This window comes from Rissa tridactyla, chromosome 2 (genome assembly GCF_028500815.1).
Source record: "Rissa tridactyla isolate bRisTri1 chromosome 2, bRisTri1.patW.cur.20221130, whole genome shotgun sequence".
Lineage (NCBI taxonomy): Eukaryota > Metazoa > Chordata > Aves > Charadriiformes > Laridae > Rissa > Rissa tridactyla.
Genome location: NC_071467.1, coordinates 40,714,675 through 40,982,641, shown reverse-complemented (window position 1 = coordinate 40,982,641; position 267,967 = coordinate 40,714,675). Strand labels below are relative to the sequence as shown.

The 267,967-nt window shown below is 40.4% G+C and overlaps 2 protein-coding genes across 8 annotated transcripts; both read left to right on the top strand.

Annotated features, from left to right (window-relative positions):
* The first annotated feature begins 62,593 nt into the window (after positions 1–62,593).
* On the top strand, positions 62,594–111,383 carry RAB2A (RAB2A, member RAS oncogene family). Its single transcript, XM_054190226.1, has 9 exons — positions 62,594–62,776; positions 62,876–62,981; positions 72,919–72,990; positions 76,617–76,684; positions 87,407–87,489; positions 88,867–88,959; positions 92,643–92,754; positions 107,862–107,930; positions 110,182–111,383. Exons 2-9 carry the CDS (start codon positions 62,936–62,938, stop codon positions 110,275–110,277), a joined length of 639 nt encoding a protein of 212 aa, XP_054046201.1. The 5' UTR covers positions 62,594–62,776; positions 62,876–62,935; the 3' UTR covers positions 110,278–111,383.
* A 20,013-nt stretch (positions 111,384–131,396) lies between these two features.
* On the top strand, positions 131,397–266,997 carry CHD7 (chromodomain helicase DNA binding protein 7). 7 transcript variants are annotated; one of them, XM_054190698.1, is made up of 38 exons: positions 131,397–131,475; positions 174,396–176,253; positions 206,164–206,585; positions 214,600–214,738; positions 218,054–218,191; positions 219,272–219,337; positions 224,315–224,370; positions 225,807–225,921; positions 227,646–227,729; positions 228,468–228,605; positions 228,702–228,823; positions 229,300–229,543; positions 235,495–235,671; positions 237,154–237,297; positions 239,618–239,873; positions 244,337–244,547; positions 245,075–245,270; positions 245,490–245,657; positions 246,316–246,495; positions 246,774–246,884; positions 246,970–247,175; positions 248,133–248,332; positions 248,922–249,081; positions 252,136–252,225; positions 252,824–252,927; positions 254,290–254,419; positions 254,685–254,757; positions 254,975–255,029; positions 255,752–255,980; positions 256,149–256,357; positions 256,505–257,182; positions 257,617–257,777; positions 259,447–259,674; positions 259,910–260,353; positions 260,934–261,155; positions 261,553–261,693; positions 262,145–262,249; positions 263,026–266,997. In XM_054190698.1, the coding sequence occupies exons 2-38, from the start codon at positions 174,571–174,573 to the stop codon at positions 263,980–263,982; spliced, it is 9,042 nt and encodes a 3,013-aa protein (XP_054046673.1). In that variant the 5' UTR covers positions 131,397–131,475; positions 174,396–174,570; the 3' UTR covers positions 263,983–266,997. The 7 variants fall into 7 exon arrangements, with proteins under 7 accessions (XP_054046673.1, XP_054046672.1, XP_054046674.1 ...); XM_054190697.1 differs by lacking the exon at positions 131,397–131,475 and adding an exon at positions 134,134–134,494; XM_054190699.1 differs by lacking the exon at positions 131,397–131,475 and adding an exon at positions 168,215–169,034 and having other exon boundaries at positions 257,620–257,777.
* The last annotated feature ends 970 nt before the right edge of the window (positions 266,998–267,967 follow it).

Sequence of the window (267,967 nt, the reverse complement as noted above, 5' to 3'; positions counted from 1 at the left end):
AAGTACGATATTTCTGTGAGCTTCCCGTGAGATCTTTCTCCCCTTCCCTCACACTTCTTTTAGTGTCTGTGTTTGGGGCTGAGCTTTTGGCACAGTCACTGACACACAGCTTTGTCAAGTTGCAAATTACAAACTAAAAGTGTGGAAATACAAAATTAAAAGCTTGTTTATCACAGAGCTTCTTTGCTAGCATAGGGCATTGAAGCAAGTTGTTGTGTGACAGAAGGGCCAATGCTTTCTCAGTGTCACGGGGAAAGTTAAATCCATGCCAGGCAATGCAGTGCATCGAGTCCAGGAAGCTGCAGGAGTTTACAAGAAAAAACTTCTTCTCATAGTTAAAATCCCAGAGACTCTACAAAATCCCTGTGGCGTGGTGTTTAAAATGAGGTACTGCAAGAGTGGCAAATAAAAGTGGGTATGCTCCACTAATGAGGGCAAGTTGTGCCAGCTCTTAACAAAGAATAGTGTATTTCCACCCACGCCAAACCAGCTCTGCTGATAGATGTGGAAAAAGAGAGAATAGAGGCTACGGCACTCTATATTCCTTTCTACTTACCTCCGTCTGGCATCTCAGAGAGACTATGGATCATATTGGGTCTAATCCTGCCCACATTGAAAAATTACAATGTTACGTGTGAGAGTTGGATTGCCTCGGTGGAAAATGGCAGTATTCAAATTCTCACCACACACCCAAACATAACACGCTCTCAGATTACGTTGCTGTTCACTTCAACATAAGATTGTGGCCTTCATTGGGTTCAGGAGTTAAGACACTGTTTGTCATAAATGATAATATTTTACAACTACTACTTCAGGGTATTTATATGCAGATTCAGACAGTGCTGCAATGTATGGAGAGCATCCGTTTGGGGCGTTCCAGTTTATAAGAAATTTTGTAGTTCTAAAAGCATTCAACTAAGGCAGACATTTTTTCTACTATTAGGCCTTTTTTCTTAAGTACTTTCTCTGGTAATTTAATAAATCATTCCTCATATCCTCGTGTTTAAATTATATTCCCATACCAACCACATCCATCAGAGTTGATGAGAGTGCAACAGTGCATGCTGTAACTTCCAAAGAGCTGGCATCTCGCACCGTCATTAGCAGAAACGTATCTAGAAGTTATAAATGCTTTTCTAAAGATACGTACAACACATCTCCCAGTGATTTATTCACTTCCTGCTTTCCTCCAAAAGCAGCTGAAAGAGGCACTCTGCACCTGCTTTCTCCTTGTGCTGACATCTGTTTCTACATGAGAAAGGAGGCAATGAATGTTGAGCTGAAGGGACTTATTTTATTTATGATTGCACAGATTCTTGGCTTGAAAAATCAGTTCAATTCCAGTGCCTTTCACCTTCCATGCTAAGCAGGGAGACAAAGAGAGCATTCATAGACATCACACATGTGACACGGGGCAGTCTAATGGCATTAGAACAGTTCAGTGAAGCATTAATGAATTTACAGTGATGACAGCACAACAGTGCTAGGATCTAATCTCCTCTGTGGTAAGTGGTTTTCATAAGTAACCTCAAACACAAATAACCAGTCAGGACTCTAACTAAAATCTTTTATTTTCTGACAAAACATAATCAGCTGTTTTTCTTTTGAAACCAGTAGCCATTCCCTTGTTTGCTGTGCCACTGGTGTTTCTCCAGTCTGTGTCATATCTCAGCCTGTTCTCACCAAGCTCAGATAAGACTTCAGCTGTTCTGAGCATCTGATATTTCAAATATAGTTTTGCCCGTAATCTCCTGTGCTTCATGCCACTAGCCTCAGCAGCTGCTTGGAACTGGCATCCAGAAAAAAGCCTGGCCCAGAAAAATATGTGCTATTATCTTGTCCATAACAACATATTTTTATTTCAAATTTATATTCACTTCCTTTTCTTCACCATCGTACCTCCTTGCTACCACATATCTGTGCCTACTCATGTATTTGGGTGATGTGGACATATAAGTTGTTAAGTCAGATATCGGCAAGGTTCTTGAGATGAGGAAAGATGTGAGCGCTGGCTGTTTACACAAGATCTTATCCTGCCTCACTGACTTCAAAAAGGTTATTGCCATTGACCTAAATGAGCACGGTGACAGAGACAGCAACCTCTGCTACACTGCCCATTTCCAGAACCTTGGAGAGGGAGGTGTTGGGCTTGAGGAGACAAATTATGCATGGGAGCTTCTCTTCACACTCTGACAAGAATGGTGGTCACACATTAGCATCTAGAAAATTATTCACAAGATTAGTAATTTCATTGTAGACATTCCCTTGTAAGGAGAACTATGAGTTCTGTACTTGAAGCGAAGCGAAGCAAAGCAGAGTAAAATTACTTCCACTATTTCTTAAATGTCTGTGTTCTTAAATATATCCCATGACATTTCTCTGAAGAAATAGGTGTTCTTCCAAATGCTATAAAGATACATATTCTAAATCTCCCTTCCCAGGAAAATGGGTGATGAAACTGTATTGGAATCGGGCAAGGAGAACAAAGAGGGGGAAAAGTGCCCATCTGTAAGTTCTCAGGGATCTGCCCAATCTCACTGAAGATGGCTTTCAGTTACTTAGATGAAGGCAGGCTGGAGTGGGAAAAGATGACGGTAAGAAGTGGAGATACACTGCGGTCTGTGATGTTCCTACAGCCTGGGTAAATACAATGAAGCTCGCCTTACTTTAGTTTAGTCCAGCACTAATACCAACGAAACCAAGCAGTGTGGGGTGCCGTGCAGACTGGCTAATTACAGAAATACCCAAAGGTTGGGCATGATCGGTATAGCACAGCAAAAGCCTTTGTGATCAGTACCCGAGTCAGCAAGATCAAAGGTAACTTTCATAACAGCTAGAGTTTGTTAGTTCACCAGTAAGATCTGCAACTGTGCTCCAGATGCACTGTAGCAGTTTTCTTACTCAAAGAAAATGTGGCTTTAAGGACATTGTCATGAGAGAGGGACTACAGAAGCAAGGTACAACAGAAGTGCATCCACAGAGTTTATTTACTCCCCAGGCTGCTTGTCAATTGATTTCAGTGGGACTTCGCTGTCAGCAGGGATTACTGGGAGAAGACAAATCTACCCTTTTTCTATCAGAAATGCTTTGAGAATCAGATTTACAAAAAAAAGATTATATAGGATTGATTGCCTTCATTAGCCTCATTTCAGTAATATTATTAGCTAGAAATCAGAGGACAGTTTCACATGGAATTACATTCTTATTAATATCACAACATCCTCATCCCCCTCCCAGTTATGTTCATTCATCATCTGCTGGAAATCCCAATAAAATTATCTAACTGGAGACTAATAGCATGGCTGTATCTTTCCCTCTTCCATACGTTCTGTTAGCTTGTTTTTATCTCTTTGGTTTTTAATTTTTTTGCTGTCAAATTGTATTGCAGAGCACAGAATGCTTTTCTGGTCCTTACCATGTCTCATACATTAAAAATGCATTAGAGAAGATATCAACTACCTCGATTTGCTTTAAAATATTGTCTTTCCCTCATAGCCACTGAAAATAAGACCTATGAATGCATTAATCCTAAACAGTGTAAGTGGTGGTCCCCCATTTGTTAAAATGCAGACAAAACTTACTATTAAAAGGATGATGTAAAAAAAAAAGAAAGTCTAGTTTGCTCCATGTGCTTGACGTTCAAAATAATTCATTGATGATAATAATCATAACAATAATAGGAAGCTGAAAAAAAAAATAAAATGACCTTGTCTAATTCAAACCTGGGAAGAAAATGAGTTTTCCTGAGCAACCAAAAAAACTGCTTTCAGAAGCGGTTTTATCTCTGTGGAATTGGTGCAAAAGTCATGCTGTTACATATTCTTTCTGTTCAGTACCTAAAAGGCTGGGGGAGATATTTTTTCTCACATATTCCCAGCCCTGCTCTATTCCCTTTGTGCTTTGTGGGATCAGCACAAAAGGTCTAGAAAGTAGGCTGGAAAAATCAGGTGCGGGTTCTCCTTGAGAGAAGGGCTCCCCGGCTGCTGCAGCACCAGCACAGCCAGCTGTCCCCCACCAGCAGCTTGCTCCTCCTCTCCAGCACACTGCCGGACCAAGGTCGTGATGCTCACTGAGTTCCTTACCTGGGGATGGGACAGACCAGCCTCTAAGGACTGCAGCTGGTGAGAGGGGCAAAGCATCCCCCACCTACCCCAGAATCAGGTGCCAAAAGGTCCCTGCTGTCTCTCTGTTTGGATGTCAGTATTCCGCATGCACCTACACCCTGTGGATTTACACAGGAATTCTTTCTAATAGAACTTACTAACAGCGGAAAAGCATGATTGCATGCATGCCTATAATGCTTCACATCGAGATAGCATTTTTTAATCACATAAGCAATGATTTCACGGAACAGCTGAGGTTGGAAAGCACCTCTAGAATCATCTACTCTAAAGCCCCTGCTCAAAGCAGGGTCAGCTAAGGCAGATTGCTCAAGGCCATGTTCCAGGGTCTTGAGTATCTCCAAAGATGGAGATTCCACCACCTCTCTGGGCAACCTGTGCCGATGTTTAACACTCCCACAGAAAAAAAAAAAGGGTTTTTTCTTATGTTTAACTGGAATTTCATGTATTTCTGTTGCCCTGTTTCTTCTCGTCCTATCACTGTTACCATCCTCTTTACTCACCTCTATCGGGTATTTATTCACTTTGATGAGCTCCTGCCTGAGCCTTCTCTTCTCCAGGCTGAGCAGCCTCAGCTCTCACAGCCTTTCCTCATGAGAGATGCTCCAGTCCCTTAATCATCTCTTGGCCCTGTGCCGGACTCTCTCCAGTAGCTCTACATCTCTCTTGTACTGGGGAGTCTGGAACTAGACACAGTATACCAGGTGTGGCCTCACCAGTGCTGAGTAGAGGAGCAGGATCATGTCCCTCAACCTGCTGACAACACTCTTCTTAGTGAAGCCCAGGAGGCTCTTGGTCTTCTTTGTTGCATGGGTGCATTTCTGGCTCATGTTCAACTTGGTGTCCGCCAGGACTCCCAGGTACTTTTTGTTAAAGCCATTTTCCAGCTGCTTGACCCCACAGCTTGTACTGCTACCTGGGCATGTTCCTCTCCAGGGGCACGACATGGCATTTGCCTTTGTTGGACTTCATGAGGTTCCTGTCAGCCCATTTCTCCAGCCTGTCAAGGTTCCTGTGGATGGCAGCACAAACATTTGCTGAAGCACCCACTCCTCCCTGCTAAGGGTGTACTCTTTCCCACCATCCAGGTAACTTAGGAAGATGTTAAACAGTGTTGTCCCCAGTGTACACCTCCAGTGTACACCTTCGGTGAGTGGCTTCCAGATGGACTTTTTGTTGCTGATCGCAATACTTGCAGTACAGCAGTTCAGCCAATTTTCAGTCCAGCTCACTGTCCTCTTACCTAGTCTGTACTTCATCAGTTTGCCAGAGAATGTTAAGGCATACAGTGTCAGAAACCTTGCTAAACTCAAGATAAACAACATCCACTGCACTCCCCTCATGCACCAGACTAGTCATTTTGTCGTAGAAGGCTACCAGATTGGTCAAGAATGATTTTCCCTTCCTAGACTCATGCTGACTACGCCTAATCACCTCTTGTACTTCATCTGTTTGCAGGTGGTATCCAGGATTATTTGCTCCCTCCCTTCCCCAGGGACTAAAGTGAGGCTGACTGGCCTGTAGTTCCTTCTTGAAGAAAGGAGTGACATTTTCTTTCTTCCAGTCCTCAGGAACCTCCCTTGATTGCAATGACCTTTCAATGATTATCAAGAGTGGCCTTGAAGTGGCATCATCAATCTCCTTCAGCAACTGTGGTTGCATCCCATCAGGTCCCATGGACTTGTACGGGTCCAAGTTAAGTGTTCTCTAACCTGGTCCTCTTCTAACAATGGTAATTCTGCCTTGGTCCAGATGTTCCAATGGGTCTCAGGGGCTAAGGATTCCTGAAGTTCAATCTTACCAGTAAAGACCAATGAGAAAAGGGCATTGATTATATTGGCCTTTTCTGTGTCCTGTCACCAGATCCCCTGCCTCATTCATCATCCCCTGCACATTCCATCGTGCAGCAGGGAAACTATGATGTGGTTGCCATCACGGAAACGTGGTGGGAAGACACACACAAGTGGAGTGCTGTAATTGATGGCTACCAGCTTTTCAGAAGGGATAGGCAAGGGAAGAGAGGTGGTGGGGTGGCCCTCTATGTTAGGGGCGGTTTTGAATGTCTGGAACTCAACACTGTGAATGACAGTGTTGAGTGTGTATGGATAAAAATCAAGGGGAAGGCCAACAAGGCAGATATCGTGATGGGAGTTTGTTATAGACCCCCAAATCAGAATGTAGAAACTGATGAAGTATTCTATAAGCGGCTGGCAGAGGTCTCGCGATCATCTGCCCTTGTTCTTGTGGGGGATTTCAACTTCCCGGATGTCCGCTGGGAATACTACACAGCAGAGAGGGAACAGTCCCGGAGGTTCCTGGAGTGTGTGGAAGACAACTTCCTAACACAGCTGGTGAAGGAACCTACTACGGGAAGTGCCCTACTGGACCTACTGTTTGTTAACAGAGAAGGTCTTGTGGGGGATGTAAAGGTTGGAGGTCATCTTGGGCAGAGTGACCATGAAATGATAGAGTTTTCAATTCTTGGTGAAGGGAGGCGGGGAGCCAGCAGAACTGCCACCTTGGATTTCCGAAGGGCAGACTTTAGCCTGTTTAGGAGCATGGTTGAGAGTGTCCCTTGGGAGGCAGTTTTGAAGAGCAAAGGTGCCCAGGAAAGCTGGTCATACTTCAAGCAGGTGCTCTTAGAAGCACAGGTGAAGGCCATCCCCATGTCCCGAAAGACGAGCCGACGGGGAAGAAGGCCAGCCTGGCTAAATAGAGAGCTTTGGCTGGACCTCAGGAAAAAAAGGAAGGCTTACATTCTCTGGAAAAGGGGCTTAGCAACTTATGAGGATTATCAAGATATAACAAAGCTATGCAGGGGGAAGATTAGAAGGGCCAAAGCTCAATCAGAACTCAGCTTGGCCACTGCAGTTAAAGATAACAAGAAGAGATTTTTCCAGTATATCAACAGAAAAAGGAAAACTAGGGAAAATATAGGTCCACTGATGAATGAGACGGGTGCCCTAGTGGTGGAAGACACAGAGAAGGCAGAGTTACTGAATGCCTTCTTTTCTTCGATCTTCACTGATAAAGCCGTCCCTCACACATCCCATACCCTGGAGGCAAGGGGGAAGGTCTGGAGAGAGGAAGATTTTCCCTTAGTTGAGGAGGACTGGGTCAGAGACCACTTGGCCAAGCTGGACATTCATAAATCCATGGGCCCTGACGGGATGCACCCGCGAGTGCTGAGAGAGCTGGCAGATGTTATCGCTAGACCACTCTCCATCGTCTTTGAAAAGTCATGGGGAACAGGAGAGGTGCCTGAGGACTGGAGGAAGGCTAACGTCACTCCAATCTTCAAAAAAGGCAAGAAGGAGGACCCAGGGAACTACAGGCCGGTTAGTCTCACCTCTGTCCCTGGGAAGGTAATGGAGCGACTCATTCTGGATGTCGTCTCCAAACACATTGAGGAACAGGAAGTTATTGGAAGTGGTCAGCATGGATTTACCAAGGGCAAATCCTGCCTGACCAATCTGATCGCTTTCTATGATGTTATAACGGGTTGGCTGGATGAGGGGAGAGCCGTAGATGTCATCTACCTTGACCTTAGCAAGGCTTTTGACACTGTCTCCCATAACATCCTCATTAGGAAGCTGAGGAAGTATGGGCTAGACGAGGTGACAGTGAGGTGGATCGAGAGCTGGCTGAGTGACAGAACCCAGAGGGTTGTGATCAGCGGCACAGAGTCCAGTTGGAGGCCTGTAACGAGTGGTGTCCCTCAGGGGTCAATACTTGGACCAATTTTGTTCAATATATTCATTAATGACCTAGATGAGGGGACAGAGTGTATCCTCAGCAAGTTTGCTGATGATACCAAGCTGGGAGGGGTGGCCGACACTCCAGAGGGCCATGCTGCCATCCAGCGTGACCTGGACAGGCTGGAGAGCTGGGCAGAGAAAAACCTAATGAGGTTCAACAAAAGCAAGTGTAGGGTCCTCCACCTGGGAAGGAAGAATGCCAAACACCAGTATAGGTTAGGGGCGGACATGCTGGGAAGCAGCTCTGAGGAGAAGGACCTGGGGGTCCTGGTAGACAGCAAATTATCCATGAGCCAGCAGTGTGCCCTTGTCGCCAAGAAGGCCAATGGCATCCTGGGCTGCATAGGGAAGACTGTGGCCAGTAGGTCGAGGGAGGTCATTCTCCCCCTCTACTCTGCACTGGTGAGGCCACAACTGGAGTACTGTGTCCAGTTCTGGGCTCCCTAGTTCAAGAGGGACAGGGAACTACTGGATCGAGTCCAGCGAAGGGCAACCAAGATGATTGTGGGACTGGAGCACCTCCCTTATGAGGAAAGGCTGAAAGAGCTGGGACTCTTTAGCCTGGAGAAGAGAAGGTTGAGGGGGGACCTGATTAATGTTTACAAGTATCTAAAAGGTGGGTTTAAGGAGGACGGAGCCAGGCTCTTTTCAATGGTTCCCAGCGACAGGACAAGGGGCAATGGGCACAAGCTAGAACATAGGAAGTTCCGTTCAAATACACGGAAAACCTTCTTTACAGTGAGGGTGACAGAGCACTGGAACAGGCTGCCCAGGGAGGTTGTGGAGTCCCCTTCTCTGGAGATTTTCAAGACCCGCCTGGATGCAGCCCTGAGGGATGTGCTTTAGGCAATCCTGCTCTAGCAGGGGAGTTGGACTAGATGATCTCTAGAGGTCCCTTCCAACTCTGAAGATTCCATGATTCCGTGATTCCGTGATTCCGTGATTCAGCAGTGGGTACGCATTTTCCCTAGTCTCCCTTTTGCAGCTGATGTACCCATAGAAACCTGTCTTGTTGCCCTTCACATCCCTCAGCTGAATCCCAGATTAAGCTCCAGGCAGGCTTTAACTTTCCTAACTGGATCTTTGCACGCTTGGGCAGTGTCCCTATATTTCTCCTATCAGTTAACCCTACTTCCACCTCTTGAATGTTTCTTTTCTATCTTTGAATTTTGTCAGGAGCTTCTTGCTCATCCATGCAGGCCTTCTGCCACCTTTGCTTGACTTCCTGCATATGGGATGGACCGCTCTTGAGTCTGGAGAAGGGGATCCTTGAAAATCAGCCAGCTCTCGTGGACTCTTCCTCTCTTCTTCAAGATGGTTTCGCATAGGATTCTTCCAAGCAAGTCCCTGAACAGGCCAATGTTTGCTCTCCTGATGTGCAGGAGTTTTAACCTGATATTTGTCTTCTCTTGGGATCCTGAGCTCCACCATCCCATAGTCAAGGTGGCCAGGGCTGCCCCTGACCTCCGCATTCCTAACCAGTTCTTTGTTTGCAAAAATCTTGTCCTGCATGGCATTCCCCCTCTTCATCTTCTAAACCACCTGTGTCAGGAAGTTGTCATCAATACACTCCAGAAATATCCTGGATTGATTTTGCCCTGCCGCATTGCTCCTCCAACAGATATCAGGGCTGTTCTGGGAGGACCAGGGCCAGTGAATGTGAGATTTCCTCTGGTTATCTGAAGGAGGCCTGATCTGCTGCTTCTACCTGATCAGGCAGTCTGTAGCAGACACCCATGCCAATGTCACCCACATTGGTCTGCCAGCCCGCCCAGACCCATCAGCTCTCAGCTGGCTCATGGCAGAGCTGCATGCATCCCTGCTTCTCTCCCAAATACAGGGCAACTGTCCCTCCTCACTATCCCATTCTACCCTTCCCAAAGATCCTGTATCCTGCCATTGCAGCACCCCAGTTGCGTTGAGTGTGATTTGCCCATTAATTCAGAGATTTCTAAAAATCTAAGCTCTGCCTACTGAAGAATTCAAAGGTGAGTGTTTTCCTTTTTTTATTTCTTTTTCAAACATTTGTCAACAAACAGGAAGTCCATTTCTCAGTACTATTGCAAAGTGCATGTGTTATGTTCAAATACGTCCTGTGCTACTGTTAGTTTTGTAACAAAGGAATGTTTCTGTCAAATGGTTCTTATCAACAAAATTAAATAGAAATGATAAATGGCTTGCTAATATTTTTCTGTGAGCCAGTTTTTAAATGGGTCACATTGTTCTTCTCTTTACTAGCAACCTAAAATAGAGGTTATTATATCAACAGTGGTTTGCACATAATAGAACGTTATCCGAAATTGAGTTTGGTAATGTTTTTCCTTGAAAATTAAGGCTATAGTAGTATAGTATTGAAAATTATCATAGTTTACTTTTTATTTTTCTATTTAAAAGCAATATTCTTGATGGTAAAAATTGCAGTTGGAGTTCTGACTAGAGAAAATGATCTCTTGGTACAGGCAATAAGGAAAATTAATGTTCATGTGGAGAGCATAGCATTATTGAGGCTCCTCTTCCCTTCATGGGCCAAATTCTCTGCTATAATATTTGATGCAATTTCACACACTTCAGTGGAACTGCACCAATTTATGTTACAGAGAATACAGGACATTTATTATTTTTTTTGTTAAAATTGAAGTTATAAAAATAAGGATAGAATTTAAGTGGAAGCATTGACAGCATTTCATAGAACCATAGAATGTGTTGGGTTGGAAGGGACCTTTAAAGGTCATCTAGTCCAACCCCCCAGCAGTATGCAGGGACATCTTTAACTAGATCAGATTGCTCAGAGACTCACCAAGCCTGGCCTTGAATGAAGTTAAGATTTCTTTCACAAATCTTGGATTTGAGAGGCTATTTATGAAAATCATACTGTGGTCCATTTCTCCCTGGAGTATCTTGCAGATGTGCAGCTGCAGCTCTTCAGCACCAAGGAAAATATGAGCTACCCATGGACACCAGCAAAGCCGCCCACCCAAGGCACGCGAGGCCATCCAAGAGTCACTGGCATCTCCAAGGAAGGCGTTTTCTACACTCTCTGTGAAACACTCTGGGAAAATGGAAATTCGTAGTGCACAGGGTGCAAGTTGTTCCGCCCAGTTCAGATTTGTGCATTACTTCAGTGCTGGTGGGGACTGTGTTCAGGCAATGCCATGCACAGCTGTAGAGAATGCCTTCTCGGAGAACGGATTTCCCCAGTATCGTGTAAGCAGCTTCTGCTCCCACTCAGCTCTCAGTTCAGGATTAAAGGGCCTCTCAGGGCTCTGCTTCAGTGGCTTAAGTTGAAGTAGAGCTAGAATGGTCAAAATAATTTGCAACACTTAAAAACATAATAAGGGAAAATAAAGAGGTCTTTCCACCACCTGCTGAGGAAAACGGAAGCGCAGGAGAGAACAGACTCAAGTACAAAGTCCTGACTATGCCTGGCACCGTGCGTTAGACTCTTCAGGGATTTCTTCAGAGAGGTGAACTTCACTTGCACTGAGATCAATGAAAACCTGCGCATTCAATCTGTTTCTCATAAAAAAAAAATACCTCTGAGTCTCTCCAGTGTGCGAGTCAGAACTGTCTGAAAGTCACAGGGAAATAAAGGGCTGAAAGGCTAAGAATTTCATGCTTCTCTTTCTTTTTTTATACGCTTTATTCCCGCAGATCCTATGGGAAACACAGGACTTCAGCACAGGGGCAGCCAGAAAGATTCAGGGCTGTTAAATTAGTAGCTTATTTAAATCCCAAGGTAAACTAGTTGTGCTAAATTAATCTATGAACTCTCACGTGAGATTTAGAGCCTCTGAGCTGTACAGATATTTTGAGATGATCTAGTTGTGGTTGGAGAGAAGGGAGAGCATGGGCATGAGTAACTCTATATTGTGCGCCGCAGCGGGGTTAGCACACAGCACAGTGCAAAAAGATGACACGCGCAACACAGCCAGAACGACAGGGATCAAAGATGTCTAGGCATTTCTAAAAATTAGTTGCTCAAATAATCATCAGATACCAGATATGAAATGCTTGATAGGAAACCGAGGAAGACGTGTAAGGCAAAATAATGGTAGTTTCTGGAAGTGGTGGAGGGATTGGAAAGCGTAAGAAAGGCTACTGTTGCCAATTGATTAGTAGACAGGAGCTGCCTCTCGTGGGAGTTTTTCCGTCTCTTAAGCAGGAATCAGAGGCACCCCAGCTAGCTTTGTTTTATAAACTCAGTCAGGACCAGTTAACAGTAATGACTTTCACTGCAGTGAATTAGAGGATATGCGTACTGCCGTTTCTAACATCTTATTGGGAAACGAGGGACAGGTTTTGACAAATCACAGGCGAAGGCTGCGCCATGGAGCTGAGCAAGAGCAGCGTTTGGGATAACCCAAGGCTCCTTCCGGACAACGTACCTTTTTGAGTCCAGCACTGGCAGGCGCTGTGGGGTGGAAGCACTACATCAGCCCCCACACCACCCCCAGCCTAACATCAGGACTATGAAAGCACGTGCAAACTGTCGTGGTATTGTCAATTTAATTGCTACACCTGAACAAGAAAGGAATAGAGAAGACTTCCAATGTGCTGCTGGTAAATGTGGAATTTGTAGTATATTGGTGTATCCATCCTCATTGGGTGGATGACATTCACGCACTGGAATGGCCTTTTTTTATAAAATTCTTGAGATTACACTTTTTTTTTTACCCCTCTGCATGAATGGTGGAAAACATTTTTAAAATATTATGCTGCAGACAGAAAATAAAATGAATAAGCATTTTGCAGTTTGTGAGTCCTTCAAGATGTGATTGATCGTTGTCCCATTGCCGCAGGTCAACCTCTGCCATAGAAAACTCCTGATAATCTTCAGCTGCATTTCCTAAACCATTAATAGGATGGACCAGGCTACGGTAACAATGCACGATTTATTTTCCGAAAGCAGCTGACAGGAGGAAATGGATACCAAATGAATTAACTCATTAGAACAGTACGGCACATTTGGAAATTCAAAACAGACTGCCTGGAATGATTTACATCTAAGCATGAGGTTAATGTCAGGCCCTTGCTTAGGCGTGTCAGTGTTGTAATCTAGCGCTCCAGTTTTAGAAAGGCCGATGGGTGCACACCCTGGAGCTTGTGTGTTAGGGTGAGCCTGGACTTAACTAATTACATGACTAGAATACCACCTATCACGGCCACATGCAAGTTGTGCATTATGTGCAAGGGATACATCCACATGCATGGACACACATACACAACACATAGACATACCACCACTTTCTAATATAAACAAAAAATTTCTATTATTTGCTTGTTGAGAGGCATTATTAAAAATAGCAGGTATCTTATAGGCTGTAATACATTCTGTCTTTAAGAAGCTGCATCTGTATCCAGGGCAAAAAGCTTGGCAGTCATCTCGAAGCAGCAAGGTTTCTCTCATGCCTGATTTATAACCAACAGAGAATTTCTCAGAAATTGGGTTTTACCACTTGTCAGCCACAAGTTGTCAACCAAGTCTATTTTCTCCTGGTAAACTTCCACCTGTGTCACTTTCAAAGTCACAGGAGTGTATTTTTAGAAAATTGTGGGCCTTTATTTAGCATACCAGACTCCATTACAGCGCTGCTAAAGTAATACGTACATTTATAGCTGTCATTAATAGGGTATATTTAAGAGCTTTAGTTGCTTTTTATCCTTCATAGGGTAATAAGGCGTAATTAAAGGAGTCAGAGGTTGTATTACAGAAACATTTGCCTCCACATGCGTAGCACAAAGATTACTTTGCAAAGGGACAACTGGAATCCAAAACAGTTCGGGCTATTTCTTCACATATACATGGCAAAGGCATGATAGCACTTCTCATTAAAAAAAAAACCAAAACAAAAACACAAAAAAAAACTCTAACACAAGACCTTGTTAAATCACGGTATCAGAAAATGGCTCAAACTTGATTAGCGTGTGCTTGGGGGAACGCTGCTCTGGGGACTAGGCAACACCATGAGAATGGTCCTGTTGATGGATGTTTGAGGAGTCCACATACATGGCCTATGACCAACAGCTGTAAAAAGCTCTTTGCATTCCTTTTGGTGCAGGAATCACTTGGAAAAAGGGTCATCCCAAAACAAAAGCAATTCAAGCAGCCTATCTGAGAGAAAGATGAGGAAGGAAGGAGGAAGACTTATTTCATCTTCTGCACTGCCAATCATTTTTACATCATCCCAGATTATGCAATATACCCTAGCAGGGACTGTGAAGCTTGACTACATCAGGAAAGGTCAGTCTTCGTTAGCTCTGTCTGCTGCACAATGTGTGCTCTCAGATGTCTGAGGTGGAAAGGTCACAGGCACAGACTTCACAGCATCTCTGTCCAGCTTCAGTCTACACCCACCCTTAATTATCCAGGTTATCAGGAAGAGAGGTTAAATGCTTTCGTGTGAAGTCTGTGTTTATCCTGCTGGCATGTAAAGAAGAATCCGGTTAAAATCCAATTAAGAAGTAGCTCCCTTCTTCAGAATGACATTGTTGCTGTGCAGTACAGATTAAAATAAAACTCCATGAATGAGTGATCTGGTTTCGTTTTGCAATGATGTTTTACAATGCGTACTGTCCAACGAGGTATAGTGACAATCCTAAAGAGAGCACATGAGGATCTGCAACATATAATGATTGATGTCTTTGGTCCTCAAACTCTTGTTCCTTTGTTTGCATGTAAACCATGGTTGTGCAAACTGTCTTGGCATAAGACACAAAACTTATTCTCATCTCAAAAAAAATCAGCTGTGCTGGAATAAGGTAAAATTAGAAAGGTAAGGGCAAAATTACTTTAGTTCAAGGAACTGTGTCATACGCATACACATGCAGACATGCTCTTAACGTTTTTCGTTATGCATCAAAACGCTTTAGTGGAAGCCCAAGCCACAGCACTTCTGAAATCAAACATATTAGTGTTTTGTGGAAGCTATCTTGCAAATTCTCACAGAACAGATGTGCAATCCCAATTCAGGGCAAGCTTCATGCAATCTGCCAGCTCTGTATACAAATTGAGAGTCCAAATCAGATACAATCCTCTTCCTTTATTTTGTTTTGGCTTAAAAAAAGCTCTCTGAGATCAACCTCATCCATGCAAATGTCCCAAAGAGAAATGCTAGATTTAGCTGACAGATGCATAAAATCTCATGTTGTCAGAGAATTCCCCAGTGTCTACTCAGCACCAGATGTCAAAGAATGCAAATCTGCAGCTGGGTCTGGTGTTCATTCGTGCTCCAAATTCCCTCCTTCACAGCTGTTGTTTTCCACTTCCATGTACATAGAGCCAAATTTTCAGAAGCAGGAGATAGACCATGGCTCCCTATATTGATGTGAATATACATGTTTCTTTAGTTGCCTGTTTGAGTTGAATAGTGTATTTGTGAGCGCATATTTGAGTACGCTCACACGCCAGTATTGAAAACAACCTTGCTCGTCTTTCAAACACAATTTCTTTTCAACAAGTTCTCTAGAACTGGAGTTGTCTTTCCAAATATCTGTTTGGAGGTACAGAACAGGATTTTCATCCTTGCTTAGGCCTCCTGGGCACCATGGAAATAATAATCATAACCACACTAATACGAAAGAAAAGACTTGAAATCATGAGGAACTGCAGAGCAGTGTTTCTCTGTTATCTGGTGGGGGCGGGGGGGGGGGGTGTTGCTGGCCATTCTATGTGCCCTTCGGGAAAGGGAGCTTTATCCTGGAACTACAATTACTGTTTTAAACTTTTGTTCTCCTTTGTGTAGATATTACCAGCCTGCACAGCTCTTGAAAAATAGTCAGTGAGTGCCGTTAAAATAATATGCCTGCAAGAGATGAATTGATGTAAATTTTTCCGTATTTTCTATCTAAATAGGGGGGAAATCTGAAACAACAGGTAAAAGCAATTACTACAGTCCACAATTGTTTTCCTGAGCTTCCTTTAAATGAATTCAGATTTCCAAGGTTCATCTCCACTGGCCTCAAGTGCAGTTTAGATTTCATTTCCTTAAATGAAGACAAAATGCATATGGAGAGCTTTTCTTTCCCCTTACAGTTCACCTAGTTCTCAGTTTTACAGACAGTAACCATAAACTTAACAAATATTTGTTTACTTACACCTCTGATTTTCAGCCAAATCACTAATTATACTTGGAAAAGTTTGTTTCTCCTAGGGCTGAGATGATATCTTGCTGTGTTTAAAAGGGATCAGTCTTGCATGATGGGAGGGGACAGTACTCCAAAAGCAGGTTCAAATTTAAATAAAAAGTCCAAATTGGACAATCATATATAAATACCTGATTTTTTAAGGAAAGCATAGCATGCACTTTACCATTGCAAAATGACTTCTATCAGACTCTGTTAGATTCCTAGAATGTTTATCTCTTCCCAAACCAGTTTTATTGCCTTCAGCTAGGTGGGGATATTTTTGTCTTGGTTTTATGCCCCTGAATATTTTGATTCACCTAACAGCCCTGTCTCCACAAATTCATGGAGACCTGAGAAGTTCTCATCCAGTACCTGTAAACAGTATAGATCAGCCTCACCAAAATTACTACACACTTCTTCAGGTCTTGACCTGGCTTGCATGCAGCTACCCCAGCATTTCCACAGCATCCCAGAACCTCCAGCTCTGGCCCTAGGGCAAGCAGAGCCAGGTCAGGTATCTGCATCTGCCATATGAATACTCTTATAAATCTTCACATTGCCGGTAAGATTGAATCTGTTAAACAAATCTGGCTACAAAATACTGAAAAGTTGACTCCGAAAGTTCCATAAGCTATGGTCAGAGTCCTATTATTGTCATGAAATGTTTTGACATAATTTGAGTGACGGCTATGAAATGTGGAACAGAGATGTTGCGAGAGTCCTCAGCTATTTCTGTATTTACTAACTGTGGCCATAAGACAGCAACTGTAATGAAAATGTTAAGTGTTAAAGGCACTTTGGGGCAATCTAGCAGTGTTTATTACTGCTATAATTATGCATATATCCAGAATATCAATTTTTTGAAGTAGACAATAGGACCAATTCAGGAAAGCAGTGATTTAAGATAAAAGAAAAAGTGGTGTTTGCTGGTTTTACAGTAAGCAACCGCAGAGCCATCCACAAATCAGATAAGAAGAAAGGAGGGAGAAGAGTTTAAAATACTTTGTTTGAAGTGATATGACCCAGCACAAATAGCCTCAGTGACATTTTAAGATCAAATAGTCTAAGCATCAAGTACATGTACTTCAAATCATGTGGGGAAGTTGTGACAAGTTCAGCCTGATCTCCCCAAGCGAAGGAGCTAGTGCTTGGGGTGGCAGAGATTTTTATTTAATTCTGAGTTCCAGAAGTTTATCCTGCCTATTTTTACAAGTATCACAAGATTGTATTTACTTATTTATTTGACTTTGAATACTTTATAGTGCTAATATCCCAATGAAGTGTTTTATACAGCAATTAAAAATGCATTTACCGAGTTGTTACATTTTTAGTTTACTGGCTGTTTCCTGAAAGAATGGAAATGAATTACTACCAAGGCAAAAGTAAATATTTCTGAAATTGATAAAGAAATACACGTTCAGATGTTTTTTAAAAAAACAAAACAAAACAAAACTTTCCAGAGATGACATTTAAATATGATACTTTGTAAAAGGAACGTTAAAATGTTGAACAAATACTAAAGAAAGAGGAATCCCTGAGAAAGGTAGGGAAGTCAGGGAGATTATCAAGTGGTCTGCACCATCAATAATACATTAAATCTCAGACTACAAGACGTTGAGACCCAAGTTGTGAGAAATCAGCAGGAAAACAAAGTGCTAATTGTGCCCAGAGTGAAGAACAAGAGGTGCATGAGGAAAGGATTTAAAATCCTGCCCACAGTTGTGTTTGGAAGGTTTGGGGGAAGCGTCGCTCTGAGGCAAACAGGCAGGTGGGCAGCTATTGTATAAAAAGTATCCGTGGGAAAAGCAATGACACCTATAAAAATCACCAGAAAAAGAAGGTTAGAAGTTTCTTCCATTGCAAAGGCTTTAATTCATAGGAAACAAATAAAGGACATACGCGCAGTAAAAAGCAGTCTGTCAAAGCCTGCCTCCTACACCCCATGCAACAAACATCACTTCTGTTAAAAACGAAACGTACGTTTTCAGCCAGCATGGAGCCAATACGCCGCTGGAGATGGCTACCTCTGTGGAGCACACCGAGCACCATCAGGCCCTGCGTGAGAAACAGGGCTTGAGCAGGACAGCCAGGCTGTGGAGAATCAGGCCACAAGGAACAACCATCGCTGTTCATTCAACGTTCACTGTATAAAAGCAGATACCTTTGGATTAATTATATTGTATGCCTGCTTTATGTTCATTATCATAGGAATTTATCTCAGAAGCAATGCCTTCTGTCTGGAAAATAAATGTTCCTGCTTTGCTTCATTGCCTAATAGCTGGAGGAGTCCATTATCTTGGGAAAACATTTTTTCCATTTACAATGACTGTTAAATATTTTATGATCATTTTCCTTTCTAGCTTTCACAGCAAATCAAAAAAATACATGACAGACACAAGATGTTAAATAGTCACTAATATATGTAATTTAGTGTATACGTTGAATCCCCACCTCTTTTCATCCTGACTATCTATAAATTGTACTGTACGGTACACTGTATTGCTTCCTTCAATTATTTTAATTTACTTTACTGTCAGTGCTTAGTCTGACTACCATTGCCTAGACAATTGCCATTGCCTATGTTATAAGTACCTCATAGTGGGCTTCTGAAGTACAGCTTTCAAATGATGTAGCTTTCGGACTTGGATCCTGGTGTTTGAAAGGCATTTAATTATTACTTTTCTGTGAGGATTGCTGCAGTGACATATCAGTGTAATACCTCTGCCACTAACTGACTTTCACTTAGTTTAGAATCAAATGTTATATTCATCAGTCTGAAAAAGACGGTAGAAGACTTTTTTAATAATCAAATATAATACATTCTGTAGTTCTGCACATACAGCCAAAATAACTCTCATAATCCAGCTGCACTGATCAAAAGCAGAGAGGAGGGGAAGATTCAAAGGCACGTTAGGGATGCACTGATTGAACATATCCCTGAAAACTTATTTCTATAGCACTGCTTTGTTTTGCCTCCTCTCTGTTTTCAGGAATCCTGATGAAAGAATGGCAGTAAGATCCTGTGCTTTCACCTGCAGGTGTCAGCTGCATGGAAATGTCCAGGTACGTACAGGGAAACGGAGCCAAGACCTCCCTAACCTGGGAGCAGACTCTGGTTTCTATACTGAACCACTCCAGACTCGATTATAGGTAATAGGCCGCGTCTGTGCTGCATATGTAAAGCACAATGTACAGGCCTGACGCCATACAAATAAAGGGATGATCAGTATAATAATCACAAATGCTGTGCATTCGACTAAATCAAACCAAAATTCTGTAAGACTGTAGGAAAAAACACATCCAGGCTTACTACGGTCTGTAAAATCTTGGTGTAAAATCTGGCTTGGTTTTTTGAGCCTCAAGTTGAAAACACTTTGAGGAGATATGCTTCTCACTATCTGAAATGGAAAAAAAAAGTAGGTCCCTTTCATACATCGTATTTTGACTACCAAAGCCAAAAAATAATTAGTTTCTCTGGAAAACCTCATCCTTTTCCATAAAATCTCTCTCTTCGTTTTGCTGGTGCAAAACACACATTGGTATTGAACAAAATGTTTCAGGAACTCCTCCAACCTTTGTGAAACAGTTGCAATTACTATTTGCAAAGGTCAGGATATGAAATATTACATTATTACAACATATTAACTGTACCCACCAACTATCACCAGCTGTACACTTCTGAGTAGGCATCACAGCATTAACATTTGTTCTCTGAAAAAAAAGAAAAGTTCAGGTCTTGAGAATACAGTCTTTTACCAAACTACCTTCTCTGAATCTTGCAAGCTTTAGAAATTTGGTCTGTTTCCAAGGAGTAGTTACAAAAGAGGTGAGATTTAAGGCTGGCTTCAGAGCTGGGCAAATAAGCTTTTGTGTAAAGTAAATGAACTCTGAGGGACTGGAACTATGGAACTTCGGATAAAATCAGCTAATAAGTTCAGCCAGAAACAGGGGCTGACTGGGGAGAACAAAAAGGTCACGATGTTTTAGTTTTATATTTTCCTTTTTAATGAAATTCCTTATTTTGAAAGCATTAAATATTTTGTTATGATAGCTTTTAAACAAAACATTTGATATCATGTTTTTAATCACCACTTTTAATTATTATATTTTTATTTTAATAAGTTAATCAACAAGTCTTAGCCCAAAATCTTAAAACGGCATTTTGATCTTTAAAAAAAAAAAAAAAGGTATCCAAAATGGGCTTCCCAAGAGCCTTAGAACATATATATATTTCCCATTCATTTAGTTTCTCCTCTGAACAAAAATGTTTGCTCTTCAGATGACTTTCTCATAGTGAGGCATAGGGTGTGTAATCTGCTGAGCTGTAGCTTGTGCTACAATTGGATTTACTTTTTAGAACGTTTTCTGAAATGTGCTTTATAGATGTATTCATTTAACCTAAATTTTACCTAAATCCCTGGGCCTGTTGTCTCCTATTGGCCAACCCTAAAACTTCAGAGACACTTTGTTAATAGAGAGCACTATTGCTCAAAAATTTAACGGGAAATTAAGCTGTTAGAAGGTGGTCCTAGATTTATTGCAATTTCTTACATTGAGCTTTCAATTATATACACAATATCTAATACAATACTTGACTTTTTTTTTTCTTGGTTGTTCATATGGTTCATTTATGTCTTCACTAAATGAACAGAAATATTTACAGGAAAGTTTTCTGAGACTGTTTACCAAACCATCATACTAGCGAATTGTACATTACGAGCATACTTCTTTCTTAAGTCATATCGAGAGGCATGACAGTGACGCTATTATGAAGAGGAATATAACACATCCAAAATATATATCCAGCAATGCTGAATGCTTGTTTTTTGCAAACCTGGACAGACAAGTAACTCTATAATATTAGAACTTAATTCTCTTTCTATCAAAGAGTGGCAGCTTGCTTTATGGCCTACTGCCTTGGCATGCCAACTAAGATGTAGTAAGTAGTAAACTGAAGCCCTGAGTGCCAGTTGCAGCACTTCTCTTCCACATCATCCAGAGATAACATGACTTTATTACCACAGGCTGCCATGACTCATGGTTTAGTTGTTGCGCTGTTTCTAGCTAACATAAATCAAAGGTTCACACAATGTAACAGACAAGCTCTATTTTGCTAAAGCAGAGAAAAATGTATGGTTTCTGTTTAATGCTGGAATGATCTGGGTAAAGAGATTCCTTTTGCTGTTGGATTTCTACACTGAAAACATTTCCACACTGCAATTCAGGGTGAGGCAGTAGCATTGGCCATAACTTCACTGAAAACACTAGTCAAGGAAAGATCCTCAAAGTAGTGTATTTTCCTTTCAAATGTTTGTTTCAGTTCTCTTTTCAGATTTTCAGAATACTTTGTTCTTATTTATAGAAATTAATATGAACCCAGTCTATGACTTCAGATATCCAAAGCAACATATTCCTTAACATTCCCTTCATCCCATGCCCAGTAATCATCCCATTAAGACCAACTTATGCTTCATTCCTTCTTTCCATTCCTTCCTTCAACTCCTGAAAAGGAGTAAAGGAGAAGAGAGGCTTTCCATCATGCCCTGAGTAAGAAAACAATCCAGGACTAAGGTGAGGAGCAATTTCTAAAGTTGAGGAGGCACTCGTAAAACCCTTTTCCTCCACTCTCAGAATTTGCATACGTATAGCTGCAATTTCAGTTCTTCCACAGATAGGCACTGAGGTACAGTGCTCTGAGTGTTGAGTAAGCAAAAAATGCTTATTTCTTCAGGTCAAATGTTTCTTTAGGAGTGGTGTTTGTTTTGATTGTACAAGTCATCTGAATAATTGGGGTTCTCTGATATTTCTATTCCTCACCAAGCTAAGAAATATGCAAACTGTAAAGGAAAAGGTATTACAGCCTTAATATTACTTACTTGCATTATTTATTTGTACCCTATTGCTGTTTGGTTTTTTTTAACTTCAGCTTTATGCAAAAAGTACTTTTCAGATAGTATCCATGCAAGCAAAATCCCTCTGGCTCATCCAGGTTTTGCTTGAATAAAAGTAAAGGAACAAATCTTTCTCCTCTTATCTTGAACTGCTCCATCTTTGCTACATACCTTCAGAACCTGTATGACAAACAGTGCTATTATAAACAGGAAAAAAATACCTACTGATAGTAAAAAGGACACAAGCTTAGAGTATTGGATTTGTCACGCTGGAACTTAGCCCCAGTGTATTTCATCTACTCTCTGACAGAGGCCTCATCGAGATGTCTCTGCAGAAAGGAATATCATCACTCTCAGTGCCTACAAAAATTCTCTAAAGCACATCTGATCGGTGTTTTTTCTCACAGAGTGCTTGTGATGAAGACACATGAATGACTCTAACCAGAAGCGTATGAACAACAAGAATATCATCAGCTAATTTTCCTTTCTCTTTATGTTGTTTTGTTTTCCCAAATCTCATAGCTGGAATCTGCTTAGTCAGATACAGTTGTTACAAATATACTGAAATGTCTAAACACTGTATGGCATCACTTAATCTATATCAATTCTCTCGACGTTACTCATAAAAGGGTAGAAGCTTAGCTTTACCTCAGCACTGAGGATGGCCTTCAGCTTTTGCAAGCCCTGTTTGAATGTCTGTGTCATACATGAGTCCCCAGAGAGCACTTTCTCTTCTTTCATCCTCTGATTTCCAGCTGGTATTCACTGCAATTTAGCTTCTAGGAATCCCATCTATAAGAGTAAACTGACTACACTGAGAGTAACTTGTTTTTCTACCTACATAACCCAGCTGACAAACCTCTGTGGTTTATGAAAGCACAAATGCATGAGACAAAGTGTGTTCAACGTTGACTTTGTTTATTTTCTGTGACTATGTTTCACATGTAAATTTAGGACCTAAACACTCAGTTTGAATCCAGGCAGAGGCAAGTACTTAAACATTTTTTATTACTACAAAAATAATTTTCTTACACCTTGATCCGCTTACCAATCTTACAAACTTTCTATGAAAATATATATTTATTTTTAAGCTAAATTTTATCCCTTTAACATATAATGATTTATCATATACATTTTTTGATAAGTCTTACATAGTTTAAGATAACTGGCAAACAAAAACATACTGGTCTCCCTCTCAGCAGCATAAAAATAAATCAGCAACGTACGTTGGCCTGCATTAAATACAAGCAGTTCCATCATCCCTCACTGCCTAGGGCCTCTTCCTCAACAGGATCTTTTCCCTACCTCTGCTGCCTTCCAGTGGCTCCATTACCTTTCAGCTGTAACCTACTCTTAACTGCATTCGTTCTTTTCGTTCTTTCTTCTGGAATCTTGGGTATTCCTTTAGCTATATTCATAACTCTTGCTTTACCTTCATTTGCCTTATTTAATTTATGGTGAACGTTGAGAGTGGAGGTTACACAAGCTTCTCCCAGCTTTCCCTTTCATTTCTTAATTTGAACTGTTTCTCTATAGAGGAAATGGAAAGGAGCTCAGTTTCTAGGAATACTTCCAAATGGTCAAACATCCCAAAAGTCCAGATATCTCAAATTCTTGATCCATCTGGTCGTCCTCACTGCTATTTCTTTGCCGTTCTTCTCTCCCAAAAAATAATAATAATAATAAAAAAATCTACTACTTGCTGCAAAAAGCTTCCTCCTTGAGGGTCTCTCCAAGTACAGCATAATTCCTCATCTGATCCAATGGAAACATCACAGTACTATTTATCAAAATGTATATCACGGCTGGGAACTTCTTTCAATACCATTAGCAATCCCACAACTTTGTTCCATACTTCTGTTTCCTGTATCCACTTGGTAACAACCACCTGAACAAGAAAACCCACCTCTACAGATATGTCTCTTCTAGATACTCATGTGAATGGCTGTCTTCTTTCAGACTGCAGATAAGATAAACTTCTCAGAGAACAAACGGGAAATTTTTTACTAACAGAAGTGTATGAACAGTGTAACTCTCCTGATGAAGCTCAGACAGGGTTCATTATGCAGACAATACAAGCTATTAAAGCAGAAAAACAAAATTAGCTCTTATATCATTCAACTGTGCCCGTGCCAAAACAAGAAGTAAATCACTGAAGCTGTGTATTATGCATGAGGTATACAGCATTGTTGAAAATTTATTTTTTTTAAATGATGAAAGGGAATTTGCACAGGAGTGAGATGTGATTTTAAATTCTTAGCCTAATATCATTGCTAATTTTAATTGCTATTAGAAGAACCTTGTTTTCCTCTAAGGCATTATGTGAAGAATCATTCTAGCCCAAATATGCATGGGAAATGTTTAAGGGCCATTACAGAACAAACAATGAATATGAAAGCAACGGCAGTAAACTAGCAAATATCCCTAGCTATGATGCCAGGACTTGGCTGTTTAGCTATCAGGCAGACGTTAACAGATGACAGATAAATAATTATTCAAGAAAGTTGGATGAAAAATGCTTAAATGAGTCCAAACAACAGTGCAAAATAAAATCTAAAATTTGATGAATGGGAAAAATTACATATAACATAACAACATAATTTCCGTGTAATATACTTAATTATGAAATATTAACATTTCCACATGCGAGGTTTTAGCAGCAGTTTGGCATCCCATTTATGAAACTGAATCCCACACATTTACATATAATTGGATCCGTGCAAAAGATTCCAGTCTGTGCTGACAGCAGACTTTGGCGCGCAGTGCCTCGGCGGGAATACAGCACAAAGGCCATTGCATCCTACATCTTGCCTAGACACTTTTCTGCTCAGAAGCAGAGTTGTCCTGTATAACAATAGCAACAGCCAGAAGCTCTTATCACCTCACAGGAGGTGACCTTCTCAGGAAGGCAGAAAGGGTCTTTAAAGGCACACCCTTTTCCTCCCCTGACCTCAGGAAAGCCCTTCTTGTCGCTGAAGGGAGAGAAGTGACATTGGTGGAGTCCAATGCATGGGATCCCAAAAGTAGTGCCTCCAAGAGATACTGGCACATAGATAAAACAGAGTGCTTTGCAATGGATGGGCATTTTAACACATCCATTTAAAATATATGAAATTACAGAGAAAAAGGAAATGTTATATTTCAAGTAGCATGGGAGTGAGTGTTAATCAATGATGATAAAGCAAAACACATCAAAACTAGACCTGGGTGAACACTCAACTAAAAACAGTGGAGGGATGCAATCAGAAAGATAGATATTTATTAATGTTGTTGAAGACATAAGCAGATGCTGTGTTCACTGAAACATAAAAAGACAAATAACAAAGAGCAAAAAAATTTTTAGCCAAGTTTTCTAAGCACATGTAGCTTCTCATGAGGATGGGGATTGGAATAAACCAGTGCATGTAACCAAATCCAGCATCAAATTCGTGATCATTGTGATGGCATAGACTCAAATGCGTTCTTCGTAAGTATCTCCTGTAAAGCATGTTACTAAATGAGGGAATAAGGAAGCAGGAGAAAAAGAATACAACACAGAGCCCAGCACAATAGCCAAAGCATTCTCTAATAAAGGACTACATTTGTGCTATTTTGCAATATAAACTCAGAGAACTATCCAAAGTAGACAGATTTTAGGGTAATTTGTAAATCAATTACTTACTGGTTAACACTGTTGTGAAGAACACTTTGGACATTACACAAACATTTGCCCAAAACAACAACCAATTTGGGTTTAATAGCAGAGAAGTGTCTGTAGCCAAACACACATGCAGGCCATATGTAGAACAATTTCACAAAACTAATAACTATATTGAGTCAATTTATAATCAGTTAATTTGAAGTAAAATGATAGTTTAAAATATCCCATGCGACATGTAGGTGCTAGAATTTTTGCTGTACGCTCTGTGTTCTAACTGGCAGGAACAATTTGGTCATAACAATTACATTTTAATTAGTAACAAAAAAGGAGGTAGTGTACATGACATGATGGCACATAAGAACAATAAATTACGGCACTGCAGTCTAAAAAAGAACAAATAGAAACATAAAGTATTAGTCATAGTAGCCACAACAATTTATTTTTAAATATTTGGGGGAGTGAAAACAAAACTGAATATTGACATAAAGATTTTTTTCTGACCAAGCAACACAAATCTTTTTACGGATAAAAAATATTTAGACTGAATTTAGACTAAGTTGGATTCAACACAATATTCTTAGGTCATAAAAGCATCTGATTTACCTTTTTTGTCATAAAATGTCATTTGTGTATAAAAACAGACTGATTGGTAATGGCTGGAAAAAAGTCTGTATGCTAACTCATTAATTGCTTATGAAGTATTAACTTGGAATTGTAGTTAACTATTTCAGATTTTTTCTAATGAAAGGTTACTTATATTGTTTGACATGCCTATGCATATTGCCTGCCATCCTTCCTTGCTCAGTGCTGTGCATATTTCATAGGAATATAAGATTGGAAGTCCCCGCCCTTTAGTCACTAAATACATTCCCTTCTGACAAAGACAACCATGTGAGTAGTTTGCTATCATTCAGTTATTATTAGATACATTAGACAGCTTCCTTTTTCTTTTTTTAATAATATTGTCCAGGGAAGCTCTGTAAGTCTCATTATGTTACGTTCACTGCCAATGCTCATGAACAAAGGGGAAAGACGTACAATAAAAACAAAACCAGTTATCTTTTAACCACATGTGAATTCCTGGCACGACTGAAGTCAATGGGTGCCTTGCCATTTGTTTGGGATTTCACCCTGCAATTACAGAAAGGGGGTGTTCTCACTCTTTAGGGCTTTTTTCATTTAGCAATCAGAAGCATGAGAGCGAGAATGGGAATATAAAGCTAGATTCATAAAAAGATGAAGGTGCAGGATTTACATACTGAATCTAAACCTCACCTACCCGAAGCCTTCAATCAGCAGCTCCTTGCTCCAGAAAGGCCTGAAGTTTCCAAATACCTAAATGTTGCCAGTAAAATGTCTGGGGCACACCCAGAATTGCTTATGTCCTCAAAGAGAATTCCCAAATTATAGAAATACCATTGCCTTTCTCCCTTGTGAGGCCATATGTGACGGTGTTCTTAGACCCAAAAAAAAAAAGCTGTTTCTTCTATAAAATTAAGAAAAAAAGTACTGCATCTTTTGTCCTTACCTTTTGATGTCCTCATCATTTATTAAAATTTTAGAGGTCAAATCATTTATCCAGGATTTATGACACTCAAGGTTAAATCTCGGGATGACTTGAACAACATCCCCCACTTTCCAAGGAAATATCACCATGTCTCAAATAAACCAGAGTGAAATTTTCTCAATTAGTCCTCTTAAACTGTCTCCACTTTGTACATAGCAATTGGAGAGGAGTTCAAAGGTCGAAAAGGTCTGAACAGTCTAAGTCCATTCAACTACTTCATACAGTATGCAAAAGTTGCATCAGAAGAAACTACAGAACCCACGCTCAACTCTCCCTGCGCTGCCACCTCCAAAGGCAGAAAACCAAGTTTGAATACAGCAGTGAATGTTTCACAGCAGTGAATAAAGTGTGTTGGATCTGCCTTTTGCCTGCTTTGGGGATTTCTGAGAAAGGGCACCTAACTTCAGGAGAGTTACTGAAGATGGAGAGCCTTAGCTTTTTCTGAAGTGAGGCTTATGCTCACTTGGGATTTCTTGTTATTGTTGCACAGTGACTGCCATAGACCCCACTCGTGCACACCTAACTCTCCATATATATAGTATGATTGCTTAATTGTTGATTTCTCCACATGGAAAAGATGATCCCTGAAAATTTTTTAACTGATGGAGGATACAGGCACAGAGAATAAAAGAAAACATAATTTCTTCCTGTCACTCTTTAGGTCTAAATTACTAATCTTACTGATCAAATGGGATAGAATAACGCCAGTGTGAAACTGGACTGTTAAAATATTTTCCTGAGGAAGTAATACTTCTGGGACTTGCATAAATGTTCTTGTATTCATGAAAACATGGAGTTGATGAAGTACTTCTGGACTGAAAATCAATATTTCCCTTACACAGAATAAGTCATGCAGACTCTCTTAACTGGTTGCAAAATAAGCCAAAAATGTCAGCTTGAAAACACGTTTGAACTGACAGATTAAGGTAAAAGATGCTTGCATCTGCTGTCTTCTGAACACAAAGGCTTTCTCTTTCCAGCAGATAGTTATTTTTCTTATACATTTCATTGTGCTGTGCAATGGTATTGTTGAGGTCACTTTTACACAGCTGCTGTGTGGCAAAAGGAAGGAGTTCACAACCTTCCTCCTTGTGAGTTGTCACCTGTTCTATAGATGTTGCACTTTAAAACAAAAATCTCCATCGTTACACCTAGACTTTGTGTCCCACGATTTTATCTCTGACTGTGGACATCTTGGCTCTTGATCTCTTGTTGCTACCTTAATTAAATGGAAAACAATTACTCAGACTGTCCAGCTATCTGGAATGTTTCCATACAGAGATCTGAAAAGAGGATGTTTTTTCCTCAGTCTGGCTCTCACTTCTGTTGCTTTGAAGCACAACTGAGATAAATAATTTTCTGTTCTCCGTCCATCACATGGTATTTGAGAGTACATCAACCTCCTATAGTGTTACCTGTACTGGCACACACAGACTGTTACAACGGTTACCAGAGCTAGCAGAGCAAAACTTACGGTGAAGAATAGTCAAGAATACTCTCACACGTGGAACATAGTGCTAGAAGATGGACCAAAAATTCTCAACATAGCAAAGACATTAATAAACCCTCCTTAACCATATTGAAATTAGAGGACCTTTGCTTTCCTGATCAATTAATCCTTTTTAAAGACCATGCCTTCAAAAATCAGATAATGAGGTGGAGGTGATTTGTAAGATATAAATACGATAGCACTCCTTATGCCTACCTTGTCAATTTGGTACACTGACATGTGCCTCATTTAAACACTTATGAACACTTTTAAGCACTTATGAAAACAAACAGGATATGTTTTCTCAGAAAGCAAGAAGGAAAAAATGAAAGACTGTGTTTCATTATCACCAAACCAGAAGGTGCAAAACTGGTACAATGCATAAGTCAGAAAAGTTTCTGTGATCTAGATTTCTGAGAAGCAGTCTGCATTTACCAGATCTTGGGATGGGTTGAACTAGACCTTTTCCTTGCAGTGATGAACCACCCACCACCCCACCACTCCCTCCCCCCCAAAAAAGATCAAAAAGACTTTTAAATTCAAAGAAGTCATTTTTCCTTAGAAAACTTAATCATTTGTTTTTTATACCCAGGAAACTCAAAGTGATTTAATCAGGCAAAATAGAAATTTTTAAAAGGTTATAAACAACTCTCTGTTTACCTTCTTTCTTTCTGGACACAAGAAGAGGGGCCTTCTTGTGTCCAGGCTTTGTGACAGCCAGCTCAGTGGCCTTCTGGACCAAAGAAAACTGCAGTGTCTCCTGTGGATCCCAAGAAATTTCTCTTTTCTTACCCACTGATGCTCCCTGCCCACCTTGGAAGGCTCTCAGCCTGAGCAGCAGCTCCCAGCTCATGCTGCAAACCTCTCTCTGCTCTTCTCCCACTGGCTTCAGTCACTGGAACATCTCTCCAGCTATGCCCAGGTATTCCCATGGAAGGAACCGTCTTCCTCCTTCTTCAGGAAGCCTCTCTGTCTTGGTCGCTCTTTTACCTTTTTTGCAATGCACAAGCTGAGAACAAACAAACCAGACAGATTCTGTCCATAATGGTCCATTGCTCTCAATACTTTTCAACTTATAGAAGAAAATGACAGAAAAGAATTTCTGGAAATAAGATTAAAGACTAAAAAAAAAAAATCACTAAAGGCTGTTATAAGCTAAGAGTATTAAATGTCCGGAGATATCCATTCATTTGTCTGCCAAAGGACAGAGGTGTCTTCCTTCCCCAGTTTTTACAGTATCTTTTATGCTGTGAGCATTTCAAGTCAAGTGAAGAAAAGGCTGTCATACCATTGTACAGTATATGCATTAAGGTCTATGCTTGCACCCGTCCTGTTGATCTACGGTTTTGTTGGTTTCTACAGAGAAGCCTTTGGTCAGCAGCCTTTGCTGTGTGTGCACCATGACTGTCGATCCACCAGCGGGAGAGCTTTGATCACCAGCACAATTGGAGCAGATGGACTTTTTCTTCACCTTTCCTTATGTTCATTACTCTTTAGCACTGTTTGGCCTGCATCTCCTTTGGACCAAGTGTGCTGTTACTCAACACACGAGCATAATTCATAGAATCACAGAATCGCTTCGGTTGGAAGGGACCTTGAAGATCATTGAGTCCAACCGTTAACATAGCACTGCCAAGTCCACTACTACACCATGTCCCTAAGCACCACATCTACACATCTTTTAAATACCTCCAGCAACAGGGACTCAGCCACTTCCCTCGGCAGCCTCTTCCAATGCTTGATGAACCTTTTGGTGAAGAAATTTTTCCTGATATCCAGTCTGAACCTCCCCTGGCATAACTTGAGGCCATTTCCTCTTGTCCTATCGCTTGTTACCTGGGAGAAGAGACGGACCCCCACCTCGCTACAACCTCCTCTCAGGTAGTTGTAGAGAGCCGTAAGGACTCTCCTCAGCCTCTTTTTCTCTAGGCTCCTGTATTTGGGTTTTTTTCAGTTTGAAGTGTACTCACTCCCTACCAGTGTAATGCTAGTGCTATGCAGTGTGTCCTAGAGAGCAATACGATGGGATTTTGGGACACGAGCAGATGTTGGATACGTGTCCTGGCAGACAAAGTCAGATTCAGTGCAGCCCTCTGCTAAACTGTCTGGGAGTTACTCTAAAGCAAATTATCAACTGGGCCTGGGTTTACGTTGGGTGAAATAACTGCCGTCTTCCGAAGGGAGGCAGGCATGATGACTCATCAAGGAAAATGAGGCCCAGAAATGGAAAGAAGGAATAAGGGAGACAGACAGTGTGAGAATACCTTCACATTCCCCAGCCCTAATGCAGGTCTTCATCGTGCCCACGAGGCAAATTCATACACTACAAGAAAACCTAAGTCTTAACTACCACTGTCACATGTCTTCTGCCTCACATCAGTTCTTACGGCACTGCTACAGGAAGACAAAATCCTGGGGCAGCGGGGCAGGGCCTGGCAGACCGTCCCATCCCATCTCGCCCCATCCAGGAGCAGCCGGGGGGCAGCGGGGCAGCCTCAGCCCTGGGCAGTGGCCACCTCCCTGGGGACAGGCCAAGTCCAGACCGGGACATGAGCCTGTGGGTGGGCCCAGCTTGTCAGGGCCCATGGCTGGGCTGGGCAGGGCAGGGCCGTGGGGAGCTGGAGACCAGCCCTGCTACAGCATTGCTGGGGCAGGGGCTGGTGGCCCCAGGGGGCTGACATGGCATCCTGGGCCCTGGGCAATGTGAGCAGGGACAGACAGTGCTGGCAGTGCCTTCGGGCAGGGATGGAAAGGAGATTCCAAATCTAAGATCTAGCTTCATATAACCCTTACTTCAACCTCAACCCTGCATTCGTCTGTGGCCAGGGAATAAATTCTTACTGTAAAAGTGAACACAGGTACTATGAATAAAGACAAAGTGTACTCACCAGCACCTCTTTGACTACGCGGTGGCCCTGCAGCCCTCAGCAGTCACCAGAGACAGGCAAGCTTCGATGCCCACACCCCAGCCTGAAAACAAGTCCTACCTTTAATGCTGGGTGGCTGACAAATTTGGGAAATGAAAAACACAATCGGCCACTGCTGACACTGGTGCCCTTCCTAAATTCAAAACATTAGAGAAAATCAGCCATAACTTGAGCTCTGGAGGGTTTCAGTTCCCAGACCCTAACCCCAGCCATACCCCTACCGCTAATCATAATTATACCAATGAAACTGCCACTTACAATAACAGAGCTTCAATGCTTCTTCTAGTGCTCAGGGCAATATAAAGACCAGAAATAAACAGGGGTCTTAAGGCTGTCAAACCCTCACCCTGACTGTGAATTTAATTCCTGGCAGGGGCTCCCCCTCATCAGTGAAAAGAAAATAATGCGTTACCCCTAATGTTCAATTCCCCTTTATACCCTGGAGGGCCCCACAAAATGTCGTAACAAACTTGACTCTTCAAATATTGGTTTTCCAAATGATAACTCATAAATTCAATCTTAATTTTGTTTAATTAGATATGGCCTCTAATTCCAGTAATATCTTTAAGAAATTGCCCTTTCCACACATGGGTAGACCTTACATAAGAGGAGAATATACTGTAGCATTGAAGCTTTAGATTTCTAAGCTCTAAATTTATTCCCAACCCTGAACCTAAACTTAATTATTAGCAGGAGTCCCTTTTAGTGTTCTCTCCTATATTATTTAATGCTTTTTGAAAGCTATTATTTTATAGTAATTATTACTATAAATAAATATTAATAAATTTTGTTTTGTCTTTGTAAACCATACAAAGTGCAAATCCTAATGTAAAATTTAACTATATGAATGAATTGAAGGAAGACCAGAAGTAAATGAGAACATAAAGCACTGACCCATCCAACTGTTTTCTCTATTTGTAGTTATCTAGATCCTCTAGAATGCAAAAAATAAAGCGGTTCCTCTAAGCATTAAGGCCAAAATTTTAACTGTAACTCCAATCCTAACATTAATATCAACATCAGCAGTGAGCACAGCAGTGAAAGAGAACGAAAAGCATATTCCCGTAGAGAAATACATCATCTTTGTATTCCCCTAGTCCCTGGAGAATCCACCCGTAAACTGGGAACAATAAACTTTAGATTCCCAGTTCCTAACACTAACCCTAGTGAGTACAGATGTATAATCTAGCTTCTACAAGATAACATAGAGAGTTGATCTCTTCCAAAACCTGCCCGCTTCCAACTCTTTAGTAATAAGACACAGCAATGATTTGGGCTCTTAGGAAGGAATGTGTCAACAAAAGAGAACGCCTCTTACCTGAAACCTAACCTCAGTCCTAAATTTAAAGCAAGTTAGAGCCATAACCTAACACATAGCCCACCACTAGCCCTAACCTTAGTTATAACTCAGTATGCATCCAAACAATAAAATACACAGCGTTTGTCTTTACTAGCACTTATTACCTTGTCTTCTGAACTCGGCAAGCCACAGAAAATAGATTATAAACTGGAGTCTTGAAAATACAGTTCCAAACCCTATGTCTGACCTTAATTATTTGCAGGGTCAAGAGCATAATAAAAGAGTACAATCCAGCCTTCTACCCTGTCATCACCTGCCCTATTCCTAACTCTGTCAGGCCACCAGAATAAAGACATGAATATCTTGAAGACTTGAATTCCGAAACCCCAGCTCTAACACTTGCATTAATTAAACATATGTAAATAGCAAAGAAGAACATACAGCATTTACTCCTTTCTGCTGTCTTCCTGATTCTTCACTCCCATGAGAAAACCAAAAAAATCCAATTCTCTTTTATTCTCCAAAACCCCAACTGAAAATGTACCTTGAAGCTTAACATTAGCTAGCACACCTAAATAAGCAATGGCCCTTTCTGAATTGTCTCCTTCTGGACATGTGGGTCCTAGAAGCTTTACACTCTGACTCTTACACAAACCTTATACAACTTTTTATTTATTTCCAGCAGGCAAATGTGCAGATTGCAAATTCCCAGATTAAGAAAAACTGGCCCCATTAGTCTTTATTCTCCTCCCATCTATATGGGACCTACAGAATACTGCAACGCACATGGCTCCTAAATATGCAGAAACTCCAAAGCTAAACCCAGTACTGATTCTACTTAATGGTTGGGACCTATATCCAACATAAAAAGACACATTGAAATATTCCCTTTTGTCAGCACTTGCCCTTTTCCTAGTTCTGAGGAACTCGATAACTTAACATTGGCCGGGCTGAGAGAACCAGGGAAAATAACAAAATATGACACTTCCTTAGTTTATTATTAACTAGGATTCAGTTAAATAGGATTTTTAAAAAATAAATATCTCTTTTTGGCAAAGATTTTTCACTGTTTCTTCCCCTAGAGAGTCTGCATTGTCAGCACCTCATTAGAATGAGCTGGATAGTAAAGAAAAATGTTTTACATTAATACATTTCACAGAAAAGTTGATAACTACTGAAATCAACTTCAGCTAATATATCAAAAAATATATGCTAATCCTTTCATTAATTTTTAAACATAAATTAATATAGTGCTTTACAATCTCATAGAATTTCTATGCTACAAATTTAAAAGTGCTCTTCACCAGAAATGATAAAAGAAGAGTATGATACAAAAACTATTCAGTTATTAGGAGTTTAATTTTTGCAGCAGCAGCTATGATTTTAGTTAGTGGGAACATTTTTAGTTGCATACTTGATGCAAGTTCTCCACCTAGTGGAGTAATTTTTAATGCTCCAAAGGATCACAATTCCTTGCGAGTCATCATTTTTATTTCTGATTCATTTAAGGAGCAATAGCAACAGTTTCTTTATATAATATTTTATAAATACTTAAGCTATACAATAAGTTTTTCCAACATTAAAATTCATTTTGCGCAGTGACTGAAACATTTATAATAGCTTCGGAAAACATAACGGCCAAGAGAACTATAAAATAAAACCCAGTCACAACAATCAAACTGTATCCACAAAATCATTTGAACAAAACAGATATTTTATTCATCTAGGTTTTGGTAGTTGAGCAAAATTCTATTTTTAGAAAATCCTATATGCTTCACAAATACTAATGACAATCATATTTTAAAGAAAATTTTAGTGAAGGCAACATACCTGCTCATATAGCATCAACAAAAAAACTCATACAGGTGCCAGAGTAAAAAGGAGCAATTTGAACAACTTATGGGACACAGTAAATCATGGGACACAGTAAATTCCAAACCACTTGAAGTTCTTATTTTGACGCTGGCTGGGACCAGAATATGCATTCTGGTCTGACTGTGTATGTAGGTATGTACGTACATCATGCAGGAATCCCGGGGAAACGAGGAGCATTGCCATGCAGCAAGTCAAAGCAGATGAACATAATCATCCACCCTGCTTAAAAGTATGAATCATGATAATATTCCTCCCTGTGCTTACGAAGAACAGCCTCTTGGAAAAAAAAAATACAAAGGCAAGAAGTGCTCAGACAAAATACACAGTTCACATCTCATACCTATCAAAACTTAAGGTGGCCCCCAGCTCCAGCACCTGTAATCACAACTGTAGCACACAGCACAGAGAAATAAATGTCCCTTCACGTAGGTTGGTCCAGAGCCGTTTCAGGAGACAAAGGTCAAAACAGAGGACATGAATTTCACCTCCCTTCTTGCTGCCGATGAGTGCACTCCCAAAGCAATTGGTGTAATGCGCTGTGCTCCTTGCATGACACATTACTTAATAATTGCATGGCTGCATTTCAAGTCACCTTCAGTTCAGAGTAGTTTTTAGTTGCGACTTGACAGCAAGAGCGGGTTACAGTTTTCCTGCACTTGAGATAATGAAGGTATAGATTGTAGTAGAGAGCCCACATCAGACAAAAGAGGTCACACGTCCTGACTTGATACAGATCAACATTATAAACTTGATCTCATATAACATGAGCATCAGAAAGGTGCCTCGACTCGTTCAGTGCACTTACCAGAACTCAATTTGCCAGTATTGGAGATCGTATTCCCTCGAGCTGATGAAGTTCCAGTTCAATCTTTCTTACTGTACCAGCTGACTCTGCCACAGCACCAAGTCTTGCAGATGCAGGTAGACTTCCTTGGGTAACCTAGCTCTCAGCCAGCGCACCGTCCCACGTGCACGCTACGCTGCTTGCACAGCAGCAGCAGGCAGATGTCCCTGCTGCACAGAAGGGGAAACTGAGACAGCAGGAGGCTAAGACTTATCTGAACAAATTGCAAACAAGCAGCAGTGGAGGAAAGAGACTTAACTGAAATCTTTTCCTGTATGCTAATAACACATAGCCATCAAAAACACTGCATTATGATTCCAGGCAGGACAATAGTACTTAATCCAGCACAAAAGAGTCCTTAATGCTAGATTAGGCAACCTAAACACAGTATCCTGCAGGGTATGACACAAAGCAAGAAAAGACAGGAGAGTTTCCTTGTGATCATGGGACATACACATAATACTGCCTTTTACAGTGCCTGAGTTTCAACTGTGGCATAAACCTTAACGTGTGAATTTTTTTGTATTTACACTTCCTTAGAGAAATACTAAAATACAGAGCTATGTAGCTTGTGGAGTTGTGCAGCTGCTTTTTTTTTTTTTTAAAGTTACTGAGATCCCTGAGATCCCACCAAATTTTGGCCACCATAAGCACGGAACATTCACAGCAACCTCAGTCCATTTTTCACTGTAATTCTACTTCATGATACATCACCAAGAGCAAATCATTCTTTCTCATCTCTGGAGATCAGGGTGCAGGCTTTAAAAGCCCAGCAGCTCTTGACTGGAAAGAAATGAGTTAAATTGCAGAACCCACCATCACCTCCCCAGCTGGAGCCTGTAAGTAATACAAGTGTATGCCAAAGGCTAGGAGTGGAGTTAACAGGCTCTAAATGACTGTGCTAAGGTCCTCACCTTCTCAGCAATCTTCACTGTAAACCTTTCACTTGGTTTTCAATGCACAAGGGATAATTTTGGTGGCCCCTCTTATTGCAGAGAGCAGCTCAGGGAGCTGGGGGTGCCCAACTGCACGCTCAGCCAGCGTGTGTACCCTAAGACTGCCTCCTGGCCTTTGGCATGTTCCAGTAGTCATTTGCATGGTTGACGTCAAAGAATATTGCTTAATAAGGGCTGCCAAATACCAGGGTGCAGATACCTCAAACACAATGACAAGACCGGACTTGGTAACTAAATCAGACCATATGAGCAATCTGGTTGAAGCAGGAGGGCAAAATTCATAACTCCTCTTCCCTGTTCTCCTGCCTGGGAACGTGGCTTCTGCTCTTCAGTTGTAGCTACACTGGCCTTTTACCAACATACAGCTTTTCAGTTTTTCTACTTCAGTGTCAGTAGTCTACTGATCTCAACTGATCTACTCCTGCTTATAAGTTCCCTTTATTTCTTCCTGAAAATCAATAAATATTACTGTCCTTCAGAGGGAGAAAGATAGACTGGGTAATGACATTCCCTGCTTGCCAGGTTCCTTCCACTGAGATTGCGGCAACAAGGTTTCTGGTAATGAGCTAGAAAACCTCTGCAATATTCTTCCATCCTGCTGTCCACAAAGGAGGGATTTCACGTGCTATACATATATATTCAGCTAAGTCCTAAATTTTTGTAGTCTGTCTGAAATTAGGTTGTTATCTGAATGAAAACTGACCTTATATTCCTTTCTAAAATGCAAATAACCAGAAGGATAAAAAGATATCCTCAGACATTTGAAAAAATACCCTTAATTGAGGAGTATGCCTTGATTTTTATACTTGTTCACACAAGCATTGCTGAGTAATCTCTTGATACTGAGAAGCCAGTCATTTATAAGGATGTAGCTACAAGGCACTGCTTCAAGAGTAGGAACTAATGCAAGTGCACAGCTCTGGGGGTTTTTTAAATTCCCGTATGGTATTGCCTGACATTTTCAGTATGCCAGCAATGCAAACTGAAGGAATCAAAACGAAGTTTGGGAGCTCTTACCCTGCCAGATTTCATCTTGCTTACCACTTACTGCTTTGGTGCTAGGATTGCAACAAATTTTAAAATAAATTTCTATAGGAAGAAATATTTTTTATATTTTCTGTGAAATTTTGCAAAAAAAAACCTTTGTGAATCAGAAAATGTAATTGAGGCAAATGGAAGTTTCTAAAAGTGATTAATACATGGAAATATTTCTAACAAAGGATAAATTTAAGCACTGCTAGTCAGACTTGCAACTATTGCACCAGAGTATGCAAGCTTGCTATGTACTTCACTTTGGAATAAGGTCCCAACTATCTATAATTCACACTATTATCAATGCCGGTGCCCTTTTGGATTTGTCTTTTTTTTTTTTCCCCCAGTTAAATTAAGCTGGCATCTGGTTTTGACTTTGGGCTACTTGGTACTTTCTTAATCACAGTTCATGAGAGGATCCCTTAAAAAAACCTGTGCTGTTACAAGAACACAGCTCACTGCTAGAAAACATATATTCATATATCTACAGCTGAAGGCAATTTTCCGCAGATTGCTACTGTGCAGCTACAGGAAGAGAGGGAACATTTCTTCATTATATTATGATTATAATTAGGGTCATACTGGACGCAGAATAAGTATCCCTTGAGATTGGACAGTGATTTCAATTTTTTTTTCCTAAAGATGATAAATGTAAAACATCTTAAGTAGTTGTTGTTCCTTTTTTATCTACAGTACATGCACAAAATCTGTCACATTGTTCTTTTATGAATTGACCATTTACTGAGTACTTCAGAAATTCTAAAATGTCTTTCACAGACGAACGTTGTTTGCTGGCAAGGATTATATTCAGAGTTATGATTGTGGATATTGTGGGAGACATGTATTGTATTTATGTGTATATGACTTGTCCTTATCCTCTCATCTGTACCACGATCCCTGACTGGAGATTTACAAGAGAAGTTTTAGAAAATTGAAACTTTCAGCTTTTATTGGGTAGTACCACAGATTCATCACTTGCTTGTTACCTGCTAAAATAAAGCCCAGAACACAAAGAAGTTGATTCCATACCTCCCAAAAGAAAAAATCATGACTCTGTATATGGTTCATGGAGCCAGACAGGTCAAACTACTATCTGAAGGAGCTCTCCGAATTGCTTTCTGAAGGTGTCCGTCTTTCTCCATTGACTAGAGAGGGAACTTGGAAGGGCTGTTGGCTAAACCTAGATGTTTTGGGGAAGATTTTGATGTAAATTAAGATAGCCTCAAGGAAGTAACTATGTTACGCTCTGAGTTTGTTATTGGGGCAACAACAGCTAAATATTTCTATTTGCAAGGCTGAGATCATCTTCCTTATGAAAGCAGCAATGGAAGGCTCAGCTGGGCAAGGAGGTGGTTGCTATTGTCATGACATTAAGATTGCGATATGCAGATTTTTTGAATGTTCCTTCCGTTCACAGTTGCAGTCTTACAGTTAAGCAAAATGAATTGCCATCCTGCCCTTTGAATTGGCCCTTCAAATCCTTGTGTTTTCCTGCCTCCCTAAGATAGGAAGAGATTAAGGGTGACTGACAGCAGCAAAAAATTATGCAGCCACATGTATGTTAATCTTGCCATCTTTTCTGCAGGATTTGGAAGGAGAGGGATATTTATAACTGTTCCTTTGTGCTTCTTTTGGACTAGTCACTGATTTCCCAGCACCATAGAAAACATTTCTAAAGGTCTGGGACAGAAAAATAATTCTTTCGAGACAACTAATCTCTCCATTCATGTCATTCATATGAAAGTAATTCTACATCCTTAATATTGGCCAGAGTATTTGGTCTTGAGTCCCAGGCCAGGAAAAGGCTGGGAGACTCTGATAAACATTTCCTTTATCAGTCTTAACTAAATGAATTTAATGTAATATTTGAAATGAAAGCAGTGTACTTTTGCACGTTGGAAAACTTGGGACAGCAGTCTGTTTCTGGCCATAGGCTGCAAAGGGTTTTTTCGACCTCAAATACAACCAAGGTCTTATCTGAAAGACTTCTTAATTGAGAAGAGCTCCAAATCTTGATTTGTATGATTGGGCTATATAACTGTTATTAATTCGAAGATGTTAAACTGGTTTGTAGGAGCTGAGAACCAAGGTTTTTTTAATAATAAATTAAGACCTATACATTTCTCAAAAAAACCCACCTCCAAATCCCATCTAACATTTGTTCTACTTCATGTATTTTCAGCATTGTTAGGTCTCACTTTTCCAGAGTTCAGCCTCAGAATATTGTTACCTCTGCATCTGAAACAGACCCTTGTCTTTGCCCATTCAACCCCACATTAAATATCAAACTGGAGAAAAAATCTGCCACATATCCCTAACCATCATCATTTTTTATTACTACTTTTTTGAGTTGGCCATATTGGATACCATGACAACATATTCTGGGCAAGAATGACAGGACTTACAGAGAACGTCAATGAATGCACTTTGTTCACTTACAACTAAGTATGATCACTTCAATTTTTCACTTTATTAATATTTTACATACATAAAGATCCTTTTGTCCTAATGGATTCCAAAGCAAACCATTAAAAAAGGAATAGGAGTGATTTAGATATTACTCCCCATAATTGGATTATATGTTCCTTGCTTCTGTGTTGAATTACTGTAGCAGTTCAGCCTACAGATGACCAAAGCCTCTGATTTCTCAGCTGAGAAACAGTCTTTTCTTTGAGCAACAGACTTGTAATTGTAGCACAGAATTTGTCAAAAGATCCATTCTATCCTCTGCTGAATTAAACTCATAAAAGATGCAAGAACACATTTGTGCTGCTGATAGTGACAGTACTAGCTCTGCAGATGTCACTGTTGCTGTCACTTTGCCCCACATAACTCAGGCAATCTTGGGTATCTTTCCAGAAACTAACACAAAGCCTGATTCAGTCCTTCCCTTTTAAACGTGGCCTTTATAGTACATGGAATTACAGCAAGCAGGAAAAGGAGGATGCCATTTGGAGAGCAATTTCTAATTAATTTATACTTTCAATGTCTGAACTACAGTTTCAGCAAGATATTAGTCCTTAATGTGGCCCTTTGGGGTTAAGTCCCTCTAGATCTGTGGCTTTGGAACATGTTTCTAAGGCAGTGGGCTCAGTGTGAAGTGCTGACTGGTGCAGAACAAGGTTTTTTGAAAGACCAATATTCAATTATATTTTAGAAGTTCTATGTTGTAAGCAGCTAGTGGGATAGTCACAGGACTTTTAAGGGGAAGCCAAATTGTACTTATAAACGTTCTCTTTCTTTTGGGATTGGAACTCAAAGAAGGAGGTAAAAGGGAGTAATCACAGGATTGTAGAGGTCATGTTTTGTTTGTTTTTCAGGACATTGACAGGCAAGACAGGTACCCATGCAAACTGTGGTATGAGGGTTTTTACATGCCTCAAGTTAATAGATTTCTAGTTTTAAAACTGCCTCTGGTGGCATTTAACTGGCCTGGCAGGAGAAGCTGAACTGTTAAGAGTCTCACTTACCCGATGCAGATTGCTGTAGCAGAAGTTCCTGGGAAAGATTTAGTTATTCACAAGTTTAATCCAATGAATAGTTAGAAGATTTTTGCATCGGGATAGGAGGACTCGTACATCAGCTAAAGAAATAATATTTCAGAGAAGTCTTTGAGTATTATTTGGGGGGAAATGCATGGAATTACAGCAAAAATCCATTCTCACAGAATCAAATATTAAAGTACTTACAGATGAAGAGCTAGAAAAATGGAAATGAACTTCAACAAGGGGAAAAAAAAGAAGGAAAAATTCAGAAACAATATAATGAAAACCTAAATTGACATACTGTTCCAAGAAAGCATAAAGGAAACTATGTGCCAGTGGAAAATCTGTTAACCATCAGCAACCAAAACAAGAACACTTAACACAAAACAGTTTAAAATCATAACTCCCTGTAAATGGATAGGTAAGTCAGCTTTAACCAGTTTGGTTTATCATAATGAAAGTGGGATTTGACCGGGGTATCCTGGATAATTTAAAAAAAAAGAAGTGTTAATTCTGCGAAAGGTAGTATTTGGGACCCGTGGCTGAGATACAGGATTACAGAGTAGTATCCAAAATGCCATGCAGAAGAATAACAAGTGAACAGACACAAAGCAGACAACACTGGCACCTAAAATACTGTGAATAGATTAGAATTACTAATTTAGTTGGAAAGACGAGAGTAAAAGATGAGGTTTTGTGGGACATTGGAGCCTATGGGCAGATGATTTCCTATGGATATGCCCTAAAAAGTTTAGAGAGTAAGGAAACAGTATGCTTGACTGTCGGTGAACATAAATATATTAGAAAGTACAGAGGGAAATCTTATTTTAATTAAGCACAAAGGCCACTGAGTTAGTCATTAATTGTCCCCAACTGGACTGGGCACTTGATCAATAGCTACAACATTCATGAAATTATAAACATAGTGCACTACAGTATAGTAAGTACTATGGCTGCAGTTCACTAGTGTGGTATCAAAATTGGCCTTGCTAAGACTGTGGAATATGTTCTTCATCAGGTTGGCACTTGTGGAAATCATCACATTCCTATAATTTAGGCAGACTGAAAAGGAAAGAAAATTAACTGTCTCCCCAGAGAAAGTCCCTAATGTGGCATGTTGGACTTGCAGACCTGGTTATTGAACAGCAGTTCAATAACAGCAGTATTTTGGAGGAATGCTACTACTCAGTGACTCGAGAAAATAAAACATACTAACCTAATTATTTCAAAGAATTATATTGGTGTTATTTTTAAAAAGACAAGACTGTTGGTAAATTTACAGATATGAAATTGCAGTGGACACTCAGCATGTATAGGTGGAATCTATCTGGAAAAAGAAAGAATTTGTGTCTTGGATTAGCAACACAGAATAGCTGCTTTGAATCAGCAGTAAGCCATTTACTGGAGATGTACAGGAAAATAGCTTACAAAATACTCAAAGAAGAGTGTTCAAACACCTTTGAAAGTTTAGACTGGATCCCTAGTTAGCATGTATATAATAAGAAATATGACCGGTCGCCTGTAGAGAAGACATACTAATGTCTTACCTAACATACCAAATGATAAAGGAAAACAAAAAAGAATGATAAAGTATACCACACTCAGGCTCTGAGAAACTGGAGAAAAACATACTGGTATACAACTGATCTCTCAAGTCCAGGCCGTTCAGCAGGTAAATCTTGCTACTCACTTTTAGAGCAAGAAAAACCCTACTGTTAATGGTTAACAGTTGAGCAAAATATATGCTGTAGGCACAAAAATCTTATTTGGTTGAGCAAATCTACATGAAGCTTGTAACAGTGGATTGAAATATCATGTATAACTTCAAGGTTAGATATGTATCCAAAATGTGGAATAGCCTTATTGTTGTCATATCACCACTGAAGACTATGTGCTGAGTGTAAGAAAAATGTTGCGGCTATCACAAGAAGATCGAATGCAGCTGGAAGCTGGTGAGCCTTCAAAGAAACCTCCTTGCTTGATTAAAATTAGCTGAAATCCATCCTCCTGTAAGGGATTTAAGGTTCATTGGCATAGTATTGATGCAGGTTGTTAAACTTCCTCATCTGCTTTCAGAAGTATATTTGAAATTTTTTCAAGCACCAATACATACAAAAACACTAAAGGAAGGAAGGGAGGGAAAGGATATATACTATCAAAATGGCTTTTAAAATTACCCTCTGCAATCGGTCAGCTCAAGAATTACTTTGCGCAGGTGTTATTTCTAGATAAAAGGCTGGCACAGTGCACTAAATTTCTTGGTGGAAATAAGTTTAATAACTCAAAATATTTAGGAATTACTTCTAAGTTGTTCAGAATTCATTACTTAGTACAAAAGTGATAAAATTTCAGAGAGGATAAACTTAATCACTGTTTTAAGTGAAAGACTGAATTCAGTGCTGTTACAAAATTTCTGGTTACATTTGATAATAAATTCAGAAAAAAAGTTGCTAATATAGCTGTATCCCATATCTAGGGAATATTTATATAAACAATCGCAAACTCTGAGGATCTTTATATAAACTATGTAAGCAACATAACATCCATCTGTCTCTGGGATAATATTCCACAACAGTACAGGAAGACGTCTTACTGAAGATCTAAATGATCTGGAGGGATCTAAGCATGGTCAAAACATCATTGCAAACCTGGCCCAATTATAAACAGACTTGGTCATTCCAGCTAGGGAATCACAGTAGATGATGGTGGCTTTATCCTTCTGCACACACTATTGGTTACAGAAGTGCACACTTTCTACTGAGTTATCTAGTTCCAGTTGGCTACATATCTAATATGCTTGCATCGCCCCCATTACTGTGATATCTGAGCACTTCAGTCTTTCTTGATCCTGGTAATACTTGCAAAATGCAAGAAAGTGATAACCAGAATTTTCACCAAGACAATAGCGCATCTATGGTAGAGCGATAAACTCAAGTCACTAGCTGATGTCCCAGTTCTTAAGCCAACTTACCTTGATATGGTCTAAGTAAAATTAAAGTTTACATCCTAAAAATATTCTACTTCCACTTTTAAGTGAAGTTTTGCAGCCAGAGAAGCTGGCAGCAATAAGCTTCTTTGCTGTTTCTGCATTATTTAACCAGGAAGATGTGACTGCGAGGGATGGTAAAAGTGACCCTAAAACTTGTGTATAATAAAAGTAAATTTTGTAATGTAGGCCTCTCAATTAACATAGAATATTGCAAAAGAAACACTGACTTCAATAACCTATGCTAGCCTAAATTGTTTATTTTGACAGTCGCTCAAGAAAATGATGCTTCAGCCATGACTGCTGACCTTCCTCAAGGTTTCTTCCAAATGAGTCAGACTCTCCAAATACCTAGAAGAAACGCAATGTCAAAACAGTGTACTTCAGAATAACTGTCAACATGTATGACTAAATTAAATTAACGTGAACCAAAGATTAAATGTCGTTGTTCCGAAATGCATATCAATCTTTGTAGTTATTGGGGGAACTGCACCAAGATAACCTTGATTTCTGTGGGTTTGGGGAGGAGGACACAAACATACAGCTCCTTAAAATCAGTAGTGAGCAGTCAGTGTTGGCTCATGGAAACAAAGAAAAGCCAATATTCTTTTACATGAAACATCAATAGTTTCAGTTTTAAGATTTAATATCTGAGGTATTGAGGTATTGACAATGTTGGATACAATGGTTAACTGTAAATCATGGTTTGGTGAAAAAAGCTCTATGTTCTTAAGTATGGGATCACCATAGTTATTTAACTGTAGTAGTATTGTGGAGGGTTTTAACGGTTATCTCAGAATTTCTTTCTGCAGTTAGGAAGAGCATCCAAAGACTGAAACGGTAGCCTGTTGGAAACAACTGCAGTGCATTTAGATTTTAAAAGCCTATCATGTTATTCAGATCCCTTTCATTGGTAATAAAATAATTACAGCAAAGCAGGAATAAGCTCCACTGAAGACTAAACTACAGGGGTTGCTATAGCTGCTATTTACAGAAGCAAAGCCTGGAAAGATTTTATGTAGCTATTAGTCATACATACGATCATCTCAAACACTTAGGCTTCCTCAAGGGAGTTGGAGTTGCACTGCTTAGCCCTGAGTTAGTTATATAAATCTAAACCATCTATTTCTCTTCTCTTTTAATTCAAATTCCTGGCAGTATAACTGTGAGAGTATATGCGCGCTTCCGTACACAAAATTTTTTAAATTATTTAACAGAAAACAGATAGAACTGAAAATAGAACAGGCTGTTAGTTGTGAGACAGACATCACTGTTTCGTATATCCAAAGCCAAAGCTGGGTTTTTTTCCCTTGACGTTCACAGATAGGTTTCTTGCAATTTAAACTCTCAGTAATTCCTCTTTTAAAGATCCAGCGTCACTTAACATGCCAGGAAAAGTACAGAGCCAAAATGCATCTTCAGGGAGGTGTTATGCTGCTCTGAATGGTTGACTGTTCCAACGTTTAGAATCTATGGTTCTGTCATTAGATTACGGACAATGTTCAAACCTTCAGGATCTGTGAGGTTTTGAGGGTAAATTCAATCCAGTCAAAACAGAAACTATTAGCAAATTTTAAGTGGTTTCTTTCCTTTGTTTCTAGGTGGAGGACACTATCATGTAAACTATTCCACAGCCTATTCTTAACCTTACTGGAGTAACTGCAGCTCTAGGAAATGTTTGTGTGCCACTGCAATCCATGCAGTTAAAGGAGCTAAATTATTCAGTGAAGCATCTTTTCCACACTTCAAATCTTGGCAAAACCTGCTGCTTAGAGGAAGACTCTTCTAGAGTGGACCATCGTACTCTGATTCAAGTAGGTCCTCTTGCCTGTGCTTACTAGCAACTCTCTAGAAAAAGCCTCCTTCTTAGGTTTGCAATTTCTTATGAACCTAAATGATTCTTAAGGTCTCTTTCCTTTCTTATTCTGCACTTTTCAACCATAACAAAGATACTGTGCCAAATTTCCATTGCTCTTCCACAACTCTGTCTTGAGGAAAAAAGGACTGAGAAATTCTGGTTGACCTTGTTCCACCATTGGAAGAGGGTTCTGGAGTGCTCATTTCCCATTCTCTCCAATGCTTCCACAAGGCAGACTGCTCTGATGAGGGATTATGTTTGCCCTTGTACTGCCTTCCTTTCAGCAATGTTCCCTGAGGAGAAATAACTGGACTCCAGATGATCCAATGTGAATCAACAGAAGCCGTTTATTAAGCACAGATCATCATCTTTTATACCCTGTGTTGTAGCCGTACACGCGACTCGCTTATTTCTGATTAGCTAGTTACACTGTCCACGCGCTGTCCATGTAGTTCATTCACACATCAGATTGGTTACAAGAATTCGCATAGTAAATTGCTTAGTCATTAGCACAACATGTTTTCTACCTTCTCAGTTCCCGTTTTCCCATGTACTAATTCCATCTTCTACCACCTGTTTTGTTCTTAATCTAATCTCTCATAGTAGGGAGGCTGGCTCACATGGCCATTTTCTCTCAGATACATTCCTACAGTTCCCTACTCGTTGTCAGATGTAAAGACCATTACTGTTTGACAAAAAATCTAAACTCAAGTCTAAAACCTGGTATTGTTTCAGTGTCTAGCGAAATTTTTCAGGGGCTTACCTGATTTGCCTTAATAGATTCAGGTTCTTAGTCAGTAGTCTAAGCTCAAGACATGCTAAATACACTCTGAGCCAAATTCATCGGCTGTAACTGAAATCTGAAGTCCTCGGGCTGATGCTCCTTGATAACTTTTTAAGGCTTTTCATTCACAATGTGCTTCTTGATTTCTGCAATGTACTCTCCATGATGTTAACTTTATCTTTATTGCATCATCTACTATTTCCTCCTTGAAGAGACAACAGTTTGTAAGAAGTATTAGTGTAATACTGAAAATGCTTGTTCTTAAATGGTACTGAAAATCAGAGATGGGATACAAAGAAATATCAGATACAATTAACTGGGTATTTTCAAACGAGCAGATAAGGAATGTATATTTTTTCTGACAGAACAGATTTTCTCATAAATAACGAAGACAATGCACATGACAAAATTATGTCAGGGAGCCTTAACTGAAGACAGCCGTATTTATTTCTTGGAAAGCACAGTTGCTGTTTTAACAATAACATCTAGTGCTTCGTGCATATAATTTGAAGTAGGTTTGGGGAACAATGGCTATATCTCTCTTTGTGTCAATTTTAAAAATACTGAAATAATGTCATTATTCCCATCTATTCCCAATACACAACATGTATATTTCCAAAGTGGTTTAATGCCACAGAGTACATAATTTTGTTTCACATTTACCCTAAATATAAACCAGCATATACACTGTGTCACAGCTTTCTTTGGACTTATATAATTTCTGTTTATCAAATATGATACTAATCATATTAATTTGTTATAAATAAACAAATAATATGTAATGTATTTTTCCCCTCACAGAACCACATGAGAGTTAAATTTGTAATTTAATTTTTTCCCTTTCAATAGACAGCATTAACAGAACTCCAATTCTGATCAGGTAATTACTTTAAAATAAGGCTCAGCAAAGTACCATTTCTTACTGGTTGGTTTCTCAGTTCCAGTCTTCTTTTATCCAAAACTCAGCTAGATCACATGCATTACTAAGCATCAGTTAGACTTCTGTAATTCTCTTTGGTGTAAAAGGCAGTCTCTAACTTATATATGCAAAAACGCATGGAATTTACTCACCTTAGAACATAATGTCAAACATCTGCTTACTGCAACTATGGTATTTAAACCTACTTGATCTTTATCTGAGGTGTAGGATAAAATGTTTGCATGTTTTAAGAGACACTTGTAAACCTAGCGTTTGTAAAGCTGAACTACTGAACTATTCCAAACAATGGGACAATCCCATGTTCCAAACTGACTTCCGTAAAACAAAATAAATATGCCTGTTTTGATTACAGCAAAATTTTCATGTAAGAAAGTACAATTAAATCTTCAGTATTTTTTTTTCATAATTTAAATGCAAATTACTGGCAGAAAATCTAACTTACTAAGATGAAACCTGAAAGAATGAGCCACAGGGTGCATGGAATGTCCAGCAAACCCATCCAGTTCATGCCCCCAAAAGTCCCAATTACAAATTTTCTTTCCAGTAAAAGTGGAAAGAGAAGCAGGCTTAATTCAGACAAATTAGGGATGAATATACTGGGCAATGTTAACAAGCCTACGAATCTCTGTGTGGCCCCTTTGTTTTGGAAACGAGTCAATTCGTATAATTGATCTGTCCTTATCTCTTCCTTTCCTTTCTCTTCTCTTCTTCCTTTCAATGTCTACTGTAATCAACATATTTTTTTTTCCAAAACAGTTGTTTTTATTTTATACATGGCATTGTATTACTTAAACTGGATATTGTATTATTTCCTCTATTTTCATTGGACATAAATATAGTAATTGACATAAGCTTTTCTCTGTGTTTTCTCTTTGCTTCAACTGACATTGTACTAGAGGAACTACACATTTTCATTGCTTTCACTGTTTTAATACCTTGCTTTGAGTCATCAGGATACAAATATTTTGATCTCTACTTAGCCTAAGTCACAAGAATTAGATTAGTGCTGCCATACCTTTCTGGGAAGGTTGGCTGTTTTGTTTCTTTCTGTGCCAAGTTGCATTCCCAGTACATGGCAGAACTTTATTGCATACCTTCAGCATAGGAAGTCTGATGCACCATGGGAGCACCCCATTTACTGAGTAGGTAAAGACTGTGTATGTCACACAGAGTATATACTATGGAGAGGATGAGAGGATGGCTATGGCTTGACTGCCAACGCGAAAAGAACTTATCTAGTATGCTCCTGGTCACTCTTTTTGTCAGGGACAGCTCTGCTTTTCCCCATCATGTGGCTAGGTTCACGTGTATGGCAAGAACTATGGAAAATTTCCACATTACTGGTTGCTCATGGAAAAATTAATCCAGGCTCTTCCTTGTACACTCCTCCATTGCCTCTGTCAAAGAAAACTACTAGAAGTAGCACTAGGAGTAGGCTCCCAGTCCCTACAGAGCATAAGTTAGCATGCTGACTCTGTTCTTATATGGCCTCAGCCAGTTGTTATACAGCTCATGATTTCCTAAAAGGAGCAAGTTTGTCTTTTATTTCTAAAACACTAAATTACTTTTCATAGTTTGTGGAACACTCTGCGCTCGTACCAGGGAATACTATATACTGTGTATTTTTTTTCCTACAGCACCAAGGAGTTCTGCAAAGAGACTGATCATCTTACCTTTTGAAAACATGGGAAGAAAATACCATGACTGAAATTGTTACCCCCCATTTTGTCAATTTTAATTTATTTTTTGACCACATAAAATAAATGAAGGTCATTCTGAAGAAAATACAAATAGGACCATATTCAGGATACGTATCAGGAAAAAAATATGCTGAATAGGAATAGACCTTGGAGAAGTGGACTGTCAACATACCACAGGGCAAGCCTTACGCTGATGAGGGCTTGGCACTGCTATAAACTGCAAGCATTTTCTATGCTAAGTAATTATGGTGACATGAAGGTTGTGACAACTGAACAAGCTTCACTGTTAAAAAGGATGGGATTACAGTGGCTGGTGATGTCATCTGAATTTAAGTCGTAGCAGACAAGAGCTTCCTTAAGTCAAGATGCGACACAAGTCTTCCATTTGTGGGCTAGAAATAAAGAATTGAAAAATCCCTTTTTTAAGCGGTATAGAAGTAAACTATAGAACGATAAAGGAAGAGACTCTCCATTACAGAGAAATCTTATGAAAAATAAACTAGACCTTGGAGCCAGTAGAATTACTTTCCTCTTACAGTTATTGCCGTGAAACATAAGACAGAATCCTTGACATCCAAAATTTTGTACTACTTGACATCTCATGAGCAACAAGATTTTCTGAATAAACATGTAGAAATTGAACACCTGATAATACCCAGTACATAGGGAGGTCTGCTGCCTCCCTGGGGCCCCAGTCAAGGACGTGAAGAGGATGCTTCCTTCCCTGCTACGGCCCTCAGATTACTACCCACTTTTGCTCTTTCAGGTAGGCAGTGACGAGGTAACAAGAAGTCGTCCAAGGGCAATGAAGAAAGATTTCAAGACCCTTGGATGCCTGGTCAAGGGATCAGGAGCACAAGTTGTGTTCTCGTCTATCCCCCCCATTGCAGGGAATGATGAGGGGGCAAATAGGAGGAGCCAGCAGATCAATGCCTGGCTTTGAGCCTGGTGCTACCGGCAGAACTTTGGGTACTTTGATCATGGCCTGATCTACAAAACGCCTGGCTTGCTGGTAACAGGCGGGAATACCTTGACTTCCAGGGGAAAAAGGGTTCTAGGACAAGAGTTATCAGGGCACATTGAGAGGGCTTTAAACTAGATTTGAAGGGGGGTAGGTACAGTACTGGGCTTGCTGGTGAGGTGCCAGGGCATAGTTGCTCAGCGCTCGTGGGCCAGTGTGCCAGTATTTCTGAAAGCCAGAAGGCACACCACATCTCAAGGGTCAAAACTACGCACTCGACTCCCTCTCTGAAATGCTTATACAACAATGCACGCAGCATGGGGAATAAGCAGAAAGAGCTGGAGATCTGTGTGCGGTTGCAGGGCCACGATCTCACTGCAATTACTGAGATGTGGTGGGACAGCTCACATGACTGGAATGCTGTCGTGGATGACTATGTCCTTTTCAGGAAAGACAGACCAGGGAGGTGTGGTGGTGGAATTGCACTCTATGTGAGAGACCATTTGGAATGCATAGAGCTCTCACTAGGGGCAGATGAAGAGAGGGTCGAGAGCTTATGGGTAAGGATTAAGGGGCAGGCAAATATGAGGGACACTGTTGTGGGTGTTTATTACAGGCCACCTGATCAGGATGGGGAAGCTGATGAGGCTTTCTACAAACAGCTGAAGGTAGCCTCGCAATCACAGGCCTTGATTCTCATGGGGGACTTCAATCACCCATATATCTGCTGGGAAGACCACACAGCCAGGCATGCACAGTCCAGGAGGCTTCTCCAGTGCATTGATGATAACTTTTTGACACAGGTGGTACAGGAGCTAACAAGGAGAGGAGCACTCCTGGACCTGGTACCGACAAACACAGAGGGACTGGTGGAGGACATTAAGGTTGGGGGCACCCTAGGCTGTAGTGATCGCGAAATGATAGAGTTCAGGGTCATGGGTACCACGCATAAAACATCAAGAAGTAAAATTACAACCTTGGATTTCAGGAGGGCTAACTTCAACCTCTTCAAGAAACTGCTTGGAGAGATCCCGTGGGCTAGGGCTCTGGAAGGCAAAGGGGCTCAAGAAAGCTGGTTGATATTCAAACACCACTTCCTCCAAGCTCAGGATCGGTGCATCCCTAAGAGAAAGAAATCAGCCAAGGGATGCAGGAGACCTGCATGGTTGAGCAGGGAGCTTCTGAAAAAGCTCAAGTGGAAGAAGAAAGTCTACAATAAGTGGAAGAAGGGACTGACCCCTTGGGAGGATTACAAGAATGCTGCCAGAGCGTGCAGGGATGAAACAAGGAAAGCCAAGGCCACCTTGGAATTAAACCTCGCCAGGGATGTCAAGCTCAACAGGAAAGGCTTCTACAAGTACACTGGAAGCAAAAGGAAGACCAGAGAAGTTGTGGGCCCACTGTCAAATGAGACAGGAGCCATGGTGATGGAGAATGTGGAGAAGGCGGAGCTACTGAATGCCTTCTTTGCTTCAGTTTTTACTGCTTGGCCCAAGCCTCAGGAGTCCCAGGCATTGGGGCAAGTAATGGGGAAAGAAGAAAACTTCCCTTGGGATGAGAAGGATCGAGTGAGGGATCAATTAGATCAATTAGATATTCACAAGTCCATGGTCCCCGATGGGATGCACCCGAGACTGCTGAGGGAGCTGGCGGAAGTCATTGCTGGGCCACTCTCCATCATCTTTGAAAGGTCCTGGAGAACAGGCGAGGTGCCTGAGGACTGGAGGAAAGCCAACGTCACTCCAGTCTTCAAAAATGGCAAGAAGGAGGAGCCGGGGAACTACAGGCCGGCCAGCCTCACCTTCATCCCTGGAAAGATGATGGAACAGCTCATTCTGGGCATCATCTCAAGGCATGTGGAGGAAAAGAAAGCTATCAGAAGTACTCAACATGGCTTCACCAAGGGGAAATCATGTCTGACTAATCTGATAGCCTTCTATGATGGCATGACTGGATGGATAGATGAGGGGAGGGCAGTAGATGTGGTCTATCTTGACTTAAGCAAGGCGTTCAACACGGTCTCCCACAGCATCCTCATAGGGAAGCTTAGGAAGAGTGGGCTTGATGAATGGACAGTAAGGTGGATAGATAACTGGTTGAAAGACAGAGCTCAGAGGGTAGTGATTAGGGGCACAGAGTCTAGTTGGAGGTCAGTGACGAGTGGTGTTCCCCAGGGGTCAGTACTGGGCCCAGTCCTCTTCAATATATTCATCAATGACCTGGATGAGGGGATAGAGTGCACCCTCAGCAAGGTTGCTGATGACACAAAGCTGGGGGGGGGTGGCTGACACACCGGAAGGCTGTGCCGCCATACAGAGAGACCTGGACAGGTTGGAGAGTTGGACAGAGAGGAACCTTATGAAATTCAATAAGGGCAAGCGTAGGGTGCTGCACCTGGGGAGGAACAACCCCATGCACCAGTATTGGTTGCGGGCTGACCTGCTGGAGAGCAGCTCTGTGGAAAGAGACCTGGGAGTTCTGGTGGACAACAGGATGACCATGAGCCAGCAATGTGCCCTTGTGGCCAAGGAGGCCAATGGCATCCTGGGCTTCATCAAGAAGAGTGTGGCCAGCAAGTCAAGGGAGGTCATCCTCCCCCTCTACTCTGCCTTGGTGAGGCCGCACCTGGAGTACTGTGTCCAGTTCTGGGCTCCCCAGTTCAAGAAGGACAGGAAACTGCTGGAAAGGGTGCAGCAGAGAGCTACCAAGATGATTAAGGGACTCAACACCTCTCTTATGAAGAAGGACTGAGGGATTTGGGTCTCTTCAGTCTGGAAAAAAGACGACTGAGGGGGGATCTTATCAACACTTACAAATACTTAAAGGGTGGGTGTCAGGAGGATGGGGCCAGGCTCTTTTCAGTGGTGCCCAGTGACAGGACAAGAGGTAACAAGCACGAACTTGAACATAGGAAGTTCCACCTAAACATGAGGAGGAACTTCTTTACTTTGAGGGTGGCAGAGCACTGGAACAGGCTGCCCAGAGAGGTGGTGGAGTCTCCAACTCTGGAGACATTCAAAACCCGCCTGGACACGTTCCTGTGCAACCTGCTGTAGGTGACCCTGCTCTGGCAGGGGGGTTGGACTAGATGATCTCCAGAGGTCCCTTCCAACCCTATGATTCTATGATTCTATAATTTGCCATCTGAAATTAATGCAAGTTGACATGGTGGGGGGGTGTTGCCCCATTATAATTCATTCCCTTGGGGTTTTGCCTTTCTAGGATGTACTGTTTACCTTTCTGTGCTGTGTATGAATAGCTGACAGATAATGATACAGGAACCTTAACGAAGAGAAAAATATTAACACTTGCCCACCTTCTGATCTGTGGAATTAAAGACACCCTAGCTTACAATGTAAGGCTACAATGACACAGCCCATGTGGGCAATAACAGCTTTGGTGTGACCTTCACAGCCTGAAGACAAGTGAAGGAAACTGTGCTGAAATAACCTTTAAAAGGCTAGAGTTCTGAAAGAGACCCAATCAAATGGAGGAAAATACATGCAGAAGCACGTGCATTAACAATGCACCTCTGCATTAACAATGGCTGAATACAATACATACGTATTTGTTAAGGTGAAACATCTTTTAATTTAAAATACTTAAGATGGAGGCAATTCAATACAATGCACAATGAACAAGGACTTAAAGAGAAATAAACCTCTAGTTTCATGCTGTTTTGGTTTGTTAACATTTAAATAATTTCAATAGCAACTTAAAGCCTTTTAACATCATTTTAGCAACAAGCAAAAGACATCAATGGAGGTGTCTGAAAAAGAAAAATATCATTACTACTGGAAGAGAAAAAGACATTCTTTTTTTAAAAAAGCACCTTTTTTTAACCCTTTCATACCAAAACATTTTCAATTTGAAAAAAATCTGACCCAGCTTGCCTACTCCTATTGCCTTTTAAGCAAATAAATTCCCTTAAAATTGTCTGACTTCTCGCTATGAGTAAACAGGAAGTTTTCATTATTTTCACTTCCTGTGAGCCTGTGCAGTAAGTGTTTATTTACCTTCCACTTTCTCTTTATTAAACCATTGTCAAAAGAATTTTTAAGAGAGATCTAAAGAAAATTAAGAAAAATTCTGCCTCTAAAGTAAAAAAAAAATTGAAAATTTGCCTTTATGCCAGCTTAAGTAGACTTCTGTATTGATGTCTGACATGGTGTAGCACTAATACTCCATGCTCTTGTGATTCTTGTGACACAAACACACATTTTCAAATGCTTCCAAGAATAAAAAAAAAAAAAAAATCAACGTATCTTTTCAGTCGGTTTGTTAGCCATTTCAAGGTTATTTCAAGGATCCTTTTGTTTTCCCAGTTTTTATGGGAAAAATGTATTAAAATTTATCACATGCTGTTTTATCAAACTGTTTATTTTTATATTAGGCCAGCAAAAAACAAGGTTATTTGCAAGGAAAGACAGTGTGCAATGATAACAGTGGCAAAAGGCCATTACGAAATAAACAGGGATAAAACAGAGGTCATGTAAATATTTCCACGGGTGCAAAACCCTAAAATATGAATAACGCTGAGAAACTGAAGAACTGTACTTTTACTTTTTGTTGCAATGCTTGAAAGTGTAGTCTCAAGATTGTACGTTGGAAACAAAAAATGCTATTAAAACTGATTTTTTCATTCCCCCAAAATTATTTGTCAACAGAGTTGATCTGGAATAAAACATTAAGTAACTATAGTGACTGGAGAAATATGGTGTCTTTCAGAATGCATAACTTCTATTTTTAGTGTTCAGCTAAAAGCATTTAACTAAGGCTATTAGTTAAATACTACACTATTCTAAACAAAGGCCTTAAAAAAGAAACCCATTTCCAAACTTTTTTTCACCAGAACAAGGAAACTAAGCTTAGGTCTTCTAAAAACAAAGTAAAATTGCTGTATTTCAGAAAGAAAAACAAAAGCTACAGAAATTGTGGGGAAACAGCTTCTGTGCCTAAGTTCCAGCTGTGATCTGAAATCCTAGCCAAAGCTGCCTGGAGTAGGACACTCAGAGCCCAGGTCACCTGTCCCTCACAGGCACATATTTCAGGTACTCTGCTCACTGGAGCCCAGTCTCCAGTTTCCCACTTCTCCACTCCAAAATTTTAATTTCTCAACTCTTTGCCACTAAACCTCCTGGTCTTCCAGTCCTCTTATCCAACTTTTCACTGGAGATATTTCTTTTCATGTTGACCCAAATCCTGTCTAGTTCCAATCCCCAACTTCTCCCAGCCCAGAGACCCTACTCTTCCTATTCCCTGCCTCACTCTCCTCCTACCTGAGTGGGAACCTCTAAGCATTTTAATTTCTTTGCTCCAGATCACTTGTCTCAGAGTCCAGCAGATACCTGCTGCTCGTCCCCCCCCTTGTCATGTTATTCTCTGTGTATACAGCCTCTGCTGCTTCCCACTCTGGGCCTAAATGGCATACAAAATAATAGAGATTTTAATATGATTGCTATGTCATGAATTACATATCTAATAAAGTTTTACATCATTCAAACATTAAACCATACCCACTTTCTTGAACGCAAAGATTAAAAAAGCAGTGGAAGACAAGTCTATATTCCAGCTCCAGAAGTGAGTATCCTATTATGAAGCCCAAGGGATGGAAGACTGGGAATTAAAAGACTACTCTGCTTCACTCCTCCTGTGCAAGCAAGCAATCTGCATGAAATCACCCATTAATGATGGCCAACAATCTGTCAGATTGACCTGAAGAGGGGAACACAGATTGCTATCTATGGGAGGTAAAGAGACCAAATGCATCTGAGCCCTTCCTGATGCTTCCAAAGCCCCTGTCACAAAATGAAACTGAACACAAACAATAAATTATAACCTTGCATAGACAAAATCAAGTATCCCAAGCCCTGCAACTGGAGGGCGAAAATGGAATTTCATCACTGGACTCAGCTATAAAGTCCAGGGTGTGGGTTGGAGCACTTCATATAAGACCCAGTTAGCAAAGAGAGGGTCAGAAAACAAAAGGGAATTTCCAAATTTCTTTCAGAAAGGTTGCACCAGCAAATTTCAACATTAAGGACAAAAGAATACAACAAGCAACTTCAGCAGCTCTCTGGCTGCAAGTGAGAACTGTTCCCATATCTCAAAGACATACCTAAGTATACAAGATGCTTGCATTAACAGACCTAACAAATGCTGTGCCAATTTTGCAAGAGAATGCTAAAAAAAAATTAAAATGTCATATAACTCATATTAAAGAAAAATAATAATAAAAAAATATCCAGTGTGGGTGGTGGTTGTGATAATCCACTATGAAAGTAAAATACCCATAATTTCACCACAGACATAAAAAGTCAGTAAATACCACTGCTTGATGCTGCACATCAAAGACATTACATGGGCTTCTACCAGTACTTCAGTTTACAAGTCTGGGACAAGTAAAAGTGTTACAAACCTAAAAATAAAGCACTAAACTCTTAAAATCCTAGATTGGAAGGAGAAGGTACTACACTGGTCAGTTGACAAATCTTTCTTTATTCCATTAACATAATGATCACTTTTTAATTTCAAAGGATTTATCAATAGGCTGGATTGTCCCTATAGTCCATAATTTTAATAACATCTAAAAGAGATTCTGTGATGGAATTTATAAGACTTCAAGGAATCCTAGATCTTCTATAAATAAAGGAAAAAATAGGATGGCTAACAAAGGGCTGTTCACTTTTTATGCTTAACAGGGACCTAGAAATTCTCTTTCTAAAGGCAGACCTTCATTGAGATGTATATACATTTGATTGTCTTCCTGCAAGATCTGCTCTGCGTATTTACATATGAGGTGGGGTCCCATTCTCAACATTTATAATAAATAAAATATGCTATATATTGCCTTGTTACTTACATAAAATGCAAATGTAATCTAAAAATTACTAAATAAAATTCACAAATAAGATAACTTGTAGCATATAAATAAGGTTCAGAAAAAGTACATACAGACAGATTAAATGCCAGGCACTAGAAAATAACGTTTCCTACTCAGCACCTGTATAAATAAACAGCACAAAGGAATGATTTAAACATTGTAGGCTAAACAGAAGAGCGGGTAGAGATTGACTTCTAACAGTTAAATGATAATACAGTGCAAATTATAACTACAGTGTGGTTGTATTCAAATGTTGTGCTAGGTTTCTTCTTTCATGTTTTAGTTTTCATAAAAAATTTCTGTCTAATGCTTTGCTCTGCAGAGTATCTAGAACTTTGGATGTCTCCATGGCTCTTTCGTAAATAGTACTATTAGTGCTAAGGATCCTGCAAAACCTCAGGCTTTGCTATAAACCCCAAGTGAGTTTGCACAGTGATAAATCGCAGAAATTTAGGGAAAAACTGCATGATACAATAAAAAAAGCAAACCCTAGTTTTCTCAAGTGTATGAAATTTGCCAGAATATAATGCTGATACTGTCATCTTAGTGAAATATTTCATCATATTTCTAAAGAGCATGTTATATAAAATCACTAACATATAACACGTATTAAAGATAACATTAACAAAAAAAAACAAAAGCAAAGGAACCCTCTGCAAGCATTATGACTCAATATTGAATAACCACTGCTTCTTTTATATCTCCTGGCTAATAATTTTTTTAATAAGTGAGACTGAGTCTATGGCAGCCTTCTGTTAAAGTATTAATGTTTAAGAAAGGAAGTTATTCATTTGTCTGGAAAACAGAAATTTAGACAGGTGAGAGGTAAAAATAAAAAAAAAAATTACAATACCTATTTTCTTACATGCCTCTTAATAGCATTTAAACAAATGCATGTTAAAAAAAACTTGGAGGAAAATCAATTTTGCATGAATCTCTAGTTGGAGGCATCTGAAATTTGCAGAACAGCTGATAACACTCAATAACTCAGGCATAAGGTCAGTCTCTTATCCAGCAGTAAATTAGCTTGCATTTACCATGGGATAGCATAAGCAACAAATTCTTGCCTGTTATCCTTGCAAGCCTCTACCAAACACTGATTCCATAAATATCCCAACAGCAGCACCACAAGTGACTGAAATACTCCACAGATGTGCATGTGTAAAACTTCTCCAGCCCCACCAGCTGCCTGGATGACCAGGAGAGGTCTGGCTCTCTCTTCCCTCTGCAGCTGCTGACCTAAGCCCAGCAGCCACTGTGCCAGGCAGTGGGGCACAGCCCTGCCGTGTGGGTCACCTGCAAGGTGGTTACCTCTCTGTCTTACCAGGCTGCCAGAGCAGAAACAGGTAGGTCTGCCTTCTCTCTGAGCTCTCGGTCACATCAGCAGGCTGATAGCTGGCTAAGCAGCGATGTTAGAGATACTTCCCATTTCATTGGAGATTCTGTAGCGTCTGTGTTCTCCCCATCAGCAATCTGCACTCTTACAAAATGGAAATTCCCTTTTCTGATCATAGAATGGCTTAGGTTGGAAGGGATCTTAAAGATCATATAGTTCCAACGCCCCTGCCATGGGCAGGGACACTTCCCACGTTGCTCAAAGCCCCATCCAGCCTGGTCTTGAACACTTCCAGTGATGGGGCATCCACAACCTCCCTGGGCAAACTGTTCCAACGCCTCACCACCCTCATAGTGAAAAATTTCTTCCTGATATCTAATCTAAATGTACCCTCTTCCAGTTTGAAGCCATTACCCTTTGTCCTGTCACTACATGCCTTTGTAAAAAGTCTCTCTCCAGCTTTCTTGTAGGCCCCCCTTCAGATACTGGAAAGCTGCTATAAGGTCTCCCTGGAGCCTTTTCTTCTTCAGGCTGAACAACCCTAACTCTCTAAGCCTGTCCTCATAGAAGTGCTTTAACCCTCTGATGATCTTCATGGCCCTCCTCTGGACCCGCTCCAAGAGATCCATGTCCTTCTTAAGTTGGGGGCTCCAGAGCTGGACGCAGTGCTGCAGGTGGGGTCTCACCACAGCAGAGGGGTAGAGTCAGATTTAATTCAATCATGCCTGGCCAATTTTGCTTGTGTCAAACCTTAAGTCTAAACGATCACATAATTTTGAAACTAAGAGACCAAATCTCATCAGTGAGGTAAATACACTTGAGGCTTATTATTCTGGGATGTTGAGGAGAGATTGTCAAGCCTTGACCAGCCCTCAGGGTAGTACCCTTTGTGGTTCAACCATGTAGGAATCCCTGATACTACCAATGGAGACATGGAGCATGTCATGAGTGACTACAGAGCTCTGGAGGAGGCGAAGGACATAGAAGCCCACACAGTTCTCCTTCATATTCCCTAATACAGTCCAGGGAGAGGTTCCTGCAGGAGAGGAGACTGTGTCAATACCTGTCTGCAGGAGTGCTGTAACAGAAAGTGCTTTAGCCTTCACAACCCCGGGATCCTCTTTGAGAAGCAAGAACTGCTGGGAAGAGGTGGGCTCCATTGGGCAAAACTCACAAGCATACAAACACACAAAAGCATAGTTTGTGTAGCTGCGGGACAAGAATGGATTTGCCTGAAAGCTAATATGGAAAAATTAAAGCTTATCCACTCCAGCTCCCCAATTCAGCAGCTGACTCAGTGCCAGAACAAGGGAGCGTCCAAGAGCGGGTTCGTGGGGGCTGGGCTCCCCCATCTCTATCAGCAGCAACCTTTACTTACTGGATGAGATCTCATTTTCTTACCGACCAGTTTCCTGCAGCTTTGTTTCCTGTGGTTGAGGTCACATGAACCCATGCCAACAGGGTGAACGCCAGCTGAAGTTCCTACCTGTAGAGAGAGCGCTTAGAAAAACTTGTTTCAGTGTGAATTCTTGATTGGGTTTGACAGCTGACCCCAACTGCACCTTTTCCTTCAGCCAAGGTACTCTACTCCATCCAGATTATAGTTTTCATGATCATTATTAGGATTGGGAACAGAGAGGCGGACCGCTACACACATGGATACATGAAAGCAGAAGCCTAACTTTAATAGGAAAAAAGGCAAAAACTTGTTTTTCTGCAAAAACTCACTCTGGATAGCAATTGTTAATGAATGAAAAAATAACTTAAAAATTAATTAACAAAACTTCATTTCTTGTACATATAATAATGGGAAAGTAGCTTTCTTCTGTGTGGTAAGTAGGGTCCTCCAAAAGAAGCTGAAGTTTTACCACTGTGTTTTTGTTTGCTTCGTGTCTCCTGGTGGCGACAAAGCAGCTGTATTCCCAAGATAGCCAGTGCTTTAGATTTGCTCAAATACTGGCTGAGGAAGGCTGAGTTACACAATACGATTGGCTTAAAAAATAAAAAAGTTTCAATGAACAAAGTTCATCAGTTTGCAAAAAATAAGTGGTAGACAAGATGGATTTCTCAAGAATAAATAATGGTCAAAAGAACCCTATTTCCTCCTCTGACAAAGCTACATGGTATGAAAGAAAAAAGTGGGTGTGACATGTCTTGACTACAGGAAGGCATTTGACACTCTTTGCATCACATTCTTAAAAACAAGAAAAATGCAAAAAAAAAAAAATCAGCATGGCTGAAAAAGAGCATCATTTTAAAGAGTTTTTAAACTAGGAGAGAATTTTCACGTGCTGCTTTCCAATGCTGTGTCCTGTCCAGGCAAGACCTATTTTCATGAACAACTTAGATAACAAAATGGCTGGGACAGAATGAAAAGAAAAAATCAAATACGTTTGACAAATGTTATTTGAGTGGCCCTGATCAAAGTTACTGAAATTTAGCAAAGGGAAAAACAGTGCTTAATAAGGAGATACCAGATGTATGGATACATTTAGGTAGTAACCATCTAGAAGAGGGATCAAGGATGAAAAAGAAAATTCACATGCTGTTAGAAAAGAAAAAAAAAAAACCAACAAAAAAAATCACAGAGGAGCAAGATCGGAGATACTCTTACAACTTTATTTTGAGGTGACAAGGCTGGTTATGGACGTGTGAGAACTGCTATTTTGGACTCCACATTTTACAAACAAGGTTGAGAAGCTGGGAGAAGTACAGAGGAGAGAAAAATGAGGAGACAAATGACTGACAAAAGAACAGGGAAAACATTATTTTTTCATGTGGAAAAGGTAGACATAATTTTATAATATATAAAGGAGCTCCTTTCCCTTAGTATCGATCATTTATTTTGGCTGTCCACAGGGAAGAGGAAAATAAAAAAAGAAAAAAAGCTTATTTTTGGGTTACAAGGAAATCTTTCTGATAGAAAAATCATGAACTATGGGAACAGAATTTGGTATACTGTACAATCAGCTTTATTGAAGGTTTTTATAAGTTAGATGCACACTTGTTAGAAGCAGTCTAAGTCGATGGTGTTCAAGTTGTTGACCTGACACACCACAAATAAAAAATCTTTATACATTTAAAAGCTACCAGACTGGTACAGCCGGAAAGGTAGACCTGTCAGTTCATCTGAAGAACATGCCAATGGCTCTTCAACATTCCCACCAATTCATAGACAACAAAGACCTGAGCTGAAGGGCACCCCAAAGCATCATCAGCCCTAGCACCTGACTGGAGAGTCCTACCACATTCCCATCGGACGTAATCTCGGTGTGGAACCGACCCGTGAGCCAAGCTACCTTTGACTGTCCCAGGGCCAAAGGTCTGGGTACAGGGGACACTTTGTGAATCAGCTTAGGCTAAGGAAGACCTTGAAGTTTCTTCCAACTCACCAGTCCCGTGTGAAGCCTAAGTAGAAAGTCCTAAACAGCAGCTGTGAACTTAGGCTACCATCGGGGCTCATGCTTCCAGTCCGATGAGGAAAGACAGAAACGGAAAGATAAAAAAACCTTTTCCAAGCCAGAAATCAAGCTTGAGAAGTGACGAAAATAAACGTGTACAGAATTGCTTGCATGTGTTTATGCTTAAAGGCTTCTCTAGCTCAGAGCTGGCTTTGCAAATCAAGCTTTTTTTCCTGAAAACTCTCAGCCAGAAGCACCATAAATTGCTCCGAACAGCCGCATCGGGTTTTCGCCGCATTCTTGTATTTCAGCCCCCCCTGACCCTGCTGCAGACCCGGCGCCCAGCAGCGCCGAACACAGGCGCGGCTGCCGCCGTACTCCTTTCCCCGGCCTTCCCCCTCCAAGGTAACTTTCTCTTCCCCCCGCTCCCCCGCGGAGCCGCTCGGGGGTCACAGCGGGGGAGACGCCAGCGGGCCCGCCGCCACGACGAGGCCCCGGGACGGAGCACCCTGTCGCTTATCCCTCCCACCAAGGCGAAGCGAAAACAGTGGCCTCAAGGCCCAGCACCCGCCAGAACAGCCGGTGGGGGTGTGTGTACACGTCAGCCCAAACAACCCCCTCAGCGAAGCCCCAGAGGCTCCCGGCCACCGCTTCCTCCCCTCAGCCCCCACGGGCGGGGCGGGGCGGGCGGTGGAGCCCCGCCCCCGCGGGCCAGCCGCTACCTCAGCACTTCCGGGTCGGGGGGAGGAGCGGAACGAGGAGGTGGGTGCGTGACGTTGCCGGAGGGTCCGGGGCCGCTCAGGCGCCTGTTATTGTTCTTCGCCGCCCGCTCTTCCCGCTGCCGCCGTCGTCGTCTGCCCTTCCCGGGAGCCTCGGGAGGGGGGGCAGCAGCCACCGAGCCAGCCCGCCGGGGCGGAGGTAGGGAGGGAAGCGAGCGGAGCGGTGGCCGCGGAGGGGCCCGGCGGAGCCGTTAACCGCCGCCCGGTGCAGCCGTTAACCGTTTCCACCTCTCTGCAGCGCGAGCCCTGACAGCGGGGCGCCAGGAAGGAGCGAGCGAGAAGAGGGGAGCGGGCGGCCATGGCCTACGCGTATCTCTTCAAGTACATCATCATCGGGGACACAGGTAAGCGGCGGGGGCGGGGAGGCCTGGCCAGGCCGCCCCGGCGGCGGGCGGGCGGAGCGGAGACAGCAAGGGCCCGGCTGCCCGCTCCCATTTCCGCAGTGCTGGCGTCGTCGACGTGGTGGCTCTTGCGCGAAGAGGCGGCTCCCTCCCCCGCCTCCGCGCTGGGCCCCGCCCGGGGCCTCGGCCTGCCTCTCGCCGGCTCCGCGCCCGGCGGCCTTGGGCCCCGCACAGGCCTAGGAGCCCGACGGCCGCCGCCGGGCCTGGCCGACAGGCCGTGGGGCACGTCGGGCTGTGTCACGCCCCTGGCTGCGGCATTTGAGCCGGGGAGGTGGGGGAAGAAGGCGCTGTCACTGCAAAACTTGTACTTGGGTAGTGCCACTTATTTGCAGCCCCACAGCAGCGAGACTTGGGAGGTGCCAAATGCCATCCCGTATTTTTATGGCGAGGCAAAGGCTGCTGCTGTGAGGTGCCTTCATCTCAGGCTCCAAGGATGCCCTTTCCAGCCCTGGCTTGAGGTGCTGTAGCAAACTGTTAAAGTGTTGAGGCATGCTGTCAAATGAAAATTAAAAGCCCTTCCTCTTTCCTTCTAGTTTACAGGGACTATTCTATTTTTTTGACTACTGCTTTCCCAGATGCTTCAAGTTGCTTCTTGACACTTTTTAAAAACTTGCTCCATTCCGTTTGTTGTTGGCTGCTGTGTAACAATTAATAGTGCTTACAAATGCCGCAGGTATAACCATATGCTGATAGAAATTGCTATTTGAAGGCCCTTTGCCAATATATTCTATGTTTCCTCAGCATAGTGTGGATGACAGTAGCATACTTTCATCAAATTTTTGTCAGGACAAGGTAACTAATATAGTTAAGTATTGTGCATCTTTCTTGCTGTTTTCCTCATACCTGAATAAATGCCTTCTTTAATAAGTTTGATGACACAGCTGTCATTTTACATGCTTTTGTAGGGATGCCAGCATAATTGTACTTCATACCTATGAACAAAATTATCTGTTGCTTGAGTGTAATTATACACTATAGTTGCATTACATGTGAGGTTGTTAAGTACACTGGATATAACTACTATGTGATTTTTTTTTTATCTTTTTTAAACCTATATTTAAACTCTAGAAGAATTTTTTTTAGGCTACTGCAATAGCAGCTGAAGTACAAATGAATCTTAAGAAATATATCACAGCTATAATGACCGTGTTGGAAGCATTAGGCTGTAGATGATACGTGAAAATTTTGATTTTTCTTGAGTATTTAGATTAGTGACAGCTTGTTAAACCAGAGGACAGGAGATTACCTGATCGGATTCAGGGGAAGTAAGAAGAGGTTCCTCTGCCCAGGGTAGTGCAGAATTCAAAATGATAGTGCTTCAGAACAGGTGGCCAATTCTGGTGCATCTCTAAAAACCATAATCGTTAAAGTGGTAGAGATGACAGCAAATAATTGGTTTGGTACCTTGATCATATAGTGACTAAATTTTTACAATTTTACACAGTCCTTAGTGTAGTGGTCTGCAGTGCACTTCTGCATTTCAGTTGCTTGAAATGTGAAATACAGAATGGATGTGCGTCGCTTCTGAAGTTATTTCAGCTGCTTAAGAGCCAAACATGGGAAGGGTGAGATAAAGAAGGGAAACAGGAAAACAGCTCACAAGTGTTTTTTTTTTTTTTTTAATTCCTGTGGCTTTTATTCAGAGTTGCTACAGGAAGCTAATTAAAACACTGCAGCTATCATTCTTGAAGTGAATTAAATATGCCAATAGTGGTAAGTTGGCTTTGCTTTTATTTAGATCTCCTATGAGCCTTTTGAGTATTCTAATATAGCTAGTACTGAAGAGCCAATTTGTGTTGCACACAGTTGTTTGTTGCCAAAATGGCTGTGATGGTTTAGGTGTTACTACTGTTCCTCAGACGAAGGCAGCTGAACTCACAGCTCTGCTGATGGAAATTAAGAGTGGATCGGGACTGTCTCGTTCGGTTCCAGCGGTGGAATGCCACAGCATTCCAACCAGTGAAGATATTCCAGTGGCCTGGCAGGCCATGTAATTTTCATAGCCATCGGGAAATTTATCTCTGGGACTTGATTTAGAGTCTTTGGAAATGGATCAGCTGCCTGGTGACTCAGCAATTAGTTGTAAACAAACTGTAGGAGAAAAGTAAGACAGCATCAGCTGAGGACAGATGTTAACATTTAGCTCCTCTTCCTTTTCAGCACTACAAAATGAAGTGGGTTATGCAAGCCATAAACAAAGCAACGAAAAACCCCTGCAGTTATACAAGACACCTGCATGTGTCTTCTCTGAGTTGTGATTCCACATGCTTTCATCTACTTAAACACAGGAATTCAGTATGATCACAGTCTCTTAAAATGACAGCCACAGAAACTGACTGTGCAAGACTGCTTTTTGCTCAACAGCTCTTGTCCCCTTGCGTTGCTTGCTTCATTGGTCATTGACATTCAGTGACTTTTTCTTTTGCTGGTACTTCAGGCATGGTAGCTCTATGAATTTAGGATTGATTGTGTTCTGGTTGTTACGTTTTACTTATTTATTTTTAATTAATTAATTTTATTTAATTAAAAAAAAAAGTTTTTTTTCTATGTAGTTGGAACTGTTTTAAGACCTAGTTAGTTTTCTGTTGTGGGAGAGACCTGAAATGGCATGGCTGTCTTTCAGATACTAAAAAAACATTGTCATAAAACTGTGTGGTTTTTACATAGTATCAGTGGGACAGTAGCTGTGGAATTTCATGGAGTTGGTATCTTTAACAGAAACATACAAGTATTATAGAATAGACTGCTGTGAGAGTTAACCAGGAAAAATTTTTTGATCTGGATATTTCCAAAACACTGTAGGAGTTTGCACATGCGTTTTGAAGCATAAGTGGTGCATTCTGCTTAGGGTTCTGAGACCTTTGCCGTAGTGGTTGATAGTGTGTTTCATTTTGATTGCCGGTAGGAGTTGATGTGTTCATCCACTCTTCCCTACGCATCTGCTTTTGGCCACCAGTGGAGATGGACTTTGATCTGAGTGAGGGTGAACACTCTTAGCACACAAGTACTGCATGGTTTTTCAGTTTGTGACTGAAAGTTTGACGCTTTTTTTCTGAAAAGTTTTACTGTATGATGGTGAAATCCTTTCTCCTTAAATGTTTTTGTTACCAGCCATGTACCACATGGAAATAAACTGGGCATAATACATAGATTTCTGCGAAGACTACAGCTGGATTTTTTTTCCCCAGAATATTTAATATGCATTAAACAAGATTTTCTTGTATTAGAGTATATTTACTAGATTCCACCAGAGAATGCTACTTAACTTTAGTATATTTGAAATACCAGTTTTGCAATGGTCAGATTTCTTGCCACTAGTATAACTTGTCAGTTGTATCCCATCTAAATGTCTCTCTATGATCAGTGTTGCTGCATCTTCCATAAGCAGGTCTGTCTTCCGCTTTTCTTGAACGTGTTAGTTCAGCAACCCTCAGAGCTTCTTGCATAATGAACTTTCACTTGTCTTTCAATTTCAGCTGATAGTTGCTGGGTTATAAACCAACGATATCTCAAAGTTATTCTTTTTAGGGGAAGATGGTGAGAGTAAGTGTAACTGCTTGGTGATCTAATTCTCCTTGCTCTCTAGGGTAAAGTGAGCTGTCTAGTCAACCATTTCACTTGTCTAGGAGATTCTCAAATGTTGAAATTAAGCGACTGAATTAGCTTTATTTTTCAGTCCTCCCTATGAAATGTTTCTAGTGTCAGTGCACTTTGTTCTGGAACAGCAGCTGTTCCTAGCTAGCAATGTGCAATGACCAGAGGCTCTTGCCCTCATTTTCTAAGAGTATGTAACAATACTTCTTAACTAAACAGGTTTTGATCCCACTAGAGCTGGTGTTAACGCGTCATGATAGTCTGAGAAGTTGTTCATACTGAAAATCAGAGTACTGATCTGTACTACTTGTATCTTGCTTTGAGACCCTTTTGATGATGCTTTGATTCCTAAAAGAGCAGATATTAGGCGTTGTACATCTTAGCCTCTTAGAAGAAGGTAACTAGAAATAACAAACTGTAAGTAGATGCCCTTACAAATCGTTTCATGAGACAGTTACTATCCATTCTTGTACTAATTCTAACCTCTAATTAAAAAAACCCAACAACCCTACCCCCAAAAAAACCCTAACTCACCCCCTTCCCCCTCAATCTTGACTAAAACCATTTTATTATCAATGGCTGTCAGTTTTCTAAGTCTTTTGTGATCACCCAGGACATGAAGAGGTTTTCTACAGTCTCATGTAGTGTAATTTTGTTTGGAAATAACTTTTATTTACTTATTTTTAAAACCTGCAGAGTTAGTAATTGGGTAGTGCCATACTAAATGAAATGTGATGAAGCTGAACAGCTCCTTTCAGTTTGTAAGTCTGCACTAATTTTTATGTAGAAAGGAAAACTTATATCATAGAATTCAGATGTGCTGTTGTAAATAATTCGCAGCAATGTTTATTTATTTAATATTAAGCTGAATTACCTTTAAAACAGTTAAAAAGCCATTTTTATTACATTATTTTTCCAAAACTTACATAGCCATCATGAAGGATTTTTGGAGGTTGTTTTTCTTCTCTGCTTGTCCGTGCTATAATTGGTATGTGAAGTCCATTTGCTCTGTAACTGGCAGTTTGGAATTTCGTAGTTTGTCCTTCCTATTAATTTAAATAAAATTTTCCCATTTAATGACAGAGTTATGACTATCATAACTGGATGAAAAGAGGTTAAGAAAAATCTTTGCTTTAGATTAATGGCTTATTATGCTTAGGTCTGTGAAAGGGTAATATTGCACTCTGCTGAGTTGCATAAAGATGCTGTGGTTGGAAAGGAAGGACATTGGGAATGAGCTGTGGCCTGTGATAAGAAAAGGGCTTATGAAGCTGTGCAGACTACTAGAAAGAACTAGAAGTAGCCCATAAGTCTGGTTAGAGGTATGCATCTTGTGACATTTTTACTGTTTAATTATCTGTTTTAAATCTGAGTTGGTTTTAAAATATATGTTGTTTGAGACTTCTGTTGTTTGAGACCATCCTTAGCCTATTTAAAGATCTATTTTTGTTTTCTAAAGGGAGGTAAGAGAAGCAGAAGACTTATTTCAGGTCAGTTGATATTGGGGCTTCCAAGCGACATAGTTGATTACTTGTGACTGGAAGTCTTGGTCCCCTTACCTCGTGGTGACTTAGATAGTCTATCATGAGGTGAATCAAGCTGCTAACACAATAGAAACATACCTATTTGGGGGGTTAACTTACTATTGGTGTCTGAATCAGCTGAGTTGGCCTGGGGAAGTGCTTACCAAGGTCTGGAGTACTTTCAAGGGAGGAAACTGGACCTAGGAGGATGGGTGAGAGCAAGATATCAAAGGGGGAGTAGGTTTTCATCTCTGTGGGTAGTGAGCCAATTGATCACCCTGTCTTGTGAAGCAACAAGAGGAAAAATACAGTTCTGTGAGATGACTGAATTAAGCCAGTGTTTATCTGCTGCCAAAACGGGTGGACCTGGTTACCACTCCTTTCAGCTATGAACCTCTGCTTCTTAGCTGTCAGAGTCAGCACTTGCCTGATCCTTCAGAGACCCAGTTCAACTCACAAAGATGATTTAAAAAACAAAACCAAACGAATAGCAGAAACGGTCAGAAAAGTATAAGAGCCATTTTGAGTAAGGAGGTGGAACTGTGTGGGAAGGAGTGAGTCTACCCATCAGAGGCAGCTAGCGGATTAACTAAAGATACTTGTCTTCAGGATTCAGTTTTGATACCCAGGTTGGGATGACTACTACTCCAGTTCTTTTCCTCTGTCACCTTTATTGGGCTACAGTGGTGGTTATGTGAACAAGTAAGGCAATTATTTAGTCCCCTCTCCCCCTTTTTTTTAGGCATTTTTACTTTTGAGCCAGATCAGCTTTCTAAGACACTCAAACATACATCAGTGGAAGGGACAGGACTGCAGCAGTTAGTTACGTTGGTTTAAATTTTTGTGAATCCTTTTCTTCTGGCTGTAATCTGGCAGTAGAAGAGTTTCATCTAGTGGTAAGAAAAGCCTGTAAGTTTTCCTCATGTTGACAGTAGTCATCTCTGACTTTGCAGCTGACAACTGAACTTTCCTTGCTGTATTCACAGGGAGTCACAGGAGCTGGAAGGGGAGGAGGAAGCAAGTCAGCTTTCTTAGCAAAAGCTGTGTAAGTGGCTCAGCTGTATCATTATGTGTGCTGTGATTCCAGAGCTGCCTTTTTAATTGCTATGAGTGCAGCCTGCTACTGAAAAGAACAACCCTTCCCTTTGCTATATATTTTGTAGCTCTTATCTCCTGCACATAGTAGTGTTTTGGGTGACTGTAGTTTTATGCTGGATGCATTTCTTGGTTTAGCTCACTGCATAACCTCATGAGTGAGAAGGGGAGAGGTCAGCTTTACCATTAGCTGTTCTGGCTTGCTGAGCACTGAAATGAACACTAGTGTTGATGGGGAAGGGAGGTGTTGAAGGGTGACTGGGCCAAACACTTTGCTTAGGGAAATTGACTGCAGAGCAGCACCCAGATAAAGAGGAAGCTATTAAGGGGGGCCAAGGAATTTGGAGAACCAACTCAGGCTGATAGTTTGTAATTCAGAGCTGGAGGGTAAAACTGTTGTAGCACAAATTCCACTTCCCATCGCTATTTGAGTGTTAAGATGTGATGAAGGGATCCTAGAACAGGCACTTCCAGGGAAGCACATTGCTCCCCTCTGAGCACATAATCCATTGTTTTAATTTGTTCCTAAGCAAGAGCTTTTGTTTACTGTGTTTGTTGGTGAAGTGTATCCAAGCTCTGCTCATTTCTTGTTTTAAGATACTAAGATTTTTTGTTTATCTGAAGCTATATTAAAGTAATTGTGTCAGTAAAATGGAAAATTAGTTAATAAATAACTGAATCTGTCCATTTTGTGTTCTACAATTGACTTTCATAAGACATGCTCAACTACTTTTCCCAGAGTGTCTGCCTCCTTTCAGGTATGAGACTTAACAGTGCTAAGTGAATAACTGGTAAAAAAACACTTTGCTTTTAGAGTTAACCAGCGTAGTTACTTTAAACCATTTGTATGCCGTGGAATGAGCTGTTGTGCAACCGTTAATTGATCTTTACAGCATCTATTTATGTCACAAGGCGGTAAACTGCATGGGAGTTCATATACAGCTCCTGTTCCTTTGTCTGTGATAGCACAGTCTGCTCAGGCTCTGTAAGTGCATGGGCCACAAGCTAGTCTCATAAGAACTTTCCTGTTACAAACTTACAATGTGTTAAAACTATAAAATTAAAACACAATATTACTATTGGATGTAGACAATAAAATATTTATAAGTACTATCTAAAATGGATCCTAACCTAGATTTAAGAGGCACTACAGCTTCATTTGCAAGTTTTTGAACCTCTTTTTCAGTCAACGACAGTACAGAACTTTGGGACTTGCAAACGTTTTTTGCTGGAAGGTTCCAAAGTAGCAAAAATGGCATTAAACAGAAACTAGTTATTTCTTCTGTTTCTGTGTGTGAACCCATCAGTCTGCTCCTAAAAGGCCTGCTACATAGAAGTAATGAGAGGTACAGTCATCTTGTGCCAGTTTGAGACAGTGCTTGCATCAGAGGGGTTGTGCTTGTCTGTCATCTTTGCTGTGCTGAAGCCAGTGTTCAGATGTTCTCCTGAAGCAACAAGCTGGTCACCAGCCTTACAAGAACAAGAAATATCAGATTTCCACTTGAGAGGTGGTGCTGGGACACTTAATTGAGTGTCACTTTGTCGATTAGATTTTTGAAATATTTTTCTAATGTTTGTAAGACTTGTGCAGGAATATTGATTAGTTTTGACGTTCTGTCTTATCCAATGATACTGAAATAACTTTGTGACATTAATGTGAAAAGCTATTCTACATTCTATTTCTGGTTTTATTTATAGGTTGTTTTTTGTAAGTGAGATGGTGATTATGTTCTGTGGTGGGGTAGCTGGATTTCATTTGTGGTGTAAAAGTTACCTGTATATGCAAACAGTGTTCTGTGAGTAGAAGAACTATTACTATTTTAAGGTTCCTTAGGGATTTGTGTTCTCTGTCCCTACAGCTGCAGGGTTCTGCCTGCTGTTCTCACTGTTTCTTAGTTCCAGTGTTCTCCCTCATTCCTTATCCACTTATCTTATGTCCACTAATTCTGTTGAAGAAAATCTATACCTCCTTCCAAGCTGCTTGTGTTCTGACAGCTTGCTATGATAGGCCAGCAGATCTAAGAAAAGAGATCTGTTGAGGCTGATGCTGCAAACTTTGCCTTGGGCTGTAGTTCCATGCCGGTGTAAGCTGTTGATCTGCTGGGTGCTGCATTTCTCTTCCCTCATTTGAACTAACTCTCATGCTTGTCTGACCCTGCAGGAAGCCATTTCTGTTTGCTTTGTCACTCTTCTTGTCAGGGTGTAGTGTGCTACAACTGACAACTGAAATGGCTCAGATGAGTTCTCAAGCAATACGGAGAAAGGGGCAGGAACATGCTGTAGGGAAGAGAGTAGGGATAGCAGCATCAACAGCTGGTTTAGGCTGCTGGAATTGCTGCATCGCTTGGGATATTAATTTCAGAGTGTCATCAGCCTGTTGATAACATTCATTTTGTGACAAAATTAAATGCAAGTCTCCTGTTCCAGCTAGATGTGATAGAAACTGGCCACTTAACTTTTAAGACCAAAATTACAGGTGGGCAGTGATTATGACTGTATAGGCTTTGTTTCCTCATGAAACCATACTAAAAGACTTTGATCTTTCTACTCCTAAATTCAGCAATGTCACTATATGCAAACTTTGGGTATGCCTACCTTGTGTCTTGCAGTATGGTTCTTTTCTTTAGCCCTTTGCAGTCTTTTATTACCAGATATGTCACTCCTGATCAGCTGTTGCTGACCTCTAGTATGTGGCTAAAATAGCCTTATCTTACTGGGCAGATAAAGCAAAGTACAGCAGGAACTTGGATGCTATGGTATTGTATGTTATATGATATAGTTCAGAGTTTAAATTTATGTAAACCAAATGTATGATAGTCAAGTTTTAAAAGGCTGAAAATATGAAATTTGATTGAGCAGAAAGGGAAGAATGACAACTCCAAGTAAAAGAACAAGGAAAATTTAACTGTAAAATATATTACATTTACAAACTTAGGTAGTTTGAGTACTTTCATTGACTGCATTAACTTTTGCTTTTCTGTGCTTTCACAAACAGAAGAAATTGCCCTTTTGATGACCAGTGTCCATGTAATATAAAGTAGTTAACCCATTTGGGTCTGAAATCTGGATATCTGAGGGGGACAATGCTTGTGCTGTCTGTCTGTTATGTGAACTCAGCTGTTGCCAGTTCTGCTTGGACTATTGTTTGGCCTATTGGGAACCAGTGGGCAGTAACACATAGTGGTTGTAAGAGCCCTATGTGTACTGCTGTTACATCAGCTGATAAATTGGGAGATAGGTGGGAGTAAGGTGCTATTGAGGATCAACTTACCTTGGAAGAAAGCTGAAAGTACTGAAGGGGAAGCAGGCATAGAGTTGTGAGGAACAGCAAGACCTGTAGTTACTGTGGAGAGAGGATGTGAAAATGATACTTAGAAGGTCTGTTAGGAAACTTTTTTCCTCATTAATTTTAAAGGCAGAACTACTTTTCTGAAAGAATAATTAATTTTTGTTCAATTTTTGAAAATAACTGCTTTGACTTTAATGTTTCTGGAACTTTAAAAGCTGTTACGTTATGAAAACATTGCATACACTTCAAAGTAGGTGAAATCTAGTATCTCAAGTTCTAGTAATAAATTTTAAGCAATATATACCATTCATTTAAATTAATTTCTATTGGTTCTTAACAGATCTTTTTTAATTTGCTTAAAACTTCTTTTTTTTTATAGGTGTTGGGAAATCATGTTTATTGTTACAGTTTACAGACAAGCGGTTTCAACCAGTCCACGATCTCACTATTGGTAAGTCTCTTTTGTCCCCCACAATGCTAATGATTAAGCAGCTAGGGTACCTCAGCATGCATTTTTGAGTTTGTGCTGTGATAATGTAGGATTTGTGCTGTATTAAGGTAGCAATGAATCTTTAGCTGATGAATATTTCTCAGCTGATAAAGCCAAGTGGATGCCATTTTTCTTATTGTAAGGTATAATCTGAAATGGTTAAAAAAATTCATAATGGTAGTATCCCGACTGTCTCTTCAGAAAAGCTAAAAACTGGGCATGGAAGCAGAATTGGCCAAGCTTGAAATACATTGATGGTGATGCAAATGGCAGTTTTTTCACTAGGGAGCAGAATATTAGCCTAGCTACGGAATCTTGAAGACAAGTTACAGATAAACTAAAGCAAAGCTAATCTTGAAGATGAATAAATAAATTTACTATTTGGGAAGACTGAATTCTGGATAGAGAGGGATTAAAGTGTGAAGGTATTCACTATTTGGAAGGGACAAGGGCTTTTTTTCCTGACCTCTCAATTGGAGGTGGACAGCTTGTGTTAGGTATGATTTGATATTGATACTAGGGAAAGGAATACACATTGACAGAACACATTGCCTCTGATCTAAGTGCAGCAAATGATGCAAACTCTTCTTTATCTCTCCACACAAAATATTGAGGAATAGTGTGGGAATAAATTCTTCTATTGGCAAGCTCGGTCTTCAGATCAGTTTCAGTGTTGACCATAACAGGTGCTAGCCTCTGGTAAGGTTGCAGAACCTTTGAACTTCTTGTTGTTTTTTCAGGGAACCTGTATGAGCCAATACAAAATGTATTCCTACCTTCCTGTGCCTGGGAATAGGTAGGCTTCCTTTGTGTTTGGGAGTACTGAAATAGATGCTTGAAATATAAACAAATATTCTTTGTGTAACAGAATGTATCAGGTGGTTTGGTTATGGTTTCCCTTTCTTAACAGTCCTCCCACACCTTGTGTGTGGCTGTCTAATATAATTCAAATGCTTAGGCTAACATCAGTTTTCGAGTATTTCTGAGGTCTTGGCAGCAGATAGGCTGGCTGAATAAAGAGCCTGTGTTCTGTAGGGAGGCATGAGTTATTGTCGTCTTTTCTTCTTCAGGACTGCAAAATATACGATGCCTTATATGTATATATCTATATATATATATCACGCCTTTGGCAGCCCTGTCATATCGGCAAACTGATAGGCTGTGGGAAACAACTTCACCTCATCAGGGTGTTTGTAGCGCCAGTTTTTTGCCTGGTGTATAGCTAGCTGAAATCTGGGAGCAAAAACAAGCTAGTGGGATGAGAAGGTGAACCTACATAGCAACATAATGAGGGACGTAGGAATGGAGCATGCGAAGCTGCTTGGAAAGGGGAAGGAGGGGCATAGGCTGGAAGCACTTCGTTTCACTCAACTGATAGGGCTTGTTTGTGTGTTTTGGCCGGGAGAGTGCTTCTTCCAAGCACGCAAACAGATTTAGAAGACAGATAAATGAAGAACATGGGTTCAAAGTCACAGGAATGCCCATGCAGGGCAAGATGGGATGGGTTGATGTTATCTAATGCACCTCCAACTGATTATGTTAACTGCTGAGATAGCCTAGCTTTTTTCAGTATAATACAATGATTTTAGCCTATGGGAGTACAGATTCTATTCCTGGTGTGAGCAGCTCGGGGGAAGAGAAGGGAAACTGAAATTGGACATAGTGGAAAAAAGACATTTTGTCTAGAGTTGTGCAAAATTCAGCCCCAAATTTTAGTGTAGCTAGTCTAAAATGTTATCTCTAAGATTTAAGAAATTCATGGAGAAACTTTACTTCTAATGAAAACTAGACAGGGGGAGAAGAAAGAATACATAGAAGCGGGTATTTTTCTGTCTTTGAGCTACATTCAGAACTGCACATAACTGTACTAGTGTACTCTAGAAGAACTTACCATGTAACAACTACCTCTGGTTATTTTTCATTTGGGAATTGAAGTATCTGTTATTAAATGAAGGAGGGAGGAAGAAGCTGCATGATGCAGCTGGGGCCGGGTGGGGGGAGGCGGGGGAACAAAAAAAAACCCAACCCCCCAAAACAACCCAAACATGCATACAAAAACCCAACTGGAAAAAAGCCCACAACATTTGTAGGTAGATATGGGTAACAAAAAAAACACTGTAAACATTGTTTGATTTGCCCATTGCCCTTAGGACATGTACTTACTGTAAACTTGAGCGGCTCCTATCCCTTCTTTGAGAACAAACTTCCCGTGAAACTCTGTGTTGTTTGAAATTCAAAATTTTCTCTCAGCAGATATTTTGATGGAACAGGATAAATATCCTTTAAATTTTTCTATGGGGTTGTGTGTAGAAACTAACCATTCAGGACTATTGCTGGATTTAAATCAGCAGCTCTGTATCTGCATTTTGAGATCAAGTAATACCTGCAGTGTTGACACTTGTAGTAGTCCAAGGACCTTCTCCTGGCTTTGCAATCAGCTTCAGAGAGAGAATTGGCATTCACCTGCTTCTGCCTTTCTGTCCTTCCCCCTTCATTCTTCCAACTTGTTTGCATACAGTTACTGCAGGTTTTTTGGATGCTAAAGAGAGCACAGTGTTCTCTGGCCCAGGGCTTTTATTTGGCTGCGATGTCGAGGGGCGTGTGTGGGGTGGTGGTTCTGCCCTGCCCCCACCCCAAAAGTCATCCTGCAGAAAGCAATGCCACCTCCCCCCCCCCCCGCCCAATATTCTAAACAAGCTTTTGAAGAAACATTTGGAATACTTCAAATCAGGGCTGCTTCAGTCCAAATCTAGACAGTGACCAATTTTAAACAAAACTTAAGCTACCAGATCTTTATTTTTACTGAAATAATGGATATATGAAGCATAAGTTAATAGAAACTTGATAGCCTTTAAATATGTTTACTATCTCTAGGCATTTGTCAGGTTTTTAACTACTGTAGTAATAGCCTCAATCTATGCTTAATTTACGGTTAACGATCTTAAAATTGCTTTAAAAAATGGTACAAAAAGCTGAATTTTTCTATTGAAGAAATTCCTTTTATTTATTTGAAACAATTTCTTTTCTCAGTTATTAAATTTGATCTTATATAGCTAGAATTCTGGGAGCACTTTTTTCATAAAGCAGATGATTTTTAATTAATAGAGTAATAAAATTGATTGTGTTGAAGGTGACGTTTATATGCTTACTTAATAGAATATTTTACTGATTAAAGAATAGTAGGTTTAGTTTCTTCTAAACTGGTTTCAGCAATCTATCATTGCTGGAGTGTTATAATAACTGTGACTCTTCAATTTCCTGTTTGCCTTCAAATGGACATGTTTTTCTTACTCTGATCTAGAGTTACTAAATCGTTTGGAAAACTTCGTAGGAAATAAGTCCTTGACACTTGCTTTTTAATTAATGTGTATCTAAACCACTTGGAAAGTAGCAGCTTGCTTCCTTCTGGAAAACTTTCCAGCTCTTTCAAGCAGCTGGAAAATTAACTAAAAACAGACTGTGAAACAGATTCTTTCCTGCAAATACAATGTTGAGTTAACTTAAACTTACGTTCTCGCTTTCATAGTACTTGACATTCTTCTTTCTGATATATGCTAATAATGTAATCTTTTGTAAAATCTATCCAGGTGTAGAATTTGGGGCTCGAATGATAACTATTGATGGAAAACAGATAAAGCTTCAGATATGGGATACGGTAAGTAATAAATCATAGAAATTATTTAAACATATGGTTCCACTAGCTTTCCTTTTGTTTTGGTTAAGCTCTCTATCATCAGCACCCATGTGAGACTATGTACGTTCTCTCGCAGCTTTGGTTTTCTATGAAGGTCAAAAACTTCCTAAAATTTCCTTTTTTGGTGTGATGTATTCTTAAAACAGTGCAAACTTCTGCTCTTTGCACTGTAACTTTACTTCCTCAGTAAAACTTCGACAGATTTGTAAGACTGGAATTTATGCTGCCTAACTTTTTTGTGAAAGTTAGGCATATATTATTAAGAATTCTATATTATTATATCATTATTTAATATTTTTTATATATTATTAAGAACTTCTTATATATATTATTAAGAACTTCTGTTTCTCTAAATAGTCTTTCTCTGTGCATTCGTACAAGGTCTGGTTAATATAACATCCTGTGAGGAAATTGTGATGTGTCTGCTAGCTTTAATCAAGCATTCTCTAGAGGAAATGTTTGCATTTCCACTGTAGAAGAAAAGATATGGCTCACTGTTTTCATGAAGAAGACTTAAAAACTCAAGTTCGCTATAATCATGAAGATAGTAAATACTTCAGTCAGTCAAGAAGTGTCTAGTAAAAGCTTAAGTTTGAAAAAGCCTACTAAAAAGCAGACTTTGACTTTTGAGGGTGCTCAGGTTAAGAACATACGTTAGCAAAGTCAGCTGTTTTCTTCTTGTCAGTCACTTTACCATAGAGCAGTCAGCCCCAATGCCTATGCTTGTTATGATGCAGTGGCTTTAAGATGCTTATACTGATAGCTATGTCTTTCAAATGTACTTGGCTGTTTCCTAAGGCAGGGTTATCTGTTTCCTTCTCCAAAAGCATTTTAGGATACCTTTAGAAACTTATGGATACGTGAGCCATAGCCTCATGTATGTGCTCTTTTTGGTATAGCAAATCAATGAAGGGAGATACATTCATATATGCATGCCTACGTATGTGCATGTGTACATAAAAATGTAAACAAATGCAATATTTCAGGTATAATATTTCAGTTATAACTGTGGATTGCTAACTACCAAAGCGGCTGATCACTTTTAAGTTCAATAGACAAGCAAATCTCTGCATAAACAGTAGCTTCAGAAGCAAACTTTTAGTATGTAGTGTGACTGTGTGAGAACATATCTACATTGGTCCTTGTTTCCTAAAATTGTGACAGATTCTCTGTAGACAAAATTACTAATTTTGCTACCAATACAGCCACTGTCTTTCATTGGCTTTCAAACTGATTTTGTTAATGTGCTATTATGTGCTCCTTATATCCAACAGACTTCAACTATTTTTGAGTAGGCTGTGGTTTTTTTCGGTGCCTCTAACTTAGTGACTCTTCACAGTCTTACTTCTTGAATGCATGCGAACATGTCTGATAGCCAAAATTTCAATGGAATTGATTTTGATTATAACTTACAAACTCTTTTTGAGCAGGGATTTAATCTGGCTAGCTTCTCAAGTATATCGTACATAAATTCAAAATACTCATTGAAAGCTTTCATACACTGAGTAGGTTGTACACTTGTGTTATAGTTAATAATTTATAAGTTGTAAGTAATGAGCGACTTAGTGTATTGGCCGTAGTTTAAATTTTAACTGTGTATAATCTGATTTTTAAAACACAGGATATTTCTATTCTAATTCAATCTTGGCTTGTAAGCACATCTAAATTCCAGTCTCTTAGTTCTGATCTTGGGTGCAAAGGTGTTGAAGGAACAGGAAAATGAGAAATATAATGAGGTAATTCTCAAGAGATGTTTTACTTATGAATGTTAAGGTACACAAAGGTGTCCAGAATGGCCAAGGTTACCATGTCCGTATTGTGTATCTATGTTAAGCATTTCCTGAGTTTCTTTTTCTGTTAGCAAAAACTGCTAGCTCTTATTGGTGCTATCTCAGCATTTATTAAGCTGTAACAATTTCTGTTTGATAAGAGATAGTTCGTTTTACACCTATGGCTAAGGAAACACATGAAGTATATGTTTTCACTTGGTGCTTACTGAGTCACAGCACCAGCACTTCTCTGATTTAGCATTAGCCTTACATACCTGCTTTTAATCCATCACTGAACAGGAAGCATCTTGAGTAAAGACACAAGAAGTGCAGAACTGGATAAAATTTGCGTTGACTGGTTAATAATGAATAACGACAAACTTTCTTAAGAGAATCAAACACTTTAATTCAGATTTTTCTGGCCAGATATTTCTATGCAATGATGCTCAGTATGTGTTGTCTTCAGCAAATCGCTGCAGTTCCAAGGAAAGGTGTATCTTAATAATGGGGCTATATGGAACCTGCAGCATACCTCACTGCAGGGTTATGTTGTAACTTACAGGGGCAGCTGAAGCTAACACTGTTGTATGTCTATGAGATCCATTTGTGTGCTCTTCTGGTATCATAATTCAGGAATATTTGACTTTTCGTTAGCATCTTAGTTTGGATCAGAAGTGTGTTAAAGAAGTTAGCTCTGCTTACTGTAGTCTGTTTTTCATGTGGGGGATGCAAATGGAATTCCTTTCGTGTGAGGCCGAACTGGAATGACCATTAGAAATTGTAGTCCTGTGAGCTGGTAGTCTAGTAAAATAAGTCTAATGTAACAAAAAAAAAACCAAACAAACAAAAAAAACCCACCAAACCAAAACACCACATGCACACACAGCCCAAAGAAAACCCAACTTCAACAACCACCATGCCCCAAAACAACACCAGAAACCCTGAACTCCATGTTCCATGAAAGATATTCAGTGTGGCCCTTGCATACTTAGTGATAGGTTCTTGCAATCTCAACTCTACTGCTGATCGTATGTCTACACCAGCGAATAGTGTGTCCTGTTGTTGTCTCCCAGCTGCAGGGTGCTCCTGGTCTCCCTACTGCTGGGCTCTGCAACCTTGCTGCTATGTGTGCTGTGGCACCCCCAGGTTTTTAGGTCTGCGAGTCCTTGGATTTCACTTTTCCTTTCTGATACCTTTAGGTCAGTCAGGGGGAGTGCAGATATTGGACCAAATTGTTCATTTGTCTTGTCTCTCTTGAGTATCTAGATTATTTCCTTTCCTGTGTCTTTAGTCTTAGTAAAGGCTTTCAATAATTGGATAAACTTAGAAATATTTTTGTCAGAACTGGTTAGTTGGTTATTGCCTACAATGAGAAGTTAAGCTATTCCTTTGTGGAAGTGTGGTATTTTAGCTGGTTAGTGTCAGTTGCAAGAATAACTTTTAAGGAACTAGAAGTGGTCTACAAAAGCTGGTAAGGATCAAAATGACCGTTCTGGGAGGTTCAGAGCTTTGTGAGTTTAAACAAGCTGTGTAGATGAGGTTGTTTGTCTTGTGGCAGTGTAACACTGAGAAATATTAAAATTGTTTTTCCTCAGAAAAACCTCATTGTTGTAGAGAGATGCTGGGCTTGTTACCAGGCTGAGTCAGTAGCCTTCATTTTGTTGTTGAGGGGGATGTTCTGTATTGTATTGACTGTTACTAACAAGTCATTGTTGATGAGCAAAAATAAGCAGTAGTTGAAAGAGGGAATTCAAGTTTTCTCAGATGCTTGCAGGGAGAGAGATCAGTGATGATACTAACTAATACTACTTATGTTCTCTAAATTAAATTGATATGGATGAGAATTTTTCCTGCGCATTTAAATACAATATTTTTTAATTTCTACTTAATTTCATGGAAATCTGTGATAAATGTTTTATTCATTATTATGTTTCTATAACACCCTAGTCTTGCTTAGACTAAGACTAGTCTTGCTTAGACTAAGACTAAATATCTGAAATAATCTTTTCTGTTTCATAAGATAATTTCAAGTAACTTCTTGGTTTCCATACAAGTGAGCTTTCTAATTAAATTGACACGGCTTTCTAGTTGTTGAGAGCTTGTACAAAAAAAAGTGTGTTTGTGCAAGATGGAAGGCATAGTTGGTGCAGGCATGTCTCTTTTTTCCCTAAAACCACAGTGTGACTTGTTTGTCCGCTTTCAGTTATTAAGAATATACTAATCCTTGGAAATTCAGTTATTTTTCATGTATTTGCAAATTATTTGGGTCTAGTAGAACCAAATAAAGTTCTGTTAATTCATTAAACGAATGTTCATTTCATCTTAGTGATATTGACAGTTGCTAGGATGTAGTGCTCACCCCCAAGAGTTTCTTTACTATTGGTCTACTTCATGATATTTTCTCCTTGCTTTGGCAGTCAGAGCATAGTTTTATGTTCATGGGCAGTTGGTGAATTCTTTTACTGTATTTTTACTAATTTGACTCTTTAACCCTTGTACCTGCAAGAGTGTGGCTACATCTTACAGCTCAAGTTATGATGACTCAGTGCTCATGGTCCTCTGTTTTCCTGCTGTGAAGTAACAAGAACTTGCAGAGGATCTGTTTTGGTTCCTGAAACTAGTTTGATCATCAGTTCACAGACTGTGTTTGCTGCTATGTGGGAGCATTAACTTATTTCTGGATTCATGGATCGGGGCAGGAATTTGTCCATTTAATAGTTATTCCTTTTGCAGTTTACGTAATAGGACCATCATCTGAACTTCAGTGCCAGTATCTAAGTTATTGTTCACATCCATGGTGGCACTTTAGGAAGCTAAGTTCGCTTGATACACCTTCTAGCTTAGTGCCATGTGTTTAAATGTATTTGGTTATTGAAATACTATATTATTGGTGTTTTATTTTCTGACCGGTTATAGATTTCTTGTCAGTTAATCTGTGGCTTTCTACAATAATAGAGTGAGCTCTTGCTTAGGTGGCTGGCTTTAGGTGGAAGGAGGGCAAATCACTTCTTTTTGTCCATAGTGGAACTCCCATTTTTAGTGAGGGTGGCTACTTAAAACCTAAAGTTGTCAAATATATTTAGAACCTGAAATAAATCATAAGGGTGCTTCTAATAATGGAGTGCTAAAGCTTTCTGTTTCTGTGAGGTGTTGGGAATTGCTTTGGATGTCTAAATGGCATGCATTCATCACCAACATCAGAAGAAAAGGCATATATACAAATGATCTGTATTTAGACATGTACAGTTTCACCCTTAGGGATCTTTAATCCTCTTGAAATTTCAGTTCTTATTAGGATGCTGACAGGGTTATTCTGAAGCAACAAGTAACTTGGCTGAATCTTCCACATCAATTCTGATGCTTTCTTAAATTGTTACGGATTCCTCTTCATAAGTGTCTTTAGTTCTGTTCCTGTTCAGGAATGTCTTTCCTGGAAAGCAGCAGGGTGTTTTTCTATTTTTCTATTACTTTTGTGCCTATTTTTTGTACTACATACTAGTAAATGACCTTAAAATTCCTCCTCTTGAGTAGAGGCATGATTGCAAGAAAGATTAAGGCATTTGTATAAACAAGATGCCATGTGACTAAAAGGGTGTTAATTTATTTATAACTTTCAAAACTATATTCAAAGGTATGTGTTGCTCCTCTCTTTCGGGAACATTTTGTTCCAGGGCTCAACTTTGTGGAGTAGTTCCCAGCTGGCAGTTGTCACAGGTAGTGTGACACTTATGTGAGTTGGTTGTTTCTTAGATGTCTTTTTAGTTTTCTATAAAGCTTATGAAAGTGTGAACAAGTTTACGTAAGTAATAATTCCTGATGTGAATGAGGTCATTGGGTTTGAACATACCACACATGCATGCCCCTTTTAAAAGTGAAGTAGTCTAGAGCTACTAGCAGTGGTACATTGTAGTTTCATATTTTTCATGTAGATGTATACTATAAAGTTTCCTCCTAGTTTAAAAACTATCGGTCAGCTTGAATGTTGAAGGCCTGCTGGAATGTACTCAGATAACTCTGTCCTTGAAGAAACTTTCTAAATTCTTTAGCATTAAGAACAGAGAATTCAGTAAAACTAATGGACTGTTTTCTAGGGAGACGTGCTGTTGCGGATCCTATTTCATTATCTACTTTCTTGTACAACATCATAGCTCTTCTTTTTATATTTATTTTCCTTCGTTTGTAGTTTCAAAAACATGCAGTTAAGGAACTTGCAAGGAACCCTTTTTGATAACAAAGACTTTCCTGCACACTTTGCAACTGACACCTATGTGACTACACCACACACTTGGAAATGACACTGAGGTTTCCTGTAGGAATAGTAACACTTGGAATCTTTTCTCAGATGTGCCACAGATATGTGTCAATGATAACACAGTTATATAGCTTAAATGTTCCTGAAAACTTTAGTGCAGGCCTTAAATCTCTGATTATTTAGTGACCTAGTTATCTAAATGATTGATAATGCTTAATAATCTGCTTACATCATTATTTTGAAATTGTGTTTTGGTCTCTATACTGAGGTATATTTAGAGAAGGACATGGGATATATGTCCATGCAGTTCTACGGTTCAAGCAGGGATGAAGATTTTTGTACTATTTTGAAGACTTGTAACTCCTAGAACTATGATTAAGTCTGTCATATCAGAAAGATTGTTTTTGTTAAACAATATGATACGAATTGTAAAAGCTTACAGTCCAGAAAACAGTCAAATAGAATGTTACTTAGCACTTAAAACATCACTTGTTTGTCAGAGGCCCACATTTTTTCATGATTAGTGAACTACTCACGTCAGAGCTAGCACCTTTTCCTCTGAAGAGAGAGGATGCGTGTTCAGGCCTGTTCAGTAAGTGTTTATTCGCTCCTGGAGACAGCCTTGTCTGAGCCAGAGTTTCTACATGTGAAATAGCTGTCACGGTCTGTCTGTTACCAAAAGATCTTTCATCTTCCCACTTCCATTGCAGTGTAACTCAAAGTGGGTATAACCAGGGGTTGCCTCAGAGCAAAGGCTTGTGTTATCTGTACTAGATGTAATATGGCCTTGGGAAATACTCTGATTAACATTCATTTGGTGGGTACTGCCACTACTGTTCCCATGCCCCTCTCTCCCCACATGGAGCACCGTCACAGGTTGCCCCAAGAGGTTGTGGGGTCTGCATCCTTGGAAATCTTCTAAAGCCATCTGGACATGGCCTGGGCAACCTGCTCTAAGTGGCCCTGCTTGAGCCAGGGGGCTGGAACAGGTGATTTCCAGAGGTCCTTTCCCACCTCAATCATTCTGATTCTATGAAAAAAGCTTTATAACATGGCAGGGGGGTGTGGGGAGGAGGGGGAGGAAATGCTGGCTTTTGGGAGAACATAAAAGGGATGGTAAGAACAATATTAATTCCACTTAAGAGAAAGGGCTTTTGTCTGGTATCAAAGCTGGTTTTAATTTATACTGAGCTTCCATATTGCTACTTCTGTTTGTTACTCCTTGCAGCAAGTAGCTAAACTTGTGTGAGTCCTACGTTGCAAGACTGATAAAATACAATTACAACACACTTGTATTTTTAAAAAAAAAGTCCGTTTTGCCTAATAGCCTACACTTTTTTTGGTTTTGTCGTCTTTGGAGTAGCTTGTCCCCCTTGACGAAAACAAACAAAAAAAAGAGCAAATTGTCAAATGAAAAATGCTTAAACTAACAATGATACTAAAAAAAAAGCTGTGGAGTATATTCTACATGCCTAACCCTGATATATTGACCTTATAGATCTGTCATTCAGAATGACACTATTAAAATAAACAGTAAATTATATATATAAAAGTTATTTATGTTTATATATTTTCATATCATATATAAAATAATAAGAAACATCATGGAGTTTCTTTACAGAAAATCGACTTTCTTCTGTTTAGAGTGAAAGGGAATTCAGTTTGTGTTGTCTGTAAGCACAAATTCATTATTGCTACATGGAAGACTGTATCTTCTTTGGTGATGAAGAGGTGATATTTTCCACCTTTTTTCCCCAGTCTTCAGGAAGCAATGATATTTAAATTTCATCATGAGCAAGGGAGACAATTTAAAATGTTAACAGTATTTTCAGGATTTAGATACTGAATTTTTGTAAAAAAGCAATTATTGTAAGAACTCACAATTCTTATGTTTTTGTAAGATCTGATAGGACCTCTGACAGTCTTAGTTGACCGTGATTAGTTTATTCAGGTAGACGAACAATTTGTGTCAGGGTGGAATTTATGAAGGTGAACAGGCAATCTTAATGTGGTAGGCTAAGTCCACCTCATGTATGATTTTAGGCAATACATGGAATACCCTGGTAATAATAACTTGTCTGTTGTCTAGTTAGGAAAATGTTTTATGCATCTACTGTGCACTTGAGCTAGTCACCACACCAAGAAAAAGTTGTAGGCTTTAGTGGAGCTTCTGGGTAGGGAACAAAGTATCGCACTAAAAACTTGGTTTCAGTATTCCTTGGTGCATTCTAACAGATTGTCTGTATTCTATTACCTTAGTTTACTTAAAGATGCACTTGGACTCTTGGCCAAGCGCATATGCTAGTGTATGCAGTATATTGTCTGTCTCTTGTAGCTTTTTCCACTAGAATGGCTAAGACAAAGTGTTGGTTTTTTTTAAACTGAAGTAACTTGAGTAACCTGTCACAAGTGGGGTCCCCTAGGGATTGATACTGGCCCCAACACTGTTTAGTATCTTCATAAGTGAATGGGATCAAGTGATGGGATCAAGTGTACCCTGGTGAAGTTTGGTGACACCAAACCGAGTAGAGAAGTGGACACTTCGGAAGGGAGAGCCACCCTGCAGGAAGACTTAGATAGGCTGGAAGAGTGGGCTAACAAGGACAAGTGTAAGGTCTTGCACCTGGGAAAATATAATTCAGGAGTGCAGCAGAGGCTGGGGTCTACCTGGCTGGGGAGCAGCTCTGTGGAAAGGGACCTGGGGGTACTGGTGGACAGCAAGCTCAATATGAGTGAACAGTGAGCTGCTGCAGCAATGAAAGCCAACAGGATGCTGGGTTGCATCAACAAGGGCATCACCAGCAGCAATGAAAAAGTCACTGACCACTCTACTCAGCACTTGTCAGGCCACACCTGGAATACTGTGTTCAGTTTTGGTCCCCGCTATACAAAAAAGATGTGGACAGGCTGAAAGAAGGTCCAGAGAAAGGCCACCAAGATGATGGTAGGACTGGGGAGCCTGCCGTTTGAGGAAAGGATGAGAGACCTGGGTTTGTCCAGCCTTGAGAAAAGAAGGCTTAGGGGAGACCTTATCACAGTGTTCTAGTATTTAAAGGGTGGCTACAAAGAAGGCAGAGACTCCCTGTTTACAAGGAGTCACATGGGAAAAACAAGGGGTAATGGGTACAAGTTACTCCAGGGGAGATTCTGACTGGATGTAAGAGGACAGTTTTTCACAATGAGAACAATTAGCTGTGGGAATAATCTCCCCAGGGAAGTGATGGATTCCCTATCATTGGACACTCTTAAGATTCAGCTGGACAAGGTTTTGGGCCATCTTGTCTAGACTGTGCTTTTGCCAGGAAAGGTTGGACCAGGTGATCCTTGAGGTCCCTTTCAACCTGGTATTCTATGATTATTCTGGAAGATAAGGATGCTTTCTGAAGACTGAACACGTTGAAACTTGCACCACTGTTCTTGTTCAGTGACAGAATCTAGATCACGTTCTCCTTGAATTCAAGAAGACCTTATATTAAGAAAAGTACAGTAACTGTGAGAAGAGAAAGTTCTCTGTACACTAATTTTGTAGGTAGAGATGAAGGATAGCTTTTATTTGAAAAAATAATGCTTTTCATGGGTTAAATCAGGGTCATTTCCTATAGTTCTGCAGATAACTATCTTGCTGCATATGGGTGTTTTTCAGCATTAATATTAGTATTTCTTAATTGTGTTCTGTGTTACCTTTGAATTATGCTAAAGCTTCTGTTATTACTGAATATTAGAAGTAAATGTTTTTTCTAACAATTGTTAAGTGCTAGATACTACTTCTGACAAACATGAGCATGGGGAGCTCAAGGTCTGCAACTATGAATATTTATTTTTCAGAACTGTGTTCTTTTGAGCAAGTGCTGAGATTTTTACAGAGTACTTTTCTGTGAGAACTATCTAATTTATGTAGAATCTCTGAAGTTTTTCACCAGTGTATATGAAGATGACTGTTGCATCCTGTAGCTATTTGACAAGCATTATTTATCAAGTACAGAGGAAATTGATTAACTGTGGAGCAGAATTGTGTAAAATTGAATTCAGAACCATTTTCTGTTTTCTCATAATAAAATGATTACTGAAAGAATTCCATCTGAAGACTGTTGAAAGCTGGCTGCAGTTTATGATATAACGGATAAAATCTGCATCCTTGGCCTTCCAACAACCTTTACACCAGCAGATGGTGGGCGTAAAGATGTCATTCATCATTTATTTACAATGGGCTTTATTTATTCTAGTGTCAACAGCTGCCCCAGGGAGCGGGTTATTGAATTCAAATGTGAAGCTCTGGGTTATTTGCTTCCTTTCAAATTTGTCTTCAGAGCTTAGTTGCTAGGAGTCCATTCTGTGCTCTAATAATGATTCATGTATTGTGAAGCCATTCAGTAAATTGGGTTGTCAGGGATTGCCAAAAAAGGTTTAGAGGTCTTGTTCCGATATTTTTTTTTTTTTAAACAGCACTGTGCTGTAGTTGGTATCTTCTCCTTATGTGCATTCTCTTGCTGGTGTTAGAGACTTTCTCCCCAACTTTCCCCTCTCTGATTTCCCCTCCATACTCCTTCTTATCTCTGTCCTCTCAAAAGTGGAATTCTATAGTTCTGTGATTCTAAGTTTATGATTTTTCAGCACCAAAAAATAAATTTGAGATATGAAATAATGAAACTTTGTCTTCTACAGGCAGGGCAGGAGTCCTTCCGTTCCATTACACGGTCATACTACAGAGGGGCAGCAGGGGCTTTACTAGTGTATGACATTACAAGGTGAGAATACCGAGGTACAACTGGATTAAATTTATTTCTTTGTAGAATTGTGCTATGGTATATGGCAGTGTTAAAATGTCTAATTTAGTTTGGCTTTTTGTGTATCTATTTGTAATCTAATGTTTGCCAACTTGCCTTAAGTGCTCAAAGTCAAGTATATTTAACCCATATACTTCCAATTTTCTCTGTGTAGTGGTTGAGGAAAAAGTATACATAAAGTCTCAGGAAGAATGAAACAAAATATTTTAATAAACTATTTGACCTTGAACCTCTGGATTACCTTTATAGAGAAAGACATTAAAATATTTCATTAATTCCTTTCTAGTGTTTTTATTACCATGAGCTATAATTTTTCTTTAATTATAGCAGATTTTTTTACTGAAGTGCCATTGTGCAAAGGAGTGAAATAGTAAAACATCAAAGTTTGCTTACTTATAAATATCAGGAAACTTCTGCTATTGCTGTGTTTACGAGGTTGGGAAAATACATGTCTTAGTGTGATTTTTTTTTTTTTTTTTGTAGCAGCTGTTCAGAAGTGACTAAGGTTTTCCTGCTGTATTGAATAAAGTCTCTATACAACTTGTTATCTGCAAGGCTGTGGGTACTGTGGCTGATTTAGGAAAATGTTCAGGCTCCCAGATCCTATTAGGGTGTGTGGCTCCCTTTGTGGATCTTGGGTCTCATTGCTGAATTAAGCAACAACTTTTACTAGAGATTTCCTAGATGTTTTTCCTTTTGTTCCCCATTTATTTTTTTTTAATACAAGGAAGCAATGTATTCTTTCCATTGGATTTCCAACAGATGAATCCTTGATTCATAAATAGATGGTTTTACTCTTGTGAAATCTTTAACATGCTTTACAAGCATGTGATTTAATATTTACTATACACATTCTGCAAAATCTGTGACATGCTATATTCGTGTACCTTACTTTAAAAGACCGCTGCTAAATTCATTATTCAGTTTATAAACTCACAGAAAATTATCAACCATTTTCTGTCTTCAGTAGAGCAAATATTACTATATGAGTGTGTGGTTGTTTGTACTGTTGTTTGAATTGTTAGGGAGTTTTAAAATTCTATTCAGCAGACTTTTTTATGTATATAAAACTACAGATTATTACGGCTGTAAGAATCCTCTTTACTCTTTGTAGTAAACATGTTTTCAATTACTTTTTAGGCAGAGTTCATTAATGCTCCTTGTTTACTAAATTTTTGTTCGCCTGTTCACCCTCTCACAAAGGGATTACTAGCTTTTATCCCTGGAGCATGTGTACTAATAAATGAGTTGGTTACTCAAGTAGAGAAGCTGACTTAACAGAAGGGAAGGAGATTTCTTGAGATACTGCTTTTAATTTTCATTCTCTTCTGTACTTAGGAGGGACACTTTCAACCACTTGACAACTTGGTTAGAAGATGCTCGTCAGCATTCCAATTCCAACATGGTTATAATGCTTATTGGAAATAAAAGGTAAAATTTAACCAGTTACGATTTTAAGTGGTGAAGATTTATGTCTTCTCCGGATTTCAACTTTTGTGTTTTCTAATTTGTAGGCAGTCTGTTATCTTTAAATTACTTTCAGTCACTGGAGATAGTTCTATGGTAAATCTAAAACCTTTCCTTTTCTAATTAGACTAATACAATGTGCAGCATATGTGGATCAGCTACCCTATATTCTAAGTACTTTTTTTTAGAAGTAATTTTATTTTAAAAGGATTGACTGTGAATGCATGAAGTCAGGGGTTATATGACTTATTTTTTTCATTACTTTTTTATGTCTGGAATCACCATTTAGAAGCACCTAGATCTCTCCCTTATAAAGAGAATATGACTCCAAATTTTAGGTGTTCTAAAGTGCTTTAGTTTTTGATTGAGATTCACAGATGAGAAAATGTCATTAAAAAAAAAAAAGCCCATACTACAGGATTCACTTAAAAGAATTTTCTCAAATGTAAAAGCGTATACCTCAATCATGAGATGTTTCTGAATTCTCAATCATGAGATGTTTCTGAATTCTCAATCATGAGATGTTTCTGAATTCTAAGCCTGTTTCATATTCTGTGTGTTTTAGCTGTGGTTGGGGACAACGAATGTTTTTCCACCATTTTCTGGTGAATTCAGGCTCTTCTTAGGCACTGGGTGATGAAGATACAACTGAAAGTTTTGGAAGTGTGTTACCCAGTTTGTAAACAATTATTTACTTGGTCTTCTCATCAGCTAGACTGTCCAGAGTTCTAAAATGGTTCCCTGTTGATGCTGAGACTTTGATCTGTATTGAAGGTCTTTATAAAAACATATCAGTGAATACATTAAGTTTATCTTTAATTTTTCTAGTTCTTGATCCAGTGAACTATAGCGTCATGTCTAGATCTTTTTGCTGGATGTTGAGTTTTTCCAAATATCAAAAGCATCATCCCAGAATTTAATAACCCATTAGTTATGGGCCTTTACCTAATTGACCTTAACTTGTCTCTGTGCCTCAGCAACTCTTGAAGGTAAAGATGCCAGTTGAAATAATCGTGTGTATGCTTGTCCCCTGAAATTTAATGAACAGCCAGATCATTTCTTAGATACTACTGAGAAACAGCTGTGTGGTGAAGAGAGTAGTCTGCTTTAGCTACTCTGGCCTGGTCACCTCTGTTTTCTTCTTCCCCCTTCTCTGTTCTGTTTTCCTCCCTCTGCCCCAACCCTCTACCTCCCTCTGAAAAACACGTTTAGCATTAAGTAATTATGAACTTGTCCGCATTTTTATACATAATTTGCAAAATGACTAATGATGTTCTTTTTAATTGAGGAATGTGATAAGCATAGTCTTCACAAATTAATATAAAAATGCAATCTCTGTTATTAAATAAAGCTTTGCTAAGCCCGTGATGTCTTTCACCAATTGTTTATGCTTATGTGAGTAAAAATATAGCATTGAGAGAAACAGTAAAGCGTACTGTTTACTTGAGATTATTATGTAAGTTTGCATACTTAGACATCTGTAACTATTCCTGATTATTCTTAGCTGTTAAACTAAATTTGTGTCTTGTATCCTGCTGATGCAAACTGTACCACATGATTGTATCTTATAATACGCTACTTGCAGCTAGCTCAGTAATTCCCAGTTACAACTAGGTTTTATTCAAACAATAAATATACTTAAATTATGTATTTTAAGTTACAGATTAAGGTGCCACATGAAGGGAAAGTTCTTAAAGAAGCTTTTTAAAGGGAATTATTTTCAAGCCTCAAAAGAGGCAGATGGGAAGAAAACTCCTTCAATTATATTGCATTGTCCTGAAAATGTGTTACAGGAGTTCTTATGGTAGGGCATACTAGTAGAGATGGATGGAAGGAAGAACGTGTATACTAGCATAATATTTTTGAAGGAATAAATTTTGGTTTTATGAGTCCCCAAAGTGCACTTTGTATACATTTGTAGTACTGGCTTATTGCTGGATTTGAAGAGTGTTGAGAATTTAATCTGAAATATAATAGCTGTTTTTTGAAAGCATTACAAATACTAGTGTTAAAACATGACAAATACTGTACTTAATCTTCTTTCCAGAACAAAAACGTAGCTATATTGATCTAGTAAGACCAAATGCTTCAGCTTATTGGAATGGAGAGAGGAAGACAACTGTGGTTAGTAGAAGCAGTTAAAACCCTTTAAGAATATGTTTAGATATCTGTAGTGAGTTTTGACTGGGTTATCACTGCAGTTTTCGATGCAGCTGCACTCTTTTAGGTCAAGAGTTGTTTATTTCTGTTCTGTCATGGAGATAACACTGTACTGAATCAAGGTTTTAGACAAGATGTTTTTGAGGGTAGCATGGTAATAGCAAACAAAGGCATTGTTCAAGTTCAGAAATACAGTCTCAGATAGCTACTTCAGGGACATGAGAATGAACACCTTGTTAAGATATCTTAAGCCTGAGGCTAAGATACTGGGAATGCTTACATATAATGAATATCAACTTTAAAATTGTTTTGAGAAGACATTTCTTGTATCCTTATCTTCAAATGCTCCATGTTTAAATGATGTGCTGAATTGTAGTTGTAAAAAATAACAAAAACCTGCTTTGCTGAAAAAATAGATGCCACAGTGAGTATCGTTTATTTTTAATATACGTATAATTACAAGGATGGCAGCACTGAAGCCCAGTATGATACTTTTTACTGGTATTCTGAGTGCAAATTAAACCTCTAGACTTGCATGCTGTTTAGTTTAAAAACGTGTATCTGAGAATATACTTTTATGTGCACAACTTAAATTAAACTTTATTTAAATATATGTTATGTTTATTATTTATAAATGTAGCATTGTTATTGCTCAAGATGTAATATACTTACAAAGGACAAACTCCCATACTCCTTGTTCTGAAAGAAGCTTTAAAAAGAAAGAGTGAAATACTTATGTGTCTATATGACTTACTGAAGCGGATTTGGTTTTAGTAGTCCAGTCCAAGAGGGGTTGTTGGTTTTTTTGATCTTTTGTGTAATTTTTAACTTTAATCTAAATCGCTTGGAAAGCGGGAAACAAGAAATTGTGTAGCAGTCACTTCAAATTCTTCTGATGTTAGAGGGCCAGGCCTGGAGTACAAAACCTAAATGCAAGCTTGTTGGGAGAGAGCAGATGATGTAGTTCAAAATAACTTATTTTTACTTTTAAGTCTTTTTATCAGAACAGAAACTGACTGTATGAAGCTTTGTTACTGGATAGGAAAAATGAAATTTGTTTTTAAAATTATTTTTAAAATTATTTTTAAAATCATTAAGAAATCATTTATAGAACTCCCTAATCAGTTCAGCTTTACAGTGTTGCTTGGTAGATAACATACTAAAAAGAGTGATATTTACCTAAAATGACGTCTAAAACTAGATAAATAAATATACACACCTCCTGTTGAAAGCCATTTCATGAAGTCTTTGGTAAGATCTATATCAGCTAGGATTGATAGCTCAAGCAAGTGTGATGTCTGTGGCTATTCCATGTGCTGTAAGTGCGAGGCTTGCAATAATTCTACTCTGTGTAAGGGCTTGAATAGATATTCGTATGTACGTAAGTTCTAATGGGGGCTCTTGGCTTCTAAGCATGTCTCTTAGAATAATGTTTATGTGGACAGGTTAGACCGTGCAACTAGCTTATTTTTTTTTCCCCATCTTAGTGATTTAGAATCTAGACGAGAAGTCAAGAAAGAGGAAGGTGAAGCATTTGCACGAGAGCATGGACTTATCTTTATGGAGACCTCTGCCAAAACCGCTTCCAATGTAGAGGAGGTAACTTTACTGTTTTAGTGAAACAATTGTTTTGAATTGCAGTTTGTTATTTGTACAGATGCTATTCCTCTATGTTTTGGATTCCTTAACTTGAATTAACTACTCTTTAATTTATATTAAAAGACCATGTGTATGTTGTATCTGGTTGCATAGCACTAATTATATTGTTGAGACTTTAGTAATTAATGTACTTATTGTTGGGGGTTTTTTTAATATTTGATAAGAAAAATAGATACTTTTGCCTGCGCTGAAATCTAAAAAGTAAGATTAGAATAGATTTGCTAGTCCAAAGCAAGCCAAGCTGTTGATATCCTTGGCAGATGTCAATGTAACCTGTTCTAAATTCCTCTAATATTTCACAGGCTCTTCAGAGCAATCTGTTGCAGTGCTTTGGTATTGGTGTTGTCACCTTTCCCCTTGACTACCTAGCAGGAATTTTCTTTGCTGCAATATGTTTTTCAGTCTTCTCTGCTTTAAGGAACTTTAAAGTCTTTTGAAGTTTTGCTTATAGTTCCTATTTCTGGACATAAGTGAGTTCTTACATATCTCACTTCTACTGCGTGCTGTTTTTGAAGGGCGGTTGTGGTGGGTTGACCACAGCCAGCAGCTAAGTGACGATTCAGTTGCTCCCTCGCTCTCCCTGTCCAGTGGGATGGGGAAAGAACCAGAAGAGCCAAAGCAAGAAAAACTGGGGGGTTGAGATAGAGTTTAATAAATGAAGGAAAGAGGTGGGGGGAAGGAGTGATGGAAAGGCAGTCACTCACAACTTCCTGCCAACAGATTGATTCCCAGCCAATCTCTGAGCAACAGCTACTTTGGAAAGACTATGCTTTCGTTTTTGTTGTTGAGCATGATGTCGTATAATATGAAATATCCCTTAGGCCAATTCTGATCAGCTGTCCTGGCTGTGTCCCCACACCCCCTGCCCTGCCTGCCAGGTTTTGCCTACCCTAAGTGTAATCATTGCAGGGGGCAGAGTAAGAAACAGAAAACCTTGACACTGTGTAAGCACTGCTCAGCAGTAGCTAAAACATTGGTGTGTTATCAACACTGTTTTAGACAGAAATCCAAAACACAGCACCCATACAGGCTGCTGTAAAGAAAGCTAACTCCGTCCTAGCCAGACACAGTGCAGTGGTGGACAAAGAGCTCCAGCTGAGCTGTTAGTGCTATGTAAAGCAGAAAGATTGCTTCACGTGTCTTTCAGGCTAATACTCTGTTCATATATCCCCACTGATTAACCTTTTTTTATAATAGCATGATGTAGTTCAGCTTCTCATGCTACATAATCGGCCCTTACTCTTTTCCAAAGTTGCCCTAAATGCAAAATGGTGGACAACCAACGAGGTATTCTTTTAGTGGTAAAGCCTTCTAGTTTTGAAATATTTAGTATTTTTTGAAAAGTTATAGTAAGAGTAACAAACAGCTTTCGCTGACTTCATTCTGGTTTTGCTACCTGATTCTAACATTAGCACCTCTCTCCATGTCAAAAAATACATACTAGTGAATGAGTTGTCCAGTATCTAATGCATCTCTGATTACCAGGAGGAAAATGAGCATAAGTTTCTTTGTCAAAAATTTCAAATAGAATCCTCTCCTTCTGATGGTAAGAGTGACGGTGTGCATGTAGTACCTTTGTGATTCTGATAGAAAAGTGTTAGGAAATAATCCTTTTTAGTGACAAATCAAATTTATTCCTTAAGTGGTATTCTCAGTCAACACTAAAAGAGGTGGCAGGATCCAGAATAGTTACAGCTGAAGGAGCAAAACCTTAATTTTTGAGCCAGTAAAAATAAGTGAGGAGAAATAGTAGGCATGATAGGTAAAAGATACCACTTTGTGGACAAAAGAAGAGACCACTTTTGTTTTAATGCTGGTTCTGGACTGTTAAGTATCAAAAAAGTAGAAGGTAACAAGGAAAGAAATTGTGTGGAACAGGCAACATTTGAGGGAAGAACAAGAAGTATGCAAAACAGAGGCAAATCTAGCAAGCCTTCAGTACTTGACTTCAGGACTGGGAAGAAATTACAGTTTTGTGACTGCCTGAGGATGTAGAAACTAAACAGGAACAACAACGAGGTAATGCGGCTAAAATTATATTAATTTTTAAGCAGAAGAAATCTGTGGCCCTGTATCAACAAATGTTATCTTATGTGGTGGCAATGGGGATTGTTTTTACTGGCTTCTTTGGGAAACTGAGGGCTAAGAAAATAATACTGTTGAATTTTTGCATTTATGGAAATATGCTGGATCTAAAGAGCTGGACATTGTGAGTCCCTGAATTTGCATCTGGATTAAAATATCAGATGTTTTCAAATGCATTTGTGTTAAAAGTGTTGAAGCAAACACTTTCTTCTACTTGCTTAGGTTTCAGATAAATTGTCAAAGTACTTACGCATTTCTGTGATTTAATTTGAGTCTCAGAATTATCATCTTTTGTAGAAGTACTAGGCTTTTTAGATAGACCTACTGGGGTCAAAGGGTCTCTCTTGGAGGTTATTGGGGAGATGAGGAAAAAAAAACCTGCGGTGCTGGTGGGAGGGAGGAATATCCCCTTAATTACTCAACAGCATTTTCAATCCATGCTGATAAATCACTGGTGACTATAGTGTATCATGCATGGATTATATAGTTAACCATTACAGTGTCAGGATACCTGTAGAAATCTTTGAAGTCAAACGTGTCTGTATAAGATACAGCATCAACAGTGTTGAAAGAGCAGGTGATTTAACTTGAGAGAAGGATATAGCTCCAGAGCAAGATATAGATGTAGATTCTGAGTAGGTAGCAGCAAAGACTTAGGCAAACAAAAGTTTACATGAATAGAGCTTTAGAAATATTTAGGAATTATGTGCACCTATTAGGCCTCTGTTCTTTTCTTTACTTTGTATATAGCAAAGTCTTATAGAATGATAAAACTAACATTTAAGATTCATTTTTAATTCAGTTGTCAGCCTTCATCCTTCTTACTCATCAATAGGAAATATTGCTCAAAAAGGGTGCTTTGGAGAAAGACACTTACTGTAAGGCACATGCATGTGTACATACAGAAATGCATAGATATAACAGGCTAGAACACTCACAGATAACAAGTAACGTCTTGTTTCCTCTTTCCCAAAAGAGGGATTTTACCATACTGAGATAATGTAGTTGACTAACAAAGCCTTGGCCTGCTGCATTTCCACCTGTGTTGTGTTGCTTAGTGGTTGCTATACAAAACAAAGTAGTAATGGAAGTGTATTTCCGGGTATTGAAGGAAGTAATGTAAGTGTGATTTCCAGGAAAAGTGATGACAAAGAAGCTATACAGTGTCCAGTACAGTAATAGGACTTAAACTATCCTTCCACCCATTTAAGAGAAATAGTTAGATCCAACTTTGAGGTACCTGTCCGAAGTAGAATGAGGAAGAATATCCTAAGAATATCAGGGGTCTGTACTGGGACCAGTACTGGTCAATATCTTCATCAAGTGGGATCAAGTGCACCCTCAGAAGGTTTGCAGATGATGCCAAGCTGAGTGATGCAGTTGACATGCCTGAGGGACAGAATGCCATCCAAAAGGACCTGGACAATCTTGAGAACTGGGCCCATGTGAACCTCATCAAGTTCAACAAAGCTAAGTCCAGGGTCCTGCACCTGGGTCAGGGCAATCCCCAGTATCAAGATGGGCTGGGAGATGAAGGGATTGAGAGCAGCCCTGAGCAGAAGGACTTGAGAGTACTGGTGGATGAAAAGCTGGACTTGAGCCAGCAATGTGTGCTTTCGCAGCCCAGAAAGCCAACCATATCCTGGGCTGCAGCAAAAGCAGCGTGGCCAGCAGGTCCAGGGAGGTGATCCTGCCCCTCTACTCTGCTCTGGTGAGACCCCACCTGGAGTACTGTGTCCAGCTCTGGAGTCCTCAGCACAGGAAAGACATAGACCTGTCGGAGCAAGTCCAGAGGAGGGCCACAAAAATGATCAGAGGGCTGGAGAACCTCTGCTGTGAGGACAGGCTGAGATGAGAGAGTTGGGGTTGTTCAGCCTGGAGAAGAGAAGGCTCCAGGAAGACCTTACTGCAGCCTTTCAGTACTTAAAGGGGTCTTATAAGAATGATGGGGACAAACTTGTTAACAGGACCGGTTGTGGTAGGAGAGGGGGTAATGGTTTTAAACTAAAAGAGGGAAGATTTAGACAAGATACAAGGAAGAAATTTTTTACAATGAGGGTGGTGAAACAGTGGACCAGGTTGCCCAGAGAGGTGGTAGATGCCCCATCCCTGGAAACATTTGAGGTCAGGTTGGATGGTGCTCTAGGGAACCTGATGTAGTTGAAGATGACCCTGCTTATTGCAGGGGTGTTTGGACCAGATGACCTTTAAAGGTCCCTTCCAACCCAAACCATTCTGTGACCCATTTTTCCTGGGCAAACGTGTTTTGCAGTTTAAATGTTTTTTGTTTTTTTTCTCATTACAGAGCTGGCTTTCAGACTTTGCTTTCTGAGTCTGAGGTAGAAGTACTCATGGCAAAAGAATCAAGACCATTAAGGGTTTAGAAATAATCGTCTTGGATTGTTCACGGGAGCCATTCATCAAATTGCTTGAATCCTGCTGACCTCTGTAGCCTACCTCAGTATGTAGGAGCAGTCATCTCCTAAACATACATGGCTGCTCAAAATACTAGTTGCCAGAATTTTTTTATTTGTTTATTTTAACAGAAATGTTTTAATGCATGTTTTCAGAGTAGAAACTGGGGTAAAATTGTCATCTTTAGTTCTTTAGGATGGGTACTTATATCAGTAATTTCCGAGGCAGTAAGGGAAGTTTCTCAGGGAGTTCTAAAAGTCTTCCAAGGTACTTCTTCATGAAAAAAAATAAAATTTCAGAAGTGTTCTGAATTAAATGACTCTGCTTTGTAAAAAAGCATGGCTACAGCAGTCTTAAGGGTTTTTTTTTTTCCTGAACTGCTTACACAGCATTTTCAAGTCTTTTTAGTTTATAGAAGATGGATTAATTCTTACATATCTTCTGGTTGACATCAGTAAATCTCACCACTGTACAGCTTGTGTCCTACAGGTGTAAAGAAACTCCATAGCAAGAGCTTTTTACACATTTTAATTATTCTTGAGACACTGTTAGCTGTACAGGTTACTGTATTGTTCTCAGTGCCACACAGTTAGTGGGTTATCTAGCCACATTCCACAGTTTCTGAACAGCTACTTTGGTAGGGATGTTGCTTTGTCTACTGTCAAGTTTGTCCTGTTACCTTGGGAAGCTTAGGCTGCTTACCACATGAGCATTTCTACAGCATCTGGTTCAAGATCTGGTATGTGTTTCTTAACTTCATGTTGTGTCTAGTCTATGTTGAGACTAATACCTGGCCCTGCAGCAACAAGGCTAGTAACTGCATGGCTCTTGCATGCTGAATGCCAAGTTCTTATCACTTATTCAGGAGGGGCAATGTGGAAGTACAAACAGATCTGTATGGCAAAGCACAAGTAGATAGCTGTAAAAGTCTTGCAGTCCTAGTAGTAGCCATTCAGTGTACAGACTACTTGCATTTCACGCAGAGGTAACACTGAAACAACAGCACATGGATGTGTCTCCTGTGTTGTACCAGAAAAAGTTAAACAGCCAGAGGAGGTGCTTTTTCACTAAAGGATTTTTTTTTCTCTTGAAAATACATGTTTCTCTGTGTCAAGAGTGACAAGACAAGCCAGTAGACTTTGTTTTCACAGAATCTTCATGGTTGGAAAGGACCTTTGAGATCATCGAGTCCAACCAGACAACCTACAATCTCTGCCACTAGAGCATGCCCTGAAGTGCCACATCTAGACGTTTCTTAAACACCTCTAGGGATGGTGACTCAACCACCTCCCTGGGCAGGCTGTTCCAGTGCCTGACCACTCTTTCAGTAAAGTAATTCTTCCTAATATCTAATCCAAACCTCCCCTGCTGCAACTTCAGACCATTTCCTCTGGTCCTGTCATTATTCACCTGGGAGAAGAGGCCAACACCCACCTCTCTCCAACCTCCTTTCAGGTAGTTGTAGAGGGCAATGAGGTCTCCCCTCAGCCTCCTCTTCTCCAAGCTAAACATGCCCAGCTCCCTCAGCCTCTCCTCATATGACCTGGTCTCCAGACCCCTCACCAGCCTGGTAGCTCTCCTCTGGACACGCTCCAGCACTTCAGTGTCCCTCTTGTACAGAGGGGCCCAGAACTGAACACAGCACTCGAGATGAGGCCTCACCAGTGCCGAGTACAGAGGCACCATCACTTCCCTGCTCCTGCTGGCCACACTATTCCTGATACAAGCCAGAATGGCCCTCTTGGCCACCTGGGCACACTGCTGGCTCATGTTAAGCTGGCCGTCCACCAGCACCCCCAGGTCCTTTTCTGCTGGGCAGCTTTCCAGCCACTCTGCCCCAAGCCAGGCGTTGCTTGGGGTTGTTGTGACTGAAATGCAGGACCTGGCACTTGGCCTCATTAGACCTCATACAATTGGCCTTGGCCCATCGATCCAGCCTGTCCAGGTCCCTCTGTAGAGCCTTCCTACCCTCAAGCAGATCAACACTCCCACCTAGTTTGGTGTCATCTGCAAACTTACTGAGGGTGCACTCAATCCCCTCATCCAGATCATTGATAAAGATATTAAACAAAACTGGCCCCAAAACTGGGCGCTGAGGGACACCACTGGTGACCAGCCACCAAGAGGAGTTCACCCCATTAATCACAACTCTGTGGGCATGGCCATCCAGCCAGTTTTTAACCCAGCGAAGAGTACACTTGTCTATGCCATGATTCGCCAGCTTCTCCATGAGAATGCTGTGGGGGACGGTGTCAAAGGCCTTACCAAAGTCCAGACAGACAACGTCCACAGCCTTCCCCGCACCCAGAAGGTGGGTCACATGGTCATAGAAAGAGATCAGGTTGGTTAAGCAGGACCTCCCTTTCCTAAACCCATGCTGGCTGGCCCCGATCCCTTGGCTGCCCTGCACTTGCCGTGAGAGCTCACTCAGGATGATCCTCTCCATGATCTTTCGTGGTACCGAGGTCAGGCTGACAGGCCTGTAGTTCCCCGGATCCTCCTTCCCACCCTTCTTGTAGATGCGTTTCACATTAGCCACCCTCCAGTCATCTGGCACCTGCACTGTTGAACCAGGATTGTTGATAAATGATGGAGAGAGGCTTGGTGAGCTCTCCCGCCAGCTCCCCAAGTACTCTTGGGTGAGTCCCATCTGGCCCCATAGACTTACGTGTGTCTAGGTGCAGAAGCAGATCATTGACTACTTCCTCCTGGATTATGGGTGGGTTGTTCTGCTCTCCACCCTTATCTTCCAGCTCAGGTGGCTGAGCACCCTGGGGACAGCTGGTCTGACTATTGAAGACTGAAGCAAAGTAGGCATTAAGTATCTCAGCCTTCTCCTCGTCACTGGTTGCAACTTTTCCTCCGTGCATCCAGTAAGGGATGGAGATTCTCCCTGGCTTTCTTTTTGTTGATGTATTTATAAAAGCTTTTTTTGTTGTCCGTAATGTTAGTGGCCAAGTTGAGCTCCAGCTGGGCTTTTGCTTTCCTAATTTTCTCTCTGTATAACCTAATGAGATCTCTGTACTCCTCCTGAGTTGCCTGTCCCTTCTTCCAAAGGCGGTAAACCCTCCTTTTATTCCTAAGTCCCATCAGAAGTTCCTTATTCATCCAGACTGGCCATTTTCCCCGCCCTTTAGACTTGCGACACTTGGGGACAGCCTGCCCTTGGGCCTTTAAGATTTCCTTCTTGAAGAGCGTCCAACCTTCCTGGACCCCTTTGCCCTTCAGGACTGTCTCCCAAGGGTTTTGATCAGTTTGACATTGTTTCTGACCCAACTTTATCTCACCTTGTGTCATAAATGGCTGTTGGAGATGTTTGCAAGCTAATGGTGGAGTCTTTACTGGCTCCTTTATATGAACAAATCAACTTCTGTCATTAATGTTATTTAAGCTGTTACCCTTGCTTGAACCTGATTTCCACCACTGTGTAATGCCTTAGTCAATCTGTAGCTGTAGCAGTACATTGACCTGTTCAGTGCTTGGGTCTTAAGACAGTTTAAAAATGTGAATTGCGTTCTTCAGGATTATGTCTCGTAACGTACATCTTGGCTAGAAACATTTAGCAGTGGAGAATATCCTGTTAGCTGTTTATCTCGCACAAGGCTGTTACGGGGTGTTTATATCCTGTTTGCACAACAGGTAATTGATACCTGGAAGTGGGAAGTAGATGTAGTCTCTTCCTTGGTAGTGTCTGTGGAAGCTTCTAAGTGGTCACAGACTTAAATTGTTGTGTTTGATATGGAATGGGATTGTGTGAGAGGAGTTTATGAATCATTGGGAGGATAGAAGGATCGTTGGGGGACAGGTTAAGCACAGGGGATGTAATCTGACTGCAGTGCAAGGCCAGTTATACTACACTCTTCAGCAGGGTCATATTTATTTAAATGGGGGTGTAGAGGGTGGTGGTGTTGATTTCCTTTTAGCCTCTGTCTAAAGCTGTCAAGGTAGCTAGCTATCAAAACATAATGGAATTTTTGTGCTTTTCTTCCTCAGTGATTTCTAAGCTGTATCACTAGTGCATTTCTTTCCTTACAATTCTGTTTTAAAAAAAATTTTAGTATGTTTTGGAGATGTTCAGTAATGTACACTCTAAGCACGGCTTTCAGCTTTCTCCCAGTAGACTGCATAGTTAAATTTGACCTGAAACATTGAACCTGTTTTTAATTCACGGTGAAAGGAATCTAGTGTTAACTTTTAGAATCTTCATTATCATATCTGTTCTACTTTCTTGAATTGTGGATGGGGATGTACGCTCTGAAGTACTGTTTGCAGAATTCAGTGTCGCCTATGTTGATTTTCTTTTTTTCTAAGAAAGCACAGTGGTGCCTATCAGTAGGCTTTTTACTTGTATGCTCCTAAGTCATGTTTGCACTTGTTTTAATCACATCAGTTACTTTCCCACTTTGCATTAAGACTACATGTAATACTTAAAAAATTTTTTTCTCATTTGCAAGAGGCATTAGGAATTTTATCACATTTCATTTTTCATCAGTAGCTCAACAACTGTATATGAGTTAATTGTAGTCTTACCCGACACGTGCAGTTCAGAGCGTGCTGAGTGCTTTCTGCTTGGGCAGTGCCTAATGCTTTTAGAGGCAGAATAGAATCACTTGCATAAACTCAGGGTGACTGTGCAGTCTCCTACAGCACACAGCACTTATCTTTGTGTCCCCGGAATATCATTCGTTTGAATCCATTTACATGCACTGATCTCAAGAAGTAGAGATACCTAGCTGTATTTGAGAAGCTGGAATAACTTCATGCATTCTTCTTGCACTCGGGACTGCCGCTTTTAGTAACGATTCATGTGATAAACTTTAAGTGAGAGAATTTTCTGGATGCTGGTCATACCAGTACTAGGCACCATCACTGTTCAGAAGCTGATCTCAGTTGAGTTGTACTGGTATGGGAGTTAGTTTTAGTAAGTTGTTTCCCATATGGAGGGGATTACATAGCCCTATGGCAAGCATTCATCCTAAGAGTATTGTCTTTGTTATTCCAAGTTGTCTGCACATAAATAGAATGCAATAATGGAATCATTATTTAGGATTAAATCTGAATAGACTAATGGTTTTGACTGAGCAATGGAGCACTTCTGCTACACATAGCTGGATGGCCATTCAGTGGGTTTGTTTCAGCTGTAACTTAATTTTCTCTTCAGGCAGCTTCTTTCATACTTTTGCTTAAATGGATGATGAATATTCAAAACCCCTGTAGCTTCAATAGTGGACTACTTGGTCACAGATAAGGGAAGGAAGATGGCCTTTGTAATATTCTGAAGTGATACACAAGATGTAATCTGACTGGAACTTGTGAAAGAGCAGGGTTTCTAGTAAAAAAAAATAAAAAAACAAACAAACCCACAAAGCCAAAACGCATTGAGTTTATCTTAACTTGTATCAAAACCAGTATTCCTTCAAGTTCCTTGAAGTCTTAGTTCTGTGACCTCTCAGCTGTATGAAGCTGGCACTTTAGCCAGTTTCCCCTATGAATAAATAGAGAGGTGAAGCTCATGTTTGCTCAGCTGTGCAAGAGAGAAGGGGCAGAACACCTGGTGCCAGTGAAGATTCACCGCTCTTACCTCGTGGCAAACCCTTGGACTGTGCCCCAGCTGTGCAGTAAGGAGCACGGGCTCTGCCACAGTTCTTGACTTCTGGGCATCCCAAGGCATAATCAGATAAAAAGTTAGTTAAACAAGGATTTCAGGCTTCATAGAAGAGCATGAAAAGTATGATATGGCTGCCTGCTGAGCTGTAGATCCTGCTGGAGAGAGGGATCCTTACTTCTGGGGTTTTATCTTTTTTTTTTCCCCTCAGGTGCTCTGTCCTTTGTAACTGTTCAGCAGCAACTACAGCACTTCTCAAGACACTTGGAGCTCTACCAACGTGCATCTTCCCACTAAGTTTGTCAGAAAGATTGCACTTCAGTTGGTGTACATGTCAACAAATTGCTGTCAAGTTCTGTTTTGTGCCTGTGCACTTTTACTTCACATATAAGGCTACAGATGTGTTGGGGTGCTTTTGGGGGTACAGATTCATTATATCACATCTTCCTACTGCTTGATAATTGACCCCTCTGTAGCCTGTTCAGTGTCCTAGGCTTCTTTTCTGAAGGATCATTTAGTTGTGGAAAGTGTTGTCTTACTGTGCATAAAACAGCTGCTCAGAACTTCGGGATCTCGCTCTATTAAGTGGCCATCTAGCACTGCTTATACACTAGGATGGTGAGTGCTCTAGGGGTAAATCCATTTCTGGTCCATGTTGTTACTGTTTGCAAAGACATTCTTTAGTACTAGAGAAATCTAACTATATTGTATCTTACTGCTTAAAGATAAGATAGGAAATTGGGAAGGAGGAGGAAATTCTAGGTGTTGGCTCAGCAGAGAGGTGAGCATCGTGCTTTAGAATTTGTAAGATTTTTAACCTTTAAGCATTCCTCATATAACTGTATGAAAGCATCCAGAAATAATGACTGCCTAATTTGTATTTTAAAGTACTAAATTTAGGTTTAATATTGCCACCAGAGGGCAGCATGTTACACGAGCTGGCTGCGCAGAACCTGATACATTGTGATTTTAAGCAAAGGTGAACTTGTAAAATCTGAGTTTTGAAAAGTATCAGTGATTCATTTACAAGTTTTTCCTGTTACGTTCAGCTTGTAGCTAAGTCCTGAGGTACTTGTCATAGTATTAGCTTTCTGAGAAGAAGTGAGGTTATTGACATCTGCCAAGTGAAAATTAAATGTAGCTGTTCTATAGCTTGCCGTTCTTGTGCCCTTAGTTTATTATTACTCCTATATGCGATTTCCATAAGAGAGGTATCAGGAACTTATTGCCTTACTTTCTGCGTTGTTTTTACCAGTTATAGAATTCATTCTTCCTTTTTTTTGTCCCAAAGGTAGTAAATCTACATTACTTGTTTACTTTGTGTGATAAAATGGACGTTGAAGTTGATTTAATTCTATGTGCAGGTTTTTTTTAGGATTAATTTATCCTAAATGCAGCATCTGTACTGTTTGGTAGTTGGGTTTTTGGGTTATTTGGGTTTTGGGTTTTTTTGAGGTGAGCGCTGTGAGACTTGACTTCTTGATTCCCACGTAGCAATATGATCTAGGAAACTCCTTACACAAATCATCTAAAGTGATATTATGCTGGTATATTGTGACTCAGACCTCCTTTGTTAGCTTTGTGGTAGGTGCAAGTGTGACACAATAGGCAGATCGCATCTTACAAGACTCCCTTTTCCACTTGTACAGTAATGTAGTTTTCCTCAGCAGGGTATTACTATTATTTGAGAACCTAGTTATAATGGGAACACAATTGAAAAACATTTTACATTAAAACAAATCACTGAAAAACTTGTATACAACCTTTTTTTTTTAATGCTGTGGTACTGATGCATTCAGTAGTCTCATGCATAAAGCAACAGTAATTTCTGATTTAGAGAGATTAAAACCAAAAGTTAAACATTAAATGTAGATATTTAATTTTCCTGAAATCTAGTCTACAACTTCTATATTTGGAAGTCCAACATACTGTTTTTGTAAAAGTCTTTCTCTTTCTCCCTTTTAGGAGTAATGGAGGCCCTGTGTACTAGGGCCTTGCCATATTTCAGGTGACTGAAATAAATCCAGATCAAATCTGTTACTGCTGCTTCTGGGCTGGCAAAAATAAACCTGGACCTGAGCTGATTTGGGGTGGAGGTGCCTCCAGTATCTTTGTGTGGTGCTTTAGTAACGGCAGCATTACGGGAATGTACAGTGCAACCGCAGTAGGCTTGGTCGGCAGCCAGCAGAGTCCATGTGGGCTTACTGGTCGAGGTCTTGTGTGGAAGTGGCTAAACTGCACCTGGATCCAAGTTGGCGTGTGAAGTGCTACAGCTGTTTTCTTGCAGGCCCCTGCACATGGTCTAATAAATCCAAAATTCAAACTGGATTTGAGGGGAAACTGTTCTTGTCTGTCTACATCCATGGCTCAGTTAATCTGCAAATAGGATAAACTGCCCATAAATAATTGAGAGTTTATAGTATACTGCATGTTCCAGATAAGAGTTAGAATATGTAGTATAAAAGGAGATTTTTAGAAGTCATCAATTATACTGAATTCACCTTCTTGTCCTTGCTAATTGGGGCACTAGCATGCCATGCCAAAATCTGATATGATGTTCTTAAAGTGAGTAGGCTGCTGTTTTCAGTGAAGTTCTCAGGTGGTTATTTTGAGTCTACTTACGCTTCAAAGCATAAGCTAACTTGAAATACATGGATGCAAGAAACAAATGGAAGTCTCAAGGGATGCAAGTCTCTTTTCATGGGTGATTAGTAGTAATTTTTCAGAATCCATACCAAGTGAAGAAAACATGAGGTGGATCTATTATGTGCTATATTCGTGTCAAACCATTGTTTTCAAATAGGAATTACATACATACATATATATATAGGACCCAGTGCAGCCTGGCATTTTGCCATACAAAATAACAGCACATGCTGTTTTAACGCTAATACGTGGTGCACCAGAATCACTGACGTGAATGTGGTAGCGAGAGTGTCTTTTTCAATACAACTGAAATGATAGAACTGAGATGAATGGAGTTTTTGGATTTTTCAGCTCAACGGTTTCTTAGGCAATGTGTTTAATATTAAAATAGACTGTACTGAACTCAGTATGCGCCTTTGCTTTCTACAGTACATGTGTAATAACTGTGTTGAAGGGGGGGGCTGAGTGTTGTCAAATGACACTCTATTTTCCAGAGCATTCTACTTTTCTTTTTTTTTTTGTGAGGATAGATGCGTTCCTGTGGTGATCTGTTCTTGAGTGTAACATCCAGAAGATATTTTATACTCAGTTGTGTTAGTTTGGAGTTTGTAGTCTGTTAAAATGCTAGTTTTGTTGGTCTAAAGTAATTCTTAGATATCTAATGCAATTCTCATGAAACTAATCCTAAGAGCCTAGGCGTACTTGGCCAACATCTTCTAGAATTGTTAGAAGTGCCAATTGTTAAGTGCTTGTTTACATGGAGTTATCATAACACATTTTTAAGACTTCAAGTTCTGTTTAATGTCCCACTGAAATAGAAGCAAGCAAGTATCCTTACAGATTCCAGCTGTGTGAATTTCCAAAGTTTTTGACTTACAGCTTTCAGTAGGCCCATGTATGAGGCCATTACAATAATTAGTGTGTTATCAGAAACCGAGGTAAGTTTAAATTATATTTTTTTTAACATTGAAAACTCGAATTTCTGAGGAATTTGAATCAATTTGTAGTTGGCCAAAGCCAATTTTTCTCCTCAACTCTAACGTGTGTTTGAAAAACGAACTCACTTCCTAAGTGCCTTGTGAATCTGCAATGATTAATTCTTCTCATTATTTTGCTGCAAATTCTCATGACCCTCTGTGATGATTCGATCACCCACTTAGAGTTTATGCATATTCATATCTTTCCGCTCCTGCCGCAGTCGTTCAAGTCTCCTTCACTGGCTGCGGTGTGTGCTTGGTGCAGTAATTGAGCTGCAGTAGATTGATTACTCTGGGGAGCTGTAAGGCCTTTAAAGGTGAAAACATATCAGTCCTGTTAATTAGGAAACAAAGCTCTGGTGGCAAGTTCAGCAGTCAAATGCTTCCAGTGTAGAAATGAGGAAAGGTATGATTTGTTCCTCTCCATGAACCCTGTTTACTTTTTTTATATTTGAATTAGATCTGTATTTTCTGTAATAGGCTTGTGCAGAAGATAGCATATCTTGTGTGATTGCCTGGTGTTAGTATTTTGAAACAAAAAGAACTGTATGTTTGATACTGACTGTAATCATTAGCTGTTGTTAATCACCTCTTAAGTTACACATTATTTTAGGCATTGCTTAACCTATAAAGTTAAATGAGAGATGAAAAATGTGATCATTGATTGTGAACTTTAAGCAAAAACATTTATATCGTTCACTTTTTCAGACCTGCATGTCAAAGTCTTTTCTTTGAATTAAAACAATAGATTTTCAGAAATCATAATAAAACCTGGGGCCTCTCCTTTCTGCTATTAAGATGTCTGTTGTCTATCGTGTGCAAGATTAATTAAAGAGAATACGTTCTTAAAATTAGGTGAATATTAAATGATAGCATAAGGTTTCATCCAGCAGACAGCATCCTTACATCATCATTGTAAGTACCCTGTGGTTTTATGTTGCTAAGCACTCTAATCTAGAGTGGCCTATTACAAAGATATTAAGGGTAGGGGAAACCATCTGCCACACAATCTATCCATAAGGGTCAGAAATAAATAATTTAAAAGTAATTTATATATCTTAAAAACCACTTTTTCCCTGTAATTACTGGACAACAGATTGTAGAATACAGACGTTATGAAAATGCCACTGTTTTTGTAAACAGCATGTGATCCATTGCTACTTCAGGGAAGGTTATAGGATGCTGTTGTCATACCTGTTCCTGCTGAGGTCAGGAAGAAAAGTCTCACTGAAACAATTGCACATGAGATTGGACTCCAATTAGTGCATCTTACACAAAAGGATATCGCATTCATTGTGGTTTTTTTCCTTCTGTTTTAGGCATTTATTAACACTGCAAAATCGATCTACGAGAAAATCCAGGAAGGAGTTTTTGACATTAATAATGAGGTAACTTTTAGTATTCCGAACACTTTCTGTTTGGTTGGTTTTTTAAATGTACAAAATTCACCTTCCCTAGAAGGCTGGACAGTAAAATATTTCTGTTCCATTTGGATATAGAATTGTCTGCCATTGTGATAAAAATGGATTAAAATAAGTGACCCTATCCATCCATGAAGCATCACAAAATAATATAAATCCCCAAAAGAGAAGAAAATCCACTTTCATCCACTTCTCCATATGGTGTCATCTGTTTTCAAAGATAATTTTCCACTATGTAAATGGGGGACCATGTTGATATGCCAGATGCACTCCATGAGCTGTCCAGTGTAGGGGAGGGATTGCTTTGAGAGTTACATAAAAGACTTTTGAAATGTTCCTGGTTTAGGTGGCTGGATTCTGTAGGGAATAAAAGATTAGCCATTTTGCCTGTGCACATTACTGAAATTACAGATTATCAGGGCCTGTCTCTTTGCTTGTTTGGGGTGGGGGTGGGGAGGTGGAGCAGGGAGCACTTTTGTAATGCAACAGCCTAGAAAGACCTACAATGTCTGTCTGCAATTTTGAAATGATTGTGCTGTTGAAAATCTTGAGCAGTTAGGAGAGAGGGTCATGGCCATGAAAAAGCAGATTCAAATTCAATGGTAGCAAATAGAAATATTATGATCATATAGAAATGTTAGGATCTCATAAACTCTCGGTTAACAGTTGTGTGGTGTGACTTTTTATGTAAAAAAAGTTTAAATTTGATAGTGTGAATTGATCGGTCCTTTCTGGTGCCCAAGTTTTTTATCCTGCAAGTCCCTAAACATCACTGCTGAGGTGCTTAGTGAAACCACATGTGAAAATCTGCACTGCCACTCTCTGCTCTGTATCTGTTCTGTGAATAGGTGCATCCTCTGTCTGTGACTGTCAGCCTGAGGCTTCTCTTAAAGCGTGATGGTCCTCACAGAATTGTTCAAAGAGCCATGAGGGAATTGGCAGGACTCAATTAAATAACTTCACTATTTCAACTTGAGAAAATTTAGACTATTAAAAATGTTATGACTTTAGAGAGGAAATAATGAGAAACTTCAATAGTATGCAAAGTATTTGCATTAGGAAGCCTATAGCTAAATAAGACTTGAATAGAAATCCTTCAAAGACACTAATTCTGACTGGAAAGTCTGTGTGTACAGTGTTTTGGTGAAACACTTTTAAAATTCAGTTTAGTGATGGAAAAACTTAATTTTCTTTAATGTTTTTGCTAGAGAAGATGCACGCAGTAGTGCAATATAAATTGGACAGTAATCAGCGTGTCTGAAAAAAGCATGCTCATTGTATCTGTCGAGTTTCATATAGTAGCTGACTGCTTTACTGTGCCTTATGGAGCTTTGATTGCAATATGCTGTCAAGAGCCAACAGTCCGTGCTATTTATTTGGCTTTATGCCAAGTCTGGCTCCTTGATTCCTCAAGAAGTTGCTATCAGCCCAGAGGGGGCAAAACCAATGAGCCATAGGGCATGCTTTTTATTAAAGAGGAGTCAAAGAGCGAAAAGAAACCACATCAGCTGCTGTCAATACTGAGCTAGTGCCAGAAACCCCAAGGCTACTACTGTTGCAGAACAACTGCCAAGCACTATAAATCTGAGATTTACTGTGACGCAAAGTTTCCTTAAGAGCTTAATTTCTGAAGCTACTGTATTACTTTTCTCAAAGTGCTGTATTTTTAGGTAAAATCCACTTGAGGGAGTGAGGGTTAAGATATAAGTGTGATTTTGATGAATGAAAGAGCTACGCTGTGTGTGGGTTCTTGGCAAGTAGCCATGTCTTTCGGGATCATAGAAATTATTGATGACACAGAACACTCGTATGCCCTTAGCCTCTACAGCTGATTCAACACAGAAAGAAATGCTGTCTAGAGAGGAAAAGTTTTATATTAAACTATTAAACTAATGGATGTTTTGGTGAGAGGGGAGAGGTTATACGTTCCTAGCAAATGCTATGTATTTTTAAAGCCAAGTAGTACTCATACAATTCTTGCTCTGTGTTTTTGTGTTAGGAGTTCAAGGTACGGAGTTTAACATGGAGATAAATTTAAATTCCTTTAAATTATATTTAATTGCTAAGGGTGTGTTACTAAAAATATATGTGTATATATATAAACTTTGCTTTATTTATTGCCTACATTAGAACTTGCTGTATGATATTTTTAAAACAAAGCTTTTCAAGTGTATTGGTGGTGTAAAGTAATCGTGCTGTGTTTTCAACTTCATTTCAGGCAAACGGCATAAAAATTGGCCCTCAACATGCTGCTACTAATGCAACGCTTGCAGGCAATCAGGGAGGACAACAAGCTGGAGGAGGCTGCTGTTGAGCCTGTTTTTACTTTCTAGCTGCCTGGCTGGGGCTTACTAACTTGTTTGTTCACCCCTCCCTCCCTCCCCCTGCCCCGCTCGCCTCCACTTCGATTCAACCGAGACATGAAACTTGTAAGTCGGTTTCCTGTTGCAGAAGAAGACTTTATCCTTCAAATTCTTGTATAACTTTGAATAAATGGTTAATGTTCACTTAAAGACAGATTTTGGAGATTGTATTCATATCTATTTACATTTGATTTCTAGGTCAATTGATGTGATTATTTTTGTTAAATGTTGTCTTGTGCCCTTGACTACGAACTGAATTGTATTAAACACTACAAAGTCATCTGAGTATTTTAATCAGTTTGTGTAGTTAGGTTTCCCAGCTCCTGCGGTTACCTAATGTTTAATATTGTAGAGCTGTCCTCAAGTTTTTTGTCAATTTTCAAGGCTAAAAAGAGAAGCGGAAGGACTCTTTTAATTCTGTATTTATCACTTTCTGTATATATAGTTTAATAACCTGCTTGGGTGTACTTGCCAAGCTAGAATTCTTTAATGCATTTGCATAAATTCTATACTACTTAGAGCTTGAGAACTACAGAAGCATTAATAGAAATTGCTTGGACGCTAAATTTTAAGCCTTTTTGACATTGTTAGCATGTTCATCCTCCCCTGTCATTATACTGAAGTCCAAGAGAAACGCTTAATGTATATTACTAGAGGCTACATATGTGCTATCTATTTTAATGCCAAATGTTTGCTGTTTGTCCACAATTTCCACAGCACCTCTTCAGAAATGGATTAGCTGTTTGCCTTAATGAATACTATAGGTAAAAACAGAGTATGAATGAAAAGTAGAGGAGGAGTTGATAAATTTAAAATGGCACATTATAAAAACGTTAATCTTTTCTTAATGTTTTTTTTCTTGTTTACCACTTGATTTCTAGGTATATTTTTCATGCAAGGACAGTTTTTCAACCTAAATGTACAGTGGTTGTGTAAAGTTTTCTTTTAGTGACAACTTGTAATCCTAAATATATGGTAAGCATCTTGTCTATTGTGAAGAGGGTGTGAAAATAAAATCTGCCAGTTTGGAAATCTTGATGAAAATCAAAACTAGAAATGCTTTGGTACTTATTACGGTGGTGGTCGCGAGGGGAGGGAGGATGTTTTGCCTCAAGTTGAAAGGGTTGCAACAGTGCAAACCAAAATCCTGTGTTTATTTGTTAAAGTACAGAATATTCATGTCACTTTTCCTACGAGTGAGGAAACAACTGAGTTTCCACCTCATCCTATTTATATAAATTGCAGATAAAAGGGTGACTCTGCTAGGCCATGCTTCATGTATCTTAAAAAAAAAAAAAAAAAAGAAAAAAGGGGGAGGAGGGGGCGGGGAGAGGGGAATGACTGCAAAACTTTCATCTTGCTGGACCAATACTGACTGCAACACAGCACTGGGGGACATGGATCCTCATGTCATCCATTCTTATTGTCAGAACTTTAACATCGGAAGTGAATAAACTTCAGCCTGACAGGTGTAACATAGCAGTGGTTCTGAGATTAAATAAAGTTTAAAAAATGTGTGGAACTTCCTGTTTGTGTCTGGGAGAAGGGACAACTGATAAGGATTTATGTTAGTTGCTGACTTCAAATCTGCCTTACAAATTCAGAAGTATTATAAACAATGTAATGTAATTATTTTCAACAATTTAAATTCATAAGAGGGTACTCCATTTACATACTCTCAACTGTTAACTGTTTATTACATAATATTTAAATTTATAAAACACAAACACTTGTTGCTTCAGTTGAAGTTTGGAAGTTGTGTTGCATGACAGTAAAACCACAGGACTGAATTGCATTGATGCTGAGGGAAAACTGGCTTGTAGAAGCTGATGAGAAAGAATGAAGGGAGTACTTGCTTGAATTAACTGCTTGAGGATCTTTTTCAGACTGGCAGCATTGCAGTACTCAGGTGCCTGAGACAAGATAGGAGAAAAGCACGATCTTCTCTAGCAGCCTCAGCTACCCTACAAATGGGAGTACGTTTGTCTTATCCATAAGAATTGCCCCTGTTTAAGGGAGCAGAGGAAAGGAATTTGCACCCTATCCTGAATAGGACAAAAATGCATGCTTTAAGTTGTGATAATTTACAAGGCTAAATTTTCTGACAGCCACTAATTTTCTGAAAGCATGGAAGATATATAGAATTGACCAGGAATCTAGGGCTGTTAATAGTGAAGAGCTACCCGTGCTTTTGTACGGGTGAGGGACAGGGGGAATGTGCTATGGCTTACTATAGTCATGTGTACATACTGATTTTTTTTTTTTTAGCTATTTATTTTTCATCCTGCTGGTTGTTCCTGGCTTACATGTCAGTCTTACACTGTGCATTATGTTAAGAATCTGGTACTTTCAGAGAGAAGCCTAGGGCAAAACTGATGTTTCCTTGCATTCTGCCTGGCTTTTTGTCACAAGCTTTGTGCATATGTAATCTTTTTGTTGCGAATTAGAAATCTCTGTATTTGTGTTGTTTTTTGAGAAGCCCCTGATCCTATTTTATCCTATTAGAACTTGAAAAGTACATAGCACAGAACCTAGCAGCAGGGTTTACTTCTAGAGTGTGTGCTTTACAAGGGTATTCTTTCACAGGTTTCAGTTTTACTCACATGTGAGTGACTGATAACTTGCCGAGCTTTCACTTTGAACTGCAGTTGCTTTTATTGGTTGCATTTTCATAACCAAAGAATTAAAATATGTAATTGTTCTCCAGCAGCTTGTACAGCTGTTATGTGTAAGGTAAGACTACTATCGATACTGAAAAATCATACCGCGGTGCAGTTTCCCTGTACTCCCAGGTTAGCGTGTGATAAAAAGTGTGGTTAACTTACAAAAGAGTAAATTTGGAGTGACAGATCCTCTAAGCATGATTTTAAGACTTGTTTCTCTTATTCCTACTTAAAATGAGATGCTCTGGGAATTTTGGTGGTCATTTAAGAAAGATTAACACTCCCTCTCAATCTTACACCTGTGTATTTCTGTTGACTTCAGTCTGATTTATTCTTGTGCAAGATCAGACTCAGCAGTGACTTAAGGCAAATGACTGCCAAAACACTTAACTGATAAGCTAAAATAACGAGCTGTGTCTGAAGCCCCCAGCAGGCAGTGAGTGCTCCGTTCCATGCTCCAGAGATGTCTCTCTTCTGCTGTGTAACGCATTTTGTGACACTAAGTTCATTGTGGTGTTGACTAGTTGCAGAGGCTTCAACTGCAATATTTATATATTGGTGAGGTTAGAAGGGCACAGATTAATTTTAGGCTAAGTGGTATACATTTTAAGTTTTTTTTCTGCCTTAAGAGTCTACCTGTGAGTGTTAGAGCACTAAATCTGTTCTTGGGAAGGAAGAAAGAAAAAGCTCTTGTCAGGCTCTAAGTTACAGTTAAACTGAATCTGAGTGGAAAAAAGTGTTTATTAAAAAAAACCTTAGAAGTATCAGAATAATATTTTTTGCATTAAAGGATTTTTTTTAAAGTAATCATTCTAAACGAGGGCACCTGAAGATGCCTGCATTTTTTTCAGAGTTGTTACCAGTGGGGTGGTGCTTTTGTAAATGCTAATGCTTGAGTTAGCGATTCCTCTTGATGGGCTATTCTTTTGATGCTAACTGATTGTCCTGCAGCTTTCTTCTTAGTCGGGGTTTGTCTGTGGCGTTTTTTTCCTCCTAAATCAAGTTTCTCTTGTGTGTTACCACTTTTTTGTCTTGTCTGTTCTGGTATTATTTCATTCAAACTGAATCTGGCGAGCGAAGTGCTGCTCTCCATCTTCACCACGCCACATCTGTTACACCTACGCTTGCGGGAACTTGCCCCATGTAGGGCATTTGCTTTGGAGATGGGAGGGGGAAGTGGGATATACTATGTTGCTGCATGATATAAATAATGAGGGAAGTATTGCGTGGGTTCTGTTACTTGTTACACATACTACGTGTACTGGTTTGCATGTGTGTGGGGGGGTATAATTTGCCTATTCCTCTTCCAGTATTGGATGGGAGAAGGTAGCAGAGAAGGAGGAAGACTAACAGGTTTTATTTGGGTGTCTTAATAATTTGGTTTGCTGTTATCATACTTACAATTTGTATGTACTTCATCTTCCTCCCCCTGGAGTCTCTGGTTTTTTCTTCTGCCATATTCCTGCAGTGCAACTTTAACAGTATGCAGTGGTGATTTATTTTAATATGGTACTGAAATCTCCATTTGTAAATAATCCAGGCTGCTGCTGTGTAAGTAGCTGATGAAATGTCTTTACTGGGTCTGCTGCGTATGAAAGAAACCACAACATTAGGCAATAAAAACTACTAACAGAATGTTACAAAACCAAGACCATGACAAAAAAGCAGCATGTTGTGGATCTATCATTTTTATTCTTGGGACAGATTTTATTATTTTTGGAACTATTACAAGATTTATGTTAATATTGTGGATGATAAGAGGAAACAGACTCTTGGCAAACATGGAAAACCAATTACAGCACATTACCCTATTCCCCTTCCAATAAAGGAGGGGCTAAGCACAAAGTTTGTTCTTTGCTTAGCAGCTGGAGGAGGGGGGGGGGGGCGGGGGGGAATAAGTGTTCCTGGTTTAGGATTGGCTTGACGAAAGAGATTGCTGCTGTAGCAGTCTTACCGCAGGCAATCCAAACTGGGGAAAGCAAAACCAGTGTGCTCCGGTCAGTTTTACCCTGGTCTAAAGGAGTATGCTATTGTCACAGGAGCACTGATTAAAGAAATCACTGTTCTGTACAATCAGGCATACTGTTCACTTTAAAATAAATTTTAAAAAGTTGTGTTTGGTTGCAGCCTTCAACACAGCAAATCTCCCTGTCATGGTGATGAGCATTTTCAAAAACTTGTTTTAACAAATAAACTGGAACGTGTATCTGATACTTTGACATGGTATTTAACTGCTCCACCCCATGGCTCTATGTGATGTAGGGAAGAACCTACTCAGAAGTCTATTTAGAGGCAAATCGACTACGGTGTCTGTACATCCATTCGAACTCCTATCCCAAATTACAATTCTTGTAAAATCGTCCATGGCAGCATGAATGTAGATGAATCAATGTATCAGCATGGTTTAGTGGGTTTCCCCCTGCCCCAGCATAGTTATGATTTTTAAAATTCCTTCTTTAAAGAGTTGGAGATACAAATGTTTATATTGGGCAGAATCTTGTTGATGGTTGGGACTACAGTACATTTGGTGTAAATCATAGCAGGATCTAATTAGCCTTTCTTACTTAAGCAAAGCCCAGTACCATGTATCAGACTAACTGGAAACTGATTGTTTACGTTTCCTAGATTTAGACAAAACAGTGGGAGGCAAGAAAATCCCGGTGAAAGGACAGCTCAAAAGAGACCAAGGTACAATTGTCAATTTAACTTTGTCCAAGTTAAAGTAGTCAAGTAAACAATACATTTTCTGATTATGGCTTGGGAAAATCTTTTCAGATGCAGTAAATGTCTGAAATAATGTGACTTATAAGACAGTTAAACAACAAAGGTACTCAGGAAGACAAAAACCCATGGGGTTGCTCGCTGTATCCCGTGAAGATGATGCGGGAGAGGCCGTGGGTTCAGCAGTCGTTACCCAGCGGCTGAATACTGCCACCTACGTCTGGGAAGGTGTTGCTGCTCGAGAACCGCAGCAGTGGGCTGGCTGTGACGAAGGAACTTCTAAATTTGGACACCCAGCTGCACATTGGCAATGTTAAGACCAAAGCAGAGGCAGTGTCCAGAATTTGAAGACACGTACATGTGGTTTAAGGAGGAGAGATGGGAACAGAAACAGCGGCAGAAGGTGTGGGGTAAATTAACTTGTCAAGTGCTGGCTCAAAAGAACCTTGAATCCACATACAACACCTGTCTTGGATGTAGCTGGAAGCCAATTTTTTTCCATCGCATTTTAATTTGTGAGGATGACTGGACCTTACTCGTGGGTTGCTGGTTGGGTTCATGTCAAATGTACTTAAAATGGAGAATATCAGAACAAAAAAGAATTTGTTTCTGGTGTCCTTGAGAGGACTTCTAACCAAAGCATGACTGACTGACCTAAACTAACTGGTCACTATGGAAGGTCTGTCAGCCATCAGTGGTGTACAGAAGTCCAGCGGACAGGCTGTGCTGCTTCTCCTTGGCTTGTGTTGTTCAACTCTGATCTCACAAGTAAAACACTGCCACACAGAAACTAAAACAGTTGCGGTGTTTCCCATAGCTGTTGCATGAAGCAGAAATGAAGTTTGTGAAGTAAAATACGTGTGATATTGAAATCCTGTCTCAGATGTCTTTCTATAAAGCCACATAACTTCAGAGAAAGTTATGTGTGTTATGTCACAGCACTGGCCTGCAGGACTGACCAGTGTGCATCATAAATTAATACTTGCACATTTTCTCTGGATTCATATCCAGGTCTGAGTTCAGTTTCCAAAGCTTGTCTTGTTTCTTGTATGTTTCTTTGCATCTTCCCTTCCTTGTTACTTCTCGCACTTTTTCCTTTCCTAGTTGGAGTTTGGGAGTGTCTCTTTACAGGGAATGATTCAAGAAAAGGAGCAATATATTTACAGTTCTGTAGTTTTCTGGAAGACCTTTATTTACTGTCACTAAAGTAAAAAAACTTTAGTTTGTCTACTTTGGATGAAGTGATGTTTGCTTATAACAATGCCACTATACAAACTTACATAGCTTGTCATAGACCCACCTATTTAACTCTGTTGAGGGCACACAGGCAAGTTTTCTGAACTGTGCCTGGTGTAGACATGCAGCAAAAAGCTGGACAGCCGTAGCTGGCAGTATGAACCCTGGGCACGGAGCACTAGTGAAGCTCTGCCTTACTGACAGGCCTGCACAGAGGCCACTAAATCCTCTCTCCTAGGTCATCCTACCAGCAGAAGGCTTCAGTACAATCACAGAAGAAAAACGCAGTTGCCTGTTAGCAATCATTTTGGCCAAGCACCGAGTGGTAGTTTTTTGTTTGTTTTGGGCTTTATATTGAAGGTGTACATAACTTCATTTTGTCCTACTGGCTTTCCAGTTCAATTCAATTGCTATGCAAGGTGAAAAGCAGTTTTCCTTCAATGTCAGATGAACTCTGAAGTTTTAAAGTTGTTATGTTGCTCACCGAATGTAAAGAGGATCTGCTTCGGGTTGCAGTAGAGGAAAAGCTGCTACTGAAACTACTGCTTTGTGAGCCAAGGAATGAGTTTGCTTGCTGCAGGAAGGAGGAGACGTCTCTCATTATCTGGGTGCTGGGAGACAGTCTATTGGAATTGTCTCCTCTTCCTGCTCCACAAGGACTGAGGCGTCTCCTTGAGGTACGCAAAGCAGCAATGCGATACTCCCCAGGCTTATCAACCACTATCAGCGGGATCTGCTGTTTGCTCCAGACTCCACCTTTGCTTGGAAAGTGCTTGCAATCCCATGAGGTAATTCTTCCTCCCAGCGCTGTGGCTTGTTGCGACGACCATGTGCTCCTGCCATAAGCCAGGACAGAAAATGAAAAAAACCTGCCCCAACATCCATGTGCCATGACTTCCTCTTTCTCCATCCTGCTGGGGAAGGCTGTTGTGCCTCACAGCCCTTCGCTCTCGCCACTGTGACAGCGGTCAGTCTGGGGCGCGAGGACGAGACACCACGGCCCAAGTTGAGCCATCGTCCTCCCGCCAGCGCAGGGGCCTGACCAGCCGCCCCGCCCGGGCCTGCCCGCTGACCGCCACCGCCGGCTTATCCACCGGTGTGAGGTAAAAACCTGCCCGGTTGGCAGCGAGGGCCCCGCCGCCGCTCTGGGGCCGATATAAATCTGCGTTATTTCGATTGAGCTCGGATTGATTAGGAACAGGTCCGGACTAACGTACCATAAACACCTATTAAACCGAAATAAATACGTCTACAGGGGGCTTAAGTTAAACGGGTGCAGCTTTGCCTACGCGGGGGGGACCGCAGCGGCGGCGGGCCCCGCACACGGCGGCCCCGCCGGAACCCGGCCCTACCGGGGTGCCCCGCCGGCTCTCCGCGGTCGGTCGGGCCGGGGCGGTCGGTCGGGCCGGGGCGCTCCTGCTGCACGGAGCGGGAGGGGGAGGTGGGGGCGGGCCGGGTCGGTCCCCGTTGGGCTCCGCTCTGCTCGGCGGCGGGGCGGGGGCGGGACGAGGAGTGAGGGGGCGGCGCTCCCCATTGGCCGGCGGCCTCGCCCAATCAGCGCTGCCAGGGGAAGGAAAGCCCGGGCGGCGTGACGCGGGGCGGGGGTTCCCCGGGGGGGGCTGCGCCGGTGGCTCCCTCACAGCCCGGCCCGGCCCGGCCCGGCCGCCTGGGCCACCGGCTGAGCGCCGCCCGTCGCGACGGCAACCTTGGTCCCGCGGGGAGGGGCTTACCCTGCTATGCCCCCCCGCCCCCCCGGGTCGCCACCTCCCCCCCGGGAAGCGCCTGTCAGCCGTTACTGGCCCTTCCCCGCCGCCTCCTCGCCCCGCGGCCCCCGGGGGCCTCTGCGGGCGGTGCCGTGAGGGGTCAAGCCGAGGCGGGCGGCCGGCCGTGGCCCTCGGCTGTGGTGGGGGGAACCGAGGAGAGCCGAGCGCTTCGGGCCGCGGTCGCCATCGTCTCCTGAGGAGCTGCTCCCCCGGCCCGTGTGCGCCGTGTCCAGCACAAACCCGGCCGGGATTCCCCGGGGGTTTCTGTCACGATACGTGTTTTGAGGAACCTGGTCTAGTGGGAGGTGTCCCTGCCCGCGGCAGGGGTGTTGGAACTAGGTGATCTTTAAGGTCCCTTCCAACCCAACCATTCTGTGATTCTGTGAAAGGGCTGAGAGCAGCCCTGCAGAGAAGGATTTGGGGGTGTTGGTAAATGAGAAGCTCAACATGAGACAGCGCTGTGCACTCACAGCCCAGAAAGCCAACCATATCCTGGGCTGCAGCAAAAGCAGGGTGTCCAGCAGGGCGAGGGAGGTTATTCTGCGCCTCTACTCTGCTCTGGTGAGACCCCACCTGGAGTACTGTGTCCAGCTCTGGAGCCCTCAGCACAGGAAAGACATGGAGCCGTTGGAGCGAGTCCAGAGGAGGGCCACAAAGATGATCAGAGGGCTGGAGCACCTCTGCTGTGAGGACAGGCTGAGATGAGAGAGTTGGGGTTGTTCAGCCTGGAGAAGAGAAGGCTCCAAGGAGACCTTACTGTGGCCTTTTGATAATTAAAGGGGGCTTATAAGAAAGATGGAGGCAGACTTTTTAGTAGGCCCTGTTGTGATAAGACAAGATGTAATGTCTTAACATTAAAAGAAGGTAGATTTGGACTAGATATAAGCAAGCAATTTTTTTCAATGAGCGTGGTGAAACACTGGCACAGGTTGCCCAGAGAGGTGGTAGATGCCCCATCCCTGGAAACACTCAAGGTCAGGTTGGATGGGACTCTGAGCAACCTGATCTAGTTGAAGATGTCCCTGTTCATTGCAGGGGAGATTGCACTAGATGACCTTTAAACCTCCCTTCCAATGCAAACTATTCTATGATTCTGTTCTATATAATGGTGGCTTGAGGGAATGTGTCCAGTGTTTCAGGCCTTGTGAAGGGAGGCAGTGAGCTGTTGCTTGCCCTTGAGGGTGGAATGGCACTGCAAAGGAGCCCAGGGCCCAGCCCAGCAAAGAAGGTCAAACTTAAGAAGGTGAGTTTTATTCCCTCCTAGAGCAGGAGCACTGGCAAGCGTGAGGAGCCCTCCCTGAACTGAGAGGAAGCGGCACAAATTCAGATCAGCATTTTGTAGGTGGAATCCGCATCCCTGGTGTCACAATAACCATGGCAGCCATTAGCGTTTTTAAGCCAGGCCACTTCTTCAGACCATCCAAGTGACTTCCCTTAAGGTTGTATTTGCCTGTTTAACAAATTCTTTTTGCCCGCAGCCTGGCTGGCGGTGAGCGTTCCCCCTTTCCTACACCAGCACGGAGCTGCACTGTTATGTGAGTGCACAGAAATACGTGGCAGCAGCAGTAAAACTATTCCCTGAAACCTGGGGCTGGGTTTCTTGTGGTTGCTGCAAGGACAGCCCAGCCTGTCACCTTCCCCTTCCCCCTGCCCCTGCAGAACCCACCCGGAGCCCGTCCCAGACCCCTCTTCTGACCCTGCTCCAGCTGAAGCGTTGCTGACCCGTATGTTGTGGTGCCGAGCCAGCTCTGTGGCTGGCTATTTACAGGCAAGACACAATATAGCTATTTTGCTTAGAAAAATAATAGGAAATTTGAGGGTTTTAACTTCTTTCACTGTATTTTATTATTTATAATACTATCTTCAAAATAATTTAAACTTCTCAGGTTAAAAAATTACTGCAGTGAAGGAGAATGACTTTCACTTTATTTCTGTACTTGGCAAAATGAAGGTGAGAAAATAAGTAACGAAGGTAAATATTGTGATCTTTAAGTGGTTAGACAATTGAACTTTTCTGTCTGTAAATTTTTTCACAACGTTAACAACAAGGAAACATTTTTACTGTCACCTGTTTTACTTGTGAATGCAGCAAGAATCTCCCTGGGTTGTACACCCCTGCACATGCCTTCTGTACTGATACTGGCTTTAATTTTAGCATAAACTAGACTGGCCTCATCTAGAGAGAAAACGATGTGGAGAAAATGCAAATTCCCCATAAAGTCAACTTTTCATTAATTAAGTCTTCTGTGGATGATTCCGTACTCAATGTGAAGTTTAGACGGTAGAGTTTCATCTTACAAAGAAAAAATAACATTTTCTTTTTGCTTTAAACCTTAAAACTCAATGAAGTGCTTAAAAGTGGACAGTGGGCATAGTCAGTATTTGCCTGGACAACTCCTTCAATTTTAATTTGCTTTTTGGACATGACTGGACATTTGGCCTTTCTGAGCACTTTGTCATTGAGGAGGCAGATATCTAAACTGTAAACTCAAAGTGAAACCATTTCAATGCTCACAGATGAGCACCTCTTCTTCTTTTTTTACTTCCTGGTGTCCCTAGTTTAGGTGGGCTTAAATAAAAGGAGAAATGTATAGTATGCAATGCGTACTTTGAGGTACACACTAATAGTAGGTATACATTGAAATACTGTTTAATAGAAAGACAAGCAGCATCTGAAAAGCCATAAGCCTAATTGATTCCAGACACAACTGGCCTGGATTTTGTTTCCTCTTATTCCAACTTTCTGACCTTGTAAAAATTATCTTGATTGTGTTATACTAAAACAAGGCCGTGATCTTGCAAAAACTACCATGTGTGCTAGTGCTGAGGAGTGCCGAGCAGAGCACTGTGTACGGAACAAAAGTCGACAACATTAGGCCCCAAGTTCGTTTGTTTGTTTTCCTTTGCTTATATCTCATCATGGTGAAGCAATAGTCTCACTTCTGCTAAAAGCTGAATCTGGGTTTTCATTTTTAAAGGAGGTGAAAAATGTATAGTAAAACTTATGATTTGTGGTGAATGATAGATTTTAAATTCTTACAGCAATTTAAGCTACTGGGATTTTATGGCATTTGGACTAGGGGAAAGAACAGCGAGGGTTTAAAAATATGTATCACCTGTAATTTTTTCACTACTTTCTTTTCTTGTGTGTGTGTGTAGTGGTATCTTTGTTTTTCAGAAGATTGTTTCTAGGAATTGTTAGGAAAGTTTAAGGTCTTAGTGGCTTTGATGATAGCTCTTATGATACCATTGTGCCTTTGTACAAACGTGTAAAAAAGACATAGGACAGCATAAGGTGTTAGATGCGCAGCTGTCTTGGTGCTGGAGAACTTCTGAGTGTAATTATATTTTCTGCTTGACAAAAATCCAAGGCCCGGGTACACTGATCCTTTCATTGCAATAACTGCTGCTGCTCCTGTATTTGGAAATCTGCGGCTTGCTGGCCTTAAACCTCTGTGAAGAGTTGTGACAGAAGAATGTACTTCCAGCACGTTGAGCTGAACAGATGATCCCTCTCTTTATTTCTCTGAAGGCTCTCCTTTTGTTTCTTTCAAGATCAAGAATAAACTACGTATTTGTGCCTTTGTCAGCAAGGCTCCCACGGCGCAATCCTTGTAAGCACTGGGATTGCCTGTTTGGTAGCAAGGAGGCTTATAAAAAACAACTCCAGGTGGAAGTAGGCCTTCTCCTGCTTCTCACTCCACCCTGCTGCAATTCCCTCTCATCCAGGCCCTGAGACCTCCCTCCCTTTCAGACTAAGCTGCAGATGTAAGAGAGTTGTGGGCACTTGACCAAGATACTAGAGTATCTACCTTTACTTATGTTGATTCATTGACGTTCTGGGGAGTTTCCTTGTGTATAACGCAGCACATCAACTTAGGGCGGCCACACAACATCAAATATAGCTTATAAAATTAAGCCTACCTCTAAAGAAAACAAGCAGTTTTTATGCGTCCTTAAAGTTGGTTTCTAAGAAGTTGGCATGAATAAGGCTGCCACCATGTTTGGGCTTTTTAGCTCCCTTGTCAACATTTCTGATTTCCCTACAGAATGCAAGGTGGAAATGGTGTGGGGTAGGTTATTTATTAAGTACAAAAACCTGCAGTGTTCTGACCCAAAAGTGATGCTGGTAACCTCCTACACGGAAGATCAAACAGTAAATATCAGTGTTACTGTATCTGTTGTCTTTATCTTCTGGCAACTGTTTGACATCTTCTTTTCTGTTACATTGCAGAAGGGCTTCAAGTAGAATCCTGCCGCTTTAGAAGCAGTGATATAATCTGTGCTCTCAGTGCAAAAAAAAAAAAAAAAAAAAAAAAATCCAAAAAAACCCGGCATGTTCTGTCTTGCATTTTTAAAGAGAGAAAACAATTGGTCCATTGCTGAAAAGTTGTGCCATTCAGCGCAGCCCTACTCAGCGTGTGGCCTGCGACATGCGACCTGTGGCGTTACGGATGCAGCGCACATCCCCTCCCTCCTCTGCAACCACAGGACGAAGACACCACGTCTTTCTGCCCTCACCGAAATAAGCAAGTTCTGTTCATCGGCCAAGAATGTACAAGTAAATACAATGATTGTGTAAGTTGCTTGTAATGCCCAAAGTATAAACAAACTTCTGCCTAGGAAAGATGAGTTTCTGGCGGGTTTCCAGGGGAGTTCCCTCAGCGCTGCAGAGCTGAGGCATTCCTCTTGAAGGAAAAGACAAATTTTAGGTATTTACGCAAGGCAGAAACAAAAAAGGTGCAGCACAGAGGGATACAAAATGAGGTGTCTGCTGCTGGTGATGCTTTTAGCAGTGACCTGTGGCTCCAGATTTATTTCTGCACTCAGCGGTATTGAGCACCTCTACTTTCAAACCGTGTCAGCACAAATGACAAGTACATGGCATCTCGTGAAATCAGATCTAAAGTTTCTCCTATAAAACTTACCGATGAAGTGAGGCGTTCCTTTATCTGTAAGTTGGTATTATCAGAGTACATTTTGTGAAATTCAGTTTACATTAATATTTGTAAGGTTCAATTAACAGTGGTTTGTTTTAAATACTTTGGTGACCAAACTCTGCTTAGCCAGGCAGTTGTTTCTTTTCTTGTAGTGAAGTGCTGCACAAGGGATACACCTTTGGCTGGATTGTGAGAAACTGTGAAGATCATACAAGTAAGTTTAAGTCCTTCCATGTTTGCTGAATGTCTGTCTCACTCTTTGAACATCCCAGTACCCGCAATAATTAATGCAGGCTATGGTGTGAGCGTGTTATCCTTTTCCTCCACATTATGCTGCTTCCATAGAGTATTGATTCATGATCAGTTTTAGCCCTTCTCTTCAAGCGTTTTGTGACAATGAAATGAAGACTACAGCTGACAACTTTGCTACTCTGTCATGGCAGAATTCTAATAAGCTTTAAACTTAACTATGTATGAGACTGTTTTCTCAGGGGTGGGTCTGAAATAGTGAAAAGAACAATCTATTTTACTTTTCCTCCTCTATATAAAGGTACAGTGGTTTTATGCATATCCCTATATCCTTCTGAAACTAAATTTTTCTTGCTCGCCCTTCTGGAAAGTGGAAGGACAAGATAGAGAGGGAGAGAGGCAGAAGAGATGCTGACAATTACTCTGCTGTAAGGCACCAAGACACTACTGTGGTAAATGTGGTGTAAGGAAACACAAAGAATAATATAGATTGATGTAATTCAGAGCACATTTATGAAATGGCTCAATTACACCAAGCTGGGATGATGGTGACCACTATGGATGATCAGCTCAGAAATCAAAATGAGCTTAATAAATGCAAAAGGGAAATTAAATTAAAACAATCGCCAATTTCTTGCACAAATCGAGGTAGATGGTTATAGGGTGTTTGTAGAGAATCGCTAACAAAACAGCAACGGACAATGTGATGCTTTTGCAAAAAGCAATGCTCTCTTAGGATTTATCAATAGGTGGCATATGTAAGTCATAGAGAAAGATGTAAAGATGACTCCACAAAGTGCCGGTAAGGCCTCAACTGCTGTATTGCCTTCAGTTTCATGTGCTCTGATGAAAAATAAAGTACAGGACAGGGCAAGAAAAAATAAGAGATATAAAATGTAAATGAAATGGCAAAGGAAGGGAGGCTGTTGAGCCTGAAAAATATTTTTTTAGAGGGAATCGGATAAATTTTCCAATGTGTAAAAGGTTAGAAGAGGTATGATCAACTGTTTTTGAATGCTGGGGAAAGAAGAGATAAATCGGATCTGCACAGAGGGAAGATGTCTCGGACTGGATATTAGGATGATTTAAATTGGATATTAGGAGAGTGGGGGGAGATGCAACAACAACTTTAAAAATCGTCACAGTGAAATACCAGAACAAGCTACTTAGGAAGTTGGGGTATCTGCTTCACGGAGGGTTTCTAAGAACAGGTTAGACCAAACATCTGTTGGGGATTGTCTGGGGCCACTTTATCCTGTCTTTGTGCAGCCAGGGAGGACCAGATGGTCTCTTCAGATCCTTCTCAGTCCTCTTCCTAGAAGTTTACTAAGCAGGGAGGGGAGTGGACCTGAGTTTAATGAGAAAATGGTATCATCCTGTTAGTTCATCCTCTTTCAGAACAGAAAAAAGAATCAGAGAGAAACCACCTCTAAGTTAACTATGTAAGTAAATGGATTTTTTTAAATTGTTGTTGACTTGCAATTTTACGATGCATGTACAAAGAACAAATTAGTGGAAAAGTTATAAAACTGAACACATGTAAGGTGTCCCTTACTGCATTTGTAGTGTGACAGTTTCACGAAACAATTTTAAATGCATCTTTTTCTTGAAGAACCTAAGTAGCAAAAATAACATGTTTATAGGTATTTTTCAAGGATGATATAAACGTGTGTTTGGCTGTGGGTTTTAAATTGCCTCCCATTTTAAAACAAGTAACGACTACATGTGTAGGTATTCTTGACCATATCGGAGAATGTCGCACTTGGGTGCTCCTTGCATGTGTGGGCCCAGGAAATAATCCTGGCAGGTCACTCCCTGCTCCCCCAGTCCACAGAAGGAACAAGTTGTTCTGTACCTGCCCTGCAAAATCCGTCTGGAAGGAAAGCTGAATGGAAACGTGAAAGTCAGCGCCTCGCTTCCTCAGCAGGTGAACTCTGTGACTGCAGCGCGCGTTTCCCTCCCTCCCTCCCTCCTCCCGCCTCCCCCGGGCTGCTCGTTGGGAAGTTCCAGTGAAATATAGCCGCTGTGGAAAGTCCTGCTCACAGCAAGGAGACGTGACCTCTCGGCGAGTCAGATCCAATTTTACCGGGCGGCTCTGAGTCAGGGTGGAGCCCGCGAACTGAACTTTGCCTGTAAGAAGGAAGTGAAGTTGGTAGCAGCTTGTGTTACTAAGCAGATGAGTTGCCATATTTTTGTGTCAGCTGATAGTTCTGTCGGGCGTGTGACTTCATTCTTAGATACGACGCCTTCCATTTATTAAGGACAAAGGTCAGAAATTGTCAGCGCCGCGATAGCTGTGTCGCTCCATATAAGAAGAGGCATGTTCTACTAAGCCGTCAAAGATGGAATGGGAGTCCTTTAATGCTGCTTCTGCACGGTGAAAACAAAACCGACCGTGAAACTATCAGTTCACGTCACAGTCCAAGAGCAAACACCCTCACGAGCAGGATGCTGTGGAATAGGTCAGTTCCATGGAATCACTCCGTTTTTGTAAGAACTCATACTACTGTTCCCCGATTAAAGGGGTGGCCTGTTGAATCCAGTGTCTTCTCTCCAGTAGTAAATGGGAACCAGAGGGCTGAGGTGAGCAGTCGGCCATTGCCTGTTGAATCAGAATTTAGATGGAAAGCTAAGCAATCCAGCCCCGTTAGTAAACTAAGCGCTGAGTCTATTTGGGACGGAGGACGAGTTGTTTGTCACCTCTGCGCCGCTGGCAGCCCGGTGGGTGCTGCCTTCCAGCTGTCCAGACCGTCACGGGTAAGTGGCAGTACCCAGGCAGCGTTTCTGGGAAGCTTGAGGGGGGAGAGAGTGCAGGCAGGTTGGGGGCAGCTGCCCGCAACTGCATCTGCACCCAGGCAACCCGCAGTGACCAGTCACGGTGTGCTGTCTGCGATGGCTTCTCCACCTATCCCCCCCTTGAAGTCTTAAGTTAGCTTTGAGAGCGCTGCATTTTTGTTTTCTTTGTTCTGAGAGATATTGCTGAATTGGGAAACTTCCACAGAAAAGAATGAATTCTGAGAACAGCATTAATTCTTGTTGTTCTTGTTGGGTTCCCGAGGGTGAGGCAGTGGGGAAGGCTGACGTCCCTCAGGGAGCTTTGCCCCTCTAAGGCCTGGCAGGTGAGCGGTGCGTGGGGACGAGCTGCCGGGGCTTGCTGCCCCTCTGCTTTTATGGTTCAGCTCCTCAGTTAAGGAGTTCCCTGCCACAGAAGTGGCTGTTTGGGCCAGTTCCAGCTTTTCTCACTCCGGCTGGCTTGAGTTTAAAAAAAAAAAAACAAAACCAAAACCACACCAACCCACACAACTGCCTACCCTGGCTTGCCCTCTGTTCCCTTAGCTTGCTGGTGCCACAGGGTGGCTCCTTGTAGCACTTGTGTTTCTAATGCTTTAGCTTTTCAGCTGAAATCGTTCAGGTTGTTCTTTCTGATACTGCAGTCTACTGCTTCCTGGTACTAACCAAAATCCACGTGGCTCTCAGTATTTCAGCGTGCTGTACGTTGGTGAACAATTTCTTCTAAAAAAGGAATATTGTTTTCCTTCAGCATATGGCACGTCATTACCGTCCCTGCCCTTTTGGCTGCTTCACCCTCTCAGTCCCACATGCTTCCATGGCTGCCTAATTTTTGAGAAACTTTGAGTAAAACTTTCACTTGTGAAAGAAAAAGAAACCATTGGTCTTTTTTCACTTCACTTGGCTGAAACAACGTTCAGAGATGAATAAAACATGCGTGTGTGTCAGGGTCGTGTGATTTCGGAGCCCCGCCGTCCCACCAATCGTGGGACAAAACATGATGCCCTTAGCTCCTCTGAGGCCATGGACTGACATCCCGAACACCGAGCCTGAAGTGCCTGCAAGGCAGCTACTCCAGTCACAAGCTTGGGCTCCTGGTGCAGTTTCACGTCCCTCCTTGCGCAAACAGAAGTAGAAGAAAGAGATGTGAGATGAGAAGTTGTTGAGCTGTGGGTACATCTGCACAGAATTTCCTTGGGAGCTGCAAGTTCCTTCACAAAAGTAAAAAAAAAAAAAAAAGAAAAAAAAAAAAAGCCTTTTGGAAGAAGCCAGCTGGAGGGTATGGCATAAAAACACAAGTACTTTCTGTCGGAGCCGATACACGGCGTGGACCGTCGTGGTGCTGAGCGGGTGAGGAAGCAGATGAACTTAACAGAGCTTTTTGTCAGGGGGGTGGCTTGATCTGGGCTCTCTGAGCACAGGCCTTGGCGTGAGCAGTTCTCCAACAAGCCACATGCCTGGGCCGGGTTGTCAGACACCAGGCACATGCTGGGGCCTTGTGGCCCACAGGCCTCACCTTGGGCAGGGCTCGTTCGGGGACTTCGGCATCAGGTGTCATCCGCCACCTTCGGAAGTGACAGCGTCTAGACCTGAAGATCACATTTTGCTTTAAAACACCTTTTAAACCAGATGCTGGTTCTTCAAAAGTCTGATGAATAAGTAACCTTCCTCCGTATTTTCATGTGATACTGCATCATTTGCATTTTGTAATACTGGTGTTTTAAAACGGATGTAAATGCCGCTGGGTGATATCTGCGCTGTACTTCTTACGGAGTACATTAACTTATCTCTGCCTAATTATGCCTGTCATACCCAGTGACTTGCTCAGCTTTGTACAAACTATCCCCACCTCAAAAGTTTACCTAGCTGGGTAAAGTGTAGCAATTCAGTGAGGTTTTGTTGGTACACATACCCTTGCTCTGCAACTGCTATTGAAATTCTCAGCCATTAATGCAAATTCTTCCTAATCTGCCAGCCAAATGGCTGCCTGCATCAGATGGATTACTTCGTCCCAACAGCATACAAAGGGTTGGGTGGCTACAAGTGAATTTCCATCCCTGTCATCTCTTGGATATTTTAATAAGCTGTTACCCATCAGGGTAATCACGAAGACTGCCATGTCGCTGTTCCCTCACCCTCCTACCGAGCTGTAAAGAGCTTCTCGATGACTTGGGGAGTTATGATTTCTCTTTGGGGATGGGCTGAAAGCATGAGTTAAGGTTTCAAAACTTTTTCCTCCGTGGCAGCTATGCAGTGATGTATTTCATCCATGTCTGGTTCTATTGTCCATACACGTGTGCGCGAACACGTGCCACAACAGGACAGTGTCCCACCTCGGAGTGGTGAAAAGCCCCCGTGGCACCTCTCCCAGCTCGCCGGTTCCTCTTGTTGCTGAAGCGTCAGAGAGCAGCCGTAATTCTCCCCATACGGTGAAAGTGCCATTTGCTGATTCTGTCTCTTCTAATGTTGGGAAACACTGGGAGAATCCCTTTGCGTTTTTATCACACGAGTAGTAAGCCAGCTGATTTCATAGGTCGCGGCCTGAGGATGATTTATGGGATGTGGGGAGCTGGTTCTGTGCCTTCAGCAAGATGCAACCACTGGAGACTGCGGCTTTTTTTTTTGCCTGGGAACAAACATTTAACCAAGTACCTACACGTATGGCCCCCTCGTTGCTGGTGCCATGCTAAAATACTCCTTTTCTAAAGAAACGCTGCATTTCTTTGATTGCCTTATGCTGTCACCCCGATATTCTTTAAACACTTTTCATGCTTGGAAGCTTCGCAGCTCTGATTTCTGCTCAACAAGAAACTGAAACAAGTTTCTAGGGGGAGCAGTGAGGCTGCCGGCCAGTTGGTCTCAGAATGAGTTTCTCCTGCCCCTAAATCTTGGAGAACTTAAAATCTTTGAAAGCAAGGGAGTTCCAGGCAAGTTTACGTGACACCAGGGTGCTCGGCTGCCAGATTAGGGGCACACTTAAGTGACACAGGCAGAAAAACAGGCTTGCAGGTAAGTGTTTCTAGGCTGTTTACTCTCTGGTCTGTCAACATAGTGCAAGGGAAAACTGAAACTGATTACATGTAGTTACTTGGGAGGGTACCTCTGTGTAGTTCTTCGTTGGTTGTTGGGGTTTTTTTTCACAAAGTAGAGAAATGCATGTTAAAAATAGAACGATCGTAAACCGAGCAAATTTGGTGAAGGTATACTCGGGGCACGTGCTGCTTCAAAGTTTGGGTTTTTTTTTTTTTAAACACTTATTTCCACTTGCTATTTTTAACTTTATGGAAGACCACGGTGAAGAACAGGGAACGTATTATACCGCACCGTCACGTGCTATCAGCTTTTCAACACGTTTTTTTTTTTTTTTGGTTGAAAGCATGGGATGGCGTCATCTCCCCGGCTGCTGGCCCCTCTCTGCGTGACTTGCGCGGGCTCGGCCGCGCGAGAGGTGGTGACGCCTCTCCATCCGCAAACCGTCCCTTCTCCTGAAAAGGTGATTTCCCCCGAACCCAGGAAAGATCGAGTAGGCCTGACACGAATGACATGATGTGGAAGAGTTTCAGGCTTCCTCCGAAGAGGCCGGAAAAATTTTCAGAGCTGTAGCGGCCCACATGGCCACCTGGATTGATGGAGCCAATGACCCAAGAAGCCAGAGGAGCTTTTGACGTCCACGTTGGCCGGGTCCAGCTTCTGGTTAACTAACTGTGTGTTAAGAGAGCGTAGAGGAAAAGCTGTGCGAGATCCAACGAAGACACCTTCTCTCTTTCCCACGGAAGAGGTGGGCGGGTGGATCCAGCAAACAGCCCCCCGAAAAGGAGGGACAAGGGAGGGGGGTGCCCCTGCTCGGCAGCACCCAACTCTTGTTTTTCCTTCTCCATCCTGCTATGAAGAAGGATGGTAAAAAGCTACCTCGGCAAATGACTCACTGAAAATTCTTGTAATGCGGAGTGTCTTTACACTGGGTTTACACTTTAATCTCGTTATACTTTTTAAGACGCTTATTTAGTTTCCAGAGCGATGCAGGGAAGACCATTAAGCGTGCTATGGGTAATCACTTTTTGGTGGGATTGTCTAATTTACTTTGGAATGAGTTTGTTTCGGTTCGTATCACCAATTTGAATGTACGGTTACAAACAGGACAGCAGCGGGCTCAGCAGCCCTCCCGGTCCCCGTCCCGGTCCCGGTCCCGGTCCCCCGTGTGGGGGGGAAGCGGCCGGCCGGGACGGGCAGCGCTTAATGGCCGCTTCCCTGTAAAAACCCGACCCGCTCGGGACAAAGTCCACCCGAGATCGCGGACTGCGGCGCTCCTGCCCCCGCTCCAGCCCCGCCTTGGCCCCGGCGGCGGAGAAGCGAGCGGCGGGCCGGGGGCGCCGTGCCCGCTGCCCGGCAGGGGGCCGGGGGCCGGGGCCGGGGCCGGTGCGGAGGGGGGGGGCCGGGCCGCCTCCCCGGGGCCGCCTCTCGGTTTCCACTTCGCCGCCGCGTTCGGGACGTTTGAAGCGCGGCGGCGGCGACACAGGGACAACCCCGGGCTTCACCGGGAGTTTCCCGCGACGGGACGCGCCGCGGCGGCCGGGGCCGGGGGCCGGGGCCGGGCGCTGACCCCGCGGTGCGGGGCTGACCCCCCCCCATCCTCCCCGGCGCGGTGACCGGCGGGGGCGGAGCGGAGCGGGGGGGGCGGACGGGAGGAAGCCGCCGTGCCCCGCCGTGCCCCGCGGCAGCGCTCCCCTCGCCCCGGCGGCAGCGGCGGGAGCCCCGGCGGGGGCGCTGGCGGGCCGGGCGGCGGGGAGGTTAGTGACCCCCGCCCCTCCCCCGCACGGAGCCGGGTTGTGGTTGTCTTTTTTTTTTTTTTGTCCCCCTCTTTTTTTTTCTTTTCCCTTTTTTTTTTTCTTTCCTTCTCCCCTCGTTGCATAAATTATGCCGGGCGGGGCGGTGACGTCGCGGGGGGGGCGGGGCGCTCGCGGCGGCGCTCGCCCCCCGGGGAGGGGGCGGTGTGTCGGGGGCGCGCCTTGTGGCGGCGGAGGGAGGGGGGGAGGCGGCGGCGGGGGCGGGCGGCGCAGGGGGCGGCAGCCGCGGCAGCCGCCTGGCTGGTGTCGCGCTCGGCTCGGCTCCGGCGGCGCGCTCGCTCGCATCGCTCGGGAACTATCGGATTAAACTTGAATCGAGTGAAATTACACAAAGGAGCGAAGCGGAGCCGGGACCCGGCGGAGACCCCCCGAAACTACCCGAGACCCGCGCTGACCCTTCCTCTCCCTCCCCTCCCTCCTACCCCTCCTTCGCCCGCCCGCCCCGGTCAGGGATCCCCCTCCTCCCCCTCTTAGCCCAGCCCCGGTGCGAGGCGAGCAACTCCGTGTGTGTGTGTGTGAGAGAGACCCGCTCCCCCGCCTCGCCCCCCCCCCTCCTCCCACCCCCCCCGGCCGGCGGCACCAACTCCGGAGCGTGTCCCCTCCTCCTCCCCGGCCCCTCGGCGGAGGGCAGCGAGGGAGCGAGCGGGGGGACACCGGTCCCCGACGGCCACGCACCCGGCCCGGTGAGTGACCCCGCACCTCGCTGGGCGCGGAGGGAGGAAGGGAGGGAAGGAGGGCGCCGGCCATGGAGCTGGGCACCCGCGGCAGGTCTCCGTCCCCGGCGGAGCGGAGCGGGGGGTGCTGGCTGCCGGCGGCGGCCCGGCGGGTGGGGTGGGGGATGCTGGTCCCCCGCCGCGGCTGCGGGCGAGGCGGGGCGGGGGGGGGGGGGGGGTGTCTCAGCGGGGGCACTTCCCCGGGTGTAAATGGCTTTTTGTTGTGCTGCGGCCGGCCGGCCGCCTGCCTCGCCTCGGGGGAGGGGAGGGCACCGGGGAGCCGGAGCGGCGGCGCCCCTTCCCTTCTTCCCTTCTTCGCCCTTCCCCCCCCCGCCCCCCCAGCTCCTCTCCGCAAGTTTAGAGGGTGACTAAAAATCCGGAAAAGTTGAGCGAAACTGCGGGGCGGGGGCGGCGGGGCCCAGCGCCGGCCGGGATGGCCGCGGGGAGCGCTTCCCCCCGCTGACCACGCTGACGGCCGCCGCGGCACAACAAGCGCTTTAAACAAAGTGAGGGCGCTTCCCCCGCCGCGCACGGCCCGGCCCGGCCCGGCCCCGGCACCGCCCGCCCCGCTCCCCCCCCGCTCCGCGCCGGCACATGTGGGTCGGCGGGGCCGGCGGCCGGGCCGCGGCGGCGGGGGGGCACCCCCGGCGGAGGCCGGGCGGTGGGTGGCGGCGGGCGGCAGGAAGGCGGGCGGGGAGGGAGGAGGAGGAGGAGGGAGGCGGGAGCACGAGGTGCCGCTCCGGCCGCCGGTGCGCACGGCGGGGAGATCGTCCTGCCCCGGCGGCACCGGGAGGGGGGCCGGGGGGCGGCCGGGGCTCTCCGGCGGCCGGAGAAGAAAGGGGAGCGGGGGGGGAGGGAGGGGACGGGAAGACGCTACCTAAAGGCAGCCGGAGCGGTGCCGGTGGACACCGCATAATAGGGGGGGTCTTCACCCCCGCCGGGCACCGCGCTCCGCCGGTGCGGGGCCGGGGCGGGCGGCGCCGCCACCGCGCACATGGGGTGGGTACCAGGGCGCTCCCCACCTCCCCCCCCCCGATCTCCCCCCCCGCTTCGCCCCGGGCCATTTTGAGGGTGAGCGGAAAAAGGTGGTTGGAGGCCAAGCGGTCAGGGCCGGGGGAGGGGACGGGGCCGGGGGGGGGTGGGCAGCGGGGCGGGGGTGGGGGGGGGGGCCGTCGGCGGGCGCTGCCTGCGGGGAGCGGGCAGCGCGTGTGCGCGCGTGAGTGTGTGCGTGTGTGTGTGCGGTGGCGGGGGGAGGGGGGCAGGGTTGTTAGTGAGTCTCAGGGAGAAGGCGCTGCAGGCAATGAGCAGCCATCATTACGTTGCATTCATTTATCCCGGTAGCGTTACATCGGGGGGTGTGTGGTGTCGGGGGGGGGGGGAAGCTCCTCCGGCCACGCCGGACCGGCCGTCGCGGGTGGGTGTCGCGGGGGGTGGGTGGGGGGGCGTTGGGGGAGCCCGGGAAGGGGGTGGCGGTGGGGCAGGGGGGGGGTGTGTGAGAATGGAGCCGGCTTCCTCGGCTGGCTCCTCGCAGCCCCGCTCACGCCCGGGCTTAAAGTAGTTGTTTTTTAAACAGACAATGGACAAAAGGAAAGTCGCGGTGCCCGGGAGTCCCCCCCCATCGCCGGGGCCGCTCGGCCGCCGCGCAACTCTCCGGCACTTACCCACTTTCCGCCTTTGTTTTCGTTTGGGAAGGGACCGAGCGTGTCTCCCAACTACGGAGCTGGGCGGTTTTCTCCTTTGCCAGAAGGTTTTGTGTGTGTTTTGTTTTTGTTTGTTTTTTTTTTTTTTAAATATTTAATTTTTTTTTCTCTCCTTCTTCCTCTCTCCCCCCCCCCCCCCCCCCCCCAAGCCGCCTGGTCTTCGGTGGATTTTTGGCTCGGGGAATATCAGAATAACCTCGATGCGATAAGTTTGTTTCTGTGTCGATGTGCGCCTCGATTTTTACTTTTATCAAAGCAGATTGCGAGCTGTGTTTATCCTAGAAGATGGCTTTCAGGAGAGCGTGTGTGTCTTCCTTCTTTTTTTTTTTTTTTAATTCTTTTTTCTTTTTTTTTCTTTTCTGGTGGTATATGGGACTAGCGGAGATACAAACCAGCAAGTTGAACAAAAAATGTTTCTGTTCGTTTCCTCACAGATCATCCATTCTAACGACGGCAAAAAAAAAAAAAAAAAATCTTAATGACTATGACCTTAGCAGCATGGGTAGCTGGTTTATCCCAATTATAAATCCCGTTAGTTTGCTGTAATGTGTGAGTATCGATATATAATTCATCTTAAAAAGCATGATCGGTAATTATTATTAGTATTTTTTTCTAAAAGTTGAAATCTGTCGTTTTCCAAGGAGAGTGCTGCATCTGTCGCTTGGAGTGTTTTTGTCTCGCTGTTGCACAACAGAGGCTCTCTAGTCTTTAACCTAAAATGGCAGCTTTAATTTGACTGGGGCCCATTCATTGACAATGATAATAAAAAGGCTGAAAGCTAAATGTAGCTGGATGCTTGGGGCACGTTTGCAGAACTCTCTCCTTTCCATTGCTGGGCGCTGCTAAGAGAGGAACTTCGAAGCTCTCTAGTTTGTATCCTGAAAGTTTCCAACGTGTTTGTTTTGTTTTTTTTTTTTTTTTAATTTAAAAAAAAAAAAAAAAGGAAAAGAAAAAAGAAAAAAAATCAGTTACTCTGCATAAACCACATTCTAGACGGCGGGGTTGCTGACAAACTTAACGGTGAGGAGATAGTTGGAGAGGGCTTCTTCCGAGAGGTCTGCCTTTTTAACAGCAGCAGAAAAATTCTAGTGATGCCTTTTGAAATAAGATGCAGTCTGGGGGAAAATTAACCATTTGTTTCTGAGGTTTGTAACAGGTGACTAGAACAATTACATTCTTTACATTTTCCTATCTCCAGCTACTAAAAGTGGGAACGTTGCTTGTTTCCTCTTGTTTGGTGTTGTAAACGTGCTCGGGGTTTCGCAGAGATCCTTTTGATAGGGTGCTATTTTCCTCTAGGATAAAACCGCAACTGCTTGGAAAAAGTAATTATTTTTTGTGTGAGACATCATTTGAAGTCTGAAACAGTTTTACAAAACAAAATTTCCCCTACTATGGCACTGGAAAATGCCACGGTTTCACGCATCCCCTGTCCTGCTTTTCTGTTAACCTAAACCGCTTATTTTCAGTCTGTTTTGAGCTTTTTTGTTTTAAATAAGAAATATATAAAGATGATTATGAAAGCTGTAGAACACGCTCTTAGAGGAGCATTAAATGCTTGTGATTGCAAGTTTAACTGAATTAGTGATTCACTAATTGGATAATCGTATGTGACCAAATATCTTACTGAATATTTAACAGCGTAATGATATTTCTGTTGTTACCTGTAAATCCTGGTTAGGTTATTTACACAGTGGAAAAAAAAACTTGCTCAGATTTGAAACCCAAAACTATTTCATTCCCTCTTTGGTAATTAAGGAAACTTTTGCTCATAGGTGACGATCACGCAGTCCTTTTAGGAAAATAACAATTTTGAAGGATGTTGCGTTGTTAAAAGAAGTATCAGTCTCAATGAGGTACAGTGGAATGCTGCCTGTTGCGACCCAAACTCTGCACAGTGGCGGGAGGTTTGACTTGTAACCATTTTCTTTTGAATTTGGTTAATGCGGAAACCTGAAGAGTTAGGTCAAAGGAGCGCTGTAAAGACTTCCCAGTCCGTGTAGAGGGGTCAGTTAACCAGAGCGTCATTTTTTTTTCACGCGTGTCACTTGCTGTTTTTGCGCTGAAAAAGCTTTTGCTGAAGGTCCATGATATTTTCCTTTAACGCGCAAATAATATCAGGGCTTTATAAGACGTAAACCGAGTTATTTGTGAGTAAAGGCGAAAGAAGCCGATGGCGAAGCTGGGGAAAAAAAGTATGTGGAAGGCGGTGACATGCTGCTGGGTGTCCTGGTGTCCCCTCCTGCTGGGGCGCGGAGGGCGGTTGAGCGCAGGGTCTGTGCCCGGTGCCCGGCTGCCGACGGTGGCTGCCCGGGCAGGACGTGGCCTGGGCCCTCGGCCGGAGGAGAGTCCGCAGCGTTAAGAACACAACAGCGCTTTTAAAACCTTAACGAACCAACCTACCCAACCCTGGGCGTGATTTTCTGTAAAGGCGGGAGGCCCGAGTAATAGGAACTTCGCAGGTTTTCGAAAAACTGCTGAAATCTCGCAGTGAGACTCTGTGGTTTGCCATATCCACGGCATCCGATTGCAGCCGGCTCTTTGGGTTTTTTGTTTTGTTTTTTTGCGTATGGCGTGATACATAAGGGTTAGTAAGGTGCGAGGAGGAGGAAAAAAGTAACCAGAAAGGAAGAGGGTGGAAATAAACACATGCATTGCCTAGAATCCCGTGCCTTAACTCTGTCCCTTATTTACTGTTCACCTTCTTTTTGCATTAATTTTCAGAGGGAGAGCTTTTAGAATCTGCTGGTTGGTATTTGCTCTTGCGAATCTAGCGATACCCAAATAAATTTGTGTGGCTAGCGAGGATACGGGCAACTGTGTGACAAGTGGTGTGTGCCTGGACAGCCCCGTTCCCCCAGTTCCCTTAAATCCCGACTTCCGAACCCTTTTGTATTTCTCTGCTAGGAACAGATCACTCACTGCTCAGATTTATGAGCTGGCTAACCGATGCCCGTAAGTAACACGGGTGATACTTTTATGTTACTCTTATGTTCCCCGCATACATGAGAAAACGGCAAATTCTAGTAAATAATTAAACTTGTCTTTTTTTACAGATAAGTCTTTTGCGTGTAGGTGAGGCTTTAGATTTCACTTTTCCAACAGAAAAGTTACTGTATTAATTTACTGCGTCTATTTAGCTTCGTTATTAAGGCAGATGTTAACTTCATGGCTTCTCCCCATTTATGTTTCTGTGGATAGCTTGTTTGCACTGTTGTTTTTTTTTATGGAAGAAAGTCTCAGATATTGTCTATATTTTGTCAGCGATAGAAAGGCAAAGGGAAGCTCCCAGTATAATTTATTTTTAGAACCCTTTCAGAGGAAGGAGTGAGGTACAATATGCAGAAACATCCCGTGTTTTTATTAGGGCTCTGACAAGATACTGAAACCTGATGGAAGAGTGTTCCTCTTGATTTCTTTCAGTCTGCAGAATCTAACTGCAACTTTTAGTGGTTCGTATCTTAGCTGAGACCGGTCGTTGTGGAAATACCACGTCGTAGCTGCACACTAAAATTCTTACTTGGAAAATGAGGTTGGAAGGCACGATACAAAAAAAAAAAAAAAAAAATAAAAAGGAGGCTGTGACCTAAAGGACACATTCCAAGCGCCTGAATATGACAACAAAGCTCTTAAGGATATTCTTAAGTATACAAAAGCTGATTAGCTCTTAGCTTCCAACATTGTGACTTTTCAAAGATGTAAACATGCACCTAGAAGAAGCCAAGTCAAAACCAAGGATCTTTGTCGTCCTCTTGGGTTCTCTCCTTTCATGAATGCCACTCTGTAGCGCTTTCTAAACATCCTGATTATTTTGTTGCTAAATACATTCTCATTTAAAAAAAAAAAAAAGAGATAGTACTTAATTTCTTAAATTAACCATTTTCATTTAAAAGTTGAAATTCAGTAAAAGACTGCTAATTATCAAATAAGCTACTGTATTAGTAGAGCATTGTAACGCACGACTTTGAAAGCTTATTGGCATATAGGAACTAAGCAGAAGCCCTTGCTGGCATGATGTAGGGCTGGCTTTGCTTTGTAGTGACCTATATAGCTATTTTGGGTGTGGTTTTGCTTGGCTTTCATGGGAGCTGCGTCCAACCTTCCTCTGACATAGACAATTGCTGTGACGAGAGGGCCTTGAGGGGAATGGTGGGGAATAAATAACTTCGAGAATCAATTGTCTGGAAAAAGTCATTGCAGCCAAAATGTCTGCCTCCTTCCTAATGGTTCTGAGAGGAAAATTAAATTTCACGTATAGGGTCCTGATCCTAGAGGTTATTCTGTTCAGGCTTCATTTAAATACGGGCTGGTGATCGTAGCGAGCAGCGCAGCGACTCACCTGCCTGGGAGCAGCCAGTGTATGGAGAATCCAACGCTGAATAGTTTTGGAAGCGCTTCAGTTTTAATGACCTTGAGCCGCTTTTTAAGGCATTTAGTTGAGCTTTGTTTATTGCTAGAACTCCAACAGGTAGCTGGCTTTAAAATTTCTTCGTAGCAATTTTTTTTTTTTTTAAAAGAAATTGGCCTACACTACAGTTTATTTTGGTTTCTAGCTACAAAATAGCTAACTTTTTAAAGCATTTCATGGAGGTGTACATCAGGTGTACAAAATATGATTCCTTTTACGCAGCAAAACCTGTCCTGCCCTGAAATCTAAACCTTTTATTTATTTTATTTCTATTTCCTGCCTGGCCCCTCCCCCCCGAGCTTTCCCGTGGATTTTTTTTCTTCCTCTTCAGATTGTACCTTTCCTATTGGGAAGCGGAGTTGCATTGGCGCCTATTGGTGGAGTTGCATTTTCTTGCCAGTCTTGGATAATTAGGATATTTTGCAAAACAAACATGTGTTTCAACTCCTAATAATACTGCTTTCTACCCAAAGCGTGGAGGATGCTTGTGGCGGTGTGGGAAGAGCTGGCTGCCTCCACCAAAGCCCCACGAAGTCTCCCGTTGGACCCCGGGCGCTGCCTGGCACAGGGATGTCAGCAGCGGAGAGACAGAGTGGGGGGAATCCTTGGGTGCTGCATCCTGCCGGCAACTTTCCGATGGTTCTTCACGACCCTTTGAATAGAAACGGCCTCTCGTCATTTCAGACCTTGTTTTCATGGAAATTATGTCCCCCCCCATCATTTAATAGTTAAGAAATACAGCTGTAGTGGTTTCTCTCGCTCTATGCATGGAGTAGTTGCGAGTGGGGACAGTCTAGTCCCATCACGCTTCGCGTGAAATGGAGATAGCTGTTGTGGGGTAGCCCTTGCCAAAGAGAGAAATTTGGGGTATGGGGAGGAGCTCCTGTGGGGGAGTGTGATGTTTGTGAAAGGAGATGGGAAGGTTTGGAGACTGAGGACTATGTGACCAGTGGTAAAGCAGATCAGAACCTGGAGCGAGTCCAGGGAAGACTTTATTTAATAAAGGCACTTTTGTCCTGGATCTTAAAATAGGAAGCCTGTGGATTTATTTACAGGGTTAAGCAGGATTTTGTTAAATGGGTAGCCTCTAGGTGTGCAGGAATACTGGTCATTCTTTGAGAGAGGATTCAGGGGAAAACTAAATAAAACTGAACAGAAAGCTGGAATTTTAGAAGTTAAGAGATCAGCAATAGGACAAAACAAGGAGAAAAACATTGGGGTGGTGCTGTCCTGGGAGAAATGCAAAACGAGCCCTTATGTGAGAGGAACGGAGGAATTCAGTTAAAGTCTTCAGTATTAACGGCTTGGGTGAGCTAGTAAATAGGAAGTCTGAGTTGATGATAACTTATTATAAGAAAATATTCTTTGCTTCAGACAGGATTCATTGATGTAGCTGTTGAGAGTGAAATCCAAAGCTGAAATGTTACTCGGTAAAACATCTTACAGGAAAGTGTGTGTGTATATTGGTCTGGACTGTAGAGAATAGCAGTTTGGTATTTCTTTGAGTTGAAAATAAAGATGACCAAAAAGGAGATATGACTGACTTTGTTTTTAATGCTCGATGGAAGGAGGGTTAAAGGAAGGAAGGTAATGGTGAGGCTAACAGATGTTCAAATACTGCTCTGATAAGGCTGAGATAAAATTGTACGTAGGTAAGAGACTGGTAAATTTCAAGGATGCATCTTAATTAGTCGTTTAGGGTATAGCAAGCGTTTTCATAATCTTACCTATTCCTGGGTAAGAGACCATATCTGAAGTCCAGAAATCTGGCATCCCGGGTGAATTGCTGCTTTTAGTTCTACATCTGAGTGTGTGTTGTTTGTTCGTGTGGGATCAGAAACACCTAGACAACCATAGCTGTAGTTATTAGCTTGAATTAAGATCTAAGAATATGATTATTATTTTTTTTTTTTCATCTCAACTGTCTGGCATATATCTAGGCAAGTCCTGTGGCTTATTGAGGATGTGCTCTGGTTTGCCCTGCTGTTGGACTGGAGCAGCTGCTTGTTGGATTTGGTGGTTCGTTGCAAGGCAAAAAGCAGGCAGGTTGGCATCTCCGGTTGTTGGTTCGAGAGGTACTTAGACTACGTTGGTAGTTCCTGGGAGGATCTTGAAGACTTCGCAGGGTGGTACGGTCATGTCAGGATGGCTTAAGCGAAGGCCCTGTGTCACTGTAGCCATTGCTTATGTGAGTTCAGAGATTCCTTTAAACCCTGATGAGGGGGGCTCTTGCTAAGAGTATAATTCTTGCCTCAAGTTGTTTTAACCGTGAAGAATTAAACTGAGAGCTTATAGTAAGCAATTTAATCTCTCCCTTGATTTAGGAAGGAATCATTCAGAAAGTGAGTTAAATAGGGGTTTCTTGACTGCCTCGGGAGGTAAGGCTGGGAGAGACCCGCTAAGTAATTCACTTTATTTATCAGTACTGTTACGAGGAGTCTGCTGTGCTTTGCATTCAGTTGGCTCTGTGAATGGGGTACAGCCTTATTCATCCTTGCTTTAATCATCATTCTTTCATCAGTGGGGAAGTGAATAAGCAGACTTCAGCTTCACTTCCCCCCTCCTTCTCTCTTGATTTCTGCAAAGGTACGTTGTCGTTTTGTTGTGTTTCTTTTTCGTGCAGAAGTGAGCGAAGGCAGTTATGCGATTCTTTAATTCCACTGTAACCTTATCAGAGGTTACTGAAAAAACTGCATCAGTTCCACCTGCGTTTCTCCTTCACTACAGTTCTGCAGTAATCTCCAGCCCACGCTGCCTTCCCTCGCAGAAGTGACTCTTGGTCAGTGTACTTTTGTATTTTAAACAGGATTTGAACTTTGTGGCAGCCATGGAGGAGGAAGGGGCTGTTTTGGAGAAATGACATGGCTATTGGGAGAATCGGCTTGTCAAAGGCAGCGCTAGAACAAAAAAGAAACAGGCTTTCCAACTTGGGTCCCATAATTGTTGTAGTAGGTAGTCTTAGAAGTCAAGCGTGTTAGAAGTTGCGCTGAAACTTTAAAAAAAAAAAAAAGAAAAGAAAAAAAGGAAAGAGAAAAATGGAAGGGTGGGTGTTTTTGTGTGGCTTTTCACATACCGTGGTTAGATTTAGAGAAATGCTATGGTTAAGGTGACTGAGTTCTTGAATGGCTAGTTCTCATGGAAATAAGCTAATGCCTCGCACCCTTGCTCCCCCCTACCCAAACCAATGATTACTTAGTTTCGAGGTGTTAAAAAAGAAAATCTTGGCTACAAAAAAGATGGCAGGTGAAAGGAATTGCTTTCGTTGCAGTTATTTAAAAGATTAATCTCCTTGATCTATTATTCTCCTTCCACCACCAGTCCCCTTTCCCTGCTCCCTCCCCCAAAAGAGAGGAAACCAGAATGCCCACCTTTCTACCTGCCTCTCTAGATGAAGGATGGTCAACCTCCGGCTTGTCAGCGGTTCAGGTGCGATTCCCCCGCTGAAATTGTCGCATGATTCGTGGCACAACTGGACTGTGCAGTACGGGGATGGTTGGGCAATGCGAATTTTTGCTGTGGGAGGAACTGGACTCGTAGCGGCTCTTGGAGGTAGATATTACACAGCCAGCTGGGATGCAGGCTGCATGCCCCATCTTATCCCCTGGTGGGGTTTCTGGGATCTGCTGTTGTCTTCCTATGTGGCTCTGTCTCTGCGGCACTTGGAGATTCGTGGTGTGCTCTGTGGCTGCCCAACGTTAAGATTTTTGGTGAGCAGCTGGTAGGGTCAGGAAGGCTGTGACGGTGGTGGTGTTCTGGGGCAGGGCGCTTTTTTCTTTTCAGCGCGTACTGAAACGAGTTGTTTCTGTTTTGAGGTGCCTCCAGGTAGGCAATGAACTTTGAATAGCAAGATAAGGACTCCAGCAGCCGAGCTGTCCCGTTTGCTGCTGTCATCGATTCCGTTTGGCTGTGGGAGTGATATATTTGATACGTGTTCACTTCTTGCTTCTCAAGTGAAATGGCACGTCCACGGTAGGCAGTCCATCACAGAACGAGGCAGATCGATCCATGGAGAGAAATCACGGGGTATAGGAAGCCTGGAGACAAGGCATCTAGAACACGTTGTCACTCGCCTGCGGTACAGCACCTCGCAACGCATTGGCTCGACTGCCTCCCTCCAGGTTCTTTCTCTTGGAGCTTGTGGAAACAGGCACGTCAGCCTTCCTGTCATTGGTTTACTTGGATACTGGTGGCGATGTCAGGAGAAAATGCAAAGTTCTTGCTGTTTTCTCCTTATTGGAATACTTGTAGCTTTTCTCCATCATAACACTGAGATTAATGGTCACTTTCCAAGGGTTTTTTTTGTGGGTTTTCTTTTTTTTTAAAGTAGGATGAAATCTACAAAGCTTTCCTTACCTTCCTCTTCTGATTAAGTTATCCTTACCTTGGTATTATATTTGTAAGATTTTTATTTTTTTTCCTCTGCTGGAATATTATAGTTTAATTATTTCAGTTTTTGTACAATAATTTTTTTGTAGCTCTGAAGATAGCTGAAAGCTGTTGAATGTCATCTTGTGGTCCACCTAATCATTTTGAAGTCAGGGTATGGTTTGAGAAATGCAGTGAGCTAATTTAACCGGACATTGTTCTGAAAGGAGAAGTTTCCTCTTTGCCTTTGTCCCCCTGCACCCTTCCTTCCAACCGCATGGCTCTGTTACTTTGTTATAGCGGCAGCGCTTGTCAGGTCCTTCTGTGAACCACTTTAGTTCACTAAAATGGCAGAAAAATAACTCGGTAAAATGGAGAGCATTTTGCTGTTGTAATGAATCAAACCGGCTCATAAAAGGATCTGATGAACACCAGAGCTGGTACTAAGGATGAGGGGGGTCGGTGGCTTGGAGAGCAGCAAGCCCTTTTCATCTTTTCATTTTGGTGGCAGTGAGCAAGTGGATTGGATCAGTTGCCTGGGAACCTTCAGGGGAGAAAGAGAAATAGAGTAATCATCTGTGAAGCAAAGGACACCAAAAGAAAAATTTGCTGGCCTGAGTTCAAATTGATATTAAAATTTGTTTATTCTAGTGATGGTATGGATTGCATGCTATAAACAGTTCGTTAGAATTAATAATCTGCTGCCCAGAAATCAGTTTTCCTTTTGAGCTAGAGGAACAAATGCCTTAAAGATTTACCAATGTATAAATTACTTGTCTGGTATTTCAAATTTAAAGTATTTAATCTTTAAAACAATTTATTCACAAGAAAGTACATTGCTCTGGGGGGAGTGTGTGTGATTCTCCTTTTTTTTTTTCTTTTTTTTTTTAGCAAGCTTGAAGTTCTCCATTAGTTTCATCAACCTTCTGAGCCAATTTGTACGTCTCAAATTTTATGAAATCAATGTTTGATTCAGTTATTCGGAGTTTAATCTCGAGTATCTACATTATTCCTGTTAGTTTGAGATGGTATGAGAGTCACAGTAGATGGCTAAGACTGTTACTTCCTATCCAAAGCTTTCTCATAACGAAATGAACACACTCTTATTTGTTTAAAATTGGTGAAAAAATTACATTGCAAGTAAAATAACATGCTGCTTAGTTACTCCTGTAATATTATATTTTTGCTGTTCTCCAGGGAGAGAAATGGGCAGTTTGCACGGGGTAGCTCAGCAGAGGAATGAACACCTCACAGAAAACCAGGGATTCTGACTGTAGCTCCTGCTCAGGCCACCTGCCAGCCTGAGGTGACTCTTTCAGCGTAGCAGGAACGGGGCATAAGAAACTGCTGGCTTTCTGAAGAGCCCTGGTTATTTTGTAAAGTTATTTGTGTAAAGCGCCTGCAGTGTGACAGAACGGAGCTTCTTAGCAGGTGGAAGAGTGGAATCTCATGCTTTCCTTCCTGTTTTTCTCAAGATTTGAGCAAATTGTACGTGCCTTAATGGAAGGTACACACCTGCCATAGTTATCCAAAAACCCCCCATGTGGTGCATCATCTAGATTCCGCGGGTTTTGCATCTAAAAAATTCTCTTTCGGGAGTTCCAGGAGATGGCGGGAGGAGCAGGAGAGGGGACTTAGAAATTCTAGCTCAAGGCACCGAGGATATTGCAAGCTGCTTTTGGTGAAAACTGTGTGAGGAGTGGTGGCCCTGACTAGCGTTGTGTGTGTGTGTGTGTTCAGAGTGAATATTGTAGTTACTAAAAGCAGCTTGTTTACATTAGGAATTGTATGTGCTAGCTCTAATGGGCTTTAGGAAGCCCAAAGCACAGCTGTAAAACATCTGTCTCTGGGACCAGATCTTGTCTGTCTGATGAATTTTTGTCCTGCATTTCATGTTCAGATTTAAAAAAGAAATAAAACTTTTTTTTTTTTTAAATAGAAAAGTTCTTAGCTGTCCTGCTTGAAGACTGGTTTACACTTGAAAGGCTATCATGCTGTTGTCTTGAACGCAGAACTTAAAATAGTGACTCAGTATTAACTTCAACTCCACTTCCTCTTTAATCCGATCATCTTGCTTGCTATATGACCTTATAACACCTTAATTTAAAGGCTGCTTATTCCAGTGGATTAAATTTGGAGGTGTCTGGAGTGGTGGGCATTGCTACAGGAAGGGTTTAAGAGGAACCGAGAAACAGTGTTGCCTAAAAAAACGGAGGGGGAATGGGAGCAGCCGGGGGTATTTTCCCACTTGCTGATGCTGACTGCTGCTGATGCTGCTGAAAGGTCAGGAGGAGTTTTGAGCGCGTAGTTCTGCTGTGCCGTAAGAAAAAAAAAAAAACCAAACATATATTTCCAGTGAGTGAATTTGATGCTCTTTGTCTCAGTTACGCATGGAAGCGATAGAAGGCAAAATATCCGTTTAGTGTGTGCACCTCCACGCGTTTGGATGCATTTTCTTCTTTTCAAGGTTAGTGGCCTGAGCAGATGGTCGGAAGTCTTGAACCTGTGGAGTGCTACTCCAAACTGGTATGCCAGGTTCATAATGATGTATTTTGAGGTCTGCCATATTGGGATTTGTAATAGTTGCTGTTTACCCAGCAGCTCTCGTCAGATGATCTTGGTTCTTTACCAAGTGTTAATTTGGCCTTGCTACTGCCCTTGTGAAGTAGATAAATACTATCCTTAAAAACAGAGTTGGTCTGATATTTAGCAGTTTAAAAAAAAATCCGGTTTAAGTGTTTAGAGTCTATGTCTGAATAGCCTGCTGGTTTTCTGAATTTGTGACTTCTTCCTTTAAATAGTTTTCTCAGGAGTAAATTCTAAACAATTTTACGTTGTGTATTGAGTTTCGGGATTATAAGCTTCCCCCTTGTCCTACACGGTTTCCTGAATAAGCTCTGCCAAATAGTCTGTGAGTATTAGATGTTGAGCTTAGGTTTAGGAGTAGAAAGAGTTTAGATAGTATACTTTCTGTTCTGTGCTATTATTAACCATTTTGACTCACATTTTCTGTGAGGTTTTTCTTCTATCTCAAGTCAAGTATTTAACTTAACTAAACTACAACCAATCAATCTCTTTGAAGAGCTGCGTGTCTCCAAGCGAGGGTATGTAATTTGTTGGGTGTGATCTGGGAGTTACGGTGAGTTTTACTGTACCTGTGGAAACTTTGATCATTACGAGTCCTTGAAAATAAACCATTGGCTCGTGCTGCCTTTTGTCTGACGGAGGTTTAGCAGAAGGTCTGTTCTGCACTGGGCATACGCTGCTGTCTCCAGGCTTGGGCTGTGCTCAGCACAGAGTGGCAGCAGAACCTTTCTTGTCTTGGAGGAAGCAGGAGTAGGCTGGAAGGTGGAAAGAGGCAGAGTCCTTCCATTGCTTACAACAGCAACTGCCGCGTCTTCTCTATCTGTCAAAGGAAAAATTTGTACCTCTGATTTTGGAGATGAGCATGGTCCCCATGTTATATGTAATAGAGAGGGTTTGTTTTCAGTAGCTAAGATGTTGCACAATGACTTGTGGATTGGAGCTGAGGATTGAATTCAGTCTTCCGGTAATTCCTTTAAGTGCTTAACCTAAATATGTTGTAGTTATTTTAAGTACCTTTTTATAACAGTAGTAAAACTTCAGGCCAGTGCGTTCCGTTGATACTATCTCTTACAACTGCTGTTTAAATCAGAAAAAGTATGACTATTTTAATTTTTTCAACACTTAGCATTCTTTTTAATTCTTTCTCCTTCAAACATGAAAAAATATTTTTAATACAAGGTCAGTATTCCTAAAGTTCCAATGTATAACACGACTTGTTTTTGAATTATTCCCAAAGCGAACTTAAGAACCACTGTAGGTACTGAGTAGCATCCAGAGAAGTACTGCTTGTGCTGCAGTGTGGAGTATTGTCAGTGTTTCTGTTACAACCCTGATCCACTTTTTTTTTTTCCTCCCTCAAGGGGTTAAAACCAGGTCATAAACTCTTTGAATTTTTTGCTGTTGGAATAGGGTAGTCTTTTATTTCTGAATGGTAGAATTTCAACAGAGTCAGATACTCACTGTTTGGGGTGTCCTTGTCTCATTCATGCTTTGGTCCTCCCAAACGTTGTAATCTCACTTGCATTCGTGAAGTACTGATTTGTGAAGTACACGGACTGAAGAAACACAAGTTTCTCCATGAAAGGAAGGTGAAACGATATACTGGAAATTACGTATTTTGAGGTAACATATTTATCAAGAGCAATTAAAACTATGTTAGGAATACGATCTTGCTTTTTTAGTACCAGAGAACAGCTCTGCCCGTTGAGACCAAAGATCTGTCCCATCCGGAATCCTATTTCACGGTGACCACGGTGGAGGCTATCCGGAAACAGAGCAAGCCCCTTTAGCCTCCACGGCTGTGCAGCTCAGAATTACCTTGGAAAACATGATAGGTAACACTTAATGAATTTTTCTTGCATGAATTAATCTAGTCTTTTCTTGGTCTGTGTAAACTCTTGGCTTCCATTGGGACCGTGGCAATGAGTTCTGCAGCTTAAGTACACATTGTATGAAGAACTGCTTCCTTTTATTTGTTTTATTTTGAACCTGCCACCTGCTAGTTTTGTTTGATGTTCTCTAGTTTCCTTGTTAAAAGAAAAAGAGAACAATGGTTCGCTACTTACCTGCTCCATCTACTGATTTTGTAGACTCTCTTACGCTCACCCTGGTTGTCCCTTCTCGAGGCTGGAGATTCTGAAGGGTGTTCAAATGCCTGTCACCCCCTTTTGGTCCTTCAGTAATCTTACTCTTGAAGTGGAGGTGGGCAGAGCAAACAGTGGCCCTGCAGCAAGATGCGGGTATCTCATAGACTTGTGCATCTCATCTCTTCTACAATTCTGAGGTTTTGGTTTGTTTTTTTTTCTCTTTTTCTTAAACACGCTTAGCATTCTGTTTACCCTTCTGACAAACCTTGTCTTCCTAGATCTATTTATTCTAGCTCCCAAATCTCTTTCTTGACAATGAGGTAATCGGGTCAGAGCTCAGTAAAATGTATGCAAAACAGTCCGGTTGTATTTTCTCAGGTGCATTGCCTTCTGTTTACCTACACTGAATCTCATTTGCATTTTATTACACCTTCACTGGGTAGGATGAAGGTCTGCTGCTTCCTGCATAGTTGATTTTCATTTTTAGCAAAATGAACTTGTTAATGTTATCAGCAAACTCACTTCAAGGCTCACCACCTGTTTCTAGATCTTTTATGTGCATGCTAAACAGGTCTGGAAAAGTTGGGGGATGTTTCCTAATGTTTTTTTCCTGTTTTGAAGTGGTTACTTTTCCATGTGAAGACCTTCCCTCTTTTCTGTTGTAGCTTGGTTTCTTTAGGAACCGTTGGTAGAGGACCTTTGTTCAGCAGATGGCATGTGTTCTGGTCATCCAAGTTAGCTCAGACTTTGACCACTTATCAATTGCTTCAAACAATTCTCGTGCATTAGTAAGACAGGACTTTTCTATGGGAAAGCATCAATGTCACTTTCATAGTCTACTTAGCTACGCGCCCATGAACAATGTTTCTTATATCTTCGACCTGTTTGCCCTGGTGAGTCATCGGACTTGCTGGTCAGTAGTTCTTGACAGTCTAAAGGTGTGACCACCTTTCAAAACTGATGCACCATTGACATGAAAGCAGTGTTTGACACCAAGATACTATATGTTAGAGCAGATAGATAGGCTGTTCCATCCTTCAGCTTTTCAGAACTCTTGGGTGAATGCCATCTTGCTTTGGTAACTTGCTGCCATTTGCTTTGGTTTGACCAAAGCTACATCTGAGGTCTTACGCAGTGGAAAAGATGAAAACCTCCTCTAGCTTCTCCAATGACAGCAGATGCAAAAAACCCTTTCATTTCTGTTTAGTTTATTGGAGTATTTCTTTCATATCTTGGTTATACGTTAGCCCAGTTAGCCTTTAGCAGGCTTCATTTGTGAAAGGACCTTTTATTACTTTGCCCCTTTATGAACAGCTTTTGTTTGCAATTTTACTTGCTAATTCTTTTTTTCTTATTTATTCCCTTATTCATGAAAAACGTTCTTACTGAGAGCCCCCCAGCTTGTGGTTTAACTGATGAATTTTTTTTTTTCTCGGGTCTCTGCGCTTTCATGGTATTTTTTGTCTGTTGTCTGCAAATATTTTGTCTGACTGTCTCATTTTGTTTCTCTCACCAAGCTTCCTCATTTTCATGTGTTTTTTCTCTTCGAAAGCAAGAACTGCAATAATGTATTTTTGTTGCTGTTGGTTTTTTTAGGAATGCTGAGCTTAAATATATTTTATGAATTTCATTAGCAGTAGCTGTGAGTCATGGTATAGTCAAGTCAAATATGATATGGACAAATCTGAATGTAATATAATTTGTTGGATGTTGAAATAGTCCATAATCTAGTTAAAATGCAGCAGTGTTACCCTGTGTGCTTCACCATAACTTCGGAGAAGTTGTTTGATAAATAGGGTTTGTATGCTTTTATAGCCTATTTTCTTCTTGCCAGCAAACCAGTCACCTTACCAAGTTGTACAAGTGGCATGGAAATTTATTTTGAATGCCACTGATCTATTTAAGAGTGAGACAAAGTATGTGACTGTGTCCTTCAGTTATAATTCCCCATCAATTGTAAATTGATGCATTTGTTCAAATATACAGTATAAAAGAGTATCACAATCAAGCTGTAGTTATCATGGGAACCATAACTTTGACTTTTCTTTTTCTTGGCTTCCTATGTGAAAAATGGTACTGTAGTATATTATTTAATTGTTTAGTACTGAGGTCTCTCTGTTTTATCATAGTATGTGACATGCTACAGTACCACTCTGTATAAAAACCTTTGGTGCTTGAAGCGCTGGTGGAACAGTAAGAGTTTATTCGTGTCTTCATGTATAGATATGTGAGTACCATATTTAGAAAAACATTTGCACAAATAATAACCACTTCGTACTGAGGTTTTTTTGAGAATTATGGTGCTTTGCTTAGCTGAGAAGTACTTGGAATATAGTAAGTCTGTAGCTCTGAAGTCGTGGGCGTCAGCTCTTACTTCTGTGTTTCATTTGATAATTTCTGCTATCCTGAAAGTTACTTAGACTTTCAAAGTAGTCTGTAATATGCACTTGTGCAGTGTTTCAGCGTTAGCCAACTGAATTTTGGGGAGTTCTACACTTCAGTAATGGAAAAAAGTTTGCTGTATAAAGATCATGAAATATTTGAGACCCCATAGTATCAAAGTAGGCAAACTGATTTTATAAAGAAGGAGCAGTTGCGTTTTCAAAATGGATGCTCTGAGAGGTGGCAAGTATGAGTTCATAACACTTTGAAATAAACAGAATTTTAAGAAGGATCTTAAGAACTTTTTTTTTTTTTCTATGAAGAATGCAGGTCCCATGAAAGGCTTGTGCCCATTCTGATTGTTGAGGAGTCACTGTTGTGCTTTGATAAGTTAATTTTTAAACTTTCACATGAAACTTACTTCAGTTTCTATATAGCATGCCATATGTACAGGATAAGCTCATCAGTTGTTTTGTTTTCTTCTTAAAGTAAGTTAAATTGCAATCAGTGTGCTTACAAGTAAATTTGTTGAGGGTAACAGGGAAAGAAACTATATAGAAGTATAGGTTTCTGGTTTAGGAAAGAGCTTAAAGGAATGTAAGGATGGGGTCGTTTCTTAGTTCAAATAATACTAACAAAGCACTTAGAAGAAAGCGGAGGAATGGTTTTCTGTCTGCAAAGTAAAGGTTGGTAACAAAATTTGAAGTAACAAGGGTTGAAATTGATTCAGCCTAGACAAATTCAAAAGCAGTGTGTTGTGAGATGGTAAATTCTCTTAGGTGGTCTTTAATTGTGGCATTTTTTGTATCTCTTCTTAAAGTAACACATTTTTAACTCGTCCTCCAAAGTAACTTTCATGAAGAAGAGAGGGGAAATCTGGAATTTCTTGGTTTAAAAGCTGCATAGTTGTTGTGCATTAGTACAAAGTATCTCTCCTCTTGGAAGATCACAAGCTGTCAGTCATTTAGTGACCAGGTTTAAATGGAATAGGGGCTTTTATACACTGATTTATTAGAATACATTGCTTATAGGCTTGTTTAAAAGTGTCCCTAGCAAATCTGATATGAAAAAATGGCATGAAGACAGTTGGAGAAGATTTCGTCACGGTCTATGAATAGCTGATAAACAAAACGAGATGCTGTAATGCTGTCGTTTCCTCCCTTAACCTCCTTGTCCCCCATCCCCCCACGCACATGGGATTCTGAAAGTGGCACTGGGAGGGGGAAGTAGGTCTTAATCCAGTAGCATGAACAAAGCTATGGATTATAGGTATCTGCTCCTGTTTCTGTGATCCTTGTCAAAGGCATATATCACTTTGGTTACTCCTGTCTCCCAGCAATAAGGCAATATCTTTTGGGGCTGGCAACAGGCTTTTAAAAAGCTGTGCTCTATCAAGGCGATTCTTAACAAAAGCCTAAGTAGTCGGGTACTGCACCACAGATGACAATTAACTCATTAAATTGTAACTTTGAATTGCTGAAAACCGAGACAACTGTATATTAGGTTTCTTTATTTTAAACTATGTTAGAAGCTCAGTGTTTTAAGTCTGAAATACGCAAAAGGTATCAAACTAAAAGGCAGGACAGCCTTTCTGCAGGCCAGATAAGTCTTTCAGATAAGTTTGATGTTGATGATTTAATGAGCTTGTTAGTATTATCTTATTTTTATTTGAAAAAGCATATGTGTTGATGAGTGGTATGAAATTAAATCATGTGCTTTGGGTTCCACCTCCCTGTTTTACAGGATTTATGGAGTAGTTAAGCATTAGCTGAATAGGGTCCCAACGTAGGGTTGTTAGTAGTATAAAATCAAAACTGACTCCTTGACAGTAAGTTGTCAGTTTTCCTTGATTTTTCAAAGACTTGGATATGTATTTGTTCCTTCTGGTCTACCCTGAAGTTTAACAGGGCAGTAGGGCTCGTTCTGATTTAACTACAACAGCAACCTCTTGGAAATTTTATGTGGAAAGTACTAAAAAAATCTTCATAAAGACTATCCTACTGTGGCACTGATGCCTCCTTTTCCCCTTGTATAATTATTTACCTGAATCAGGTGATTGGAGCATGAGTTGATTTACATTTGCCCATCACTCAACCATATTTTCTTATTAATAAGATAGATAAGGGTAAGTCGAAGGAAATAAATTATTGTTTCTGTTTAAGCACAATTTTTGCATGGTTAAGAATGATTCTTTTTCTTTCCTCTCTTCTTCCCCTTATACCTTTCTTGTAGACAAAAGAAACAGTTAAACTAACAGTGTTTTTAGCCAGAGGAGTGGAAGAATAACCCAGCCATCTAATGTATTAGGTATAAAAGGAACATGATCATCTGAATATTCAGGTAGATACTACTGTAATACAAAGATGATGTACATTTGGAGTAACTTCTGAAAAGCGTGCAACTGCAAGGAAAAAAAACCGAAATCAGAATATGGGGATGCAATTGAAGACAGTGGTGTTAGTCACCTGGCTTGGAAGGAAAAAGACAACTTCTATGTTTAAATGGATGCATATTTAGAATTGGTAACACTGCCGACACCAATGTTACACTTTGCATTTTCGTAGACTGAAATCCCATCCATCATCCCTGTCCTTTCCCAAAAATCAAGAGATCTGAATTCTGTTAGCATATTTTGTCTTGCGATAAGCCTGATTGTATCTCGCTATTCTTCTGGTCATGGGCCACCGTGTATCATACGTGATTACAAAGCTGTTGTGCGTTAACTGGTGGATCTGTAATACATTTAAATACATGCACAACTGGCATTTTCTGTGTTAACTCCAGACTTTATATTAGGCTTCCTTACATCTTGTAATTTCTCTTTAAAATTTTTATGAAATTAGTAGCTTGTATCTTCTGTTTAATTAACAGCATCCATAAAAGTGATCTGTGAAGGAAAGATCATTGCGGGGCTGTTTGTTTTTTTCTTTTTTTGGAGATGAACAAAATTTAAAGTCACATGTATTGTATTGTGCATCTTAGTCCAAGTCAAGGTTTCTAGAACATGAAATGTCATTCACTGGAATTGAACTGATTTCATACTGCGGCTTCTGTTTTAAGATACAGGTATTTTCAACAGTGGAAGGTTAAAAATGGTATCATGAAATATGTTCCTGTTATCTTGAAATATGTCTTGAGTCAGCAGCTAAGTCAAGTTCTGGTTTTGAAACTTGATAGATTCCAGCCTCTGGTATTCCTTCAAATAAAACTGTCTTTTGCTCGGAGATGGAACATTTGGAGTTAGTCATAGATGTGAGCTTTGTGAAGTTGCGAAAATGAGGCTCAGGTTATAGAGCCAGAAATCACTCTTTTAGAAGTTTAATTTGTTCATTCAAGAGATTTGGCATAGTGAAGGGTAGAAACCTGTTCTCCAGAATGGCATTTGCTTTCCCTATATCCATGTATATATTTCATTTTTTTGTTGGCTAGCTAACTGACCGCAGCGAAGTGATTATGTGAGAGACAGCAGAAAAATTACAAAAGAAAAATTGTCCTCTTGCACTGATTTTTGTATATTAATCACATGTTATTCTTCATTTATGACCCTGAAAATCCATGTTTTCTGCTACAGAACTAATAACTCTAGCAGATAAAATTTCTCTCTGGTCTGTAATAAATATAGCCTATGATGCAGGTATTTGCTGTAAGTTTTAGGTTCAGATCTTTGTCAGTGTGCAGATTTTCATTTTCTTCTTATACTATTTGTTGAATATAATTATGATGCAGTTGCTGGTCACTGCATGGTTGCACTTGATAGACTGAGTGGATCCACTGTATGTAACTTTAGGTAAAAGATCATCTATATAATGATGCCGAATGATGAAGCCACTAATAACTTAGTTTCTTTCAGCAATAGTATTGCAATTCTGTGAGATTACAGTTGCTATGCCTTTAAAAACACTTCTAAATTGTTGGAGAAGCATCCTGTGTGATAGGTCTTGTATTCAATGAGTTCTTAGATGTTCCTGAAAGATTTATAGTGAAATCCAAAGCATTTCAAGGCCAAGTATAGCAGTCTTGTCAGATACAGCTTTACAGCCTAGTGACTTATAATGAGAGTAGAATGTAATTAGAAATTGTCCATGTCTTTACTGAGTACTGATGAAAACTATGGCTCAAAGGTTAATTCAAATAATAATTAATATCGGTTTCTGTCAGAACAGGGTGGTAATGAAATCTTTGTCGTACGATGACTCTGATTTTTAAGAAGTGGGTGCATAAGAAATAGAGGCTACAGTTTACCTTTTCTGATTATATTCAGTTATCTTACAATCAGCATGATAGCTTGATAAAGCATAATTTGAGGGCAATTTAAACATACTCAGAAATATTACAACCTACAGTGAAAATATCTAACATGTTGCGTCTGTTTAAGAAGACATATTCATGGCTAAATTGCTGAAGTAGATGGATTTACTACAAATGATCCTTAAGGACTGCGTAAGAATTTTTTTTTTGGTTGTTAATAACTGAGCAATACCATGTGTTTGTGGAAAGTATTCTTAATAAGATTTGCTAGCATGAGAAATGTGGGATGTTACATTGATGTTTGTTTAAATTGGACTAGTTTCAACGAAAGCGATAGACCAGGTTTTGCTGGCAACCAAAACAAATTCTGTTCAGTTTCTTTTCCCGAGTTGAAATTTTCTATTGGAAAAAAAATAAATGCTGTTAGCTTTTGCTTAAGCTAAAACCGTAATTTTTCAGTTGCAAGTAGTCAGTGAGCTGTTAGACCTGTTCTTTCGAGAGGCTTTTCATGAATGCTTTGCTGTCTTCTGGTTTTTCTGGGTCTGCTCTGATTGTGTTCTTAAAATCAGCCTACTGAAAAGCTTCTCCAGAAAGTTATAGCTATAGCTTGGTTTTGTGGGTCCAAATAGTTTGCATAACATGCCTTTCTCAAACCTCTCCTTTCTATTCAATTTGCTTGTCTTAAATGTTAGTGGACTGCCTCCCACAATTTTGAAGTTGCTGTAATTTTAAGGCCATTTCCTCTATTGACAAAAAGGAAACTTCAGTGCCTCTAAATTAGATCTGACAAAGATCAGGTATTTTCATTCTTATGCTTGTGAAAGTGATCACAGGACTGATTCCGCCCCTCCTCGCCGCCCCCCCCCACCCCGATCTGGATAATGCTTTCCATGCAAAGTGCTTCAATTCTTGGGAAGCAAAGAGAGTCTGCAGCTGAGATCAGACCTCTCGGGGGTCAGAGCACGTAATGGGACATGAGTTACATGGGAGCAAGCTGAGAATGGGGCTGTGTCTGTTTGAGGGGTGTTTTAAAACTGTTGAGATGAGAGAGATGAAGCGTTATGTTGATTTCTCAGAGCTATTTCTGCTGTTCTTGCTTCGTTCTTCATACATTTTTTCAATAGCCTGGATGAGAGAGTCTGTGCTATGCTGAAATTTCCACTAGGTGAGATGGAAAAAAAAAAAAAAAGCACAAATTTTAATGGTAGCACTGGGAAGAAGCTCACTGTGCAAATTAGATGCTTAAATTTTCTCTCCCTTATTTTATTGTAAGCAAAGAAATACCGGCTTGGGAACTCAGCTGCACTTAGTCTTACAGAGATGTCTGAAGCTGCGGGGTTTCAAAAGCCTAGTGAAGAAGCCTGATCAGGAAGTAGAGACTTTTTATCTAAAATTAAATCTGCATACAAATTTTGAAAAGCTAACAAAAGAAAAATGTAAAGGACGGCTGAAATATTTTTTTCTTAGTGACTTAAGGTTGCATGTTTATTCCTAATAATTTAGTTCTTTAAGAGAATCCATTGCCTGTAGAGTTGATCCAGCTTCTGTAGTAGGTCTGCTGTAGTGGTAGTTGGTAAAAAAAAAAAATAAATCTTTCTCAATCTGAAATGGTGAGATTTACTAAAACGTACAATCCTAATACAAAAATGCTCCAGTTGTAGCAAGACCTAAATGTGCCAAAACTTGTGCTAGTACTCAAAGGTGTCACAGTACAAATGTGACCAGATATAAATTTAAAGGGAGGTGCCTTGTTGAACATCCTAAAACCATTTTTTATTTCCATTTATTCCTCCAAATGGCAAATTGACCCATAGTTCTCCCACAGTTCTCTCTCTTTTTGTTACTGGTCTGCATATTGATACAAAGGTATGAGCTAGGACTACTTCTGTTTAACTAGAGACGCATGCACTGGTGTAAATACGCCATCTCCAAATAGCAATGAGACTGCGTGGTGGGGAGGGGGAAAGGGGAAGGGAGGATGGTCATTTCAGTTCATCTTTTTTAACAGTATAAGGGGCAAAGTTGCTCAGGTTAGGGCTGCTTGAAATGTGTCGTAGACTGTCCCGTAGCTTCCTTTCTCCAACCACTTGAAATTCTTTGGGAAGGGAATCTTCCAGAGGGTTGTATCTGTGCTGCGGAATAAACAGTTGTCGTGTGAAACTGATGTGAGCCTTAGTTTTACTCTGCCTCCACTAAAATACACTTTTACGGTAGTTTGTGCAGGATCAGCACAGAGGAGTACAAAGAGGGAGCTTTTCAGTACAAAGGCTGCCTGTTTGGCCTGCCCAAACCACCGTGAATGTGTTTAAAGGGGACTTTTATTACCATGGAAACTCTCAGACAGGAAGGAATTTGTCCTGCCATATCTAGAAAATAGTCTGTAATGGTCAGCTCTTGGAACAAAAGTGTTTCAAATAGCGGGATATATTTAAAAATTCTTGTGGTGAATATGTTTTTTTAAAAAAAGAATATGTAAAACCCAATCTTATGCTAATAGACTTTTAGGATGGGGATTTAGGGAAGACTGCCGACAACTACAATGTGAGCAGGGGAAGTGTTACGAGAAATCTAAGAAAGTTTTACCTCTCTGTGTCCAGAAGGCTTCCTAGGTATTGAACAGACGTAGGTGAAATATTCTCCCTTTAAGTAGCGTGTTTGTCTGTCACAGCCCTTCATTGAGGGACTGTGTGCCTGCTTGGCTTGAACTGCTGAAGGCAGTCCTCTGAGCACCATGGATTGATTGCTTTTGGAATGTCTTAACTAAAACCTGTTCTTTGACTCTCTTGACAAATATCCTTAGTATTCACAAATGGCCTTTATTTTCCTAAATCACACTGAGATATAGCATATCTTGTCTAATACAAATTCTAATGCCAGATATTTGCACATCCTTCACTCAAGTTGTGCACTGGTATGGAGTAAGTCCAAGTCAGCAATCTTCCCTTCCAGCCAGCAGGAATAGCTGATGGTAATGGCAAGATTTGCCGTGCTTTGTGTAGTCTTTGGTGTTGATTTGATTGCGTGTTTGATCAGTTTGATGCAAAATACTTTTTTCACGTATTTGATCAAATTCCTTTTTTTTTTTCCTCTCTGGAAGTGATACCAGCAGATACTGGTTTCTTATGTTCTTTCTATACGGCAAAGGCCTGGCTTGTTTTAATGCTGTGCTTTTCAGGTTAAGTTGTTGAACCACCTGGCCGTGGCCTGAAGGCAATTTGAATGAGTGGTACAGTAATAAGCCGATCCAATGGGTTGTGCTGCTGGAAATCAGCCGTACCACTCTTGCTTCTTCCCTTGTGCTGTCACTGCTGTTCAGCTGCCCCTGTGGTGACGATCTTCTGATGGCAACTAATGGTTAGATCAGCTTATCTCTAGTGTCAGACTGCACCCGAACATTTTCTTGAGATGTTTGGGGTAAGCACTAGAACGAAAGCATCTTGTTTGTGGTTAGGAACAGGAATAACTTAGAAGGAAAAATTGTCATGAAAACTTTCTGCTGCCCTGTCAAATTTTGCGCTTGCTCACAGCTGCTGAAAATCAATGTTCAAAGTCTAATTCTACATGGCAGGCCAGGTAAAGAACAGTTATATATAATGGAGTATTTCTGTGTGCCTTTTTCAAGCATTGAATGACCTTGTTTGCATTATCTGGGTTAACACTGTAATCTGCTGCTCTCATATCAGGACTTCCGTCTTACACATTGATCAGTTTAGTTTCTTGTCCTCCTGACTGAGGAGCCAAAAGGATTGCAGAAGGTAGTTACAACCAGGATTAAAAGAAACAAACAAGAAAAAAACCCCTACCTGCCTCTTCTTGTTTATAAAACTATCTCTGCTTAATTGCTCCATTTCCCTCATCTGGGGACTGGGGGTAGGCTGCCATCCAAACTGTGCCAGGGGTGGGCATCTTAATCAGGGAGAGTCACTTGTCTTTCCAGAAGTGTGGAAACCCCTGTTAGATGTATTTCCCGAATAGTTAACTAAGTTGAGAAAGGAAATACTGGTGACATCATGTATGACTTAATACATATTAACAGCGCAGGTGTTGTAAAGCTGTGAGTCTAAACTGTAGTGGAATAATTGTACCATATGCCATTTTTTCCTTCAATTTTTGTTCTTCCTCATTTACCATGTTTGGTTTTTTCCCTCTTTAAAATATATTTCTGTGCTGCTTTGGTTCTGTAGTACCTTTTATTTAAAAAAAGAAGGGGAGGGGGGGAAGGCATCCCTCAAACCTGTATTGGTTTTGATCCTGATTCATCCACTGTTTCCTCACTCATTTCTCCAGTATGCATGTGTAGTTTTTGTCTCCTTCCTCACCCTTCCAGTTCTAGGCTTTCTCGAGCCAGCAGTTCTTCATCTTGCCGTGCTTTTCATGAAGAAGGCAAATGCCCAGCTTGCTCTTTTCCGCTGCCTCCTGCTACCCTGAGGAGCTCGCACCCAGTGCTTGCAGGTCCATGCTGTGTGGCTCAGTGTTGCTCTCCTGATGGGAAGTCTGGGAAGCACTAAATCATCTGGCCACGTACCACTTCCTTCAACTTTTTCCCCAGCAGACCCGTGGGCTGAGTGTGCAGTTTGGCGTGATGACTGCGTGCAGCTTTAAAGCTCGGGAGCGGGGATGGGCTTTGCTTTCTGCCCCCACCCCACCCCCTCGCCCCACGCCCGCACAGACATTTCCCTGCTCTCCAGCTGCTCTGGTTTCCATCTGTTACAGGGCCTTCTGGTGCGACTGTTTCCTCATCTGCTGAGCCGAGGAAAATGTTGAAGGACCAGACACTGCGCTGACCCTGGAATTAGGGGGTTGTGGTTTTGGAGAAAACGGCTTGCGTGATTATTTTCCTTTCCTCTTGGAGACTTGGCATGCAACACATGCACATCTAATATCTTGAGAAACTTCGTTAGGTGTGCTTTCACTTCTTTGTAGCAAACATGTTAACTCAGTTGTGTATGCGATGGTGTAGGCCTATTCTACATGGCAGCTGCCCCCCTCCCTGGGAGGAGCACTGTGCTTCAGTCTGTGATGGGCGCAGAAATGTATGGTGATGCTAAACGTTAATTTGCAGCAGACAGTCAGAGAAACAGCTGAAGTCTTATTTGTGAAAATAAAAATATGCAACTGGTGAGAAGTAGCAAAGAGCTCAGGGAGGCGTTAGGAAACCCTGGAGCGGCCGTTACTCTCTTGGCCCATGGAGCTGGAGAACTGTAGCCCGTGAGGTGTCTTCTCTTTTGGCAGGCAGACGCCTGCTGCCCATCTTCAGACTGCTATTTTAGGCTGCTCTTGTCTTTAGCACTTCTTCCATCCTGCAGTTGCTTAGATTATCCCTTTCACAGACACTGGGCTGTTGCTCTCCCTTGAGTGACACTGGTCAGTTACCCACAGCAGCAGAGATGGTGGCAATGCAGGCGTGCAACCGAGGAATACTCCTGTAAAGCAAAATAGGTGAACAATAACACGCCTATTTCTATATGTGGAGAATTGTAACCGCTTCTGACTTGCTGGTATGCAGAAGCCCTGCAAAACTTTGTTAATTATCCCTGACAACATATATAAAATTGTGAGAGCGCAGTCCCTTGCTAGTCAAGTTGTCCTAGTAAGTGAGTAGCTTCCCTTTTTCTGACTATTGCGTGTTCTTCCTTTTGGAAGTAGTTGTTCTTGGCTTTTAAAATCTGTTTAGACACTGTCAAATTGGTTTGGATTTCAAAATTATATGTGTAAATGAGAAATGTACCTAGCACCCACTTTTGTAATTGAACAAAGCTTTTATTTCCAGAACCTGACTGCTACTCAGCGTGTGGGAGAAGCGTGCTCTGACAGCTTGGGCTGTTTTTTGAGGACTTCTGTGATCTCACTGAAGGGTTTTAATATTAATTCATCACTAGTGTTATGGTTGTGTTTTGATGATAGTCACTTAGGAGATGGGTGTTAGGCAACCAGTTGAAAATTACTGTAAAGTGATTTTTTTTTTTAAGTGGTTCATACGTTCAACTTGAAATCCCACAGCACATTAAAAGTGCTAATGCTCATTCTCCTGAAAGCAAGGTTTCTATGTATTTCTCAAATTAGCCCTCCTCTGCCCCCAGATACCACCTAATATGGTATATGTAACTTAACCACTGATTTCTAACTGGGGATCATGCATTTAGTAGCTTGATGTTGGCAGAAATTGATAATGGAGAAATAAAACATTATGGAGTTGCTGCTAAGAGGAATTGTTTGCCTTTTGGGAGGATAGATGTATTGCATTATCAGAGGTGTAATATACTTCTGGATGGTTTTCTATGCAAATGCACGACTGTCAGTGCAGCTGCCATATGTTCTGTGCAAAGAAGAGAAGCTCTATGCCTGTGAGATGTGTTGCCTTCTTGAAAAATAAACAGTGAATGAAACTGACTGAGAAGGAGAGGACTCTGTGAAACAGGAATGTTTGTATTGATGGATAACACTTGTGTGACGCAGCATCTCAATTGTGTGCTCAGTTGTGAGCAACTACCGTGTGGTAAATAGTTTAGCAGTTTAACTGAGCAATGAGAATGGGTACGGAGATGTCAGGTAAGGGGGTCTGCAAGGTTTTAGAAAGAAGCTTCCCCACCCCGTCCTCTGCACTTGGAAAATTACTAGGGAAGATACAAAATCAGGATCAAGGGGGGAAGCCAACTCGGTGATTTCTGAAGTTCAGGGATAAACAACAGTGGAGTGAGTGTCTACTGATGGTTTAAGCAGTTATTTGGTACGGTAGTCTGTCTAGCTACAAGACTCTCAGGTTAAGTAGCTACTGTATGGTGCAGCAGAAATAGGAAAACAATTTAAATTGACCAAATTAGTGGTTATCTGGGTTTGAATTCAGCCAAAGTTGCAGATGCCTAGGTCAAAAAGTAGTAGGGGAAACTGTCTGGACAGTCTCCTGGCTCCAGTGAAGTTTGTGGTAAACACTGAAATCTTGTCTAGTTCTCAAAACTGTAAGAAGATTTCAGAGTGTGTTCTGTAGCCTTGTTTCATTTGTATCAGTTACATAAAAGGTGGTATGTCTTTTGTGAAATAACAGATGGACGCTGCTTTTCTAACAAAGTATAAATGATTGGACTATATTGCCGTCATAGGCTTGAAATAGAGGCGCTACACAGATTTCTATCTTGTAGATGTTCCTTGCATCACTGCTTTGATGTATACTTCCTCCCTGCTTCTCAAATGAAACTCTTGTCTTTAAACTTGTTTTAGTTGGCTTCAGCTCTGGAAAGAAAGGCTTTTATGGTACTGCTCTGGACCTTACCTGTAAATTCACCCCAGCTTTAATGCTGTTACTTCATTCAGTGTGTTAGAAGGTGTGAGAGGAAGCTCAGTTTCGTCCTTGCTGTGAAGAAGCCATACGGAATGGGTGTGAGACATGAAAAATTAACTGTTCATCCTCAGGTAAAGTAATCTGTCATGGCCATATCAATAATCTCAAATTCTCAGATTATCAACAAAGGCTATTTGCGGTCCAGGCTGATAGCATTGGAGCTGACTCTCCTGGTTTAAATGAACTGAATTGAATTGCATGTTTATTGTAGACAGAAAAAGTGATTTAGCCTGTTTCGTAGTAGAGCATCTTGATGTTGTGGAAAAATGTAATAATCCCTCTTGTATGTGATGCTGCTAGGGATCCTGAGATCCCTAAAGAATAGGGGAATTTTTCCTTTTAAGCAGACAAATGATGTAGTGCTTTTTGGGGGGGTTTCTTGGTGCTTTCATTTTGGTTTGTTGTTTTTTTTGGGTTTTTTTTACCTAATGCTTCAATTACTGTTTACTAAAAAAAAATATAGATACATAGAAATTGTTTCGTAGCATCTTCCATCCTTTCTAAAGAAAATCCATTTTATATGGAGGTGTCAGGAAGAGTTACTAAAGTACATACACCACTTAGCATTTAGCATTAGTAGCACCTAACCACTGCTTCTGTAAATGCAGGTACTTAAAACCGAAGGTATTGAATAATCAGAAAAATAAGTCTGTCACTTATGGTTTTGGATAAGTATAGATATTCTCTTTTTTGATAAGAGACTGTCGGTATTGTCAAGTCTGAGGCTTAGAATTTGTTCAATGAAACCTTTACTTAGCCTGCCCCTAGAAAGCTTCTTTATAAGTAGTCACAAATCAAACATGAATGCAATCTTCCCCAGAGGAAAAAAGACACACACAAAAAGGTCTTAATTTTAGATAAATACTTCTAGTTTTTGGCTTTTGAATATGTTGAGAATGCAGCCTGTGCTGTAACTCAAGCTTGCTGCGAGAGGCATGGCTGACTAGTGAGGAGTGCCTTTGAAAGGGAAGGTGGCAGCTGGCTTACCTGGATGCTCAGAAGCAGGCTGGGACTCCTGACAATCCCAGTGAACAAATCCGGTTGACAGCTGTTGCTATTGCTACTGCGTTGCAGACATCTCTTGATTAAGTTGGTTCCAGTATCTCTTGCTTAATTCGTCTCCTTCTAATTTGCAGAGCTGTACAGAATGTGTTGGGTGCTATGGAGATACGATAGGTGCAGTTGGTGTTAGGTCCTTCTTTTAAGCATCCATTTACACTGAGAAGTGAGACCTGGGTTTGAGGAAAATCTGAACAAAAGAGCCTCCTTAACGGTTTTTTATAAAGACCAGGTGGTAGAAGATCAGTCTATCAAGTCAAGTCTTTGTGTGTTTTAGAGTGGTAAGACACTGAAGTTTCTCAAATAGAATTTTTTCCCTCAACAACTTGTTTTTGTCCAAGCTTGGCACACTGATACACAGTGTCCGAGGGGATCTGATTCTGATGACTGGCTGTTACTGACATGAGAAGTTCCACTACATGCTTTGCTTTGAAGCTGGAGTCTCTGTTGAAGACATAACATATACTTTCTTGAGGTGATCTCTCTTGCTTTTATTTCAAAACTAGGTTCAGAGGTCACCATTGTCTGAAAACACAGGGGTAAGTGGATTTCAGGTGCTGAGCAGGGTAGGAAAGGAAGAATCACAATCTTACCTGTTTCATATTTCTGGATGATGCTTTGTGATTGGATATAGTAATTTAAAAGGTGCTGTAAAAAGTTGTTCAGGAAAGCTCATTGTGGAGGTTTCATTAGTGGCAGCAGGCAGTTCCTCATCACTTTCAAATACTTCTAAGTGGGGGGGACACAAGGAGCTACATTTTATTGCTTTTCAAGCATCACTAATGAAACAGTTACCCTAGTCTCAGCTGTAGGTCCAAATAATATTTTATTATAGAGCATAAGCATTTCATCTGCCACTAATTTCTGTGACTCCTAAATCAATTGATCTGTAGCAGAACCTCATCTGTGCTTTTTCCTCAGCTGTGCACTGTATTATCTGGTTCAGGTGAACTAACTTAGAAAGACAGGCCGTCAGGACAGTTCTTGATGTACTAAGGATGCTGTAATAATGCCGTTTACTGTTTGCTTAAGTAAAACACGGTGTAGGCGTTCATGCTTTTAGTCTTTTGTTGGCTATTGTATTCTGAATGAAGTTTTTTGTAGAGATAAAATAAATTTAGAAATGTTTAGCACTGGAACTTCAAAGCTCTTTGTACCTATTCTGATTTCTTTCTCTACATAGATCATAAGCAAAAGAATACGATTTTAGCTGTTTGAGTTTTTTCACCTTTTGAGTAGCAGGTTTTTGACCCTTGATAGAGTGAAGATTTTCCTAGTAGCGTTTCTGCAATGTCCTTTAGCATAGCTAGTACACTAGCTGTTGTAGGTCTTGTTCTGACAATCAGACCATGAATAGGAAATAAAATAGCTCTAAACTTGGCTGGTTACACAAATCTGTATGGTAGTAGTCTTCATACAGTACTTGACGAAGAGACCTGAAGTCTTTTGTTCTGGGGTCTTTGCTGCTTAAGTGTTTTTGCTTATTTGTTTTTTGTTTGTGTTGTTGGCCGAGCCATTTTACTGGTCAGACTTCTACTTTTCCAGGTATTTACAAACACAAAGAAATTGCTAGTCCAGCAAAGTCTGCAATCTAAACTCTGGAAGAGTTATTAAAATAAATCTTCCTATTTCTCACACTTGTAAAATAGTATTCTAATCTTTTAGTCCGTCTGTCCCCCTCCTTTAATTTGCTTGTTTTTCATACTTAAAAAAACAACCAAACAAAAAACCCCAAAGTATCAAAAACCTCTACACTAAATTTTAACCTCACAGAAGTCTTCTAGTGAGTAGAAATACATTTTTAGTCTTTTTGAGGGGAGGGCAATATGAGAATGTATTTTTTGGTTGGTTTTGGTTTTGTTTGTTTGTTTGTTTGTTTAAAAGGACTTGGAAACTTCTAGTCCACTGTAGATGGTGAAGCAAGATTGATAAGCTTGAAAGGTAAATTTAAATGGAATGTGAATCATTAGGAACATAGTGCTTTCTGTTACAAAAATCAAGAGATTCTGCTTTAATTAATTCTCTCTGCTTTTTGAGAGAAAGTGGAGCTACCTACTGTGAAATGGAACCAGTTTCCAAGTTTGTTTTCAGATGAGTAAAAACTTCCTTTCACATCTTATCCATGAATGCAGCAGTGTTCTTGTATGTTCATCATCAATCTCTGTAAAGTTTGTGGAGAATTGAAGGTAGCTCAAGAACTTTCCCGTTGGGCGTAGAAGATTTTGTGGTGGGTGAATGTCAGCTGCTTCTACTACTTGCAATAGCTTGAATGACTATGGCTCTGGGCACTGGGTCAGTGATTATCTTTGACTTGCAAACTGCTTCCAAGTTCTTCACAATCTTGATGAAGAGGGGAGTGAGACTGCATAGTTCTAAAACTTTAGATGACAAACTTTTCCCTGGAAGGCTTTTTTTTGTTTGTTTGTTTGAACATAACTACATTGGAGTCATTTTAGAAGTGTGTATCAATTAAGCAACACGCTTAAAAATACCCTAGTTAGTTTTCTTCTTTGTGAAGAAGAAACTGGGGACCCATTAAAGTTTTCCACGAGAAAATTTGGTTCTCTTCCTTTTGAATCTTCCCTGTGTTTACAGAGGAAAAGCGTTCTAGCTCAATCCTGCCTGGAAAGAAAAGGCACACTGCACACGATGCCTGATGAGGGTGGCACTCATCTGACAGTCCCCATTGTGACTTATAATTTCTGGCACTGCTGCTTAATTGTATAGGCCCCCTTTTTCCACATCTAAGTGAACTTGAACACAGCAGTTTGTTTACTCTTAAATGTCTTAGTCTTATACACTAGGAGCTGTTGAGAGCTCCAAACTCTCCTTCCTTTGGCATTCTCCATTGCATAGAACAGCTTTGTATAGTCATTTATGTTGTGGTCTGAATAAGAACTCATGATCGCTGTGAGACAGGCATCATGTTAAAAAAAACCAACAAACAAAAACACTCAAACTTCAGTTGTACATGCAAGAGCCTGCTTCCATTCCACAGGCCAAGAATAAACCACCTTTTATGGCATATCCTTCTTCTTCAAAAAAAAAAAAAAAGGATGTTCAAGATGTGTATCTTAATTTTGTTAAAACAAACAAACAAAAAACTCAAATAAGTAGTCCAACAAACAATAGTTGTGGAAGGTCTTTTTGGCCCTGCATCTCCGCTCTCCCTCATATTCTGTGGGACATTATTTGAGCTACTTAATGGTCCAGGCAGTAAATGAAGGTTCCTGAGATCTATTCACTCCATTTGCTGCATTGTGTCCTGCAGTGTGCTGTCTTTCTCCACACCCATCCCTCCCCAACCCTTTTTTTTTTTTTTTTTTTTTACAGTGGACTTTGTTAGCGAAACAATTTAACATTTTTTTTTTTAAATAATCTATTGCATATGATAAAACACATCATCAGCCTGGTATTACACGTCTTTTTTTTCTTACAGAAAGTTAACATTTGTAAAATCCAGTGGGATCATGTGTGATTTCATTTAAAATACTTTATAAAACATTGATTTTTATTTTTTTTCTAAAAAAGATAATTTGTAATCCTTTTCCAATGTAATATGTAATATTTTTTTTCATTGCTGAAAGTATGCTTAAGTGTACTGGGCAAAAATTATCAATACTGGAAGTTGAGTGAGGGCTTAAGCTCAGATGTAGGATGATTCATCTTGCCACATGTAAAGAGCGTAAGGGAGAACTACCATTTTGTTCCCCAATCCTGAAATATGTTCTCTTTAGTTCTGTGAAAACTCTGGCTTTTCACTTTGGATGTATAAGGTGTATTTATCTTCACAGAAATGAGTGTGGATATGTGGTTCCTGTACAAGCGCAGACTGTGATCTACCAGTATTTATGAAGAACACATGTACAGGAAAATGACTCTTAAGTACAAGTCATAAATTGAAATGATTATAGAATATACGTGGACAAATATACCATGTGTGGTATCGGTAGACTGTAATTTCATCAAGTGGTTTTTCAGACTTCATAAACTATGAATGAAACATGATTGTATTGGCCTTATAGCAGGTAAAGTAAAATATAGGGTCTGGCTACTTTAAAGCGCTCATAATTCTAGAGCTGGAAATAGCCTTTTGGGATACGATTAAGTCTTAAAACCTGCCCGTGATTAAAAAAATACATTTCAGTGAAAAATCACATGTTCGGAAACCCTGGGAACCATTTGAGTATCCACCTCATGAATTTTTACAGTTCCCAGCTTTCTGGGTGTAAACACTGCGAGCTACTTCCAGCGAAAGGAAGAGAAAAGGCCGCGTTTCACTTCGAGCTTCTTCACCTCTCCGATTATTTTGTTGTTTACAACGGTTTTATTGGTTTTTGGTTGGTGGTTTGCGGTGGGTTTTTTTTGTGGGTTTTTTTTTTTTTTTTTTTTCAGAGTTGGGCCAGGGCGAGGGCTTTGTTTACTCCGGGGGATGTGACAAACTGGAAGGGCTGCGGCCTGAGGCGGCCATGCGGGCCCGGCCAGGCCCGACCCTCCCGCTCGCCGTGGCGACCTCTGCCCTTCTGTATCCTGTGACACTCGGCCTGTCTTTGTGCTCAAGTTTATTCATGATGGATACGTTTCCCTCCCAATCGCATGTGCCGGGAGCCCGGCAGAGTGAAGAGATAAATTATTTTCAGCTGCAGGCCTGGCAGGCCCAGGGCTGGGGGAGGAGGGCAGCGGGAGCGGGGGGCCCCTCCGGACGGGGCGCAGCCTCCCCCCCCCCCCCCACCCCGGAATATGAAAAGGGGATGACTCTCGGCCTCTCAGAACCTTTTTAAATGCAAAAGAATGTAGGAAATTGCCAGATCAGTTGGTTAATCAGTGACAACTGCAGTAGGTGCACAAAAAGCACGGCCCTTAACAAGAGTAATCACTTGCGCGGGGTGTTTTTTCAGTGCCTCAGCAGGTCGCCGCTGGCCCCACCTCTTGAATCCCCAGGCCGGTTTAGTGTCAGCTTTATAAGAGAATGTAATTGCTGCGAGATTTCTTCGGGACTGATGGCAACAATATAAGTCTTCTCCCTGCCACCGCATTCCCCTCTCCCCTTGGCCCTACCCGGGGGCGTTTTGTTCGCCGGGCCAGCAGTGGGACCGGCGACATGGGCTGCGCTTGTCACCTTCAAACCTCGTTTAGGCTTATGTTGAATGTGTTACCCTTTCTAGAGCCGTTTGCAAGATAACACCACTATCAAATATTTTAAAAAGGTATTCCTGAAATATTTTTGTGGCTGCAGTTGTTTCTCTTGCTTATCTAGGGCTATTTTTAGATAAACTGCCTTCTCCTCACATCTGTATTTTGAACTGATGTTGGGAGAGGAGGGTGGTCGTATGACCAAAAAAGGCCTCTTAAAATTCCAGGCTATGTAACACTAAAACTGAAGTGTTTCTGGCTTAGGCTTGTCCCCTCTCCTCCCACCTCATGTTTGTAATGTACTTAAATGTAAAAAACATTTCTTTATTCCTCTGGTTACCTCATTAAAAACCTCTGAGTATGTACTCCTAATGAACGGCTATAAACTTTCCTCTTTTCCTTCTGGACTGGAAAGGAAAGACATACTGCAGCTTCTTACTTAGTGTTGTAGGTGCTGACTTAAAATTAGCAGTGCCCCACGTTAGGAGAAGAGTTTGCAGCCCAGGTGGTGCTGCAAATGCTGGAGTCATTTGCAACGAGGACTGTATGATGTAACAATGAGTCTGGGTGGGTTTGCATCAGAGTACTCCTACGTGGTGCTGTTGTGGTCTCCTGTTGGAGCTCCTGTGAACTTGAGTGACGTAGGATATTGTTTCCAAATGTGTGGCACAGGCTGAACTCTAGCTGGTCATTCCTGCATCAGCTGCTTGACAGCAGCAAGCTGCCAAATATTCGAAGGCTCTTGTGCCCTCAGCTGCCTCTGTAAATGCCTGTTCTTTGCCAAAGTATACGATGCATTAAGGAAATCAAATGCAATCTGGTTTCTACTTAAGTATTGTATGGGAAACTCACAATTTCATTAAATTCTTGCCCCAAAGTTGTTACTGACTAGCATTCATGGTGTTTAGCTGACTGCACACAAGCAAAAACTGACTTTAGAGAAAGTGTTTCTCTAAAGAACTAACTGAATTTTACTATGATAGATGTGAAATTAAACTTTTCAGAAATGCTTGTACCATATTTGCTGACTCTTCCTACTGAAGGCAGAAATACATGAGGTCATTCTTTTCATCCTTGCACGTCCCATCTCCCTTTCCTGGGGCGGGGGGGAACGAGATTCCTGCCATCCTTTGATCTGATACAAACTATACGGACTTAATTTTTAACACAGCTGTCTGTACTGTGTGAAGTGCATACTAGGAAACCATTCTGTATGAAGGGGGGGGAAAATATGTCTTTAGGCATTCAGATAACCAAGTTTCTTTTGGAAGTTACAGTCAGGAATCATGTTGCAATCGCTTTACAGATCTGCTCTTCTGTTTTGACTAATCTGTATGCAGGAGGAATGTACCAGGCATGAAGAGTTGTCTGTGACAGCCATGAGAACTAAGTGTTAAACACGCAGGAGTCCAGGCGTGCTTCCCACGGACACGGTCAGGCACTTGCATAACTGTCCTGGCATCAGCAGCGCTATTAGCTCAGTAGGTAAATGAGCTGAAAGGTGGAAGTCTCATTAGCCGTTTTCCCCAGTTTGAATGTCTTGGCATGGCTTTTGCTATGTTGTCAGGGTGTTACATGTGTTTATGAAGTTTTTGGTGAATGTTTTCCCCCAACTTTGTTCATAAAATAAGAATGTGACTTTAATTGCTGTCATTTGTGTCATCTACTTCCATACAGCAAACGCTTAAATTACTACCCCTAACAGCCAGCAGGAGCTTAGCAGTTTTGAAAAGCAGTTTAAATATGCAATGTTTAAATACAGATTTAGTAGCCTAATGTTTAATCCTACATTTTGAGGCTCCAGTCTCAAAATGACCTTTGGCATGGCTTTGGTTTTTATCATGAGAGGTCTTTTTAGCCTAGTTCTTCAAAATAGCATGGTATTTGCAGTGTTTATTGTTTTGTGTTGTAGGTGCATAGTTCCATTATATGAATAACTGTTTTGTCTGTCAAATACTGAAGAGTTTTGTCTGATATATCAACTGATAGCTGTAAAAATATCAACTCTGCATGACACATCTCACTTCAAAGCTTGAAGCAGTCAGTATTAGCTGCCTTCTCAGGTTCAAGAAATGCTGCTAAATTTCTTGTATAGAGGGTTTGATAGCTGAATTGAGGAACCTGTTTATTTACAAAAAGTTCTTCTGAATGGCAGAATGTGAGGATGGCTTTGCGAAGGGCATGTGCATCTGTGTGCTGACCTTGCTGCTTCGTGGTCTTGACTGCCTGGATCTGCTGCTCTGGGACCAAGACTAATGAAGTTCAGGTTTTAGCGTTTGCAGACCTAGATTGGGTTATGCGTATGCAGCAGCCAGTTTTGTTGCACTCATAAAAGTGGGAAGCTGCCCAAGGCTTCTGAGCAGGCTACTGAGTCCATGTGGCTCTGAAATATTAAGTTGAGCAATGGTTAACTACTGCTTAAATTTGAGATCTAGCTGTTCAGGATTGGAATGTGGCAGACTGGAGTAAATATAAGCTTTGTCTGTTGAGACAACAGGGTTGTTAAGCAATTGACTGTGTCCTGGTAGTTGGGATCGTACCATTGCTTTGAACAGAGATAGGTTGTCTAGGCAGTCTTAAGGAAATATATTCATTGATTCTTTAGTTCAGTCTTGGTGCAGTCTTTCATGTTCAGGAACACAAAAGCTATAGAATTTTATAGTAGAATCTGTATAGTTTGTTTAAGTTTTTTTTTTTTAAAGTTCACTGTCTCTTCATACGTTCACACTTATTCAGCAATCCACCTTTCTAAGGGTTCAGGTACTCTGTCCTTTGTGCCCGGAAAATAGTCACTGCTTCATGAATGTCTGTTAGTTTTGACTTAGGGGATGGTAGAGAAGATGATGTACAATGTTTTTAAACGATTTAGTCCAAAAAAAGACTGTAACCACAGTTTATCATGGTCAGTCTTGCTGTTAGTGTGTCTTCTTTCATGGGGAAGTGAACAGTGGCACTTAGTGAATATTTTAGCTAGAATTGTTGCTTGATGCAGGTCCTACCTTTGTGTGTGGACTTTTTTTTGTTTTTACTTTTTTTGGACCAGCCTTGAGGATTTAAGCAGAGGAAAAAATGCATTGCTTGTAGTGAAAGAAACAAAGAAATGATTGCAACTTAAAATAAAGCTGTGACTCTCATGAATTGCTTAACTGTCTAGAAGACACCTATCCTGTTAGTGTAGAAGGTTGAAAGCTTATGAGGTAATTCCAGTATTGACTGTTTTCTTATCAAAACGTTGGTTAATTTATTTTGATCAGGCTGTAGCTGCTGCTGTCTTTCATTCTTCAACATGTGCTGTTAGCCAGGTATCACATCAGAGGTGTGACTTTTATTTGGGGAAGTAGAAGAAGGTTTGGCAAGAGCACAACTGACTGTAAAGGGCCGTGGTCGTTAAATTTAAGGCCAAACTTAAATCTGAAGAAATATTGCTACAATTTTGAGACATCTTCTTAAACACATTCTTATGCTGTGTTTCAAACTAATAGCTTTAGCATCAACAGCTCAAACATTAAATCAATTCATACTTCAGATAAAAATGCAGAACTAAAATAACAAATAGTGGCACACAGTGGTATTGCTCTTAATTTAGGTGATGGATTTGTTTGCATACAAACTGCATCATAAACTTAGTGGGCACTTTTCTTTTGAAAGACCATGTGCTCAGGAAGCCGGGTGAGTGCTAGGTTCCATAGCATGTCTCCTTCATTGTAAAGTACAATCCTTAGCCCGAACCTGCAAATTGGGATGTAGTCATCTGGCCAGAAATAAGGTGTGTTTAATTAAACAAAACCCTTACCCAGAAAACCAAGTTAAAATAGGGTATAGTAGCAGGTCATAACTACTGTTAGCTGACATTGACTATTATCAGTGGCTGATTCTGGCCTGAATTTTAATAGAAGCCTATCAGTTGAAAAGCAGTAAACAAAGCGGTACGATTCAAATGCACGCTTGCTGCTTGTAACCTTGTTTCTGGAAGTGCTCTGTTAGCTTGTCTATAACTGATAGCAAAGAGAGTTCTTCTATGTAGATTTCAGTTATTTTTATTGCAAAGTTTCATTAGTGCTTCAGGAGAGTAGAACATGCTTATCTTCAAAAATTGTTCTTTCAGTAGGCATGACAGAAGGAGTGAAAATTCTTACCTGTTCGTAGTTCTGTGGTTTTGAATGGGTTAGCTGATGGTGAGACACTCTACTTAGTTCAAGTTTGATATTGCGCAGTTACATCCGTGACTGGGAGGTAACAGTATCTGTGCTCCATGCTTTTTAGCATTTCCAAGCAAAGAGACTGTTCCGTTAGATGGAGACTCTCAGTACACACTGATATCCAGCTTTGCCAGCTCCTGATGGCCATGAGCATCAGCAGAGGTAGCAGTGTCAGAACTCCTCGAGCAATTTTAAATCACTGGAGGGTTCTTTATCCCGTGTTGTGGTTGAACCCCAGTTGGCAACTTAGTACCATGCAGCTGCTCGCTCACTCCCCTCACTGTGGGATGGGGGAGAGAATCAGAAGAGTAAAAGTGAGAAAACTCGTGGGTTGAGGTAAAGACAATTTAATAAGTAAGGTAACGCAAGCAAAGCAAAACAAGAACTTCATTCACTGCTTTCCATTGGCAGGCAGGTGTTCAGCCATCTCCAGGAAAGCAGGGCTCCATCACACATAACGGTTACTTAGGAAGACAAACACCATCACTCCGAATGTCCCCCCCCTTCCTCCTTCTTCCCCCAGCTTTATATACTGAGCACAATGTCACATGGTATGGAACATCCCTTTAGTCAGTTGGGGTCAGCTGTCCCAGCCATGTCTCCTCCCGATTTTTTGTGCACTCCCAGCCTACTTGCTGGTGGGGTGGTGGAAGGAGCAGAAAAGGCCTTGACTGCTTAGCAACAACCAAAACCACCAGTATGCTGTCAACACCATTCTCATCCCAAATCCAAAACATAGCACTATACCAGCTGCTAGTAAGAAAGCGAACTCTATCCCAGATGAAACTATGACACCATGACAGAGCAGTCTTAATACCAAAAGCTTGTTTTGGTGAAGGAGGCTCATTCTCACCTTGGTTTTGGAACTTCCTTATGTTGTGCTTTAATAAACTGGTTGAGGTCATAAATATTACAGATGGTTTCTGCTTAATAAAGAAAATAAAATCAGAAGAAATAGATAGTAGAGATATGAAGATGGCTCATAGGAATTTTCCCCCAAGTGATTTAGACATATAAGTGTTAATATCCCAGCTGAGCACTAAAGAGATTTAAGAGTGTGGTTTTAAAGGTGACATTCAAATGCTATTTTAAGAGGAGTGATAAATGCTTGTGCTTTTCCTCTTGCCCTCTGCTTTATGCCGTAGAAGGTCCTCTTGACAATGGGTACAAGAAGTGTAATAAATGTGCTGATACTTTCTCCCTAAAACTTGTCTGGGACAAATTGCCTTCAGTTAAAATAGTCTGGCCTGGCATTTTGCATCCAAAGTGACTGGAGGCATCCCTCCTCTGCAACAAAATGCAAGATGTGAAAATACAAACTTGTAAATCTTCTTTTCTTTGATCACTGATTAAGGACAAGTTGGTATCTGCAAGTACAGTTGATACTAAATTATGGCGAAGATGCAAAAATAGTTGTTTTTATTTGCTATGTGGGTGGGCGTCCTTGACTATTGTCTTAAAGTTTATTTTGACATACAAGACATAGCATTTAAAATTCTGATCTTAAGAAAGAAAGATAGCATTAGGCTAGTTTTGTTCATAATTAGGAGATCCAATCAAAATCTTTTGAGTTGTTCCAGAAAGAGGACAGGGGACGCATTTCAGAACATGCCAGTCTTCCCTGTGAAACACCTAAATGGGAAACTTTCTGAATATACTTTGTTACTGTGTGTTGCTTTTTTCTTTTTTCCAAAGTACAAGTGTGTACCCTGTTAGGTTAGCATTTTGTTATTTAAATTCTTTTACCATTACTAATGTTCCTGAGTGAGTTTTCAAGATTATAATTCTAGAGAGAATAAAACTTCAGTGTGGTCTTCTAAAGTGCTGTAGTTGCAGTTAGTACCATGATTGCCTGAAGATGAATAATGAACTACAATGATAGTGTTCCCTGCTATCATCATGAGAGAAATTAGGGTATGGATTGAGAAATCTAGCCTATCATAGAATGAAGCTTTTGAATTTGATTTTCTTACACATATTGAGCATGTAGTTTTGCTTAAATGGGAAGAAGTGCTGTGTCTTTCAGTTTACAGCTTCATTAAGATAAATTGTGTGCTTAAAAATATATATTTTTTTTTTTTTCCTTCCTAAATGCTAAGTCTTGGCATTGGGTGTGTTTTAGAGGGTCATCCCTGTGCATGTTTGAAAAATCTGTTGTCCGTGTAACTAACTTTAGTCCGTCGTAGGACTTGGTGCTTCTGCTTGCTCATCTGATTACGCAGCTCAGGGGAATAAGGTTAAGGACACGCTGTTGGTAACTAGAGCGTTTTCAGGGCTTTAGTTCAGCAGATGGGCTGCTTGGCTATATTCATACATCTGCCTACCTGCTGTGGCAGCTGCTGCTGCTGCATGTTGTGTTCTTTTGTTCTATTCCACCCAAGAAAGGAGCACTAGGAAGTGTAGTGAATGGATTAATTTAAGGTTAAGGCTAGTATTTTGCTTGCTTCCTAACTCTCTATCGTAATAAAGCTTCTGATAAAGCTAATGAATCCTTCATAAATTGAAATAGATTTTTAAGATGTATTTCAAGGGCTGAAACTAGCTAGCATTGTCTAAAAAAAACAGTCAAGTATGTTTTCTTTTATATTGCCTGACTTGATTTCAATATCTTCCTCTCTCTCTCCCCTCCTTCTTCTGCTTTTTCTAGGAGCAGTAACCAGACTTTGCCTGACACTGCGTGGTCCAAAAGAATTAAGGAAATATGGAATGACATGAAGGAGATTAGTTGAGGATTAAAGGCTTTGAGGACAAAACACCTCGCCGAGGTGAAGCACAGACTAGCGTTCTAGTTGTAGCTCCGAGGAGCTGTGTGCTGAAAAAAGATGGCAGATCCAGGAATGATGAGTCTGTTTGGAGAAGATGGGAATATTTTCAGTGAAGGGTTGGAAGGTCTTGGAGAATGTGGATATCCTGAAAATACAGTAAATCCTATGGGGCAGCAAATGCCCATGGATCAAGGATTTCCCTCTTTACAGTCATCTCTTCATCATCCCCCTGCAAATCAAAATCAAGCCAAGTTGACCCATTTTGATCACTATAATCAATACGAACAGCAGAAAATGCACCTGATGGATCAGCCGAACAGGATGATAAGCAATGCCCCTGGGAATGGTATAGCGTCTCCTCATTCACAGTATCACAACCCTCCAGTTCCTCAGGTTCCTCACGGCAGTGGTGCTGGTGGTCAGATGGGAGTCTATCCCAGCATGCAGAACGAAAGGCACGGGCAACCCTTTGTAGACAGTGGCTCCATGTGGGGACCACGGGCAGTTCAAGTGCCAGACCAGATAAGAGCACCGTACCAGCAGCAACAGCAGCAGCAACCGCAACCGACACAGCCGCCACAGGCACCCTCCGGACCCCCTGGGCAGGGCCATCCTCAGCACATGCAGCAGATGGGAAACTACATGGCTCGTGGTGATTTTTCAATGCAGCAGCATGGTCAGCCGCAACAGCAGAGGATGAACCAGTTTTCTCAAGGCCAAGAAGGCCTCAATCAGGGAAACCCTTTCATTGCCACCTCAGGACCTGGCCACTTGTCTCATGTGCCCCAGCAGAATCCCAGTATGGCACCTTCTTTGCGACACTCAGTCCAGCAATTTCACCACCATCCCCCCACTGCTCTCCATGGAGAATCAGTAGCCCACAGTCCCAGATTCTCCCCTAATCCTCCCCAGCAGGGTGCTGTTAGGCCGCAAACACTTAATTTTAGTTCTCGGAGCCAGACGGTACCCTCACCTACTATAAACAACTCAGGGCAGTATTCTCGATATCCTTACAGTAACCTTAATCAGGGATTAGTTAATAATACAGGGATGAATCAGAATTTAGGCCTTACAAATAACACTCCAATGAATCAATCTGTACCAAGATACCCAAATGCTGTCGGATTTCCATCAAACAGTGGTCAAGGACTAATGCACCAGCAGCCCATCCACCCTAGTGGCTCACTTAACCAAATGAACACACAAACTATGCACCCTTCACAGCCTCAGGGAACTTATGCCTCTCCACCTCCCATGTCACCTATGAAAGCAATGAGTAATCCAGCAGGTACACCTCCTCCACAGGTTAGACCTGGTAGTGCTGGAATACCAATGGAAGTTGGCAGTTATCCAAATATACCCCATCCTCAGCCGTCACACCAGCCCCCTGGTGCCATGGGAATTGGACAAAGGAATATGGGCCCCCGAAACATGCAACAGAATCGTCCATTTATGGGTATGTCTTCAACACCACGGGAGATGGGTGGGCACATGAGACCAAATGGTTGTCCAGGTGTTGGCCTTGCAGATCCACAAGCAATACAAGAGCGACTAATATCTGGCCAGCAGCTTCCTAGTCAACAGCAGTCTTTTCAACAGCAAATGCCAACCTGTCCTCCCATGCAGCCTCATCCAGGGATACATCATCAGTCTTCACCACCCCCACATCCTCATCATCAGTCTTGGGCACAGCTTCACCAGTCACCACAAAACACACCACAAAAAGTGCCTGTCCTTCAGGTAAGCTACTTCCAACGAGTAGAAACTGTTTTAATTTACTGTAAATGCATTTCAGGATACATAAGAACTATGGTTTGAAAATAGTTGCTCCTGTTTGATTCTGGTGTTTGTTACTGGTTGTGTGGCTTTCTTCGTGCACAGAGGCTGAAGGTAAAATGAGGTTCGGCTAGCTTGCTAATGTCCTTACAGTAATTTTTACAGGATAACATTATGGATAGACCGAAATGTGAAGCAGCAACAGGACAAGCTGAATACCTGCACTTTTTTGGTGTTGATTCCTTTGTGGGGAAAATGGAAAGCATGTGTGAGAGTTGTCATTTAAACTATGAACTTTTGTATTTGCAACTTGGAGAAAGAAGTGTGTGTTGTACTGTGTTTGTTTTGGGCAAACTGAGGGTTTTCTTTAAATCCTAAGGGAATGTTTTGCGGTTTAAAGTTAAAGCTGAAATTTTTACATGTGAACAAATATCCAGGATGAACTTCTTCAACACTAAGTAATGCAACTGAGAAGTGGTGGGGCAACAGTTTATGCAAGGAGAAGACAGCAGTTGTGACTCATAGTCTGGAATCAAATTTTCTGAGGCTTAAATGAAATCTCAAATAGGATAGAAGGTTTATTTTATTGAGTCTCTGATCTGCTGGGTTTTGATGAAAATGTATTGCTTCCACATTATTTTTCAATTAAAAGCTAAAAATGGTAAAACATCTTGATCCTCTGTAGCTTGGCAGGTTTACATACAGGCTAGTATGTTAAGTTTCAGCTGAAAAAGTGCCTTTTGGGGTCTTTGTGTTTGCCATTGCTTGCCTCTGGCTCTATCAGTCATCATTCAAGAGGTTTTGGTACTGAATGAATAGGTGGTCAAGATATCAGAGATTTAATTATTTTTTTTAAAACCAGTTGGTAACTAATGCCAAGCAAGTAGCTCTGCCCATAAATATTTGGAGACAATTGTTGGAATGCAGTCATAATGATACGATGCTACAATAAGCTTAATAAATCATAAAAACAGCTGTCCTAGCCCGTGTCCCAGGCCTTTGCGGAAAGCAGCTGCTCAGCAGTCCCCTCCGCTGCTGCCTGCCGGCTGCTTCTGTTAGCCGCTCTGCACAGCGTGAGGTGGGTCTGGGAATCAGATGTATGGGCTACAGAGAGGCAGCTGACAAGGAGTGGTAGATGGAACAGCTCAGCAGCTGGGAGAGGCTTCCACATTCCCTGTGGAAGAGAGGAGGGGGGAGCGCTGGAGGTGCCATAGGGTGGGGAAGCCCTGGGAGGGAGGTTGGGGACTAAGCTGGGCAAGGGGAAGGAGATTGTCTTTCTGGGGGGAAGGAGGAATCTCTCGTCCCGAAGAGGCAAAAAATATCTTCAAGACTGTCTTTCTCTCCCCTGTCCTCCTCAAAATTGCTGTGAAATTTTATACCCGTGTTGGCCTTTCCTGTCCCCCCACCTCCATGCACAGGCTTTGTTTGGGGAACCTAAATTACAGTTTCTGCACACACGCGGAGTTGTGTGTTCCTTCTCGAGAGAGCAGCTCTTGACCGTACCTTTTGTGTTACCGACTGTGTGGGTAAGCAGAATGAAAAAGCAGAGAACTCAAGACTTTGTGAAAAACCCCAAGCAAATGAGCAGGTATTTGGAAAGGGGGTAACGACAGCACAGAGAAATCAGTACAGAAATCAGGGGAGATCAGAAAAAGAAGTAGAAGGTGTGGTTTTTAACTTGAAGATAAGGGCTGATACATCTAGCGTAAAAAACCTGAAAGAAAATCACAGGAATGGTAACGTAAGATTCTAAGATGGTAAAGGAACAAAAACCAGCACCACTGGGATCTTTCACAACTAGTGATGGTGGGGGTGTGGGAAGGGAAGACTTGAGATCAACTGTGCCCTAAAGCTGTGGTGTTCTTTGCTGGCATTAATTCCCTGTTTTTATCCAGTAAACTTTTTTTGGCAACAAGAGATGGTTCTGGAGGAAAAGGTTTACTTGTAGAAGGGATAGGTGTGTTAAATGTTCTTGGGACGTTCATTTCCTCTAATCAGTGAGAAGGTAAAACACAGGCAGTTCAATCCTTAAATAAGTTATACAACCTGTTACAAAGTTCTGAACTGCAGATGAATAGCATGAACAAAGGTAAGTGCTTGAAACTAAATAATTAGAGGAAAACCACATGATAACTCAAGTTATTTGATTAAAATCAGTAATTCAAACAGTTGTAGCTAGCCAAGTAACTTCTCTGTTAGTCTACTTCTGTTAAATTTTTATTTGGTAAAAGTTATTGTTAACATACCTTCCCATTAAGTAATTAGTTTGAGACCTGACTGTAGTAATGAAACTCTTGACAGGCAGGCATTTCCCCCTTGAAAACTGTTTGGCTGAAATAAATATTCTTCAAGTCAATGAAAACTCAGCTCCTCCCCACCCCCTGGGGAAACATGCAGATGTGCGAAACCCCTGCTCTTAAGATGACTACAGAACTTGTAGCTCTCCTGTCTGTGTCGTGGTTTTCCCTTCATGTCAGTTGGCAGAAAACTCTTGACTGAAGAACGGTTATTTAAATGACTGGTTTGTTTTTATTTGTATAAAACGAATCAACAAAATGAATATAGTCAGTGAAATGGAAATCACTATGTACTTTTAAATCAACAGAAGCCATCTTAGTAATTATTTTTCAGTGATTTGAAGCTAGCCTTATCATGGGAAGGCTGTAATACTTGTGGTTAACCAAATTACTGTTTTGTTTCTAGATATGTTGGAAGGAAAGTGAAGTTCTTTTGCTTTTAACTTGAAAGAAATCGCCATGTCAGTTCTGGGGCTTGTTATTTCTTTTTTTGTGTGCAAAACTGCAAATTATTTTGGCTGGGAGAGAGAGCCGGTGATTGACAATTCAGCTGGTTTAAATTAATAGCTGAAAACTAGACATGGTTATTAGGACCTTGTTATCAGTGAGTTGCTGGCTTCAACAGAGTTTGATGGACTCATGAGAAACACCATAGTGTTGGGACATTCCGTCCGTGTGCTTAGTTTTTCAAGCCCTCTTTTGACATGTTCTTCACCAAAGGCTTTTGGAAGAGCTTGGTGGCTGTGTGGTGGGGAGGTGGGCTCTGCTGTGGCTGGGTAATTGGCCAAGGTGCAAAGCAGAGGGTAGGAGCAGCTTGCTTGTTTTCACAGTGGAGGCATCTGTGTTGGGTTTGTGGTCTTGTGCTCTTCAAAATACTCAAAAGGATCTGGAAAAGAGTGAAAAGTCAGGTGGCAAAGTTTGTTGCTGCCGTGGACGTACTCAAAGCTGAGAGCCAAGTGCAGACATGGTGAAGAGACTAACAATAATGAAAACTAAATAATTAGAAATACAACAGGAACATCAGTCGCTTGGCTGTAGGCTCTGTGAGTCAAGTCACGGCAATGAAATGGCAGGCAAAAACCCTCTCCTTAAGACTACTGTCTTGGTGTTAGATGGCTATCTGAAAATGTGCTATGACATTCAAAGAAATGAAACGGTAGGAATTGTTATGGAAGTCGTAGAGAGCAAAACAAAGATTGTTATCATGTTGCTACATGTATGCATGGTATGCCGATGTAGCAAGTGCTGTGCAGCTCTGGGTCCTTTCCTCAGGCCTCAGAAAACAGTAACACTTGAAAAAAGCACAAAGGTGAGTGATTTAGGAGGGAAGGGAAAGTGAGAGATGGTGAAAGCCTCTAAAATTCTGAGTGATAACGGGCTCATGAAGAATGTGAATGTGAAATAAGGGTTGTTTGTCCCTTGGTTTTGTCTCCTTGAATTATTTTAGAGTATTCAGCAAATTATCAGGTGGTGAGCTCAGAACTGCACATGAAGATGCTGATCTCTGAGATATTATGCAGAAAAATGCATCATCATTTGATAAACATGGAGGCACCACATTTAGCTCAGCAGATCTGTGCCATAAATAAGAAGTGGCTGGGTGTTTGTTATTGAGGTGCATCTACTGTGTGTCCAGTTCTTTTGCTCTTCCATAGACTTTACAAGAGACGGGATGTCGGGTTAGACAGGCCTCTGGGGGTCTGATGCTATGCAGTTGCTCTTACGTATTGTTATTTTCAGAGAATTTGCTTAGTGATAGGGCGAGTGTAGGAGTTTTCTCTGCCAAGAATAGGCTATCCTGGGTGTGTTGTTACACAAAACTTCTTATTTACCCACAGCTACTGTGTGGGCTGAAGTTTTGAGTCCTGTTGATTAATCATGTTCCATGAATGTGATCTGCATTATTTATAGTCAAACATCGGAATATTTAAATGGCAAAAGGTTATAGTGTAACCTCCATGCTTCACTAAAGTGGTAGAGCTCAATGGTGGGCACTGACAGTGTCAAAGGATGCTGGGTTGCGGTGTCCGGCTTCTTGTGGGGAAGGAATTCATTTTACATGTGATATTGGTTCACTGCCAGGTTTACTCTGCTACCCTTACTATCTCTGGGCATGTGACTTGTCTTTAAATCATAACTCATAGCTGTGTTTGGTATGAACACATTCTTTTGACGTTTCCTGCCCCCCCCCCCCCCCCCCCCCCGCCCCTTGCAGGGAAAGAGGCAGGGAAAGTCCTGCTGAGTCAGCAGCTGGGTCACCCCTGTCACAGGCCCTTCCTGCATTTTCAAACCCTGTGTTGCTGCCTCAGTTTAATTTATACTTGGATATACCTGAATGGAGAGACATATTAATGAAAACTGCTGTCAGCTGGAGTGGTTTGACACCATATTCTAGCCCAGCAGAGTGCATGTTAAATCAGTTACTGCTGGACCACTAAAATGGAGTTGACTTTCTCCTGGGTATTTAATGGTTTTAATGCCCAAGAGTAGTAAGAAGAGACTGACTTCTTACTTATCTCCATTCTGTCATCGCGTAACCAGTTATCTTTCAATGTGTGTCCTACAACTTTATCTGGTAAGAAATTACATAATTTCAGATGGTTAGGATTTTCCCCATAAACTAATATTCATAAGCAATATGTCCCATAGCTCCAGAGAGAATGGCTAGCTTTTTCATCCCTTGAGTGTTTAGCTTTTTGTTTCTCTTCCTGTCAATAAGTAGAACAACTCCAAATTTTTTAAAAGTTATAAACACCATTGGGTATTCTTTGTTACAGATGCTATTTCACGTGACTGCTAGCTGGTCTTTTGGGGTACTGTATGTATTGCATGTTCAGCAAAATGTCATGGCTGCCCCTGGAAATTGTAATTTCCCTCTTCGAGTGTTCACAGACCAGAAAACTAGTGAATGTTGGCAAGATTGTTGAAGGTGCTAGACTAAATGGAATTAAAAAAACCACTAATGCTGAATCTTGATTACAATGTTATATTAATTTTATAGATATGCCTATGTGTGCATGTATTTATGTAAAATATATGTAAAAACCTAGGCTGTATCAGAAATTGTGCAGAATGATGAAAGAAAAGATGAGAAGAGACTCTATAGTATTCATCTAAAAGTTGAAGCTGTAAGTAAACTTTTCTTAAAAGTTTACAGGCTTCTGCTGTATTTTGTTGAGGCTCTGGAGAACTCTTGGGTTTGAGCAATGTCTGCAATGTAATTAACTATATTTTTTCCAAATAAAAGAAAAGTAGACTGTTAAAGCTACCTTTGGTTAAAAGTATTGAAGTTATTTCACTTCTGTGGAGTAGAATAGTCCGTTATGCTGATAACCTGATCCATCTGCAAGCTAATTCATATGCAGGCCTCTCAAAGGATATAATGATTAATATGAAATATTTTGTCCAACAAAAAATCATATTCTAAAACTCCTCAGATATATTCTAGTCTAAGAATTAACATTTAACGTATCCAGAGGCTTATTTCTTCCTTACCCTCGAGAAGGCTATATGTACTTTTGTAAATAAGGGTGTGCAGTGATTCTGCAGTGAATTGGCCTTTGGGCCAAAGATTTGTAGTTTTGAGGTGGTTTTGCTATGGGTTTTTTGGTCTTTTTTACTGTTCAGGAGGTACAGGCAACTTCAAGCATACTTCTTCCCTCAGGTGCCATGATTTGACTGTGATGAAGATAATTTGTGCCATTAAATTATCTGTTCTGGAGTTCTAGGTAAAGCCAGTTTGCAGCACTAGCGTGAAAACACAAGTCTGCATCAGTATATTGATTTTGTAGACTTCAGAGTTGCAAGACTTGTTCTTCAGCATGAACATGTTGAAAGTTCCTATGTTACATTGGTGACCTGAATGTGTTTTTTCTTGAAACCATTAGCATTATCTGAGGAATCACCTAACTAGAAATATTTTTAAATTTATGTTGTTGTTCAGTACTTCATGCAGTATCCTTATCTGCTGATGGTCACTTCCAGTGGGATTTGGCAATCATCTTATTTTTCCATGACTGAACACATTCTCCTATTTTATATTTATTTGAACAGATTTAAGTCTGTTGTTCCAGAGAAGCTTTTTTTTCATGACTGAAAGCTGATAGTCTAATACCAACTCTCATGTCTGTGTCATCATCAGCCTGCATAACTAACAAGGATGGAAAATTGGGGCAAATGAAAGGAGAAATGCTTGATTATTTGTTTTACATTTATTTTTTTATTTCTTTAAACAATCTTAATAAGGAATAAGTTGCAGGCGAAGTAATAATCCATAATAAAAAGGCAGGAAATTATTATTCTGGTTTCCCATCCTGCTCTTTCATGTGGAATTTGAGGCATCCATTTGTTTTAAACTAATCTGCCTTTGCTTGTATCTCAAATGCAAGTGTCACAAACTTTGCGTAAGTGTCCTCCCTTTTTTCCACTGGGGAGAATAAATATCTTCAGTTCCCACTGAAGGGAATGGGACACCATCGCATTAAAGTTCAGTTTTTACCTTTGGTCTGTAGAGGTTGTTTTTTCCCTCAGTTCAGTGAGCTAGTGGTTTTGAATTTTCACATTTGAGTTACAATGAGAGAACTGATAGCCAAACAATTATGAAGCTACCACTGGAATGGTATTTCTAAAAAGGGACAGTCTCACCTGAACAATGTATCAGAATGTACCCTTTCCATTCCTGTTTTTATTCTCTTTGAGACCTTTCTTTTCTAGGATCAGTGTTCTTTTACTTGTATGGATATATATTATACAGGGATATATGTTATAATGTGGCAATGTGGTCTGGGTTTTGGGAACAAATCGCTTGGTGTTTTCTTTAGAGATGTCACTTAAATACTTGGTACCTTCTTTGTGTCAACAGAGTTGTAAAGTTTGGTAGCTAAGGAGATATTAACACCCTTGAATTTTTCATGGTGATTAAAATGTCTGTTTGTACAGATCTCTCTTCTGAAAAATTCCCAAGTTCGCAGGTTTGGCTTAAAGATGGTGAAGCAGTGTCTCAGGAGCTGGTGGGAGCAGAGTAGGGAGCGTGGGCAGGAAGCGGTGATCTGGGAAGGGGCAGCCAAAGGCTGAGCTGAGCTGGTGGAGCAGTGCTGAGCAGTGGGAACGGAGAGGGAAATGGCCAATGTCTGTCTTAAAATGGAGATAGAGACTCCAGGAAGACCCCCCACCTTTCCTGCACCAGCTGCTTGAGTCATCTAATGGGCCCTTGCCAGAGGCAGCCATTTGGCACTGTGGTGCCCGTTACTGCTCCACAGGCTGCTTCAGGGTGCACCTTTGTCACACCATGCTGTCTCTTGCCCTTCCCTGGGTGGACAGTCCACTGACAGCTTCCCAGCATAGTTGTGTGAACTCAGTAACTCAATATCTAATCTGCTTAAAAAAAAATAATCCCTGCAAATAAAGGTGGCTAAGGCCTGGGATACCAAACCTTAACTCCTTCCTTGCATCAGCACACGTGATCATTTGGTGAACTGGCTTATCTGGCCAGCTCGCTTCTGGCCAGGTCACGTTTCCAGCGTCACTTTGCTGTGTGACCACAAGATCACACAAGCTGGTGGTGTGGGAGTGGGAATGCTTGGTGAGGGAAGATGGGGACTGCCTCTTCCTCTGGCAGTGAGCTTTCAGGACCTTTAATAATACCCTTACACAGCTCAAGTTTCTATAGCACTTGCCCTCAGTAACCAGCCCTTGAGTCCTCCCTCAAATTTTGATAAATTAAAACTTAGATTAGAAGTCAAAGCTTTGTCTTGTTTTATTGAATTAGTGGCAAACAGGTCATGCTTCAGCTTCTCACAATTTTTTTTTTAACTCTCACGTTTTGTTCCTTTTTTTTCACACAAATATAAATGACTGATTTGATTTCAGAGGTGTGTATTCTTTTTTAGAAAAGAAGGACTTTTTTCCTCTTCCAACTGTGAAGTATTTGCAGCTGTTTTGTTATTGAAGAGATGAAAGAACATCCCCTTTCTAGCAAAGAGAGCTTGGCACAGTTTCATTAGATGTGCATCATGTGCATTGAAATGAGGGAAGATACCTCCAGTGTCTGTCAATAAATTGTTTTCTTTGGGCACTGAATGGGATTTTTTTTCTTCAACATAGAGATTTGTTTAAGAGCATGAAAAGTTAGAAATAAAACTCAAATTAATTTGTTAGTATTCTTTATGAGGAAACAACTGAGAAATAGGATGGCTTAGTGATCTGAGTGTGGGTTTGATTTATGAAGCCTGTAATCATCATTCGTTATGATTTTACCGACCTTGATATATCACCTATTTAGTTAGAATTTTCTCAGTTACTGGCCAAGGTTGGTAATAGTGTTGCCCCTGTTTATGAAGAGGAACATATACATGATGGGCATAAAGACTGTTATTTATTCAAAACCCAGATTCATAAACCCCCTTATCACAACGCTTACTCGGATATCGGTTACTCTAAAACATGCCATCTCCCCACTCTCTCCTTGTCACTCGTTCCAGTATTGCCTTTGCTTAAGAGTGCAGCTCAAGAAGACGGAGACAACCAGTCTAACAGTTCAGAGCACGAAATCCCACTTCTTGCATAGGAGTTTGTGAATTGTAGAGATTCACCTGAGAGTTGTGCAGTTATACAATATGTGGAAGAAAACAAGTGGATTTCTCTCTCATCTTCCCCTGTTGGGCTGGGAGGAATCTTTGTTCCTTTGCTTCTGTTTTTCCATCACCTGTTCATCTGTGAATTGCTACCGAGCATCTGGATGCAGCCCTTTGCTCAACGGTTTTATTGTGTTAGTCAAGCTTAGAAGACAGCAGTTTGTGTATGTTATGCTGAAATTAAGAACTTCTGGGAGGGAGTTTATACTGCATGGGTTGCTGCTGTAGAAATGAAATGTCAAGAAATCTTAACTTCTGGAGAATATTATTAACCTTTTAATTTTGGAAAGTTGCAAGTATTTGTCTTCAAGAGCGCAACACTTATTTTTCAGTATACAGTGCCAAATATATCTTTGCTATATTGATATAACATGTTGTAGGAGAGTGCTGAAGTTTCATCTTTCACTTTTTTATATTTTGTTGAATGTAAACTCTTGTTATTTTGATCAGAGAGGAAGTTTTCATTTGTAATACAAGAGTTTCCAAAAGGAATATATAACCACCTACAGTAGACTTATTTCTTGAAACAGACTGAATGACTTAATCAGTTGAATCAAAAAACATTAGTCAGTTTTAACTGTGCTGATTAAATTGTGTTTTATTATGTCTATATAACTCCCACAACCAAAAAGAACATAATAACCACAGTAACTAAGATGTTAATACTTCTATAGATTTTTTGAATTTAGTGTTCCTGTAAGAAAAGAGAGAGAGGACTCATAACGAGCTTCATAACAGACTTCCTAATATCTAGTAGTCAATATGAACTCTTGTTTTTTCCGCTCTCATTTTACATCTCCTTTCTTTCCAGATGGCCCTCCATCCACTTGCATTCTGGTACTTCCTATCTTTTTTGGCCCTGCAAGACTGTGATAACTGTGATAATACCGTAATTTTCCTTACACGTGAGCACTGAATGATATGAAGTGCTTTATTTTATTTTTGGAAGAAATCTTTCTGTACCAGCCAATTGTTGCTAAATATAGTGGGAGGCTTATAATATACAGTGTACGTTTGAATTTAAAGTGACACCTTACCATAAAAAGTTGACCTCACAGTTTATTTGTACAAGTGTATATGAAATATATAGTCACTAAAACTAGTCTAAAATTTTGGGCTTTACAGTTGTTATTCGTATCTCAGTTTGTTAATGGGATATTGCAGATGTTTACTGGGGCAAGCATCGTCAGTTGTGGAAATAGGGATACATGCCTACAATATTGGAAAACTACTTGGTTCATAACTCTTTCTCTCCGCTAGACTCCTTTGAAATATTTCAGGAAAGCTTGTTGAAAACCATATGATTCTGTAACTAAGGCATTGGACAGGGATTCAGGTTGTTAACCATTTGTTTCGTGTTTGTGTTGCTGCCAGGTGTTCTTGAGAGGTGCTCTACAGCAATGGTGAGCAGGGGATGGCAGAGCAGTTCCTGAAGGTCCCTGCTGCGCTGTACAACACCTGGAAACGTAACTCAGAAACAGTTACTGGTGGTGAGGGGTTAGTTACTTGTAAAGGGTTGCTTTAGACACAGCTTTCTGGTTATAATATACTATTACAATATTATGCAAAATTTAGACCTGATATTGCAGTAGGCATGTCTGATTTAAAACCTGTGTGTAGGGATTTTAACGTTTTACTATGAATTGTGTGAAGAACAGCTGGAGCTAGGATACTAAAGGTTTCTGCACTAAAGGTATTCAATGTTTCGTAGAACAATGTTAATCAAACTGGTTGGAGAACTGAAGTATGATTTAAACATTATAATTAAGAGTTATCTCAATTGGTACTGCTAAATGAGGTGTTGGGTCATAGAAAAGGAAGTGTGGGGTTTGGGGCTGGTTCCCCTCCCCTTTTTTTTTTTCTTTTTTTTTTTTTTCTTCCTCCCCTCCAGTTTTAATGACCTGTTCTGATTTAATTCTTAGTTTAGTTCAGTTACTAGAGGAGCTGGGAAAAGGCCTACCTGTTACCTGTCACAAATACATATTATATAACATTCAGAGGCTCTTTTCATTTGTTGCTGTGACTAAAGAACTACAGCTTAAGAAGTATCTTGGGCTCGTTGACATAAATGGATCTTCGGCAGCATATATAACATCAAAGGATTTTTAACAACTCCGTGATTTCAAGCCCAGTTTGTCATGCTGAAGTTAATAAAATACTGCAATGGAAAGGCCATTTGGAGAACTGCTGTCTTTCCACCCCAAGAGAAAAATAGACTTGATACTGATGATATCTTTTGGTTTTCTGTGTCGCGTGTATCCATTAAGATTTCTTGGGGTGGGTGGTTTCAACCTGTGGTCTGTATAACTCTGAAGTCCCTGCGGACTGCTTTTAAGTGGCCTGGGAAAGGTGATTAAGGAGAGCAGGTTTATATGTTAAGCAACAATATGCAGATGGGAAGTTTTTAAAGAGAATTACATCTCCACTATTAGAGGCTTACAGATTAAAAGATGGGAAAAAAATTGACAGAACGGAGTTCTGTGTTACAATGTAAATCTTGCTTCAGGCGGGATCTGCTCAGGCTGGTGTCTGAAATGTGTAAAGCACAGTGCAGGGACCTCCTGTCCCAGCAAAGTGTATTGGGACCAGTACTGTTTAATTAATCTTCATCAACGATGGTAGGATTGAGTGCACCCTCAGCAAGTTTGTGGATTACACCAAGCCAAGTGATGCAGTTGACACGCCTAAGGGACAGGTTGCCATCTCATAGGGACCTGGACAAGCTAAAGAAGTGGGCCCTTGTGAACCTCATGAGGTTCAACAAGGCCAAGTGCGAGGTCCTGCACCTGGGTCAGGGAAACCCTGGGTATCAATATAGGCTGGGGGATGAAGGGATTGAGAGCAGCCTTGAGGAGAAGGACTTTGGGGTGTTCGTTGATGAGAAGCTCAACATGAGCTGGCACCCAGAAAGCCAACCGCGTCCTGGGCTGCATCAAAAGCAGGGTGCCCAGCAGGTTGAGGGAGGCGATTCTGCCTCTCTACTCTGCTCTGGTGAGACCCCACCTGGAGTACTGTGTCCAGCTCTGGAGCCCTCAGCACAGGAAAGACATGGACCTGTTGGAGTGAGTCCAGAGGAGGGCCACAAAGATGATCAGAGGGCTGGAGCACCTCTGCTGTGAGGACAGGCTGAGAGAGTTGGGGTTGTTCAGCCTGGAGAAGAGAAGGCTCCAAGGAGACGTTATTGCAGCCTTTCAGTAATTAAAGGAAGCTTATAAGAAAGATGGAGACAAACTTTTTAGTAGGGCTTGTTGCAGTAGGACACGGGGTAAATGGCTTTAAACTAAAAGAGGGTAGATTTAGACTAGATATAAGGAAGAAATTGTTTGTGATGAGGGTGGTGAAGCACTGTCACAGGTTGCCTAGAGAGGTGGTAGATGCCCTGTGCCTGGAAACATTCGAGGTCAGGTCGGATGGGGATCTGAGGAAGCTGATGTAGTTGAAGATGTCCCTGCTCATTGCAGAGGGGTTGGATGAGATGACCTTAAATGTCCCTTCTGACCCAAACCATTCTATGATCTCTTCAGGGGGGAGTCCCAACAGTGAATTCTGTGTTGGCTGATCAAGATGGTGTATCCTCACTCAGCTGGAAGTTGTTAGCTTCCTTTGTTGGAAAAGACATGGAAAGACTGAAGAGAATGTACGCTAAAAATGTTACATTTGCCTTTGGATTTGAAATGAAGTAGGCATAACTGAGCCTTTCTGTGGAGCTGCAAATCTGGTAGTGGAAAGTGACAGCATGAAACCACAGTTACCTGAGTTGTTTGACAGGTTAGTATTAGTAAGCCAGCTAGAAAAAGATGGCTTTAGCCTGCGGTACGTACCTTCCATGTCTGTTAACTTCTTCCACCAGAGAACCTTTGAGTAATGTGAGTCAGTGGGAATACGCTGGTACGGAAGGCAAACGTGATCACTGTTTCCATTTCAGAGGGTGGAAACGTGCAGCCGGGTAATGCGCTGGGGCTTACGCAGGCAGCCACAAACCTCCTCCCCCTTCCGCCCCGCCGCCCTGGGCAGGCTCCTGCTTGGCTGCCTGGTGCTCTGAGGGGTGCCCGCCTCAGGAGCCCTCCCCTGAGAAGGGTTAACACCCTTTGTTCCTCAACTCCTGCACGCTTTCTCGAATGCCAGCTTGACTTCTCCTGTGCATTTGTATGTCCTCAAAAAGGCAAAAAGCCTTTGGGTGTAGTCTTCTGTTCTGCTTTGTCTTCTAGTACATCCAAAATATAACCACTGCAGCTTCAGAAAGTAACTTTCTACATTTAAAAGGCTTTTACTAACTGTGTCTAATTGGATAATCAGAAGTTCTCGTGCAGAACTGTGGGAACTAATACATAAAAGGAACATTAGCAGCGCACATGGCAATATCTACCTTACTTTAATCCTAGAAAACTACCAATTTATTTCTTGCAAGTCATAAACACAGATTTACTGAAATCTTGATCACCATATTTACCTTTTAACTCAGGAACACATTTTGTGAGTTGTAGATGCTGAGGAGGTAGATGCTTGTATTCATAAGTAAAGCAAAGAAAACATTGATGGTGGGAGGCGCAACATGAATATGTTATACAAGAAAACCTGGTCTGGAAGTAGTTGAAGTGTGATCTGCAAGTTGTCTTGCTCTTTCAGTGATTAATTGCTTAAGTCTGATATACTTACCAGTAGGTATACAAGATAAAAACTCGTGCTCTTCTCTGTCTCTTCTAAGTGTCTCTACGCTAACTTGTACAAACTTACTGCGAAACAAAGCACTCCTGTAAACCACCTAATTGCCTCAGTTGGTAGGGATGGGAGAAGGGGTTTACATTGTTAACTAACTGGTCTGGAGAGCCTTCAAAGCAGGTCGGGGCCTTCTGGTCTGTGAGCTCTGGGGTAATTTATATGGAAAAAGATTCTTTTTTTTTTGAGGGAAGAATTTATTCTGTCTTCATTTATCCTCACTGGTTCAGATCTCTGGTGTTAGGGATGTTGTGTGTGGGAAGCTCCTGAGGAAGAACAAGTTTTCCAACACAATGTTAGAAAGAAGTAAAATTTTCTCAGGAGCCTTTCTAGTTGCAGTATTCCTGTTGCAAGTTAAGACACATGCCCAGCAATTGGATACCAGCATCTCCTGCCTTAACCCACTCCTTACAAGTATATCACTCATATTTAAATAATGTAACTGTGTAAATGAACAACTGATGACCAATAATTTCATAAAGGGCTTACTTCTACTTTTCTCAGATCTCTATCATCTAGAGTACCTAAAAATAAAAATTACTTTTGCATTGTTTCCGGAAAATTGTCCAAACCAGGGAATAGAAAAGCTATTGCAAAAGAGCACTGGAACTGTGGCATCTTTATTTAAAAAGTAACCGTTTCTGTTTTAAACAGCATTGTTACATTTTGTATGACAATCATGGTAGTAACGAAGACAATTTCTAGTCAAAGAAAGGTGTTATAAATGCAAACGTTTGAAATCACAGAGGCTTTCTGTAGGGTATCTGAGTAGTCACGTGCGTAGCTGTGATAATTTGAGGATGTGAGCAAAGTAAGGCTGATAAAAGACGTAATACTTAAGGATTTTTTTTCTGTATTGGCCAGTGTAAGTATAAAAGCTTTTTGGGTAACCAAACCCTTTTTTCAGATTTGAAGGTAAAGCTTCTATGACCAGAAGCTTGTCTTACCAGCCCTGTTAGTCTGCTTAATAGAGATTTCCTTCCCGTAGAAAATGAAACATAAATGGTTGTTCTAAGCGTATTTAACTCATTTTTGAACTAATACATTCAGTGATTGTCATATTTCAAATTACATTTGTGAAAATACATTTATTTTTTAATCTAAATAAGATTTTGCTGTAGCTCTTTATTGTCACCAGTTGTTAGGAGTAAAGCACATAAATAGCAATCTGTCTAAAGTAAGTAAAATTCCCTTTAGCCTTCTCTGGGGCCCACAACATAAGAAGGGCATGGACCCGTTGGAGTGAGTCCAGAGGGGGGCCACGAAGATGATCAGAGGACTGGAGCACCTCTCCTGTGAGGACAGGCTGAGAGAGTTGGGATTGTTCAGCCTGGAGAAGAGAAGGCTCCGGTGAGACCTTATAGCGGCCTTCCAGTACCTGAAGGGAGCCTACTGGAGAGATGGGGAGGGACTCTTCATCAGAGAGTGTAGCGACAGGATGAGGGGTAGCGGTTTTAAACTGAAAGAGGGGAGATTTAGATTAGGTATTAGGAAGAAGCTCTTTACTGTGAGGGTGGTGAGACACTGCAACAAGTTGCCCAGGGAAGTTGTGGATGCCCCATCCCTGGAAGTGTTCAAGGCCAGGCTGGATGGGGCTTTGAGTAACCTGATCTAGTGGGAGATGTCCCTGCCCATGGCAGGGGGGTTGGAACTAAATGATCTTTCAGGTCCCTTCCAACTCTAACCATTCTATGATTCTCCTTCAAGATAATCTGTACCTGTGTCTGAGGCCTAATTGTTGTTGGTGTGGACAATCAGATTGTGTTACAATATTGTACTATGGCACAAATGCTTCACTGGGTTTACTGGGAGCCATCTTGAGAGGCACTTTAACATTTTAATTTTCTTTTCCTCATTGTACATCACACCAGTTGTTTATAGCCATCCAGTGGTTAAGTACAAACTACTTCAGTCTTCAACTACACAGTCGTACCTTATTTTATGTAAACATAAATGAATACCAAAAATTGGGGGTAATAACAGCACAAAAATTACAAGTACTGAAGTATTTCAAGTTTGGAAATGCATGTGAAATGCTAGTTAAATTTGTGAGGGCTTTACACTGATAGCCTTACACTTTTTTTTGATAGCGTGTTGAAGGTGTGAGGTGTCCACAAATTTCTGAGCATCTCATTTAAAACTAGGATTCTGAGTAAGCGCAAGCTGCTCTACTGCTGATAGAGTCTCAACTGCATAATGCTTAAAGGACACCTTCCTTTGCAATAACATTTAAAAATACTAATTCCTCTTACTCATCTTCAGTCCTCTTCCCACAGCTTGAGCTCAGGGCTATAATGGAACCTATTATAGGCAAAAGGTCTATGACTCAGTGATTGAGCCATGCAAACTCTTGGCTTCTTTAATTGGCACCATTAAATCTTTAGTAGTTTTTCGTTCATAAAGTAGGTATCGTTGGTGTAAAGTGCATCACTGTGATGATATATTGTAGCTTTTGCCCTCTGATTTGCATGAGTTGATCAACTATAGGTGTTTAAAGGCTGGTTAGTCAGAGAGACTTTTCTAGAATTATTGCTTTTCCTTAACTGTTCAGGAGTGTTCAAGACTGTATCTAAAACAAAATGTAAGAAAGCCATCTCACAAGTTGTTATGTTTTCAGGTCATTTTCCTTTTCTATTTAGAGCAGGAGAGAGAAAAGAAAAACCTGCCCTTCCATCATGTTTTGGTTTATCTCATAGCACTTATTTAACCTAAGAACTGGGTATCTTCTACGTGACGGTATGGAAAATGTTAATTCCTGAATATCAGGGAAGAAACCACATGATTTAGCTGATCCCCGCCCCCCCCCCCGTTGCAGGGTTTTGGGGTTGGGTTGTGGTTTGTTGTTTGTTTGGTTTGTTTTGCTTTTTTTTTTTAAATATATATTGGAAAGTGAACATGGAAACAGCTGTAGTTTGGGAAGGGGGTCATATCAGCAGAGGAAATTTAAAGAACACTATGGAAGTTAAATGTTTGAATATATACATATATATTTGTAAATATATATATATATGTAAGAAAAAAAAGGTAGCTTTTAACTCTTCTTTTGTTGTCCCCATCACACTTAATATGTGACACCAAAGAGCTTTTGAGTATTTATATTGCTGTAAGCATCAGTGCCTCTGAAAGAGGAGTGTGATGAGGACATCCAGAACACTTTAATTTTTCGTTACCATCTGCAGTCTGCCTTGTTTGTATGTACAGTTGGCAGGTTGTTATGTTTGTGTATACTTTGTCTGTTAAAACTAAGTATCAAGACACAAGGAAGTAAGTTATAGAAAATGTTACGCTAAGTAATTTAATATACTTATTTTAAGTTGGTCATGTTTACAGAATGATAGCAAGATGCAAAGCTGGAACTTAAGAAAGACCTGAAGTAGGACTGTTGCTACAGGTTGCTTGTGCCTATGAAATAGGATGTGATCCATGTATGCAACCATGTTTTCTTTGCTCCCTTTCTTCTACCCACAGAAGATACTCTGTGATATAAGTAGCTGTTTAATTATTTATTTTTTTTACTTTTTGTTATTTTTTTTATTTTTATTACTTGAGGTATGGCGTGATAATTTATTTATTGTGTATTATCCAGTAAACCCGATCTTGAATATCACTGAATCTCATGAAACAGACCCCTACAAACACTGCCTCTCTTCATATCTTGGTAAAGAATTAATAGCTAAATGAGCTTTTTTTAAATGGTAATTTTAATCATAACATAGAAAAACCTCAACAACCCCTAATTCGTTCATCTTCTAAAGTCTCCGGCCATGTGTATCCTCCATTTTATGTACGAGGAAACCAAGGGAAGAGGGACAGGGAGTTTCCTGAGGCCAGAGTGACAGACATGGGATTTAAGGCTTCTTAGTGTGCATTATGCTGGGCTGTGTCTCCCTAATTTTGAAGCCAGTAGTTATCGAAGTAGGTACTCTCTTGCAGTCATGGCTGGGCACTTCTCAAGAAGAGGGTCCATGGCAAGGCCTTTGCTGGAGATCCATGTTAGAAAGAAATGATGATGTAATTTAAAAGAAAAAAGAACAAACATACTTTTTGGAAAAAAATAGAAGAGATTCACGGAGAGTTGAGGCTGGTGGAAAAGAGGACAGTAAATTACCTTGCCTGACGTTCACTGCTTCCATCACGGACCATCTCCTTGCAGTCTTTCCCTTTTCTGTACTTAACATTTCAAGGTAACATGACTTCAGGGTAATATCTTAGTCATTCAGATCTGGTTTAATCTAGGAGTCTTGTTCATCCTGTATGCTGAATGAGGCAGCAATGCTGGAGGTAACTAGGGAGGAGTCAGCCTGTATGTTAGAGATATTAATGTAAAAAGTTAAGTACTAAGAAGTAGAATTTGTTTCATAAGTGACACTAATGACACTTATTCTTTGGTTTCAAGTATTTGAAATACTAAGTAATTTAGACTGCCATTTAAAAAAGAAAAATATGTGTATCACTTCTAATAGTTTTTCTTAGGGTTACAGGGAACTTTAAATACTCTTTTCCCAAGACAACAGTGTGTGTTTACTATTTCACTTGAAAGGTGACTCATTTGGTCAATGTCTGGAGAAAGCTTTTGAATTTCTGTTGGACAAGAACAGTTTAACAGTGGATAAAAATGGGTTAGGGACTTATTAGGGACAGCTAATATAAATAAAAGTGGTAGTGGGGTTTTGCAGTTTCTTTTTCTCTTCTGATGTGGAACTTCTTTGTAACTAAGGTTATGGCATTTAGAACGTCAAAACAAAATCTTAACTTCAAGATAATTTTAAATTGTGAATCTTCTAGTACTAAATATGCTCACCTGGCCTATGAGAACAGCAGCACGTAAAATGCTTTGGGATTTGGAGTAGACATAAACAGTAGAGACAGGATGATTGAGCTACTATGGATATCATCTTATGATGCTGGAAAGCATTTACCAAATATGGCTTTTTGTGGGAAGTTCTGAAATTAGACCCTTTTCATCAGAGTAAGTCAGCAAACTTTAAGATTGAAAGACATAAAAATAATTCTAAAAGTTGATTTACGCCAGGTTTACCTTTCATTGCCTTGCGTGGTGCCTTACATTTTTTACAGTGGTAGAAGATTGGGGAATTCTGTGTGGTTTTATAAATCTATAGTAGAAAAGTCCTGAGTACAAGTTGTAGCTAAAAAAAAAAAGGCACTATCTCAAGTAACAAATCAAAAAGATTGCATTTTTTGACTGTGGATACAGTGCAACTTCACCTTGAAGAGGGGGGAGATGGCAAGGTAAGAGAGAGAGTATTGTATTATTTGTCTAGTGGGGTCTGTTACAAGTCATCCAAATAAAAACATTGATGAACTAAAAGTTTGTCAGCTCCAAACTGAAACCGAAGTGTAGTATCTGTGCTGGTACTGTTTCTTCTAATGCTTTAAACTCATTTTTTTTTATGCTAGTACACTCTATCTGCAGGATATGCTGGTGAAATTGAAAAAATCTTGCTACAAACTGTGGAAGAACTTAGAATGTGTTATTATTTAATTAAAATACTTATGGATGGTATTGTCAAAGTATCGCGGGAGTTCAGTGGGACCTCCTTCCTAGGTATGGGAGTAAAAACCCAGGAGTTCGAGTCCTGTGTTGCAGCTGTTGAACTCTTAAACATCTAAGGCCATTGCCCTTTTCTTGAGCTATTAGAACGTGATATATATTTATACCTTTGGGGAAAACTTCCTCCTTTTTCATGAGGACTTGTGGATAGGAGAAGTGATAAAGTTCTTGGTAAAGCTCCCTGTGAATTGCATCCTCTTCATCAGCCTCGTAATCTGATACATGTTTGTCATTAAACTGTTGATTGATAGATTTTTGATATGTACAGGCTTCTTAAACATGCATGTTTAGCAAGTCTAGAATCTGATGGGGGAGAACTTTGAAAACAAAAATGCTGGGCTTCTGTTTTCCTAGGTATATAGGGAGAGGGTTAACTAATGTATTGGAAGAAACACTGTATGCTAACAAACTGTAATTGTCTAAAAATACTTTTGAAACCATTTTTCTGGTGATTGCTATATTTTATATTTTTAAAAATGTATGAAGTAAAGCCCTTCAGTTGCTGCCTTCATTCGTTTCTATGAGAGAGGTCTTGGTGGGCAGCTGAGGTCCCCAGCGTGCCTCCCAAGAACTGTCTTTCCCTGGAGGTGGGCTGGACCCGTTGCAGACCCTTCCATTGGAATGACCTCAGAAGAGGGGTGAGAGGCTGCCCCAGGACAGGGCAAACCAGAGTGTGGCTTACCACAAGAAAGCCAAAAGAACTGTCCATGACTGAAGTCTTTTGAAGGCTTCCTGAGGCTGGTATGGAGCGACTGGAAGATATCCAAATGCAGAAGAAAGAATGTGCTGGTGTGTGTACACAAGTGTGGCACATAGTCATGGACATAAGGTGTATAAAGCTGAGTTGGAGGACTTTCTGTCGCAGGTATGCTGTAAGAAAACCCAGCATATGCACACAGTGGTGCCAGGTAAATAGACTGGGGCAATGCATGCTTACATCCATGCTGCTCCCGTCTGCGCTCATCTCTGCTCCTGGTGTACTTCCTTGCAGTCTTTATTGCAGTGTGGTCCGTTTGATTCATTGTTGAAGTCGTAAGGCATTTTGTACTGCCCTTACAAGCAATGGACTAGGGCTCGCAGGATGTCCATCAAACAGGTGGTATTTCTGAAGCTTGTATTTATTTGATCCTTAGGCACTGCAGAGCAGGCAGAAGAAATAAAAATAACCCGGCTTGCTAGCCTTTGGCTTCATCTGGTAAAAAAACCCCAACAAAACATGCTGCTTTTCTTTGTACTGTTGGTCTCCCTTCCTCAGATTAAAGTACACTTTATTTGGTGTGAAATGTAAGATATAGTGTACTTTATCTGAATTGAAATAAAGCATACTTTATTAGAAATTTTGCAAATTAAAAAGGAAGTATCACTTATGAATTTACATATAAACTTACATTTTTGTTTTTTAATAGTATGTATCTGTTATGTAAACATATAACATACATATATGCCGTATTACCTCACATCTTATGTATTTACATTTATAGCCTGTTATTAAATAAGTTTTTCCTGTTAACTCTTTTGGGGGTTAGAGGGGGTGGTGGGGGGGAAAAAGTACCAGAATAGAAATGCTTTTGCTGTTGTGGCATGTAATGCTTTTGCTTTACTGCTGCTTGCAGCAGTGAAAGCATGGGCAGAACTTTTTTTGATTGTCTGTGGTCAGAAGCAGCGTTTGCACCAAGTGTGCTGGTCTTTGATTTTTCTCCTTGGTCATAAACCTGATGCTGTTTGCTCTGCGTTACTGTAGTTTAGATTTGGTAACAGTAGAGAAACATATTGATAGAAGTAGATATGAGCTAATTAAGATTCCCCTTAAAATGGTTCTCTGAGCGACTTTAAGTCTTCTGTAGAAAAACAAAATTTTAGGGGAAATTTATCACTTTAATTACTATGGGGAGGCGGACACCAAGTCAGCCAGGACTGTTTGGTTGGGTTTTCTTTTTCTGGGTAGGGGACAGGGTGTTAAGTGGAAATTGTGGTTGATACCGGAGAGTCATAGCCTATGGTGATGGCAGTACAGTGTGATGCAGGAATGGGTTACCCTTCAGAGAGGATGGTTATCTACGTATTTGACATTTAGTAACTGAGTGGAGGGAATTCTGCTGGCGGAGAGAGGCGGCTGTGAGTGCAGGGCAGTACACTTCCCCTCTTCACTCAGAACCTTGCCTTGGATTTCAAAGCATGGCTGTGAAATGGTCCCCAGAGTGGAAGGATGTTTGCATTTTACTATTTCAGAGGAACTGCTTTGCTTTCACAGTGCAGCTGAAGGTGGTGGGAAATGTGGAGGCAAGCCCAAGAGCAACAATTCAGCCTGTATATATGCTAAAGTTAGGTTACTCTTTATAAGGGTTATGTATTTAATAATAGCAGTTTCAGTATTACTGTTTTGGCTGACTGTGTGAAGGTGTTTCCTCTCCTATACCCGCTTTGCTGGAGAAGTTGAAGTGTTGTACTAGGTCCTCTGGAAACTGTTTCATCCTGAAATGTTCTTACTCCACTGCGTGACTTCCCTGTCTTGCCTGGACATGTGCAGCCACCACCTTGTTTTAGAGGGATTGTAAAGGACTGGTGGTAGACCTCCTGGATATCCTCTAATCCAAGGAGTTCTCTAGCAAGCACTAGGTATCTTGATATCTGTGTTTAGGTGTAACTTCACAGACATAACTTCACGAAGAAAACATCCACATTTTTAAATACAGGTCCTACGTGGCAGAAGTGAGGTGTTAAGAAGATGATGCTTGTGGGCCATTTTACAGTAGGACTCTTGCTGGTCTGCCTGTCTTTTTCCAATCTGTGGTATAGACTGCATAGCATAAACTCTGCAAAACTGTTGTGATAAAACTCATGTTGGTGTGTTTCTGGCATGTCTACTGCTTGATAATGGAGTGTACACAGAAGTGAGGTTTCCTTTGACCGTGGCTGTGCGGGGAAGGTGGGCTTGAGGTAGACAAGCTCTCAACATGAGTAATATGGCTTTTGCCGGCAGAATTTGTTACCTAATTGTCCTACCCTTTCTGTGTGTCTCTACAGCTAGAGCTAGTAAAAAATCACCAAAATCGTGAGTTCTTGACCGGTTTACATGGTGGTGATGAGGAGAGGAGAGTTTGCCTACTATTGTGTAATATTTAGGACCTGCTGTGCTTGCATTAGGAAAAATCTTATACTGCTATCTAAGCCAGTATATGTTACAAAGTAATCTGAAGCAAAAAAAGTATTAATAAAATATTTGTCTTGTGGATCACCACATCAGCAGATATATACAATCCATGTAATAGCTATTGCAGTTTCTTACGTGGAAGGCTAATTTGGAATATACACACTTCATTATCGTAGGGGTGGCAGTTGTCTGAGATTGTCTGATCAACACTGATGTTGATTCTGATCGATGGGCAACAACATAGAGCTCTCTTACGGCACAAGTTAGTTGTTTTTGAGCTGTGAACAAACCATCAGTGCTCCTTGGGCTGGCTGATACTCTGTAGGCTTAGCAATATCTCTCACTTAATGTGAGCATGAAACAGTGTTGCTACAAATGATTACTGTAAAATGGAAAGGGGTGTTTGGTTTTTGGATGGCCGCATTGGTATCATTCATGTTTTGTAGTCTGTGTTACTCCACAGAGTACGTGACCAGAAAAAAAAATAAAATTCTAATACTCTAGCTGTGCTGAGACTCAATTAAGAAACTCTGTATTTTGTATAGCATGTTTTTATTCTTCCACATACAGTAATTGGGTGATACTTTCAGCTCCACCAGATCAGCAGTGAGTGTACTTTTGCAGTGGTGGCTGAGGACATTAAGATTGGTTTTAATCACTTCCACTCCACTGTTAGGATGCTGCTTGCATCAAAATTCTAGTTGTTTTGATTCAGAGTTTTTCCGAAAACTTTGGATCAGCAAGTTTTAACTTTTTAATAGTTGTGCCTGTTTTTTAAATATGGTCTCCATTAGTAGTAACAGAGCAAAAGACTTAGGATAGTCTTAGAATGTTCTGTTCTATTCTATTGACTTGCTTAAAATATAAAATGGTATTGCAGCAGCACTTTACTAAAACATGAACTTTTTTCATTCAAAGTGATTTTTAATTGTCAAGTTATGTCTTGCTAAGAAGGTATTAATAGAACTTCTGTTTTCCATACATTTTCATCTGTATTTTTTAGAAGTATGGCAAGAGATTCAGTAAAATACAAGATTCCTGTCAAGCCTATTTGCAAAATAGACTTCTTTCATTCTCATCTGGTGTGATACCTTTCCCTTTATTGCAGAGAAAATCACTGACGACGGTTGTTGGTTTATAAGCAAGTTGTCACTTTGGAACTAGAATTTTTTTAGAGGAGTTTCTGAAATACTGAGATACCAGTTATTTCTAAACAGCATCATATTGGCCAAAATATTTTAAGGTAATACTAAGTATTTTCATATAGGAAAGTAAAAAGACACACACATCTTCAATTCAAGGCAGTAGTTTTACAGAAGAGGGAAGGGATCATCATTCACAATAAAGGAGAAGAAACTGACTGGTAAAACAGATTTTGAAAAGAATTATGGGTGTGAGTGTAGTCTTGGAGAAGTTTCTGGACTTAAGCTACTATACGAAGAAATACTGTGCAGCTGTACTGTTGGTGCATGTAGGTACTGGTATTTGGTTGCGATTTTAGTCATGATTTTGATTGCTATTTACTCTGGAGTTTTTACTGATATGTGAGATTTGCAGATGGACAATGTCTGAGAGGTATTTATGTTAGTCTAGAAAAACTGAAGTGTCCTTCAGATGAAGGGAGCACCAAGGCAGGCCTAATTCTGAAAGTGTTGGTGAGACAAGTTGAGAATTGCAGGGACAGAGCAATGTATAGAGACATGACGCGGAAACTGTCCAAATGATTCGTTTGGAGGAGAGTCAAGATGAGTAGTTCGTTCAAAATAATCCAGAGGGATGATGAATCCTTTCATTAACCTTTGAAAGGAAGAATCATGGAGCAATTTCTACATGTGATGGCTTTTAACACCTTGGGGAATGTGCTATCGGGAAGGATACAAATTCCAAAGGGGTGATTTCTGTGGCACTAGGTAGAGCTGCTTCCAGAAGCGATGCTGTAGTCCATCTTCTGTTTTAAAAGAACTTTCTTTCATCGCAGGTTGCTGTTTTAACTTCTCCAAAGTGAAGGTGATAATTTAACAGAACTGCAATTGTTGCAAATGAGAATATTCGGTAATGATTTACCTAATGTGAAATTATCCATTGTATAGATATCATATTGGAGAGGTTTGTATTTTGGAGCCAGTGGGAACTGGCAGAGCACTTGCTCTACTATTGCACAACCTAGTTAATAAACCGAAGTTCAAGAGAATTTAAATAAAGTGCGGTTACAGTAGATCTTTTTCAAAATATGGAAAAGACCAGGGAGTCTGGAAATACCAGCGAGGGAAATGAAAGTAGTCCTGCTAAAAAGTCGCTTTTTTTGGTTGGTGCTGATGTTTAAATTTCACAAAGTTAGCTGAGTCATGGCACATACTTTGCTGCTCTTGCTTCATACTTGTTAAAGCTCAATATCGGCTCAAGTTGCTGCTCTGCTAGGGAAGCGACACTCAGCTACTTTCAGTGCTTAAGTACAGTTGATTGTGGTTCAATCCTTGTTCAAGCCACAGAGAGATTCTCCTCCTTAACCTCCCTCCCTGCCACTAACCCTCACTGGATTAATCCTACATCCTGTCCATCTTGCTACTTTACGTAACAGGCCGGGTTTGAGACATCTATCTGTGCTTTGGGCTGTGGAGAATGAGCTTAGCTCTAAATGTGTAAGCAGCTGTGAAAGGCAGGCAAGCTTCAGTTTTAATTTTACAGATCTTGGTGATACACGTTTGGAAGTTTAAAAATAAGTTTGAATTCCAGAAAAAGTGAGATTTTGGCATTCCAGAAGCAATTTCTCAAATAGTGTTTTCATTCATTATTTACTCGTATATTGTTGGCTTTTACTGATAATGCAAAATCATTTTATCGTCCTGGGTAACCTGTTGAGCTGCAAATTATTTTAACTCCTCAGAGTTCCTGAAGATTTTCTAGTTTGCTCTATTAAGCTGCGATCTTTAGGAGTGTCCTGCGTTATGATATTGCATGTTAATAGCATTGATTAACTGTCAAGCAGTGGGAATTGAAGAGGAATTGTCCATTGTAAAATTAAATGGTATTACTGAAGACTGTACCATGCTGCTGTTTAGGGAGGTGACTAGCCCCAGTAGTCAGTGGTAGGAGTATTAATGTGAGCTCCAGGTTTTTTCGCATGATTAAAACAGGCCATCTGTTCTTTGTTAAATGTTTACTAAAACAGCTTTTCTCTAAAAGATTTAAAGAGATGTGCATCTAGTAAACACACCAATATTCTTGAGCACCTTTTTCACCTTATTTCAAATAATAGCAAAAATAATTCTGCTGCAATATCAAATAGGATTAATACCTATTTGTGTTTAATCTTCACTGGTTTCCTTCCTGTGGAAGATTAAATTCTGTACCAACATACTAAATTATGGCTTTGTTATTACTAAGAGCAGCAGGAGAAGTGATTTCTCTGAAGTATGCAGATACATTTTTCGATCTTTTGGTAAAAAATTGTAATATACATATTTTTTTAATAAATGGCAACCTGATCTAGTTGAAGATGTCCCTGCTCATTTCAGGGGGGTTGGACTAGATGACCTTTAAAGGTCCCTTCCAACCCAAACTATTCTATGATTCTAAGTGTATCTTTTGGTAAAAACTTGTAATGCACATTTTCTTAATTTTGTAAATGGAAAATGGGGTTCTTTCATTAGAAATTGTGACCCTGTAACTCGAATTAATCCTTTGTAGATTTAAACAAGTAGAACTATTTGAAATAATTCCCTGTGGTAGGCTTAAAGTAATATTTGCTAGTGAAAGCCTGTTCTTCTTTCTTTTTTTCCCTCTTAAGAAAGAGCAGACAACTGGTTTGGGGTAAGAAAATGTATCTTTCAAGCTGCTTCCAATCTCTTCTTGCTAGATTTGTGCTGCTTCTACACAGCTTCACACTAGGGAGCAATGTGGGGTTGTCAGTTAGGGATAAACCGTTTTAGCATATTGCAAAAGTGTAGGCACAGACTTCCTAGAAAAACAAAGTTAATCGCACCCATTTCTTTGAAAGAGTACTACAATTTAAAAGATCATGTATAAGTGAATTACAAAATGTGCCAAACTGCAAAGGGAGTGGCATGTGGCAAAAGTAATGTATTTTCAAGTAATAGGAAATAAAACCAAAGCCTTATTAAGGCAGAGTTGGCTTTTTGTATCTTAATGTTTTGGGGATCGTGAATGATGTGAGACAAAACCACAGTATTTTAATTTGCGCGCTAGGTAATGCACGTAACTTGGTACTGTAAATAAAAGGCACTAAGGTTGTGGGTTTTTTAAAAAATTTGTTTTTTGCATAACACTTAATGTATAGTCTCAGTTGTTTTAGAGGGTGAGATTGAGTCTTATGGTTAAGCTTTTTGAGGTAGTAAGAATCTGAATTTTCATAGGATGCCATCTTCCAGAGCGAGTTCCGGAGTATTACAGTGTGGAATCACTGCCATTCTCAGTGCTCTACCTTCTGGCCAGACCTTACATTAAAGCTACGAATGTCAAATCATGAATGGCTGACATCGCTGTTGTGGAGACTTGGAAAGCTGTCTGCCTTATGTTCGCATTTGCTGTGCTGAAAGTTGTTGTTCAGACTTCTAAAACAAGCAAGCAAACAAACAAAAAAAAGAATCTGCAAGTCTTAGAAAGGAGACAAGGATTAATTTTTTTAAGTTGATTAAAAAGGTAGTAAGAATACTCAAGCATGTATAAAACTTCACATTGATTTCAATGACGTGGTCATATCACTAATGAAGGTGCAATCTTGAAAATTTTATAGCCTTAAATTTACATGGCATTACTGGATTTCTTGTGGTTTTTAATATTTGTTGGCTTGGCTTTTTCATGTGCTTAAGAGGAAGAAAAAGAAATTAAACCACCAATTCTGATTTGTTCTAGAAAGTTCTGCTTTACACACGAGCCTTTAGATAGCTGTAAAAGTCTCTCTCAATATGGCAAACATAGTGAAGTGCTAAACACAAGGTAGTTGGTCAATACAAATTTTACAAATAATGGAAAGAAAAACTTGGATTTCTTGTACGTTAGCGAACAGTAAGTGAACAGTATTTAAAAAGAGGACTGAGTATTGTGGTGGATGGCTCGGTGAAGACGTTGATGAAGTTTGCACTTGAGGTCTCTGAAAAACTTAGTATGCATGAGATAAGAAATGGCAGATAATATAGAAATATATTGACTACCTTGGGAAAATGTGGGTTAAAAGTACTGCTCTGAAAACCTACGGATAAGAAGTACTTCCAGGTGATCCATGTAATATCCTTGTCTTTTCCTACCTAAAAATAAATGTTAGACAGTACAAGTACAAGTAATGGTCTGAGGTATACAGAAGACATTTTTGTTCTGTGTCACAGAACAAATCTGAGGAGACATTCAATTCAGTCAACCAAATTCAAAACCAATTAGAAGATTTTAAAAAATCTCTATTTTATGTAATGCATAATTGGATTGCAAAACTCATTGGCACCACTAACTTTCTGGGATCAGCATTTTCTATACACGTATTCAGTCTTTGCGAACTTCCCAGCAAAAGGATATGTAAGTGTTATGGTGATTACAGATTTCTAGAAGAGGTATTGGTTCATACTTCAGGATGGCCTAACATGAGATTGCCTTGAGGTGGGGCTGATTGATGTGGTACTAGTGCAGTGTGCGCATCAGGTTTGCATTAGAGATGAGTTTCCACTGCAACTAAGACTCCGTTGCACTAAAAAGTATCTTAATAAACAGGTGAAGGACAGAAATAGGCAGAAGTCATCCTGGAAGGTCTTGGTTTAAGAACTTGGGTAGACCCAGATCTTCGGTCTGGCATTCAGGCCTTCCCTCTTGTCCTGGAGTATCTTCCATGAAGAACTGCAGTGTCTAGCTTGTACCATTCAAACCACTCCCAAACAGCAATAAAGAGCTGTCGTCAATTCTTGACAGCCTTGCTCCTTCTGATGCTTGGGTAGCTTCTGAGTGTGTGAGTGTTTTCAGGGCGCTGTGGGTTATTTTGCTACTGTGAAGAAATGCTGAAAATAGTTAGGATTGCACTGGTTCAGTTTTTTTACATTCAGAAGACTATATTAATATATTTGGAAAAATACATGTGCATTCACTTGCTCATGTAATGATATTAAGAATTTTATTTCCTCAATCTTAAATGCATTGTTTTCTTAGATCCAAGAAGCTAAAGTCTATGTCTGTGTATGCCCATCAGTTCTCTTTATGCTCAGGGGCTGGGTTTGTAGTCATTCCATTGCACGCTTGCCACTCTTAAGAAAGTGCAGTTTGAATAAATAGCGAAGAAAAGGAAACGTGAATAACATTACAGGCAGTTACACAGGCACTGCAGTTCCGGGAAGTAAAATTATGATTTGCTGTAAACCTTCCTTCTCCCCAGTTCAATGAATCAAACATCTCATATGACTAAACTTCATGACCATGGCTAACTCTTCTACCTAGAATCATCCCAATTTAATTTTTAGGGAAGAGAAAAGGAGGAGAAACACAGAGAGAGAGAGAGAGAGGATGGGAAAATGATCTGACTGTATATGCAGTTGCAAGGAAGGCATCAGTACGGTGTCATGGTACTACTTTTCTTTTTGAAAAGCACTGTCGTCCTGCGTTTATAACCACAGGCAGGTAGTGAGGAGAAGCAGGTTAGAACTTTGATATGCTGCAAAGTCATGCTAGAGTTTAGACATTTTTTTCATTGCAGACTCACAGATCTTTGTGTGGAACAGAACCATTCAGAAGAAAAGAGTTGCAAATATATCCAACATGTTTAGTTCAGGCACTTGACATGTCTGTAATTATACATAGGTTTTCATGTACTTTATGAGTCTAGTGTAAACCTTATATGCTATACAGACTTTGAAATGGGATGTTTTTGCAGGTTTACAAACACTTAAAGTAGTTCTCTGTCCAATCTGTACCAAGAACAAATCTGTTTCAGTTACAAGTAGGGAGCTGTGGATGTTTGACATAAAATGTAACATTATATTACCTTTTAAAGTGGCTTAATCCTTCACATGCTGATCAAAATACCTCTTGTCACAGCTGAACTAATGTAAATTGCCTTGATTAACTTTTTTATAAATACAGCCTGTGAATATACTTTATTTTCCTTTGCATGTCTAGAAATAAACTCTAACAGTTTTTTTTCCTGGAGGACAAAATTCCAGTGCAACTGAATAATTTGTAACAAGTTACTCATTCTACTAACAACTATTTTGAAATATCTGAAATAACAGTTGCTTTTCTTCTGCATCTAAACATTGAAGACTGTAAATATTTTATATACAAGCTTTAGAATAATTTTGCCCTTGCTGTATGAAAAATTGCTGGTCGCTTTGCTACTGTTTAACTGCAGAAAGCCTTGTTTTTTACTGTTTTATTGTACAATGTTTCAGATATGCTACTAGGTTAACCTTCTGCTTAGTGTTTTCTGCCTCTGTAACGTCTTGCTCCAAAAAAGCAAAGTTTTCGAAATCAAAGTTGCAAATCTACAATTTTATTTCTATTTGTCTCTCTCAGCATTCTCCGTCGGAACCCTATTTAGAGAAACCAGTGCCGGATATGACTCAGGTTAGTGGACCGAATACCCAGCTAGTGAAAAGCGATGATTATCTGCCATCAATTGAGCCGCAGCCACAGCAAAAGAAAAAGAAAAAGAAAAACAATCACATTGCTGCAGAAGGTCCCAGTAAAGGTTTTGGTAAGGAAGATTTTCCTGGGGGACTTGACAGCCAGAATCTAAGCAGAAACTCGGTGGATTGCTCCCAAGAAGAGAAGAAGAAAAAGAAAAAGCCCAAGGCAAAAAAAGAACCGAAGGATCCTAAAGAACCCAAGGAAAAGAAGGAACCCAAGACCCCCAAAGTCCCTAAGACCCCTAAAGAGCCAAAGGAAAAGAAAGCAAAAAATACCACGCCAAAACCCAAGACCAGCAAAAAGGCTAGGTAAGTCAGGAAACTTCTATATGTGATCAGAGAAAAACAGTGTGTTTGTGGGATTTCTAGAGCATCTGTGCTAAATGGCGTGGGTGGAGAGGAAATCTTGTTTTGTCGTTTGCCTTCTACCATCTACAACATGTTTTTGAGGAACTTGGGCACATTTCTCTTGTTTGGCTTTCCTGTTTATGGGGCTATGGTTATTTTAAACAAGCTGGAAAGGCAGAAGTTTTAACTTTTCTTTTCAAGGCATAAAAATTTCTGGATGTGTTACATTTCAAAACTAACTCTTTCTCTTCTAATGCTCACCTGTCCTGCTGTGTGGTTTGTGTATTAAGAAATTAAATTGCTTCAGTATTAGTGTAGGTTTGACCAAATCCAGAGGTGAAGGCTTAGAGTAAAAAGATTTGATGAAATTTTTCTCTATTTAGAGAAGTTAGGTACTGTACCATTGTTACAAGTAGTACAGCCCTTACAGACACTATTTTATACTGACACAACCAAAGGGCTATAAGCTCTGCTGTTAAAAAGGCATTTTTATATGAGTATTGATGTGTCTTCACTGTAGGGATTATATTCATTTTGATGTTTCATGTAAAGATAATTTTCCTAGCAGAAAATCTTTGTGGATAGACCAGATGCTTCAATCCTGTTCCTTAACTGTTTTCACTCAGCATCGTGTCCCTTTATCAGGACAGGCTTAAAATGCTACGGAGTAGTATGAGAAAGAACAAACTGCCGTTACACATGAGTAAATACGTCATAGATAATAACAGAGACTCTTTCCTTACCCCTCAACTCCCTAAACACCATGATTATAAATGCCTACTTGAAAGAAAACTGAGAGGAAAAAGACATTAAAGCTCAATTTTTTTTTCATTTGTACCTAGAATTTCTTACAACTGTTCTGAATTTGTTCCAAACATCTGAATCTGTTTTTCGAGATGTGGCTAGCGTTATAAAATATAACTTCCAGATGGAAGCACAGCCAGACTTGGTTAATCCAAATCAGTTTGCAAAATCCATTTGTATTAGGGTTTAAAAATTACAGTTAATGAATCAGCTTTGCATACATTCTACAAGACTGACTATTGGTTAGGTTTGATACAGCTGTATGGCTAAATGAGGCATGGACAGTAAGATGTTACTTGTTCCTTTAGCAAGGAAAAGAAGTGTCTATATTAGCAAAGATGATGTTTCCTGAAGAATTTATAAACACTGGCTTGTAAAATCAAATATTGTCCTGAACAGGTTATTTTTACTGTTCAGTAAATTACTGTTGATCAGCCTATCCCTATTGCAGAAGTTACTTTGGCTGTGTTCCAGACTGTCCTAAGGATGGGGTTTACATACACAGCCATTTGCAGCTTAGAAAAACTCTTCAAGTTGTATATCTCTCAGTATCTGTTTTTGAAACCAAAATACTCTATCAGCTAAAATAACCTTTTTGTTCCATTTCCCTATAGTCATAGGTTTAAAGGCTGACCAGGCCATATTGTCTGGTATTGAGCAGTTTTTGCCGCCAAGAAGTAAGAAAGCTTTTACTGCAGGACTTCTGAATTGCTGCGGTTTTACAAGGTTTTGACTACAGTGAAGCTTTGTGTTATAAGCAATGGTTAGAAGGAGTCTGCCTCAAAAACATGCATGGGTTCCTGTGGCTGTGCTGGACATCAGACCTCAGAGCTGGTCTGTCCTGTCCACTCAATCCAAGTATCTCTTTGCACGTCTTCTCTCAAGCTTGGGACGTGCCATGCTGATTAAAGGAGCAGTGTTTCCTTTGAAGGAACAAATCACAGCTTTCTTAGTTGTATTTGTAGGAGAGTCTTTATCTTCTTTCTCATGGGACTCTTGTCCCTGCTAGGTGACTTACAATATTCTAGTAAGTACTAAGCCCTGATGTTTTACCTGTGAGAGAAACGTGTTTGGAGCAGCATTAAGAGCATTTGCTGTTCCTTATGCTTACTCAGGGATGTGTAGAAAATTCTACTTTTCCCATAATGGCCTTGTGTCTCTCTTAGCAAATGCTTTCTTGAAAACAAGGTTGTTCCCATTTTGTGGTCTTGTCAGCTTCAGTATCAAACTTCTTTGAAGAACTGTGAGACTGTGTTGGGATGCTGTGCCGCCAAGGAATTTTAAATCGGTGAAAGAAATTTGCTTGCTTTGGCAATATCACAGACTGGGGAACCTGTCCAGTGACAGATCACTGAATCAAGGTTTTAAATAAATCAACAGTCCAAACGTTTAATCATCTGAGCCACAGTATTTCAGCAGCACTAACTCCGGAAAGGAAATATTACAGTAGCTGAGATGATTAGAGATTAATGCAAGTTAATATAGATTATGGATGATTATGTAGAAGTAAAATATTTTGATAAAGTTAGTATCTGGCATGTCTTGTACTACTACTGCTTATATTGCTCAATATTTTCCTTCTAAGCATTGAAAGGATTAGTGTGATTTTTAGATTTCTAAAACTTTCTAAAAACTAACAGTTTTCATTCCTGAATAAGCTGAGCATTTTTAATAGTAGAGTTTTGCACTCATGTAAAATTCAGGGAAATAAAGTAATGAGACATAGGAAATGTATTTATTGAAGAACAGGTTTTTTGGATACAGCATAATAAGTCCTTGATAGTTAATTTTGACACAGGCTGTATTAGAGTATATGCATACTTAAATACCAGATTTTTTAATGTCTTAACCATTTTGTAATTTAATATAGCTGGTGATTTAACCCTGTTATTACAGTTCCAATTTTGACTAACAGTATAATCCTTTTAAACAAACAAAAACAAAAAACCCCAGAAACTTTATCCTTCACATCTCTTCTATATTTGGTGTAAGTTTTGACAAAAATGAACAGCCTGCCTCACCAAAATGCACCTTCATGTGAGGGACAACAGTCATATAGGAGAATGGAAGAAACTGATTGATTTCATGCTTGTTTGAATTGTATGTCTTAATAAGAAAGAAAACACACAAATGGGCTGCTAGTATGTTACACAGCATACTTGGTGATTTTGAAAGAAAGACCACACATTAATATTGTACTATTACACTTGTAATGGATATTAGCCCAATCCTGCCAATACAGAAAGACAAATATAATGGTGGCTGGAAAAAAACGTTTGCAAAACAACTCTGTTGTGGATCAAACTAGTGGGGTCTGAAAGCAAAATGAAGGTATACCTAGGATCACAAAGGAAGGGTTTTCATTAAATATGTGTGCAGGTGCTGAGTATTTTGTGGGCTCTTAATGTTGCGGAGCCAGCTTCAAGCACAAGCAAAGCAGGCAGTTTTTTCCAAAAGTAGATGGACAGGGAAAGGCAAGTAGTCTTACTGAATTGCAAAGTCATGGCTCAGATGTCTGTTCCTCCTGTGCCCGTCCCTGGAGGAGATGAGGACCACCTGTTTGAGAAGATCACGCTGCAGCGCAGCTGATATCTCTCCCGCTGCTTCCTATGAAACCCTAGAGAGTGGCCACCGATTATGGTGGGAGAAGCAGTAACTATTTGTGAAGGCCAAATGGCAGCTCTTTTTAGGAGCTTGTCCCTCCTCCTGTCTCCTGAAAGCAGCATGCTGTGTCTTGTAGGGCTGCTCTTACCTGCTTCCTGCCCTCCCTGTGGCAGGGGAAACTCTTCGTCCTGCCCATGCATCCGGCAGCAGCCTGGGATGCAGGGTTGGGCAAGTGGGTTGCTGCTCGCAAGCGGAGTGCTAAGCCTGAGTGTAATTACGTCTTGTCGAGGGAGGTGGAGACAGGCTTTTTTGGCGCAGATTCACTATTTGTTGTATCGGAAAGGGGATGGCTCCTGGCTGCGGAAGCGGGAAGAGGCTGCTGCACAGGGGAGCAGTGCAGACTTCAGGACGCAGCACCCTGGGGAGCTGAGGGGCAGGAAGAGAGGTCCCAAGGTGGTGGTGGTAGTTTCCACTCCCAAGCTTGGATCATCCTGAGCAAGGCAGGAAGGGGGGTGCCTGTGGGAGAGAACAGGAAATCGTGCGAGATTTCCATGCACGCGTCCACCGAGGCTGTTCCTGTTCACACCTGTCCTCATCTCCCTTTTGAACCAGCCCAGCTGCCAGATATTTACCTTTGCCTTTGCTGCAGGCAGGCTTTGTGGGCTTTGCTTTTACCAAAGTGTACTTTTTAGTAATTTGGCTGAGGTTTCAGTCTGGAAAAAAACCTTGTTGTCCTATTGTTTTTCCTAATTTTTTGACATATAAAAATTGATTAAAAAAAAAAAAGTTTTAATTACACTAGGAGCTTTAAAAATAATTGTTTTTTTTCAGGTAAGGCTGTACAGAAAGTCTGAGAGCTCTAACATTTTGAGAGGGTGGGATTATTCCTTTTATGATTTTGATGCTCCACAGTGGATGTGTAACACTTTTTTTTTTTAAGCCAGGTTCCAATCACGAATTTGTCACAGGACAGTGTTCCCCAATAGTAAAATAGGGATCAATAGACTATCTGACTTATTTTAAATGTTTAAATTACAAAGAAAAGCATCATCCAAATCCTGATTGCCATCATAAATGAATCTGTCATTTACCCAGATCAGATGCAGTAGTTGCACAGTGTAAACATAGGGGCTAATTACTTCCTCTCTTAATCCTGCTAAGCATGCCATGCTTTTTGGGGGTATTTTTGAGTCAGGTGGTTTGGCCCTGGTAAATTCCTGGAGTTTGACCCAGCTCTGTAGGTGGCTGCTTGAATAACTGACACAAAACACTTTGTCAAAGTTTGGATACTTGTTCTCAAATTGTAATTCAAGCTTTCTTTTCAGTTGTCCTGTGTGCTGCTTTCCTCTTCAGCCCCTGTTTTCCTTCATGTTGTTTGCTTGTCTGACCTTCTGCAGGTTGTCTTCTTACTGATCCCCTTTAGTCACTATGCTATGCAGTCCTTGGGGATAAGAGGATGAAACCAGAAAGTGTTATTGGACAGCGAGATTGTAAGACATCTAATCTGAAATGTCTGTGTTTGTATCCCTTGAATACAAGGACTGCTTTTAACTGACAGTTTAAAAATATTTTTGTGTTTTGTGTGTGACAAATACTGCTTTAGTGTCTCCCAGATTTCTAGTTCTTGTTTTGGGACTGGATGCTATCTTGTCTCCAGTGGGCTTTGGCTAAATTTGGTATTCATGCATGTGTAAAAACAAATATGAGAGATAACCGTCTAAATGTGTATATTACAGTTTGTGTTCCTTGTTGCCAGATCAGTAAAGCACTATCAGATGTGCATCCAGAGTTAAGCATTGACACACAGACCCTAGCGGTAACGGCAAAGTGTCTAAGAACAGGATTTTACCTGCCTGCACTTACATGTGGAAAGGTGATTCTGGTCCAGCCTGACACCATTCCTGAATGGCATGAGTATGATCTGCTGGAAAGTGGAAAGCCTGAGTCAAACGTGGGTACATTAAATTGTCAGGAACAGATCACACTGGCTCTGTGGGAAGATGGAGAGGAACAACAGCTGCTGACAGTTCGGGGACGCTGATGCTCCCACCGGCCAGGTGAAGCTCCTGGATGTGGGATGCGCTGGGAAGCAGTGCCTCGCCTCACTCAAGGGGACAGTGCAGTCCTTCTCTGGTTTAGTTGTACTTCACCTTATTTTCTTGAAAGAAACTGTAGCTGCGCATTTAAAAAGAGCAATTCTGCTGAATTTAGAACTTAGAACTCCCGGTGAAGCTGCACGCGGGCTTTGTTCTCCCCAGGTTGGTGGCTCTTTCACGTGGCAGTTCTTAACTGGCCTGGCAAAGGGGGAGATGGTGAAACTGTGTCCGAATTGCTTCGGCCTTGTCTCCCTTGCCCAGAGTGACTGCGTACGCTGAGGCACGGCTCGGGGGGGTGTATATAGGTCATGAAATACTCTTAGCTCGGAGTCCCTGCCGCTGTGAGCGGGGAAGGGCCTGACGGAGGCTGGAAAGGAACCTTTGTCAGGGCAGAGCGGCCGCTGGGGTCTTTGTCTGGGCCTCTGCCCGGGGCAGGCCAGGCCCTCGTTAGCACTTCCTGGCCTTTCAGCAAATTGATATTTTATCGAACCTAGGGCCGTGCTATTTTTCTCGACTTTAAGCCTGTTATTCATAGGCGGCGGTGCGCCCAGTAACGACGGTGAAACTTAATTGCGCTCCTCGCTCTGATTTACAGGGGGTCAGGGGCTGAAAGCGCCGTCCGGCCTTGCCAGGCTGCTTCACCTGGCAGCCGCTCCCGCTCCCCTGAGCGGGCTTACCTTTCGATTTAAACAAATTCGAGCAATATGGAAAGCGTGGGCTGTTTTTCGGGGGTGTTTTTTGTTGTTGTGTGTTTTGGGGTTTTTTTTTGTTGTTTTTTTTTTTTTTTCTTTTTGGAAGCGGTTTGGCGGTGATTTGATAAAAGGCGGTGTGTGGGGAGCCGGGGGGGGTGGGGGGTGCGCGCAGGCCGCGGCCGCGCAGGTGGCGGGAGCGGCCGGGCGCTGATTGAGGGAAGCAGATGGCTGCAGTCGGTGGCCGCCCGCCAGCCGAGCAGGTGCGGGTCACGTGGGCCGCGGGTTGCCCGGGCGACGCCAGCGCTCTCGGCGCGCGGATGAAAGGCGATGAGGGGGCCCCCGCCTCGGCGGCGGCTTTTGTCCCATTGGTGGCAGCTAGAGCGGAAACAAACGGGCGGGCGGGGGAGCCGCCGCCCCCGCCCGCCGCCTCTCCTCAGGGCTCGGGCTCATCATGTCCGGCGGTGGCGAAAGCGGCCCGTCCCCGCTCCCCGACGCCTCCTCCACCCCGTCGGGGGGGATTCTTACAACGCTCCCTCGGCGGGCCCGAGGCGCCGATGGCGCTTAAAAGCTGATGGCGCTTCAAAGCTGGGGTTCGTTTGAGGCGCTGCAAGGGTTGTGAGGGGAAAACAAACCCCAAGCAGCACCCCCAGAACGAAATTAAAACATCGAGGGTGCAAAAGCCGTGTAAAAGTGGTGGGCGTCACATTTGGTGACCTGTACTCGCCGTTTGTCGGGTACCGGCATGTAACTCTGTGCTGCTCTTCGATGTCTCAGCAACTGTCCACAGCCAGCCTGTCAAATCGGTAACAGGCCTGGGGGGAAGTTGGCCACAGAGGGGGGGAAAAACACTAGCAAAAACCCATGCGATACTCAAAGGCTAAATGTGCTTAAAGTTACTACTCAAAGGCTAAATAAGCTTAAAGTTACTAACTTTTACCACCAATTCTTCTTTGTTGCCATTTAAATATTTCACCCACACGATGCTAAAGATGGTCCAAGTGCGTGATTTGGTGACGATGCATTTAAAGCTGGATTTTGATATGTGTGTCCTCACCCATTTCCAGGCCTCTGAGTGCTGTTGGGGAGATGTGATCCCAGCTCCTCAGGTGGTGAGCGTTTTCATGCGAGAGGAAACAATCCCCAAAACCTTTCTCTACCATCACTGGATATAGCTTTCTATTGTTGTCTAAATGCTGAGATACCAGCTGAGTAGGTTTTCCCCCCATACAAGCTGCGGTTGCAGGCGTTGAGGCTGTATGGCTGCCCTCAGAGCTGACACAAAAGTGCCTTTCCTGCTTGGAAATAGCAGGGCTGGTAGAAGAAAATTAAATTTCTCATTCGGTCCTTTGTTTTGGTAACGCTTCCTCTGGTTCTGCTTACCTGGTCCACACAGTTAATATCAAGACAAGTGTATGTGTAATCCTGTTTCTCTCCACATGTGTCAGATTGCCCAAACACACCTTTCAGAAAGTGCAGATTTTGAAGAAAGCAGCTCTTCCTTTCCAATCTCATTTTTAGTTCCCTGTAGAATGCACGTTCAGTGTCACTGTCTAAGATTTTGAAGGAAAGAAGCAAGGTGTTTGTTGTTAAGGAAAGGGAAATGTGTAGCGGTGGCCCGTGCATCATTGATTTTACAGTTAAGTTTAAATACTTTGATAAGGAAGGCAGTTGAAAATAATGAAATCACTGAAAATAAACATCTCACAGATTAACTATTTTGTCAAGCACTTTTTGCTTACGTTTTTGTACAAATATTGATTAAAAATACCTCTGTTTCAGTAACAAGAAAACAGATTCAGAAAATAGTGCTGCGAAGAAAAAGGTTAACAAGGGAAAGGAAGGTTCTGAAAATTCCGATTTGGAAAAAACTCCGCCACCATCACCTCATCCTGAAGATGAAGATGACCCAGGGGTTCAGGTAATGCTATCTTTCAAGTTCAGTGTAGCCTTTGGCAATTTAGATGCGTAACACAGTAGTTCTCACAGTCTTTCTTATAGACACACAGGTATTTGAGTATTTTCTGTGTTGTTTAGAATGACATACCAAGAAGGTAAGAACTGGAAATCGCCATGGTGAACACTTTACTAAAGCAAGTATTCCTCATCATAATTTTGTTTTACAGTGTTGTTACCTGCAGACATGTACGGTGCTGCTGAGTTTTCACCTGTTCTTTTCCATCACTGTTGCAGTTATGGTGCTGAATTTTCTGCTCTGTGTACTTAATGTACTATTATGAGGTCTTGCTTACAAGCCTTGTGTTTCTACTTGCATTGGCTTTCAAACCTTCTGAAATCAAGAATAAGACGTGACAAAGCAGGATGTCAGAAATGTGCATGGCAGGGACTTGTAACCACGCTGCTTTAATGGATGAAGGGCCTTTTTGTAGGGCTGCCAGTCATCGACTAACATTAGTAATTTCTCTTGACCACTGTGCACCTATCGCTTTCTGTCCAAACTTTATTTCATGTAAAAAAAAATCTGAAAATAGAAATAGTGTGCATCACAACTTTTGTGTGCTCTGTCATTAGTCATGTTAAGAAGTGGTCAGCTCCTGGCTTGCTTCTGCTGGCAGTGGTCAGAGTGGGCATTAAAAATAAGAATTCCCTCATGAAGAGGTAGAGGCAAATTTCAATGGAGAAAGTGTGAAACTCCTAAATAGTCATGCTGGTATTACTGAAATCCATTGCATTGGTCTGTTGTGTATCCGGTTGTGGATGTGTTGCTTCTAGTTATGAGAGATGTTGGGAGTAGTGATCGCTTGAGAATGGTCAGATTGGCCTGGTGAGAAGTTTGGCCAACAGCAGTGTCCTAACACAGACTGGATTATGCCTTTTGTCTTACTATTTTCCAGAAAGATGTATAAGGTAATGTGAGCAATCTAGTATATTCTAGTTAAAAACAAAAGCATCAACAAAAAAGTGTTATTTCTGATTTGTGCAAGCCATGTATTCTGAATTAGAAAAGTTTAGATACACCATGCAAATGTTAAAATGTTTGAAGAACAAGTTTTCTGTCCTGTGCCACAAGTCTCTCTCCACCTGATCAATGGCGCTGACGAAAGATGTAGCAGAAGCTTATGGAGCTGATAGTTTTTTTTGGAGTTAACTTGCAGATGATTATATACTGTTTACAATTCAATATATGTGCGTGTTTTGCTTTTTTCAGTGTAGTGGGACAGAACTTCCTCTTTGTGAAACTCAATTGGGTGATAAACTTTACATTTGAAATACTTTTTGTAAACACAAGTGTTAGGGTATTTGCATCACTTCTTAATTAAATGTAATATAGTATTTCAGGTAATTTTTGTTTTCTTAATACTTTCTCGCACTGTGCGTGTTATACTGTACCCGCACTTCTTTGCGTAAACTTAGGGAAGGGTTACAACCATATACTCTAGGACAGATAGAATTTAATAAACTTGTTATGCATTTCCCAACTGAGATTGATATTATGCAGTTGTCTAAACCACTGTTGCATTCTTTGTGTTAAATACTGAGTCTTCTGTAACAATATTATCTAGTAACGCACAAAGTGACACATTGTTGTCTTTAAAGAGGAGAAATGCTTATTTCTGTGTGTTATCATACAGATTTTTTATATTCCATTATCAAGCCTAGTCAGTTAATGAGTAAAAGATAATCTGATGCAGGTAAACGTATACGCAGTTTCTGACAACAATGCATAACAATTGCAAAGCTTCGTGTGGCCGTTAGAGGAAACAGGAAGCTAACCAAGTCAATAAAAATCAAATAGAGGATTACCATTACATTTTAGGTGTCTTTTCTATTAGGGAAATCAAAGAAGAGATTTTTGGCACCAAAAATAATGGTAAGACTTAACTATTGAGGCAAAAGAAAATTTATACTCTCCCATCAGTGATTATGGAAATGAGGGTGCAAATTTGCCAAGTGATACCTATTTTCAAGTATAAAAATATTACAGTTTTGTGGGAACTCCCATAAGTTACTATGTTAAAGGTAGATGCTACATCACCATTGTTTATAAGGGTGATGTAAACTTAACCTTTGCTCAAAAATTTAATTTTCAGTTAAAGAATTTGTAATGTTGTGAAGTGTGTCAGATATTTGTGCTTTAAAAAGTATGATTAACTATCTAAATGTAAATATTTGACTTCTCTATGTACATTGAGAGACCTGGGTGCATAGATCTGTTAAACAAGCTACAAAAGTATTTGCATGTACTGATGAAGACGTGTATTAAACTGAGAAAGATGTAAAAATAAGTATATCAATTCATAAATATGTTTTTTTTTAACAGTTGATATTCAACAACCTTTTCTTTCCTTCATGTATACATCAGTCCAGTGAGATATTTAATGCTCAGTTGACAGTTTCCTTCAACAGCATATGCTTTCAGCTTTTCAAAATATATAACCTGATGCAGATTATCTGGGAATTTGAATTTTGTTGGTGCAGAAAATGGTGTCTGGCTCTGAGCGTCAGGTTTCAAATTCTGTCAAATGCATGCTTGTGTATTTTACAGATTGCTTTCTGCAGCTTCTCTGAAGCTCTCTCTCATCCTGGAGATGAGGGTATGGGGACGCAGAAACCATGTTTTCAATTTGGGGTGGTTCAAGTTTTTCATACTCCTCTATTAGTTTGGAGTCTTTCCCCATGCTGTGCTGCAGGATGTCTTTCTGAACAGTGCTGGGTCAGTGGAGTGAGGAAATCGTATTTCACTGTATTTTCCCTACAAGATAATCTGGGTACGACTGGGCGGATGGAGAGTGCAAGAAAGTGTGTTGTCACTGCTTAGCAACACTGTGGGCCATGCTGTGGAAAGGTGGTGTTTGGTTCCTGCGTTGGCCATCTGTCAAAGTTTGTCAAAGTGTATTGAGAGGTGCAACTTTTTGGTTTTTAATTGCTTTCTGAGAGATGCTTTCTAATTTTCTAACGAGGTTTTAGTAATGCTAAAAAATTAAAAAATAAAACACCACTTTCCAACTCAGAACAAGCATGGAATGAATATTTTTAATTTTTTTTTAAATTTTATTTATTTATTTCCTTATTTTTGTTACAAAATCCACGAGCAGCTAACAGGCAAGAATTTAGATTAGTAGTGTCTTGATTCCACTATTTATGCCAGGGTGCTGTAAAAATAACAGCATTCACTACACACTACTGTATTTGAGAAACACAAAGAAGTTTTCTCAGTTATTCTGCTGCTTACCGGTTTTGTTTCTTATGAAAAATATCAATTCTTTCTATTTAGAAGCGACGCTCCAGCAGGCAGGTGAAGAGGAAGCGTTATACAGAAGACCTGGAGTTCAAGATTTCAGATGAGGAGGCTGATGATGCTGATGCTGCTGGAAGAGACTCTCCTTCAAATACTTCTCAGTCAGAGCAACAGGTCAGATGTGAACAGACTGGAAAAGTGGCTGTAACTGCAACATTCAAAGTTCAAATATGGGCCCTTTTTCTGAATTATATTCATCCATGGTTGGCACAAGGCATTAGCTTTTTACCTTCTTTTATATATATATATATAAAAAAAAATATTAATTCATGAGTTTGTTTACAAGCTGATGGTATGCAATTTGACACAGTTCTTTGAAATTAATGGTCTCTACCTGAAAGGAAACCTCAACTGGACTGCTAGGAGTCTTGAATTTACTTCTGTGAATTCAGTGGTCTGGCTTCTGTGACTTTAATAAACCACTCAAGCTTGTCCCCTGCTGCTAGGCACCATAAGAACCCCTTTATGAAATTACTGCCTTGTAGTACCCAGCAGGGTACGCTTTATTCTCTGCGCAATGTAAATGATGGATAAAATAGTTTGAATAAGATGAGGGGTAATAATGTAGGAATGACTGTTGTAACAATCTCATTGTTTTGTAGTGCTTTTTCAAAGAACTACTTCACTTAACTAACTGATGACCTACTGGAGAATATATACATGTTCTTTGGTATTTCATTTGGCAATTTGTTAAGCCCTGTGAAATATTGTATGTGATCTCCATTGTTAATTGTGTCTTATCAGAAGGAGAATTTGGTAGGTTTGCCTGCAGTTGTAGTAGTGAATTAATGTAATAGAGAATCGCAGGCAATTTTGATAGCTAGCATGTGGACATTTACACAGCCAACTAGAGTTTTTGAACATCTTCTGATATTTAGACTGTACGATCCTGAAAGCATGTGTTGTTTTAGGAGAGGTGAACTGCCTGTGTGGTTATATCTGTGTATCTGTGCATGTCAGCCTTACTGAGAGAGCTAGAGTTGCGTTAGCTCTTAAAAATGTTTTTGAACAAGTATCCTTTATTGTGGTATTAAATCTGTCTAAATCCTCTCAGTTCTCATGCTAGGGGGAAAAAGTCCTCCTATGTATTAAACTCCTGTTGCAAAAAAAATTATTTGAAGTTTTTCTAATGAAGGAAGTCTTTAAGAAACAAAGGTGCACTTCCGTAACTCTTGTATGGTATTTATGATGTAGGAATCTGCTGATGCTGAAGGTCCTGTTGTGGAGAAAATCATGAGTAGCCGTTCAGTCAAGAAAAAGGTAAAATGAAACAAAACCCCTTCCCCCCGCTAATTTTAAACAGGCTAAGCATATTTCTGCTGACGCCCCTATTAAGTTCTTAAAATACCTCAGATATTCTAATTTCAAGAACTGTTCTATTGAATAGAGGATGTTCCCTGGAAGTGTCTTTAGATGGTATTTAACATGCTTTTGGATAGACATACACAAAACAGATAAGTTGTTTAGTCTTCTACTCTTCTCTTGCATTTTTTCAGATGAGAATTTTGATTTTTGCAAATATATATACCTGGGTGAAATCTGTGATGCGCTTCTTCAGAGGGTGTTTCTTGGGAGTTAGAGGAATGAGAGAACTCTCCTGTATCTTAAGTTTTTGCCTTTTCTAGTAAAGAAAAATCCTTGCCCGTAATTTTTGCATCTTTTGATAGTGGTTGTGCTTAGCAGCTAAACAACTTTACATGCCATCAAGAATGTTACATACGCAGGTGGCTATTATCTTCCTTGTCACTAAGATGGTGAAAAAACACTCTCTTTAGTTAAGTGTGGTTCTCTTAATGCTGCCCTGGCTGCTAGTTACGTTCTTACTTTGTTTACAGATTCTTCTAATCTACTTCACAACTTGATTGGCCTTTGCACTTCCAAACTCTGAGTAGGAAGTAGAAAAGAACTTGTTCCAGAAAGGGGATTATTATATTTTATAAGCTCTTTTGCGTAGGTAATTCTCTGACTTGTACTGCGGTTGGGCAGAAAACTGACTGATTAATATAGATATGGGAGTCACATTGATCGTAGTTAACCAGAAATACTACTTTTCCTCAAAGTGTTAATTTTCAAATTGAAGGAGGGAAAGTTGCCTTTATTCATGGATTTATTTTTTATGTTGTGGCTTTTGTTTGGGGGTAGGAGGATATTTTCATTTTTATTTTTTAATTTTATTACTACTGCCGTAACATCATTAACAGCTTTGTAAACCTAAATTCATGCAATGTAGTGACTAGCTGTGACTGAATTTGACCTGTTTCTGCAGCTTTCGTAGCAGCAAACCTCTAGGGCTTTTTTTGAAGTCTAAAGCTATATTTTGTATTTTAAACCATAGGTTTATTTTTCAGATAAACTTCATGTAATATAAACTCAGTAATTAGTTGTCCTGATGGTCTGCTAGGCAGGAGAGGAGCATGTGGGCTTTTCATAAATGTCTTTACATTGGAAGCTGTTTTTCACCAATTATTCTTCTCTTCTTCCTCTCCCCTGCAAACAAAGGTGTGATTACTCATGGGGAGTGTGTATTTTGCTGCAGTTTGTGGGAAGTGGTTGGTCTGCTGCCTACATGTCTTTGATTGCGAGCTCTGCTGGAGGCAAGCTCTATTTTGAGCTCTTTCTTTAATGTTTTTTATGGATTGTATTTGCAGGTTTGAGGGGTGTCTCTTCTTTCCCTGCTCTTCTCTCCAACCGTCCTCTCCAAAATCCAAAAAAAAAAATGGATTTCAGGATGTTAATATTTAACATCTAAAGTATCCAACTGTGCTTTTATTAAAGGTCTTTTACACTCTCACTAACGTCATCAAAACCCTGGTTGTTAGATTACTAATCAAAGTAAAATCGCTGCGATCAGGACCACTGCATAAAATAAACATGAGGAAAGGCTTCACTAGGAAACCTTTCAGTGGATTAGGTTGTAACAGAGGTGTTGCGTTCAAGTAAAGGACATTAGATAATGAATACGCTTTTGGAACAGTGTTCTTATAAAGTTATGCTGGTTTTCTCAAAAATAACCTTAGTCTAGTTTTGGAGCTACCGGATATGGTGCAGCACTGTACTTGTAAGCATTTTTGAAATGTACAGAATAAAAGGTAGAAATTACTTTAGTTCATGCTTGAAGTATAAAAGACACTGTTTTTCCCTGTTGTTCTTAACACGTAATTTTAAATTCTGTTGAATACTCTTCCCTCTTACAGAAAGTGTTAAGTATATGTATCAGTCTCTTTTCAAACCATCACAGTCCTGACGTCTTTAGTTTGCACATGGAAAACTTAAATTTTTCTAATTATTTTCTTGGCCAGCTTCAGTCCCTTTGAATTTCTGCTCCTTAACTTTGAAAAGGAATGACTAGAACTAAATATGCTATTCAGCACAAATAGCGGATAATATGGAAAGATGTGTAGTCTGTAAAACATTATACCTGCATGTTATACGTATGAATTTCTTTTTCTGCCTACTAGTACATAGTGAGAATTAGATCTGATTGAACTGTGTACGAATGTCTATACCCGTTCCACAAACTGATTAGTTTACAATCTGGTGCTATCAGTTGAGGTGATTGTTTTTTATGTGTTGCTTTGCATCTGTTATTAATGTGCTCTGCTCTTTCTCTAGCAGTTTATGTTTTTTGTTACGGTTTCAGGGGTTTTTTGTTTGTTTTTTAAGCTCTTGTCTCTACACCCGAGTAGCTTGCTCAAATAACTTTTGCATTAGCAGGTATTACTGTATCACTTCTGTGGCAATGGCAGTGCAAGATTGTGTTCTCTTAAGTATTTGCTTGAAGGAAGGGATCATTTATTTCTTCAATTATCTGCAGAGACTGTGGATCAGATTGTCAATTATGGGTGCACCTGGGCAATGATAATTTGAAGTGTCCTGCGTTGCCCAAGTCTGCCATGTGCTATTTTAAGATGTCTGCATAATCATTTTTGGGAGAATTTTGCATAAATGTTCTATCTCACCTTTTTACCTGGTTAATGAAAATGTACATGTAGTGGGGGATCAGTGACGTCAAAGGCATAAGCTTCTGTCTCATATATCCTAAACTAATGTGGTGTTAAACCCTACGTGAGTGCTGGTGATTGTAACTTGATGAGAAATATTTTTTTTGGCTATAAGCATGAATGCTGGATTTTTAAAGATTTTTAAAAGATTGCCTGCCCACCCACCCCCCCCAAAAAAAAAAAAGTTTATTTATTTAGGTGAATCTCTGATGCATGCTCATAAGACATATAATAACATAGACCAGTTAGTACGTATTAGACAATACAAAAGGACATTTTACTCAAGAGAGTTACAGGATTTATCAAGTTTTACATTGTAAATTATTGTTATTAAGTTGGCAGTTGACAGAAAATATACTTGCCTGAAATGCTGTTGAGGGAAGTTAAATTGGCTAATATGAAACCTTTATATAAAGGTGTTTAACCATATTGTCGTTTGTAAGATTGATGTATCTCTCAGGATTTGGAACTAATAAAAAAGACTTCGCTGTAGCACGTTTCAGAAAATAAAAAAAAAAGTTTTAAAATTAGGGATGACTTCTTAAAGACCTGTTTTTGCCTCAGGGTAGCGAATAGATTCAGATAATGGGATCTAAATTTTTCAATACTTTTTTTAATACAGTATTGACCTCTAAATATGAATATCTTCTTGAGAAATACTCCCTTTTAAACTTTTTGTTTAAAATAGAAGATCTTGATGGTGTTAAAATTCCTTCCTTTGACAATGTCTTTGTAAGTGATGGAGAAGCTTCTTCCCCGAGTTTAGTGTTAGGGGATAGTTTATCTTCAACAGAGGATTCAAGAAGATCACGAAGTAGCACCAGGAATACTTTATCTTCTTCCATTTCTTCAGGGAGAACTAAGTGGAAGCTGGTGTTGCTTCTCTCCAGAAAGGAACACAAGCAGACTGTACTGGAGTGATACGAATGCTAAAATGATAAAATCCCTTGCTAGTCTGGAAGAGAAGGAATAATATGGAAATCAGGGATTAGGAATGCATTGATATTTTCTTTACTGTGCTAGAACAGAGTTTAATGCAGCTGATACTGTTATTCTTTAATTGCACTGCTATGGAAGCAATGTCTAGCCAGCAACTTTTCTTTTGAGAGAGAATTTGGAAGATGACCATTCACCCTCTAACTTTAGAGTAGTCTCTCCTTTATATTTTTTCCTCTCTTTTATTTATATATATATATGTGTGTGTGTGTGTTTGTGTGTGTATGTAAAAATGATGGAGGATGTTGATTTATACAGGAGTCAACAGTTTTGTCTGTTTAGTGCTACATACAATATTTATTACAAATGTTGCTGTCCCTGATGAAGTATGTAGAACAGAAAATCCTCTTCTATTCAAAATTGTTCCAAAGTTCATTAGTAAACACAAACTGTTAATGTTGTGACATAAACTGAATTCTAAGCGTGTGCCTGGTGCACTGTCCTTAGTTTGTCCTATGGTTGGGTTCAGGAGTAATTCAACAAAGTATTACATGCCATATGTTATGCAATACTTTGGCACTAGGGATGAGTTAAGGGTAGTCTCAACCTTTAGCACTGAATGCCCTTGGTTTTGCTCGTTTATATCACTACTTTAACCTTGCTTTAAATGTAGTTTTTGGGTGTTAATTTAATTTGGCTGCTCTGTATGTGAGACATCTTGCCTGAGTGAATTTAATTGCACCATTGAGTAAAACTAAAGCCATGAACACTGATGCACTAAAATTCTAGCAGAGGTATAAGGTTTAGTTTTATATGGCTCCTTGTTTGGAGTTATTAACTATATGGAGGAATAAACCCCCTTTAAAACTCTTTTTTAAAACATTACAAAACCCACAATGTAAAGTTGCCATGAGCCAGCCAAAAATAATACATATGGCATTCAGGAGTGCAGTTGCTAATTGGCTGCTGCCTGAGAAAATGGTACACTTGGCTTCTACTTAACACTGTGGGTTTGGCAGAAAGCCAGATTTGGGGTGAGGTTGTGAATGAAGCTGCATGTGGTTAGGGAGGAGTTCAAATGATTCATGTCTTGGAAATTGTAGTAAGCAGTGGAGTATGTACTTGGGTAATCTGCTGGAGGAAACTCCTCACCCATGTCCTCCCCCCACTAACGCTTTCCTACACCTTCACTTGTCTGTCCTACGTGGGGACCGTATTCTGTATTTCGGTTAGTTTTAATCATTAACTAAATTGGGCTGTTAGTGGTTTAATTCACATTTCAACAATTCTTTTCTTATAGATGGAGAATGGAGAGGAAGTAGAAATAGAGGAATTCTATGTAAAGTACAAAAACTTGTAAGTAAAAGTAGAGGTTTGATTACTACCTTTAAGTTCATGTAATTTCCAAATAGTTTTTAAAAGCTGGTTTTGTGAATGATATAACTGTTACTATACAACCTTAAACATTTCTAATGTTCAATCCAAAACAATGGCAAATAAATGGGGAAGTACCTTGCATTGATGGTTGTGGGTTTGATAGTGTCATCTTAATTTGTGTTCTCTCCAAAATGAAATTTGTAGGTTAAATTGCTCTGCTATTAAAAACTTTAAGGCTCATTATGCATGCAGATTCATGAGCACATACCTATGTAGCTGTGTAGATCTAACTGCAACCGCAGAGTAACATGCCTGCAAACTACTAAAAAATAACCTTAACATTGTTTCAGAAACAAGATTTGTGTTCAAAAACATGTTTAAGATAACAAACAAGATGGCTTCCAATATTCCAGTAGATAGCTCTCTCTCTATGAGAGATCTAATAGTGGTGAGAGCAGCATGTTGTTTCACTTCTGGCTCTGAAACTGCAGTGCAATCAGTATTTAAAAAAAGATACCTCACAGCTGGATAAGCTCATGTTTCTTTTAGAAAAATAGCATATCTTATTTAATTTTAGCAAATTTCCCATCTGAGAGAGAAATTCACTTAGAGTGAGTTTCTTGGCAGCTAACTGCAGGTAGTTGACTTCACTCAGTCTGCTGCTACCTTTGTACCTTTTGCACTGTATTGATTATTGCATGATGTGTAATAGCTTAATTATGCTTTGTTTAGTTTTATTACATTGGCATGTAGTTTTTGTATTAACCATTCATGTCTTAGACTTCTTAGTAATCTTAACTTTCAATAGACTCTAAATTTATAAAGTGGGACTAGTCATTTTGGCAGAGATGCTGTTCCTTAGTTTGTGTTTTCTTAAAGATGAATTATTACTGTGGAACTGCATTTACAAGGGTTTTTCTTTTCTTTCTATCAGTGTTAAAACTTCAGTTGATTTATGCGACTTTTAATTAGAATGCTGTTCTTGCAAAAAACAGCATGTAGCATGTTAGTATTTGAAATGTTTGCATGTTTTATTAACTTCTAAAAACCATACTGTTTGCTAGAATGTGGTGTTAGATAGTGACATCTATGCTAGATGTCTTGTATAGTAATTATGTTTTAAGTCTGCCCAATAAAAATCATCTTAGCTTCATGCCAAACACTAAATTTATGGGGTATGTATTTAAATTTTGAGTGAGAGTTCTTTTTATTTACTGACAAGTGTTTCCAGTAGTAAGTGAAATTACTTCTAATAAAGATGATTTGTTAATAACTTGTATGATGAAGAAGATCGTGTCCACTTTTCCAAGCATGTCACTACAATGTGCTGAAAGGATCTAGCTATACTAGTGGGATACATAGGAGTATATAATGGAAGCATATTTTTGGGTGAAATTTTCTGTTTCATCTTCTAGTTCTTACCTTCATTGTCAGTGGGCATCTGTGGAAGAGCTGGACAAAGACAAGAGAATTCAGCAGAAGATTAAGCGGTTTAAGGCAAAACAGGGCCAGAACAAATTCCTTTCAGAAGTACGGTCTATTTGTTTCTTTCTCTTAGGTATTTGAGGAATATTCTTAGGAATTCTTGTTCTGTATACAAGCAGAAGATTCTGAACAACTGTGTGATATATCAGTAGCATGTATTGTATTATAAAAGTATAACCATGCTTGATCCAAGTCTTGCAAGTTTATGAAACCCAAGTCATCTATCTTGACTTTACACTTCTTACTGTAGTTTTGTTTTTTTTTTCTTAAAGTTAGTTTTTGCATTGTAAGCATGACTCTTAGTGAATCGGTACTAGGTTTCTTTTCTCAGGAGCTGATTATGCCAGAAAAATGCATCACATTTTTCTGTGTTATGGACTGCTGCTCACTAGGGATTCTAAGCTTTTTATCATCAATTTAATTTCACTTAGAGCCATAAGCAGTAGTGTGGCAGGGGTCCTGTCAATAAAAGACCAGATCTGCTGATTTGTGTCTCTGAAAGCTTACCTTTCAGTAAAATGCTGTCTTTTGAGGAAAAAAACCCAAACAAACGGATTCGTGTGCTGCTCTATTTATTTATTTTTATTTATTTTTACTATATAGTTCAAGCTAAACAAAACCTGTTGCAAATTAAGAACTTCCATAAAGTCAGTATGGGTTTCTCATTAAGTGTATCTGATTGACATATTTTGTTAAAATTTACAGGAATTGTGGGGGGAGGAGGACTCGATGTATTGTGCTTCTAGGAGTGTGTAGAACATCTATGAGCACGGTGTCAGAACATCCAAAATGCTTTGAGATGTTTATAAAATAGAGTGGCACCTATAAAGAATTAGCTGCATCATATAATACTAACACCTAAAGAACTAGATTAAATTAACTTTCAAGACTCCTGATATTTGATTTTTTTAAAGAAGCTAATAAATACATAATTTGGAATAACAGTCAGTACAGCGTATCGTGTCATTAAGGAGCAGCATTGTAAAATTTAACATCTGTTCTAAGTGAAGATGGCTGCAATTGCTGCTTTTTTAAATTATTTTTTTTAAAATCTGTTTCCAAGTGGGTCACAAGTTATTGTAAACACTTGGAATTTGTTCTTGTTTTAGAAAAAGCTATCAAAATGCACATAGTCTGTAGTGCTTTTGTCTGCCTTTTCTATTGGAGAGGATCTTAAAAGTATAACATGAAACACAACACTTAAGTACGCAAGAGACTCCTGTAAACTGTTGAAGGCATAAAAAAGAACACAATAGATTGTGATTTTTGGTGAAACTGTGTATGCATGCAGTGTTTTTTCTCTGTTTTTGAAATAATAATCTTTGAATCTTGCTTATAAAGCAGGTAGACAATTCCTGTAGTTAAAATAATCCAAAGGCACTTAGTGTACAAGGTTCTAATTTCTTTATTGCAAGCTGTAGTTTTCAAGAATGCTAAATGCATTGCATGCCATAAGCCTTTTCGATTGCTCATTAGTGAATTGTAATTTCACACTTCATTTAAAATATTCTTAAACATTCTCTCACAGTAAAAGGTTTCACACAGTAATTAAGAGGCCCAGTTAACAAAGTCTGAGAAGTCTGATTCCCTCACGGGGAATGATCTTGCTGAATTGTAGCATTTCAATTAACATGGTGAAGTTTGCCAAATATAAATTCTGTGTCACCGTGACCCAAAATATTATTCAATGGTGAAATATATAATAATTTTTCCTCTCAGGAAGGGCTAATAGAGATGTCTTTTATATTTTTGCCTCTCTCCTTGAACAGATTGATGATGAGCTTTTTAATCCAGATTATGTGGAAGTTGATCGAATCATGGATTTTTCACGTAGCACAGATGATAATGGAGAGGTAAACAAAACTTTTAGTGCATTTGTAGTCATATAGACATTATTTGAAATGTGAATGTATTAAACACTTCAGAAGCTACTAGTGTATTAATAATATTGTAGAAATATGATGCCCATGCAGGTAATATGGAATTTAAATGAAAATTGAAAGAATCTTGGCTAAATGTCATAATGGTTTAGACATTATTTAGACTATCTGCTGCAGAAGAGGTCCTGAATTTACTGTCTCTTACTCTTTAATGACTTGTTCTGCAGAACGAGATCACTTTGTCTTCCAGGAGACTCCTTTTGGTCCTGGGAGAACGGAGAGCTGCACTGACAGTGTCAGTGTTTCCATAAAGTTCTGTCAGTGAATGGTGGTGTTTGGGTTGCCTTCTGGGAAGGTTTTGATGACACTGGCAAGAAAAAACAGTTGACTGTTTAAATATGTGGTAAAGCATAGAAATTACAACAGTTGAAAAACAAATAGAGTTTTACCTCACTAATGTTAAATTAAAATTTAGATTTCGGATGTAGTGTTGTGCTCATTTTGGTGGTAAGCCTGCATTCCCCGCCTTCTCATCTTACTTGGTTAGGTTGTCAAGGTGTCAGACTGCTTATCCTTTTGGCTGATTCAGACATTCAGGTTTGGTAAAGCTTTTTGAATTGTATCTGTCTAGCCTGCAGATCTCCTCTTAGAAAAGATTACACTTTTATTCTCTTTAAATTGTGATGTAACCCTGTTTTTGTCTTAACAAAGCCTGTAATGCATTATCTGGTGAAATGGTGTTCGCTTCCTTATGAAGACAGCACTTGGGAGCTCAAGCAAGACATCGACCAAGCTAAGATCGAAGAATTTGAGAAACTGATGTCTAGGGAGCCAGAAATGGAGCGTGTGGTAAGAATTGGCTCCATATAGAGGATTTTATTTGAAAATAGTAAAGTAATGTGGTCTTTCAGAAACCACTAATGGGATTTGCTGTATTTGAAACAGGAGCGACCTCCTGCCGATGACTGGAAGAAATCGGAGAGTTCCAGGGAGTATAAAAACAATAACAAACTCAGGGAATACCAGTTGGAGGGAGTAAACTGGCTTCTTTTCAATTGGTACAACACGTACGTAAAATATTGCTTACTGCTACATCCTACTTTGGAAAGGCTTTTATAGTTTATTTGAAACAATAACCTTTTAAAGTAACCTTCTAAAGCAAGGTTTTGGAATTATTTACGTGTCTCATTTTTTGCTGCAGGAGTCATATACAAACTAATTTTGAGTGGATAACGTGATGGTACCTAAAACATGCATATTTCAGCTAGACTCTTGTGGCAAATGCTTTTGTATTGTATGTGTGTTCATGCACACCCCTGCTACCCCTTCCTCCTCCATGTAAACTTGAGAGGTACATAAAATGGCTATATCCATGCTTATTGCATCACAAATCATAACATTATTTAAAATGCAAAAAGATTATGATGTCTTTTCAGTATAAACTTGCCATTCTAGAAATTTCTGTTTTGTTCAGTTCCTTACTGATTTTCTGCATTTTAAATTAGGAACAAACCATTCAGACTGTTTTTATTATTGTTTTCAGGCGAAACTGCATTTTAGCAGATGAAATGGGGTTGGGAAAGACTATCCAGTCCATTACGTTTCTCTATGAGATATATTTGAAAGGAATCCATGGTCCTTTCTTGGTTATTGCACCGTTGTCTACAATTCCCAACTGGGAAAGGGAGTTCCGCACCTGGACAGAGTTGAATGTGGTTGTGTATCATGGGAGTCAAGCAAGCCGGCGGACCATTCAGTTGTATGAAATGTATTTCAAAGATCCACAGGTAAAAGCTATTCATGACTTGTTTTCCTCTTTTTTTGTATATGCTTTACTGTTGTTGATTAATCTAAGCATTGATTGGGTTTTTAGTAGTGATATAGTAGGTTTTAGCTAATAGTGAAGGCATATGTATTAATAAAGAGAGAGCTTTTCAGTAGTAGCCAAGAGATCAGCTGGAAATAGAGAGGGACCAAGAGTTACTTAGATGGTGCAACTCTCAGCAACTCTTACCATAGAATGGTTAGAGTTGGAAGGGACATGAAAGACCATCTAGTTCCAACGCCCCTGCCATGAGCAGGGACACCTCCCACTAGACCAGGTTGCTCAAAGCCCCATCCAGCCTGGCCTTGAACACTTCCAGGGATGGGGCATCCATAACTTCTCTGGGCAACCTGTTCCAGTGCCTCACCACCCTCAGAGTAAAGAATTTCTTTCCAGTTGTTTCCTACAAGGTTTTCATTATTTTGTGTTCCTGAGGAGAGCTGGCAGAAAAGATTCTTAATGGAGAAGAAGCTACTTTAATTGGAACTAAGCTTAAAAAATCAATCTTTGCCTACCATTCCAGGAAAAGACCAGCTTGCAGGAATTAAACTTGTCGGTGCTTCTTTATCAAATTTTATAAGTCAGATATGTTTTGAATCCCTGTTACTGCACTCATGTTGAATAGTTCTTACAAGAGAATGAGATCAGGTACGGAAAAGATTGGGGGCAAAACCAGAAAATTATTTGGAAAGCTGAAGCTATAAAGAGCAACAGATCTCTACACTTAAATGCATGGCTTTGGTCAGAGTAAGTAAACAGGATTGGGGAAAAATAATGTGCATACATTGGATGTTATTGCAAAACAGCATAATCTTCCTCACTTAAGAGGAAAAAAAGAGCAGAAGTTCAACCTGATTTGATGTATTGTGGAGTATTATTTCCAGCCGAGCTTAAATAAGTGATAGTGGTGAATTCATATATTTAGATTTTCTGTAAAGCATTTGATTTTATGCCACTGGATATTTTGATTAATAAACTAGAATGATATAAAATCAATATGGCACACATTAAGTGGATTTAAAACCAGCTAACTGATATTTCTCGATGTAATTGTAAATGAGAAATGATTTGCATTTCCAGCGTAGTTCTTCAGGGATTGGTTCGTTTACACGAGCTATATAACACTTTTATCAATGACCTGAAAGAAAACATAAAATCATTACTGAGGAAGTTTTCAAATGACACAACGATGGGGAGAGTGGTAAATAATTAAGACAGTTCATGGATACAGAGTAAGCTGTGTTACTTAATAAATTGGATCCAAGATAACAATACTCGAAATAGTTAAATATAGGGCTGTCTGTGGACAAGGGAGGGAGATGATTCTTACGGTAGGGAGAGTTTGGTTCTGGGAAGGCTGTAAGACAAACGCAGATCCCTTTTTTGTCATTACACACAACCAGTTAAACATGAGTTCATACTGTGAGACTGTGGTTAAAAGGGCTAGTGTAGTTCAAGTGTGTAGGAGGAAAGAAATCTTTATTAAAGAGCAGAAAAGTTACAGCATTCTCCTCTTTGTCAGTAGTTTAGGGGTAGTCCAGTTCTGCCTAGTTCTCGCTTTCTGTCCTCAAAGACTGTTGAAAAACCATAGTCCTTAGAGCAAAGCTATGAGGGTGGTTGTGAGATAGAAAATATGGTTTTACAGGGAAAGAACTGAGTAAAAACTGTTTTGGAGGTGATGACTGTGGCTCAACTTGACATGCCATAAGGGCAAACAGAAATAGGACCATGTACATAAATATAGTAGAAAAGCACATACTAATTTATAGTAGTTAGAAGTTGCATCTGTTTGGCCTAGGAAATAACCATTTTCTCAGCAATTTATCAAAGAAACTTTCAAATCAAAATCATATATGCTGTTGTTAAAGAATATTGATTTGAACAGTGGTTGCTATACTGAGGTCTAATGGTGTATAATCCCTACAATAATAATTACATTTAGCGGCTTAGCTAGATGCAAATGAACTGGAATTGATTTGTACTTTTTCTGGTTTTAAAATTATTTCTTATCAGAGATAGATATTTTGTATCAAATTTTAAAATGTGGGTTTATACAAATACTGTCTCTACTGAAGTATTTCCTGTGTTAAAAATCATGTATGTTTGTTTGTTATTTAAGTGGTGCTTGTTCTCAGCATGTTTTTCCCCTTAGGATGCAGCAATTATGTTGCATGAAACCTGAAGGAATGTCATCAGAAAAATCCCACTTACTGTACAGATTCTTAGCATTATTTTGGCAATATCGTTTTACTGATCTAAAAGCAAGTAAAAGGATCTAAACTAAACTAAAAGGATGCAGGTGCAGAAAGTTTTGTTCCCTCTGTTGCCATATTCTTTAACTTGCTTCTTGTAATGACCATGGGAGTCATTTGACCCCATAGTGAGTAATGACAAAACACTCATGGCACAGAAAAATGAATCATTTTCTGCTAGCTTTGCTCCCTGAACTGGCTTAAGAGCAGCATCATACAATTGCCATGGTTGGGGATAAAAGAGAAATGGAGTGAACTTGTCCTTTCGGTGGCAGCTAGTTAGATGTGTCATGAAATCACCTTCTGTGTTCCATTCTGTGTAAGATTGTGTCAGCTGTGAAATGCATGGTAGAAAGTGAATTACAGGAAAAAAATCTGTTCATGTTCTGACAAAAAGGATCTCCATATAGTATTCAGTCTGGCATCCTCTAAAGTACCATCGGTGGGCACACGATGGGGGGTGAGAAGGGAAAGAAAGAAGGCAGGCTTTGGCAGTGTCATTTCTAGTCACCTTACCAAACACATCAACCCAGACATTGGCATCTTTGGCTTTTTAGGTCTTAACATGAAAAGAGGCCTCTCAAGCTGAGCTGTTTCTCAAAAAGACAATTGAACGTTGAGAAGGTCTGAGCAGCTTTGAAGGGCAATAATAGGGGAAAACATGCATAAGAAGCACCTACCCCATGTATAGTAGCGTGATTTTCAGAGTCAACAGCAGTAACCGGAGTCAGGTTGTTGTGAAAAACCTAGAGAGTAGTAAATAAAAAACTACATTTCTGCAGTAGTGTGACTTCAACACTAAGGACACCATGCTACCAGAGACTTTCCCCTAAAATCCCTTCCTGCTTTAGTGCTTGTGAGGGTCGCATAGGGAAGCCTGTTACGAAGTTCTTGAGCAATATAACTGAAAGGTCCTTCTGGAGGTCTTCCCTGCTTGGAATATCAAATAAAGCAGTTTATTTTCTGTAGTACTCTACCTTTGAGTTTTGTTGTAAGATCAGGTAAACTGTATATGCCAAATAAAATTCATGACAGAGCCCTGCAGAAGAGTTGACTTGTTTGTGATGGAAATTTACTTTGCAGTGTAATGAGGACTAAAAAGAGAAGCTACCTGGCTCACCTGCAGAACAGAATGCCTTGTTCTTGGTTGATTTTTAACTCAAAATAATGCTGTTGATATTTAGTACGTTTTCTGGCTTATCTGGTTCATTCCTTTGGGGCTCAGTGGGTGTTGGCTTGAGAGTGTTTTCTTGTCTGCGTGGTTTTCTTCCCTGCTGAGAAGCTACTGAGCTACGAACGTGTCATCAGCGTAGCATTACCTCAGATTTCTGCAAAGAATGTTTAGCGTGCAGCATTTTAAGGCAGTATTTCACCAATAGGGACTCTTTCACTGAAGATGACATCAAATTCCATTTTATAAAGCGGCTGCGACTTAGTTTTCCAGATGCCTTCTGGCTATAATTAGTTAACATGCACGTTTCTTGCATCTGTTCTCTTGTTGCTCTAAGTGGAGTCTGAGGTTGGTGGGAAGAGATCATAATAATCTTTCGTGGTTCCCATTGGTGGAATGTGTATCTTTTTAGAAGTCCGCTTCTTGTACACATCTAATTGATCTTCTCAGTTTGTATCTGCTAAGAGGTAATACCCCAAAACATAACCAAACTTTTATATTCATATCTAATTGTTGTACTCAACCTCTGTTGCTTGAGCTACTTCCAGAAGAATTTCCCAAACAGAACAGGAAACTGCTACCTGTTAGGAAGATTGAAGGAGCATCAAATCGAAGAACTTGTCTGAGTAAACGGATATGAAATTCCTGTGGTTCCAACATCAGAGAATTTCATTTGGATGCCACGCTGCAACAGGATAAATTGATTCCTTGTTGCCTAAGAATTCACCTGTGACAATGCTATAGGTCACTTTTCTGATATTTTTTACATTTAAATTTCTCAAATGTGACATTAATAGGATTACTTAGGATTTTTTCCCGTACTTCCCCAAGCGTTGGAGGCCTGAAACTGTTGAACAACAACATCATTCACCTTTAAAACTCTTGGAGAGCTCTTGGAACTTTCTGTTTTATTTACTCCAGTGTTTTCAGTACAGCATTTGACTGTCTTTCAAATAATGTGAGCTCTTGTGGCAAGACCGCTATGCATATTTTAATGTGAGATTTAGACAGTTGTAAATATGTAATCAAGGATCGGTCTTATGATTTTTGCTTCATCTGGATGTGCTGCTTTATTTAGTGATAATTTTTGAAGAGCACTGCTTGCCATATGGTTGTGAGGTTGCTTGTGAAAGTGTTTTCCACCACTTTGAAAGAATCTCCTGGACTGCATTCTCGTATTTTCACAGTTATATCTGGCTCATTAAAAAGTTACAGCGTTTCAATTTGCTGGCTAAGTTGCCCACTTGGTGTATTTTCATCTGCTGTTTGTTAGGTAACAACTCTTTTCCTCCCTAAGAAGATAAATGTTTCTGGACTATGCCGTGAGAAAGCACTGTTGAGCAGGTCATTACTTCCTCTGAAATACTCCTGATGTGCATAGGCAGATTTAATGCTAAGTTCAGGATATCAGGTTTCCACTCGTTTTATTGAGTCAGTAGCCATTTCTGATTTCCGCAGTTTGGAGAGGATTATATACCGGTCGCTTATGAAAGGATTCAGACTTGCACATGTTTGAAGGAAGAAATCATCACCTTAATGTAAAATATATGTTTCTCTTGAAATGTATTCAATATGCAACCTATGACATAGCCCTGCTTTGAGAACGTAGAGTGGTCTTAAATTTGTGTGAGGCCCATCCTTACAGACACAGTGTTTTCCTGTGCAGACCCAGTGCCACTGGATATAACAAGTTAAATTTTTCTTTGAACAGCATTGGGAAGAAATATAGCATAATGTTAGAAAGATGTTAATTTCATGATCTTGAGTAAAGTTTGAAACAGAGTCTTAGTATCAGCTCTGAAAATAAGACTGTCAAATAACCAAATAAGTAGTGAATATGGTGCCAGACATGTTGAACTTTCCTTGATGCAAATTTACAAAAATATATATTTATATGCATATGTATGCGGGGATATACATTCTCCGTTTAAGAGTTCAGAAATTTGCTTTCTTTCAAAGCTGTGTACTAGAATTGTAGGTGTTTTGGGATACTTGATGTCCACCAGGAAAAATTTACAGTTTATTGGGAGCAAAATATTCTAATAGTCATAAAAATGAAGCCTTAATGTATTTCTGGCTTATTTGGATTTGGGAGGACCATCACATACCTTTGATTTAAAAGGAAAAAGAAAATTCTCTTGATAAAGTCTGAAAACCTTATTTGAATATTGCAGCAATACATTAATGCTTCAAGGCATTAGTATAATCCATATGAATTCTGACTGAAATACTTGTATAACAGCTTCGTAATGAATATGCAGTGATTCTGTGGGCCTTTTCACAGGATTAAAAACATACCTAGCATGAAGCCAGTAGTAAACTTGCATGTTTGTATTCCCTCATTGAGTCAGCAATAATGACTTCATTTACTTAAAATATCTTGCCTATTGTACTGTTCTGTATTTATAAAGGATGGATTTTGAAGATGAAACAAATATACTTCCTTTCTTTGCTAGGGAGTTTACTTTTAACTTTTGCTGTTCTTTCTAGGGTCGTGTGATAAAGGGGTCCTACAAGTTCCACGCCATTATCACAACATTTGAAATGATCTTGACTGACTGCCCGGAGCTGCGTAACATTCCATGGCGTTGCGTGGTCATTGATGAGGCCCACAGGCTGAAAAACAGGAACTGTAAGCTTTTGGAAGGACTCAAGATGATGGATCTGGTCAGTGTGTGCATCTTTCACATTTATGTCTTCTGTATTTCTATTATGGTTTCATCAAAAAGTAAAATGAAAGGTTTTTTTCTCAAGTAAAAGCATCAAGTGCTCAGAAGAATGAGGGAATGCAGCTAAGAAGGTTTTTAAAATACCTGGAAGCATATGCGTACCTTGAATTTTGGAGTGCTGATGTTTCATAAGTCTCTTCATGGATTTAGACCAAGAATTATGTGGATTCTATTAAAAGGACCAAGATGTTGTTCGCTTTCTCTCCTTTCATGTGACTTACTCTATAGTCACTTCTTCACATAGACCTTTATTTAAAGGTATATTATGATTAGGTGGCCAGATATGGGTGTGAGAGTTAAACTGCTCTGCGCTAACATCAGTTCTAATGTTAATTTGTTGTTTGGCCATAAGGAGCTTCTTTCAGACTGGCTAACGAAAGGAAAAGTGAGTTGATTTCTGATCCTTACATAAATATCTATTACACTAATACACACATAAGCACACAGAGAAAAATAAGATGATGGTTTTTAAAGATATTTACCATTTAAAAGGCAAAACTTTGGCTTTTTCTTTTGGCCTGAAGATTCTTTAAAAATGTGAGAGGAATGCCGTCATGCTAAGTTAATACCTGGAACTCAAAACCTCTTATTTCCGATAAGAATGAAGAGACGTAAACATTAGCTTACACAAGCACTGGTGACCTGTAGGTCACTTGTAGTTTCTTTTTCACCTGTTTGTTAAACAGTACTTGTCTTGAAGGACTCTTGAGGCTTAACGAATGAAATTTTGTAAAAATGCTCTATACAACTTATTTTCCTTATTATGGCTGATATCAGAGAAAAGACAGGCTTATAGGCATGGCTATAGATGGAGATATGGGCCTTCTCACTTCAGTTCTTGTTCTACTACAAAATTTGTCTTTGACCTTGGACTAGTGCTTAACCGCTCTGGGCTCCTCTTCTAAAGCAGTATGCAACTTTTCCTCTTGTCTCTGCCAGTCTCACGTGCTCTGTTGTGTGTAGATGGAAAGCAGGACTCTGCTTCAGGTTTCCTATGTTAGAAGCTTACACCTACCCGGAAGAGATTCAAGTACTCAGATCTATTGGAGCTGTAGTAAATCGATGGATTTATACTGGAAGTGATGGGATAAGTTCAGCTGTTATTTTGCCATTGTATTGTATTTGTGCCATTGTTCATTGTATTTGTGAAAGAGCTGGAATGTTGTGGGTCAGTAAAATCTCTTCTTGTGTCTGGAGGACTTTTGAAGGTGCTTAATTACTGATGTATTTTTCTGGGCTATCGCTGAAGGAAGGTCAGAATACTACTTAGAAATGTTTTGAAAAGACCGATATGTTGGGGGAGGGGAGAAGAAGCAAAGATGAGAGATACATACAGGGGAAAAAAGAGAGAATGTTGTTGATTTCTCCATTGAAAATGAATTTAGATGGATTCCTAGGCAATTATTTCTTAACCTTTCAGGAACATAAAGTGCTGCTTACTGGAACGCCTTTGCAAAATACAGTAGAAGAACTATTTAGCTTGCTTCACTTCTTGGAACCAGGTCGCTTCCCATCAGAAACCACATTCATGCAAGAATTTGGTGATCTGAAGACTGAAGAACAGGTAAACTTCTCCTGCACACTCACTTTTCTATTTAGATATTGTGAATTTATCCATTGTATTATATCTGAACTTCATTACTTGCTTTTACAAGTAGTACCTGTTTACTTTTTGAAAGACCACAGTAGTTGTATCTCTGTGGTTTTGTTTTCATTTTGTTGAAGTTTTTTTGCCTCTGACCAGAAGTCATTTTGCCTTATCATTGTTTTTTTTATCCGTTGTCCAGTGGTCAAACAGAAATGGCAAAAGTTTCCGCTCATTAAAATGTGGTGTTTAAAAATGGGGGTGGGGTGTCTTGTAATAGTTGTTGGATGAAAATACTTCTAGAATTGCTTGTTTGCTCAAAGAGAATTAGCTCGTCAGTTGACATTCTTCCTTAAGTGTCAGTATCAGTGAGGGGACTGTCCTCATAACTTCTGTGGAGTTAACATCTGGGAGTTTTATCAGTGACTTCTGTGCAAACAGGAACATGTTTGAAACCTAGTTTAGCAAGAGGCAACCAAATGGAGGGAGGTTTTTTGACTGACTCAGAAACAGATTTCTCCAGCTGTCCAATAGAAGAAATGATAAATCAATGCAAAATGAAAGACTCTGTGCGGCATGTTTTAGATCTAAAATGTGAAAGCTGCTGATGATATATAAAATCACAATTTCTGCTTGTATGTATGAAGATGTTTTAAAAAGTCAATAGCTAACAGTCCAATCACTGTTACATTAGGAGTTAACTGAAGCATGGCATCTTAATTTATGCATTTTAATTTGGCCCTATGATAATCTAATGTCTCGATTGCATGCGTTTTTGTGTGCAACTTTGTTGATTTTGTCTGAAAATTCAATTTCTTGTATTTCTCACTTTTGAGTGCTTGAATTTGTTAACTTTGAGAGCGACTCTCTCATAGGTAATAGCCTAACTTACAAAGCAGCTCTCCCACCAGCCCCTTACCTCCTAGAAAAATCATAGCGTATTCTGGGGAAATCCTAGGATATATTTCCACAGATTGTGCAGGCAGTTGCATGCCAGTTAGGCTGGACTCTGACCTGATTGGAAGTGAGCCAGCTCTGATCCAGGAGCCATGTAGTCCTGTTAATATAGTGTTTGAGCTGACATATCCTAACTCTCAACATAGCTTTTGTCAGGCCAGCTCAAAATGTCAGCAGGGTAGAACTGGAAATTTTTGAAGCCCATACATGGAAATATTATTAAAAAAATGCCATCATCCATGAGCAGAATTGGAACCTGGATTGATTGGGCCAACAAGTTTTGGAAGAAGTGCCTTCTCTGCCAACACACCATTAGATGTTTTGGAATTTGATTTATCTTTCAAGTGATGGGAGAGATTACATGTTAGTGAATTAGGTTTTCTCCTCCATTCCCTGCAATCCTATTCAGTGTATTTATTTTGTTCATCCCTCCATACTAATTTATCTTCTTTCTCGTAAAGTTGCTTTGTTACTAAGGGAATGATGTGAGTTCAGGAGAAAGTATCTTTTTTTCATATTTCTCCTATGCAGCTCTGCATCAGGAGATGATGACTGACTGCAGGGTAAATTTATCAGCTCTTCAACACTGAGCTGATTTGTACTTTGAGAGGCAACCTAAATGTCCGTCTTTTTCTATATGGAATATTCTTGAGCTTCTTGTGTAAGGGGAGTTTAGAGAAACTTAACAAAATTTAGCTAATTTTTTTGAGGAAAATAGACTTCCTTCCCCACTATCTAGGATGTGTCTTAAAGTATATGCTACAAAACCTGGAGACACTAAAAATGATCAGTGTGTTAAAAATTTACAGAAATAAAATGTTTTCATTTTGAGACCAGGCCTAAATGGTTTTCTACTTCAGTGCATGTCAAAACTAAGGAAATAAGAAAATAATTAGAAGCAGATCTATGAAGGGAAAAAATAGCGTTAAACACTCTGTTTAGTAGTTAGAAGTTAACTGCAAAGCTTGATCTTAAAAGTCGTATTTGCTTGTATAGCTGTGCTTACTTAGCATTAGCTTTGCATGACTGCTGTGCAGTACTGTCCTTGTCTACAAGAATAGTTCTAAGTTGAAGTCTGTTTAACAACATTCACTAAACAGAAGTATTGCACACTAAAAATTTACTTTAGAAATGTATATCTCACTGTTTTAACAAGGAGAACTCAGTCTCGAGGTCACTGAGGAAAGATTTTTTTTTTTTATTTTTTTTTTTTTTTTACAAATGCTCTCTACTTGCGATCTGAGGTAGGAAACAAGGGGTTTAGAATTAAAGAAATGGAAAAATAAATATTTGAATCCGTACAGTTTTTAATTTAGTTATTTATTCAACCTGTGTTTCTTAGGTGCAAAAACTCCAAGCTATTCTGAAACCGATGATGCTGAGACGTCTCAAGGAGGATGTAGAAAAGAACCTGGCCCCCAAAGAGGAAACCATCATTGAAGTTGAGCTGACAAATATTCAGAAGAAATACTATCGTGCTATTCTTGAAAAGAATTTCACATTTCTTTCCAAGGGTGGAGGTCAGGCAAATGTACCTAATCTTTTAAACACTATGATGGAACTAAGAAAATGCTGCAATCATCCGTACCTTATTAATGGTAGGCCTCCTATTTTTCTCATTCAAAAAATTATTGTAAGGAAGTTCAGTAAATTAGAAATTGTATTCTAGTATGTCTTTCTGTTTATTCATTTATTTTATGTAGGAAAGTGAGATAACTTTTTGGGTTCTCTTAGATATGGGTGTATGCTAGTCAGGACAGCATTGCTTTTGAAGACATCTGTGCTGCTTTTTTCGAAGGCTTCCTAGCCAGACAGAGCTAGTGTTTGGATTATCAAGGTTTCCTTTCTGTTATTTCTGACAAATAAGACAGTGGTTATCATGCAGGTTGTTGAATGCTGTCATAAATATGGCAATCTTTTCTTCAGAGTTACAGTTAATGCTCTATGGAAAGAAAATAAGTAGCAGCTATGAGATAGTAACCTAAAATTTCTGAGTAAAAGTTGTGGGTAAGAAATGATGATCAAGAATGCTTTTGTGGCCACATGTTGTCAGTTCATTTTTCTCATTTAACTAGTCAGATTTGTTTAAATGTCATATTAGACTTAACGACGAATACTCTCTTTCAGTGTGATGCTGTTGGTTTTAGATCAGGATTATCTATGGCAGGTACTATATGATCAGCCAGCTACCTATAGCTGCCTGAAGTACGCTAAACTGTATGGCTTGGTCGGTAACAGAAGCCTCTATAAAGGGCTGTATTCTACTAATTTCTTGTTTCCCAACTCTTATGTGTATATATATACTGTATATGATTTATGCTGTAGTTGGCTTAATGCTGTTTATAAGCTTCATGGTGAAAGACAGTTTAGTTCAAGAGCCATATGTGACTTCAGTTTTTTACTGTATGACTTCCATATTGCAGTGGCTTATGTTTTTTTCTTGACATTTTTTGTTTAACTGGGGGGAAAAATGCTTAAACTGATTCACAAAATGACATCTAATTATATTTCATGCACAAGTAATTATTCCAAAGACTTGATATAGGATTACTCCAAAGTACTTCAGCCCAACCATGCTGGTGAACTGCTCAGTTTCTAAACTTGGATAAGCATCCAGTAAAGTAGTTTTGTGGTTCTGGTAGGATTTTTTTGTTTGTTGGTTGGTTCTTTGTTTTAGGTTAACCTATTTTATAAATGAGTTTCACAGAAAATAGTTCAGGATGTTCAGGTTATGAGCTTCAGAACTTGATGCTTTTTATATTTTTTGCTTTTCAGCTAGTTTTAACCTTGCCATTGTATTTCCTTATTTCGTGTTTGCTAGAAGAAATAAGTGATTGTTTTGCTGCTACTTTGTTTTGTCAAATAGAGTTCATGAGTAGTACCTGCAGTGTTGCCTACAGCAGTGATATTTTTTTTTTTTCCCCTCACAAGTGTTGTGTCATTTGGTGTCTGTTAGAGACTGTTGAAGTCCAGGTGGCTATATAGAGAATTTTGAGTGTTTTTTTGATGACTGTATCTTAACCCTAATAAAGGGAGATGGGGTTGTCTCTTGAGTGCTTTTGCCTTTATAACATTTTTTGTGACTTTTGAATATTTGGACTTGCTTAGTGTCATGCAGCAACATGGCAGATGGGTCAAGCCTTCAGATTTGAGGGAAAAATAAATAAATCCTGACTATTATTAGTGTGGCGGATGGAACTAAACAAATACCTTCTTTGTAGTTCTAGGACTGAAAATACTCTTACATTCTGTAGTTGTCTGAGCCTGGGGTTTTATTTTGTTGGCCAATAATTAACATCTTTGTACTTAGAGTGATGGCACAAGTTTATTGTCATTTTACCAAAAGTAAGCACTTGCAGTGCTAGTACATAATGTTGCATAGTGTTCTCTTGAATGATTTCTTGCAGAGCAAGTTCTTGACTTAACTGTTTTTATAAAGGTGTCTCTGAATCCTTCTCATTTTCTTCCAAGTTTACGGGTTTTGGGAGCAAGCACTACTGCATGTGTATTTGAATATGCAAGTAGAACACTGTATGTTTTGTTCTGCATAAAAGCTGCAAGCAAGTCTTCTAGATAATCTTCAGTTAAGAGCCGTAGAAGGTTATATGATGGAAGTGGTATGGTAAGAGTTGAATATGGAGTGTTTTTTTAATTTGTTTCTTGATTGGCAGATCTGTTCTGAGGAGGAGAAAATGGTGGTCTGCTGAGGCTGTCTTTGAGTAGAGTTATAGAGGGAGTGACTGCCTTTTGGGTATTCTCCAACAAAGTTGGGGAAAGCATTGTCTGTCATTTTTCTTGGAGCTGGCCTCCTTGTTTTCCCCCTAGCAACCATCCTCAAGTGCTTGTACATCATTCCTCTTTCTCTGTCCGAGAGCCAGCAGTGAGGAGTGCCTCTGTACTTACACATCCTACAGTGTTGACCATTAGAAAGGTTTCTTACTCTGTTTCATTTACCCTCTTGACCCCTGAAAGCCTCTCTCAATTATGAGCGGAAGTGGGGGTTTCCCTGATGGACTGAGTACACATTCACATCCTTTCCTTTTATCCCCTTCTAAAAATCAGCTAGGGTAGGAACTGGTGTTACAGACCTGCAGGTACTACATCAAGTAGCTTTAGGGTAACAGGCTACTCAGTCTACATCACTTAATTGCAGTTGAAGTGGAAATTAAAAAGACAGGTGAGTCTTTCACAGGGTTTATCTAGGATAGGTTTATTGGAAGAGCATATTTTTGGAGGTCATGATCTGTAATGGAAGTGGGTCTTGCTGAGGCCAAACTCTGATACTGAAAATTCACCAGTTTGTGGGCTTGTTGTGGTGTGCTTGACTTGGGTGGTTAGCTTTTGCAGATGCTGAGTTTGCATATTGGTTTGCTTCATAGTAGTGAAACTTAAATTTGGATATCACAGTTGAGTAAGAAATAAATGATATAACCAGGAAAGATCACTGAAGTTACTGCATGTGAACTACTTGACAGCCTACTATATACTGAAACTACCTAAGCTCAGCTGAGATTTACTACCCAAAATTCTGCCCATTTTACAAGATGGGAAGTGATATGATTGAAGGGAAATTGAGGAAGTGTCTGATTTTATTATTTTCACATGGCTTTATTTTTTTTATGTGCAAACCATTAGGATCAGTAATGCTTGGAGTAGGGAATCCAGATAATGAAAATTCAGGGAGGTAAAACTACCTTTAAGTGTGGTCCCATCTTGAGTCCATTAAGTTCTGTAAAAGCTAGAAGTGCAAGTGTATTGAGTAACACAAAGCTGTCAGACAGCCTGCTTAGGGTAGTATCTAGTTAAGACACCACATTACAGTAGGCACTGAACCAGCGATCACACAGGGAGGGTGCGTTTGCCTGTTTGTTTACAGGCATCTACTTAGAACTGGGATATGAGAGAGATGCTCAGCAGAAGCCTGGCAATAAGCTCTTCTTCCCCCCTCCCCCAACCCTCCCATCTTTCCTCGTGTTATTCAAAAGCACTATTGAAGCTGAGTATTATACAAACCAGAAATACTTTGTAAACTACATTTTGTTTAAAAAAACAACAGCAAAAACAACAGAAGAAAACTACAAAAACCAAACCAAACAAAAAAAACCCAAACAAAAAACCCCCAAGCAAACAGAGACTGAAAAAGCTCCAAATAAGAGTTTATTTGGATGTGAAATAGGTTTAGGATGGAGATTTCTAACCTCTTACATAGCCAAGAATAGTAATCTGATAATTCTTGAAATAGCCCACTCTGTGACATAAAAAATGGAACAAAAGCATAGAAGAGGTTGAAGAGACAACTTGATCTTGGCCTATAGTTTTCAGATAATCAGCAGTAGAAAAAAATATTTGCTGCTCTGCATATCATTCATAGGCGAAGGGGTGGCAAGAAAGAACTTTTGACTAATTCTGGAAAGAATATATATGGTGGATAGCTTCACTAAACTGAACAAAAAAAAAAATGCATTCAGTGAGGAAAGAAAGCTGAATAGAAGGTAAAATAATCATTTCACAGCTGCTTATTCCTCCTACCCCCTGAAATTAGCTTTTTCATTGTTTGGATTTTGATTCTATAATTAATAATGGAAGGAGCAGGTCAAGGTCATGCGTGTGTTTAAGCCTGGCTTTGGTTTTTGAGGCACAGACATCAAATGTGACTTGTATTCCATGTATTTTGCTGTGGAAATTACATACTTTTTCTTATATGTTGCATTTAAGAAAGGACAGAAAAACCATTCTATTAGTTGGAAATGGTTTACTTTTTCATCTTTTTTTTTAATTTTTCATTAATTTGTGTGCATTAAATAGTTGTATGGATTTATTTAGGAAAGGGTTTACTCCCATTTAAAAGAGAAAAAAAAAAAAGATTGTTCAAAGTTACTTTTTATTTATGCTGTATTTGTGTATATGTTTGCTTTAAATTTAAGGTTAATATTTTTTATAAATGTTTATTCACATAATGCTTAAAACATTCCTGCAGTTTCTATAGGGTATTGGAGGCGAGCTCATTGTTTATTAATAAACCCCTTTGCAGCATTCATGTATTGCTGTCCAATCTTTGCAGGTGCTGAAGAGAAAATTTTGGAAGAGTTTAAAGAAACACACAATGCCGACTCTCCAGATTTTCAGCTCCAGGCAATGATCCAGGCTGCTGGCAAGCTAGTACTGATTGACAAGCTGCTGCCAAAACTGAAGGCTGGTGGCCACAGGGTGCTTATCTTTTCCCAGATGGTGCGCTGCTTGGACATACTGGAAGACTACCTCATTCAAAGACGGTGAGAGCAACAATATAATACAATTCTAAATAAACTGTGCTTTCGTCAGTGGCCACAGTATTTAACCTGTGAGTAATCCATATTGAAAAGGGATGAAATGCAAACACTTTACAATATTTTCTGTAGTGATCTGACTAAAGGGAAAAGTATACCTGTAAGTTGCAAGTAATGAGATTTTTCTTTTGGGTGAGTACAAAATGATCTCATATGGAGAGCTTTAAACCTCTTAGTTTACTATGTAGTTAAATGTTTTGGTGGCTCTAGAGTCTTTTAGCTTAAGCCTGAATGTTTATTTCATTCCTTAGAGTGAAACTCTGTTCTTTACCAAAAGGTGTAAAGCAGGAGACAAAGTAGTGTGTCTTCCACTGATTGAAGTTAGTGGATACAGGAACAGTTGCTCAGTTTGTTGTAATTACTTTGACCCTATAGTAGCATATTTTCCTTTTTTTTTTTTTTTTTTAATTGCATATTCTTACAAAGAAACAATACCATTATAGTAAAGTTCTCATAATTTGTCTTTATTTCAGGTACCCATATGAACGAATTGATGGCCGAGTAAGAGGCAACTTACGTCAGGCAGCTATTGACAGGTTTTCAAGACCTGATTCTGATAGGTTTGTTTTCCTGCTGTGTACAAGGGCAGGAGGTTTGGGCATTAATCTTACTGCTGCTGATACCTGCATCATTTTTGATTCAGACTGGAACCCCCAAAATGACCTCCAGGTAACATTACAAGAGATGATTTTACTGACGTTTTTTCTTTGCCTTTTTGCTGTGAAGGTTTCTTCACCTAAAAGACAAATTATCTGTTGTCCCTCTTAAAAGCATAAAGATTATTATTTATATTGAAAGCAATAACTTGAAGTTGTCTGTATTGATTATTTTAAATTTTTTTTCTTCCTTTTGTGACCTGTAACTGAGTATCTGTCTTTGTTTCATCAGGCTCAAGCACGATGTCACAGAATAGGACAGAGCAAATCAGTGAAAATTTACAGGTTGATAACAAGGAATTCTTATGAAAGGGAAATGTTTGACAAAGCTAGCTTGAAGCTTGGCCTTGATAAGGCTGTGCTACAATCTATGAGCGGAAGAGAAAACGCTACGAATGGGGTGAGAATTAATATACTAAGGTGCATGATCAACAAATGCTATGAATGTGTAGCACTTTCCCTGCTTGTTTGCGTTTTAGCTGGAGAACAGTGGTTTTCAGATGGAGTACGGCATGTATTTTGAAGTAGGGTTAATTAAGGGCAAGGCTACATGAACTGGCTCAGCCTATCTAATGGCTCACTTATTGCCAAAAGGGGGAAGGTGCAGTCATGTTCCCTCAATCTTCATCCATTCTCATAATTCCACCCTTTACATTATGTTGATCCTGGTACTTTTTATAGTTCTTCTAGTCAGCTTTTTCTGGTGTAGCCTTTTTGCTTTGGACTTTTTTTTGCTTTAGGTTTTTGTCAGGCTAGTAAGTTAAATCTGCACCCAGGAGGAGTTTAGCAGTCATCAGAGCCAAAGTAAAGGGATTCAGTGACAATGAATTATTAAATAGTTTAAACCACTCATATAACTTCATTTTAAGAATTTTGTTGTTCATGTTTTTCTTTTAAAGGTGACTTCAGAATGAATATTTAATTGACCGACACCACATTGTCTTAGTTTCAGTTCTTAAAATGCTAAGTAAGAGGACAAATAGTATGATTATGCTGTTAGATGTACACATTGGCTGATGTCAAAAAAACACCTCAAAACCCTCTCTTACATGTTACAGGTGCAACAGCTTTCTAAGAAAGAAATAGAAGATCTTCTTCGAAAGGGTGCATATGGTGCTCTGATGGATGAGGAAGATGAAGGGTCTAAGTTTTGTGAAGAGGATATTGATCAGATTCTTTTAAGGCGAACACACACAATTACTATTGAATCTGAAGGAAAAGGCTCAACATTTGCAAAGGTGTGCATTGACATTCAGAGGAAAATTAATAAAATGTGAACAGGATAGATGGTAGTAGTAGTAAATTGCCTTCTGTGTCAGTGTAGTTTTTCAATGTGCTTGTCTCAAGATATTTTCCTCACAAATGTTGGGATATCTGTATTTCCAGTCATGATAGTTTCCAGGCTTACCTTTTTTCTTTCTTGAAACTACCACTTATAATGTATTTACCAGTGAAAATAGATATTCTTTGTAGCATGCAGTTAAGAAACCAATGCATATGTTTTCACATTTACTAGGCTAGTTTTGTTGCATCTGGGAACAGGACAGACATTTCCTTGGATGACCCTAATTTTTGGCAGAAGTGGGCAAAGAAAGCTGAGCTGGATATTGATGCTTTAAATGGAAGGGTAAGAGCTTTATGATAGTTCCTAGTACAATTAAATTGAAGATATTCCCCCCTCCTAAATTTCTACATTTTCACTTTCATTTTAGAATAACCTAGTTATTGACACACCAAGAGTCAGAAAGCAAACCAGACTCTACAGTGCAGTCAAAGAGGATGAACTGATGGAGTTTTCAGACCTGGAAAGTGATTCTGAAGAAAAGCCTAGCACAAAGCCCCGTAGGCCTCAGGACAAATCACAGGGATATGCAAGAAGTGAATGTTTCAGGGTGGAGAAGAACTTACTGGTTTATGGGTAAGGATATTAAGAAGATTAAATATACTGATTGTGGCTAAAGAACTGAAAATATGGAAATGATGTATAATAAATAATTCATCCTTTTCTTGGACACGTTCACATAATCTCTTCCTGTGTAACCGTTATCTCATTACGCTGTATACACGCCAGTGAGATTTTAAGTCGCTATATATATGAAGTTGCTTGTATAAGTGTTACTTAGGTTAAAGTATCTGAGTGTCTTACAGATGGCTATGAGCTCACTGGTAAGATATGTAGTTTTGTGATGGCCGAATATTTGTTTCTGGTTTCTCTTCGTGTAAAGAATTCCTGAGTTATCGAGGCTTAATCTCTTTTATAAATGTTGTGGAGAATAACAAAGTGTATTTGTAAAGGACAATGCGGCTGTGAAATCAACAGTCAGTCTAGAGGTTTTCAACATAGATTCTGGTATTTTAGCACCAGTTGAATTCAGCTATTTAATACTTTATATTTTTCCCCATTTTACCTATTTGAATTTTATCTCTTAGCAAGCAAGTAGCTATCTATGTTTGGCTGCTAACACAGTGGGCTTTGGAATGACTGTCTGTATTTTAGGAAGTTGTGTACAACAATTGCTAATGATGGATTTCAGGATCAAAATAAGAATGATTCCCCAAACCCCATGATTGTAGGAGTTGGTTGAGTTTCCTATTCGTAGCTTACTGGGACCGTTAGTTAAACAATGTACTTTATTGTTTTGAGTGTAGTTCAATTGCAGCTTTACGAGCAGTGAACTTATTGCCTGTTCTGTAAAATAAACGTTCTTAACTCTTTGGTGCTGGAGGTTGGATTCCCTGACATAACCTGCAAATGCAAAATGCATTAGCAGTGACACAGGAGGTCCCAACTTGCTTGGTACCAGGACTTAAATTGCAAGTCACAAATTAAAGTACCAGTGCCCTGGCTGTTGTATTGAATGTATTTTTCTTATAGCTGGGGTCGGTGGACTGACATCCTCTCACATGGGCGCTATAAACGTCAGCTAACAGAACAAGATGTGGAAACCATCTGCCGGACTATCCTGGTATATTGTCTTAATCATTACAAAGGGGATGAAAATATCAAAAGTTTCATCTGGGATCTGATCACTCCAACTGCAGATGGGCAAACTCGAGCTTTGGTTAATCATTCCGGTATGTCTACCACAATCAAATAATGATGCTAGTAAACAGGAAAGAATTGCTTCAGTCATGCTATGTATTTAGTTTAAACTATAGCCATTCTGACATGTCGTAGGATCTTGTCAGATTTTATGAGTAAGGTGGGCTTTGACTTGGTCCATACTTAAAGGGAAAGTCTCCCTTAGACACTCTGTAGGATACAGTGTTCTTTCCCTTAAATCATTTTTGAACAAATATTCTAGCATAATTTTTAAGTGGCACCTACTGCCGGAGTTAATCTCTTTCAAATTGCCATAAACCAGAAAGCTTGTTTCCTTATGGCTGCTCAGATTCATGAGAATTTTTACAAGAAATATTTATATAACACCATTTTCTGGCTAGCGCTCTGCATTTTTGAAATGTTCACACCTAAATTTGCATGAAAGTTTTGGTTGATTTTGTTATTTGCAATTCTCTGTACTGAATTATGTTGCTGTTCAGTTTTTGGTGGTTGTGTTGCCCACAAAGGAATTAATATAGCCTTAAATGTATGTTTGTAATGTAGTTTGGGTTGAGAGCTTTTCTATTCAGATTGTGTAAGAAGTATTGGGGTTTTACATAGGTCTGTCTGCACCAGTGCCCAGAGGGCGGAAAGGCAAGAAAGTAAAAGCCCAGAGTTCACAGCCAATGCTGCAAGATGCGGATTGGCTCACAACCTGTAATCCAGATGTATTATTTCAAGAAGACAGCTATAGGAAACATCTCAAACATCACTGTAATAAGTAAGTATTAATAAATAGTTCATTTAGAGGTTTTTTTACGACATGCTTTTGAAAAGTCCACAACTTCTTTTGGATATTTTTAATAGAACACAGGGCCATTTAATAGGATGTAAAGGCCATTATTACTTTTTAATTTGGGAATAATAATTTTAAGAGATATATGGATAGTTCTGTAAGCTCTTTATGACCGATCAGCGCTTAAAACACAGTTCTGAAGAAAACTGTTTTCTACTTACTAAATAAGAATGGAATCAGATGACGTTATTTTTTTTACCATATAAAGGAAAGACTGTATCCCTACACTGTCTATTTTTCTTGACAATTGGCTGTCTTTACACAAAAGCTGTTTGTTTCTTACCCTTCTTGTGGGGTCTCTCAAGCTGATGTCCTTAAGAGTTCTGTTCCTTAGGCATTAAACTCAAATGTCCAGTTATTCATTTTCAGTTTCATGTAGTAGTTCACCTATACGTGTGCGTATCTCTTCTCTTCGTTCTTTTTCTCCCTTCCTTTTTTGCTCTCCACATTATACAGAATATTTCTTCTTTCCTCTTTTGTTTGAGATAAAATTCCTCACCAGGTTTTCTTACCTGAATCAGTGCCTTGATTTGATTTTTGCAGTTCTAAACACATTACTGAACTGAAAGCCTTTGGGGACAGAGATCGTTTTATTTCGATTTGGGATATCGTTGTGTGAATGTCTCTTAAGAGCCTCTCTTACATGCTTTTAGCTTTTGTTTTGTAATATTTTAGTTATTTTTGTGTCAGCTTCTGTCCACAGTGTCCTGGTTCTCTATCTCAGTTTTGCTTGCTATAGTCTCTGTTTACAGACACTGAACCTAACTCTTGTCCCAGAAATGTCTTAGTTTGGGTTTGTGGGGGAGGTTGTGTGCTTTTTGGGCTTTGGGGTTTTGTTTTTTTTCTGTTTTTAAATTTATACTCTTCATTGTATAAATACGCCATACAGATGTAATGTGGTGTTACTGAAAGGTCGTCAGTACTTTGCGTTTTGAATATATATTGTGTTTCACTAATACTGTTTATTGGAAAGAAATTATTGATTTGAAAAGTACCTGTGGCCTGTCAATAGGGGGTGTGATGTGAAGGAGGAAAGGCATATAAGGGGTTTATTAGCTCATTTCTAGATGCTAACCAAACTTAATTCTCAGCTGATGAAAACACATACTTACAGAATTATGTTAGCAAGTGCACATCCAAATAAACTACGTTCTGATTTTTTCTGAGCTGTTACTCTGATCTGTTATTACATTTCACTTGCTCTTAAAGTAATTAAATTCTTTCCTGTAACACTATTTTAATCTCTCAGGTAACATGTCCTCATTACTTGTTATATCAGTTTGCAGATCAGACTTAAACTCATTTTTAAAATATTGCTCCTGTAATAAAGCAGTAGAACAATTACAAGGATAGGCAAGATGGATAAATCACTGCAAGAATGTTTTCAGTTGCTATCTTTTTCCTTCGCTTCCACCAGGACTAAGTGAATCATAGAAGCAATGTGTTTAGCCCAGGTAAAATCGAACAGAGGTGGAAGCCAATTAATAGTCTGAGTAATTTCCATCAGAAGGCAGCAGTAGCAAAGCTTTGTAAGAACTGATGTCCTCTCCTTACGTAACATATATGCTGTTTTAACAGATAGGACTCTGGTGCAAAGATCCTCTCGTGTTCAGTTGGTGTTGGGTTTTTTTTTTCCTGCTCCTCTTCTTTGGCTTGATGTAACAGCTGTTATTGCTTAATACTAAGATGATAGAAACACTCAACAGCTTATTTGCATAGCCACAGAGGGAGCAGGGACACCTTACTGGTCCCAGTTATCATGCATACAAAAAGAAGCATGTCTGACATGTTTTGAATTGCAGACATGACCTTCATTCAAATCCCTGCTCCTCCAAGGTTTGCTGGAATAACACGTGTAAAACCGGGTATTGCTCTGGTTGCATCAGACCTCTAATGAGGAGCTCTCAAAACTGGTGGTGGTCTAAATTTTTCATGCAAGTGGGTGATCAGATTACTGCCTCCCAGGTCACCCTAGCTGTTCAGAAGCAGCAGCAATTCAACAGTTTCCGTGATGGATTTGGGTACAGTGAGAGGGCAGGCTGAATAATCTCTGTTTTAGCTGCTACTGATTTTACTTCATGAACTAGGCAGCAGGGGGTGCCCTGAATTGGGTAAACATAGGAGAGTAGGATTATTTTCAGGTAGATACTTTTTCTACAGAGATGACCTCTTTTCTAGTCTCCTTGAAAAGCCAGTGTCTGCCATTCTCTCTCCTGCCAGCTTCAAGTATGACCACAACACCTGACAGCCCTTCCAAAAACCACTGTAGTATGACAGAGATAGGGAAAAATAAACATGGGCAACGAAGATTTTTCACTTCCTTGTAACACTTAGGTTGTGCACAGGTAAAATTAAATGGCAGTTTTAACTATAAAGAGTAAAAATAGTTAATATCTCCCAAGGGAAATGAGGGATTATTCCCTTCCCCCCCCCAATTCTCGGAAGCCAAAAGTTGTATAATCTGAAAAACCTGACATTCCATATTGAGGGTTTATTGTAAGGTAGTAAAACCAGATTTTATATCTCGTTTTTTCCTACAACTTCTGATGTGCTTCCAAAAATGGTATTAAGGCAGCAGCTGAGGAAATTTTATGAGATAATGAAGCAGAACAGTTACTGAAAGCCATCTGCTCAGTTGTTTACAAACTTGCTTCAATACTTCAGAGGCAGTGGTAGAGTACGTGTCTAAACTTCACAAGCTGCACTAGGTAGAACTAAATGAAATGCGCCGGGGCTGGGCTGAGCTGGGTCCCTCTCTGTGCAGTGTAAGCGGTTGCCAGGCAGGCCTGTTGGAAGCCAGCAGAAAGCACCACACAGAGGTGATTATGTGCCACCATCTGTCACGCTTCAAGCCTACCATACAGCATGGCTAATCAGCCTTGGCAGGATGATGGATGAACAGCAGCAGCTGCCAAAAGCCACTGTTGGCAAACAGTCCTGAAGTTAAGAACTTTTTCCCCCCTCTGCCTTCCTCTCCAGGGTCCTGCTGCGTGTCCGCATGCTCTACTATCTACGACAAGAAGTTATAGGGGACCAAGCAGACAAGATCTTAGAGGGTGCTGACTCAAGGTTAGTGCAAGTGCAGGCTTATTTTTTGCTTTATGACGCTGGCTTTTATTAAGTACATGTACTGTAATAATGCAGCATTTAAAGGTTGTCACACTTTATCTCTTAAATGTCTGTTCTCAAGCAGCCTTATTATTTTACCAAGTGCAGTGGGTAATTTTCTTGGGGGAGGAAATGATGTGGGAAATGAGAGGCGGATTTTCACTTCTGCTAATAATGAAGGACTATTCTATCTCAACTTTAAAAAAAATGAAAAAAAATATACTAAGACCTTAAAAGAATCATATTTGGATAATCATTGTCGTGCCACTCCCAAAAGAGCCTGATGATTTTTGGTTTTTTGTTGGTGTTTGTTTGGGTGCTTTTTTAACCATCCTAGTTATTTTTCAATGTATTTCAATTTCTGTGTTGAGTTTTGGGGTTCCCCCTGCCGGCGCCCGACCTCCCCCTTCCCCCAAATTCATTATTCAATTTAACAGCATTTTGCTTAAAAAAAGCATTTTTTTTTAAGCATTTGTTTAAAAAAACCCAAAAAACCCCAAAAAAACCCCAACTTTGCCCAGTAATAACTTTGAGAATGTATATAATGCTGTCTTCACAGTGAAGTAGATGTATGGATACCTGAGCCATTCCATGCGGAAGTTCCTGCAGACTGGTGGGATAAGGAGGCGGATAAATCCCTTTTAATTGGAGTGTTCAAACACGGTAAGTGATGTCTCACTCTGAACAAAACTCAGTTGTAAAGCTTTCTGTGTGTAGGACTGTTCAGTCATAATATTAACAAGTATTGTTCCAAAGAACTGTTGGCTTGTATCTCCCTTTTTTTCTTGCCTGCATTAAAAACCTAATAGGAGCTGTAAATATCAGATGCTGTTTTTAAATGTTTGCAGAACATTTGAGAAGAAAACATTACTTTCTTGGCTGTAAATAAAACAAAACCATATTTGTTTAAATAATAGCCAAATAGTAAGATAGATCTCCATAAACTTTGCTTCCAGCACTGCTTCACTTGCTAACTCTGCCAACCAGTGTCAAAGTGGACGGTGGGCTTAACCTCTGCTATTAATCTGTACAAGTGCCTCCTGGGCTTTGTTCCAAGCAATATTTCACAAATGTCAGTGTTGAGAACTCCCGGCTCCCTTGAGTGGGATGCAGCCTTGTTAACTTTGAAAGGCTGGGGATGCAGAGCTGGCATGATATATACAGTGAGCGATTCCTGATTATAATCCCAATTCTCTGGAGGTCGCAGAGGTATTCTCAGCAGCCCAGCCTGACTAAAGGGGAGAATGATGGCTTATAAAACCTTTCATGATTACAGTTTGGCTTGAGGCTCTACAGCAGTTAGGAGCAGTGTGTTGTAGTACAAATCCTAATTGAATTGTGCTGTTCTGCCTATGTACAGCAGCTCTGTTTTGTGGGCTCAGCTGAGGCAAGTCTAGTCTAAAAATCATTTTCCTGCAGTGCACTGTTGGGATCTGCCATTTTACATCTAGTCAACTTGGGCAGTAAAAAAGCAAACAGCAGTTTGAAAACCATAGAGGGAACAGTGTCATCTTACTGACATGCATCATCCTAAACCTAATAAGACAGGTTCGTTGGCCTTACGTATAACCCATGCATACAGCATTTTTGCAGCCTACATTGAGGGTTCCAGCAGGGCTGGAGCTATAGAAAATGCATGTGTGTGTGTGTTTCCGTTCGCATCTGCATGTTTCCAGTATGGAGTATTGAATGTGGAGAACCACTGACAAAGTCACATAGGAAACTTAAAGAAGTTTTTCACTTTGTGAAAGATTTTTACTGTACCTTATAAAGACATTAAATTGAATACTTTCTTCAGTATCTACTATTTGTTCATGTTATTGATGTGAAAATGTTTCTGTGCTGATGGAATTTACCAGTATGAAAAATGAATGAAATGGTTGTTTCCAGCATGGTGACAGCTCCTTTGTTTTATTTAAAAATAAATAGATGAATTCGGAAAATTGTGCTTCTATTGCCTAAACCTGTTCTATTCACAGTTGGTCATAGCTTTTAAAAAAAAATTGTCTCCTGCTCTGCATGCAGGTTATGAGAAGTACAATTCTATGAGAGCTGATCCAGCACTGTGCTTTCTGGAACGGGTTGGCATGCCTGATGCGAAGGCCATAGCTGCCGAACAGAGAGGGACAGACATGTTAGCAGATGGTGGTGATGGGTAAGGAGGACATGAAAAAATTAATAAACTTTATCAGCATTGTATATGTTGGCATGAGTTCATATGTCATATTTTGCTTACATATCGCCTGAGGATCTGAAGTGATCATATGATATAAAAAGTACATAGAATTGTTCACACAGTTGAGCATGAAATATAAATGTGTAACTTGGTACACAATACTGATGGCTTTTGTAGCTTTTTTGCTTTTGTCCAGAAAATCAGCCCCCTCCCAAAACCAATATTTCTCTTAAATATTTTATAGCGGTGAGTTTGACAGAGAGGATGAAGATCCAGAATACAAGCCAACCAGAACTCCTTTCAAGGATGAAATTGATGTAAGAACTTCAACTTTATGTAATTACAAATATATATAATTATAACTGATTCTCTGTGTTTATCTTAATGTGCAGTTCTTAAGTTTGAGAGCTACCAGATAAACACACCTTACGAAGATTGTTTGCTGCTGTGTTTGAGAGATGACATATTTTTCTCCTGAAATGATAACATATGGTCAAAACTGAAAACTAAAATAACTTCTGTCTTCTCCCCAAGGAATTTGCAAACTCACCTCCAGAAGACAAAGAGGAATCCATAGAAATACACCCAAGTAAGACTATAGCAAAGAAATTAAAAAGGCAAAAATGGACCATTTAGTGAAAGGTGGACTGTTTATTTGCCACGTGAGGGGATAGGTTGTGTTTTGGGAGAACATCACTGTAAACTTCTACTGCCAATTCTCTTCATGCTTCACATCTTACAAAACAATTATTTACCGTCTTTGAATAATCCACATTGTGGCTTTCTGGGTTTCTAATTACATAGTAGAAATTGTGATGATAAAGACCGGATGTTTCATAATGCAGCCGTTGATGTTTTTGCCGAGATAATCTTGGAAGTTACAGATACATTGTTTCCTCAGTATGGGGGAAAATTGCCAAGCTTAAGTGAGAATAATAAAGTGGGAAATCGTAAGCATAGGTGTTTCCTCAGAGGCAGAATGATGATCTTAGTAATATATTTAAAGATACATTGCATTAATTTAAATACTTACAGTGTTCATAACATGTTTGTATTCATAACATTGAATAATAATGCTTGATGCTTATCTCTAAATGTTTCACAAGCATTTCTGAGTTCTTAGAGTTGGGTGGTTTGGTTTCTATTTTTTATTTCCTACCAATGTAGTTATCCTGTTTTTAATTTGTTATGCACCAATATTAATGAGGCATATGTTCTTATCAGATAAAACAGGAATCCAGTTCTAGCCGTAGAAACTTTGAAATCTTTAGTGGTGGTTTTGCAGTACACAAATACTTCTCTATTCTCTAGACAAGCACAGTGAAAGCAATGCTGAGTTAGGCCAACTCTACTGGCCCAACACTTCAACCCTGACTACCCGTCTGCGTCGCCTCATTACTGCCTATCAGCGCAGCTATAAAAGGCAACAAATGAGGCAAGAGGCACTAATGAAGACTGACCGCAGGAGACGTCGGCCTCGGGAAGAAGTGAGGGCACTAGAAGCAGAAAGGGAAGCTATAATAACTGAAAAACGACAAAAGTGAGTTTCTCAGTGATATCTGTCTTTAAATCTCATTTGAGCTTGTGTGTCACCAGTACTGCCGTTCTGCTTTGAAAGAATAAACTAAGGGGGTTTGGTGTCATCCACACTGTCTTTGGACTCTGGTTTATTCAGTGGCCTCACTTCTCTTGCTTCTTCCTTGACTAGGTGGACAAGAAGAGAAGAAGCTGATTTTTATCGTGTGGTGTCTACTTTTGGAATTATTTTCGATCCTGTAAAACATCAATTCGACTGGAATCAATTCAGAGCATTTGCCAGGCTTGATAAAAAGTCCGATGAAAGCTTGGAAAAGTATTTTAATGGCTTTGTGAATATGTGTAGACGAGTGTGCCGAATGCCAGTCAAACCGGATGATGGTAAGTTTTAACTGACTGTAGGAATCAATGTGACTGTTATGAGACAGTGGTACTGTTGAAACTTCACGTGCAGGTGTAAGGGTCCAGGATTTCAAAATGGGTGTACATTCAATCGATGTTAAACAATACAAATCACTGTCATTTCAGAACCACCTGATCTTTCCACTATGATTGAGCCGATCACAGAAGAGCGTGCTTCTAGAACTTTATATCGCATAGAACTGTTGCGGAAAATCCGTGAGCAGGTTCTCCATCACCCACAGTTGGGAGAGAGGCTAAAACTTTGCCAACCAAGCTTGGACCTGCCGGAGTGGTGGGAGTGTGGTAAACATGACAAAGACTTACTGATTGGTGCTGCTAAACATGGAGTCAGTAGGACAGATTATCACATTCTGAATGATCCTGAACTCTCTTTTCTTGAGGCTCACAAAAACTTTGCTCAAAACAGAGGGACGGGTAATGTAAATACTGTCTCTTCTGTAAACCCTCTGGGTGCTGGCTGCAGTCAAACACCACCTATTGTCCCATCCACACCAGTACAAGAAGAAAAGACTACAGAACAAACAGAGTCTAAAGTTGAAGGGTCTGAAAATCCAGCAGCCAAAGAAAAGCCTGATATCAAAGAGGAGACAGATACTGCAGATAAAGACACTAAACCAGACTGTGATGCTGAGGCTGAGCCTGGCTCTGTTAAATGTGAATTGAAAGACATAGAAATGAGTACAGACGTAGACCCAAAATCTATTTCTGAGAAAGGTTCGGAAGAAGATGAAGAGGAGAAACTGGATGATGATGATAAATCAGAAGAATCCTCCCAACCTGAAGGTAACACATTGGTCAGATCAATTCTGTGTGCTTAGCATGAGCCCCACAGCTGTTGCAGCTTGTGCCAGCTGGTAAGTGGCACACATGGAGCCATTATGGAGCTTGGGATGGGCTACATGTAGCAGTTCCTCTGCCCTTCCGCGCATCAGGTGGTGAGATAAGCTTTCATAAAAACTGTGCCGCATCAGCGGGGTATTCCCCCACAAGGCTTTCCAAGATAGCTTACTGAGCCAATAAGCACGGTCTCTGTGCCAAATGTAGAAGACTAAGGCTCTGGTGTAGTCATTACTGAATAAAAGCCTATGTTAGAAAAGTTGTGTCAAGCCTGGTTGTCTTAACCTGTCTAGTTGGGTTGACACTGGGTGATTGAGTTGGGTTGACATTTGGTGGTTGGAAACTTTTGTAGTTAATGTCTGGTTGTGGTTGTTATTCAGCAGGAACAGTTTCTCAGGGTAAGAATTTTGATGAAGAAAGCAATGCTTCTATGAGTACCGCAAGGGATGAAACACGTGACGGATTCTACATGGAAGATGGGGATCCCTCTGTGGTGCAGCTGCTTCATGAGAGAACATTTGCCTTCTCTTTCTGGCCTAAGGTTGGTTAGGGGTAGAATGGCATGTGTCTTTTTCAGTATAGATAAAATACGGGAAACGTGTTTGCAAAATAACGGTGAGCTCTGTGTGATTCTGCATTTCCAGTGGCGAAGGGACTTTTTTCTATGAATGATTTGTGGAATAGCATTTTATTCTTCATTTTCATACAAATTAGCAGAGGAAATGAAAGGAATTGCTTTACTGTAAATAGTGTCATTCAGTAAAACAACAAACTACTGACAGACGTGGATTCTCGTAGGCTCTGTGACTGTATGTCAGCAGAGTCACACCTCTCGCACCTCTGTTGATGGAAGCAGACTTACGATTTTGAATTATGGATTTCATCTGCAGAGCAGTCTGCGGTGTTAAGAGCAGAGATTTTGTAAGATCACCTTTTTATTTTGGGGTGAGGAGATTGTAGAGAAGAGTATTGGTGACCTACATGATCTAAGCCATTATGTAATGTTGACAGATGTAATTGTATTAAGGTATCCTGCAAACGTAAGCAGCAGTTTTAGATAGGATAAAGCTATATCTTGTTTTAGTAACCAGGCAGAAAATTATCTAATATAAAATGTTTTTAAAAATATGAAACCATGACCTTGTAATAAATCCATACATAATTTAGTACTCCCCTTTGCAGTAAGGGGGGAGAGAGAGAAATAAAGTAGTAATAGTCTTAAGCTTACTAATCACCATAACAGGGCCATCTGGTTTGGGACGGGGTGGAGCGGGGGGGGGCAGGGCAGCGGGACCTTGTTCTTAATAGGCTTATTCCTGGGGAAAGCAAGCAGTCTGTTGCAGCTGCTGAGATTTGCTAGTGGCTTTTGCACTGTTTTGCTGTTCAGGAAGCTAACTGATGCTCGTATTCCCTAACCAGCAGTATTTCTCATTGTTCTGAAGTTTCTGCTACTTGAGGCAGGCTAGCATAGAATGTGCTTGAATACTGAAATGGAAGAAATTAAATTATACTATCTTCTTTGCTTTAGCATATATTTTGGAAACATGGACTAAAATCTTATTCCAGTTGTAGTGTAAAAGTAAAACAAAAAATCCTTCATCTGTATAGGTTCAGCATAAGTAGACTAATAAACATAATTAGAGATTTTTTAGTGTACACGCTTCAGTGAAATTTGAAGTGATAATGGGCGTGGAATGAAAATTGACATTCATTAGATGTCCCTAGGTTGGTGCCCGTTTCATAATGTTGAACTTTATTAATAGTGACGTTAATGAGGATCCACTTCCTAGGACTGAATTACAGATCCAGCCTCTTGGTTCTTCAGAACTGTAGCTTTAAGATGCTGATTGCAGATGTTTTGATTTTCCTTTCCTAACTGTTGATTTTGCTAACTACTGAAGTTTTGCAGTGTAAAACAATAGTAACTTTCTGTTAAATTTGTCAGTTAGTACATTGTCGTACAGAAAACTCTGTCTTCCTCCTTCCCCCCACTTATAAATGCAGCTTTTAAATTCTAGTAATGTTCTATTCTTCAAAATTCTCTGTATATTAGCTTCTTGTAAGGCAATCAGTTTATCCTCACATGCAAGAATAGTTGTTTTTGAATGTATTTCTTAAGCTTTGGAAGCTGGACTGTGTCATTATACTCATTTGAGTTTATATGGCAACCTTCACACTGAAGGTTCATTACGTACTTTTCCTTTATGCAGGACCGAGTAATGATCAACCGATTAGACAACATCTGTGAAGCAGTGCTGAAAGGGAAGTGGCCAGTAAATAGGCGCCAGATGTTTGATTTCCAGGGGCTCATACCTGGGTATACTCCAACAGCTGTGGACAGCCCTCTACAAAAAAGGAGCTTTGCAGAGCTCTCCATGGTTGGTCAAGCCAGCGTCAGTGGCAGTGAAGATATCACTGCTTCTCCTCAGTTATCAAAGGCAAGGCTGCATCTTTCTCTTTCTTACGTAAAACATTTTATCCTGCATGCGCTTCTTTGCACAAGAGAAAAAATAAAAAATACCATTTCTTAAAATAAAATAGGAAAAATAAAAAAGTGCTTCTTTGAATAAAATGAAGGCTTTGTTTTCAGAATTACATGTTCAGGCTTTTATTTTAAATTCAGAATAGCAAATAGAGCTTTGCTAATATTTGGAAATGCTCATTTTTCATTAGGAAGATGCACTCAATTTATCGGTTCCACGTCAGAGGAGGAGGAGACGAAGAAAGATTGAAATTGAGGCTGAGAGAGCTGCCAAGAGGAGAAATCTTATGGAAATGGTTGCCCAGTTACGTGAGTCTCAGGTGGTCTCAGAAAATGGACAAGAAAAGGTTGTAGATTTATCAAAGGCCTCACGAGAGGCAACAAGTTCTACCTCAAATTTTTCACCTGTTACTTCAAAGTTTATCTTGCCTAATGTCTCCACACCCGTGTCTGATGCCTTTAAAACTCAAATGGAGCTGCTGCAAGCAGGTCTTTCACGCACACCCACAAGGCATCTACTAAATGGCTCTTTAATAGATGGAGAACCACCCATGAAGAGGAGGAGAGGAAGGAGGAAAAATGTAGAAGGGCTTGATCTGTTATTTATGAGCAACAAACGGACATCATTGACTGTAGTAAGACAGCAACCTTTTTGTCTCATATTTGTTCTTCTGTGTTTAGTACTTTCTGAATGTGAGTTTAAAGTAGTGTTGTACTCTCTGTAATAGTAATGTACAGTTTTTACCCAACCAGCTTTTTCTTTGTGTTTAGAGCTGCTATTTCTTTTTGAACCAAACAGAATGTTGTTTACATCAAGTTTTTACTCTAGCAAATTGTAGGCTGAGTTTTAAGTGTCTTGTACTTTCAAAAATACTTCTTTTTTTAACAAAACATACATTTATAACAACATATGTTTTGAGGCTTAAGTATGTCTTTCTTACCGTGTAGAAAAAGGAAGGTCTTGTGGGCCATTAACTGTAAATGCACAAAAACTTGCTCTGTCTTTAGCTGTATATTCTTTAATGTTCAAGGATGCTAAATTTACAAAATTCCCTAATGTAATGGTATTGCTTTACATAGTATGAATATTTAAACCCCGTTAACTCTTGTGTATGCAAAATCTCACTGAGCATTTAGCTTCAGTCCCTGAAATTATTTCTCCCAGGTAACCGTTCCCTTGAAGTGAGAATTAATACAGATGTTAAATGTTTTCAGGAGGATGCAGAAGTGACCAAAGCTTTTGAAGAAGATATGGAAGCCCTACCAGCAAGGAACATTCCATCTCCTGGTCAACTGGACCCAGACACTCGCATCCCTGTAATCAATCTAGAGGATGGGACCAGGCTGGTGGGAGAGGATGCTCCTAAAAACAAGGATTTAGTGGAATGGCTTAAATTACATCCTACTTACACTGTAGATATGCCAAGTTATGTACCAGTAAGTATGTGATTCTAAGAGTGTTGTTGTATTATCTTAATAGAGAAGTTAGTTTTACAGATGTTAAAATTAATTTCCTCACGTTGGGCATAGTCATTGGATTTTGTAACTGTTGGTTTGCAGTAGAGGTCCTCTCTTCAGCCACACTTATAGGCTGGTAGGGAGGATATATGGGTTGCTTTTCCTTTCTTAATATTTGTATATAACAATGTTAAAGCAGTGTTTGTTTCAAGTTCTGTAGAATTTCTTCATCTGATAAGAAAAAAGATTTTTCTGGGATAATCTGAGGCTAACGTAGTTGGCCCCTTCTTAAAATTGTTGTGAGAAGGCGTTCCATGATTGGCAATTTTTGTCAAGAAAATGAAAAACTAAAAAGCAATACATCTCTTCTTTCCAGAAGAGTGCAGATGTGCTGTTTTCCCCATTTCAGAAGCCGAAACAAAAACGACACAGATGTCGAAACCCTAATAAACTGGATATAAACACCTTGACAGGAGAAGAAAGGGTACCTGTTGTAAATAAGCGAAATGGAAAGAAGGTAAAAATAAGTTAGTTCAGTGGCAGTCTTTAATAGTGTCTTTGCACGTGGGAAGTCGGTTTTCTACTCCAAGCTTTCTTTTAAAAAGTTTAATAATTTGTCACCAGCAGTTATTCTTACTAGAATGTACTACCCAGTTCCTTTAATTCCTTTTTTGTTCTTCTGATATGTTAATCATTTGAGTAAATAACTGTTACTTTTTGAAACGATATAGCACATTTTTTCATATGCAAATTTCGTTACTAGCCCTGCCTAAGATGCAGCATTTTACTGTATTTTTTTAAAAAACATGATCTTCTCAATTCTAGTATCATTAGCTGGTTTCCATGTAGTTTTCCACAGTCTGTCCTGAAAGTCTTTACTGCCATCCTTCAGAGATGAAAGAGCACAGATAGAAAATACCCATATAAATAGTTTTTGTTTTAAGTATTAACCTCGTCTTTTGCATTAGATGGGTGGAGCTATGGCCCCTCCAATGAAGGACTTGCCAAGATGGCTGGAAGAAAATCCTGAATTTGCTGTTGCTCCAGATTGGACTGACATCGTTAAACAGTCTGTAAGTGAAACTCTCCTTCCATGCTTCACTGTAGATTATAGCACGGAAAAGTTGAAGGCTGTGTAAATTGATTATTAAGTCTTTATCTCATAGCTAGTTTTGAGCTGAGGAAAATTGTAGTCTCTGGGTGGGAGTTGCCAAGTTCGGGGGGGATGGTGATAGGAGGCTGCTGCAGAATGGGATTGAAGTACACTTGAAAAATCAGCTGCATTAAGGCAGCCTTCAGCATTTTTTTTGCATTATTTTTTTTCTTGTAAGCAACAAACCTTAACAAATACACGTATTCATACATTAGGAATTATTAAGAAAATATTTGTCATATTCATAACAAAAATAGAATTCATCATCTTGGCAATAGGCAGCATCAAAAGATTAGGTTTTTCTGCCTTTTATTTTACAACAGTTATTTGAAAATAAAGGGTACAATTCTGCAAGTACTAATTTTAATAAAATGTTGCTATACTGAAGTTCGGTGTGAAGTACAAAGGTATAGACTCGTAACTGCAGTGTATCAGGGTTTGGATTTTTTTAATGAATGTTTTGTTTTACCGCTGTGTTTAAATGTACAAAATCTCTGACTTTGCTTTCTTCAGTTTTTCTTACATGTTCTACTGCAATTCAGTTTAGTAGCTAGCTCATCACGATTTGCCAGGGTTGAAAACCACTTTTGGAGTATGCTGGAATCCCTTCTGTTTCTTCCATCGTCATCAGTTAACTGGCGAAAGCTATAAAAGCTAATCGAGAGTAAAGCTTGTTTTTCCGCATCTTCGTTTCAGGGTTTTGTTCCAGAGTCCATGTTTGACCGTCTTCTCACTGGACCTGTTGTGAGGGAGGAAGGAGCAAGCAGAAGAGGAAGAAGGCCAAAAAGTGAAATTGCCAAAGCAGCTGCAGCAGCTGCTGCTGTAGCATCAACTTCGGGAATCAACCCACTACTAATGAACAGTCTGTTTGCTGGAATGGACCTCACAAGCCTCCAGAACCTACAGAACCTGCAGTCTCTCCAGCTCGCAGGCCTCATGGGCTTCCCGCCAGGGCTAGCAACAGCTGCTGCTGCTGGGGGGGATGCTAAAAATCCAGCTGCCATGTTGCCTCTGATGTTGCCAGGGATGGCAGGATTGCCCAATATGTTTGGACTAAGCGGATTGTTGAATAACCCAATAACGGCTACTACTGGAAATGCCACTACTGCTTCCGGTCAAGGAGAGACTGAGGATGGCGCTTCAAAAGCTGAAGAGAAGAAAAATGAGAACGAAGAGGAGAACAAAGACTCTGAGAAAAGCACAGACACTGTTTCTGCTACTGACTCTGCGAATGGATCTGTCAGTGCTGCTACTGCGGCGACTACCGCCACTGCCACCACTACCACCACCACCACCAACACTGGATTGCCCACAAACCCTCTGGCCTTCAATCCTTTCCTGCTGTCTACCATGGCTCCTGGCCTCTTCTATCCATCTATGTTTCTACCTCCAGGACTGGGAGGATTGACTCTGCCCGGTTTCCCAGCACTAGCAGGACTTCAGAACGCAGTGGGCTCCAACGAAGAGAAGGCTGCTGACAAAACTGAAGGAACTGCCTTTAAAGATGAAGAAAATCTCGAAGGCAGTGATGCAGAGGAGAGCCTTGATAAAACTGCAGATTCCTCCGTTTTAGAAGATGAAATAGCACAGGGTGAAGAATTAGACTCACTTGATGGGGGGGAAGAAATAGAAAACAATGAAAATGATGAATAACCAGTACCAGTTACAGTTAAAGTGTTTTAAACTTTTGACAAGTGGTAGTCCTACTGTTTACACTCACAGTTAATGTCCATACTTAGTTTTTATAAGCTGTTCTGTAACATAGTGTAGCAAAAAAAAAGTTCAAGTCATGTTATACAGATGTGTCAAAAGGTATCTTGGTCATTAAGTATTGTGCAGTGCATTATTTATTATCCCTAGGAGAGATGAAATTTGAGAGGTGATCATGTCTTTTTAAGGAAATTGACATAATGCTCTGCTTTTTTTTTTTTTCTTTTGGTACCATTGGTATTATGAATTAAGCAGCAATTTGTAATCAAGTGGCACTAATAGAAGGAAGTGCTGCTTAAAGGAAGGATGAAGTTATATATTTAATTTTTTTATTTTAATTTTTTTTTGCTGTGAAGGTCAAGATGAAATTTACCATACATATCGTACTCGCGCTTCATTTTGACTGTATGGGAGTTCACCCGCTCACATGCGCGCACACACCCACACACACACTCTCTCTCTGACAATCTTCATGATAGTGTGAATGTCTCTGTCTTGAGACGCAGCAATAATAAGGCAGCTGTTGAATGTGAAGAGTACCTTTTGGAAATTAACCCGCGGAGAAGGTTCTTACAGGATAAAGCTACAGTTTAATCGTCTCGTGATCTTGTAATGCACTGGTATAAACAAAAAGAAAAAAATCAGGTACCTTTTTTAAATTAAAGGACTTTGTTACTTTAGCCACAAAGCTAAACAGCATTACCTCAACTCTAAACTAGCCTTGAAGTTTACAGACATGACTTTGTAAATGTATTGTTTTTCTTTGTTGTGATGTCTTTTTATTTTTTTTCTTTGGAAACTGCTATCATGTAAGATAAGATGTAAATTGCTGCCAACTGTAGTAATGATGCTTTTAATAAAAGTGACCCATGATATGCAGAGATGTAATTATAGAATGTAGTGTTTAGGGACATCACAACTGGTGTTCGCTTTCTGTATTTGCATTGTGGCTTTCTTACAGCATTTTTCTGCTATATTCTTTGTAGATTAGTGGCTGTAAATGCTGAACTGATTGTCTTCAAGGGACTAGGCAGGAAGAGAAACCTTGAATTACCTTCATATTTTCCACTCTAAGTAACTCTACAGAAACGCACACTAAAAACCCCACTTTACTCCTTCAAAGGGTCATGAGAGACTGAGAATACTTTAAAATGTGTTCAGCATGTGATAATGTGGTACACTAAAGAACAAAAGGGCAAAAGAAAAATGAGGCTTTAATAGGCACAATATCTAGGTCATTTATCCTTGGTTAATGGGTAGAAAAACACAATGCTGTAGTGACAGCAAGGGATACAAAGGCTCTGTGGTATCCTGTAGACCAGAGCTTGTGATGCCAGAAACCACTGTGTCAAACAACCTACATGAAACTAAAACTGACCCACTTTTCATAAAAACCGGGGTCTCTTCTGGAGAGCTACCGATTTGTACCCTTTTGTGACCTTTTGATATTCGAGATAATGTACCATTTGAGAACTTCTGTTTCCACAGTGTTGTCACCTTGACACACACGTACACAATCATCTCGAGAGTGAGGATAAAAGGTTAGATTTTCAGTGGAGTACATGAAAAATTAGCTATTTGAGAGCCAGCTGTGGGTGGACCCTCGTCTTAGGACTAATATTGTCTGTGCTTTTGGAATGCTGGAGAGCTGCAAACCTCGCTCTCCTGTCCACTGCAAATTTACATGAGAGCTCAAATGGACAAGTACTGCAAGGCCAAAATGCAGTCTTGAGGGGGATATATGAAAAGGCGTGAACTTGGCCTGAAAAGAACATTTCATGAACGATGAAAGTAGCGAAATTAAGGCTTAGGAAGTGAATTTTGTGTGAATGAATCACAGGCACGCACTGTTGAAATGAATGGGTGTCAGGATGTCTTGTAGTGCCACTTAAATAGATCATACAGAGTTAACGAAGGTCAGCAAGGATTCCCCCCACCATGTACATCACTGAGCGGTTGATGAGGTGTGTTATTCCTGCCTTTTTCTAAAACATCACACTTAGACCATGACAAAAAGAGGCTGAAAGCCAAGGTACGTTAATTTGATCAGGTGGGTTACATACTCTGTTCTATTTGTTTGAGCTGTTATTTAAGCTGTTTAAACGCCTCATGTCTTATTTTTTTCTCCTACCTATAGAATTCCTGCTGTAAAAGTTGGGAGGTGCTTCCCGTTGTGTGTATTCCACATACTGGTACCAAATAGCTCTTTAATTTTTTTTTAGATTCAGCTTTATAATTCCCAGCAAAGATTTACACAGACTAATGATATCTCTTGGGAGGGCTCTTTTTAATTGGCAAGACTAGAAATTATATTGTTAAATGCCACAATAACCCTCTTTCTTCTCCTCACCCCCTTCCTCTGTTGAAATGAGGGGGAAATTCTGGTAACTGCCTATTTCTGCCTATAGGTTTTTGGCGTGGAAACATCCAAGTGGTGGCATAGGGTGTCCAAGGGACAAATAAGTGACTCTTACCCCTATTGCAAGCCTTCCTCCGTAATGGTATTACTCATCTCTCTTTTCTAATGAAAGAAAAAATGAAACTGGAGAATGGTTGCAACAGAACGAATGCCGTGGTAATGGGGGAGCCTCTGTACTTGGAATGTGCTTTCCAAGCAGCCTCGCTTCCTACAGGCCAAACGGAGCGCTCACCTGTCGAAAGAAGGTGACATTTGATTTTTGGAAGGGATATGGGCCCCTGGTATGAAAAATGAAGTGGGGGGATTGCCATCTAATGTCCAAGAAATGTATTACATGAAAATATGAAGGTTTTTCTTGGATTTGACGCAGAGTTTCCTTACGTGTTAATTATTGCAAAGATTCTTATGGAGTTTTAAAGTGTGTCTAAATGAATAAAAGCTTACGCGAGTAAGATGCTTAGATGAGATACTACTCTGCACTTGATTCACATCTGGAGCGCCCTTTTTGTCTGTCTCTGTGAAAAGCCGCCTTTTGCCACCAACCATTTTTTTGTTGGGCCTCCTAATGGTCGCAGAAATGTTACTGGGGGTATTGAGAAGTAAAAGTGACTTTGTTGTTGTTGTTGTTGCTTTTAAGAAGAGAGTATCTGTGTCAAGATACACCGAGGGTCCAACACAGCCTTTTCTGTGTGCGGGGCGTGCAGTCCTGCCAAGGGAAACAACAGAACGACAACAAACCTGCTCAGGCTATTAAAAGAGCTATTTTTTTAAGAACTTGCAAAAGGAGTCTTACAGACTTGCTTTGCAAAGCTGGACTGTAAAGGAGAGCTGGTTCCAGTTGAAAACTGTCACCGATGGAATAGCGGACAAAACCCTAAACCAGGCCCAAGTATCTTCTGTCAGCTTCCATCTCTTGTTTCATACCAAAGTCAAATGTCAAAGCGTGCTGCTCATTGGAATAACGCACGCCTCTTCCATTGAGGACCTTTGCCATTTAGTGCAGCAAAATAAGCGCTTTTTCATTTGAGGGAGGCTTAAGATTTGGAGAGGGGGATGGTAATTGCATTTGGAGTATTAGGCTTCCCATTGAATTTGTTATTGCATACAAAGCTGTTTGGGATGTTCGGGACTCCTGTTGTTCTGCACCATGTGTTCCTGCTGCCTCTGAATTCTTAATGTCGGGTTTGGAGGTCCGGAAGTGTCAGGGCATCCGAGGGTTCAGTCCTGCTGCCTCCAGACTCTCCCCTGGAGACCTGAAAGGTGCCGTCCCGTGAACGTTTTCTGATTCCGCTCGATGGGGGACAGCGCTGGTGGCAGGGTTTGCTGCACAGGCAGCGTAAATAACCTGTTGTACCCCTCTTTGGCTTCAGGCGATGATGCCTTGGAAAGACCTTGAGTTGGCTTCTTGCATGGGTGATGTTTCAGGCATCCATTCTAACCGTTAGCTTGAGCAGGCAGAGGAAAATACATGAGGGCAACTAAATTTTAAGGATTGACAGTTGCTGTGGT

Excerpts from the sequence above, each read along its gene's own strand:
- RAB2A (XM_054190226.1), top strand. The coding sequence starts at position 62,936 with ATGGCCTACGCGTATCTCTTCAAGTACATCATCATCGGGGACACAG. Across the intron at positions 72,991-76,616 it reads AGTCCACGATCTCACTATTG|GTGTAGAATTTGGGGCTCGA; the intron begins GTAAGTCTCTTT and ends AAATCTATCCAG. Across the intron at positions 87,490-88,866 it reads CTAGTGTATGACATTACAAG|GAGGGACACTTTCAACCACT; the intron begins GTGAGAATACCG and ends TTCTGTACTTAG.
- CHD7 (XM_054190698.1), top strand. The coding sequence starts at position 174,571 with ATGGCAGATCCAGGAATGATGAGTCTGTTTGGAGAAGATGGGAATATT. Across the intron at positions 252,928-254,289 it reads AATTGGAGTGTTCAAACACG|GTTATGAGAAGTACAATTCT; the intron begins GTAAGTGATGTC and ends CTCTGCATGCAG. Across the intron at positions 259,675-259,909 it reads CTTCTCCTCAGTTATCAAAG|GAAGATGCACTCAATTTATC; the intron begins GCAAGGCTGCAT and ends ATTTTTCATTAG.